Raw genomic sequence first — 288,358 nt, 5'->3', positions numbered from 1 at the left:
CCTTTACCTTTACCTTCACATTTCTATAGCAGGGGATCCTCCCACACCAATCCTTACCCAGCCAAGAGCAATGAGTGGGCAGGAAATATCTACATGATTGATCCCAGGCCTGCAAACAGTATGGCCATCTGAAATGAAGCCATATATTATTGCTGAAAAGGAACTTCACATACGTGCATGTCCAGTGACTCACATTTCACATATTGGGAGATGGGGACTGCCCATCTTAGATATTCAATTGCCTTGTCTTCCAGTAGATTGCCAGTATACAGACCCTCCCTCCCAGTACATGCAGAACCAGAGACAAGGGTAAGCCTTGCAGGCTGTTGGCACCCTGAACTAAGGCAGGGGGAGGGCTTTTGTTCAGAGGAGCCGTCCCCAGATTGCTGCCTTCCAGATGCTTTGGACCACAACTCCCATCACCCCAGTGGGTTATCCAAAACATCTGGAAGGCACTATGTTAGGGACGGCTGGTTTAGAGGGATAGGACAGGCCTTCCAATAAGCAGCAGTCTCAAATGGAGACCCTAAACAAACTGACTCGAAATCAAGCAGAACTTTGTTGTTTTGCCAAAAGTGATAACACTCCAAAAAAAATATACGCTTAAAAAAAAAGAGACTATACACTGGTCCACACAAATAATTAGTTAAGGCATCTTAGTCATATCCTTCACAATCAATAGCATTAGTTTGAAGACACTGAAATCTAATTTTAGATGCTGCCACAAGAAATATTGCAACCCTCCAAGGAACAAAATGCATTCATACACTGTAACTACAGGAAATAGAATTTATGGAGTGAGTTTCAAAAAAGCAAGAATTTCAACCAAGAATACCACAGAGTTATTTTTCTTTAGGAGACCATTATAGAAAGCACAACCAAAGGTCCTTTCAACTGCTAGGTCAATGAAACACAACTCATGGAATGGAGGCAGCACTGTTATCCATAGAACACGATTCGTGAAAAGGATCCTTATAACAGGTTGGTGAAGGGGTGGGGAGAGAACCTCGTCCACAGGCCTGATTCAACCCCTCAAGCAACTTATTTTCCTCTTGCCCCCCAAGAATCCATTGATGTTTGGCAAAAAGAAAATAATTTAAAGTTGTGACTGTGCTGCACTAAGTGAAGAGGTTTAAACCTCAGCTGCAGAGGGAAATCTGAGACTGTGTATGTGTTTCTACTGTGTGTGTCCACAATGTGTGTTCCCAGTGTTGTGTGTGCAGACTGGAGGTGGCAACACCTAATGCTGACATGTGGCCCTTGAAGGGAGGGTTTGGCAAAAGTGAAGGTGGTCCTCAGGTCCAATAAGAGCAGTCATTCCTGTTCTAGAACTATATATGAGATGGTCCGATTGGGAACAATAAATGTTATTTTTAACACACAGGCAACTACCCTGGGATCATTGTCTGAGGCCCTTCTTTGTGTGCTTCTTCTGCAAAAGATCCGGAGGGTGGCAACACAAGAACAGGCCTTTTTCTGTGGTGGCTCCCCACTTGTGGAATGCTCTCCCCAGGAAGGCCTACATGGCATCTTTATTACATATCTTTAGGCACCAGAAAAAAAAACATTCCTCTTCTCTCAGGCCTGTGGCTAATTAAACAATCTATGGCACTTTAAACTGGGGGGGGGGGGGTATTGCTTTGTTTGTTACTATGTTATGTATTTTTTATAATGTAAACAGCCCTGTTTGTGAATGCTACAGAAACTTTAACAACAACTAGTGTGCATTTTTTAAAATGTAGCTAGGAAGGCTCACACACAATCAGATAATCTAGTCCACTTCACTGCGGGTATCTGAATACTTGTATTGGGGGGGGGTGAAATCTGTCCTGTTGTTTTTTTATTTTACCTGCATAAAAACCCTACAAGGTGGGATATGCAAAGTAATGCCAGCATGCCCAAACTGGAAAATCAGAGATTTGAGCCTGGGTTTCCTGCAACCAGCAACACAACAAATATCACATCTCCACTAGGACAAACTGGCTTTCGGGAAAGGGCGTTGTTATTTATTCTTCTTAAATCACTCATAATCGTAGGAATCTTTCCCAAATTAGCAGCTGCTTACACTAACAAATACCTTCTTCCTTCGAGATTAATGCTGGAATTGAATAATATGTACTAGTGTACAGCAAAATCTCTTCGTGTGCTAGTAAAATATTTCAACCACATCCAGCACTGAAGAGTACAATTTAAAATTTCAAGAAAAATATGAAATCAATTTCTGTCTTAACTCATCTCATCCTTAGATGTCAACATGTCTGAGAACAAAGTTATAGTGAAAGGCTGAGCTGTGAATTATGCAGTTCTCTACATTTTCCCAGAACTGTTTTTGTTTTGTTTTTTTTGTTTTGTTTTTTTTAAAAAAAAGGTTGGAGATGCAGAAAGCCAGTTCTTTCTGAAATTTGTGAAGCCTACATTTCATAGAGGTCGCTGGACAAACATTTCATGAGAGGTCATTGCACCATTCATAACCCTGGAGTTTCTACCACAGAAGTTTCTGTTCATAATTCTAAAGTTTCCAACACAGAACCAAGAGCAAGACCAGTCATAAACCAATGCCTTCATAAAGGAAATCTACAAGAAATCTTGTGATGCAGTTCGTAAGGTTATCTGAGCTCCAATTCAATAATAATTACTTCTGCACAAACATGTTGAGATTCCGGCAAGTGTCTTAAAGATTCATTTCATACATAATGTTTTCAAAACAAATCCACTGATACCAATTCTTTTGAGCATTTAGAAACGGCCATCAATATTAAATAATGGCAACAAATAAATCTCCATTTCTTGAGGCTAAGAAAATTAACCATATTCCATTTTTCTCACTGTTATTAGTTGCAGTGGTTATCAGCTTACTAAAGACACATTTAGAGTTAAAAGAAACAAAAAAAAAAGAATTATCCTTTAAGTTTTGCTCTGACAAAAAAAAATCCATTTATTTCACAGATATTGAAGGAACAAATAGCAAGACTTCCAATAGCCTTTGCAAATGTGTTTATGATTAAACTTCCTGATTCAATTCAAAACAAAAAACTGTTTGTCACTTGGAGTGCCTCCATTTTGGGGAATATGTGTTCTGAAATGCATTTTGTTAAGGACTGAATAAAATAAATAACAGTTATTCGGTGTTCTTGAGGTTTGGCACCATGACTTAGCCCAGAACCAATACATCTCCATCCAAAGATCCTTACCTAAATTTAAAATCAACAAGGTTCATTTTCAAATAAATGAGCTCAAGACTGGGCACAACGCAATGAAAACAGGCATTATCATTAATAAAAATGTGTTGACCATTAACATTAGCTATTTCTTCCCTAGCCATCCTTTCTTCACCCCACATTTTATTCCGCTGCTAAGATTTAAGAGAGTGGAAATCTACATTCAGTGCAGAGGCCTCCTGTTCAGTGACCGATCTGCCTTAAAAAAAAATAAAAAAAATAAACCCATGAACCTGCCGGCATTGTTTTTCTCCATTTGTGCCTCTCTTTCTTGACATATACATTTGAACACTGTGAAGATGCAGCTCTCCTTAAATCTCTAGTAGGCTTGAGGGTGTCACCTCCCCCTCCCCTCTCTTTTTACAATGTGGAGGGATGCTATAGTCTTAAAGAATGGTTTCAGTTGTCCTTCCTGAATGGCTGTCGGCATCTCTAGCCGTCTAGAAAGGCTAGAGACATTTTGTAGGTGAAAATAGCCACTTTTTCCACGGTGGAGAGTCCATAAAACTCCTCAGAGCATTGGCTATTGGGGCTCATTGAATAATTCATCCCTCATTGCAAGCCCATAATGTCTTTTCTGGCCCTATTGTAGGGCCTGTTTTCTCTTCTTTTCTCCTTGAATTATAAAAAGGTTGCCTTCTTTTGTCCACATCAAGCTGCTGCGAGCTGAACCTTTGTCTGGCCAGAGCTAAAGTGCGAGTTTCAATGGACTCTCCCCTCTTTGTTTTCCAAGTTCATCTCCAAGTGTAGATTGTGTATAGAAGGCCTTCTTTGTAAAAGCTGGAAAAGTTGTACAAATGTTTGACCAGCTCATTTGGTACTTTTTGTCTCCTGTTCTCCAGGGCCTACGGTGGATGTGCAAGGGGCAAGCTTTGGAGGAGGAGTGCGAGGGGAACCTCAAACAACAAGTCATCCCGGCACTGGCAACAGCCCCGTCTGCCGACTCAAGCCATAAGGTCTTGGAAAACCAGCTCCAACATCAACAACAGACAACCTGTAGAGAAGTGGATTAAGGATCCTCCCCTCCTTTAGATGGCAACTGCAACAGACTCTGAATTTGGGGGTGGGGAAGAAGAACCCTACTGAAGCTAATGGAAATCTATCTTGCACCCTGATCCAAAATGCACTTACTTGGAAGTCAGCTCTATTGACTCCTGTTACTGTGTTAATGCAAAGCTGCAATCTTTCTATATGTAGTAGGTCTTATTGAAGCAGGATTTGCAACAGACTAAGCATGCACAACAGAGGTTCAAAATAGAATCATAGCCCCAGACTGTGTATTAATCTAGCTATGGTTTGTTTTTCACATTAAATGTGTGTGTGTGTGTGTGTGTGTACAGAGAGAGAGAGAGTTCCTTTAAAAAAAAAATCTCTCTTTATTCTTTCACTTTCTTCCCTCTGTTACTAGAATAAAACCTGGAAGTTCTATAAATCAACAACCCAGGTAGCCTTTGGAGGAGAGCAGCATATAGATATTGATATATAGATATGGTATCTTCCTGCGTTCCTGGCATCTCAAGCCTATTTATTTTTACTTCAAAGTAAGCAAAGCCCACTACAATAGTAGTAAAGATGGCTTAAGCAGGCTACTATCCTACTTTAACGGGCAGGATCTCTCGTTTTGACATGAAGCCCGGGGAGGGGGGGACGGGCAGGATCGCGACCTTCTCTCAAGGACTTCTCTCCCTCCTCCTCCTCCTCCTCCCCCCCCTTCCCTCCCCTGTCCCTTTTTATTTAATGACTTCAGCTTGACTAACCCAAAATACTGTTCAGATTTAAGGACACAGGGGGGAAGGGACTAAACGGCTCTGGCCACACGATTGAGCAACTAGCTTTTCACAACGAGTTCAGACAACGAACCTCCTCTCCTCCCCCCTTCCCACCCCCCACTCCTACCCCTACTGAGAGCCTCTTTCCCCCCAGATTGCGAACTCTTCATAAATAACGCCAACTGAATACTGTGAGATTTAAAAGGCGGGGGAGGGAGCCTTGCTTTGTGGGGGAGGGGAAAGAAGTCTTGGACGTGCATCCTTATCTGCTGCTAGATTTCACACGCACGCTTGCTGATCGGAACATCAGACTCAGAACTCTTCCCACTTCTGGGTCGAATTTGCGAGAGCGCAAGTTGTTTAATAACATGAAATTAAAGTGAGTAAGAGACTAGAACTCTCCAACTGGGCTGTTTAGAGACCAGGGAATTCACACAACTGAGTGTCCTCCATCCATTCCTCTCTCTCAATCTCTCTCTCTCTCTCTCTCTCTCTCTCTCTCTCTCTCTCTCTCTCTCTCTCTCTCTCTCGCCCTCTCTCTCTTCGGCTCACCCAGAAATACACAGAATTGAATCGAGCGTTTCTGGCAGCCCATTCCATAACCCACGCATGCCGATAACTTTGTTGTTGGTGTAATCTCCGGTTCCGTCCATTCATGCCTGTTCCAAATTTTAGTCGGAGAAAAGCTTTCCTATGCCTGTTCACCCGCTAAATTCAATCTTGCTCGCTTGCTTGCTTGCTTTCCTGGGCGCAGGATCGCGCTGTCTTTCTAGCAAAGATGCTCAGCGCTCCAGCTTGGAAATAAAGCGCCCCCGGGATGCCGTGGGACTCCCTTGGGCTGCAAACCCAGGCGCACTTACTAGGGAGTAAAGCCCTATCGAACGCTGGGGACTTTCTTCTGAGTAAACGTGGATAGGATCGCACTATTACTTCCTTGCGCGTAAACGTTGCTAGAACCGGGAGGCCTACAACGCATCTCTCCCCCCCCCCATTCCTGCATTAAAACACATTGCCAGGCTGGTTCTGCAGCGCAAAAAGCACGCATCCCGACGTTTTCAGATAAGTTAGTTCCAAGCGAGCGTGTTAATTTGCAACAGAGCCCAGCAAAATCGACTTCCTAGCAACGGGGGTAGAGAAGACGAGAGATGAGAGCAAATCTTACTCAGGGTCAGACAGACTGTCATCTTTCCGTCCCATCCCAGCCTAACACGGATGAGCCGGAGAATAATACCTCTTCCCCTGAGCCACGGGAGTGGGAGGGGGCAGGGAGGCAGCTGCCCCCCCCTAAATCAAATAAATAAATAAAAAATAGTTAACTAACTTGACCAATTGCATCACAGATAACTCGGTTCTGCCTCCCCCATAATGCCTGCCCCCCCCCAAAAAAAAATCCTGGCTATGCCCATGCCCTGAGCTCTCTTACTTCGGTTAAAGAGCAGCCGACGACCCTGGATGCAGACGGAAGCTCGACGGAAATCAGCGGACTTGCTTCCAAGCAAGCCAACAGGCGCGCAAGCAAGCTGCAAGGACACCAATTTGGAAGTCGTGCCATCGGAAAGGCTGGACTTTGTTTCTTTTTTTGTCTGACAAGTAGCATTTAGGGCCCGACCCCCAACTCCCTGTTTCTTCAGAAGTAAGTCCCATTGAGTTCATCGGGTGCTTTCCCCTGGGCAACTGTGCTCAAGATTTCAGCCCGAGATTTTGAAGGCACCGAATGGGTGTGGGACTTCAAGCAGACGTAAAATATCAAAATGAGTTGTAGTCAGTGTGTTTACATTTGAAGGGGGAAACCCGGCTGCAGGCTGACTAGATGGTCGATCAGGTTGCCACCTTTCTTCCTGGCCCTGCTCCTGTGCCTTGGGCAGCCTTCTCGCACAGAAGTGGAGCTTTGATCCCTGCTCTTTCTCCATCCTAGGAAGAATCTCTACCTGCTTTCATTTCTGCCTGTGTCAGGCGCCAGACACAAGAAAAGGACAAGAGGAGTACAGCAAGTATCATTGTACTGTTGGAACTGCGGAAGACATGTTCCTTCAGTGGGGATGTCCTCTTCCTGACGGAGATCTCGCCAAAGATAGTACTGCGACTCCCAGACAAAAGGTAGCATAAATACAGTTAGGCCGAAACTAGAGTCTGTCTAAACACAAGGTCTAAACCTATATACGGTACATAATTCCATCCTGCAAAACTCTCAAATAAACCTATTTAGGACAGTTGTACCGCCAGGGTGGGACTTTGGGGCAGACGTCCAGGGCCCCCGCACTGGGGGCTAGTAGACAGGGGAAACGCTCACCATGTTTTTAAGTAAGTGCCGGAGTGACGAAGGCCCCTAAAAGTCCCAGAATCAAAATTTACCCAACTGCACCACTTGTTGGCCGACAGAGTCGCAATATCTCGCTGAAACTGACATGCACCTTCAATAGATAGGCAGACAAGGAGAGCAGTCATCTCAACCAACTTCTCTTCAACCAGGAAAGCTTTCAGAGGCTAGGGAGCTGGGGACCTGTTCGTGGTTCTCTCTTTCCTGAATCTACCTATTGCTGCCGCCCAAAAGTCTCACCCTTAGAGGGTCCTCTTTTCACAATCGCGAACGACACTTGGGTAAGCCCATTTCCAGCCCTCCCCTCCAAAGCCAAACACCACCGAAGTGTCTCTCCCGGAAATTCTCCTAAATGGAAACGGAGCAGCCAGTACTACCCTTTCGACGCCCCCCAACATCCCCCTTCGATCAACATGCTCGACGGCTCTCCTAGCCAAAGAGTCCGGCCTTTCTACACCTTCCTCTGTCCCATAAAGCTATAGACCCGGTCAGTCATCTTTGCACTCTCTAACGGCGCCTCGGTCCCCTCAAAGAAGAAGAAGAAGCCGGCCGCCCTTTACCTCGTTCGCTGAGGATGCCGTCGATGCTGTGCTTGGCTTTCTTCTCGCTCTCCTCCACTTCCTTCCTCTCCAGCTCGGCTTCTTCTTCTTCTCCCTTCCCAAATTTGCTTCTCAGAATACGGCTGATGGAGCTCACTTGGGGAAAGAGGGGGAAATAGAACTGAAGGCAGAAGCTGGATGGAGGCGGCAGCAGCTGCAACTAACTATAGAGAGCATCCTTTGCTTATGTGCTGAGGGGTTGGCAATGAACCTCCTTCGGGACTAGTGGCGTTTGGCAGTCTCGGGGCGAATCCTTTCGGATCCCTCGCTCATCACAGAAAAGTTTAGCGCTCCTTCTGATTTGTAGCTTAAAGGATTACGACTGCTCGGCCCTTTATTGCATTTTTACGATTCTGTTGTAAACAGTCTTGACATATAATTTTTTAAAAAAACTGAAGGAGTGAATGTATAATTCTTCCCACCCACCCGCAAGACAAACAAACGAAGAAATAAATAGGAAAGACCCCGTGCGCATTTAAAAGCATTAATAAGATCAATAGCTGAAGCGCGAGGAAATCAGGATCTGAAATCCAACTAAACGAAAGATTTAAAGAGAGGTTGGTACCCTACATTAAAAAAACAATCATCATAATGTAAAAGGTTGTAATTGTATGAACACTGCCTTGAGACGAGCCACACTGAGCACACCTCTGAATGCGCAGTGCAGATTGACTTCCGAATAAACTTGCGAAGGATCCGGATCTTGGAGCTCTGAAAGCTTCGCAGCCCATTCCTCTGCAAGTTTACTTGGAAGTAAGTGTTCATTAGGGCTTAACCCCCCACCCCAAAATAGAGTGTATAGAAATGCAGCCTCACGTCGAAGCCATTTCGAGTTAGGTTCAACCTTTGTTGCAAAACAGCAGCGAGCAGAATATATGTATTAACCCTACGGGCTTCGGGTGCATCTGGCTGGGTGGAGTGAAAGTCCTCCTCCTCCCATGGATTTTCACTCCCATCGATCTCAATGGAACTTTGTAAAGGTTCTGGGGTGAACTTGAGTTCAAATCCAAAACTTTCGCTTCCCAAAACTGGTTGCGGATCAGGCTATTAAATTCCTTTCTTTTTGCTATAAGCATGAACTTGCCTGGGGAAGGAAAGTTGGATATTTTAACTCAGCGCACCGCATTTTTTCCGCGCTGGAACCATCAAAGAACTAATTCCTTCCAAGTCTTGACTATGTCGGGGGCCACCACCAATCAGTCCTCCCACGGGCTTCTCGCCCACCTACTCCCCGCCTCCGCTTCCTGATCTAAGATAGCTTACAATCCACTTCTTGCGACGGTTCAGCGCGAAACGCCTCGATAGACTAGTTCTGGAATTCTTCCGAGGAAGAGTGATTCCCCCTCCCCCTTTCTTTCTCAGAGGATGCGCGAGTGGAAAACGAGACGGCACAATCGCGTCGCACCGTTTGCAAAAGCCTTTTCCATTCCCAATGAGCAAAATAAATAAAAAATAAAGAATGTCCTTGTGCTTCTTATACATTGTGCCATTAAAAAAAATAAAAATACGGGATTAATTTTTTTCCAATCCCTGCTAAATATTCGTGTCCCAGGATTGTTGCTCTAGGAGGAAAGGAAAGAGAGAGAGAGAGAGAGAGAGAGAGAGAGAGAGAGAGAGAGAGAGAGAGAGAGAGAGAGAGAGAGAGAGAGAGAGAGAAGCGGAAAGCGATGCTCTAGGATGTTAATTAAAAACAAACCTTCCCAGCCCGATGCTTCGACGCTACATGTGCTTCAATGGTGGTTAATCGGATCACCCGGATTTATGAGAACTCAAGGAAATGACAAGCCACGAAGATTGCTTGTCTTCTTTTACTACGTCCCACTACCTAGCCCGGCTCGCAGCCTTTTCCCCAACGCTACGCGATCTCTTTCCCTCGGTTTCTTTCATCCAGTGCCTATAAGATAAAGCCAGATCATAGACACTCATCCAGCAAGTCGCGCAAGGCCCCACAGGGCCCGTGAAAGCCTGCAGTCTGTCGAGAGCAGCGTCGTTTGATGTCTCTTATGGGAACTCAGGGCGGGGGGTTGGGGGGAGGAAGGCAGGGCGAGCTTCTAAAACAATTATATATATATGGTGTTTAACTTTAAACCGACCTCGATCCAGCCTGCATTTTTAATTGTGCTATTGGGTGGGGGAAAGTTCCAATGAAATCCATGGGAGTGAAAGATCCGGTCTTTCTTAGACTTGTTGTCCACTGAATTAAGTGCGGCTTCCTTGCGAGTAAAGCCGCATAGGATCGAGCTGTAAAAACGACTGGCTGTAAGGAAGTATTTTCAGGGCTGGGTTGACAATTCCAGCGAAGTTTTCGAGGGCACTAGCCTCTTTCCTTAGAGGCGTTCCCCTAATTTCGATGTCACCTTCCGCACACTTACCTGGGAACTGGTGTACCAGAATCAACTGAATCAACTTCCCTATCAATATATTTTAGGAAGATAGATCGCCTTAGGCAGACCATTGGTAGCTCAGTATGGTCTACACTGGCCGGCAGAGGCTCTTAACCCTTCCTTGGGGGTGCCAAGCAGATGCTCTGCGGTTGAGCCCTTTCCTGCCATGCAGTGGCGTAGCGTGGGTTGTCAGCACCCGGGGCAAGGCAAGTAATTTGCACCCCCTAACCCGTGGATTTGCGCCCCCTAACCCTAACCCCCAGATGTTGCGCCCGGTGCGGCCGCCCCCCCCCCCTGCACTCCCCACGCTACGCCACTGCTGCCATGCCAGACGTCGTCGATCTGTGCAATCGGCTTAAGTGGGTGCAGGATCCGGAAGCTGGTGAACCCCAAAAGCATTTTGAATGAGTCTCCTTCGGACTTACCTGAAGGCACGGTGTTTCTGTCGCACACGCCGTCCTTCAGCAGCTTGTCCCGGATCTCCCAGCTGAACATGCCCGCGTTGTCTCGTTTATATTCCTCGATCTTCTTCTCGACATCCGGCGTCGTCACCTGCTTTAATAGAAACGACCCAGAAAGGAACAAAAGTTGGGACACTTTGCGGGGAGAGAGATGGGAAAGAAAGCGGGGGTGGGGAGCAGAACCCGGCGCCCCACGAGGATGAATGAACATCGAGGGCTCAGCCTAGGGGTGGAATCCCTTCAGACTGATGCTGCTGAAAGTCAGGACCAATCCCGGATACTTCCTGAACAAATCCTTCATCTCCTCGGCTTTGCAGACCCTGGGGTGCCAATTTGACAGAAAACAGCTGAAGCAAAGATGTGAAATGACTCGAAAATGGGCTTTTAAAATTAGCAGCACTCCCCATAAAAGGAACTGATCATGGGGGGGGGGGGCTAAAGAATCAGGATTCACGTTTGAAACAGAAAATTGAGAGCCCAAGAAACGCTGTCTTTTGTATGACACGAAACAGGCTTGCAAAAGGATTCAGAGCAGAATTAGACAGGAAACCCTCCGGTAGCTTCCTAAAGCCGCAGGTTGGCAATCAAGGTCGATCGGAATCGAATAGGACTCCTTTCAAAGTAATGTATCGGGGTGTAAAAATGAAATGCCAACAAGGGAGAAGAGGGCGGGAGACGGGGAGGTGGGGGGGATCCCATTCACTTTATGATTAGAACAAAACATTATTTAAATAAAAGTCCTGAAAGTTCATAGAAACTTTTGCCAAGCAAAAACAGCCAAATCCCGGAAAATATAAAAGAGGGGCTGCTGCAGCCAACGTCCTATTTCTAAAGATCCACGAAAATTTGCTGCATGCATGAAGCCTTTAATTAAGCGGAAATTAGTATCCCCTTCTGTTGAAAGATGAAATAAGATTACTTTTAATTTTATGTATAGAAATATAAATACACACAAAATAAACACCCTAAAATGCTATGTATTTCTGTTCCTTTGCCATTTAAGATGGGGAGGGAATGGCGAGGACGGGGCAAAAAACAAAACCCAGTGTCAGAATAAATTTATTCAAAGTTGGGAAATGGTTTTCAGACAAACTTTTATTAACATTAAAATCAGACGGGAAGCGGGGACGTGACTGTTCGATTTAGTATCTTTCTGACCTCTTAACGTTTGTATGTAAACAGTTTGGGAAACTAGTAATTTATACGCTAGACTGCGCAATGCACCTCGGAGGAAGAAGGCTAAGGAAGGAATAAAGCGCCAGGCTCCAAAATTCATTTACCCGGATTACACTGAATTCAGTGATAATTAGTTTCCAGAGAGGGAGGAGGAAGTATATTTAGGGGTGAGATGAGAATGCAACGTTTGTAGCAGAAGTTGGACGACAGAGACGGGTAGATGGAAAGGTAAATTACTGAAATTCAAGTTTCTCTTGGATACAGTCCACTCTCGTTAGTGGTGTGATCCAAAATCAATTAGACCTCCGCGTTTATTGGCACACTTGTCCCAAGGCCATTATCAGCCTCGCGGATTCCTGCCCTGGTTAAGGAAAGTCGCTTAGGATCCCAGCCTTCGCTAGCGTCGCAGCGCGCTGATCCCGGTTCTGGGCTATAGTCCCCTTCCCCTCCTCCCATTACCCGACACTGCTTCGAGGGATCCGCAAGGTCTAACAACTGTCTTTTTGAAAGTTACTTTGGCCAGGAGAGAGTTGGAGTAGTGCAGAGTTTACTTTTCTAGTTCCTACTTAGAAAAAACGGCGCATGCTTCTTGAGGGTGGCTGGGTAAGTGTGCAGCAATATGCACGCGCTAGAAGGGGGTTGGGATCTGTATCTCCGCAAGGCTAGGGTGGTTGTAAAGGGGTGTAAGGAAAACCGAGAGCGTTCCAACGAGGAGAGAGAGAGAAAAGGAATGCGTTGCGTTCAGAGCCTAGCGCTCCTGCGCTCTGCCAGGCCCGTTTGAAGCAGCTAACAGTCGGCGCTGCAAATCCCAGACACAGGATCGCGAAGGAAGTGCACCAACGTGGACCTGCGGGGACCTGCGCGCTGGCCAAGGAGTTCAGAACTGGTTGGAACTTTAGAGCTGAAGTTCTGCACGTCTGTCCGCCGCCTCCCTTAATTAACAGAACCACCCAGTCCTTTCTTATTCCATATGATCCCAATCCGGATGTCTTGCTACAAGATCCCAAGCGCCCGGAAGCATGCACTGGAAGGGACGGAGAGGGTGATGCACCCATTTTGTAGGCCTTTGGACTGACCAGATTCTGAATAAAAGCGCAACTGAGTTCTTCAGGTCCGCGGCCCGAAGCTGCCCTGTCAATTCCCGCCCCCCTCTCCTGATCCGGCGGCGCTGCGCCTTCCTCACCTTGGGTTTGCTGCCTCCAATTGCCCCCGGCCGGATGGAGCCGGTCTCCTGGTACCTGCAGAGGATCTTGGAGACGCAGCCGTGCGAGACTCGCAGCTGGCGAGAGATGACGCACGGCCTGATCCCGTGGTGAGCCATCTCCACGATCTTGTGGCGGATGTGGTTGGGCAGAGGCCGGCCGTTGATGAAGACGCCCCCGAGTTGGTTGACTCGGCCTTGGCCCAGCGGAGTCGACACTGGACAGAAGGGGGACAAAGAAGAGAGGGCTCCTTCGGTATCCGAGCGGCCTACCTCACGTACACGCAAGGTACAGCGACAGTTACACACGATACACAGAGACGCGCGCTCCAGGCAGCTTCCCCTCTCCCTTGCGATTGGTGGCGTCGTTTGAGCCTAGCACACAGATCCTGAAACACTTTCGCTTGGAACTTTTCGCGCACGTGTTCAGGATTGGTTAACAAACGGGTTAGTTATTCCCTGATACCGTTTGCTGTCTCCGTCGTAGCAAACAGAGGCTAAGCCGTGGCAAAACTGTGGACTTTCTTATATCTGTAAAAGATATATAGTTCTGGCGAAGTGGGCGTTTTGATCTGTTTTAAAAACCGAGCCGGGAAGGTTATATTTATTTTCGGTCGGCTTCCACTGAATTTTCTTCCGAGAAAAAGTGCTTTGGGTATCAGCTCAATAAATATTTATTCCTAGGTTGAAAACTCCCTAAGACAAGCCGCGGTTGGCGTTTGGAAGTCTTTGGCTACCGCAGGTATTTTCCTTCTTTTAAATCGCTCTTTCTTTTCCTCGGAAGGAAAACATACAGTGTTGACAAGTGCTCTAAGTAATCGGAGTATCCCCAATTCCCCCCTCAAAAGGAGCAATTTATGATTCAAAAAGATCCAGAAAAGAGGGTAAATATAAGTAACAGCAACTTTTCTGCAACTGGTGCTCCTGCTTCTCACTGTAGGAAGAATCTAAGCATCGTAGACATTTGACCACGGGTCTCCTGAAGTCTGCTAGAATGTGACAATCTGCCCCATTTTGAATAAACAGAGACTTTTTCTAAAATAACCCCCCCCACACACACACACACACAACTTTAATATTTACTTATACTGTTTGCGTTTCATATGTCGGGGCAGTTTTGGAAGGGAAATGGTAGGTACCATGCATTTGGGTGAGGAATAGAAATGTTAATATTAAGAGTCACACGAAAACCCGATTTCGAAAGACGTTTGGTGTTTTGTTTATTTGTTTGCTTGTTTCCGATTAGTTCGCTTTCTTGCCCACCTGTTTGTGCATCCCTTCTCCAGATCACACTGACTCGTTTCGCCCTGAAACAATTTGTACAGTATTGTTTCATCGCTTGCTTTAACCATCTTTAACGTTTTCATAAACTCGCAGAAGAGTTGCCAACTTCCGTGGGTCCTGTCTGAGCTGATTATGCGAAAATCAACAGGCTAGGAAAATATCCCACCTGTTTTTAGTCTCTCTTGCAAGCGGGAACAGAAAAGTCCCTCACATTTAATAATGAAATCCTAGTTGGAAAGCTCTTAAGATTCAATTAATGGAATGGAGTTTCTTGACATGTTTTGGACAAATTGAGAAGGTCCACACGAACCCTGCTGTGTGTTGCGCGGGTGTGTGCCCACATGCACGAAAGTGAGAGTTCGAGCTGAGTTGCTTGACAGCACTTAAGGCGTTTTTCTACCTATTACTGTCCCTAAACAGTAGTCGTTGGAATTGCTAGTTTTGTGGTGGCATTACCGGCTTGTGCTTGTTCCTTTGTGTAAAGGAAGCAAGGCAAAGCCGGACGAAAGTCCTGTAAACTTCCCTTACGCAAGGGAGTTTCTGGCGGAGTTAGAAATTTGGGGTGTCCTCCTGCTCTGACACTGCGACCAGGTTTAGTGACTCGCTCACCTACAACGCTTGCCATCGCCCAGCCAGGTGACAATTCCACCCTCCAAGTGAAACCGACATGAAAAGCAAAGAGGGAAATAAACTCGTTTGGAATCTGCGCTGCCTCTGCCTTCTCCAGTGACCTTCCTGTTTTTCCCTATCTTCTCTCCTTTCATCCCCCCAAATTTTTAAAAAGTTGGCGAAAAAGTAATGTGTATAATTCGTGGGTGTGTCGAGAGAGGGGGACATTCCTGTCTGCGCTTTTCCATGCTGTTGAAACTAGGCTACGCTCCAATCCAGTCTCCTTGGAAAGGAATCCCTGTTAATTTCGCTGGCACCTACTTCCAAGGAAGCGTGCCTACAATGGCAGCTGAAACCTTCTCTCTTGCTAACGACCCGCTCCTTTTTAAGCGTGTGCACATCAACTTGTTTTTCCGCAACTCCACGAACTCAGGAGTTCAGGTCCACAGCCAGGCATGCCCAATTCGGCCTCATTGGCACCAAAGCAGGCCACAGATTCCCCCACCCCCTCCTCCCCACCCCCACCCCAACATCCCATTTTCCTGCTCCACGGTCTTACCTTCTAATGGGAACCCGCTGCGAGGATAATTCTGTCCGGGAGCTGGTCGCATCATCCTTGGGACAGCTCCACCCAGACTTGTCATTTTGAAGGCAGCTTGACTCTCTTTCAACGTATTGTATCCAGGTATGGCGGAGGTTAAGAGGAAAGGGCAAACGCAGATCAGCTCTGGGAAAAGATCCGCAGAGAATGAATCGAGTAGAGGAGTTGTTGTTGTTGTTGTTTTGTTGTTGTTGTTAAAAAAGATATTAATAAAAAGGAGAGGGAGGAGAAAAGGGGGAAGGGATAAAGCTATGGGAAGGGGGGAAGGGGGGGTCGTTGTCCCTGGTCTGTTTCTCAATCAAACGTGGTATCTCGAGTCAAAAATGTGGCCGAGAGAGAAAGTGAGAGCGAGGGAAAGAGAGAGTGAGCAAGGAAAAGGAGGTGGGAAAAGTTTTGCCCGGAGAACAAGGCTGCCGAGGAAGCCGCGAGGTGCCTGGTCCCTGCCGTGGGATGAGCTCACTTTGCTACGAACTGGGCTTGAGTGGCAGGAATGATTTCTTCCTGTTGTTGATACGAAGTGAAAGGAAGCTCCGCTCCGGAGTATTTATTAGTTCTTTCACCCCAAGCTTCCTTAGGATCTCTGCGCCGCGATTGGCCAGCCTGGAGACTGTCCCGTCTGGAGAAGACACGAGCTGATTGGACGACAGCGCCAACTTTCTCTTCTCCTCCTGACAATCGAAGGGCTCCGGCTTAGGAGGGTGACCCGGGATTTGCCTCTCTCTTCCCTTGATGAAGTGCCTTTTCTTTCAGAGAATGGCTGGACAGGAGAAAATGCAAGAGGAGCCGGGGAGGGAAGCGGCGGAGGAGGGAGGAGGAGGAGGAGAAGGTGGGGGGAAGGACGGTCCCTTCCTTTTTTCTCCTTTTTTTTTACAACTCCTCTTGGCACAATGCCACTGTGCGAGAGATTACAATGAGGAAGTAGCCAACCTCTTGCATGGCTTGAAGTCAGTGTCTTTCTCTGCCTCTCTCTTTCTGGGCCACCTTTTCTTTCTTCTGCGGAGTGGTTGTAAATGCGCAGCTGTACGCAGGGAAACTCAAGAGAAACTCCAGCGTTTCTCTCGAGACTATCCTTTGTCCTTTCAAACTCCAGACTAGATTCCCCTGGGCGTGTGTCTGGCATCCAGCAAAACTCTCTCTCTCTCTCTCTCTCTCTCTCTCTCTCTCTCTCTCTCTCTCTCTCTCTCTCTCTCAGCCCCCACTCAACCCCCTCCCTTCTGTTTTCAAACTTTTCAAAGCAGCATTTAGAGGGAGTGGAAACCCAGCTTTTGGTGCAATCGTATTTTTAAAAACAAAACAAAAACCAAGACAGCGACGGCGGCAACAGGAATCTTTATAGATCCCCCCCAAACGGATTCTTGCTTTTAAAAACTGGAAAGATAGGTAGGGGTCGGTCTTTGTGCATATTTACGGAGCCGTGTGCTGTATATATATATACACACACACACATATATATATTGCACAGTCCTATATATGTTTGCCAAAGTGAACTTTGCTAAGAAGCAGATCTTCCCAGGAATTTATTATAGCATTGAAACTAAACTGCTGGGGGAGGGGAAGGGTTTTTTTTAAAAAAAAAAAAAAAAGAAAGAAAAAGAAAGAGGGAGAGAAAAGACTGACTAGGAGCTGAAGTGACCACAGCAGGATATGACGCCAGGAGTGTTGTAAAGACTGTCTGTCTTTAAAGAAGGTACTATTGTGCGTGTCCTTTTATTTATAACTTAGTAAGTGCCAGCAAACTCGCCTCCTTTGCACTCTGAAGTGCCAGCCCGGCTTTCCACAGGGCTTTTTTTATTTGCAATAGTCTATTCAGTAACTGTCACTCTCAAGCCTCAAGTTATTCAAGACCTTAATCAATCAAAAGGATGAGAATCGTTCAGGTTTTCCCCCCTTTGAAATAAAGGAAACAATGAGTTTTAGGCTTCAAGTCCCTCCCCACCCTACTCCTCAACTTATGATACATTTTATAATTTCAGAGGGGCGAACAATGTTTGCCCGGTTTTCTTCCAGTCATAGAATGAAAAGTTACCCGTAAGTATAGAATAAAGTAAAAGCTGGTAGAAGTCTTTAAAAGGCGGGTCAGTTCCTCCCCCAGTGATAACTTAAAAGGAGTCCATGTGCAAAAGGAGTCCAGTGTACGGTGGGGGTTTTTTTTCCAAGTACTGAAGCCAATGCAATGTGAGTCTAGTCATTATTATATGGGTGGGTGCGCTCGCGGGTGCGCGCGTTTATATTGCCTTAAAATATTTTGCTTTCCTAGTTAAAAGTCTCCCGACCGGTGGCTCCCAAAATCTCGGAATTCGTAAACAGATAAAGGTACAGCAGATTATTAGCCACTTTTATGACGGACGCATTCGTAGAACACTGTATTAATGTGTGGCTTTTGTACGTTACAAAGCGCTAACCAGGCCCTGAAAGGTAAGGAAAAGTAAGGAAAATGTGCCCCTAAATATATTTTTTACAAAAGTTGAAAAAGAAATAAAGCCTGCCGTTACTTTTGCTGTCGTCCACATATCATGGCCTGAGAGCAGACCCAATCCAAGCATGGCCTTTACTCCCAAGTAGAGCATTTAGGATGGAAGTGCCTGCGCCTTGTTCTTCCACAGGCACCCTAGGGCAGTCGGGGAAACTAACCGGATCTGGGTAATACGCCATGGTAGAAGAATTGTTGCTTCACAAAATACTTCGAATTTTCCAACCTACCTGCGCGCAACATTGGTTTGCAAAGATTGCTTTTTATTAAGTTTCGAAAAACACTCCTCTAGCCTTTTCTGAAAATCCCCAAGTTTTACTCGAGCCCTCCTGTTTTTGCCACGGCATTTGAAAGCGACTGACTGAACATGTGAGAACCGTATTGCTTGAAGGGCCCAGGCAACAGATCTTGAAGCGCCAGGATAGTGAATAGATGTGAACTGAATTGAGGCACATTGTTTGTTTGGAAGCAGTTTCCATCGAACCGAATTGCGTTTAAGATCAGGGTGGATGCCAAACATTGATTTCAGAGCTGCTGAATTAATAGCACAGTCCTAGAGGTGTAACTCCACTGCGACTTACACCTCATAAAGTGTGCATAGGATTGCAGCCTTACAGTGAAATCTTATCTATGTCTACTCAGAAGTAAGTCCCAGGGGGCCAAGGGACTCACCTGGGACTTACTCCTAGGTGTTTATAAGCCCCAGTGATCCTCCACTGCGCATACATTATTTCCGTGTTCCTCGTCAACACCGTGACTAAAGGAAAATCATCTTCCTTTCCATGGGTGTGATGTCGTTTTATTTTTTAACCCGCTCAACCACATGAGCGCGCACACAGGGTAATTACTACACCTATGAACATTTTGTGGGGGGAGGATTGCACTATACGAACTCTAAATGACAGCAATTATTAACTGATTTGATTCAGAGTAGTCCTATTGGAGTCAACAGAACTCCCAATGTGTTTTTTTGTTTTGTTTTGTTTTGTTTTACGATTCCCGATTGATACAGATCAATATGCAGCCGGGATTCTACTGATGTTTAGTCGGAAGGAAGTCTTGCTGAATTAAATGAGACTTACTCCCCAGTAAGAGTGCATAGATTGTTGCCTGCGTTTCAGCCTGAAGTGCGCAGAAATCAGACGGGCGTTAAAGGAATGGAACCAGAGTGCGTGTTATATACCTAGCATATATAGACTCGTCAACAGACTCGTCAACTCTCCATCCTCAGCTGTTTTCTTGAAAGTAAATCGTCAGCTCTCCATCTTGATCCTCAACTATTTACGTGACACGAAATCCCCATTGATTTACTTGCAATTTAGTTGCATCAGAAAGCCTGAAAAGCTGGAAGTGCGGTATATTGTTTCTCTGTCTTCCACCGTTTAAAAAAGAAAATTGTTTTAATTTACTATTAGTTCCGCCCTAATGACATCTCATTGCTCCCAACGCCGAGATCTATATTATTCGCCTGGTGTGTGTGTGGGGGGGGGGTTGTCTGCGTGTATAACATAAGCTCATCACAATTGATCCTGCAGAGATAATAAAAGGGAGTCATCTTGCCAGGCCACCTTACCTTGCATGTGCAAAACCAACTCTGAACCAAATTTGGCTGCCCCTTAAAAGCCAAACTAAGATAGTTCCGGTTTGGACACAGTGCTTCGAGAAGCGATCCTGCCTAACTCCCACCCTCTGGCATTGAAATGAATACGACCTGCTAGTGCTCTTGCGCAAGCTCCATTATTTCCTTTGGGGGTCGTGGATGAGAATCTCCCGGTGGGTTGTTGTGACCTCTGTTCTTTAATTAGCTCCCAGAAGTGCTCATCCCCCCTCCAGCCTACAGGCCCAAAGCACAGGTCGGAAGAAAGCCTGCATTGGCCTTAAAAGAACACTGAAATTCAAACGCGTGAACCGTAGTATTGGGCAGCTCTGGCTTATGCTTTTGTAAAAAGTTATGACCAAAACTTAGACATAAAATGAAAGTGTCCCTTCTATTGCAGTGAAGCCCCAGGCCAAATGAACCCTGCTCCAGAATGCACTTTTGGATTCTACTCCTCTCCGAAACACATTTAATTGGAAGCTTCCGAAATATTCCACTGTGCCGTAAAGCAAGGTTGCAATCCTGTTGTTGGTTCTTACTATATTGAAACGGCCCAATTCAAAGCACAATGAAGGTTTAAATCACCCTGTACACACTTACCTGAGAGTAAGGCTCAGTGAACTCAACAGGACATGCTCTTGCATAAGACTGCTGGTAGACTGCAATCCTATGCAGATTTACCAGGAAGAAAGATCTACTGAACGGCGTGGGACCTGCTTTTGAGTAAATATTCCAGAATTGCATTACTGTATAAGGTTCCTGTGCCTATTTACCATTAATATTAAGGAAATGATTTCTGAATCAACGTGCTTGGAAACGGGCAGAATAGCCATGTTCCGGATGCGATCTTAATCATTGTTGCGTGGAAGTAGATTCCACTGAAATCACAGAATCATATAGTGGGAAGAGACCTCAAAGACCTTCTAGCCTAACCCATTGCCTGAAAGTCTCCTCTATTGCCTTTGCTTAAAAACATCTGGGGAAGAAGGATCCAGCACCTTCCAAGGCAATCCCTTCCATCATTGAACAGCCCTCAAGAAGTTCCTCCCAGTGCGTGAGTGGAAAACAACTTTCTTCTCCTTAGAATAACACATGGACTCTGGTCCTACCATATGGGCAACAGAAAAGAAACTCGCCCCATCCTCGAAGTGGCCAGCCTTTCAAAATAATAATAATAATAATAATAATAATAATAATAATAATAATAATAATAATAATAATATCCCGCTCATCTGGTTGGGTTTCCCCAGCCACTCTGGGCGACGCCCAACAAAATATTTAAAAACACAATAAAACATCAAACATTAAAAACTTCCCTGAACAGGGTTGCCTTCAGATGTCTTCTAAATGTCAGATAGTTGTGTGTTTCCTTGACATCTAATGGGAGGGCGTTCCACAGCGCTGGCGCCACTGCCAAGAAGGCCCTCTGCCTGGTTCCCTTTAACCAAACTTCTTGCAGGGAGGGAACCGCCAGAAGGCCCTCTGAACTGGACCTCAGTGTCGGGCTGAACAATGGGGGTGGAGACGCTCCTTATACTGGGATTTGTTTCCCGGGGCGTCAGGTGCGTTGTGCAGGTCCCAGTAACACTTTCTTGCATCCTAGCCCCATTTCCCGTCCAGAGGGATTTACACACAAGGAAAGCCGTGACGCCTGGAACAGGTTGCGAATTGGATTGCCCAACAGTGTCCTCTCTGCATTGCTCACTCTCACCGCCGCCTCACATTCACTTGGGTCCGAGCCTGTGGCCACTGAGCCACGCTGTGGGCCATCAGCCTCTCACCCTTCGTTCCCCACCCCCAAGCCCAATGTGGGCCATCCGCCAGCTCCGGGGATCCTGTGCTGTTGTTGCGTCCCGCTTGAATCCGCCGGGTCTCCCTCCCCACCACTAACATTAAGATATCTTCCCCCGCGATCGCGCCAGCAGTGCCAGGCGCAACGCGACGCTGCTGAATAGCTCCATAGAGCAGAGCTTGGCTGGAGCTGCAGTTTCTAATTGGAACATTATTGCCCTTCAGGCCCCTCCGAGCGCAAAAAAATGGAGAGGGGGGCGCCGGTCTCCGGCAGGTCTCCATGCAGTTTTATAGCTCAGCATGCAGGAATTCAAGACTCGTTTTCCAAGTGGCCTTCCGTTTGTTACAAGAAGCTCAGGACTGTATTCGGTAGTTATACAAAGAGAAAAGGCCCGGGCATCTGTGCGGCAAAGCTGGATGTTAAGAAGGACATGCAACAGGTCCTCATGATCTGTATGAGGAACTGCAACTCCCGTCTAATGGAGGCGGGCGCAGTTCGGCCACCTTGAAGCACCTTGAAGCCCCGTGGACTTTAAAATGGGCGAGAGAGTTAAGCAGGCGCTTACCGTAATTCTCTCCCTTGCTAAAGTCACTGGGATTTAGGACTGCAAGCCTAAAAGCAGTCTTTCTGGAACTCCAGTGAAGTTTATCTCAGAGCTAACACGGGTGAAAGTGAAATTCAAGTGTACTGATTTTATTACTGTACTGATTTTATTATTTACTGTAGCTATTTTATAGCTACAGAAGTCCTTTTCAAACGATATGCTGGGGAAAAATTATTAGGATTTATACACTGCTTAATCATCAAAATCTGAAAGCGGTTTACATAAAATAAGGCGAGGGTGGAGGAGTGGCCTCTGTAACAATTTCTCTCCACGTGTACTCGGAGGCAAGGAGCCTCCGCAAGCACAGGCTTCCACTTCTCTGGATCCCGTTCTGAGCCATCCTCCCTCCAGACGTGTGAGCGCTTCTACAGTTATTCACACGCCAGGGCGTAAGACCTTGAGCAGGCTTCCACGCTATATGGAGGGTTCTCGATCGCGTGGTTTCCCTGCCGCCTTTCACACGTTTATGCGCTCTGAGTGGACGCTAGCAGAAGGGTCTACTCGCGCCGAACCCTCCCATCCCCTCTCATCGCGTGTTCACATTCAATGTCAGCAAACAGCCCCTCCCCCCCCAACAAGTGCCCCGCTCCATTTCTGAACTCTTGTTATTAACACGTGCTGCTGTTTTTCTTTCTCGCCTACCTAGAAATACGCTTTGGCTTTGCTGTCCACCCCATAGCTGCCAACGTTTTCCTTTTTTAAAGGGAAATTCCCTTATTCCGAATAGGATTCCTCGCAAAAAAGGAAAAAGTTGACAGCTATGGTCCCCTCCTCCGATTTTCTTTTCCTGGTGCCGCCACTATCAGCATAACGCCTGAAGAGGGTTCCCCAAAACAGTAAAGGTCATCTCCTCCGGAGACAAGTCTCTAATGTAAGTGCTTCTCCCCATAAATTAGCAAATTCAGAATATGTACAACCAGCCAGATTATAGTTGCAGATCATTTGCAAATAACCAAGGGCTTCACTTCTTAGGTATCAACCCTGATATAAACTCTGAACAAGAAGTATGGCTGGAACCTTCAGATAATTTCCTTCCGAGGAGCTTCACGACAGGACGGATAAGATCTGAATTTCTGAAGGTCTGTTGTGCACAATCTTACGGTGATCTAATTATCAAGAACTCTGGGTGGAGTCCAGAATCAATGCAGCCATAGGAATTCTATCATTGGCTTTAATGATGCGAGGACTGCATCCCAGATAAACAGTTCGGCTCTATCCCTTTCTCAAAGTGAAAAGAAGCCGGGCAAGGCTCTGGTCTCGTGGTCCTACGAACGGCTGACCGGACAATTATTCACGTTTTCCAAACGAGGCCGGCTACCGGCTAGATGGAGACATCCCTTCGCGAGTTTCCCATCGGACAAAGTGGACCCGTCCTCCCAGGGCCGTGCATGGCAAATTGTCGACTATGCTTGTCTTACACAACCAGACGTTCCTTTCACGGGACACAAAGAAAGGGTTTCATTTCATGGGGATTCAGAATTGCCCCACCAACCAGAAAGTTTGCGAAACCCGGAGGGGAGGGTTGGGAGGAAAAGGGGAACAAGCACATTTAGCATCATTCTGCAGAGAAAAAATGCCAAGAATCGTCTGTGTGTGTTATTGGCTATCTGTGGTGAGTCGTTGGTGATAATATTGTGAATGAAAACGGAGACCTCTGAGAAATGATGGCCTCCCCCAAAAGCAAATATCATTCTATTTAGGCTTCTGCTGCCTAAACAACAAAAAAATGTGAACGAATAAAACAGTCACACCAAGGAAGCGCGGTGCGGGAGGGAGTCCTCGGGACGTTCGAAAGGCTCCCATTGGCTGAATCGGGCCCTCCGGCGTTCCATTGGAATTCTCCGTGCACTTTGGCATGAATGGCTCTGGCTACCCCTGCTGTGCGTAAAAATCTTCTCCTCTCTCCCCCGCCCCCAAGCCACCAGCAAGATCCTGGGGACCCGATCCCGTCCCGTCCCGGCTATTTGAGCGAAGAAAGGGCCGCCCCCCTTGGGCCTATGGCTTTTCATTTCCCAAGAGGAGACAAAAGTCGCTCAACTTCTTCCCCTGCCCGGGAACTTGTTCACATTCCAGGCGAACGATTAGCCACGAATGCCTGGACCCCCATATTAGCCCAGCGGAGAGGATTTCACGCCTTTCCAGTGGAAATAGCTAAAAATGCTCCTGCTAATTATAGAGCTCTTCCAGGCCAGGTGCACTTTTAATTGGATTAGTAAGTGCTCAATATTAAACCTGCAGCACATCAAATGGGCAGGGAAAATTAGAGCTATTAACAACACCCAGGCAATTATTTATGGACGGTAACATTAGTATGTTTCTCCCCTGTTGGAAGGAAAAATATCAATTATGCTATTTAGCAGGCTTCCCACCCGCTCTCAAATACAGCAGAAAGCTTTCCTATTCCAGTTTCTCATGATTTTTCTTTAATAAAAAAAAATATAAGTCTAGCATAAAGGAACTTCTAAGCTGTTCGGGACAAGAATAACCTGCCAAATCACCTCCCGCCTCCTAACCTTTGGAGCATCTGTAAGTTTTTGCAAAGAATAATTCCAGTTGTTAACTTGGAAGTAAGATCCCCACCCCTCAAAATTAAGGGAATCTTGTTTCCGGGTAGCTGCGTTTAGGCTTTAGATTGCAAAGAAGAAAGAAAGATTTGGCGTGGCTGGTCCTGCGAAAGATTCCCTTATGAAATCTTTTAGTTTTATAAGAGTTTTATAAGAGAAGAGCACGATTCTGAAACGTGCACGATTCTGAAACGTGCCTCTCTTTATTGCACAACTCACGCAGAAAACTATATAGCCCAAGTCAAGAACTTTCAATTTATGTTGATTTCAATGGAGAGTTAGACATGCACCTAGAAATCTCTCTCTCCCCCCCCCCCCCCGTTTAGTTTTCGAAGCTTAGTTTTAGCTGGATCGTAAGTACACAATTTCAGTTCAGTCTTAGTTATTACTGGTTGTAGTTTAGCGGACCGTTTAGCGTGGTGAGTGTTGGTTTGCTTTCGTGGGTGTTTCTTTTTGAGCGACTCACTCATTTTCTCTCTCCTTTTATTTCCTGCTTTTATCCCACGATATAGATTCACGGCAGACTGAATGAAAAACAAGGCATGCAAAGTCCCTTTTAAAAGTTATTTGTTTATTTTGAAAGTAATGGTCGCTGATGGGGATTCCGCCCCCCCCCCATATCTGCAGCTCTTGGGGCGCACGTGGATGCATTTCTTCGTGCGCTGGCTAAAGCTATTTTGGTCCGGCGCTTGCCTTCACTTCGTTGGCTTCCTGAGTAGGTAGGAAAACGTCGCTCCTGCCTCCCAAATGAAAGTGTAACGTCTAGAGGAAATTAACGCTGCGATTAGAGCGAAAAAAGTGGGTGTTTTCAGTGCAAACAAATGGACCCAGCTAAGGAAACAGAGGGGACGCTGGTGGCGCTGTGGGTTAAACCACAGAGCCTAGGGCTTGCCGATCAGAAAGTTGGCGGTTCGAATCCCCGCGACGGGGTGAGCTCCCGTTGCTCGGGTCCCAGCTCCTGCCAATCTAGCAGTTCGAAAGCACGTCGAAGTGCAAGAGTCCCCAGCGACTGGACCTAATGGTTAGGGGTCCCTTTACCTTTACCTAAGGAAGCATAGACTTACGGTATCTGAACCCAGTTGCCTCAAGTTAGGAAATAGGAACTTTAGAAAGAAATGCCAGTGGCGGCAGGTTGGGAAACTACATTTGCCAACCCTATCAGTGCTTACTTGGAAGTAAGTACCATTGATACCAATGGGGCTTACTCCTTTGTGTATTTAGGGTCACAGCCTAATGATTTCGTATTTTCGTTTATTTATGTGTTTGAAGAAGCACAACCATCCCCATTAACCGGGATCCTGTACAAGCTTCCTGCGAAGTAAGTCTCATTGCATTGGAATAAGCTGGACTTGACTTTTGATTGGAATGTTGGACTTCTGAGAAATCACACCCTGGATCCATCTGCAGGTTAAACGTTCTCAGGCACGCCGAGCGATCCTCGGCAAGTTTGCGAGGAGCTAACAGTCCCACAGAGTTTAATTTCCCTGCCACATTGCTTAGACTTGCACACCCCAAACGCTTCTGCGTCGTAAACTGTAGTGGGAATTGAGACGCAGGTTTAACTTTTGACTCCCAGCAAATTGCATGAATCTCCCGCGCTTTGAAGTCAGTTCCACTGGACTCAGTAAGAATTTAATTTCCAAGTTAAAGTGTTTGGGATTGGGGCAAGGGTTTGGAATCTCTCCACCACTGCCACCCAGTTATTTGCAAGCACTGAGGCTGAAGCTATAGACAGCAAAACAACCGAGCAGTTGGGAAGCTGATCTTAAATACGGCGTCCTCTTTTGTATTAAACATCTTATCTGGAGGAAGTAACGCTCACTGATTTCAACGGGACAAACTTCCAGGCAATATTTTTAGGACAGGACTTCCAAACAAGATTTGACCATGTCCAACTCCCAGATAGATCCATCACTAACAGCTCAAGCCCTATGCATGTTTATTAGGTGGAAAGTCAGCCTTAGAAAGTTAATTCCATTGACACTAATGCCATTTAATTGGATCTACTACTCTTTGGTTTTCTTCCACAAGTAAATATGTTTACAAACTGATATTAAATGCGAAAGTTTCGCCGAGTTGAGATTAGATATTCAAGATGTTCCATGCAAGCTTTACTTTTAAAAAAGTCCCACTTACAACTTATTCTTAAACATGGAAGTTAAGCCTCACGGGCTTCAATGGGACTTACTCCCAGGTAAGTGAGTATAAGATTACAACCTTAATTGAGTGGGGTTTACTCCAAAGTAAATGTGCATGGATTGCAGATTTACCTCTTGTGAGCAAAAGAACTGAAGAAATGCAAGCCGTCCAATTCTATCCATGTTTACTCGGAAGTAAGTCTGCATATAACAGGGCTTATACATAAGCTTGTGTGAATTAGTTTGCACAGGACTATCCTATGCACACAAATATATTTGCAGTGCACTGTCACTGGAGCTGCAGGTCCTCTCTTTATTAAAGTTTCTGCAAGGAATCAGAAGGGGAAAATCCATAACTAGCAGAAATCAGCAGACCCTAACTATACAGCTAGGGACTAAGTCTGCCATTCTACGCAGACTAACTTGGGGGCGTGTTTATTGAACACCGTGGAAATTACTTCCATCAAGTTAGGCATAAGCTCAGGCTTCACAGTTCAGTTTTTCACATTATATCCTGGTCTGAAATAAGTGAGACAATTGCCAACTTAAGACGTCTGAGCTTATGGCACTTGTTGAGGTTCCACCCGCGTAACCCTCAGAATATTCGCTCATAAACTGAGTTCAGTTGGACTTACTGCCTGGTAAATGTGTATAAGGTTGCAGCCTTATGTTAATATCTCAGCTCCAAATATATAACCTCACTGAAATGCATAGGGGGAAATCCTGAGTAAACGTCCTCAGGACAGTGTGAAAAGCAAGCTTCGCGGGGGGGGGGATCAGCTACCCTCTCTTAGTTTTATCACGTAATTATTATGTAGCTGTGCGTAAAGCATTACTAGTAGTCTCCGTGGGGCATATGCATTGGAATCTGGGCTTTAGCCTGCAAATAAAAATTCCTTTTCAGGATTGGGTGGGGAGGGGGCGGGAGAGAGAGATAAATGGACCCCTCTCTGCAGAAAGTAATGATTAGCGGACTATAAAACGAGCGCAGCGGTCTTAGGGTACCCCTCTGTTTCCAAGCGAAGTCAATTTCCACAGCCAACCGACGCTCACCAGGCTAGCGGCATTTTTATGACTCCGGTCAAGTGGCACCATCTCTCCTCAAAGGGAACCTCGCCTGGAAAAGCAGCAGGAAATTCGTCAGGCCGGCCCTGCACGAGGTTTTTGAGCAGCGGTCCTTGGATCGTTTGCAGCGATCAAGCGCCACCGAAGGACAAACCTCGCCACGTCCTGCAGCGCCCAGATAATAAATTCCCTACGTTCTTCATAGTGAGACGATCTTCTCCAGCAATCGAACCCATCACTCCAGTTATACCCAACATATCAGATCTCATTCGGCTGGTTCTGGTTGAGGGCAAAGATAATACACACACCTCACGGATTTTATTGGGATTCCCTTCCGAGAATGTGTCCTTTTGGTACGATGCTTTCGTCAGCTCGCGTCCCAAAACGCACTTGAGGGCGCATGTTCTATTGAAATAATGGGGCCCTGCGGTCCAAGGATCGGAATGGTAGGTTAGAAATCCCCAAGCACTCTTACACGGATGTATATATGAGATCTGAGTATCCTTGCATCCCACTTCAACAGCGCTTACTCTTAAGTGTACAAAGATTTGCAGTTTGGGCTGTTGGGGGCACCTTTCCTCCAAGGACAGCGGACAGTCATACTATAAACTTAGGTTTTACAACAAGAGGAAACTTTATAAAGCAATCGCTGGCCACGAGCAATCCCAAAGGACTGGTAAATGGTAATTTTAATTGTTGGTTGCATTAGGAACAGATCTGCAGTCACTGTTTAAAAAATAAACACAGAAAGGCTCTTTGATGCGGGACAGACTTCGCGCAGGTCCGTACCTGTGCACAGCCTGAATTATTCTAGAAAATAGAATAAACTAGGCACACTTTCCCTTAAATATGCATGGAATTGCTGTCTAAAGCTGCAGCATATCCTTACTTATAACGGGATAAATCTCATTGATTTCAGTGGGACTTATTTCCGAGGAAACATGCATAATCTCTTAAATATTCAGTAGAGCGCTGTGTGAAACTTTCTCCTGAAAGGTTGCAAAGATGTCAGAAGTCCACAGTAACTCGGAGCGGGACTTTTAGTGTGGCTGTCCCTGTTCCGTGGAGTAGTATGTTCCTGTTCAGATATGACAGGCGCCCAATGGCCGCTATCTTCACTTTGCGGAAACAATTGAAGAATTGAAGACAGCTGGATAAATGAGTCTTTTCCAGGAGTGTCTAATTTGTATTACTTTGGTTCTGTATTAAATATAACGGCTGTTTTGTGTTTTAAACTTTTTCTGTTTTTATTGTATATCGCCGTGGTACATATCCTTGAGGCAAGTGTGTAGAAGGGATGATGGTGATGATGATGATGGTGATGATGATGATTAGGCTGCATGACTTCAATCCTATGCACCCCCTTTAGGAGCAAGCCTTACTGAACTCAGTGAAACTTTCTTCCCAGCAAACATACACAGATAGGATCCGGTTTCACTTGCAAGTTCCACAACAGGCAGAAAACGCAAGAAAACTGACGCCACAGAAATCTAAAAGCTGAAAAACTTTTCAGTAAATCCTGATCGCTCGAATTTTTTTTAATCCAAGAAACCCGTTGGGGGCGGGAAGGGAAGTGTTTGGTAAGTTTTTAACGTCTTTATGTCTAAATGATTTCGCCTTAAATACTCAAAAGCTTGCAACAAGTGTGTGACCTCGGGTTACATACCCTTCAGATTACAGACTCCTCTAATCCAGAAATAGTACCTCGGGTTAAGAATTTTGCTTCAGGATGAGAACAGAAATCGTGCGACGGCGGCGCTGCAGCAGGGAGGCCCCATTAGCTAAAGTGGTGCTTCGGGCTAAGAACAGTTTCAGGTTAAGTACGCACCTCCGGAACGAATTAAATACTTAACCCGAGGTACTACTGCAAAGGACTGATTTTTGAGTGATGTTTTTCCAGGTATTTTGGGGGGTTTGTTTCTTTAAATGGACGAACAAGGCTACAGTTGCTTTCTTTGAGTTCAAGAGAACTCAGTCTTAGGTAACAATGTATAGGTCTGCATGCGCCATTAAATGGGAAACTCTCATCTTTGTTTCGGTGGAAAATGCTTAACAACCAAGTATGCTCGCCTGGAGTTTCGGTGTCTCAAAGGTGAGAAAGAGCGCGTGTGTTTACAAACACAAATACTGGGCTGGCTGCCAATACATTACCAAGCTAAGCTTCCAGATATTACTGTGAATATCCTAAATGCCTAGGACCAGGTCACCTGAAGGTCTCCCTTATACACTGGCCAGACCACTGCGAACACTGTCCCCACTGAAATCCAAGCATTTTTGAGAAAATGAATTGGAATCGTTGCTGGTCATTTATTCTGGACATTATGCTATTTAAATGCCTTTACTGTAGGTGGCCATGACTTTTCATAATGAGAAAGCGGTATAGAAATAGCTATAGAACACGTACAGGGTTGTGTGTGTGTGTGTGTGTGTGTGTGTGTGTGTGTGTGTGAGAGAGAGAGAGAGAGAGAGAGAGAGAGAGAGAGAGAGAGAGAGAGAGAGAGAATCCTGGTGTGCTTGAAGGAAAATGTTTCCAAGGCCGAAATCTAAATACTTAGGGATAAATCCTGCCGAACTCCGAGGCCCTTTGCATGGGACCGGAGTGGACGTCAACAAAACACGACCCATTGGGCTGGAATTCCAAACTCTCCTCGATAGACTCCCATAAAGCGCGCAGTCCTTCCCTCTGCCGCCGGCTGGTTAAGAGGCCACCCGCTTCCCCTCCCTGTTTCCCCGTCCCGGGTAAATGTGAGGGGAGAGCCAAGAGAGGGGAGCCAGCCTTCCTCTTCCCTGCCTTTAGCCTTTTTTTAAAAAAAGTCCTTCTCAATCAAGTAGCCCGAAGATTAATTGTTCGGAGGATTCCTTTCACCTCCCTCGACTGCCGAAACATAATATGAGATGGCGAAAGAAAGGGGGAGAAATTAACAGTCGGGACCCAGAGAGAAAAAAGTGGGGGGAAGATTAACATTTGGGATCTTATGAAATGTAATCTGCATATCTAATTGATTCCCAGCATATCAGTTGAAAGGATAAAGATGTATATCTGCGCGATGGAGGTTGCATTAATAGCCACATAAATAAAGGTTGGAAAGTCATCAGGGGGGCCTTTGAAGTTTGCGCTCCGCGCTTTTATGGCCCTGACACACTTTCGCAGCGCTCCCTCGAAGGCCCGCCTTCGCTGCTGATGCTGCTGAAGAACTTAGGAACCGAAGCATCTTGGTCATAAGAGAGAGAGAGAGGAGGTTAGCTGGGCTTTCCTTGCTGCTCGCGGGCTATGGACAAGGCAGGTGCGCTCAAGGGTGAAGAGCCTTCCGGGATCCCATCATCAGCGAAGAAATCAAGCGGAGACACAATTGGGGAGCCAGATGTGTTGCAAAAGAATTGCCAAAGAATCTCTCCCCTATCTCGCTTTCCCTCTCATCAGCTCCAAGGCGAAAAGGGAAAGGAGGCTGGATTTTATTGATGGATAGATTGGCCGCTTCATGACAAAATGAGCGATCTATGCCCTTTGCGAAATATAGAAAACAGTGCCACGGCCGTTAAAATAGTAACATCCGTAAATAAATCCGTAAATAAAACACACAGTAAAAACAACCCGGTGAAAACAGTTTGTAGAAATAGCTTTCCTATACAGACACACTTTGAAAAATGGATCATGCCTGAAGCAGATCCAGGCTAGGAAGCGCTGCGGAATATTGGTTCGACTCCTAGGAGAGGCTGGTCTTGAAAAGGGGAGCGCGGGACGCGAGGAAATAGAGGTCGTCTGTAGGCAACGCTAAGTGGGATAAAATGCCGTGCAGGGTTTCTGCGAACGATGGGGGAGATTCGGGGTTTTAATTAGGCAACCGAACTGTATTTATAAAATCATGCATGGCATGAAGAAAGAGGACAGCAAAATGTTTTACTCCCTCTCTAGAACTCGTAGTCAATCAATGCAGGGGAATGTTGGAAGAGTCAGGACAGAGAAAAGAAAGAGCTTCCCGGAACGCAGAGTTAAACTACGAACTCACTTCCACGGAAGCTGGTGGTGGCCTGGATGGCGTTAGAAGAGGTTTGGACCTTTAGAAGTGGTTTAGACATCCTTGGAGGAGGCGGCTATTGATGGCTATCCTCTGCATCCATAGTGGAAGACAGTACAGTGCTACCTCAGGTTACAGACGCTTCAGGTTACATATGCTTCAGGTCACAGACTCTGCTAACCCAGAAATAGTACCTCGGCTTAAGAACTTTGCTTCAGGATGAGAACATAAATCTAGCGGTGGCGGCGCAGCAGCATCAGGAGGCCCCATTAGCTAAAGTGGGGCTTCAGGTTAAGAACAGTTTCAGGTTAAGTACGGACCTCCGGAACGAATTAAGTACTTAACCCGAGGTACCACTGTATCAGCCATGCTGGTTGTGGTGCTTCCTGTGGCAGTGATGGATCCCAGAACACCTGCAAGCTGCTGCCGTGCCACTGCTGCACGATTTCTGTTCTCATCCTGAAGTAAATTTCTTAACCCGAGGTACTACAGTATTTCTGGGTTAGTGGAGTCTGTAACCTGAAGTGTATGTAACCTGAAGCGTCTGTAACCCGAGGTACCACTGTAATGCTTCTGAATACCACTTCCTGGTAACCGAAGGAGGGGAGAGTGCTGTTCTGCTCGGATTCTGCTTCCAAGTTTCCCACAGGTTGGGCTAGCTGGGCCATTGGTATGATCCAGCAGGCTCTTCACCTGATCCTGGTGAGCAGCATAATGTCCGTCTAGGGGTAAGTAGATCTCCTAGGATCTGGGAGACCAGGGTTGAAGGAATCCCCTCTCAGCCATGAAGCTCCCTGGGCAACCTTGGGCCAGTCACTGCCTCCCAGTCTAACCTACCTCACAACTTCTACCCAGAACAAACTTAGTTAGTCTCTAAAATGCTACTGGACATTTTTTTTTTTACAGGGTTGTTGTGGGAAATAAATAAGGAGGGGATGAACAATGGACTCCATCTTGAGCTTCTTGGAACAAAGGTGGGATATAAACACAATAAATAAATAAGCCAGAGACTGTGCTGTACATGTGCACTGCATGTGTGTATTTTTGTGTGATGATGAGTGTGCAAGTGTGTGAATGATGAGTGAAGTAGAATGAAAGTGCCTGTGGGGTAAGTATATATATGTGTGCATAAGTTTGGTCTTCCCTGCCCTGTTACATTATAGAGTAAGAAGTCTCTTTCTGGATCAGGTCAAAGATCCATCTGGTCCACCATCCTGTTCTCACAATGCCCAGCCAGATGCTTGTGCACTGATGACCTACATTTTGAGGACCCTGAAGCTTGAACTGTTATGGGGGCCCCTTCGCAACGAGCAACAAGGTCTGATTAACCGCTGTTGTTGTCTTCAAGGGGGTTGTTACACGGCAGATTGCCACATTTCCCCCGTGTGTTTGCATTTTTTGTTATCCACTGAAGTACTTTCATGAACTCATTGTTATTCTTCTCAGGTCTTGACCTCTGTCAAAAAAAGGGGGGGATTACATTTGCCACAGCAGAAGAGCCAATTTAGCATAACACTTCAACTCTATAACACCTGTTTTTTATTGAATCTCAAGCTTTGGGATTCTTGAAATTCATACGACAACAAAAAACTAAGCAACTTGTGAGACTCAGATTGGGTCTACTAGACTTACGGGATAGATTCCAGGTGTATGTATTTTGTAACTTAAGTCTGCCTTCTGGGATCCATCTGTGAACAGAATGTGTGTGAGTAAACTCTTTTATACTTTTATGCAAGTGTCTAATAGTTTTATGAGGGAATAAAGGGGAATTATCAGGAAACTTATTTTAGAGGCTTATACAAGCCTGGCAAAGACATTATCCGCTGTACAAGTTTGAAAAGAGGAATGTTACTCTGCTAAATTGTAGAACTTGTTAACACAAGTTGGGAAGGATATAATTAAATAATATATCCTCTCCTGCCTCCCTGAACGTTCCCACAGGAAGCCCATGAGTGAAACAGGGCTCTCCCCACCTATGATTCCCAATATCTAGGGAAACCTCTGTCTGTGGTGTTCTAGGTCTGTATTTCCCAGCCTGTGGTCACAAAGCCTGTGCAAGTGGATTATGGGCTTGAGAAGCACATCCAAAATAATGGCTGCTTTTAATCCTTAACTGGGCTCATATAAGGCACTGCTTGTGTAACCATATGTTTTAAGAATACATTTTTTATAACTTATGAAGCAGAGTCCTGCAAATAAAAGGTTGGCACTCTTACACTCCCATTAAAAACTGCGAATAACTTTGTAAGCAATATAAATATTTCAACAAATTCCACATTAACAGGGCCATTAAGCAAACTTCTGCTTGGATGCCTTAAGGAGTGGTTGGGAAACAGGCGAACTTGAAGTCGAAATGCACAAAACCAAAGGCTGCTAAAGACCTAAGGTCCGAAAGTCAGATGACAATCAGTGGATTTGGAGCACTATTCTAGATGGAAAAGGAATTCTAGGAGGAAAACGAATCTGCCACACCTGCAAGACATCACTTGATGTTGCAGTCATACCTTACCGTCCGCGTGACTAGGACGGTCTGTGGTAAGCCACCAAAAGTTAAGCTAGCAAACGGTACACAAAGGCAGCGTGAGTCAGTACTGCGTCGAAGTTTTTTGAATACTTTTAAAGCGGGTGTGTTTTAAAGCATATCTCTTCGATTTGCTTTGCATTAGTGCCGCGCAATGTTTTCCTCTGCGTCAGTGACCCTGCGCTATTTAATTGCGAGATAGGCTGACTGAATTTACTTCCCAGTTAACCCTCTTAGGAGGCAGGGTGTTAGCAAAATGTTGCCTGTCCTCATCCACCTCTAATGTGCTTTGCTTTGAACTACTCTGCCTGAAGAAGAGCTCTGTGTAACGCCAAAGCTGACATCCACCCTGGTCCAGACAAAGGCTCTGCCTTTGGGTTTTGTGTCTGCCTGTTTGTTTGTTTGTTTGTTTGTTTCAGTCCGCGGAACTAAATCAGCTACTGCCTGTGATGTCCTCGCTGCCGCTGCGAGGGACCAGATACGCCTCCTGCCCTTCTTCGAGCAGCCTCCATGCGAGAAGCGAGGCCAGCCCAAGAACAGTAGCCGCTGCCGGTGTAGCTTATCTCCGGCGTTGTCTCAGGGCTGAAGAACCTGGTCTGTTTATGAATGGGTGTTTGGTTTGCTGGGCGGAGCGCCGACTAGCTGCATGGAAGCGCCAAGGCGGGCTGGCGTGGAATCTCGGAGTGGGGTCACGACCTGAAATCACAAACCAATTCAAAATGTTTATTTTAGTCTCTCGCAGAAAGGCAGCGAGACCGCAGCGGGCAACCAAAATAAAGAATAAATCACAAAAGGAACACAACGGGCCGACCAGAAGAAAAACAAACTGTATTTGGTCACACCACAAATGGATACATTGGGTTCCTCCTCCGTCCTCCGCTTGCTTTTGGGATGGCGCAGAAGCTGGTGACGGCCATCACCACCAAAGGGTCCAAGCTTGTCTCTGCTGCTATCACTTATTCAAAGCCTCGCCTAGCCACTTTTAGTACTATGCTAAAGTTGAATTGGCTGCCCCAACTCCTGCTGAAATTCCTAAGGCTACTGAGGGCATGCAGGGATTGCTGAAGAGCATGCAGTCTGGCCGCATCAAACAACAGCTCACCGTCAAGGAAGCTCTAAGGAACGGCTAACGAAATCATAGGCAAACGTAGCCTGGTGGGCTATAATGTTTGAAAGTTTTTGTTTTTTAGTTCCTAACAGTGTCTTAATATTAAATTACAGCGCAGAGATGAAATTGTGGGGATCTCTACAAATATCATTCCGACTGGGGCAGAATCAGACGGCGGTGACGTGAATGCTGACGAGGATCCCTAAAATAGTCCTTCTCTTCCTCCTCCTGTTGGGGGGTAGGGGGGCTATTCAAATAAATGCTATACAACGAAAAAACTCAAAATAATAAAAAACACAAATGGATACATTGGAAGAAAGCCTCCTCAAAATGCACCCCCTCCTTCCCCCCTTTTTTCTGAGGATGCCTTGCTTCCAAATCAATAGGACCATCTTGTTCTTAAACCTCTTTTGCCCATTCTTTCAGCAAGAGATGAGAGAAAGAGATCGAGATACTTTATTCTCAGAGAAACCACTGGGAATATTTATACTATTTATACTGGTTTATAATGGTTTCTTCCTAAGTAGAAGTAGCAAAGCAGTCCTATAATTTCAACTCAGAACGAAGCCCTATTATTATTATTATTATTATTATTATTATTATTATTATTCAGTCAGTAGAGCATGAGACTCTTAATCTCAGGGCCATGGGTTTGAGCCCCACAATAAGCAAAAGATTCCTGCATTGTAGCAGGTTGGACTAGAATAGCCTTGTGCTGCCTTCCAACTCTCTGATTCTTTGACATTTATTTAATATATTTACATCCAGCCTTCCTCCCAAGTCGGGATTCAAGGGTTCCCTGGTAAGTGTGCAGAATGGCAGCTGTCGTGTGCACAGGATCATAAAATTGCGCAAGGTGTCACACTTCCTCATGTAAACATCTGAGGGCTGCCTTCCTTCTCATGCAAAATACTTAAATGGAAGTCTCTGAACTTCCATGGCCTGTCTAATGTGGAATCAGCTCATTTTATTTCCATGGGGAGTTTTCTTTCTTTCGTAAAGTTCACTGAATTGGGTGGGATTTACTGCTGGGTAAAAAAAAAGAGAGCGGCTTGCTGGGAACACTTCCCATTTACAAACTTATCCTTTTTGGCTACACTGAGTGCAAAGGCTGCACATCCCTTACTTGGTGTGTTGCCTTTATGGGTGCGGGGGTGGAGGTGGGAAGATTCTGGGTGCTGCCTGGAAAAAGAAGAGAGCTCCAGAAGGGTGGTGATGTCATTTGACCTCACCTTTTGGTGGGAGCTTAATTTAGGAAAGGATAGCAACAGAAGTGAGGGTGCTGTACATAAATGCATGCTTGTATACTTGGTGGGTAGAGCTGGTTGTGTCTGTTGTATTTGTGGGAATGTTCAGGGAGGCAGGAGAGGATATATTGTTTAATTATAACCTTCCCAACTTGTGATAACAAGTTCTATAATTTTGCAGAGTAACATTCCCCTTCTTAAAAATTGCACAGCGGATAACATCTTTGCCAGGCTTGCATAAGCCTCTAAAATAAGTTTCCTGGTAATTCCCCTTTATTCCCTCTTAAAAGAATAGACATGACACAGTCTTGTGTAAAAGTATATAAAATAGTTTACTCACATTCTGTTCACAGAAGGATCCCAGAAGGCAGACTTAGGTTACAAAATATATAAACGTAGAATCTATCCCATAAGCAGATACAGTGGTACCTCTGGATGTGAACAGGATCTGTTCCGGAGCACAGTTCGCATCCTGAGTAGAACATAACACATGTCTGCGTGTGTATGAGTCACATTTTGCCGCTTCCGCACATGCGCGTGATGTCATTTTGAGCGCCTGTGCATGCGCAAGCAGCGAAACGCAGAAGTAACATGCTCCATTACTTCCGGGTCGCCAGGGAGCGTAACTTGAAAACGCTCAACCTGAAGCATATTTAACCCGAGGAATGGCTGTAGTTCCTTTGTCCTCTCTTGGCTGAGAGCATCTCAGGCTAAGGAGATGTTGCTTCTTCAAGGAATGGAGTCAGAGAGAGAGATTGCTGCCTCCCCTGTGCTATTTTGTTACCTGCACTGGTGAGGTCACGCCCACCTCTGGTTACATATAGAGCAGTGTTTCCCAACCTTTCTTGGGCAAAGGCACACTTGTTTCATGAAAAAAATCTCGAGGCACACCACCATTAGAAAATGTTTAAAAAATTAACTGTGTGCCTATATTGACTATATATAAAGTAACTCTCTTTAATAGGCATCAAATAAACACGAAGGAAGTATTTTATAATTACTTTATTATGAAATAGGACGCACCTACTTTTTTGGGGGGGAAATAAAGGAAAAATTTTTTTCCTTTATTCCCCCCCCCCAAAAAACCAGGTCGGGGAACAGTGGGATGGCGGTGCTGCGCCTCCCCGCTGTCCCCCGAGCTTGTGGGGCTGGCCCATGTCTGCCTGGCGCGAGGGGCGCTCTGCTTCAGGGCGCCCCGCGCGTCGACTACAGTCCGCAGCATGGGGAACCCTCTGTTTCAGGGCGCCCCACGCGCCCCCCGGGTGCGCAAGGCTTGCCAACACGAGCGCGGAGCACGGGGCGTCCTCCGAAGGGCGCCCCGTGCTCCGCGCTGCCAGCTGCCGCCCACAAGCCTTGCGCTCTCGGGGGGAGATCCCCCGGGTGCGCAAGGCTGGCCAACACCAGCGCGGAGCACGGGGCGTCCTCCGAAGGGCGCCCCGTGCTCCGCGTTGCCAGCTGCCGCCCGCAAGCCTTGCGCTCTCGGGGGGAGATCCCCCGGGTGCGCAAGGCTGGCCAACACCAGCGCGGAGCACGGGGCGGCCTCCGAAGGGCGCCCCATGCTCCGTGCTGCCGGCTTCCGCCCACAAGCCTTGCGCTCCCGCCGCCCGACTCACCCGCCTCCCTCCCACGGCACACCAGGCAACGTCTCGCGGCACACTAGTGTGCCGCGGAACACCGGTTAGGAAACACTGATATAGAGGACATCTGTCTGAGCCCAGGAGCAAACAGGAAGTTCTGACTGGCTGGTCCAGACACCTCCTTTTATGTCCACTCTAGGAATGTTGTATTTGACTGCTCTGTGTTTCACACCCCACAGTATTTTGGATCTGCTAGTAGTTATTATAGTGATTATACAAGGTGTGACCTGAAAGTTCGGTGAATGGTCACATAAACCGGACAGTGAGAAATATTCGAACTTACTTACCTTACAGGCCTTCAAAGTAAGCCCCCTCTGATACAATGCACCATTGATAACGTTCGTAGAACTGTTGGAAACTTCTGGAAAAGTCCTCTTTTCGGACTGCTTTCAGTTCCCTCGTCACAGCAACTTGGACATGTAAAATGTTAGAAAATGTGTGACCTTTCAGTAAAGATTTCAGTTTTGGAAAAAGAAAGAAATCCAGCAGGGCCAGATTGGAAGAATATGAAGGATGGGACAACTCAGTAACCTCAGTAACGATTTCATGCAGAATATGCAATTCTTCTGCCATCATTTGGACGGACAAATGATGATCCCACATCAATAGCTCACAAACTCTGTCAACATTTGCCACCATTTGGTTCGTTGACGGTCTGCCAGACCAAGGGCTATTTTTGATGGTTTCCTGCCATTCACAGAAATGCTTAAACCACGCATACACTGTCTTTCAAGTTACAACTTCATCTCCGTACACAATTGTGAGCTTTTCATGGGTTTCCGATGCTGATTGTATGTTCAAATATTTCTCACCATCCGATTTCTGTGACCATTCACTGAACTTTCTGGTCACACCTTGTATAATAATATATTATTATAATTTCTGTTTCATATTTAAGAGATATCTGTGCATCTCTTTTAAAAATTGTTCTCTTTTAAAATTTGATTTTTACTTGTGATGTTTATTTGAGGTGTGGTGGTTGGGGTTTGGGCTAGGGCGAAGCAGAACAGGATTCAAGTCCCCACTCAACCATGAAGTTCAGCTCTTGGGTCAGCCTAATCTACTTCACAGGCTTATTTTGAGTCAAATACAGAGCCACGTATACCACCTCGAGCTCCTTGGAGGAAAAGGTGAGCTAGAGATGCAATAATAAATAAAGTATTTTTAGGACTTTGTAACCCAATTAAGAGATTTTTTTTAATGTGAAGCGGCAGACAAAAAAGTTAATTAAAGATGCCCAGGACTGACTTGCACATCCACTGACTTTGAAGCTCCATTGATTCCATTTGGATTGTTTCCAAGTGAGATCTTGGTGTTCCTGAGCTAGTGCACATTCTAAGCACAATTTGGAAATTGGGCTCTATTGAGATCAGCAGACTGGCTTCCAAAACCATGTGGGATTCGGGTTGTTAACGGGCTTCGACCCAATAACTCTCCCCTTAAGTAAAATGGGGACTAAGCATTTCTGATTAACAGCCAGATGCACTGACCCATTGCACCACAACTAATCAGTTACTTTTTTAATCCAGCAAATTAACATCTAATTTCACATAGTATTAGAATAAACAATTTTTTTTAATGTGTGCTGAAGAAAAGCAACAAAATCTTGATATTGCCTCTTGCAATTAGAAACGTAAGAAAGTAGAAGCCAGAAATTACAACAGTGGGTCATTTGGATCCCCTCCAATCTACTTGGTGGGTTGGTTATTTTACTGTTCAATTTATCATGGGTATCACATTATCACTCAGTACCAAGTAATACTTTGACTGGCGTGGAACTGCACGTTCCTCTCGCATTCACTTTTAAGCACAGTATCCTCCCTTGGGTTTGTTTTGGAGTGACGTCATGTGCTTTGGAGCAGCAAAGTTTTTCTGTATACATTGTAATGCTTCATCACAAGAGGAAAATAGATGCTTGGCATTCCACTACCGAGAAGAAAGCCTCATGAATCGTTATGGAAACTACATTTTAAAAAACTGAGTTTAATCCTACCGTATGAGAAAATAAATTATTTAGGTTACTTCTGGTAGGGAAACTACTAGTAGGGCAGTAGTACTACAATAACAGTACTTTGTTGGGAGAACTATATGAATTTTCTGCTGGAGAGAAAGCGTGAAATCTTGGCCCCATCCAAGTCAATCACAAATTCCCTTTGACCTCAAGAGGGGTCACAATTTCACCCCCCTCTGCCCCTTCTGTCTTTAAAAGGACAGAGCATATTTTTAGAGGATTAACTGTGTAATCTACACGGCTGCCGGACTTTCTGCTTCTTGAGCTGATTCCATCAGCTTGGCTCCCATTTGTGATTTTTAAATCCCAGTAGAAGACAATCACCTCTCAGTTTACTGCAGAAAGGGAGTCCCTAGCTCAGGAGTCTTTTGTTTGGTGAAAGCAAGCATTCTGTTTGAGTTTCAGGAATTCTGTTCCTTCTGTCAGAAGATCATCTTTAATACCTCTACATTTTCAGACCCACAGACTATTTACCAGATCTAGATAGAAGCAATTTTTACTATCAACCATCATGTCGCCTATGATCTCCATTGTAGAGCACTGGACTATGGTCATCAACATTAGCTGGCAGCGCACAGGTGTAATAAATGTGATACAATCCATCTACTGTGTTAAGCATTGATGTGGCTGGCAGGCTGGCAAGACAACAGATGGACTGCCTGTTTTACACACCAACAGTGTGTAAAAAAAATTGTGTTGTCACACAATTTTTAAAACATAAAAAATTAAAATACTAATCATATGAGTTTTAAAGATACATTTAAGATACCTGTAAATGCCTTCTCTAAAGACCTATGCTAAAGTTTTGTGTTAGTTTTCTGCTGCCTCCCACAAGTGTGCATTAACATATCCAGTTGTAGTTTGCAGTTAATATCTCCCAAAATGGTCAGATCTTCTCCAAACCTGTGCCAGAGTTTGGGGTGCATTTTGTGCTGTTCAGGGTTAAACCACAAAACATGAACATTTTGGGGGTGGGTGGGATGAAATTTGGAGTTTCATAGTAAATGGACCTGGGTTTATTTGTCCATGGCATACTTTTTGCATAATGGCAAACCCAATAGTTCTGAATCAAGGAGAATACTTACTGTACTTTGTAAATGATGCACGCCTGTGTGGAAGAGGAATTCCTATCTTAGAAAAAAAAGACAATGCTTCTTTTAAATATGGTGCTTGCAATCTTCTTTTTGTATCCCCATTGTGTGTGTGTGTGTGTCTACTGCCTAATTAATCAAGGACACCTTTAGGGTGTTGTTGTTCTTGCTTATTGATAGTATAATCCTATGCATATCTACTCAGAAGTAAGCCCCACTCAGGATGTGTTTCTTGGTAGATGTCTATGGGATTGCACTATAACATTTTTAAAAGTTGCTGTTCCAAATACACTTACCAGAGAATATATACCATCAAACACAGTGCCAATTAAGTAAAGGTAAAGGGACCCCTGACCATTAGGTCCAGTCGTGACCGACTCTGGGGTTGCGACGCTCATCTCACTTTATTGGCCGAGGGAGCCGGCGTACAGCTTCCAGGTCATGTGGCCAACATGACTAAGCCGCTTCTGGCGAACCAGAGCAGTGCACTGAAACGCTGTTTACCTTCCCACTGGAGCAGTACCTATTTATCTACTTGCACTGCCATGCTTTCAAACTGCTAGGTGGGCAGGAGCTGGGACCGAACAACGGGAGCTCACCCCGTCGCGGGGATTCGAACCACCAACCTTCTGATTGGCAAGCTCTAGGCTCTGTGGTGTAACCCACAGCACCACCCGCGTCCCTTCAGTGCCAATTACTTATCAGTAAATATACTTTAACACTGTAACCCAAATTTCTGGATACAGAAAACTTGTTCTGGCTTAATAAAATATGCTAAGCTAACCTAACCTAATCGTGAAATATTTTGGTTAACAATGGAAGCAGTATGATTCATATAGAATGGATGGCATGGTATTATTGGAGAAAAGGATGTTCTGTTCTATAAACAAAAAAATCTGCTACGTAATGGTCGACAGAGGGCAGCCTTCAGCAACGGTGCCATTTGAACTTCTGAGGTCACTTCCAGATGGCCTGTTTCATAAGCATTCAACCTGATTTACTTGTGGGGAGATTAGACAAAGTTGCAAGAAGCAAGTGCTATCGCACATTTTTATGTGTATTTTCTGTATAAGGAAAAGTATGACCTTTTAGGGAAGCTGATTTTGAAGCACGGCGTTTCAAATCAGATTTAATTGTGCAGCCTGCATCTGCTGGGATGTGACTGAATCCCATCCCCAATAGTGTAGCTGTAGGTGCTGATTCTACATCCTCAAAGTGGAAGAGAGAGCATGAGAACATTGCAGGCCTGAAGACTTTTTGTCTTATTAAGTGTTCATTTTAATAACCACCTTGCCATTTATTCTGCCCTTCTCCTAATTGGAAGGTGAAATCTACACCATCAGCAGAATGGAACAGTCATACATCTCCCAGACTGTGCCACTTCAGAAGTGTGTGTGTGACTGTAAAATTCTATATCTATATCTGTATCTATCATCTATCTATCTATCTATCTATCTATCTATCTATCTATCTATCTATATCTCCTTGATATACTATCTTGATTTGCTATCTGTCAGGAGGTGGAATCAGGAGTAGGTCAGTAATAAAACACCCAGTGTCAGTGAAGTTAACTCTTTATTCAGAAAAACCAAAACAGTGCAGGCCTGGTGACCACAGCAACTCTTCCCAGTAGGTCTTGCCCCAATGAGGCCGTTGTGAGGACTGAAGGTCCCTGTCTTCCCATTGCTCCCTAAGACTCATCCTCCCCTTTGTAAGGAATCTCGGGCTCCTTACTTTCTTATTGCTCCTCCCTCTTCATTCCTCTACATGTTCTGGGAGACCAGTGGGAAGGGGAGCTGGTCATAGCGGGAGTAGGGGCAGGGAGACTACCTGGCTTCTTCAGCAGCTTGTCTCATCTCTGTCTCTTGGACCCCCTTCTCTCCTGCCTCTGATTCTGGACTGCTCTCTGCCCCAGCCTCTCCCTGCTCACTAATCCCTGTTGCCTCTTCAGGTTCCTCCTCCTCCCGTTCCACGTATGTCTTTGTATGTTCATAAAATCCAAATGGGAGCTTACTACAGTTCCACAGAATCTTGACAAGGATTTCCGGAATAATGCCTTGTTTCGCCCTCCTGGGCTTCATCAGTTACGGTATACATGTTCTATGTTATTCTAATTAGTTAAAATATGTTGAAATATGATATTATATTCATTTATATTATATAGAACATACAAAGACATACGGGGAACAGAAACTAGCAGACATTTGGACTCTATGAATGAACTGATCTATTAGGACTTCCGTTTATATTGTTGTACTTTATGTGTTGACTATGTGCAAGAGAAATATTTGATACTGTGATAAAAATACAGAAGAGAATTGTTTATGTGAATGCACAGGCGGTTACGTTTTTTTGTGTTTGTTAGAAGAAGAAGAAGAGTTTGGATTTGATACCCCGCTTTATCACTATCCGAAGGAGTCTCAAAGCAGCTAACATTCTCCTTTCCCTTTCTCCCCCACAACAAACACTCTGTGAGGTGAGTGAGGCTGAGAGACTTCAGAGAAGTGTGACTGGCCCAAGGTCACCCAGCAGCTGCATGTGGAGGAGCGGAGACACGAACCCAGTTCCCCAGATTACGAGTCCACCGCTCTTAACCACGATACCACACTGTTTGTTGAGCATTTGTCTACAGACAGCTTTCCAGGTCATGTGGCCAGCATGACTAAACTGCTACTGGCGCACAGAGGACCGTGACAGAAACCAGAGTGCATGGAAACGCTGTTTACCTTCCTGCCACAGCGGTACCTATTTATCTACTGGTGTGCTTTATGAACTGCGAGGTTGGCAGAGGCTGGGACTGAACAACAGGAGCTCATCTCTCTCCCCCCCCCCCCTGCTTGTGCAGATTTGAACCACAGACCTTCCAATCAGCAAGCCCAAGAGGCTCAGTGGTTTGACCACAGCACCACCCGCTTCCTCACATTTTAAAATACACAAAGTAATAAATAGTACCATGTAAAGAACTCCCACCTGTATGAACATTTAGTCTGGAACATAAAATTATGCAGCTGCCTCCCAATGGAATTCACGAAGTGTGCATGCAGCTAAATTCTGTGCTATTCTGCAGTTCCAAACACCCTGCTGTGCTCAGTGGATGCAAACACATAGCAGCACTTCTGAATTGCTAAATGTGTATGCTACAAGCCCTCCCAGTCTTGACTTGGCACACGGATAACCTTAACAAATTGTAATAGTAATCAATGCTAAAGGTAGAGGTGGAGACAGTTTATTTAATATATTGACCACTTAGGGTTTCAAATGTTGTCACCAGCACTTTGAATTCTGTCTGGAAAGAAAGAGGCAGCTAATGAAAGGAGCACTGAGATATTATGTTTCCAGAAAGCTGGTAACTCACCCCAGAGAGAATGCTAGATGTCATCTGAGTATAGAGGCCACTGAACACCATTTCTCAAGATGATCTCATCCCGTGGCCTCAGATATACACTGACAAAAAGGGACAGAGTCAAGCAATCTCTCCTGATCACTTGGGAGTTCAGGAAAGACGCTCTGTCTCTGTCTGTCTCCCTCTCTCCCCCCACCCACCAAACAAACACAAAAACGGACTCAAGGTTATTGTTTCGATTCTATTAAGTACAGCAATCTCTTCAAGTATTAAGCATGAAAATGAGAGCCTTGTTGTCCAAATACCATAGAAATACAGCACACACATCAATGGTTACAGCATGGTGCTAATAACGCCAAGGTTGCAGGTTCGATCCCTGTTAGGGGACAGCTGCATGTTCCTGCATTGCTGGGGGTTGGACTAGTTGATCCTCAGGGTCCCTTGCAACTCAATGATTCTGTGGCAAAAGGCATGATGGTAAAAAGTCATTAAAAAATTACCGTATTTTTCGCTCTATAAGACGCACCAGACCACAAGACGCATCTAGTTTTTGGAGGAGGAAAACAAGAAAAAATATTCTGAATCCCAGAAGCCAGAACAGCAAGATGGATCACTGCACAGTGAAAGCAGCAATCCCTCTTGCTGTTCTGGCTTCTGGGATAGCTGCGCAGCCTGCATTCACTCCATAAGACGCGTACACATTTCCCCTTACTTTTTAGGAGGGAAAAAGTGAGTCTTATAGAGCAAAAAATATGGTAATTGATATCAGTAAGAAAATATCAGTGATAAGGATATGGTGGGAAAGAGACTTAGGACACAGCATTTCTGAGCACAAAATGCTCTGAATTTACCAGTTCAGGAGGCTCAATATAAGGTGTTACTATGCTGGTACTCAATGCCATCCAGGCTTAATAAAATCTGTTCAGGTGCATGTTTTAAGGGAGCAACCCTATGACAAAATGCAGTGGCTCTCCAATTCAGCTGAGTTCAGGTAGTCCAGGGGTAGGCAAACTAAGGCCCGGGGGCCAGATGTGGCCCATTTGCCTTCTCAATCCGGCCTGCGGACAGTCCAGGAATCAGCATGTTTTTACATGAGCAGAATGTGTCCTTTTATTTAAAATGCATCTCTGGGTTATTTGTGGGGCCTGCTTGGTGTTTTTACATGAGTAGAATGTGTGCTTTTATGTAAAATGCATCTCTGGGTTATCTGTGGGGCATAGAAATTCATTCTTTTTTCCCCTCTTCAAAATATAGTCTGGCCCACCAAATGGTCTGAGGGACAGTAGACCGGCCCACAGCTGGAAAAAGTTGCTGACCCCTGAGCTAGTCCCCAACCCAACCCAGCTCAGTCAAAGCCTGCTAAACCAAGGCTGATGAAAGTCTCCCCCAAGGAGTGTTCTGGGGGCATGGTGGAAGCAGAAACAGAGCGGGAGGACTTCTTGGACTGGGTCCTGATCCCATTCAGCTCAGTCATGTGGCCTGACAAGCTAATGCAGAACACTGTTTTAAAGGCTTGTTTTCCCAGGCTGACGCAGAACCCCATCTTAATTGACACTGGCTTGATTTATGCAAGCTTCTTCTGCATAGGAATGCTCTGAGTGGTCTTGCTGCTTGCTCCCTCCCGGGCCAGCAGCAGCGCTTCCCGGGCCACTAGCTGACTGTGTGGGGCAGGCACGTTGGAGAGAAAGGCCAGGACGACAGCGTGGAGAGGCCAGGAAGAGCTGCATGTAAACTTCGTAGTTGAAGGCGCAGGCGGCACAGTCGGAATGTTCTGGCTAGCTTGGGGGAACTGGATTAGATGACCTGCGTGTTCCCTTCCAATTCTATGATTTCTATGTATGCCCTGGTCGCAGAAAAGGCCGCGGCAAGAAATCTCTGCTGGCTGCAGAGACAGCTACCGCCGAACAAGTCGCCGCTCTCCTCCGGCAGGGGGCGCTGGACGTTAGGACAGGGGACAGGTGGCGTCCACGGATGGTGTAGCGGCGCCGAAGGCGAGGGCGGGCCAGCTTGGCGTCGAGGAGCTGCGCTCTCCGCCATCCCACAGGGGCGGCCTGTGCCTGCCCGCCAAGGACGTGACGCGGTCGCCACCGAGATCCTCCGCGCTGGTCTTCTTGCTGCCTCTGCTTCGCGCTGCAGTGCAGGCGCGCGAACAGCCTGAGCGCGCGGCCTCCCCGTCGAAAGGCTTGCTGCAGATGCGGCGCTCGCGCTCTCGGAAAGGGGAGGAAGGAGGTTCTTGGATCGCTTCCTCCTCCTCATGCTGGCGGCTGTTGCTCCCCTGGTCTGTTTGCTCCGCCTGTTCTGCCGTCAGAACTTCGTTTCATCGGAAGGCTTCGTTTCCCCGACGTGGATGCTGGTGCAAAAGGGCCAGATCTGGAGGCGACGCGGTTCTCCCCGCCCCATGATGCTGTGCGGGCAGCTGGCTGTAAACGGGCGTGCTTCTTTGGCTGTTGCTGCTATTGGCTCCTCTCACCCCCCCCCTTCAGATTTCTCTGGCGGCTCCACGTCCACCGTCAAGCTTTACCGACGGTGTTACCCAGCACACAGTAGCTCCCAGGAGTGCCGGTTTGGCCTCGCGACAGTGGGTGCCCCGGGGCCGTGGGTGCCATGCAGCGTGCATGGCCCTGGCACCGAAATTTGTGGGTGCCCTGCCCCTTCATGGGAGTTAGCTCCTATGGTCGCGCCCCTTCCCCGAATATGAGCGCCCGTGTGATCGCATATCTCCGAAATTGTGCGTTTGGAAGTGCCTCCTCCGCTGCTAATGCCCTCCCGCGAAGTGGGACTACTGATTTAGTAGCCAATATTTTCTAACATCTGCGTTTGCATTATTTTTATTATTTTATTATTATATAATAATTCTCAACCACGGAGAACCTTCTCTGGTCCCAGTACCTCCCCAGTCCTGCCATACTGTCTACACCAGCCTTTCCCATGGCTATACATCTCCAAGCCTCTTTCTCTCTTCTGTGCCAAATATTTTCTCTTGGGGCATATATCCACTTGCTCCATTTCAGCTACCCTCTGGGAAACATATAAGGGATGGGGGGCACAAGTAATTAATGAGGCTGGAACCCTAAACATCAGCAGCCACCCTGCAACACTGGGGCTGGAGGAGAAACTTGGTTTCACAGGTGCCAATAGGGCACCAATCAAATACACTTTGATTTGCTTAAAGTGTATTAGAACATGGACTGATTCCTCAGGAGCCATCATGATGTGAAATAATCAGCAACATTTGTGCTAACTGCATCAGTTATTCTACTTCTGGGAACTTGGATTCTGACATGTACTCAGCTCTATACTAAATCTTCTGAAAACAAAATTGCCTTGCAGTCTCTATCTTATTAGTGTGGGATGTGAAACACATAGCAGTTAAAGATAGCAGTTAAACACATAGCAGTTAAGTACAACATTCCTAGAGTGAACATAAGGAGGAATGTTTGCAGCAGCCCGTATGTAAACTTTCTGTTTCCTCCTAGGCTGGGGCAAACTTCCTCTGCATGTGACTAGAGATGGGCATGGCCATACCTGCCCAGGTGGCAAAAGCACCTGGGACACAGCCCCTTCCCTTTCTCTTTCTCTTTCTCTTTCTCTTTCCCTCCCTCCCTCCCTCCCTCCTCTCTCTCTCTCTCTCTCTCTCTCTCTCTCTCTCTCTCTCTCTCTCTCTCTCTCTGACTCCATTCTTAGAAAAAGCAACTTCTCTTCAGCTAGAGATGCCCTGTTGGCTTTCAGCCAACAATGGACAAAGGGATAGTTCCACGTGTATATATACTTTTGTAACCTAAGTCTGCCTCCAGGGATCCAATTGTGAACTGATGATACTGTGAGTAAACTTTCTTTTACTGACTTTAAATAAGATTATTGTGTCTATTCTTTTTAGGAGGGACAAGAAGGGATCTTACCATCATTCTTATTGAGAGACTAAAACTAGCCTGCAACAAGCTAACCACTGTGTATTAAAAAGGGGAATGCACTCTGCTAAGTAAAGGGACTTGCTAACACAAGTTAGGAAGGATATTATTAAACCATATACCCTCTCCTGCCTCCCTGAACATTCCCACAATTATTAGCCACCTTTTGGATCACTAGGGTTCATAAGGTAGCGTCCCAATCTTGTACATGTATTTTAATGTGTGATGTCTGACTGAAAGACAATGGCTGGTTGGAGTGCAGGATGCTCTCTTTAGGGCTGGGCATGAAGAATGGGGTTGCATGGATTTCCTAATTATGGAGATCCCCTTCAAAATGGGTGGGTCATGGTAGTAGGTGGAAGGTACCTCTGGCCAATGCCACCGTCTAGGTGTGTAGACTAGTAAAACAAGGAACATCTTATGACACCATGCCTCAGTCTCCAGAGCAGGGTGAATCCATCGATTACGGGCGTTCCAGTATTTTTTTACAAGGAAATATTGATCTCAGCACCTGATTTAGGGAGGTGTGGGTGGTTCCCCCACCCAGGATGCTGAGCCAAGCGGGCACAAAAATGAGAAGATCCATGGGTCACGTTCACTGCATGTATGGTGTTAAAGGAAAATATTATGAAAATTATGTATAGATGGTACTTAACCCCTGTAAAACCAGCAAAGATTTATCAAAATAGTGATAATCTATGTTGGAAATGTAAAGAAAAAGAAGGTACCTTTTAGCATATGTGGTGGACCTGCCCCAAGGTGAAAGACTTCTGGGAGAAGATTTATAATGAATTGGAAAAAATGTTATTAAGAAAGCAGAAGCCTTTCTTCTTGGAATAATAGGTCTGGAATTGCCCAAGAAAGATGCTAGATTGTTTCTGTGTGCCACAACTGCTGCTAGGATTTTGTTGGCCAAAAATTGGAAAACACAAGAAGTGCCAACAGTGGAGTGGTGGCAGATGAAGATAATGGACTTTTGGTAGCTAGCTGACCTGACCGGAAGAGTCCGCGACCAGAAGGAGGAGGAGCACCAGGAGGAATGGATGAAATTTAAAGACTATTTAGCTAAATATGCTAAGATAACTTAAATAGAAATACTTGCAAGTACCAGATTGGCTTAGGATTTAAATATGTGATGTTATAGAATAATATGTTTAAAGTTAATATGAAAAGAAAGAAAGATGTTAATTGACCAAGTAAAGTTTATGAAAAATTAGTTTTGGAAAACTGTTACAATTGTATACATTGAAACTCAGCCAGGGGGATTCGAGGAAGTCACCTAAAAATGTTAGCAAAAGCGGAACTATTATAATTAGGATTTGTGTCTGGTTCTTCGTTTATGTTTGTTATAAATTTGGAAAATCAATAACAAAAAATGAAAAAAAAACCAAAATTGAGAAGATCCATAATTGAGAAGATCCATTTGGGGGCACCAAATGCTGGCCTCACACAGGGCATCATATTATGAAAGATTACCTTAATCTGCCCCTGCTTGATCTAACTTCCAATGTTTTCTATGCAGCCAGCCTCTAACCAGGGCCAGACACTGGGAAAGCACTCGGCTCTGGATCAGATGAAAAGGAGAGGTGCTGATGAGTGTCACCATAGTACTGATAGCTCCTGAACACCATGTGTTCATACGGTCTCACTCAATGGCCTCATCTATGCATAGAACAGAACAGGGAGCAAAACCAAGGAATCACTCACAGTCCAGAGGTATAACCACACACAGAGAAATGTATCTGACTCAACTTTCATGTATTGTTGCCATTAAATACTTATTCATTCCTAATAATAAATTAACAAGCTAATGAGGTTAAAACATAAACTGGGCACTGAAAGACATACCCTGCAATGCACAAAAATACTTGCATATCAAGTGCTAATTAGCAGGTTGCACAATCACTGGTGACATTTTTAAATGTACAATAATCGCTTATGAAAGAGAGCAGTTAAGTAAAAATCCAAATCTGAAGGGTACAAAAAGTAGCTTAGGTATAAATCTGTATTATAGCATTTAAGCATGTCAAGAAGGAGAAACCACCCTAAGCACATTATAAAGGGGCTATCCTATGCACAAGATGCTGGTGTAATGTTAAGCTCAGTCAGGGTTAAGTATGGCGGATCCAAGCTTCATTCTGGAGCAGGGCTACTGCCGACTGAGGCAGCCTAAGACTGGCAGAGGGAAAACAAACCATAGTTACACCACTCTTTTTGCCAGTTTAATTGATGTCAGGGTCCCAGGTCACATGACCAAGTTGAATGGGCTTAAGATCAAGCCCAAATCCCTGCTCTATGGTCCCACCCCCATAAGCCTTTCCAGGGCTTGACACTGGCTTAAGACCTGCTAGGCTCCACTTAGCTGGCTTTGTCCTGGCTGAGCTGGAATGAGGGAGACAGAATATCTCTGTCTGAGCTGGGGATAGGGAGCTACACCAGCACAGCCTGACTGCACCAGGAATCTCCTAGCTCAGCTAGAGATCCACTGGTTCCTGACCATGTTCATCCCGCCAGATCTTGCTATAGGATTGCTCCTTTGATGTGCAAAGAATGCTTTTCTTTTTCACTTATTATGATTCAGGTCTATCACACAAATAAGATGCCAGTGCACATTAGAATACATATCTCATTCAAAGCAACACAGTGTAAACAGGCTATCCTCACTCACATGTCCATTCAGTTGTGATTTCAGTGCTGGTTCTCAAGGCAGCAAGCAACACACAATTACTTGTAGAGTATAAAATATGTTTTTTAAAAACTCCCTATCAGTGAATACTTTGCTACAGAAGGAGTGATCACCCATGATAAGCGATGCCCGTCTATGATTAGCAGCCTTCACCACTAATGGAAACTGGAAGAAGGGGAGTGATTTATTTTGCTTTTGTGTAGTAGCAAAAAAAACCCCAAGAACGTGCCCACATATCACAATGGTACAAAAATGGTAAATATTTCCATCCAAACCTTTCCAATTCTATGTGGATTGTATTGGTTGCCGGTGGTCTACTTGTAACATCAAATGGTAGCTTCAGTTGCATGGTAAGCTTCAGTTGCATAGACTCCATGTGCCTGTTATAATGAATAGACAAATCTGGGACTTGCGTACACCCCTATAATCCATAGAAATCCACCTAACTGCCTCACAACTAGCCAGCCTGCCTTCTACAAGGCAGCTGGTGAGGAGAAGAGAAAGCATCTCTAGTAGTCCCATTCAGAGCCAACATGGAAAGAGTTTATAAGTTTTGGTTCCTGTGCAAGACTCATTCAGTGGGCCATCTCTGGGAGTGCTAATGATTTTCTCATGAGACCTTGTGAAACAATCTGACTTTTTGCAAAGTCTCGTTAGAGCATCCCCACCTTGCCTGAGAATAGCTAAAAGCACATACGTTGAAAGTGTGTAAGAAGCAGGCATAGTGTAACGACAGAATCCAGTTGAGCTGACTTACCTTTAACATAGGTCTATGGGCCTATATTTAAGAATAAGCCAGCTATCCCCAGCCAATTATTCAGTCAGCAGCAAACAAAAACAAAGCCTGATAAAGATTAAATAATCGATCATAATCACACACACTTTAGGGCTTCTCTACACAGAAAAAGCCAGTCATATGGTAATGCAGTTCCTGGACATTTCAAATTTCAGTTGGGAGGTGGGACAAAAAAAATGGAAGTCCCCTTCACATCGATAGCTGTAGAGATTCCCTGACATCAAATTTTCTTTGTGAAGGGAGATTTTATAAATGGGAGGGTATATGTATGTATGTATGTATGTATGTATGTATGTATGTATGTATACACACACACATACATATAATGGGAAGGTATTTTATCATTTGAGTCTCACATCAGCCTGAAGTGGTACAGTCCAGGAGCAATTTTACCATGCTTGAGAGACATGTAGACAAAATCTATGTCGCATGCATGTTCAGAAGAAATTCACATATGTGTGTTCATCACTATTTCTGCAGCTTCACACACAAACCTAATTTGAGTACTGGCAACTGAATGTGTGAACTATGTCTGAGGTGAGATCACTGTTCTGAAGATTCTACTGGTGATTCTACATCTGTAATGGTTTGTTTACATTTGAAAGTCACCACAACACTGCAGCCATGAGCATGCATGTTTGAACAAGGCCTATGTGACTTTTTGGTGGCAGTAGCCCTTTTAACTTTAGCATCAAGCAATGGCTTGCACATGTGAATTAGCAATCACATATTAATTGCCACAGACAGAACTTTAGTATTATCTACTTTGAAAACACACACAGTATTTTCAGTGGGGAAAAGGCATGCATTCTTCAGAGAGCCCCCAAATATATGATGAATCAATACAACGAAAGGCTGGTACCTGGATGTCTGACCCACCCAACCCAAAAAGTGCATTTGGTGCAAAAATAACAAAAAAACCCAAAACAAATCAGTAGCTCACTTTTAGTATTTTTCCCTGGGTGTACTTAAAAAACAACTACTGATCTCTATACTCTGGCTTCTCTTCAGATCCTATTATTCTATAGCACTTGTTATTCTAAAGTGCTTCCTCTCCTCAACAGGTGTGGTCCACATCCTGATAAAGCTATTGACAAATGTGTCTCATTGATTTGTATGGACCTGGATAACACCCAACATAGCATCTATCTTAGTTCCAGTTCTAACAGCTCGTGGTCTCCACCTCCTCATTGTCCATCCCCACTGCACTCTATAAACTGAGGGCTTTCTGTCTGCATTGGGGAACCTTATCTACTTGTCTGCCTCTTCTTTTTGTGTCCTATCTTCTGGATTGTAAGCTGAGGGAAGGCACTGTCTTGCTTTTATTGATGTGGAGTAATACTACTACTACTACTACCATAAATTGTTTATACCCCACCCATCTGGCTGGGTTTCCCCAGCCACTCTGGGCGGCTTCCAACAAAATATTAAAAATACAATAATACAACAGACATTAAAAACTTTCCTACACAGGGCTGCCTTCAGATGCCTCCTCTGCAAGCCTTTATTTATTTATTTTTGGCTGAAGGGTAAGGCAGACGTTCTTTAAACAAATAAATAACTAAATACTTGCTGGTTATGATAAATAGTCTTAAGGAACTTTAAACACTGCTTTTTTAAAAAAAACGAATAAAGTGCCAAACAATTGGTCAGAAACTCAAAAGATGCAGAGTAGTATCTCCCTATATACATAAGAACGTAACATGTTGGTGGCCATGCCAACTGCAGCATGAGAAACAACAGGCCAGCCCAGGCACAGTGTTTAATAGAGCCTTGGTTAAATGTGCCCACAGCAAGGTTTAATGGAGGGCTGAGGAGCCCTTAACCCAGCAGTTTAGCAGCTCACTGGGCAAAGCACCTCATGTCCCCATTAAACACACCTGTAGGGAGGAGGGGCATTTCACAGAGCAGTTTAGTGAGCCCTGTTAAACCTTGAGTTGGGTGGGGTTGACAAGCTAATGGGCAGATGGGAGCTCACATCCAGCCACTCCCACATCTCCTTCAGACCTTCACTGAAATCTGAAAACTCTGTGCTTCACTTTGAAGTCCTGACCTCACTATGACATCAGGGATTGACAATTGGACAGCATGGGGGTGGAATGAGCTCAGTGAGTGAGTGGAAGGAGCTGGGGGAAAATTTTGGGAAGGTGTAAAGAGTAAGTGGAGTTGACAAGAAGAGTGAGCACCAGTGGAACACCTAGGTGATGATGACAGCAACAGCTCTAGCTCTGCTTTATCTATTTGATTGTGTAGTTGGAGCGGGAGGTGAACTGTCCTCTTCATTGTCTTACAGGTGCAGTGGAAGGGCATTTCCTCTGAACACATACAACCCCTAACACCAAGCCACTTGCTCAGCCTTATCCAGGTTTTTCTTATTTGGGAATAGTCTCATTCAAATACTGTACATGTGCAGAGCCATCTTTCCCATGGGGCTTAGTGGTGCGTCGCGCCAGGGCGCTGGCCTCTCAGGGGTGCTCCAGTGAGTGGGGGAGCTGTGTGGCTTTGCAAGTGGCTTCCCCTTTCCCGGCATGCCTGCTAGCTGTGCCCTGCCAACCATATGGCTGGCGGGTGTGCAGCTTGCCTCCCAAGCCTCCTCAAGAGGAGAGCGATCCCGGCAGAGGCTTAGGATGGAAGCTGCGCCCCACCAACCATATGACTGGCAGGCACACAGCTTCCCTCCCAAGCCTCTACAGGGATTGCTCTCCTGCAGGAGCATGGGGGAGAGTTGCACCCCACCCAATGGCTGGCAGTTTGCAGCTTCGCCCCTCCCCCACTATCTGTGGTAATTTGGGGGTGCTAGGCAAATATTTGCACCCAGCGCTGCATCCGCTAAAGAAATGGTAACATAAGAAATGGCAGTTTTACACATTTCTTATTTGCATTTCATAATGCTAGCTCCAATTCTTTGCTCATCTCTGTGGAAATATGAATGGCAAAGAAATCCCAAGGAACAGTAAGTGGGTCTGGTTTTGCCACACCTTACACATCAGAAAGACATACAATTGCAATGACTTTCTAACCACTTCTTTCATTTTCAAAGAACAAGAATAAAGGAATGTGACATGAAAGAGCTGCCTATTTGAATGGCCTATCCCATACCCCAGCTTTGCTCCAGCTTTAACCACAAAAATATAGCAATGCATTTGATTCTACATCATGATCAACTGCATGGGGTGCCACGCAACAAATACCACATTTCTTCAGTATGTCTTGGGGGAGCAGTGCATAATTTCTGAGAGAGGAAAGCATTTGTCTGCCTTGGAAGGTGCACCAACTAATCTAGGGTGTGCATGAGGATTGTCCTTGGAAGAAGTGAGAAAAGGCACTCTACAGAAACTCACTCTGCTTTAAACATTCCTGGAGTTTTAACTTTGGCACAACAAATAGATGGCAGGGCTAAGTCCAGTCCAGATGCAAAAAGGAACTTTGCAGGAGAGGTCATTGGCCTAAGACTTTTCCAGCCCATCATTCCTTCAGGAGGATGAAAGTTTCATTCTTTTATTTCTCCAACCTCTGGGACCCTCCCAGCTTGTGTGGCAAGCTGGGAGATTTCTTCCTCATGGCCTGCCCACAAGAATGTGGGAAGCTGCCACTGGACAAGTATTGACCACTTCACTTCTACGGAGTCTTTCCCAGCCCTACACAGAGCAAAGGGTAGCCCATAAGAAGAAGAAATCAAAAGCCACATTAAGGCAATGCTTTTATTAGACCAGAACAGTGTGGAAACTTCCAAGTTCTCCAGAACTCTTCACGCATCTAATCACATGGAAGAGCTCAAAATCTCACACACTATTTTGTGTCATTTGGGTTGGCCCAATAAATGCATTGCCCTAACGTGGATTTTGGAGTTTTCCCTGCCTACCTACTCAAGGTCCCTTTAACTAGTGCTGAAATTGTGATCTGCATGCAAAGGAGAGCTATGGACCCCTCCCTCCCCCCCAAAAAAACTTCCTACCTAGCATGCAAATCAGAAACCTTGCCAGGGGAAAAGGTGGCAACCCTGCCAAGGGTAGGAATCGCAAGTGTCCGGGTTGCCACATCTCTTGTTCTAACCAGGCTCCTATGCCTTTAATAGTCGCCCGACGTGAGAGACATTCGGAAGAGAAAGCTTTTCCCAGCCCGGCTGTGCAAATGTAGCGGGGAAGACCCCACCTGCTTAAACATCATGCAGCTTATCATGCACCGGAAATAAAGGAAGGAATAAATAAATTAAAAGCGGAGAGGCCGCCCCAACCCCGCCAGTCTAGCAGCGGCTCCTGCCCTCGGCAGCCCCGCGGCCTGCGGGAGTGCTGCGCCCCGACGCCACCTCCCTGGAGCCGCCGGCCGTCGCTCTGGCGAAGAAGATAGTCCTGGGCTCGCTCCTGGATTTGTAGCTGTACATGAAAGGCACGGTGGAGGCGAAGAGGAGCACGAGGGCGACGCCGAGGAAGATGGAGCCCGTCAGCCACTCCATCCACGCGAAGCCCAGCAGCACCATGGCCAGGAAGGTGAACACCAGGCAGACGCATCCCGCCTTCCGCCGGCAGGAGGCGCAGCAGTGGCCGTCGCCGGGGTCCTCCGAGCAAGAGGCGTCCGGGCTGCCCACGGTGATGGTGGCCGCGCCGCTGCTGCGGTCCGACGACGGCGAGGGTTGCCGGGCGGGGGGCCGGGGCACCTGCAGCAGCAGCAGGCGCTGGGCGCGCAGGTCGCGCAGCAGAGGCGCCCAGCCGCGCAGCTGCTGCAAGATGCCCTCCACCAGCTTGGTGTTGACGGGCAGGCTGTGCACGCGGCCGTCGGGCAGGGCCGTGCGGTGCCGGCACACCGGGCACGTGAGGTGGGAGTCGGGGGGGGCGCCCCGGCCGCGCGGAGAGTGCTCGCCGCCGCGCAGGTGCAGCTGCGCCAGGCAGTCCTGGCAGAAGGTGTGCAGGCACTCCAGCAGCTTGGGCGCGTGGCGCTCCAGGTCGAAGAAGTTGTAGCAGATGCGGCACTCGTACTCGCCCGAGCTGAGCAGCGCCTCGGGCTGCGGCGGCGCGGAAGGCGCCCGGATGGCAGCTTCTGCAGCAGCAGCAGGAGGAGGAGGAGGAGGAGGAGGAACAGGCTGCGCCTCGGTCCCTTTCAGCGCCTCCCCCTCCTTGCCATCCTGCCGAGCCCCTCCCTCGAGCTCGCCTGGGCTGCAGGCTTCCTGCTCTGCCTGCTGGTCCATGCTGTCCTCCTTTCCTCCGCGCATCAGGGGGCCGGGGCGGGAGATGCTCACTTTCCCCCTCCCCGGGATTCCGCGGGCTCTTCACATGCTCAGCTGGCCGCAGTTGCGCGTGATGCTCCCCCTTCCGTCCTCTCTCCTTTGCCTGGCGAAGGAGGCTTCGGCACCCCCTCGGGATGGCTTGGATCTCAGCACGACTCCCCTCCCCTCCCCCGCCTCCGGTGCCCCTCTTAAGGCTGCTTCTCCCCAGCCCGGTGATGTCACGCGGGTAGCCCCCCCTCCCGTGGCCCGAGCGGGCAGAGGCTCTCTCCGGCGGCGGCGGCCCCGCCACTCCCTCTCCGAAGCGGCCGGCCTGCCTGTGCGTGAGCTCATTTCCTCGGAGAGGGAAGCCGGAAGCTGCCGCCTGGCTTAAGGGGGCGGGTTTGGGGGGAGCACCGGGACGAGCGGAGGAAGGGGAGACGGCGGGGAGCGAGATCCGCACCGAAGTGCTGCTATGCGGGCAAGGCGTTCCACCCCCATCCCGTGTGTGCGCGCGCAAGTGCTTTCAAATGCGTGTGCATATTTATATAGGTATAACAGAGAAAGGTAAAGAGGCAAGAGAGCTTTCCCACCCCCCCGCCAGATTAGATGCACAATACATTAAATTCACTGATTCAAAACGCATTCAAATAAATTTGCCCGTCCATAGCCGCCCGTGAGTGCCAGGAGGTTCCCATGCTCCTTTGGAACCGTGTGTAAAATAAAGCTTATTTAACAGCACTATTCTTTTAGAAGTGTTATGGGAGAGAGCGAGAATCATAGAGTTGGAAAGACACTCCGTGGGTCATCTAGTTCAAGGCAGGAATCTTTTGCCCAATGCGGGGCTTGAACCCACAACCCTGAGATGAAGAGCCTCAGGCTCTACCAACTGAGCTATATATAAACGAGTCTGAAGCACGTTTTTGTGAAAGCTGCCTGCTTCTGTTGTTGTTTCTCTACCATTAGGTATCTTGCTGTTAATTTATCCACTAAGCCCCTTGTTTGTATTATTAGCCACCCTTGGTAAAAGTTTGGGTTCAGCTGTGTGAATGTTTAAATAATGGCTGCACTTAATAGAAGGCTGCAAATCATGCCATGCACAGAAGAGGGTAAAACAAACTTTTCATTATGATTTATAAAATTCAGTATTGTCAAAAAGACTGATGAGGGGGAAAGGGAAAGGGACCTGTGACCATTAGGTCCAGTCGCGGACAACTCTGGGGTTGCGGCGCTCATTTCGCTTTATTGGCCAAGTACAGCTTCCGGGTTATGTGGCCAGCATGACTAAGCCGCTTCTGGCGAACCAGATCAGTGCACGGAAACGCCGTTTACCTTCCCGCCAGAGCGGTACCGATTTATCTACTTACACTTTGACATGCTTTCGAACTGCTAGGTTGGCAGGAGCAGGGACCGAGCAATGGGAGCTCACCCCGTTGCGGGGCTTCGAACTGCCAACCTTCTGATCAGCAAGCCCTAGGCTCTGTGGTTTAACCCACAACCACCACCTAAAGGGGAACAACATTTTTTTTATTAATAGCACATACAATTTTGGCATGTATTTTTATTATTATTACCTTGGGTTGAGGGTAGATGTTCTAAGGCAGGGGTGCTTAAACAACTACCTCAGTTTCCTAAACATTGCCATCTGAAGAGGGCAGAGCATTAAGCCTAGAGCCTAAAATTACCAACTGCACATCTGTATCCCTGAGCCTGCAGTGATGCTGCTGCCTGCCACAGAACAGCCAGCACTAGACTGTATGGACCAAAGGTACCTTCTTAGACACCTTTTTGTGGCTCCACTGAGTAGCATTGTGGCTGGTTGGTTTTCATTTTTAAAGCATATAAAACATTTTGCCCCATCTTTCTTCCAGCAGATCTTAACAAGAAAAGATTGAAAGAAAATTCTAATACAAAACAAAAAAACAAAAACAAAACCCAGGATAATCTAAAGCCACAGACAACAAATAACAACATCCATTAAGACCAATTTCCAGCAACATTAGAACAATTTTCCAATCAGACTTAAAACACTTAGTGCCCAAAAGCCTTCCTAAAAATGCTTCAGGGGCATTAGCAAGAGATCAAAGCAGACTTCCCTTCAGAAAGATTTACAGAGTTACAGAAGAAAGGATCCTTCAGATATCCTGACCCCAAACCATCAAGCAGGGATGGAGAACTTGTGGCCCTTCAGGTGTTGTTAGATTCCATGTTCCATTAGCCTCGGCCAACATCTGGATGACCACAGATTACCAATCCATGCCATACATAAAGTAAACATCAGTATTTTGATTTGAAACCAACTGGAAGCTATCATCAATAACATCTATGCTCCCAACAGGCAGTCTGCTGTGAACAATTTCGGGCTAACAACTAATCCTAACCTGCCCTCATTGACAGTGCTTGGCATCATGGCTGGGCTACTACCTACTGCCCTACTGATCATAGAATCATAGAATTGTAGAGTTAGGGACCCTGAGGATCATCTAGTCCAGCCCCCTGCAATGCAGGAATATGCAGCTGTCCCATACAGGGATTGAACCTGCAAGCTTGACTTATCAGCACCATGCTCTAACCAACTGAGCTATCATGGCAGCCATGGTAGGTGAAAGAGGAATGATCAGGGCTGATGTCTTCACATGGCAGCTAAAAAAACAGCTCAGGATCTGTCCCATCCCCACCCTCCAAACACCCATGGGGTTTCCGCTGGTTCCCGCCAGCAGGGAATCTGCCACCATGGCCCTTGCCCATCTTGCAACTAGTGGGAGGCTGACTGAGCCAGAGTAGTTGGGCAGAAGGACACGTACCAAACCCACCATGCCTAGTCCAGCACAAGGGGAGGATTGTTTTGCTCTGTTATTCATTCCTTTGTGGACCTAATAAAGCTCCTGGGCACAGGAGGCAGCCTCATAGAGTGTGCTGCAGTGGTCCACATTTGAAAGCATGTGTTATCTTCAAGTTCCAGGAACTGACACACCTGGTGGAGAAGCCTAAGCTGGGCAAAGATGCATCTGGCTACAGCCATCACCTAGACACCCAAGGTTAAGTCCAGGCCCAGAACCACCCATTCCACAAATGGGGCACAAAACAGCTTAGCAGAATATCAAATAGTAGCAACATAAAATGTTACATGAGAGATCTTTCCGCCTTATTTGGAAAACTTGCAATGGCTCACTCACTGTTGCCCTTCAATCGCACACTCCATTTCCTTGGCAGATCCCGTTCTAAAGTGCTCCCTTTACACAACAGATGCAACCTACATCCTAATTGCAAGGGGCTCGTTTATTTTAATGGAACCGAATCACACTCCATGGCAGCTTTTGCTAATGTGATACAAAAAATAAGAATTTTAATTCTCTTGTTTGCCTTGGGGCAAAATGAATATTATAAAACCCATTGTGACCTATCCAAAGATGGAGAAAACAAATATGAAAGAGGCTATGACATGCTGTGACAGACACCCTCACTGAAGGTTGGTTCTGGGTAACGTGACTGATTTTATGGGTGTGTTCATAGATTTAAAAAACCCTTCCTTTTGTAACCTCAGGAGAGGTCTATGATTAACTATTTCTGGTAGTGTTTTTATTATTATTATTAAACAGCAGCAAGGTATTGTGCTTCTGTGAAGGCTGCCTGATAGCCACTCTTCCCCCATCCAGTGTGTGAAAGTATGAGAAATCACTTCTGCAACAAAACTGAATTGTTTATTTACACTCTATGAGGGTTTAAAGTGTGATAGCTTCACAAGTGAGGACAAAGCTTCTTTTAAGACACACATTCATAACAGAGAATTTCAAAGCAGCACTAATTTCCAAACCAAGTCTCAGGAAGACTTTTCCCACCTAGAATACCTATCAGTGTCCTAACTAGCAACACCTACATAGCGCCTTCCAAGATATAGCTTCCTCTCAGGGAATCCAAACTGAGTTGTACTACCTGGCTCACCCCACTTAGATAGTACAAGCTCCCAGGTCCCCACAGTAACATTTAAACCCTATCTATACCCACTGATAGGTAATCCCTGTCTGAGCCCACAGAGATAGTCAGAACCCCCCAATGCCCACACTGATGGAAAGTCCCTTCTATCCTCAGTGACAGATAGTCCCTATCTGAACCCTCTCAGTCAGAGACATCATCTGCCCACAGTGACAGAAAGTCCCTCTCTCTCACTCCTGATTTCATCAGCTCTTGATGGTGGCTCCATCACCAGAGGCTGTCCCAGGGCCTCTCCGTCACACATGCATTATTTGAAAACTAGTATGAAACCACATGCTTTAAAGACATTTTCCTGGATGTGTGGTATAGAAATGGCCCATAATATTACTGGACAAGGAGTTCCAGAGAAAACGCACAGCCACACAAAGGATCGATTCATTGCAATGAAACAATGGACATTATGTGGCACTTATAAAAGTGCCAGTTCCACAGACTTAAATGTTGAGAGGCTAATGTGTTCCTGTAAGCAAACTGGCCCCATTGGGCTCTGAAGGTAACACATTGGTAAGGTTATTTATAAGCATTTCAACAATTTAACCTCTCACTTCTGAACTCTCCATGACACACCCCTTCCCCCCACCCAAAAAACTGAATGACATCAGAGGGAGCTTATGCTGTGTACAAAAGGACTGCAGTTATGACAGTCACAATCAAACATATTTAAATACCATAAATATTACAGAGAAAAAACAGCACACTGAAGCATGCATTCTAAGCATGGGGTGTTCCCTCCTTCTGCATAATCTAAAATGAATGTTTAAAAGGACCCTTGAATTCAAGCTCCCATGTACAGCCTTTTATTTTACAAGTTGCATACAAGCAAACCCTAGCGATAGTCACGAGGCTAACAGGCTGCAAATGTTACACAGTTTTCCAAAGTTCAAATCATGCATATGAAATCTCAGATTCAGACAGGAATATCTTAGAGCATTTATAGTTTTAAATCTCAAAGCACAGCAAGCAGGACTTCAGATTAAGCAGCATTTGGAGTTTTACTTTCAAAAGGCATTACGTGTAAACCTAAGGTAGATATGTTTGGAACAGTTACAATGCAAAATATACAGTTACATATCATCTGAGTATACATGTTCAGTTTACAGAGCTCCTTTACATAGCATTTATTGAAATACTTTATTGTCACTTGTACAACTTGTATACAGTGAGTTTACACTGTAGTCTCCTTAATCTTTACCTTATTTCTCTTTATTTATTTAGTTTAGCATTACATTTATATTCTACCTTCCCTCCAAGGAACTCAAGGCAGTATAATACATAGTTCGCCCCCTTATTCAGACCATCCATTGAGCTTCATGAATGGAGCCATGAACCCAGGTCCTAGTCCAATATACTGACTCACTCAAAGGGGTCAGCAAATGTACAGCACACTCTGACACAGCAACTTGGAAACTAAAGGAGCTTCAAGACACACTGGGCCATTGTCATAGTTTTCCTTAGGAAATTAGGTGGATCTAAGGCATTTCCCCCTTCCCTCTTGGAAATAAGCTGGGAGAATTGCAACTGGAACTTTGCCCACAAGGCACTCTGACTCCCAGACCTCATTTGGTGTAGCTGCTTCTTCATAAACAAGAATGGGGTTTATATTTGCTTTAGGCACTCATTGTTGTTCAAAGTTCTAACAAGACCGGGAGACTCTAACCTCAGTGAGATACCTACTGCATGCTCAAAATGTTGTACAGAAACACAATAGTCCATGTTCAATTTATTAAATTTTATCCCTGCAACTTGGTAGGTTATGAGTTTGAGGTAAAGGGTTGTTAACCAGCGGCCCTTCCATCTACAGATACATACTACAACTTCCATCATCCCTGACTTTTATTATTCTGGGTAGGAGCTGGTGGGAGCTGCAGTCTCACAACAACTGGAGGGTCCCTGTTTCCCCATCCCTACTTTTGATCAACACAATGATCCATTTAAATTCCAGTGGATACACAGCTCCAAAGTTAGAAAATTCTTTTTTTTTTAAAGAAAAAAATGCAAATTGCATCTGTTGTGGGAGTGATAATGGGATCAGGCCACACATGAATTGAGGCTATGACAACCCTCTTTCTTCCTCTGCTTCAGTCCTGAGGAAAATCAGCTATTTGCTTTGGTGAGGGGCTTCCTTTGGTTGCAAGTCCCCACTTGCATATATTTAGCAATCTCAGTTCTTTGAGTGCTAGTCCTTATGTAGTACTCTATGTACCCAAAAAGGCACCGTCCATGCAGAAGAGGGAGCTTTGAGCAGGTTTAGGGGAAGCCCAAGGCTTGCAGAAGTATAGAAAGAACATCGCAGGGAGGACAGCAGTGGAATGCTGACTGGATGTTGCCAAGAGGGAAGGAAAACCAGGGGAGGAGTAGAAATGGACTGGATTGTCCTGGAAGAAGACAGGGCTGCAGCTAGTCAGCCATGAGCAGAAGCACTTCATGCTGCAACCTTTTGTTGCAGGTTCCCCTTGTAGACATTAATAGCAAAATCAGTTCTTCGGGTGTTGGTTCTTATGCAGCCAAAGTGTCATTACCAAGAAACAAGAAGGGGATATCAACACATTTAGGAGAAGTACAAAAAATATTTAGGGAGAAAAACTATGGGGCAAATGTCTTCCCCACCAAAAAAACAAAACGTCCAATGGAGACTGTACACACAGAATACTGTCTGACTGCTGGTGAGAAGAAGAGAAAAGAGTGGCTGGAACCCTGAAGAGGAGCATTGCCACACTGCAAGATGTCACACATACACATTTATATACATTTTCTACAATGTAACTCATGCTATAAGATGCTATTTTTGTAGATGCATCTATATGCCTTGTGGATTTTTGCATGAAAATGTTAATGATTTATATGAATGTTTAATGGTGTTTATGTTTTTAAGTATAAACCACTTTGAGATCTTGGTAACAAGTGAGTAATAAACCTATTAACAACAACACTGATAATTCTATATATGGAGACAAATCCCTTTAATTTCTGATTTCAACAGTCTTTTAAAAGTTCATTTTCTTCTCTCACAGGGCAGAAGTGAGAACTGGCCAGAGAAATCAATGGAGAAATCAAATATTTTACTGAATCTGTGATCAGGCTCCAGCCTGTTCACCCCAAAACAAAAAGGTACAAGCAAAAATAAAAGTTCACATTTAATTTATGTGAACCATTTGATTTTTTTGATTTTTTTTATTTAGTTGTGGAATATTTAAAAGTGTGCCTTTTCTGCAGGCAAGGCAGTGGAGCACTGGAACTGACTTGGAAGGACTGGGTTACACTTTGCATGAGCTGTTTTTTGGCTGTGAATAAGTGAGCCTCAACCCCACTTCTTACCAGCAATATTAACAGTAGAATACAGTGCAAAGCCATCTCAAACTAGTGTCTCTCAGAGCAGCTCCCCAGCCTTCAATAGGGGAATAATAGAGCGGACTACCTCACACAGTTGTACTGTAACCTAGGCTGACTCCCAACTTGTAACAGGCGATATGATGTAACTGGGCAACATGGGAGGGTTGTTGTACACAATGAATTCAACTCCTAACTGCAATATAATTTCAGAATTGACAGGGCTGTTGTAAACCATTATCTCTCAGCCCCAACCCCTTCCAACACGGGAATGGATGCTTTTGCATTGGTATTTGCAATGGCAGGGCAATTTTTCAAAGGATGATGATGATGATAAAGAAATGGCTTAAATGCCTCTCTTTTTATTATTTCATAGAATCATAGAATCATAGAATTGGAAGAGACCACAAGGGCCATCGAGTCCAACCCCCTGCCAAGCAGGAAACACCATCAGAGCACTCCTGACATATGGTTGTCAAGCCTCTGCTTAAAGACCTCCAAAGAAGGAGACTCCACCACACTCCTTGGCAGCAAATTCCACTGTCGAACAGCTCTTACTGTCAGGAAATTCTTCCTAATGTTTAGGTGGAATCTTCTTTCTTGTCTGGGGATGGAAAGACATTAAAATCTGTTCCATTGATTTCTACTTTTATCTCCCACTTGTACTGGAGGTGTGGGGTTCACATTACAATGAGAGTCAGAAAATGGGAACCACCCAAAGTCTTGTGGCATTTTCAAGATTAACATATTTATTATAGATCATCTGCTGCCTTAGACGGAGCATAAAGTGCCCCTCTCCAAATTCAGGGTGCACAGTCAAGTGATTTTGGCAGCTTAGGCAGAAACACCAGCATGGACCTCCTTTCCCGCTCCCGGGCAATAAAAAAACATAACAATCGTTGCTGAGTGTACATGGCTCCCCTAATAGGGCCAGCCTATTAGGCAGAGTGAGGTGTGGGCAGGGAGCAGTGGGATGGTGCTGAAGGGCAGAGCTGTGCATGCCATCCAGCCCCGTCCCGCCCTGGCAAACACCCTTTCAGCTAGTCTGCTGTCCCTTCACCAGTGCTGCTGCTAGCCTGGTTGTTTCTGTGCGTGGAATGGAAAGGCTTCCCATTCGGCTGGCCACCGTGAGAATAGGATGCTGGTCTGCGATGGGCCATTGACCTGATCTAACAGGTCTCTTCTTACGCTCTTTGCCTAACGGTAGGGCCGGTCCCCATTAAGCCCCTTTATGGGCCAGAAGTCCACCAGCACGTCTTCAGATGCAAGAACCTAAAAGGGAAGGACCAGGCAGGGTGGGCAAGGAGGGGATTCCCTCTGGTATCTCCTGATCTCTGTGTAGCAGAGGATGAGGCAACAGGGCAGGATGCAGCAGAGGGAGGCCCCCAGGATTAGGACCCACGGGCTCCAGTTCCACAGCAGAGCGCTAATGAACGCTATGGAGAAGAACGCCCCGAAGAGGAGGCAGAAGGCGACCCACACCCAAGGAATTTTCTCCACGAGCCGCTGGGGGCGCCCGTGGCAAGTGTGGCATCCCGAGCCCGGCTCCGCTTCTCCGTCGGGAACTGCAGAAGGAAGCGGCTGGGGCGCCGTCCCGTCGCTGCTGCTCCTGCCGCCGCCCTGGTCCGGCAGGGGGCGCTGCTGGGCAGGCTGGGCCGCCGCTTGCGAAGGCCGAACAGGCTGCAAGGGCTTTGGAGGCAGCGGGCAGCTTGTGGCGGCCAGTGCGCGGTCGACGGGCAGGTTGGACACGCGGCCGTCTGGCAGGGCTGTCCGGTGCCTGCAGAGCGGGCAAGTGATGGTGGCCGCGCCGGGGTTACTGTGGCGGTGGCCGCGCCTGCAGCGCTCGGCTTGGTGTACCTGGCTCAGGCAATCCAGGCAGAAAGTGTGGAGGCACTCGAGCTGTCGGGGCGGGCGGCACTCCACGTCGAAAGGGCCATAGCAGATTCGGCATTCCTCCGTCCTGGGAGGAGCAGACATCCCCGCCGGCTCCCCTTGGGGACCTCCCGGCTCCCCATCCGGACCTGCTTTGGCCTCCAAGCTGTTGTCGCCGCAATCGTCTGCGGTGTCGTCCATCGTCTCATCCGAGGGGGTGGGGCGCCTCTCAGGAAACCCCCTGCCCTGCTCGGCCTTCCTCTCGGCTGGCTCGGCTCCACGGGAAAAGGGGGTGGTGGGAAAAACCACAGCTCCGTGGGTGGAAAAGCAAATGCTGGGCGGGGGGGGGGGGGTATTGGCGGCGGCAGGGCGCTGAAGCCAAAACAGGTGGTCGTCTCTCTGTCCCTCTCTCAATGCATTTCAGCTTGCGTGGTTCCCCCTCCCCCGTCACTGCTTCCGGGTCTCTTGGATAGTATAGCGGTCCTTTCCAAGTGTAGCCACAGGATGCTCCCCCTCCCCCTCCATCATGAGCTAGTCGATGATGTCATTCGAGGGGGTTCTGCATGGATTGCGGACATGCCAAGCAGTGATTCCAGCGTCAATTCCCGGAAACGATCATTCACTATGTAACCCTTCCATCTCCTTCCTTTCCCTGCGGATAGAAAGCCTGCATGTGGCAGGGATTTTGGTTGTTTTTTTTAAAAAAACAACACACACACACACACACATTTGAATTTCGATAAAGGAGGGCTGGCTCTCCGGACGTTCTGTGAAAGTTTGCGATATCTGTTAATTTTTTGGAACCCCTCCTAAAATCTGAAGGTGGGAAGAAGGCCCAGAAAATCACCCACTTGCTCAAGGCAGGACTGGGGAACCTACCGCCCTCCAGATGTTGTTGGAGTCCAACTCACATCATCATAGAATCATAGAATTGGATGGGACCCTAAGGGTCATCTAGTCCAACCCCCTGCAATGCAGGAATTTCAACTAGCTCATACATGACAGAGGGACATCCAACCTCTGCTTAAAAACCTCACATGGAAGCCTGTTCCACTGTCAAACAGCTCTTACCGTCATAAAGTTCTTCCTAGCGTTCAGTCAGTATCTCCTTTCTTGTAACTTGAATTCATTGGTTCCGGTCACAACCTCCAGAGCAGGAGAAAACAATATTGCACCATCTATCGTATGGTAGCCCTTTAAATAAACAGTGGTACCTTGAGTTACATATGCTTCAGGTTACACATGCTTCAGGTTACAGACTCCGCTAACCCAGAAATAGTACCTCAGGTTAAGAACTTTGCTTCAGGATGAGAACAGAAATCGTGCTCGGCGGTGCGGCAGCAGCAGGAGGCCCCGTTAGCTAAAGTGGTGCTTCAGGTTAAGAACAGTTTCAGGTTAAGAACGGACCTCCGGAATGAATTAAGTACTTAACCCACTGTATGAAGATGGCTACCATATCTCCACTCACTGTCCTCTGGCCAGGGAAGACGAGAGTTGAAGTACACCACCACCACAGGGCCAGAGGTTTCCATCCCTCTGAGAGTGCACAGTAGGAAGAGCATTGTGGTTCGTTTTGGCTCCCATCCACATTCTTTCAGTTCTGCCTTACTACTCATGTGGTTCAAAGAGCTGCCCCTTCAATATTATTAAAGCAGCCAAACCTTCAATCAAATCCAGTGTACCTGTACATCCTCTACCCCATCTTTTCTGATGAAAGTGGCATTCAGATCCCGAATAGCTAACCTGGTTTGCATCTGCAACACTGGTAGATGTCGTAACCACACTATGACATTTTGTTTTGTGTCCCTGTTCTTGATTGACTAAATCTTATGACTTCTTCACACATAACTCCTGAAAGATACACTTTCTCCTGGTGATGGAGAGGAGGGGATTCATATGAGAAATGAAACTTTTTGTGTTGATTTCAGAGAAAAGATGCACAAGCTTAAACATTGTTTCAAGAGTTCTGACCAAAATTTGTCAATGAAAGACTTCTGTAAACAGGCATTAGGAGCACAGGAAAGTTGCCTTTCCTGGGACAGACCAGCTGGCCATCCCTAGCTAGCAGGAGCAGTGATCAGGAAGATGGGAGTTATAGTCCAACAGCATCTGGAGACCCAAGGTTGAGAAAGGCTGGTCTACACTAACTTGAAGAAGCTCTCCTGGGTTCCAACCCAGAGGCTGTCCCTGGCCCACTTGGAAAGCTCCTGACCGGTAGGTAGTCCTGACCAGCCCTGCCTCAGGATGTTGGAGATTTGACCTGGGACCTTTTGCATGGAAAGCATGAGCTCTACCACTGGGCTATAGTCCTTCCTCAAGGTTGGGGCAAATTCTGTGATGAAACCTAAATAAAGGCTAGCATGCTTTGTCCAACAGATTGTCACAAAATGATTTTTACTTTAAGTAAACCAGTTAGAGGTTTTCATGATTATAATAGAAACAAATAGATAAATAGGCAGGCAGGCAGGCAGATGGATAGCCTGGATAGTCATTTTAGGATGAAGTAAGTTCAACAGGTAAGTACAAATGCTGTTCCCAACCTATTATGATTTTGGCTGTGCCGTTTATGGAGAATGAGCCTATCATTGAAAAAAACAAATTGACTTCAGTTTCTCAAAGATGACAAACAGCCATTGCTTCTTTGTCCCAGAATCCAACGGTGTGACCTAATATTTGTAGCACCTGGGAGGAACTTTTTCAGCCTACAGTCTCCTTCCTGGGCCTAAATCTACAAGCTGATCTCATGGATGCAACACCAGCTTTACACCCGTCTCCCCCTTCTTGTGTAGCATCTTGCCTAACTACAAGATCTGGAGAACTTGAAAGCTTGTCACATTTTAGGGATATTTGGGACATTCCCAATAAAGATGTTGCCTAGCTGTGCATTTTGGAATTCTTTTCATAATTCAGCCTAATGCAGATACTTTTGCTCTCTTTTTCATTGGTTGTGGACTTTCATGAGAGAATATTAATGCTGCTTCATGGTTGGTATGTTTGGAAGGTGGAAGGTGCAGAGAAACAGTTTTGTGGGAGTTTGAATCTGAACCGCTGGGTTTTTAGTTGGATGGCTTTCAAAGAGGATTAGACAGATTCATGGAAGAGAAGGCCAACTATTGCTACTAGCCACTACCTCCACAGTCAGACACATTGATACTTCTGAAAACCAGTTGCTGGGAAATGCAGGAGGGGAGAGGGCTCTTGTGCTCGGGTCCTGTTTGTGGACTTCCCACAGGCATCTGGTTGTCCATCATGAATACAGGATGCTGGACTAGATAGGCCACTGGCCTGATCCAGCAAACGCCTCTTATGTTCTTAGCTGGACTGTAAAAAGCCTGGGAGGCTGCAGGAATCCTACTGTTCCGGGAATCTGATGTGGAAACGGTGGGCGGTTTTAAACTTAATGGTTATGCCTGTACAGTCATTTCTAGCTGTGCAATGTAACTTCTTCACACACACACACCCTAAATATGCTATTGGGTTTCTCCAACCCTCTGGAGCAGATTCGGGGACACAAAGTGAGAAAGAAATAAAATCCTGTAATGCTAACTCTGGGCTTTTCATTGCTTGGGGAAATGAGAAGTGCATTACTACACATAACAGGAATGAACAACACGCACTTTCAGTCATTTTATTTTCTTTAATACTGTACATGGTTGGTTTGTTTTTAAATGGCTTATTGCATGATCCAGGGAGTAGCCTCCTAACTGGATTTAGAATTGCAGAGAAAGAACTGAGATTGCAAAGGAAGAAGGATTGAATGTGCTACTATTCCCACCTCAACAACCACACCCTAACCACAGCTGCCGGCAGCAAAGGAGCATCAGGGACTTCTTACTCATGAGTAGGCTGATGACTCTGGGGCTGAACATGTATGCTGCATCGTTGTTCTTCAACCCGAACCAAAGGTTTTTACACTGGTGCTCAAGGACTGGCGGATGGCTCCACCTCCTCTGACAGTTCCTGGGGTTCTTCATTGGATATCAACCCAGAAAGCCACTGAAAGGGATGCTCAGCATTGGATTTAGGGGGCTTCCTTCTCCTCAAGATCTTTGAACCACTGGGTGCCTGGTTCATTCTCTGAGGCGTCAGTGTCTGGCCCTGGTCAGAGCTAGGCATGGCAGCTTACCACTGAATAGGTACAGACAGGAGGCTAAAATAAAGCAAATTCACATGCCTAGCTAAGCTGATGCAGCAAGCCTTGCTGTCTCTCTCTGAGGTGCACAGTTCACATAGACACTTCTGGAAAGGGATGTGTCATGTGGTTTGCTGGTTCCAGCTGAGCCAGTGGAAGAGTCTTGCCATCTCACCTCTTCTGTACATAATGCAGGCAGATAGAAATAATTTTTTATCAACCACAGAGACCTCTGCTTTTGATTTATTTTGTAGTAATTTATTTATTTCACGCATATGCCACCTTTATCTTCCAATGATATCAAGGTTGTTTATGTCAGGAGCTCGCCCTACACTCAAGTAGGACCCTGGTAGAGACACATGCCCGACTGGCATGTTCTTTCCCTCCTGGTCATTCGTTCAGGAGCTTCATAAGCTTTCTTCAGCCTGAACATCATAGCGACCGATGCCAACAGACACCGACACACCTAGGGATCCACAAAGACTTCGCAGCTTGCGTAACAGACCTCAGCAACTCAGCATTTTGGCTAATCTACTTTATTTACATATAAATACCTGCAGAGCACTGCAACGTGGCTCCCTCTCTCTCTAGCATCAGACAGCAAAGAGAAAAAGAACAAAGGACAATAGTCTCACTTCACGGAACACAGCAGCACAAACCTCCTGTCTCCATCACTTCCCACTCTGTGGAGTCAAAACATACACCGTCATGTGATAGACAACAATCCCATGACTGCAATCGTGGAGCAGGAATTCTAACAGTTTACACGGTTCTCCTTCTCCACATTTAATCCTCACAACAACTCTGAAAAGTAAGCTAGGCTGAGAGATGGTGACGGGCTCAGGGTCACCCAGTGAGCTTCATGACTGAGTGGGGATCCAAACCCTGATCTCCAAAGTCATCATCTAACACTCTAACCATTACATCACAGTGTTTTACTGTGAACCAAGGAAGATATCAGACACTCTTGGAAGATATTTTTGGGATTAAGGAACCACTCATTTATATTCTGCCTTTTTGCTGCTTGACTGCATGACTTGACCACAGCTAGAGTTTACGTGGTGAAGGTGAACCTGCCTTATCTTTTATTCATGATATTTACTCACATTTTCAAGAATGAGAGCAGGGGCATAACTGCCTTGTGATGATTATAATGGCTACCTCTGTATTTTCATCCCATATATTACAAGTCCTAAGCACTCACAATGACCTACATGATAAACTTCTGCTTCTGTCTATAAACATACATATTCCTGAATAATTTATAATTAAAAGTGCTTTTGAGCATCATTTCCCATATTTGGGACACAAGTGTGCACACTCCTAACTGGATTTAAAATCACAGGAAAAGAACTGGGACTGCAAAGGAAGAAGGATTGAATATGTCAATATTCCCATAAGCCCTCCATATATATTATTCAGTACTGTCTCATTCATTCCACTGTTTAAACTGAATGGCAGCTGAGCCTGACTTTCCATTCTATCCCTTTACGCTCAGTACTGAGCTATTTTTGAAAGCCTGAAAATAAAACCTTTTATAGCTCAGTTGCTTTTCCAATTCATGATGGCCTCGGGTTTTCCATAAGATTTTCTCATTCATCCAAACAAGTATTCATTTGCTCTTGGCTGTGCATATCATTGCAACCTTTGCTGGAGAAACATGCAAAGGAAACATTTGTCATTTGGGCTCTCAGTTCCCACAATTTGTCTTCTTAATTCAGAAAGCAGTTGGCTCCATATGTTCCAGAGAAAATCTCCAAAAACTGTTATGAATAGGCTGAGAAAACTCAAGGCAGAGGACTCTAGCTTTGCAGAGAGGCAGGAAGTATTTGGACCATATGGTGGTTTCAGAGCCAGTCTCATCCATGAATTTGAACAATGGAACCTTATTTGTATGAACATCTTTGTATAGCATTATTTGAATAAACCTCTGCGTGTGTCTGGATGCAGAAATTGAGAAATAGAGGGGTTGAGCAGGGTAGGAGCTTTCTGTTGTTGGTTGAGAAGAACAGAACAGAGACTCCTCACCCCTAAACATGGGCTAAGATTTGTAGTTGTTGTGCACTTATTTCAAACAGCCTCGTCTGCAATTGAGTCTTGCCTATCCTTTGTTGTTCAGAAAGAGGATGATGATCCAAGTCTGATCAATCAACAGCCGGCCCTATCAATTGACAGAGTAAGGAAGCTGTCTCAGGTAGCAGTTATGGAGGAAAGGGGTTTTCAGCAGCCTCCCTCTGAACTCCCTAAAATAAGCTGTTACTCTCAGGTGTGGGGTAGGACGCTGTCCCATCACCAGTGCTGAAGTAAGATTCAGCTGCTCATTTGTATGTGGAATTGGCTAGGGTGCCATCTTGTCCTTCTCTCCAGATGGCAATGAACTGTGAGCAGGTCCTGGTTCAACCACTCTTTGCTGCTGAAGCAGTCATGGAGACTGGATTGCAGAGAAGAAGAACACAACTTGCTATTGCATTCTTCTCCAGTGTTCTACAAGAGAGGTGAACAGCCTCAAGCCACACCCATCCCTGGACCAGTCGAGGTTTTGTTTTGTTTTTTAAATCATCCAGATGCTTTGTTATCCCAGCTCCAATGGAGGAGAATCCTTGTATCAACTACTTAGAACAGGTTTGGCCTTTTTTGTCCTCTGATTTCAGTCTGAGCCTTTGATGACCTCTGCATGAATTCTGCTCCAGCTTGAGTGGTGGTGGGGAGGCTTGGCTTTAAATGTAAGCTATTTCAAATTTCTCCTCCCATCCCTAGTAGGGTGTAGGATCTTTGATGCACTTACCTATGAGGCGGCCAAGGGGACTCTGTGAGTGTCCTTTCATTCTTCAAATAATATCACAGCAACATAGCAATGTGGGAAGGAAGGTGCTTTATACAGAATGAAACCATTGGTCTGTCTAGCTCAGTACTTTCTACACGGACTGGCAATGACTCTCCAGGGTTTTACATGGGGCTCTAACAGTGCTACCTGGAGATGCCAGGGATTGAATCTGGGCCCTTTTGCATGCAAGGAAGATGCTCTACCATTGAGCAACTGTTATGCAGAAGCAAACACACAGCTGCTTCTGCATAATACGAGAAACACTTCTCCTTGGATTAAAAAACTGAAAATGATTTTGGAAGGAAGGATGAGGTTTAAAAAGGTAACGAATCCTATTATTTCACCATTGCTCAGGATGGCATAGGAAGAATTTGTAAAATATGTTTTCGCTTTTGTGGTTAAGACAATTGCTACTTCCACTGCTTCCATCCTACCTTTTAAAATTATTATTTTGCAACCGTATCACTGAGCACATTGGGGGGAAATTGCTTTGGAAAGTCTCCCCCCCCCAAAAAAAAATTGTGTTAAAACTCAACCAGCCATACTTCCTCATAACATTAAAACAATTTGGAGGAGATTAATTATTTTAAATGGCCTGCAAAACTTCAATGGAAATTACCCGTACCATTTCGTGCAATGCAAATCATACATAATTACATAGTATTATCTGGTTACTTACCACATAAACAGGAAAGTTAATTGCTTCTATCTGAAGCAGATAAATATGCAGCAGGCAGCTGCTGTACTGCTCACCCTTTTTACTATTTCACAGGATATGTTTACCTCACAATAAAATTCACTTCTTTTGTTCTTATGGTACCTTGAAATAGAAGTGGATGCCAAATGCAAAATAAGCATGCTAATGAGCAGAATTAAAAATATCCCAGTAACTATTAGATTAAAAAAAGCAAAAACTGAATAAAACTATTTAAAGAACAGATTTAATTTGGGGGGCTTAAACTATAAAAACCAGACACAAAGTAGTCCATATAATTCATACTGCTGTGGTCATCTGCTATCTGAGGTAAGCCAGGGTGGTGTAGTGGTTAGAGTGTTGGACTTGGGAGACCAGCGTTCAAATCTCCACTCACTCATGAAGTTCACTGGGTAACCCAGAGACAGTCACCACCTCTCAGCTTAACCCACGTCACAGGGTTGTTATAGGATAATATGGAGAGACAGGGCAAACACGTATGCCACTTTGAACCTCTAGAGGAAATGTGGCGTATAAGCACAATAATATTTAAACCTTTGAGAGCTCCTCAAACCTGCATCCTAATTATTGCAGCAAATAGGTTGATTTCCTGTTCTGAGTCATCATTTCAGAATCAAGAGGGATTTCCCCCTTGTGAACAGATGGTATTTAACAAAGTCATGCTCAAGAGTAGACCCATTGAAATTATGGACATGAGTAAGGTCCATGCACTTGGAATCCTCTGCCCATTGGATACAGTCATAAAAGAAACAGATAAAACCCGTAAGACGAAGCCTGCTGGTCAGACCAAAGGCTCACCTATTCCAGCATCCCTTTCTCACAGTCACCAACCAGATACTTTGGAGAACCTCTCTAGTAGGACCTGAGAGCACAGCAGTCTTTCCACTTGTGGTACCAGGAACTGGTATTCAGAGGCAAACCACCTCTGAATGTAAAGGTACTATAGCCAACATGGCTAGTAAGCATTGATACCTTTGTCCTTCATGAATTTGTCCAGTCCTCATTTAAAGCCACCCTAGTTGGTGGTCATCAGTACCTTTTGTGGGTTAAGCCAAATTCCACAGTTTAAGCCAAGTGTTGCTTGAGGAAGTTTGTTTTCTTTATCTCTCCTGAATCTTCCAACATTCCATCCGATTGGATGGTCCTGAGAGTGGGAGGGGAAACAACAACCCTGTCCACTTTCTACACAGCGTGCACCATCATATAAACGTCTATCATGTCCCCCGGAAAATATAGCACCAAAGTATCATGGGAACTGTACCATCATATACATATGACCCCTGGAAAATATAGCATCAGAGGTTAGAACACAGGGTCTATTGGCAGACCCACACCATACATTTAAAGCATAATCAACACTCATTTTAAAGCACATGACTTTCCCCAAAGAATCATGGGAACTGTAGTTTGTAAAGAGTGCTAGGAATTGTAGTTATGTGAAGAGAAATCTACCATCCCCATGATTCTTTGTGGGGAATCACATGCCTGAAATGTGTATTGAAGGCGCTTAAATGTGTGGTGTGGACCTGCCCCATTTATTTGCTAACTGTGCCTAGTTCTCTAACTATATAGTAGTACCTCAGGTTAAGTACTTAATTCGTTCCAGAGGTCTGTTCATAACCTGAAACTGTTCTTAACCTGTAGCACCACTTTAGCTAATCGGGCCTCCTGCTGCCGCCGCACCACCGGAGCACAATTTCTATTCTCATTCTGAAGCAAAGTTCTTAACCTGAAGCACTATTTCTGGATTAGCGGAGTCTGTAACCTGAAGTATATGTAACCTGAGGTACCACTGTACTGCATGGCATTTCATATTTATTTGTTTTTATCCTTGAGGGTAGTATATATTATACCCCTCCCCATTGATCTTGAGAACAAGCTTATAAGGAAGGTGAGGCTGAGAGAGCCTCAGTAGCCAAGGCGATGGACCATAGTTTAGTGATAATGCACACTTTTTTGTATGCAGGTTTAATCCCTGATATCTATTTAAAACAGGGGTGGGGAACTTTACTTTTTGTGGAGGGCTGCATCCCCTCAGGGGTTAATTTGTGAGGGGCTGCATGCCAGCTGGTGGGCAGAGTTTGAGCTGCTGATTGGCAAAGACATTCCTTTTTTGATGAACTAATCCCAAATAACGGATCGCCCTGCTTCAAATTTACTTCAGATTAGAATTCCCAGTCCTATTCAGGTCTACGCAGATAAGCTCTACTGGGTTGGAAAAGGTTACAGTAAAATAAGCATACAGAGGATTTTGATTTTTTTTCTCCAATACAACTGACCATACAGCTACTGTGGGGGGTGGGGAAAAGCCTTTCTAACTTTAATGTGCTACACACACACACACACACACACCAACTTGTTCTCAGATAGATGGGGCACTATTTCTTTTCCCCAAAGTCTTGCAACCAAGAAAAAAAAGTTCAAAAAGCAAACACTGATTTATTTCTATTCAATAAAATACAGTGGTACCTCGGGTTAAGTACTTAATTCATTCTGGAGGTCCGTTCTTAACCTGAAACTGTTCTTAACCTGAAGCACCACTTTAGCTAATGGGGCCTCCCGCTGCTGCCGCACTGCCGAACCACAATTTCTGTTCTCATCCTGAAGCAAAGTTCTTAACCCGAGGTACTATTTTTGGGTTAGCGGAGTCTGTAACCTGAAGCGTATGTAAGCCGAGGTACCACTGTACTGCCCTTTCCAGTTGTTCTGAATTACATAGAAAGGAGCAATTGCACAGGAAGGAATTCTGACAGGATGTGAGAGTGGGGCAGCTTCAGGAGACATTGGGGCTAAATAAAACGAGGCCTAAATAACTTGTGGCCCCTGAGAAGCAGGGTTCTCACCTGTGATGTAAAAGCATCAGATAGGAAGTGATGGCGCAGACCCTTCTCTAAGCCCCTGAAGAGCCACTTCCAATTCGAGTCAACAGTACTAAGCTGGATAGATCAATGGTAGCTTCCTGTTCCTATGGTTATTCAGCAAACATGTGACCAAGTAGCAAATTCCATCCTGTCTGTGTCTGCCTCTCTGTCCACTATAGTTACGTAACTGGTTGTTATAGAGGGAGTAAGGTCTGAAAGTAGCCCTCTGGGATGACAAATGCTGGTGGCTTTGTTTTCCAAGAATTGCAGGAACCAGACTTTTCAGGTTTTTCTGCTGTCGTGATCACCACCACTCACAACTTGGATCCCTCTAAGGCAGCATTCCCCAACCTGGTGCCATGCTGGCTGCAGCTGATGGGAGTTGTAGTCCAAAACACCTGGAGGGCACAGGTTGGGGAATGTTGCTCTAAGGTGATGGGATGCTATGATTCTACACATGACTGTGGCCTGATGGGAAGTCTTGCTCCTAAGCTTCGCTTCTGTACATAATGCTGCACAAACCATTCTAATACTAAGACATTCACTCACCACCTTAGAATGTTCAGTTCACATTGAGTTCAGGAAAACATTGTACCTGACCCGTTCTTAATGCATAGTTGACCACATCTACGGATGAATGCTATATCAATCACTAGTAAAAGTTTAATAAGGAGGTTTTCATGCCTGTCCAATTCTGTGTTCCCTTTCCCACCCTTTAATCTATTGGTGATTAATGCTTATATGCAACCCTTGTATTGTATTTGTGTTAACCAATCAGCAACAAGCACATACGTGGCAATGCTGTAATATTCAATAAAAGGGACTCCCCAAGACATGCTCGAGAGGTGCCTCCCAGATGACGCTCGCTACCTGTCTGTCGTTATTTCAACCCAACACTAAGGGGAGCAGAGTGAGTTGTATATGGTTGGAGGGGGTTCTTTTCAGGCAGTTTGCAGAGCTAAACCTGCTTAACTCAACAGTAGAAGGATGTTTACTTCCAGGCCATTCTGTGGGTACTCCTTTTTACAAACAGATTTGTTGGGAAAAGGGCTGGAGTTCTTGTTTTTATATTTTTAAAAAGAGGGGCATTAAGTTTCCTGAGGTTTCTACGCAAAATGTCTGTGATGTGTCTTTGCAAAGTTTCCACACACAAAAATGTATATAAAAGAAGATGTATCAGATACTTAATGTTCCGTGATTTCAAATTAATGCTTCTTGGAGTGTCCTGATTGCATTTATGCTGTAATACCATACTAAATAATTTCACATTAAGCTTAAGTTAAACTCAGTTAACTCTGGTTTCCTAAAGCAAGGTCAGCAAAATATTAAATTTATTTCAAAGGAATTGCATATAACACAAGACTTTTTTGTGTTAATTGGCACTGTCTGTTCTACAGGCATATTGATGTTTTTATATATTTATTTGGCTTCCTTGATTGTGGCACATTGTCCTCTGGGTTATGCACCTTTACAGTCCAATCCTATACAAGCGTACTCAGAAGTAAGCCCACAGAATTTCATGGGATTCCCAGGAAAGCATGAATAGAATCGCAGCCTTAATCAGTGGGAAGGTGCTGTGTGAATGAGCTTTCTTTGGGGCAGTAGTATGGCTGCAAATAGAGTTGGACCTTAGGGTCTCTCCTTACGCTTTGAGCAATGGCCCTCTCTATTCTGTGTGGCAGAATGCTGGGACCACAGTGAACTGCACAGCACAAAGCTTTGGAAAAACAACAGCATCAAAATGAGGGCACCAGGCTGTGCTGAGAGCAGTATTCTGTAAACAGGCGCATCTGCATTGCAGTCTTGCTTAGCCCCAGTTAAAGCAGCAGCACAGCCCAAAGTTGGCTGGCAGATAAGTAGCACCTGCAAAAGGAAAGAGCAACTTCTTCTAGAAAGTCAACAATAGACTCAAAGCACCATTTGATGAGCTTTCGATGTTACTTAATCAGCCAGGACAAATGAAAGGTGATACTATTATTTCAAAATGAGCATAGCGATACAAAGCACAGCTTTATGTGGGTCTCATGTGGCAGATGTAACGCAGCTGTGTCAGACTTATTGGACAGCACCTCTCCTGATTCTGGCTGAGACACTGGAACTCATACATACTAGTGAATGAACTTTAACTAAGGCTGCAGTCCCAACTCCACTTACCTTGAATTCGAGGAGGAATCTGAGCAGAAATGGTTTGGCTCATGCTGTAAATTTAGCAAGTCTCTTACCTGGATTCCATAGCTGTCTTTGGCCCTAGCACACCCATTGATTTTGTTGGTTACATTTCTATTGCACTTCCTTCTTATGCTCAGTAACTAAGGCTATGGCCCTATACAATTTACACAGCAGCAAGCCTCACTAAACTTAGACTCATAGAATTGTAGAGTTGGAAGGGACCTGGAGGAACATCTAGTCCAACCCCCTGCAATGCAGAAATATGCAGCTCTCCCATACAGGGATCGAACCTGCACCCTTGGCGTTATGAGCACTATGATGTAACCAAACCATAAAAGGATTTCCTTCTGAGCGCACAGGATTACTTGGGACAGTATGTCCCTGCATCCCTCCTCTTTGTCCTCACACAGAGAGGTTGCACCTAGGGGTTGGGTTGGTTGGCCCTCACCAAAGGCCCAGGCCCAAGGAGGGCACAAAAAACGAACCTCTCCACTCGGCTTAGAGTGGCTAGAAGCCAGTCTGGCCATCCATGCACTGCCTGGACTGCCCTTCTGCTGCTCTGGGCATCTGGACAAGGTTTTCAGACTCCCCCATGGGCCACGGTGGGGGAATCCAGTCACTGGTATGGGCCATAGCAACAGCTCTGTGGGGCCTCCTTCTCAGTTGACCAGCAGTGCTATTAGAAGTGTGAGTGGACTCAGAGGGGAGAAAGAGGGAGAGAGTAGTAAGAGTTGCCAGAGGAGGAAAAGGGAAGGAAAGGAAAGGCAGAAGGAGGAAGAATGGAAAGCAGTGAGTGGAAGGAAGGAGGAAGGGTGGGAGGCAGGTAGACAGACTTTTAAAGGAGGAAAGGCAGAGCAGAGCAGACCCAATCTTGATGGCTGTGGACTTTAGGCTCTCAAATTTCAGCAGTGCCCTGTGTGGTACTAAAATTCAGTGCCCCTGCCTCTCATGCTTCATTCTACAGCATTGTCACAGCGCCCCCTGCAGTGTGGCGCCCAGTGGTGCAGAACCAATTGTACTGCCCTAAAACCGTCTCTGCATGGAGGAAGTCACTGGCAGAGCGCGAAAGGCAGAAAGAAGGAAACTTTTGGGGTTTCTGGTCCTTGGCCTCCGATACATCTCATTGCCATGGGTGCAAGTGATGCCGCAGGGTGCCGATACAGCTCATTGCCATGGGCACAAGAGCTGAGGTACACCTCTGTCCCTGTAACAGCCTTGAAGGCACGTTCAGCTAAGAATCAGTGCCTTGTCCAAGTTCCCCTGGCGGAGTGGCGATTTGAACCTGGGTCTCAGCCCAACATCTAACCACCACCAGAGCAGATGCTCTATATAGCCAGAAGAAAGATCATTTGCAGTATTTCCCAAGGAAGATAGGGTAGGCAGACAGGTGTGGAGTTGGCTGGGTTTGAATAGCATTGGTTTCAGCTCCACATGGAGCAGGTTCCTGCAGCAATCTTGCGCTCCTGTCCGACTGAGAGATCACCCTGTCACCTCTCCCGCCTTCGTCATGCAAGGCGGGGCGGGGCGGGGCAAGGAGGGTCGTGGGCAGCGGCCAGGGGTGGGCGGGGCCTCGCCGCCTGCACCTGTCCGCGGGGCGCCCGGAGCCCCGCCCTTTCTCCTTGGCTCCTCCGCAACGCGGTGGCCGGCCGGCCGGGCTGGGCTGTGTTTGCTCGCCGCGCCTGGGCGGGGGAAGCGAGTCCCCAGCCGCCGGGAAGAAGGATGGCCTGCCTGCTGGACTCGCAGCCCGTGGCCCGCTTCCAGCGCTGCTGCGGGCTCTTCCCGGCCTCCGAGGGAGGGGCGGAGCAGGCCGGCAAGGTGGGGAACGGCAGCCCCCTCCACCTGCCCGCGAGGGACGTCGCCAATGGGCGCAGCAGTCCGGCCAAGCAGCGCGCCCACCCTCCGGCCCCCGGCGCCGCCAGCAATGGCTGGAAGGTAAGAAAGTTACAAAGGGAGAGGAAGGGGTTAATTGAAGCAGCGGCGGGGAGGGGGAGAGGAAAAGGTACCGGGGCTCAAGTTGTAGCCTCTGACCCAGAAGCGCGTCCTAGAGACAGATAAGGAGCTTGGCACGTTGGACGGAGGAAATGGCACCTCCTTGAATGCAGGTGAGTTGCGAGAGCGCGCGAAATGCTTGCTATCCCGAGGAAATGGACTCGTCTCAGTCTTGCGCAGGTTTCCCCTGTCCGGGTCTCTCGCCCCACGATCTCGCTCCTTCCCCCCCTCTTTTTCTCGCGGAGGCAGATGGATTTCCTGTTGTTCAAGTGAGGAAGGTTAAAGGAAGGAGGAAGGGAGGGGAAGAGGAAAGAACTGCAGCCCCCGTTCCTTGGCTCAGCAATAATCGAGTTGCAAGTCTAGGACATCCAGGGATAGCCGAAGTCCCGAAGATATTGTGCAGGACGCTTTTCATTTCAAGCCGAGCACCGCAGCCTTCGACCTCGGTTGTGCTGAGCTCGTGTTGATGTGGCAGAGCACAGATATGGAAGGCAGACTCTGCAATATCATGGAACGACATTGTTGCAGAACAATTTGGCAGTGTTATACCTACCTGACTTAACATCTAGCGAATTTCCTAGGCTGCTTTATTTTTCAGGTTAATTTCAAATGAAAGCAAATTGGGTGATTAGATTATAGGATATAGGATTATAGGATAACCGCGCGCCCCCCCAAGGAATTGCTTCAGAATTTGTGAATGAGTTGACACTTTCCAAAGAGTTGCTGATTTGCATTCATTTAAAATAAAGTACAAAATCATGGTCTAGTGTGACAGAATTGAATTTGACCTTACATAGGTAGGGTGATGGCATTTTCAGTGAGAAACTAGGTGAAGAATTGGACTCCACCCTTCCATAAAACTGAAAATGTGAACATTGTATTTCTTCCTGCTCCCAGAACTGATTAACTTCTATGAGGTCAGAAGAAAATTATAATAAACCCCAGATATTGTGACATCATAAACCTATTGGCTTGGATCAAAAGATGTTAACTTTAAAGGAATTCCTCCAATTTAGCCCTTACCCCCAGATTGTTTAAAGTCTCTGTTGATCCCAAAGCAATACTTTTTTGGGGGGATCACAGTTCACAGGTCACAGATCACATCATAGGGAAGAGTAAGGAATGAGAAACTTTCCTATTGTACAGTTCCTTAAGTAACCTTCATATCCTAGCCATTGATTTCCTTTGTACCACCAGACTGGAATGATTCTGTACTAATGCAAGCAGGAACTTGATAAGGTAATGTTGGCTTACTCTTTGAAACTGTAACACTTCCCTTGAGCATGGCAAGGCTGCTTAAGTGTTAAGAGATCTTCCTCCCTCACAGTACTATGTCATAGAATTCCATGGAGACCATTGTGCACAAATAGAAACAATATGACTCTGTGATAATAGCTATTGTGATATGCCCAAACTGAACTCTGTTGAAAAGAGACACAAACTAATTAATTCTGATTGTGTGGGCACTGACGCACCAAGATTCAAGTGTGCTACCTGCATAGCACTGCTAAAGAGGGCGTGTGTGACTTTTATGAAATACTTCACTATTCAGGTGGACTTTATAGATGAACTAGTAATATCTGACCACTTCAATTTGTTTATCCTCTTGTCTCAAAAGGCTGGCGGTCTCTGAGCAGGGATCTATCACGTAAATGTACCAAAAGTCTCTTCCCTTTGTATTCTGTCCTCCCATGCTCACTTTATTATCTTATTTGTTTCCAGCTTATTGCTTCTGCACTTTACAGTGCAGTCCTACATACATGTCTCCTTGGAATCAAGTCCCATTATGATCCACAGGGCTTATTCCCAGAAAAGTGGTTCTAGGGCTGCAGCTTTAATTTTTCTTTCTTATGCTATTGTTGTTCCTTCTTAGGAACACAGGAACTTGTCTCATGCCAAGTGCAGCTCTTCAGTGTCCCAGACGGGCAACGGTCTGAGCCCTATCTAGAGATGTCTGGCTAATAATAATAATTTATTGTTTATAATAAACCAACTATTCAACCAACTACTTTCCTCCTGAATTGAGTTCATTTTCCTCCTCCCCCCTTCTTTTTTTCCATAGCTTTCCCATTTTTTCCTTTCAGATCCTCTCCAATCCAATCCAAGCAAGGCGGTCTTTATTCTGATGTGCAAAACCCTTGCGTCAATAGTTATAGTCGCAACTGTCATACTGTTTCTCTTTGTATACTTTTTGAATGTAAGAGGTAATGTAGTTGCTCTGTAATGCTTTACTTAGCTGATGTTTGAAGATTAATCTGTCTCTGTGCCCGCTGCTGAATTAGCTTTAATGAATGGTTCCAATGGTCAACTCCTAGCAAAATACCAAACTATGGTATTTTCCTGTTTCACACATAATGGCAAACTATGATTTGCCACAAAAATCTAACTGTGGGAGAGCACAACAGGGATGGGGAGAGCACAGTAGTAACAGCAACTCAGCTCTTATTGGAACTGACTTGTTTGTTTAGATGTATATTCACTCTGAGGGAGGAAATATGAGTTTTCAAGTTAGGCTTTGATGAGATTCTTGCATAATATTTCTCCCCCTGTGCCTAGATTGGAATTTTCTTGATGTGTTTAACGAATGATTTTGGCTACATAACCTACAGCCGGGTTTCCCTGCCTCTTGGACTACAGCTCCCATCTTCCCTGACCACTGTTCCTGCTAGCTGAGGATGATGGGAGCTGTAGCCCAAAAACAGCTGGAGACCCAAGTTTGGGAAACCCTTGTCTACAGCCAGGATGGGGAATCTATGGCCCTTCAGATGGCAATGGTCTGCAACTCTCATCCTTGACCGTGTCAGCTGGGGCTTAGGAGAGTTAGCATCCAACAACACTGGGAGGGTTAAACGTTCTTCATTCATGCTCTACTGGGATAAATGAGCTTTTTCATATTCAGAATAATGGGAACAATAAAAAAACTTCTTTCCACCTTAAAGATCTCCATTGCCTTACTCTTTCCTACCATTCCACTTTCTCTGTCCTTCACATGTGCTTTTAAAATATATAACACGCATACTATATGCTGATATGCAGTTTTTGTTTCTCCCCCACCCGTTCTCCAAGATGCTTTTCCTCCCTCCTTCCCTCAATCAACACATTAGCTTAGATCTATGCAGAGCAGCTCCAAAGAGCAAATTTCTAACACAGGTATGGAGAACCTTTGGCCCTCCAGGTGTTATTGAGCTGCATCTCCCATCAGCCCCCGCAAGCATGGACAGTGGCCAGGGATGATGGTAACTGTACATCTGGAGGGCCAACGGTTCCCCATGAAAAAGATGGGGAGTCACTTAATTTCTCTTTTAGGAAAGCCAGGCACTCACATCTGAATGCTGCGGTTCATGGAGAAAGTTTGGGCCCTGTCAAAAGGAGGTGGGGAATAATTCAACCCTTTCTTCCTCTGGTGTGGCAAGCAGCTGATTGGAAGAATCCAATTCTGTTTCTTCTCCATGCCTGGTTCATTTCTGGTGCTGGGCTTTGGGTTTGGACAATTGACTTCAGAAATGATGATTCAACTCTCTCCCTTTTGAGGTTATAATTAGATAGATATAATTATGGATAGATGCATGAAAGTGATTGTGTCTGCCACTGTTACATCTAGTTTGGCCCCCAGAAAGGTAGTTCTCCACTTAAAATCTAGAAAGATCTCGTATAGGGTCTGCTTATGTTATGGGAAACTGGCGTTGCCTTGTAGGTGTCTTAAGACCCTAGCTGCCACTTTTACATGATTTCAAAATCATTAAATCTGCAAGGTATGCTAAAATCCTACTTGCCTTCAGTCCTGCAACATTTGGTAACTGCACAACAGAGCTAATGTATTTCAAATCCTGGAGGCCATAATATCTGAACGACTTTCTTAATTTTGGATTGCATTGCCTTCTGCATTTTACAGAACAATATTAATTTGGCACACAAATTATAGTTAATTTAAAAAATAAGCCTGATTAAGTAGAGTCAGGATTGGCTATTGTGCATTGTGTGGGTCTGATTACGAGTAACACTCAAATTCTAATCCCAAATCTGAAAACACCTATTTCCTTGCCTTCGGCAACTCATTTTTCTACATAAAGTAGGGGTGATGGCTACATTAGAGTAGGTGAGCTTAATTTATTAATGTTGTACAACCCTTTGAAGATACAAAACTCTAAATGAATGCTGAGGATTAGTATTGTGGAATCATGTTCCTCAGTTGGGTATTAAACTACAGAAACTCAATACAATATTGCAATTCTTGTGCTGGTGAAAGGTAAGGAGGAGGAGCAGGTTTGAAGTTTTATGGCAGTATGTTTATTGCTGAAAGCAGAACAGGTAGGGGTATTTGTGTAGAAATGCATGTGTTCATGAAGAAAAAATCTGGTTTACAACCACACGTTATAATCTTCTGCTTTAGATGAAGGCTGAGCCAGATCTGATAAACTGATGCAGCAGAATTTTGTGGCACACAGACTTTCCTAAGTGGAAGGCATTTTTGAATGCTCCGTGGTGACAAATAGTCCATGTGCATTGAAAACTAGCATGTCTTTTGAAAATTATTCTTGAAATTACTGTCCCTCCCACGTCTGGAGCTGAGCTCAACTGAATGCTGTTTGTAACTAGATCATGTGTTTAATACTTCATAAGGGAAATTTAATAATTTAAGACACTTGCATCCTTCAGTAAAGTATAACCATTGTTAGATTGCGATGGGAGTCTCACAAAGAATTTAGATTTAAACATCCATGTAGCATCTCTGGAAAAATACAGAGATGGTGAGTTTAGACTGCTGCCTAGAACCTGAACAGAGCCTTGAATGCACACATTTTTCATTCTTGCGGGAGACTTGTGCCATTGAGAGTGCCTACAGTCCTGTTTTCACATCACTTTTCAAGGGAGCAGGTTGTGAAATATACCAGGGAACGGTCCCATCTACACTGCCACAGCCTCTTAGGAAGAAGGACAATCAATTCACAATTGTTGTAATATCCAGTGACAGCTGGAGGTAAGCTTGCAAGTTGCAGGTATCTAGATGCAGCCCTGGGTACAGTGTGTGGCTCTTTGCCCATCAGAGATTTAAGCTTCTCTCAAAGTCCTGTTGTAGCTGGTCCAGGATAATGTTACAGGATAACTGATGTGCATCACAATAGGAGAGCATTCCCTACATGCTTCTTGGAGTAAGAAAACAGAAAGGCTTAATCGTTGCCAATGATGGCAAGGTACTTATATCTGGAGGCTATTCACAGAAGTTATTAAAAACTTAGCTGTTTTCCCTTCACCTTTATCTGAACCACACACAACTCCTCTTGTCCCTCGGTTCTGTGGGATTTCCCCACAGCCTATTGTTTTTCATCTCTCTCCTTTTTTGCACCGCTTCTCATCCTCCCATATTTTCCATCTGTCCTTTCATCATGTCATACTTCTGTATCCAGGTCCTCTCTGACCATTGTTGAGCTTCCTGCTCAATGTTCTTTGTAAACTGCTTAGAGGTGTTTTATGCCAGTAAGTGGTGTGCATTTTTTAAAAATGCTTTTTAAAAAATGCACACATTTTGTTTTTATTTATTGTGTTCATCCTGCCCTTTCTGCAAGCAACCTGGGATGGTCTACTGTACACAATTTTCACCAACAATACATGAACCAACTGTTTGCGAGCAATGCATGAACCAAAGCACAGTCATCTTTCAAAATTTGCACTACTCTGAATTTTGCAGTGCAGTGTTCCCATCAAGCAGTGTGTTCAAAAATACATATTCCATGCTAAAGTGTGCATGAAATGAAAACAACATTCAAAAATGCATTGTATTGGGGAAAATTGCCTTGCAAAAATGTGCATATTAGGCTAAACTGCATTAAAAAAATGTTTATTTTGAGAAATTCACACTTAAAGGCTGACGAATTTTCAAGAGGACTTTAAAAAAAATCACAAACTGATGTGAAAATGTAAAGAACTGAACTTAAGAATGGAAAGCAGAGAAACTAAGAGAGATCAAAATTGTCCGTTTCACCTATTCCTAGTGGTAGACTTTGCTGAGAGAAGAATGCATTAAAGTCACACACTGAGTTTTGTGGCTGAATGAGATTTGAACAGCCACCATACCAGACTGGCTGGCAATTTGCTGCTCCCAGGGCACTGTTTCCATTTAGCTTTACACTTTCTGTTGGCATCCTTCCTCCATGGAAAGCTGCCTTTATACTGAATCAGACTATTGGTCCATCTAGCGCAGTATTGTCTACACTGACTGCTAGTGGCTCTCCAGGCTTTCAGGCAGGGATTTATCCCAGTCCTACCTCCAGTGCTTGGAGTTTTTGGAGTATACAATCATGCTGGCTGGGACTGATGGGATTTGTGCTTCAAAATCTCTGGAAGACACATGGTTAGCGGACGCTGCTTCAGACCATCGTACAAAAAGGAGAGACCCTATGAAACAAGCTGCTGTTGCTACTCACTTTGTTGTTGTTCAGGCTGCTTATCCAGTCTGACCTCAGAGTTCAGTTCAGATGAATTTACCACTGTTGAAGCCGTGCCCCAAAAGTGTCTTTAGTCTATTTGCTTATTCCATTTCGTTGTGTGAAATAACTTGTTGTGTAAATATTATGTTGTGTAAATGAACACTGTGATGAAATGGTGCTGTTGCCTGGAATGAAAAGGAAGTATTAAAAATGGAGTTGCATTGAAGGAAATTACTCTGAAAATCAAGCAGGAAGAAAATATCATTAACGCCAACTAAGTTATGTGGTTCAAACTTCCCCACACAATGCATTTCATAACTATGAATTTGTTTGGTTTCTGGCTGGACAGCTTCTCCCCCCCCCCCAATTTTCATCAGATTTGCATAGCTTGTTTACTTAAATAAAATTGAGGCAACCCATCCATGAGGCAAGGAGAGGTGACTGCCTCAGGTGGAAGGATTCACAGGAGCAGCAAATCTGGCCTTCAAGGAATGCATCTCTTGCTGCCACTCTTGTGGTGGCAGCTATGGCTGTGGCATGCTCCTTGGAGACTAGCTCTGTCTCCTCCCTTCCCCACAATGATGCCTTTACCTGGTGGCTTCTTGGTGAATAGGAGGCTCTACTGGTCTCATCCCACCCTTTGGGAGGAAATGGTGGGGGCTCCTGGGCTCTGCACCCCCTGGGTGTGATTCAGAGTGGGCCCCTTCCCACGATGGCCTTTGGTTCCCACTTCAACCATTGGGTAAGGTTGATTTGAGTGCCCCCTGTTCTCAGTGTAGATCTTTATTCCCCCCCTTCCATGTTCCTGACATAAATCTTCACTCACACCTTCTTCCTTGATGGGGAAAGTCACCATTTTGTAGTTCCTATCTGATGTTTTTCTTATCTTGGCCTATATAATATTTGTGTTTGCTTGTTTGTTATTGTTTTATATTATCCTTAGCAGGGTAAGTGTTTCATTAATTGTTGATGGCTATATTCGAAAGCTGGGACGTGGGTGACGCTGTGGGTTAAACCACAGAGCCTAGGACTTGCCGATCAGAAGGTCGGCGGTTCGAATCCCTGTGACGGAGTGAGCTCCCATTGCTCAGTCCCTGTTCCTGCCAACCTAGCAGTTTGAAAGCACGTCAAAGTGCAAGTAGATAAATAGGTACCGCTCTGGCGGAAAGGTAAACAGCGTTTCCGTGCCCTGCTCTGGTTCGCCAGAAGCGGCTTAGTCATGCTGCCCACATGACCCGGAAGCTGTACGCCGGCTCTCTTGGCCAATAAAGCAAGATGAGCGCCGCAACCCCAGAGTCGGCCACAACTGGACCTAATGGTCCTTTACCTTTTATATTGATTTTAAAATCATGTATCCTGGAGTCTTTTGTCCGGTGACAAATAGATCTAGTGACGATGAAAAATGAAAAGCATCACATCTAGCTTGGCCTTGAGAACCCAAGAACTGGCTTCCTGTCTTGGGCCAGAATTTCATCTAATCCGTTTTCTGGTTTTCAAAAGTGCCTGGCCACATGCCCTACAAAACTTGCAAGAATGCTACTTTTTGTACTGGCAACTTTGCCCCTCTTTAGAGTGCTTTGGGGAGGCAAGGATGTCAGTGAGCAAATGCTCAGTCTGCTGTCTCAGTCACTGAGAGTAAGATGTCTGCATCTGCTTTTGCAACTATCCATGCCACCTTAGAAAGGTGTCCCTCGTCCTTTGAGAGCAGTTGGCTGTTTGGGAAGGCATATGCCTTAGTGGAGGTTTTCCTTTTGTTTTCCAACCAACAGCTCCCCCTCCCTCCCAATACGAGAAGCAAAGGAAAACTTAAAGGAAATGCTGTATCCTGCCCTCTGCCCCCACTGCCTGCACACATCAACACTCACATAAGAATTTTGGTGGTTTGTGGGTGTTAATGGTATTCTCAGACTAGAAAAACGCTTTTCTGTTGAGAAGATAAATACTGGTTGCATGTGTCTTGTCCAGGGAAGAAGATTTTCATTGTGTGCCATTCACTGCGATATAGTAACATTTAGATAATATTGCAAACAAAATGAAATGAAGACTGAGGTTTTAAATAATCAGCCCTATAGGTTTTTGTTCTGATCACAGGGACAGATTGAATTATGGTGTCTAGATTCTCCTCTTGTTATGTATTCAGAACAATACCTTATCATCATGGTATCTTGTACAACATGGATTTGATTCATTATTTGCTTATCATTTAGTTGGTTTTAGCTTAGGAGCAAATAAAAAGCAGGCTGTTACTTCTTGAGCTATGTTAGGCTTTTAAAAAAATTTTTGTGCATTACCAGCTTTGTTTGTTTTGCATGATAGAATAGATTAATGTGGGTTAAAAGACACTTTTAACAAATTATTTTTTTTAAAAAAAGGCCAGTTAGGCAGGAAATGCATTGCACCCAGGTGTTAAAACATGAGGACCCAAATGTCACATGCAAAGAGATCATTTGAATAACAAATTAGTTTCTGGAGGGCTGTTAGAGTAGCAAAGTAACATTGGTTTCTCTTCAGCAAAACGTATTAACCTTTACAAAACAATTTCTCTTAGGACTGTTCACAAGAATACGTTGTAAAGAATTATTTCTACTACTACCTGTTCAGGATTTCCGCTGCAATGGGTCAAGAGGTTTTCTACATCACATTCCTCCCATTCAGTTACTGGAGCATTAACCCCTATGTTGCCAGAAGGCTGATACTTATGTGGTCTGTAAGTATTGCTCGGATTATTACTATATATGTGCAAGTTGTTGTAACATTATCAGCTGTTTTTTCTCTAGCTTTCTGGTTGCCAATCAAGCTGTATAACTTTTGACATTTCTAGCAATGAAAGATCTGGGGACACCCTAAAGACTAACAGATTTAAAGCTTTCTTGGACTAGACTCTACTTCATCCTGGATCTAAAGGGAATGGATTCTAGTCAATGAAAATGCCTCAAACCATAATAAAACTGGTTGGTCTTTAAGATACCAGAATACCTGCTTTGGTTTTGACTGCAACATAATAGCATGTCCACCACTCTGTAAACAGAAAGGATGAAAGTGTGCCTCCTGAAAAGGTAACATTAAAAAGCGGTATTTATTATATAGGTTGAGCTTGATTAATATGAAATTTTAATTTTTGTATTCAATTCAATTTTAAAAAAGTTTCGTGTGAAGTTCAAAGTTCTTGTCCCCAGTTTGGAATGTACAATTGTCACACTTTACACAACTGGTATTGCATCCAGTTGGTGGTTGATTCCTAGCATGTGTTCATACTGTTTTGGGATACACCAGGATAAAAATTTAGCAAACATAACTGCCTGCTCTTGCAGTATTTGAAAATCTGTGTGTGGGGGTTTTTTTTGGGGGGGGGTTGTACAGTTGTGGCAGAAATCCTTAAGTTCAACATTGTTTGGTATCAAGAAGTGCAAAATTAGGGACGGGGGTGGTGCTGTGGCTTGCCGATCAGAAGATCGACGGTTCGAATCCCTGCAACAGGGTGAGCTCCCGTTGCTAGGTCGCAGCTCATGCCAATCTAGCAGTTCGAAAGCACGTCAAAGTGCAAGTAGATAAATAGGTACCGCTCCGGTGGGAAGGTAAACGGCGTTTCTGTGCCGTGTTCTGGTTTGCCAGAAGCGGCTTCGTCATGCTGGCCACATGACCCGGAAGCTGTACACCGGCTCCCTCGGCCAATAAAGCGAGATGAGTGCCGCAACCCCAGAGTCGGTCACGACTGGACCTAATGGTCAGGGGTCCCCTTTACCTTTACCTTTACCTTTAGTGCAAAATTAGTCAGTGGCACTTATTTCACTGATTTTTTAATCAGCTCTATATGACAGGCCATTCCATAGTTTTAATAAATTGCTTTGAAGCCGTAAAAAAGAAACATGGCACCAACCAATCCAAAGCTTTCAACCCCAACCCAAAGACTCCATTGTGAAGTTGATGCAAGAATCTGTACAGGCATTCTTGCGCCAGCACTGAATAGCCTTTTGTGAAAAGGTAGAGCTTACCTTCATTGATATTCACCCCCTGACAGTGTGTGTCCAATGTCTCTGCAGGAGATGGTTGGTTGGTGAGCGCTGCTGAAGGCGACAGCCCTAGCCAGCAACTGAACTTTGCACACACACCTGATAGACACCTGGGCAGATAAATTGTGTGCATTGGCAGCCTCTTTTGTGCTGTGTTGAAGCCAGCAGGGAATACTTGGCAAGGATTCCTGTTTCTGTGCCCAGACCTCCCTCAGTGAATCGGGGCAATAAAACACTCAGTTACAGAACTCCCGAGCCATTTTATTCCTTCAGTTTTCACATGGGTTAATGCTTGTTGCAAATTTATACATCTCTGAAATGCTCTCCACACTCCGTGTTCTAAAGACAAATAAACAAACCCACCTTACCATGTAAAAATGGAGGTCATATGATCCTCCCATGCAGCTGTACCCACTTCAGTGACAGACAGTGTAAACTGGCCTTCATATGCTGTAGCTGAACTGAACCTGGCAAACCTTGCTTTTTAAGTTGAAGTATTCACGTCAGTTGGTTGCACTGGCTCTCCCTCATCGATGATTTTAGACTTGCTAGCTTTTCAGGAGTTTTAGGTCCAGGCTTTCTGGAGGACTGTATTCACCCATACACACCTGCCTGGGCTCTGAGATCTTTGGGTGAGGCCCTTCTTTCAGTCCCACCACCTTCATAGGCGAGCTTGGTGGGGATGCGGGAAAGGGCCTTCTCAGTGGCCGCTCCTAGCCTTTGGAATTCTCTCCCTAAAGAAACTAGACTGGCTCCCTCCTTGTTGTCCTTCCGCTGGCAAGCAAAGACAATTTTATTCCAAAAGGCCTTTGGGAACTGTTTTTTAAAGGAAGGAAGGAAGGAAGGAAGGAAGGAAGGAAGGAAGGAAGGAAGGAAGGAAGGAAGGAAGGAAGGAAGGAAGGAAATAGCTTTGCTGTGCTGTACTGTTTTTGGTATCTATATTTTAAAAGGTTTAAGTTCTATTAGATTTTAATTACTTTTCAGCTATTATCTTTTGTACGTTTTTAGCCTTTTGTATTTTATCTGTGTTGTTTCAATTTGTATAAGCCACCTTGAGTCTTGCTCTGGGGGGGGAGATGGGATATAAATAAATGTTATTGTCATTGATGTTATCAGAACTGGACACTGAACAGTTTGGGATAACCGACTGAAAGCAGACAGTGAGCTTTGCCCCACACTCTGTATTCATTCTCCAAAATCCACATTCATGCCCCTATTTTGAAGCTGCTTAATAATATAATTCTTGACATAAACTTAAAACTTTTTGCAGCTGTGTGTAGTAGTGACCTCTGCTGGAGCCTGCTGGGTGTTACTAAGAAAGGCCAAACTGATGCATGGAGTGTGTTTCACCCTCTGTTCTCCCTCTCCCTTGTAGTTCAGGTGCTTTTTGGAAAATCTCAAACAGAAAAGATGAGGGGGAGAGACCAATACGTTCCATTTTTTTGAGTAAGATGCATTACTTTAGGCAATATCTCTGGGTCCAAAGGAGAGTGTCTCCCTGCTAGAAATAGACATTGTTTTCATTCTCTGCATTCTGAAGATAATATATAGATACCTTCAGTAGTTTTCCCCAAGGCTGGGTGCATTAGAATGGCCATTCTTTGGTTAACACACAGGCAAGCCAGTTGCTTAATTTGCATGACAAAAAGCATGTAGAGTTGTGGCTCAGTGGTAGAGAATCTCCTTTGCATTCAGAAAGTTCCAGGTTCAATTCCCTGCATCTCCACATGGCATTGGGAGAGAATCCAGCGTGAAACCCTGGAGATCTGCTGCCAGGCTGTGTGGACAATACCAAGCTAGGAGAATTGATGGTCTAACTTGGTTTATGGCAGCTTTCTAAGTTTCTAATTTGGGGGGGGGGCATTTTTAGGCTTGTTAGTATATCACAGCGTTTAAGTCCTGGGAATGATGCAGTAGCCACTTCCACCTGAAAACTATATTTCTGCTAGAATTAACACACACACGAAGTGAATTTATAGGTAAGTTGTGTTTGACAATGTTCCACGCTGCCTGGTATTGGGAAATGTTGCTGCTGCACTCTTGCATGCTCCTCAGATAATGCCATTTGACATTCCAGAGCAAAAACTATGAAGTCTGCCACTTGGGGAGACAAACCTAAAAAGTATTTTGGTGTGTACTTGCTTTCTCACACCAGCCCTGACATCCTCTGCTTCAGGAATGTCTTGAAAACCTCAATTTCATAAGGACGTGAGAAGAGCCTGATAGATCAGGCCAACAGCCCAACTAGTCAGGATCCTGAACTCACGGTAGCCAACCAGATGCCTGTGGGAATCATGCAAGCAGGATGTGAGCCTCAGATCCCTCTCCCCCCTGCAGTTTCTAGCAAAAAGGAATTCAGAAGCATTACTGCCTCCCATGGCTAAGAGTCATTGATAGCCTTCTCCTCCATGAATTTGTTTACTCCCCCTTTAAAGCTCTCCAAGCTGGTGGCCATTGCGGCTTCCTTCCAGTGGGAGTGAGTTCCATTGTTTGTGAAGAAGTTCCGTATTTTTTGCTCTATAAGACTCACTTTTTCCCTCCTAAAAAGTAAGGGGAAGTGTGTGTGCGTCTTATGGAGCGAATGCTGGCTGCACAGCTATCACAGAAGCCAGAACAGCAAGAGGGATTGCTGTTTTTCAACGCACTGAGATTCAGATTTTTCTTCTTCTTGTTTTCCTCCTCCAAAAACTAGGCACATCTTGTGGTCTGGTGCGTCTTATAGAGTGAAAAATACGGTACTTCCTTTTATCTGTCTTAAATCTCCCAACATTCACAAGTTCCAGTGTTATGGGAGGGGGGAGAGATTTCTCTGTGAACTTCCTCTATGCCGTGCATCATTTTATCAACCCCTATTGTGTCGCCCCTCACCTTGTCTCTAAACTGAGATGTCCCAAATGCTGCAAGCTTTCCTCATAGGGAAGTTGCTTCATCAGCTTTCATCAGCTTCTTCCAGTGTTAACTTGGACGTTATATATTGCCTCATTCTTCACATGGCAGGAATGGTTCCAGCAGGTTTTTTAAGGGAAGCTGAGGTTCTGAGCAAGTAACCTAAATGGAATGAATTGCCATGCAGTTTTCCAGTTACATTGTTGATCTTATTTGACTGCATTGGCTTGGCTAGAAGATGCAAAGCAGTCTTTATTTGTACTAAATTAAGACTAGTGTAGAAATATGTAGGCTTTAGAGATTTGCAGCAGCACACACCCCTCCAATGCCTTAACAGGCATGTATCTAAGTTTTGACAGTTCTTTAGCAATTTGCAAATTGGGTGAAAATAAGAGCGCTTTGCTCCAATCTCCTTGATTTGTTTTATTGGAGGCAATAAATCTGGTTTTGAGGGATCTGTAGTTGGGGAGGAAACTGAATGACAAACTGATAAACTCTGAAAAGCAGGTGGTGTAATATATATAAATAACACATTAGTATGTGTCCCAAAGTTAGTTTACTGGAACACTCATGGATCAAGGAAGTTGGTTTTCCCATTGCCAGGTTGCACAAGGAAATACAAAGAACAAAACTTCTATTCAAAACAGGCTTATAAATTATGTGGGAGAAGGATTTTCCACCTGCTTAATCTCAGTGGTACTCAGGTACACCTTGTAAGCAGATTGTTAAGCTATTTGACTATAATGGTTCTGCATATTATTCAGAACCTGCGGGGACAGGAATTGCTCCATAGCAGGAATAAACCTCCAGTTCTCGATCTTTGGCTTTCGGAGTTCTGCCCAGGCTTCACCCTTCTCCACAACATGCCCAGTTCTGCACACACTGTGAGGGCTTTTACCTGACTGGACTAAGAAATTTGTGGGAGGTGGTCTAGAAACCACACTGACCTTTGTGTATGAAAAGTTCCTCAGGAGGGAGTGTGGCCCTGAGGCTGGCAAAAATTCCACACACCTCCCTGCTTTATAGATTTACAAATGCACACCAGCATGTGCTGCCAGCTCAGGGACACAAGCAGCATATATATGTATTGCATATATATTGAAAGGCTGAGCAGTGTGGACTTTGGCAGGGGAGTGTCTGGTGTAAACTGATAGATTGCAGAAAAACAAGATGCCTGGCAGTAACTGGTGGAGAAATATTAGTAGTTGGATGATTTATTCCACCCCACCCCACTCCAAGAAGACCAAGAGTGTCTCTACAAAGTGTGCACTGAGGTTTTTTCCAGCATTTTCATGATTGATCTCATTTTTGCTGTTCAGAGCATCTGTTCCGACCCCTCAAAGATTTCATCAACAATGAATGTGCCTCATTGTATTCAATCATTAGATTTTAAAAGTGCGTGCCCTGCTTTTTGATGTAAAATACAACCATTGCAACTGTGTCAAGAGCAATTTTGACACAAATTTTAAAATGAGGCTTGTCTCAAAAGTACTATTTTACAATTTTACAACATGCAGAGAATAATATGCATAAACAAATCAGAGAGAGGAGCTGAGGGAAGTATTTGGTGGCTGGGAGAGGGAAGGGGGAAATGTAATTGGTTACATTTGATTTATAATTTGATTTGTTAAATTTGTTTAATAAAAAATACTTTAAAAAAGTACTTAAAAGCCAGAGGCAGCAATGGAACTAAGCATTCTTTTTTAAAAGCAGGATACAGAATTAGAACAAATGTTTATAAAATAAAAGACTCTAGCACGCAGGATTGTTGAAATGTGTGTGTGTGTCCCCATATTGAAAACCTTGTTCATAGGACTCCTTCAAAATAAGAATTAGAGCTCGAGGACCACGGAATCCAAGCTGATTGTGTGCTGGCCACTAAATTCATTTCTACAAAATCCCCATTGGGAGTTAAATTACAACTGAACATCATCTATCCGTACAAATACAAAAACCACTGCATTAGTGATCCTTCCCATTGATCTGTACTGGTAAATGGCATCAGGCTCTTCAGGTGGGCATGCTCTGTGGTTTTTTAAATAAGTCTCATAATTATGAGGTCAGATGATAAGTTTCCAGAAGAAGTCTCTCAAAATTTCAAAAGAGCTTTCTAATAGAAAAGCATTTCACAAACTTGAGAGCATCAATACATTGCTTCCCCAAGGAAGAAAAGAACCAGCAGTTTGCTAATAACTGTGGGTTCTCAAATAATCCTGTGCATTAGGTCCCCTAATTACAACTGTGTGCTCCAATTTTGTATCGTACTTGGAATATTTAATTCCATTTGCCTCTGGTGTGTGTCACTTCTTGGGGGTTTTAGAGGAAACCTGACATCATGCGGTCAGTGTAATTGCATGCAGCCACAAGAGGAATTCCCACAGCCTCCAATCGCTAGTCAACAAATGCACCCTGCCTCAAAGCCCAGACAGTTAATGCAGAGAAGCGGACAGAATTCCTGGAGAAAGGATCCCAGTGCCACGTGGCTGCTGGAGAAGGGATGAAGGTCCAAAATATTATTGGATAGAGCAGGGGCAGCTAACACCTGGCCCAGGAACCTGATTAAACTCTCAAGCAAAATTTTCCAGCACCCCAAGATCTCACCAGTTTTGCTGGTGGTGATGAAAAACGAAACAAAAATAATAAAGACACAATGTTGTGGGGCAAAAGGTCTGAACTTTTCTGAGCTTGGAGAAAGATGCAAATTGCACCTTTCTGGGCCACCAGGTAGATCATTTGAGAAAATAAGAGTTGGTAACTGGCTCTCCTTGACTGATCTACAGTACTTATGTCCCTGTGTGTACACATGTGCAAGAGTGTGGTGTGGCCATAGCTACTTGTGGCATGCAGTTTCCCAGAGGGTTGACCAAGGGGAGATATGGTCCTTGAGATAGAGGCAAAGAATTGGGAAGGGAACGGTGCCACTAAAAGAGTAGTGTGTGGGACCACAAGAATTGTGCTATCCGTGGCGCGAACGAGGCAGTGAATATGTGGTGGTTAAAAAGTGCTGGAAAATCTATCGGGAGAAGACCATGAGGAGGAAAGGCATCTTTCAAGTTGATGTGCCACTTTTCTGCCATCGTTGGTAGAATCAAGGCAGCTTAATAGAAGGTCATAAACACAATGGAATAAGAACTCCTGCAACATGATATAATATAATTAATGGCAATGCAATCAGGAGAACAAGCCATTCTTACAGCAATAGGAAAAGCAGAAGATCTGCTCTACCTATCCACCCACCCAAACATTTGCACAAGAATGAAGAAACATCTGGGAAAAGGGGTGCATCTCGGAGTATTTTAAATTTATTTTTGAGACTTCGTTAAACGAATCCCGGTGATTCAGCAGCACTCTAATTAGCCATCTTGGAGAGCACATAAACATCTAAATGCAGCTGTCTTCTGTTACAGTAAATGTTTCTCTCTCTAAAATTAGGCCCACTTCCAAGTGGAAAAAGCCTTTGTGTTGAAGGTTGCATTTGAACGCCGACTAATTGGTTAAGAGCCTATAATTCGGTATTGGGTAGGCAAGGAAGGAGGTTGGGTGTGTGCTTCCACTGCTTGGATTTGAAATCTGAGACCAAGTAATTCCTTGTATGGATTAGAAATTTAAGTATATAGGAGTTGTGAGAGAACATGAAACCAAAGGTGCAAGCATCGTTTATATCTAAAGTAACACAAAAGTGAGGGGGAGGGAGCAAGAAATCCCTCTCACTCCAAACCCAAAATAATTAAAATAAGTGAACAGGGAAGTTCTGCCACATGTCTAACTTGACATGCTCTTTTACTTTTTTACTGGTACTCTAAATTATGGACTATATACCAGATTTGTTTCTTATCTTGGGCTAGCAAAATGGTCCAATCACATTTAGGCTATCTTCATATATATTTCAGAAGTTCAGGAGCTTTCCTCTCTATTTCTGCTGAAAGAGGAGAGAAATGTCTTGCCTTTTGTATTCCCATACTCCCCCCCCCCTTTGTTTACTGTAGCACCTCTTTCTCCTTCTGTTTCCTAGATCTATACTTTGACCACACCACTTTGTATCTTCCCCCTCCTCTAAGCTTCCAGTCTCTTCCATACGTACAACACTTCCTGTTTTTAGATCTTGGGCTGCAGCTTTCCTTGGAAATGAAGGAGTTAAAACTGAGCTCTAACAGGAAGCAAAGCATTGCGAGGTGTTTCTGTGCTTTACTTCAGTTTTCTAAATGCTGTGCAGAAAATTAGTCATGCTTTTCCCCCTCAGTTTTTGTGAGTCACACAATTTTAATCCCCATGCATTGCTTTGAAATTGTCAGCCCTGCTATCTTGCACTATCCATTATGTTTCCATTTTGCTGCTGCGGTAATGGGACCAAGAGCTCTAAATTCACTCTCTTCCAGAGCAAGAAAAGAAGCATGAAAAGCATACTGTTTGTATTCTAGTTGCTCTTTAAAAATTCCCCCTGTAGTTGGTTTGTATGGGTCAAGATCTGCAATGAAATAAATAATAATAATAATAATAATAATAATAATAATAATAATAATAATAATTTATACATACATACATACATACATAAATACATACATACCCCGCCCATCTGACTATCTGACTGGGTTTCTCCAGCCACTCTTGGTGGCTCCCAACCAAAAGTTAAAAACACAATAAAACATCAAACATGAAAAACTTCCCTAAACAGGGTTGCCTTCAGATGTCTTTTAAAAGTCAGATGGTTGCTTATTTCCTTGACATATGCTGGGAGGGTGTTCTACAGGGCAGGTGCCACTACCGAGAAGGCCTTCTGCTTGGTTCCCTGTAACATCACTTCTCACAGTGAGGGAACCACCAGAAGACCCTTGGTACTGGACCTCAGTGTCTGGGCTGAACAATGGGGGTGGAGACGCTCCTTCAGGTATACAGGGCCAAGGCCATTTAGGGCCTTAAAGGTCAACACCAACACTTTGAATTGTGTTCGGAAACGTACTGGGAACCAATGCAGGTCTCTCAGGACCAGTGTTATATGGTCTTGGTGGCCACTCCCAGGCACCAGTCTAGCTGCCGGACATCTTTTTTAAAAAAAAAACCTTTGACAGAAAGTCTTTAAGAAGAAGAAAAGAGAGACCTGGAACACTAGCTATAAATAAAAATTGTTTTGAGAAAGAACATAAGACTCTTCATATTTGCAAAATCACCATCAACTCCATGGGTGATCATGGACAATTCTGTCCCAAGAAAACATTCCACAGTGAGAAGACAGGGGGTAGGAAACCTCAGGCCTGGGGGCCAAAGGTGACTCTCCGGGCCTCTTTACCTGACCCGTAAGATTCTCCCCAGGCCACACACTTTCCAAAGTCACACTCCCTTCACTAGCCCTACTCCCCTTGTGAGTTTTTTGTTGGCTGGGATGCGTCCTCAAACTCGCATAATGATTGCCTCAGCACACGTTTTGTTTGTGTGTGTGAAGAAGCCAGCCTACTGTCCAAAGGCAGAATTCACATTTTGTTGCTCTGCCCTCTTTTGCCTCTGGAACCATCCCCACCACTGGCATGTGGTCTGCAGAAGCTTGCCCCCAATGAAATCAGGTCCCACTAGCTGGAAAAGGATTCCCGGCCCTGCTAATATGGTTTTCAGGTTTTGGCTTGTAGAGTGACTTAATGAGCAACAGTTGGATTAAAAAGTTAAAAACAAACCTGTCTGGCACCAGCATCTAATTTTGTACGACCATCCCCAGGGATGGGCCTTCATGTGCCAACTGGCATACAATTCCTGCCCAGAATTCATTCCTTGTATGGAAGTTTCACACTCTTTCAGGACACACAGTAGGTGCATCAATAGCAGGTTGTGCTTCTATAAACCATTCATTGCTCATGCTTTCAATTATTACTATTAATTCAATTTATATCCAACCCTTCCATCCGTCGGAGCCCAGAGCAGCAAACATATAAATAATTGTGATATTAAATGGGTATTGTCTTATCTTGACTAAGCCCTTATTATTAATTCTGCTTCTCTCACACACCAGACCCCCCCAAAAAAAAATCTGCCCTCAAGAGTGGCATTTCAGGTCTACTTTGTCATGAGCAAGAGTCACTTGGCCATAGTTTTCTTCCATACCATTCCACAGCTTTTTAGGTGAACATGCATGAAGATTTGTCCCCAAAATTGAGCTTACTAGCAACAATAAAGCATTTTTAAAAAGAAAGAAAGAAAGAAAGAAAGAAAGAAAGAAAGAAAGAAAGAAAGAAAGAAAGAAAGAGAAAGAAAGAAAGAAGTATTATAGAAGCTACTCAAATGCATCCTTAAAACAGTCTTCACAGTTGCCAGGAATCATCAAATGCCTGAGTAAACAGAACAGCTTTTTGATTCTCGCCCCCCCCCCAAAAAAAAATCAATAATTAGGAAGACAGACAGACAGACCTTATCAGGGAGAGCATTCCACAAACAGGTAACTACCATTGAAATGGCCCTGTCATGCCATGGTCAACATCGCCTGGGCAGCCCAGTTGTGCGATATGAGTGCATCTTAAAGCTATCTTACAAATTAGTGGCCTTAAAAAAGCAAAGACTAAAGCCAATGGTTTTCCCAGTAGTTATGTATGGAAGTGAGAGCTGGACCATAAAGAAGGCTGATCGCCAAAGAATTGATGCTTTTGAATTATGGTGCTGGAGGAGACTCTTGAGAGTCCCATGAAAAAGATCAAACCTATCCATTCTTAAGGAAATCAGCCCTGAGTGCTCACTGGAAGGAAAGATCCTGAAGCTGAGGCACCAATACTTTGGCCACCTCATGAGAAGAGAAGACTCCCTGGAAAAGACCCTGATGTTGGGAAAGATGGAGGGCACAAGGAGAAGGGGATGACAGAGGACGAGATGGTTGGACAGTGTTCTTGAAGCTACCAGCATGAGTTTGACCAAACTGCGGGAGGCAGTGGAAGACAGAAGTGCCTGGCGTGCTCTGGTCTATGGGGTCACGAAGAGTCAGACACGACTAAATGACAACAACAAAGCCAATGGCAGCGAAAAGATGTTGCCGCTAACCAAACTTGTGACATCAGCTTTTGAATTCTCAGCCATCCAACAAAATACAAGAAGTGATTCGCTTTGATATCATCGCTGGCTACGTTGTACGTGACAGCGGTAGTGAGCCAGAGTACTGTTCACTTTTTAAGTGTTTTGACTCCCAGTGTCTTGTCTTCAACCATTCTGCAGTTGTGGTTCTGAACCAGAACAGTCGCTTCTTGTTCAGCAAAACACATTTGTAAAAGTGAGGACAAAATGATGACAGAAGAGCATTCACACAAAAAGCTAAAATTCCCCCCAAATATGCTGATGTGACCTGATGAGAAAAGACCTAGTTAGCCTTTTGCTATGATCTTGACCTCGTGACCCAGTTGAAAAAGTCACTACAGGCACTGTCCGTTACTAAATGTGTCCCATGGTCATCAAAGGAATTGTAACACTTCAGAAATGAGTGATTCATGCAGGAACTGAAGGCAAAAACTGCAGTTCATGGGCCTTCAGTCTTGATTTTGGGATAGGGATGGGGTGTTCTTCAATAGTTCTGTGGCCTTCACTGCTGCATGTGTGAGAGCATTCTGGGAAAGTTCCTTGTACATGACAGCCAAATATTGACTCTTTAGCACCATGTCTCTATTCTTTAAGACCTTCATAGACATATTTAATCAAGATTTAATCAACTTAAAAGGAGCTGCTTAAAGGCAGTATAATATATTTGGGGTTTTAGCTCACCAGGGAGGATTGTGAATTAAGCACAAAAGGAGGCCAGGAGGAGTCTTGGAAATAAAAGCAGGAAAATGATAAGAAACTTATCCTGGAGGGGGATATCTGAGAATGTATAGGGAGTCCCAAGGAGAGAGAGATTTCATACGGTGCTTGGTAGGGAAGAAGCAGGGAGATAGAAAACATAAATCCCATGGATAGCAAACCACTTAGAACCTCTATGCCGTGCATCATTTTATCAACTCCTATTGTGTCGCCACTCACCTTGTCTCTAAACTGAGAAGTCCCAAATGCTGCAAGATTTCCTCATGGGGAAGTTGCTTCATCAGCTTTCATCAGCTTTTTCCAGTGTTAACTTGAACGTTATATATTGCCTCATTCTTCACATGACAGGAATGGTTTTAGCAGGTTTCGTTCATGAGAAACTGAAGTTATGAGCAAGTAACCTAAATCGAATGAATTGCCATGCAGTTTTCCAGTTACATTATTGATCTTATTTGACTGCATTGACTTGGTTAGAAGATGCAATGCAGTCTTTATTTGTACTAAATTAAGACTGGTGTAGAAATATGTAGGCTTTAGAGTTTTGCAGCAGCACACACCCCTCCAATGCCTTAACAGGCATGCATCTAAGTTTTGGCAGTTCTTTAGCAATTTGCAAATTGTTGCCACATGGGTGAAAATTAAAGCGCTTTGCTCCAATCTCCTTGATTTGTTTTATTGGAGATAAGAAATCTGGTTTTGAGGGATTTGTGTTGGGGAGGAAACTGAATGACAAAGTGATCAACTCTGAAAAGCAGGTGGTGTAAAACATATATATATTTCATTAGTCTGTGTCCCAAAGTTTACTGGGAAACTCATGGATTGAGGAAGTTGGTTTTCCCATTGCCAGGTTGCATGAGGAACTACAGAGAACACAACTCCTATTCAAAGCAGCCTTTTTAGGTGAAAAGGGTAAAATACCTAGGGGTTAATATAACAGCCAAAAATCTGAGTCTATTTAAAGATAATTATGAAAAATGTTGGTCTGAAATTAAGAGAGACTTGGAAAGTTGGGCAAAGCTGAAGCTTTCTTTGTTAGGCCGAATTGCTGCAATTAAGATGAATGTGCTGCCTAAGATGTTGTTCTTGTTTCAAACATTGCAAATTGTGGACAAAACAGAGTGTTTCCGGAAGTGGCAGAGAGATATTTCTAAATTTGTCTGGCAGGGCAAAAAGCCCAGAATCAAGTTTAAGATATTAACAGATGCAAAGGAAAGAGGGGGCTTTGCCCTGCCAGACTTAAGGTTGTACTATGAAGCCGCAGCTTTCTGCTGGCTAAAGGATTGGCTACTTCTTGAGGACACTGATGTGTTAGATCTGGAAGGTTATAACAATGCTTTTGGTTGGCATGCATATTTGTGGTATGATAAAGTTAAAATTAACAAGGCCTTTAAGAACCATATTGTCAGAAAAGCAGTGTTTAATGTCTGGACAAAATATAAAGACTTACTGGAAAATAAAACACCAAGGTGGCTTTCACCTTTGGAAGCTAAGGCCCGAAAAGGAGCCAATATGGAAGCCTACTGGCCAAAATATTGGGAACTGTTAGAAAAAGACGGAGACAATTGGAAATTGCAGAGTATGGAGAAAATGAAGGATAAAGTGCGAGACTGGTTACATTACGCTCAGATTAAGGAAATTTTTAAAAGTGACAAAAAGTTAGGATTCCAGGTGGAGAAATCGAAGTTGGAAACAGAACTGCTAGAACCTAAGACCAAGGTACTTTCAAGAATGTATAACTTGCTGTTGAAATGGAATACACAAGACGAAATGGTTAAGTCTGCTATGATAAAATGGGCACAGGACATTGGGCATAATATTATGTTTGAGGACTGGGAAAGGTTGTGGACCACTGGGCTGAATTTTACTGCATGTAATGCTTTGAAAGAAAATGTAATGAAAATGATATACAGGTGGTACATGACCCCAGTTAAACTTGCCAAAATATACCATTCGTCAGATAACAAATGTTGGAAATGTAAGGAAAATGAATGAACATTCTACCACCTCTGGTGGACTTGCCCTAAGGTGAAGGCCTTCTGGGAAATGATATATAATGAGCTGAAAAAGGTATTTAAGTATACCTTCACCAAGAAACCAGAGGCCTTCCTCCTGGGCATTGTCGACCAGAAGGTGTTAAAGAAAGATAGAACATTTTTCATGTATGCGACAACAGCAGCAAGGATACTACTGGCTAAGAACTGGAAAACTCAAGATCTACCCACACTGGAAGAATGGCAGATGCAACTGATGGACTATATGCAACTGGCGGAGATGACTGGCAGAATCCGAGACCTGGGAGAAGAAAGGATGGAAGAAGATTGGAAGAAATTTAAGACTTACTTACAAAAATATTGTGATTTAATGGAATGTTAAGAAGGATGCTTGGTTATAAATAATTGGCCATCACTAAAATAGATCAGGAATTGAAGATAAGAGAGATCAAAAGAAACAAATTTGCAGGAGAATTATTTTATTGTAATCAAATAAGCGGTCACAAAATTTGGAAATAAGATGATAATTTGCATGACAAAAATTTATTAATGATGTAAATGGGAGCGGGAGGCGTGAGGAAGTTCAAGGATGATATGAAATTTTGTTAAAGCAAAGTAATATTGTTGATTATTTTTTATTTGTAAAAACCCTAATAAATATTTATATAAAAAAAAACAAAGCAGCCTTTTTAAAGTATGTGGGAGGAGGATTTTCCTCTTGCAGTGAGATGTGCTAGCATAAATTGTTATTTTTTCTGGTCTTTAATAATGCAGCTCTGCATGGCTTGCCATATCTTTACCCAAGGCATATCTTTGCACAAGAAACTAAGTTCATAAAAAGTGGAGCCCCTTTTCCCCCTTTTAAAGATGAAATTTGCTCTTTTGGTTTTGATGGTTTAGCATTTTTAACCTGCTTCTTTCTATGCACTCCAGTAATATTTCCTGTTGTTATTTCGTTCACAGCAATATAAACTACAGAAAGCCAGAGGTAAATTATGCAACTATGCTGGTGTAACTCCAAACTCCTCTTTTCCAAACAGGAGCAGGGGCTCAGCCAACCCAAGCCTAGCAGAGGGGAAATAATCCCTTAAAACAGAGTTTGACACACACCACTTTTTCCCAGTATAACTTTATCTGGGTTACTTAGTCACATGTCTCCCCCCCCCCCAATGTCTTGTCTCCACCATTCCCCTGGAACATCCCTTTGTAGGATGTCAGCTTTGCTAGCTGAGCCCCAGTTGAGCTGGGATCAAGGAGCTATGCTGGCATATATCTGGCTGAGCTGGAGATATGCCTATATGCTGGTCTCAAAAGTACCATGCCAAGATGACAGGAGTGAATTGCTGTAACTGAAAATGTGGCTGAGACTTGAGAGGGGGTTGCTACTTGGGTGAAAGGTGGGATATAAATGAAATGAAATAAGCACATCTCTGTTATCTGTGTGCTGTCTCCAGGTGGTTATGTACATTGGCCAAGTCTCTAAGGACCTGCTCAAGTGGCCCCGCCCTTGTTCTCCACCTGTTGTCAAGCTAGAAAAAAGGACCACTGCAGAGTATGGAATGCCATCCACACATGCAATGGCAGCAACCGCCATCTCTTTTACATTTGTGGTTACAACTGTGAACAAGTACAAGGTAGGCATGCAGTGTGGTGTACTGGATAAGGCAGAGCTTTCCAAACTTTTCGTGTTGATGACACACTCTTTAGACATGCATCATTTCATGTCACAGTAATTCAGTTTTACTAGCAAAATGGAGGTTAAACTAAGCCCTTTCCTGCCCCAGAAAGTGTAGCCTCTCCAAAAACTCTGGCTTAAATCTAAGAAGTGTAGGCTTGGTGTGTCTCCTTTCTCTCCCTCCCACACAGTCTCAAGCAAACTTGCCCCACTGATCTGGTCACACAGGGGCAGCTTTGGCTGAATCCAACATGATCTATAAGCCTTTCCCCACTTACTCTGCAGCCAGACCCCACATTCTACACGTTCATCTGTATAATAGCATCATGACCACTTGGTTTTCAAGCCATGACCTAATAGTTTCTGTTATTTGCCTTTTCCGGTGATCTGAATCTCTCTTTCTGGGGTGAGCTTTTCGCTCAGATCATTCCTAAGGGTTTATAGCTAATTTATTTGTTTGTGCTGATGTGAAGTTAGAATATTCTGTTCCATTTGGCTCCTGTCTGCTATTCTGTTACATAACCATACAGTTTGGAGACCTTATTTAGGAGCCCTTCACAATTGAATTTTGTATTCTTGACTGACTTTGCCATTTGCAATTGTGGCTACATCCACTGCTTGGTTCCATATATTTATATGAACAGGTCTAACAGCACAGGTCCAAATATGGGGGTGAGGTCCTCTTCACTATCTGTTGTCTTCTTCATCCAGTGTTGTTCTAAATAGAGTGCAACTTTTGCATTTTCCATTCCTAAGGCTCAGTAGCACCTGTGGAGGTTGAAATCTTTATCCTTCTCCAACAATTGTAGGTGATGAATTTATTCTAAGGATAACATTACAAATTATCACGGCTAGATATTTCAGTCCAGGTTGTTTGGAAACATTACTTGAATTCATCAAACTTCTGATATTCCTGAATGCGGTTGGTTCTGAATTAGAATGGCCTGGCCATTGATAAAAGTCGGATGGTGCCTTATTTGATTCTTTGTGATATATGCAACTGCTATTAATGTTTCTTTCACTCCCCTTTTATGTTTACAGTACCCACTTGAACTAGGACTTCTGGGAGCCTTCTTATTTTCAACTCTGGTATGCCTCAGCAGAATTTACACTGGAATGCACACAGTTTTGGTAAGGTCTCTCCTTAGTTTATTGCCCATATATTAGGGATTTATGTCCTGAATCATGAACATAAACTAGTACACGTTAAAAGCAAATGACACAGAAAAACTGCCTAAATCGTAGTTAAGCCCTCTTCTAGAAATAGCACATAAACTTGCAGCTCAACCTATTCTGCATCCATTTTCTCTCCTTTCGACCTATCTTTTCCATGCAAAGCTCATGTATGTAACATATAATAAACAAGTAAGGCTGTTGTCATGTTGCAGTTCTCTTGGTGGCTGACAGGTGGCTGCTGCAAATAAGAGCATGATGGTAGACTTCTGATAGCTGTTGGCCATTGGCTGAGGAGGACAGAAGAAGGTGGGTATAAAGAGAGGGAGGGGTGGCTTTGGTGACCTCTAAATGGAGCGGGTGGGGTAGATGGGGTTGGTAAGTGAAGCAGAGGCACAGCCCCTGGTTTATAAATAATACCCTATGCTTGAACATCATCAGCCTCTCTCTCTTAAGCACCATTCTTTAGGCACCTCTTGTATTTACTGTAGGTGCCCCTTGGGGCAAAGCCTTACTGATAGAATTAAGTACAGTAGCTTGTTGGCTTAGTGGTGAGCTGGACTTTCTGCTCCTCCTTCTCTCAGGGCTACAAGTATTTCTGGTGACTGGGAAGGGCTGCAAAGCTGGGTGATTTGCTTGCTGGAATGACTCATAGTATGTTATATGACTATTCCTACATGTAGCGTCTTTCACTGAAAATTAGGCCTGATGTAGTTTATGTAGTGAGAAGAGGTGTGCATTATTTTTCACAGTGCCGCTAGCTGATTCTATACCATGAGCCTCCTGGATCACACATGACATTTGCTTGTTTACCTCATCCTCATCAGGCACATTGGTAAAGGTCTTGACCTCAGTAGATCAAACCAATAATTTGAAAGGGAGGATGTCTCCAGTCTAGATTTAACTAATGACCTAAAGTCAGTCAGTAAAAATTCTCTGCATATTTCCCTTGATAGTCAGTGATAAGAAGAGACTTTTCTAAATTCAGATGGGGTTGGTGGTAAAGAAGAGAGAAGCCTTTGTTGACATTCTTGAAAGAACAAAGCTACTTTAATTTGGGTGGGGAGGGGAGTCCCCTCCTTTCAATAGATTTAAATTATATGTGAGATTTTTTTGCTATCACAAGAACATGAAATACAGTGCAGTCCTGTGCATGCCTATTCAGAAGTAAGGTCCATTCAATGAGACTTAGTCCCAGGTAAGTGACTGTTGAATTGTAGCCTTAAAAGATTTTAATATGGTTGCATAATTGGTTTATATATTTTTTGTAAATCACTTAGAGGCCTACTGTGGCATTTAGCAGTATATAAAATAATAAAGAATAATAATAATGTAGCAGCAAAAAAATGTTCTACAATTTAAATCTATTTGAATAAACTTAGTTATCTGTATCTAATGTAGATGATTTCTTGAATCTTGTCCTAATTCTAGAATAACTTCCACTCTTCTTTCACAACACCCTGGAATGTTGTAGATTCCAGCATCATGGAGGATGTAAAATGGTGGACTGACCATCAACACAGTTGTTGTTACTAACACCTACAGTGAAAAAAACAAAACCAAAAAATAGCAAAATTGGAAGTCTGTGCTAATGGTGAATTCTATCCCTGAGAAACTGTTGGAGAGATTCCTGTTTTGCTTTTGCCCTAAGAAATTCAACGATGCCCACAATATAGTTGCATCTGCACCCAAAGATGGAGAATTTCAAAAGGCTGTTAGTGCATAGCTCTAGGGTAAACCACTTGGAGGTTCTGTTTACCATCAAGTGGTATATACATTTTGTTTAAATAGTAAGTAGCATATTATTACAAAAGTTGGGTGTCACCCCCCACTCTCTACCGAGCCGTAGCAGAATTTCAGGTGGGTTCCAGGTGCTCACCCAGGGTCTGTGCTCCTTTGAAAAATTGAAGATGTGGTGGAGATGGTCTTAGCTTTAAGAAATATGATTTATTCACCTATTTACACCTTCAGTCTGCATGGAGAAAGTTGAGACCTTACAGCATGGTCATCTCAAGCAGGGCTTCTTTCCCACAGCAGTGCAGTTCTGGAGTCAGAGGCATCACAACCAGTCAGCCTTCAGCCAACCGTCCCAAGATGGATGCAATCTTCCCTTCAATACTCCAAATAATCAAAATCAAAATTTCTAGGGTTTAGCTCCCCCCCACACCCTGCATACCTATAACAATATTCTTCATTTTACATTCACCATGGACTGCAGATGTGTTGACATGATTTTAACATTTTATTCTTCTCGCATGTAATTGACAGTAGCTGAAGTCCTCAAGTCTAAATGGTTCTTTCTTTCTTTCTTTCTTTCTTTCTTTCTTTCTTTCTTTCTTTCTTTCTTTCTTTTTTTGCTTCTCTTAATAAATTCCACTCTGACCTGACAAAGCTGGTTTCAGGCTGCTCAGCAGCAATCCAGACTTCAGTGTTAACATATGTTTTTGCCTGAAGATGCCTGTGCTGATCTACGGAGAGGCATAACTTAAATCCTTTGAACTGCATTCATCTACTTTTGCGATGCTTTTCTCCTTAATCTTTTCATTAATAGAGCTTCCTCCTTGTGCAAAAGTGGATGAAGGAAACATAATCCTCCTTTGAAATTAAGAGATTTAACAGATTATGGGCGGGGAAGGGCTTGGCATGAACAGAAACCTGTTGTTTAAACTTGCTTTAGATGCGTTCCTGAAACTATTTGCTTCAGTGAATTTGTCGCCAGTTTTTATTTGGGGTTTATATTGATGGTTTCATTGTCCTTTGGCAAGCAAAAAGAATGAAAATATCTATAGGGTTCTCCATGTGTACGGTGTGCACCAGAGGTGCCAGTATTTAGGCACAGATATTTTTGAGTGAGCACTGTCAACGTCACTCTGGTCACTTCTGCCCCCTATCCCTGCCCCACACACAGCAGGAAGAGTGCGTCAGCAATCACACTTTGCTTTTACAAGGGCTCTGGGTTAAAGTCAGATCTGGTAGACTTGATGTGAGCCTTGAAAAGCACCCAAGAGACAGAAAATGCAAAAGACTCTGATTCTTCCAGCTTTCTTCTTCCTTCAGCTGCATGCACTTTTTCAAGGGAGAAAAAGCTAACACCTTTGTGCTGGTACTGCAGTAGAAGTTTCAAATATGACCATAAACGCAATAGCTCTAAAATAATAATGATAACAACAATGGGAGGACTATGGAGGAAACAGAGAAATTCATTGAGGCTTGGGAAGAATGTGGTCTGGATTCTCTGGAACAAACTGAGAAAGTACTACATAAATACTCAGGATAAAAGTCCTCCTCCTTCTTGTTTTAGCCTTTGAGTTTTGCTGCATAGGAATATGGTTGCAGGCGTTACTGTTGATGATGCAAATACATGAAATGGTAGGAAAATAACTTTTAGCAAAGAACTGGTGCAGAATGCACAGAATGTTACCAGGCAAGGAAATCACCTGCAAGGAAAAAAGTTTTCTGGGTTGATATCTCTCTCATTCCCCACCCCCCGTGTTTGTCAACTTGAACTAAATAAGGTAATTTAATTTTTGTGCTGCCAGGTAGATGAATCTATATGCACACTTTTAAACGGGCATGCAATTGTTCAAGTCCTTATCCAAATGCATTCTAAAGGAAGTGATTCATCTGTTAATCATTAACCTGGTTATACATAAAGCAAGATGACACAAGTTCCAGGGCCACAGCCTCAGAGGCCAGGGGTTGATATGAGGCTCTAGAGCCCTTCCTGAATTTTCAGCATTTTATTATTTCATTTGATTAAAGTTAATCTTTAGCCCCTGTACTTCATTCTTGAACAACCATGCATGTTTTCCCTTATATGCCCATAAGTAAACTGTGGCCCGACCTTCCTCTGTCCCACCTAACTGGTTTGCAAAAGGCACTAAGACGAGACGAGCATTTGAAACTTTTTTGGTTATGAAGTTATACATTTAACTTAAATTAATTTGCTTAATTTGTCTGTATTTAGGCTTCCTGGTTAGCCTTAAGGTCCATTTAATTTGTCAGCGGTCTTGCAAAGCTCCAAAATGCATTAACTTCAAAACAATTTGGCTCTGTTTTTCATAGGTTTTCTGCTCAGCATAGTTACATGTTCAATATACGTAATATGCTCAAGCATCACAGCTCAGTGATCTTTAGCAATTCATCAGATACCCATTCTTACAGTTACTTTGGAGAAGGATGGTCTGCTTGAAGGAAATGAGAATGTGCTGTATGCCTAACACCTCTGTGTCTTTCTAGGACGTGATTGTTGGCAGCCTGATCTCAGCCATATTAACTGCTCTGGCTTATCCAACTTGGGACCTCCTTGATCACCTGATGCTGACCAGCCCCTGGTGCCCCATGTTCTGCATCGTTGTCCCCCTCATCTTATGCTACAACTACCCCAAACTGGATTACTATAGCCCTACTAGGGCAGACACAACCACTATTCTGGGAGCTGGAGCTGGAGCAATTACAGGGTTCTGGATAAACAACCACTACGTTTCAAATGTTTCGGCTGAAGAAGTGACACACAGCATGCCTTCTGTCACTGGCGAAATGTTCTTGATGGTTCTTGCACAGTTTTTGGTGGGAATTGCTGTACTGCTGATTATACGGCAGATCATCAAAAGCCTGGCTCTTAAATCACTGTGTTCTTGGTACAAGGTTTCTATTAATGACATTGAAGCTATGCAGCAAATAGAAATTGAAGTGCCCTATAAATTTATAACCTATTCTACCATCGGCCTGAGTGCTACGGTGCTTGTGCCATTGCTGCATAAATTATTGGGCTTAAACTGAACGCTGAACACTTTTTTTTAAGAAGCAGTCCAGATTATAGGGTGCAATAAAAATGCACGCAGAAGCAAAAACCTGAGCAGCAAAGTGTCGTGCCTTCCTGCACAGCTCTACAACATAGATAATAGTGGAGATCTAAACTGAGTTTCCAGTAATTTTTGTTCGCTGCAATATTTTAACACGCCGTGGCTGCTTCAGCGACTATGGCTGTCTGAGCTAAACATTTAGTGCAACTAGAAGCCTGCCATGACAGACAGACAGATCTGTTCTTCCTAGATCTAGTGGTTTGAAGAGTTTCTTCAGGGTTGTCAAACCTCAAAACAAGCCCTTCAAGGCATGCAGCCAGATCAGGGTACTTGGAGAAGAGCCTCCTTTTTAAAGAAAACAAAGCAAAACTACAAAGTACAGTGGTACCTTGGGTTACAGACACTTCAGGTTACAGACACCACTAACCCAGAAATAGTACCTTGGGTTAAGAACTTTGCTTCAGAATGAGAACAGAAATCGTGCAGCGGCGGCAGCAGGAGGCCCCATTAGCTAAAGTGGTACTTCAGGTTAAGAACAGTTTCAGGTTAAGAACGGACCTCCAGAATGAATTAAGTTCCTAACCCGAGGTACCACTGTAATTATCTTTACAAGCTGAGAATTGGGAGGAAGATAAGCACTCTCAGGGAGAAATAAGATGCTGTAATCAGGGAAGCTGGGTTGGCACTGAATCTGGCTGCCCATCTAGCAGGATGACGAACACTGGAGTCATATCTTGCAAACAGACTCCCAGTCATACAAATTCACATGTATGGGTCTAATTATGTTGTGTTCTTAACACATCCATATTATTAAATTAAGATGTGTCATGTCTGAAGCTGTGCTCTGGTATGCTATGGCATTGGCCCAGAATGTTGAAAACAATCACTGCTGTTGTGACTTGTAGGCCACCAAAAAATGAATTGCATAGACCAAGTGCAAATGTGATTGCAGATTTATTTTTTGAACTAATAACAAAGTTAGATCTTCATGTCCTCTTTCTTTCCAGTAATTGCTCTTGTGCAAAGTGGTATTTCCTATTGGCAATGAAGGCTCCAGCAAGAACTGTGAAACAACTGCTTCCCTTTTTGGAGCTTGAGGACAGGATGAAACTAGCAGTGGTCTGACTTCAGCGCTGCCATTCCAAGTGTTGATAAATTGCTATCTGCCTGCCACTTTGCATAGATTCCCACTGTAGGGAAGTAAATATAGCACACTTATCAGAGCCTTTAAATGAAATGCTGCTTAGACATGCAGAATTGAGAATTAACTGAAGTCTAAATGTTAACCTAACTTTAATATAATAATAAAAAAAACAAACTAGGAATGGCTTAGGATGGGATAGGGCTATTCTGCTCATGTCTTGCCCATGGGTTTCCTACAACGGCATCTGGTTAGCCACTGTAAGAACAGAATCTTGGAACTAGAAGATCCTTCCATCTGATCCATTAAGACTGTTCATATATCCTTAAGCTTCAGTATTACATTAAGGGTATAACTCCTACGTATAGTCCTGGAATTTGAACTTGTCCTATAAGAAATATAGGGCTCTCATCTTTCCCGCCATGCTCATTCTTTAGATAACATGTTCTGTAAAATGTGGGGGTTGTATGAAGGCAAAGACCTGAAGCCCGCGGGGATTCTAATGTCAATACAGAACTTTTCAGGAGCAAAATTTTACAATGTAAGTGGGGTTCTCTTCATCATGCGAAAGTAGACGCACTTGCAAGGGAGTGCTGGCATATATGGTATACTTGCTAAACCCCTCAATCTGCATCTAAATTGGAGGTGAATCTGTTGAGCTGGTAGGCAAGAATATGGGTTGTAAGAGAATATAAGGGTCCCTCCCATCTGCCAGTTACTGCATTCTCATCATCTCAGCAAAATATCGGTGTAACAGCAAGCTTGCACAAAAATGTGTGGTTGTGTCCCTGGACAGGGATATATATATATTTGCAAATAAATTTATGTGTCCCTGCCTTTGCAATGGCTTTAGATTTAGCTGTAGCTCGAAAACTGCTCTTTTAAATGCATCTATTTTATTCTTTTATGATCACTTATATATGCTGCAATTTATAAACCACAACCTGCACAATTTCTATTTTTGTATTGTTTTACTGTAAGTTGTAAAGTGTATTCTGAAAGTTCTGACTTTATTCAAACTTAAAATGTTTCCAGAAACTATTTTTTATTAAAGCTTATTTTGTCACATACATTGCATGTGTATTATATAAAGTAGGAGGCTACTATGAAGCAGGCAGGCATAAATGCCAAGTGGGCAGAAGACTGAAGGGCAACCCACTATTTTCATGCAGCAGATTTTTTGTTCATAGAACAATAGAATTGTAGAGTTGGAAGGGGGTCCTCTAGTCCAACTGCCTGCAATGCAGGAATCCCAACTAAATCATCCATGGCAGACGGCCATCCAGCCTCTTCTTAAAAACCTCCAAGGACGTAAGAGTCCACCACCTTCAGAGGGATACCATTCCAGTGTTAAATTGCTCTTACCGTCAGAAAGATGCTTAGTTGGAATCTCCTTTCTTGTAACTTGAATTCACTGGTTCAGGTTCTACCCTCCACAGCAGAAGAAAACAAGCTTGCTCCATCCTCCATATGACAACCCTTCAGATATCTGAAGATGGTTATTGTATCTCCTCCTAGTCTCCTCTTATCATACCCAATTCCCTCAACCGTTCCTCCTAAGGCTTGGTTTCCAGACCCTTGATCATCTTTATTGCCCTCCTCTGCACAAGTTCCAGCTTGTCAATATCATTCTTAAATTGTGGTGCCCATAACTAGACACAGTACTTCAAGTGTGGTCTAACCAAGGCAGAATACAACAGTACTATGACTTCCCTTGATCTGGACACATAACTTCTGTTGATGCATCCTAGAATAGCATTAGCTTTTTTTTACAGCTTCATCACACTGTTGATTCATGTCATGCTTGTGGTCTACTAGGACCACTACTTGCCTACTGGCAAGCCAGATGTCCCCCATCTTATATTTGTGCAGCTGGTTATTCCTATTTCATTTTGTTAGCTTTGGGCCAGTTCTCCAATCTGTTACGGTCATCTTGAATCCTGAGTCTGTCTTCTGCAGCATTAGCTACCCCTCCCAGTTTGGTGTCATCTGCAAATTTGATGAGTATCACTCAATTCCTTCATCCAAGTCATTTATAAAGGCGTTGAACAACAACAGACCCAGGACAGAACAAGGAAACATTAGGGTGTACTCTTCGGGTTCCGTCAGCCAACCAGCTACAAATCCAAGTAACTGTCCAGCCCACAATTACCAGCTTCTTTACAAAGGTATCATAGGGGACTTTGTCAAAGAATTCCTGAAATCAAGATACACTACATCCACAGCACCCTCTGATCCACCAAGGTTATAACTCTATCAAAAAGAGAGATTTGTCTGGCATCACTTGTTTTTGAGAAACCCATGTGCAGCATCCTTTTTAAATTGCTCACACACTAATTGCTCACATTACTTCTCCCGAAGGTTCCCAGTACTTCCATTTTGTCGCAGTTCCTCCCTGTGGGTGAGGACCAGGTCCAAGATAGATGAGCCCCTTGTTGCTGCTTCTACCTTCTGGGAAAGGAATTTGTCAGTAAGGCAACTGCAGAATTTACTGGCCCTTACATTCTCGGCAGAGTTTGAGTTCCAACAAACACTGGGGTAGTTGAAATCTCCCATTACTGCCTTCTCTCTCCTTTTTGAATGTTTGGTAATCTGCCGTAGGAAGGCCTCATCCAAGTCATCAGTCTGGCTTGAAGGTCTACAGTATACACGTTGTTTACATATAATGCTATTTCTCCTCCCCTCTTGTTTGGTCTCCTCCTTTTCAACATGGCAACCCAAAGAGTTCCTTTAGATAGATGTGATAGCTTCCAAAAATGCACTGGGGTTTTCTCATGTCATACTACAGTGGCAGTTTCTCTGCCAGCACATGAGAAGTCAGGAGGGTGATAAGATTGTGTTCTGGCACACAGGTCTAGTTTGAGCAATCTCAGCCCTATGACAGAAGCAGTGCTCACCACACCAATCTTTCTCACGGGAACTTAGGTGTATATAAATACAGAACCTTCAAGTTTTATTTTGATCCCTTCTTTACAATAAAACAGGTTAACATACAACAGTATCTATTATAGAAATCTTGCTTTAAAACTGCTGTACTTTACAAGAAATGCACACATTTCTCAACCCTGAAGAGTTTGTATCAACCCTATACAAAGAAACCTTAATTCCTCAGTTCTGTTCACATTTGTTCAACATTTGCTATAATCAATTATGTTATTTCATGCAATAAAAGAATGTGATTCCTGTTATGCAGCTATAATCTGTTACAGTTTGAGATTCAGCCTCTGGAACATTCTGGAGAACAGATCATGTTCTTTGCCCATATATATTCATGGTAATATATTGAACTTTTTTATTTTTTACATCTGACTGATGGCTCAATCTGTTAAGAAAAGCCCTAAAAAACCCCTGAAGGCAGTATTATTGCACTGAAGGAACATTTAGCAAAGAGCAAAATAAGACTTGTCTATTTCATTGCCTAATTTATTAAAATTAGGGACAGTGCCCGATGGTAGAAACAGACCATCTTGGAAACAGAACTATGTGGACTGAAGAAGCATGCTGTTGTCAGGATTTCACACGAAAGGCTCAATTGTGATTTCTAGGGCAGAGCAGGGCATGGTGAGCTCAAATTGGGTGACGACGTCAGGGTGGAGTACTCCTAGCTTCCCAATAATCTGCCCTTTGGCAAAGATCTCAGCACAGCGTCCAGGGAAAAAAGCAGGGTCTGAAAGAAAAGGGGGGAGAGAAATGAATGTTTCTCATAATAATAATATTAATAAATAATAATTATTTTATTATTGGTACCCCACCCTTCTGACTGGGTGGCCCCAGCCATTCTGGGCACTGAACCTCAAGTAAACATCAAGAGCAGAAGGGTGTGTTACATGAGAATATTTTTTTTTTAAAAAATATTTTATTAAGTTTTAACAATAAAGAAATTATAAAACAACAAATAGAAAAAACACAAGAAGAATACAAAAGCACAAAAATACAAAGATACAAAAATACAAACATTTAACACAAAAAACAAAAATCCCTCTTTTTTAATTTCTCATCTTTGATTAACTTATTTTCCTGACTTCTTCACGCCTCCCTTTTTTGTCTTCCATTTAAAAATTGGTTCAGCAAATTCATATCCTGTTAGTTTATCCTTAATTATTTTTCCTCACATAGCTTCAAGTTTTCCTCTAATATCCATCCAATCTTACATTTTACCTTATTACTAGAATAAAGGTAAAGGTAAAGGTACCCCTGCCCGTACGGGCCAGTCTTGACAGACTCTGGGGTTGTGCGCCCATCTCACTTAAGAGGCCAGGGGCCAGCGCTGTCCGGAGACACTTCCGGGTCACATGGCCAGTGTGACATCGCTGCTCTGGCGAGCCAGAGCTGCACACGGAAACGCCGTTTACCTTCCCGCTGGTAAGCGGTCCCTATTTATCTACTTGCACCCGGAGGTGCTTTCGAACTGCTAGGTTGGCAGGCGCTGGGACCGAGCAGCGGGAGCGCACCCCGCTGCAGGGATTCGAACCGCCGACCTTTCGATCAGCAAGTCCTAGGCGCTGAGGCTTTAACCCACAGCACCACCTGTGTCCCAAGACACAGCACCACCATTACTAGAATACATGAGAATAATTTTTGCTAAAACAGTGAAAGATTGCTTCTCTTATCATAGCCCAATTTTGTTAATGCTAGAGAAGAAATATTATTTAGAGGGTGGGGGATGAATCCTCAAGCAGACATGCTTCACATTCCCAGGGCGAACTGTAAGGGGTTGGACTACTAGATGATGCCTTGGGGATCCTTCCAACTCTACAGTTCTTCGATTCTACATTCAGTGTACAGGTTACAAGCTTTTGCACAGAGTAAGAATGATGAATTCACCAAAGCTGTATCATGAAACAAAATATGTCAATGCTTGGACAAATCATAATTCAGCTAAATAAGACTTATGAATGAGCCCCTGTACACAGCTGCTTGACCTTCTCTTCATGCAAGAGAAGAAACAAGCCATGGAGCCAGACTTAATACTAAATGGCTGTTACATTCAAAGCACGGAAACTATGGTTAATAGCTTCCAAGCAAACAAGGATATTAAGACAACTTCATATCATGACTTATTATCCTGGCTTGTTTGGAAGCCATTAACCGTAGCTTCCCAAATGCACATGTTAACAGGCTCCTATAGTTAACTGTGATTCCTGGCTTGATTCACCGATTCCCACAAAATAAGGAAGGAAGTAGGTGGGAGAAAGGGGTCATTCATATATATATATATATGGGCAATGTTCTGTGGGCCAATGATTATTAGTGAAATGGAACTACTAGTCTTAAACAGACAAAATGGCACCAATAAAGGCTTACCCGCTTGCAGCTGAAGTGATTTTGTCTCTTGCTGCACCCCCATGTGTAATCAAAATCTCCTGTAACCCATTCAAATCCTCTGAAACTAATAAACTAAATGACCAACCCATGCATTCTTTTTCTCACGGTAAAGTCACACAGTAACTTTACCATGTAATTCTAATGCAGTGAAATGTTCATGCAACACAGTCCCCACATGAGAAGAACGCTATAAGATGAGGTCATTTTTTAAAATCCTTCCTCACCCCCGAAAATTGTGGTGGATATTTCACAGGAGTCTATTGTCAAACAGAAACTGTATTAACAGTCAAAGACTTTAGTGTGTTAAAAAGAGCAGAAAATTGGGGATGGGCACTGCGCCCAAAGCTACAACCTTCACAATCTCTGAGGATGAGAGATCGCCAGAGGTGTATCTAGGGGTTGGGTAGGTTGGCCGCTGATAAGGGCGCAGGTCAGGGGTGCACCCCTCTCAGCGCCTCACCAGATCATCAACCTTTTTATTCGACCGTCAGTCAGAAAAAAAAATACATTTGTCAATACACAGTTAAAACATCCAGGAAGATTTTAGAGCTTAAAGGTAAAGGTAAAGGTATCCCTGCCCGTACGGGCCAGTCTTGACAGACTCTGGGGTTGTGCGCCCATCTCACTTAAGAGGCCAGGGGCCAGCGCTGTCCGGAGACACTTCCGGGTCACGTGGCCAGCGAGCCAGAGCCGCACACGGAAACTCCGTTTACCTTCCCGCTGGTAAGCGGTCCCTATTTATCTACTTGCACCCGGAGGTGCTTTTGAACTGCTAGGTTGGCAGGCGCTGGGACCGAGCAGCGGGAGCGCACCCCGGCGCAGGGATTCGAACCGCCGACCTTTCGATCGGCAAGTCCTAGGCGCTGAGGCTTTAACCCATAGCGCCACCTGCCTAAAATGGGCTAAACAGATAGCCCCATATCAATACAGTCAATTATAGTCTTGCGACGCTTAAAAGCTAAAAAAGAAATTTGGCCACCAAGAAAGGTATAGCTCTAGTGACATTATTCAGCAAGTATAAAACCTGATTTTCTTCGGGTAGGAAGCTAAATTGACATAGTAGTGGGTCTACTGAAGAGAATGTGTTCGGTGGACTCAGCCACACCCATGGCACTGCGCCTCACCAGAAAAATCTGGACACTGCCGTGGGCTGTCACTACAGCCCTGTGGCCCTCCCTCCCCAGTCGGCCAACAGTGCTAGTGGTTACTTTGTGCAATGAGACCCCCCTATGAGGATGTTGCCATTTGGCTCTCTCTCCTAGTATGGCAGCTGCTTCCTGCCCTCCATTCGCCTGCTTCCCCCAAGAGCAGTCTTTCAGCTGATGTAGTAACTGAGAAACGTTAGGTGAGGCTCTGAATTTACCACAGCCGAGTCACTTTCCCCTTGTTTTGACCAATTTCCATTGTAAGAATATTCAGATGTTTGAATTTTACTTTGGTGCCCACAAAATCAAGTTCTTATTGCCACAGACAGAGAATATTTAAAGTGTCCCAGGGCACCCCAAAGGTTGAGGCTTTATCAGTTGAAGGTATATCATCTCTATAATCTGTAACTAAAAATGAGCAAGGCACCAAGTTGTTTGTAATTAATTCAGATACACACACACGCATTGTGGGAACAGAAACTGTAAAACTAGCCTTGTCGTAGGAACACTACATGCAAGCAAGAGACAAAAATCACAGTTCATAGTAAGATTGTCGCTTCTAAAATGCTTTGAAGTTCAAAGAATCTGTTATTAAAGCTTTTACACTATGCCCCTAAGAACCAATAATTGCCTGTGTGTTCAGACTGCAGGACCGCTTTGATTATTCAGGGCGTAATTCTTTGGCCACTAATCCAATCAAGTACCTAGTCTTTAGCACATTTTCTGGCTAATTGACCTTCAAAGGGCTTGTTGAATTCTCTGTGTGCTTGCTGGTCAAACACCTTGCATGGCTTTTCTTCTCTTCCCAATTCCTTCCCTTCTTCCCATGTTTGGGAGAAGAAGATTAAAGGGATGATATTGGGTCAGAGCTGGGAAAAGCTTTAGCGATCATAACAATTATATTCTTATAAGGGGATGGGGGAGAGTATCAGAAGTCAACACTTAAGTAACTGAGAGGCAGGAGACATGTTATTCAGCATGACTACCGAAGTCCTGGTCACATTTTCCCTCGGATAAATGGTTATTTCCTGAACATAACTGGAACAAACCAGATGACTGAAATATGGACACAAAGAAACAGCGATAGTCATGCCAGCAAATAACTTATTCTCTGGTGGTTCTCCGGAAAGCCTATATAAATCCTCCATGGCTGCTCCTGTTCCAGAACTTTAGCAAACTCTAACCATGCAAGTTACATCCAAAAGCTTAGATTTGGAAGAGTTTACACACAAATATTTTGACCAAAATGTGACGGTCAAAACTTTGAAATGTCAGTTCACATTAGAAAAAAATATGTTACTAAATACATAAAATGTCTTCAATCTATCAGGGATTAAAATGGAATCTTTATTTGTTGCTCATTTCATTTCACAAGCTTTCCTAAATTTTACTATGCAAATTATTGTTCCATTTTTATCCCGCCCTTCCTCCCAAAGGAGCCCATGCATAAACAGAAGTTACGTATTCTCTGCTGCACAAAAGCAATACTTTTGCTGGTCATTCTATACAGCAAATAAATCTTGTCCATGATTAAATATGGTTTTGCAAGAGAAAACACTATACTCTGCGCACTCAAATATTCCCAAACTGGCATTAGTTACACACTGTCATAAAAAAGGAGAAATAAAAAAAAATACCACTTGCAGAACAGGAAATCTGATCTGAGTAAATGGCTTATGCTGGAAGTGAAACAGTTAATAGCCCCCAAAGTTCTTAATAAATGCAAGCCTAATCCCTCAATTCAAGAGCAGCCTCTCATCTCTTTTCATCTCTTTAAGGAACATCAAAAAGAAAAATATTTTACTATACATCTGAATCAGTGGGACAGGTGTGGTAGCCTGAACAGGTAAGAAGATACAAAGTGAAAAGGAATAATTACCTAGCCTGTCCATTCTGGAGTTAGGGGACCTGAACTGTCTTCAAGAAGCAAGAGGTTTGTGCTGCAGTTCTTTGAATAAGTATTCTGTGAACTGCCCTGAGACCTCCAGGTATAGGGCGGTATATAAATTCAATATATAATAATAAAAAATAACTGTTCTGTAACATCTATAAGGAAGTTTCTTGTTGAACACATGCCTAAGTTTCCATTATTTCTCAACATCTGAAGTTCACTACCTTCTGCACTTTCCCAGTGTTAACTCCACGTAAAAGAATTTAGCTTATCAACAATAGATCACACAGTCGATCAAACACACCTAAAAGCCGCCATGGTTTACAGAGATAGTAAAAATAAACTATCTGGAGGATGGTGCTGGAGGAGACTCTTGAGAGTCCCATGGACTGCAAGAAGATCAAACCTCTCCATTCTGAAGGAAATCAGCCCTGAGTGCTCACTGGAAGGACAGATCCTGAAGCTGAGGCTCCAATACTTTGGCCACCTCATGAGAAGAGAAGACTCCCTGGAAAAGACCCTGATGTTGGGAAAGATGGAGGGCACAAGGAGAAGGGGACGACAGAGGATGAGATGGTTGGATAGTGTCTTCGAAGCTACAAACATGAGTCTGACCAAGGTGCGGGAGGCAGTGGAAGACAGAAGTGCCTGGCGTGCTCTGGTCCATGGGGTCACGAAGAGTCGGACACAACTAAACGACTAAACAACAACAACAACAACAAAAATAAACTGCCCACAGACTTGGTTTTTCCAGGCAAAATACTAGAGTTGCGTTCTTCAAATGCAGAATCCTACACACTTCTTTACTTACTGCAATGAACTTATTGAAGGAAAACATATCACTGTAGTTCTGGGCAGATGACTGAAAACTTTGTACAAAGCCAACATGTGGAAAGAGTGGGAGGGGGACTGAGGCAACAGAACGCACCCACAATTTCCACGCATAAATCATACCTTATACACAGAGATGCTGGGTGTCAAATGGGTGCTTATATTATAGGCAGGCTTACTTCTCTGTGGAGCGTAAACAGACAGTATTTCGGAGGTTGGTTTGTTCTTTCTACAGACTTAAGTATGTCTGAAGTTCTCTACCTTTGTGATCCCTAAGACAAGATGTACTCCATAGATGCAGAAACACTTGCTAGTTACCTTGAATGCACAAGACTTTTCATATGATTTGAAAGTACCAAACAAGATAAAGTTCTCCACTACAGGCACGTTGTGGTGCTTCTATTTGGTGGTGCTGAAGACAATGAGAAACATTAGCATATGAAGACAACTGTTTCACCATCACTGTCTGAAGAGCGCTAAATTTTGGTGCCTATCTACAAACAATTTGAACAGAGGTGTCAAAATTGCTCAAATAGTATACTGTCAGCCTCAGCAAGAAATGACCCCATGCGTAGATCCTAAATGATACTGGAATAATTATTCATTCTAAGGAAGTTCATCTAGTCCATTAGATCCAAATGCTAGGGTAGAATTCGTCTGGAATATCTTCAAGGTAATGCTGATAGTTTAATGGGAACTTCTCAAAATACAACTGGGGCTTGTGTGGGAAGATGTCTCAGTATATTGATGGATTTTGCTGATGGCTTCAGCACCGTGTGACTTGCATAGATTGGCATGGAGATTATATTTTAGGGTCAGAATTTGACACACCAACATATTTAGCAAGAACTATGCTAGTCTTTTTTCAGTGGCTTCAGGGACAGACAAAGCCTCACAAACACTGTGCTAGCTTTCCACTGATTTCTTGTGAGCACACTTCAGAGGTATGACTGTCTGAGAATGACAAAAATATGACAAATCAAATCAAGATATGAACATGAGCCATGTTGGGCCGGGACCTGGGAGACCAGGGTTCAAATCCCCACTCAACCATGAAGCTCACTGGGTGGCTTTGGGTCAGTCACCATCTCTTATAATAATAATAATTTATTACTTATACCCCGCCAGTCTGGCCGGGCCTCCCCAGGCACTCTGGGCAGCTCCCAACAGAATATTAAAAACATGATAAAACATCAAACATTAAAAACTTCCCTAAACAGGGTTGCCTTCAGATGTCTTCTAAAATTCAGATAGTTGTTTATTCCTTGACATCTGATGGGAGGGCGTTCCACAGGGCGGGTGCCACTATCAAGAAGGCCCTCTGCCTGGTTCCCTGCAACCTCAGCTCTTGCAGTGAGAGAACCACCAGAAGGCCCTCGGAGCTGAACCTTGGTGTCCGGGCTGAATGATGGGGGTGGAGATGCTCCTAGTTCTTAGCTTTACCCACCTCATAGAGTTGTTGGGAGTTTAATATTGGAGGTGGCAGGGAGGTGAAGGAAAACTATGTACATCATCTTAAGCTCCTTGGAAAAAAGCAGGATATAAATAAACAAAGCAAAAGAAGAGCCCTTCTGGACCCATCTAGTCCAGCATCCTGTTCTCACACTGGCCAGCAGCTACTTATCTTCCATGAGAACTCCAATCCCCATGGGCAGTGGTTCCCCCATCTTTACCTCCATGGACCACTTGAAAAATTACTGAGGGTCCTGCTGGATTTTTTTGCCTGTTCTAGCACTGGTAATGCAATAGGTTAGATGTGGTACAGATTTTAACCATATGTTTACAGACATACATTCTGCGGACCACCTGAATGAAGCTTGTGAAGGACCACTGGCAGTTCATGCTCCACAGTTTGGAAACCCCTGTCCTGGGAGGTCACTAACTTGCACATTATGTAAGGAGAAATACAGCACATTATGCTCCTCTCACCGATCCCAATAAAGGGAACAAAGTGACAGATTTTGATCTCAACACAATAAAGTGTTTGATCTCATGGCAGAGTGTCTAGAGCTTTCTCCTATAGCTGTGAAACATTTCAAATGACCTCTAGTGAGAGAACGAAGTAAACTGCAGAACATCAATACAAATTCAGGAAGAAACACAACCTAGAAGCAGTCTTTTCATGGACTTGGATCCTACCTCTTTCTAACAGCCTCTACATTTAACCTTTCCACAGATGAATATTTTTAAAAATAATAATAAATGAACTACGTCCTGCCTCTCTTCAATAATGGAACTCAATACAGTATATAGAAACTTTCTAGATAGCCTCCCACCCAATCTCAGAACTGTTTAGTTTAAGCAAGGTTGCCTTGTGCCTTCTGACAATGTCCTGGGACCAGTTAGAACCAATTCATAACAGGATAGGAGAGATTATATGTAGCAGTAGGTGGGAGGTTCTCTCCCTTTGTATCACCCTAAACACTTGCCATTACATAAACATTTAAGCTGGTTCACCAGCTTGCAGTTGCTCCTATAACTCAAGTTACTGTAGGATTTATAAGGTTCAGTAGTTCATTTTTCCGGCTTTAAGAAATATAAGAGATTTGTGCTGAAGTTCTTTAAATAAATATATATATATGGCAGAAAACTAGCTTATTAGGTTTGCATAATGCCTGACTAAAACAGCCTGCAACACATTTGTAACGCAAAAACCATTACAAACTATAGATTATAGTGTGACAAATCAAATACAAATGTTTCATATTTTGGTTTCTTTGTTAGGAGTGTATTACTAACAGCATGCTTTTATTTATTTTTCTTTTAAAAAAAGTTGCAGCTTAACTTCTGACACATCTTACCAATCTCCAAGACTCCAAGGAAAAATGGCAGGATGCAGAAATTACTCCCCAGCAAACTGCCTTGTGGCCAATCAAAGAACTAGTTGTGGACCTGGCAATAATTTAACTACCACCACTGCCTGGAGCCCCAGCATGACCTGTGGGAGATTATAGGAAAATGGCCATAGGCTCAGAAATGGAAAAAAACAACAACTGAGGTGTAATCCCTGGTCTGGGAACACAAGAGGAAGGGGTGGGGGATCCCTTTCAAATTACCAACTGTCCCCCAGTATAATAATCAATGGAGTAAACTGAGAATGTATCCTATTGTGAAAGATCTCAAACAGCACTGAGACTGGTTGCTTCTGAGACTACTACTTAACATGTTCATCAAGTGCTAGGTGCAGCATGATCAACGGGTCTGGCCAGGTGGACGTCTCAAAATGACATTGAAATTCTTGGCACATTACAACAAAGGTCATCTTGTAGTCATGAGAGTTGTTTTCCATTTTATGGTAATACAAATGTGCAGCGCATATTTCAAAAATTGCAAATAACTGTCTTACTGCCAGCCAAACCTTAAATGAAAAGCTGTCATTGCGATTTACTGTCATTAGCATTTTCCACACTGCGCCACACCTTCAATTAAACAAATGGAGCCCAGAAATAGAAAGAAGTGGAACACTGTTGAGATGCATCACCAGCATTATTGCACATGAGCACTGAAGTGAGGTCCCAGACTTTAAAACGAGGCATTTACATCTCGGTGTCAGGCTTCCAAGCGTATCTACATTATTAGGGCCACACATGGAACCTGATGTTCATACAAAGCAGATCCCACAAAGATAGCAGAGTCTGCAGGCCTGATACTTTTCTCCTGCCCACCTGCTACCCTCAAAATGCTCTCCAGAACACTAAGAGACCCTCTTGAACTGCAGGGTCTGCTGTACATGACTGCTTGTGACAGAATCAACTGACACTTGATGAAGGAAACTTACATAACCAAGGAGCTCTGCTTGTGCAATGAAAAGAGTAGATATCATCTCCTCTGCCAGTAACTGTCTCTAAAGCCTTATGCTGTGATTCTTTCTAGCTATGAGAGATCCTTTTAACTGGAGAGGATGGGGGGCACCTTGTGTTTTGAGCAAAGATCTCTACTTTTTGAAAATCATGGGAGGATTTTTAAAATGTATTTCTTCCATTTAACCCTACCTAACCCTGCTCTTCCTCTGAAGAGTTCAATGATGCTTAGATATGGTTCCCAGACAGCTTTCTATCCAAGCAGCTTATAGGACCAGACATGCTTTGATTCTGTGTTAGAGCTGTATCATGGACCTTTGGATAGTTCTCAGGATTTCTAAAGCAGCAAGCCTCATGCATATACCTGGCAGAAGAAAGGACATGCCCGAAAAGGGACTTGAACCCTGAATACTAAGATTTCAAGGTTGTTATTCTAAAAGTTTAACAATTCAGGCCTTTAGACAGAAAAAGCAAGTACGGGAAGGGGAAGCTTCTCATCCATGTGTGCCCATAAACATATATTTAATCTATTTATGGATCAATCAAGGAACACTGAATGTAAAGACAGCACGTGACAGTCTCTAAGCTACACAAAATGTAATTTACAGTAATAGTCTGCTAATTTCAACGGAAAGCTTGTTTCATATCGCTTAACAAATAAATTTAGAAAATTGCAATTAAGTTTTTGAAAGGGATTATAAATTTCAGAGATGTATTTATGATTCTTAAGAAGTGTCAGATGGTAAATATTTGGGATCGTCCCAGAGTTCTTTCATAAAGGAGTATGTTTTCATCTTTAATAAAACTTGATCACTCAAGGCTAAAATTCTCTCCCAATATACTGCAGGGCTCCAGTTACACTAAACATCAGTGTGAAGGCCTGGGGAACATCACAATTTCACCCATATTTTCAAGCATCTGTAATTGTTGCACAGGTGTTGCTGCAAGGGCAAAAAGGTTGTGACCCTGAGATTAACTTAATGGATATTTAGGTATTACGGGAACAGAAGGTGATCTAATAACCGTGGTGTGCACATATGGAACAAGAACGAACATATACAGTAAACAGACACCTTTTCTAAATTATGAAATGAGTCAGATCATTACACAGATCTTAGCAAGGCTTTTATATTAAAAATCTACAAAGTTTTAACTGAAGTCACATACTTGCAACACACACACTGAATGAAGTACAAGAATTAAACAAAAGAGCATCCTTATTGCAATTTATAGGGCAATTTTAATGGCTGGTTGACAACTACACAGCTAAGCTTCATCTCCCTCCCTCTTTTATAAAAGCTACTAGAAATTTGTAGCTCAACATAACTTTGAAAGACACAGGCACTTCGTCACCCCACCCACCCACCCACCCCAGTTTAAATAGAAACACTCCTCAGAGAGCTATTTACAGCTCATTTTAAAAAGTGCATTAGGAACTCTCATTCTTATGGATAAAAAAAGGATGGCCTCATGCTACTGTCCATTGGACATTCAACTCCTCATGTTTCATTCACATGGTATGAAGTAAGAAAAACCCCAGCTGTACTTCACAAACACCTGAGGTTCCAGAAGGAAAATTATGGTGCAACACTGTATCAACCTTTGTGATAAAATACCTACCATCTGTATTGTTAGAAAGATCACTTTGCTGCACTGAAGAACTACAGAGCGACCAGGAGGAACATTGCCTCCTTACCCCAATTTTGGGAATTTACCTCTCTTCAATGGCCATGTGGTCCCCATCTTTCTCTATTCAGGAGAGTTCCCCCAAACTTCTGAAGAGTTTTTTGGGAGGTGAAGGGGCTAGAGGGGGTGGGAAATTCATTGCTGCTTCCTTCTGCTTGCACTACAAGACAAGTCATTGTCTCCAAATAATTGCTTTACTAGATAGGCAGTATATAAGGCTCTGATCCACCTGTTCAGCAACTACATGCAGGTAGGGTCCCTGGTATTTTCTGTGCTTCCCTTACCTTCAGTTGCTTTAATATAATATCCCTTCTCTTTACTTGGTGGGATATCCAGCAGCTGCATGACTCTATCCAGCAATCCATGAATTATCTCGAAACCAGGGTTTTTGTTATAGTAGACAGCACAAAGATGCCTATGGTTTCTTGTACCAACATCTGGAGAAGAAAGAGGAAACCAAAATTATTGGCTTTGCAGAGACGGCATTTTATAGCTCTTGCCCGCTTTAATCCAATTTTGTATCAGTGTTTATTTACAGTTGCACACTGACCATCTGTAGATCAAAAGAGAAATACAGAATGTAGTAACTTATTAAATAAAAGTAAAGAAATAAGAACAAGCAAAAACAAAAGGTCTTTTCTGAGGCTTAGTTCTTTTGCAGTATAAAACTGTGTTTGAAATGTACCACTTCAGACTAGTTGTGAGTGTTGTCAAGACTGAATCTTTGACTTTTTTTTTAAAAAAAGAACATTCCAACTCATAGAAATCTAGCATGTCAAGAAAAAGCATTTTAGCCTAGCCTCCTCCCTGGCATGCTGATTTTTGCTATAGTGTATAAATACCAGAATTATACACAGTTTAGTGTGATCTGAACAAGGCCTCAAAGGGCCTCGGGCTCATCCTCATCAATGGAAGAATGAAGCATATAAAATGCAATGAAAAACACAACTAGCATATACTGTAACAACAACAAATTTAAACCTCCACCTGCAGTCTGAAATGACACAGTCCAGGCAATGCTTTATTACCACAGAGAGAACTCGGCCAAAGTCTGAGTCATATCCAGGCAGTACTAACAGCTCTAGATGTCTCTCCCTCTCTCTCTCTCTCTCTCTCTCTCACACACACACACTCATGACATCCAGATTTGAAATATTGTACTTGATTATGAAGTTCATTCATTACAGACCAAATAGAGTGTTTGCTGCCAAAGCTAAAAGCTAAGCTTTCTCAGTTCATTCGAACTAACTCGAAAACTATGGCGTCATTCCACAAAACAATTCTGCTGTGTTTTAAAAAAATGGACCAGCCAAATATATTAACATAAATTTCATATGCATTGTAGTGACTTCAAAGCACTGTCTGAAAAACCTGTTTAATACAATTTGCGAGCCAAAAAACACAATGAGAAATAAAATTGGTAAACGCTGCCCTCTAGCAACAAAATTTCATAGGACACTTGCATTTGGGTGATATACATCTTTTTTTTTTTTTACCATGTTGTTATACAAGGTCTCCAAATGATTAGTTAAGACCCATGAATGATCTAATTGGAAAGCTCTACATAGGGCTCCTGAAACATGGCGGATAGAATAGGTAAAAGGACGCATGATTTAAAATATCAATTTAGAAAAGAGACATTTCAATTAAAACAGAGAGCTATTGTATAATCATCAACTTTACCCACTGAATAAGTATATGCTAAAAGCATTTCAAAACTGAGGTATGATCAGTCTAGCACAAAAGCACAGTGGCCACCTGCAAGGGGATTCCCTGACATTCAACAGAGCCCTGCTTCTCCTTCTGCACCTATGTGGATGCATGAGAGCACTCAGCTAGTGCAACAGGCCATGGCAAGTCTATTCATGCCTTCCAATGCATACCTCTATGCTGTAGCAAGCGGAGGGGAAAGGCTGAACAGGGATATGGTACATCTCGTTCCCCCTGATGCACTGGCTGAGCACACCCATGTATGAACCCATGGCAGAGGGAAAACAGGAGATCTATCACATGTGGGCAGTACGCTCAGGATGGGACTCAATCATGCCCTTGATTTCTGAAGACATTAGCATTTACTGAGATTAGCTTACCTGTGGTGGAATCTTTCACTACAATGTCAGAGATTTCAAAGAGTTTCAGAGGTAAAGGCATTTTCCTGTTAGCGGCAATAGTTTTCAGAAGACCAGGCAAGAGAGTAGTGCGCGCCACCTGTAGGGCACATAGGGAACTTTATATATTAAACTTGTCGCTATAGGTAAGAACAGGGGTCAGCAAACTTTTTCAGCAGGGGGCCGGTCCACTGTCCCTCAGACCTTGTGGGGGGCCGGACTATATTTTTTGGGGGCGAACAAATTCCTATGCCCCACAAATAACCCAGAGATGCATTTTAAATAAAAGCACACATTCTACTCATGTAAAAACATGCTGATTCCTGGACCGTCTGAGGCCGGATTGAGAAGGCGACTGGGCCAGATCTGGCCCATGCACCTTAGTTTGCCTACCCATGGGTAAGAACATCTCCAACTGAGAGCAAGACGTGGCAACATACACAAGAGTCAAGTATCAGCATTAATAGAAAATATATTTATTTCTCCCTTATTTCTCCCCTACACTTCAGCAATTCCCAGCCACTTACAATCTGCCAACACAGACCAACATTTGCAGGACTGTCTATGTAGTAATTATCTAAAACAAAGTGTCTGTGAAAAAAAGCAATACTATTAAACTGGAGAATACAAGACTGAAATTAAATATTGCAAAAGATACTCAGGACTGACCATAAACAATGCAAGCTATAAAACATGGGCTCTGAACGGCTTCTGATTGACATATTTCATACTTATATGCCACAGTAAATCAAAGTTTTTCATTGACCATAACTCATTTAGAGTTACAGGCAACAAGAAGTTTTGTATTCTAGCCTAAAACTCACTTTATAAACCTCACCTGAAATTCTGCTGTTTTGGGATTTGCTATATGCACAGCTTTCGTTGTAGAGATGTCAACTCCCAGTTTATTAGCAATGTCTTCTTGGGAACACTGATATGAAAAGAAACAAATTAATTTAAACCCAACCAAGTTAAATATAACTCAATTTCAAAAATTACTAATAGCAAAAAATAAATATCTAGGAATGGTCAGGATATGAAGGCTGGCAACACTAAATCTAACTGAGCAGGTCTGTGTTTAACTTTTTAAATTTGAACATGTAGTGTTGAATTTAAACACTAGTTATGTTATCTATTAATTTAATACATTTGTTAGCCATTTTCCAGCATAAGCTCCTGAGACGGTGCAATCTTAAAAACACAAGTAATCTGAATATAATCCAGCCAAACCATAAAACAACAATGGAAACTAGTTATTCAAGGTACTGGAAAAATAGAAGCAGCATTTGCCTGGAACCAGAAATTCATCAAACTTCTTGTCCAGTGAGCTTCACTGACAAAGCATGCCAAATGCAGCACACCAAGTCCTCCCTTGGGTCACCAACTACCTCCCCTCAAATAGTGGCAGAACTCAAAGGAGAACCTCTGATGAAGAATATATAGCTTTGGACAGATTTTTAGGACAAAGGCTGATCCTTCAGAAAGCCAGGTCTCAAGTTGCTTACAGTTTCAATAGTTAACATATTTAACAGTGAACTGTGCCTAAAAATGGACATTGCAGCTGTTTTAAGAGCTGGCAAGATGTTCTCTGCAAGACTGGGGTGTGGAACGCATGGCCCTCCAGACGTTATTGGACTGGGCCTGAGGAGCAGGTATTAGCAGATCTATCAGTCAAGCTCCACTCTCTTTGATGCAGAAGGACAGGACCAGCATAACTTACTGCCCCTCCAGAAAAGATGTTTCCAACAGGGCCTCAGTTCTGCAGAACCACTCTTAACATCCTTGTGCCATAGCCAGCTTGCTCTCTTCCTGGCCACAACCTTCCAAAAAGGAAGGCTCTTGATTCTTCATTTTCTCTCTTCATTCTGCTGATAAGCTCAGGAAGATATGAAAGAGAGGCAGGCTAAGGCAAGTCAGGCAGGGTCTTAGAACTCAAAAAACCAGAGCAACTATTCCTTTTTCACTGCTGTGAAATTTGTTTACACTGAAACATTAGCAAATCGGAGCCTGACAAAATGATCATATACCACTGCTGCTGCCTGAATCCTCAATGAGACTATAGCAGTCTTAAATAGTTCTTTAACACGCACCAAAGAAAAAGTGAGCACTTCGGTAAAGCCTGCCGCTGCCAAATCTTGTCTCAGAAGTTCTGTGAGCTTATTGAGAGGAAGCTAGAGGGAACAGAAAATATTTTTTTCATCTTTCAGCTCAATGAATATCATAAAATCATGGAGATGACTGCGAAAACGGCTTTTCAAAAAAGGTGATCCCAAACAGCTACATCTGGCCTTGACTGAGGAAATGCAGTTCCCAGTTAGAGATTTAATATGGCCTCCAGGTTTAAACGTTGCCCTCCCCCTCCCCAAGCCCATCCACTGCAGGTCTTTGGAGTTTCTCAGATCAGTTGGGCATCTGTTTTGTATCCCTGCTACAGTAAACTCCCATTGCTAGAAGACATGACAGAATATTGTTTTAATTCTTAGGCGCAGTTTTCTTCTAAGAACCCTTCTGGCATACTTCTAGCCTTTAAACTGACAATACAGACTGTTTACTTAAGGGTGCAATCTTACTTGATTAGCTATGGTGTATGTTTTCGGAATAGTCATCTGAATGTTATTATAGCCATACGCTATTGCTGCGTCTTCTATGATATCACATGCATGGATAATGTCAGCTCTGGTAGGAGGGATTTCAACCTCTATATTGTTCCCATTCGCTATGACGTGTGACTTCAAACACATCCTGGTGAGCAGCTTTGCAAGGTTTGATGGAGTCTCACTAAAACATAAGCAAGAGTAATTTTTAAAGGAAAATATCACATGGTTTCATTCTGAAGCCATTGCCTTTCATTTTCACAGTGATCAAGCTAAAAAAAAATGCCAAGACTCACAAATCAATCCAGGAGATAAAATAGTAGTATTTTGCTGCACAATAGCAAACCTTATGATACTTGGTGTTGAACAAGTCCTTAAGACCTTTAAATTTTCTTTAAAAAAAAACAACTGGCTTATAATTTCCAAACACTCACATTGGCATTTCAAGCAAATATTGTTACCCCCTCAGCTTGCACCAACATTTATCCTCTCACACTTATGAGAGGAAGCACACAAATAGGAGTTTGAAAAGTTGCACCCAAGAGAAAGTGTGAAGTAATTAAAATGTCCCAGATCTCAAACAGACTGGTTTCATCCAATAAAGTGAAGCCTAAGTAAAAGATGACTAGTGCCTGTTCCTGACTGAAGCTCCTTCTAGAATTATATTATCTGGTATATATTTTCTTTTTACTTCTTGAGGGCAAGAGATCAGGGGTTGTATGGTGCAGTGCAGCAGTGTATAATTATGGTGTTGTACGGTACTTTCAGTGTTGAAAGGTACTATGCAACTTCAATGTCCCTGACAGATGGTCAGCCAGCCTAAAATAGGAATAGGCTGCTTTGCGACAGATAGCACATATTTGGATACAATTAATGAGTGTTCCCTATCCTGGTGTCTTCTCATTGATTTTGGACAACAGCTCCCATCAGCCCCAGGAATAAAGGGCAATAAAGGCACATGGCATCTGATGACTAAAGGCTCAAATGGCAACATGGTTGTCCCCTCCATATCTAAACCAATGTTGTGATACAAAACAACATAACATCTCCAATCTCCCAAGTACCTTAGAACTGGACACCTAAGTATTTCCAACAGCTCAAAATTTCGTGGCACTGTCATCAAAATGGGAGAGAGCCGTCGCAGGAGCAAAAAGGTTTTAGAAGTTCAGTAGAACAGAAACATACACCTTAGCATGGGTCCCAATTTTGCCCATAAGACCATTTCCCCCAAACCAAACCCACATCTGATGCCAGCTGCCAATCCAAACCACGAGCCTTAAAGTGTTTTCCCGATTGTGCATTAACAAGAGAGGTTTGCTCTCACTGTCAGTCAGGGGAACACAGCAGTGCAGCTGATCCCAGAAGAAAGCAGATCCTGGTAGCAACTTCAAGCTCCCTGGAATCCCATGGGGAGCTCCATAGACAGTCTTTAAAGGGATCTGCCAAGAGCCCTGCTCAGTACTATCAGCTGATCAGCAGGACTTCAAAGCGCCGTGCCGGACTCCTTGCAACACCAGGTGGTTGACTAATTTGACCTGCAAATGAAATGGGAAGGAAGGACAAGGCCCAATAGCCAGATCCAATTCCCAGCTCCTGTTGTACAGATTAAGATTTCAGGTGCGGCATGGCTGGATGAGATCATGTGCCCCTGAATCCGAGCACTGACATATGGGAGATGATTGACCTTTAATTTGTTTATTTAATTTGAATATTGCCCTTCATCTATAGATCTCAGGGTAGTTCACAACATAAAAATACAATATAAAAATACAAAATACATAATAGAAACAAGAACAAACCCACCCCCACAAACGAATACCCCTGCTTCCTCACCTCCTTCCACAAACACATTTAAAAGGGTATAGGATGTTAATCAGCCAAAGGCCTGGTTGAAGAGAAACGTTTTTGCCTGGCACCTGAAGGTGTATAATGAAGGTGCCAGGGTGGGGAAAGCCTTCCACAAATAGAGCCACTACTGAGTGACAGATTTCCTGGTAGCAATGCTATAGCTAAAGAAGTATTTCAGTGAAACAGTAATACAAGTAGAGAATGTTGGATGTGTTGGGATTCCATTCCACCCAATGCTGCAGACATGGGTTTTTTACCTGCAACATGTTGCTTGTGTGAGCGGAACTTCCGCTCTGTATTGCTTTTGTTTTTAGTCTCTCTCCGAGAAGACAGGAAGGAGAGATACCATGTTTTCTTTGTCCTGATTTATGTATAATAAATGTGTAGTTTAGTATGTGCCTACAGCCTCAAGCCTCTTCTGTTGCGCAGTTCACACTGAGTAAAGTGTGCTCAAGTCTGCAAGCTTGAGTCACTGATGTACATCGGAGCAGAGGTCAATGAATCTCCGCATCGGCAAGGCTGAGGGGAGATGCTCCAGCTGGGGCCGAGCCAGCTGGCCTTTTGACCCCCTGATTCCGACAGGATGGGTCCGTACTTGACTTCATTGTCAAGTGTTTGTCTTTGCTCCTCCCGATGAGGAAAACTATACCTTGCATTTCTGTCCCCAAATGAGTTCCACTAACATGACACATAGCAAGTGCTTTGGAACATCATGATATGGTACATGGCACTTTAGAATGTTTTTACGGGATGCTATATAGGTTTGGGCCTGCTCCTTGGGAGAAAGGTGATGGCAAACTTAGACAGCATCTTAAAAAGCAAAGACATCACCTTGCCAACAAAAGTCCGTATAGTTAAAGCCATGGTTTTCCCGGTAGTGATGTATGGAAGTGAGAGCTGGACCATAAAGAAGGCTGAGGCTCCAATACTTTGGCCACCTCATGAGAAGAGAAGACTCCCTGGAAAAGACCCTGATGTTGGGAAAGATGGAAGGCACAAGGAGAAGGGGACGACAGAGGATGAGATGGTTGGACAGTGTTCTCAAAGCTACAAACATGAGTCTGACCAAACTGTGGGAGGCAGTGGAAGACAGGAGTGCTTGGCGTGCTCTGGTCCATGGGGTCACGAAGAGTCGGACACGACTAAACGACTAAACAACAACAACAACATATAGGTTTGGTATGGTTGTGTTTCAGTGATGCATCAAGACTGTGTTTCTCATTTTAAGGTTATGCATGTTGTTCAACCACTCCTTTGTTTTAACAAAGGGTGATATGTAAATAAAGCAGCAGCAACAACAAATAAAAAGGTACAGCTTTGGAGCAACAGTACACATCCATTCAGAACTATCCAGGGAGAACAATTACTGAATGGTGGGTGCAACATTTATTCAGAGCACTAGTTGGCACTGTGGTATTTTGTAACATCATCATGATAGTTCTCTAGCCTGTAGCATCACGCACTGAGTTCATTAATATGTACAACATACTTGAAATTTAAATAAAATGGTATCTACGGCATTCGTGGCTCTACCAAACAAATTTTCATTCTGCTACTATTTTATTTTAGTTGGATTTTTTTGTTGTATTTTGATATTTAACTGTATATCCAAAAAGTGGGTTATATATCATAATAAAATATAGATCTCTAGGATTTAAGCACCTCTCTATATTCTCACCAGATCCTAAAAATGTATAAACCTAACAAACATTAAAAATGTGAGACAAATGCTGTCAATGGAACTAAGTGCACCCTTCAAAGAGAGCCAAGAGATTTAGCATACCTAATTCCAATTTTCTTATTCAGTATTTCAGGCTTTATCTTTTCCCGACGATAAGCCAGCTCCTGCAAAGAAGAGAGGGAGTTTTAAGTATAGAAATCAATTTTCTCTCTAAGTGTATCACTCTCCTACATACGTAATTAAAAACCTACAGGGCAGTTATGTGCCACTCAGCACCCAGAAGAACAATCCAGAGCATGTTGGAAAGTCTACCTGGACAGAGTGAAGCAAGCTGCTTGTGGTGGCAGGATGAAGGTAGGGGTGGGAGTGGCAGAATACACAGGCTGGTGCAACAGGTCATTTTAAAGTACTGGCCCTTGTAGGGAAATATTTAGGCTCCACTTCAGGTAGCAAAGTGTCTTGGGCTGGCACTGCACTTGAAGATGGTAAGTGGGACAGTTTTGGGGAAATAGTTGGAACATTACCCAGTAAAAGAACTCTATGAAGTGCAAGGGAGCAAACAAGGGTTGATACCCAAAGTGCTCTGTAGGAGACATGCAAGCCGAGAAAGACTCCTTTCAAAAAGTGGGTCCATCAATGTGTATTTATTAGTTTGCATTTATGAAAACAAAGCTCCGGTTACAGCACTTCTGCAATACTCACTGGAAAATTGTAGCTTTTTCCATTAGGGTAAGTTACTTCTGCTGCTTCAACACTGGAGGAGGGAAAAGCAAACAATGTTTAACATGCGGGATACAGAAGACATGAACATTTTTGGTTTTTGTTTTAAGTGCTAAGGTTAACTCATGTGAAGTCAAATCAGTAATGATTAAATGGGCACAGGATTTAGGTCATGATATACAATCTGAAGACTGGATAAGACATTGGAAAGTTAATTTGAAATTTACGAATTGTATATTGTTGAAAGAGAATTACATGAAACTGATGTATAGATGGTACATTACACCAGTAAAACTGGCAAAAATGTATAGAACAGAACAAAAAAACTGTCAGAGATGTAAGGAAGGGGAAGGTACATTTTATCGTATGTGGTGGGATTGCAGAATCATTAAAAACTTTTGGGAAATGATATATAATGAATTTTAAAAATGTTTAAGATTACATTTGTTAAAAAACCAGAAGCTTTTCTCTTAGGTATTTTAGGACAAGAATTGCTGAAAGAAAAATGGAATCTATTTATGTACGTTACAACAGCGGCAAGAATCTTATTACCTCAAAACTGGAAGACTGGAGAAGTAGCATCAAAAGCACAATGGCAAGAAAAGTTGATGAACTATGCAGAACTAGCCAAGTTAACAGACAAATTGTGTGAAAAGGACAATAGTGACTTTGAAAAAGAATGGGAACCTTTTACAATATATTTGCAAAAACAAGAAGAAGAAATGGTCTCGTTGGCTGGATTTAAATAAACATATTATAGTATACAAACAGCAGAATGTATCACTTGATGTAACAAACCAGAAATGGTAGTTGAGGGAAGTCAACAGGGAGGGAGAAAATTGGAAAATGTTTGTTTAATAATGTTATTGGTTATTTGTTATGAGAAAAGAAACAATACAAAATATATATATATATTTAAAAAGGTTAACTCACGTGAATGGCTTCTGACAGTATTCACTGAACATTGTGACAAGGATGTCAAGGACAATCTTCGCCTTTAAGAAAGATTATATTTATACTGTTTAGTTTCATGTACATATTTAAAATACAAGACTACAATGTTAGCTCACAATAAGATACTAAAGCAGTGTATCGCCTTTTAAAACTAACTGCTCCCCTCAACCCCAAAAAGTGAGGCAATAAAGAGTTACCCAACCCAATCCCATTGGTTGAAGTCAACAGATTTTCCTGAAGATGAAGTGAGTAGATGCCTGTGGCTGGCAGACGAGAGCATCAAGTGGATTATCGCTCTAAAATTAAATGTCCAGAGGAACAATCAGCCCAACAACTATGAGATTGTAGGATCTGGTGACTCTGTAAAACACCATCCTAAACTCTCATATGGACTTTGCCGAATATATATTTCTAGAGATTAATGTATGCTAGCAGCTTAGGTCAGCTTCAAAGATGAACCATTTCCAATTTACTTTGCAAATCAGAATTATACTTTCAGCAGAATTATACTGTTCAGCACCTTGCTGCTTTATCAAGCTTATTTACCTTGGTAAGATCTGTGGCTGTACATTCAATGAACACATTTCTGGTGTTAAGACTTATTTTTGTATGGTCCCCTGGAAAAAACAGATACAGACATTTGAAGTTGTTTGATGCTGCAGGAGTGCTTTTATTTAAAATATGGGCAGGCTTCTAGACCTTGCCAATTTCTTCCCCCATACAGCAAAGACTTCACCTCAACTGAACACTGAAATTAGAGTTACAATTTGGTCCTGACAGGGATACTGAGGTAATATGTACATTTCTGAACAACACTTTGTTACATTTACAATATACATTTCATTTTCTCAGATTTCTACACTTTTAAAACAGAGCTAATATTCTTCTTTTAATATAGATTTGAGAGAATCAGACTGTGAGAATAGATTAAAAACACTCTCAAAAACAGAAAAGGTTACTATGCAACACAGGTTTCAGCAAAGAGGTAATATCATAACTGTATTGGTATAAGCAAAATAATGAACTTCACCAGACCCTAACAGAAGAAGAAAGTCAATAATAAATAAACACAAAATAAGAAAAGCACAATCTTACCATTAATTATCGGTGGCATTGAAAGCACAACACCATTCCTATCATAGATAACTGGGTAAAGGGGTTCATTTTCAATAATGTGTAGATAATGCCTCAGATGACTATCCGTCTAAAACAAATAAAGCAGAAATATTTACATTTCTTTCCTAAACAGTTACTGCAAGGTATCTGTGGGATGTGAAACACAGGAGCAGTCAAGTACAATATTCCTAGAGTGAACATGTTTGTGCATGGGGAGGAATGATTGTCCAGCCAGCAGGTAAACTTCCTGTTTCCTTCTGGGCTGGGGCAGACTTCCTCTGCATGTGACTAGAGGTGGGTGTGGCCTCAGCTGTGCAGGTAATGACAAAACCAAAGGGCAGGGCAGCCATATCTCTCTCTTTCACCACATGCATCAAAGAAGCAACAACTGCTTAGCTAAAGATGCCCTCTTGGCTTCCAGCCAAGAGAGGACAAAGGGACTGTCTTCTTATGGAATAGTTTCCAAGTGTATGTTACTTTTCTAAGCTAAGTCTGCCTTCTGGGATCTGATTGTGAACAGAATGTGAGTAAACTCTTTTTATACTTTTATAGAAGGCTGTCGTGTCTTATATTTTATGAGGGAATAAGGGGGAAATACCAGAACAGTTATTATAGAGGCTTTAGCGAGCCTGAGCAAAACGCACCCACTGCAAATTTAAAAGAGGGGAATGTTACTCTGCTGAAATTGTGGAACTTGTTAACACAAGTTGGATAAGGATATAATCAAACAATATATCCTCTCCTGCATCCCTGAACATTCCCACAGTATCATCCTGCGGTTGTAGCAGCATGATATTATTTAAACAAACGTAAAACATAACACTGCTGCTTCTAACAGATGTGTTTCATTCCTAGGACAAAAAAAAGGGAAAAACCATATGCTTAAGTTTCTCCAGAGAAAAAAATGTGAATTGAGCATCATTATGATGTTTGGTTCACCAATGTAACGTGCTTCCATGTATTTTGCTTCAGTCATATTTTTCTTAAACTCCCTATCAGTTCCAAAACTGGTTTCCTATGTAGTATGTGGAGCTAATTGGGGGGGGGAGATGAAATCTCATTGTACACAGAGAACTAGTTGCATGATCTTCCAAATTAGGGCAGTCCAAATTTTCATACCAAGTGGGCCACAAGAGTAGTTCAACACACACTGGATTAAATTTCCATATCATAAATTAAAAAGCTCACAATATATGTAATATTAATATACATAAATAATATTTTGTGTGTGTGTGTACACACACATGCACATGTAACAATATAGTTAATTTATTAAACAAATTTAATACACAAATAAATGTGCTTTCATGAATGACACAAAAATATATTTTGAAGGCTTTAAGATTTTTTTTCTTGAATGCCGCTGAGTGCTGCCAAAAAAGGCCTCGCAGACCACCCTGTTCTAGACTGTGAACAATGTGTCTCTAGACTTGCATTTTTCCTAAAGATAAATCTTATAGATTTGTAGTCACCTACCCTGTACAGATCCATGATTTCAGAAGCATTGTATTCCTTGTCCTGATTCAAAGGTTTGAATTTAATTTCAGATGGTGGCTTAGCTGTGTATGTAAATGGGCCAGAGATTGTGTCAAGATCATGGGTACCAATTGCTACCAATGATCTTTTCCTATAAAATGAAAACAAGACAAATTAGCAATGAAGATTCCACCCACTCCTGAAATTCCTCATTAAAAAATACAGATACCACAGAGGCGGATCAGGCAGAGGGCCTTCTCAGTAGTGGCACCTGCCCTTTGGAATGCCCTCCCAGCATATGTCAAGGAAATAAGCAACTATCTGACTTTTAAAAGACATCTGAAGGCAGCCCTGTTTGGAGAAGTTTTTAATGTTTAATGCTGTATTGTGTTTTTAATATTCAGTTGGGAACCACCCAGAGTGGCTGGGGAAACCCAGCCAGATGGGCGGGTTATAAATAAATAAATAAATCATCTTTATGGAAATATTAAATCACTTCTTCTCAGTGGTCCAGTTGTCTTAAACAGCCTTCAATGTTACACAATAATATGCATATCAAAAGAGACCATTAAAAAAAAGATTTATCCAAGAAGCTTCTCCAATTAGCCTTGTTTTTTAAAAAAATAGCTAATTGCTTTAAAATATAATGAAAACATAAAAGACCACCTTCTTCTTTTCCAAGAGATTGATCCAGTTGCTCGTCCCCCACTCTTGCTGCTGTGAGGCATCACTGTATCTGAACCCAGCCTCATGGCTTTTTTCTCTCTCTCTGACCAAACCATAAGCAGTAGCAACCATTTGTTCTTGGCTTACTGCTCCTGGCTTGCTTGAGGAAAACAAATTGTGAGCTCAGGATTGGGTGTTAATGTCAAAGCAAACCATGATGTAGCTCCCAGAAACATGGCAAGGGAGGAGTGAAGCAGCAGTGATTTGCACACTGTACACAAGATTGCTGTGTGTCCGCCTTTACATTATAGTGAAGCTTAAATATGGTTTTACACAATGTGTGAATGCTGCCAATGACTGATAATTCATCATTTAAAACAACAACAACAATGTAATTTGTTCAACTGTATGCATTATTGCCAACTAACCTGCATATATTTTGATGTAATTTTTCTTGTAGATCAATAAGGCTATCATAGCGATTCTTGTCAAGAGTTATATTACGAAGCACTGCAGCCACAGCATAAGGACGGACTTGAGTAGTCTGCAATGTGTAAGGGTGCATTACGAAGATTAGGGAATTTGACAAAGCGGAGGAGGTTCTATTGTGCCACTAGAAAGCAATCCCAAAACACAGAATACCTTGCAATTAATTTTCACTTTGGGGGGTGGACTCCACAAAGAAAAAATTACCATATTCTATCATGAAACTCTACCTAGGAGCAAGAATCCAAAGAACCACGGAATGAGTTCTGGGATCCCTCAAGGATGCTTTACATTTGCTTTTTATCAAGGGAACATTTCACTGAGACAGTACAAACTCCTTGCTTGGGGTTTAAACTGTGCCAATATTCACAGTAAATGACATCCAGATTAATTTGTCCTCTCACATGCATATATCCCTGAAGACACACATGGTGACCAAAAGCCTTAGTACGGCTGACACCAAATTTTACTTTAAATCCAATAAAGCATAGACTTCAGAATTCCTAAAGAGAGGCCCCATCATCATCACTTATGACAAATATTCATTGAAGTGTTATGTTGAGATGTAGTTGTGTTTTATTTACCTCTTCGGTGATGGTCAGCTTTTGAATTTCACCATTAGGTGGTGTGATCTTCTTGTATCTTGGAGCCCTAATTCTAAAATATTAAGCATTGAGATTAACATTCAAGAACAATTTTTACACATATACAAAAAAAAAGTAACAGCACTGAGCCATGGATCCATGTTGCTCTCCAAACAACATATGCAACTCCTAAATACGGAACTCCCTTCTGCCACCTTCTAGTCAGCTATGCATACACATGCACATAGGACAAGAACCAGTCTGTGCCTTAAATATTATAAATAGAACCAAACTTTAAGTGTTATTCAATATTTTAAAGCATCTAAACACAACTGGAAACAGTTGGTACCTTTTTTTGCTAGAAAGTATTAAAGTGCAGAGGTTGGGTGCCCATCCATCATGGATGCTTTAGTTGAGATTCCTACATTTCAGGGGATTGAACTAGATGACCCCTGGGGTCTTTTCCAGCTCTACAATTCTATCATTCTATGATTAGAGAGTAAGTCTTACTGGATTCAATAAGTGGCTGGGGAAATGCGTGTAAGATATAATGGGTGCTACTATCCACACATTATTTTGCAGGAAAAATGTTGCTCAAATATAAACAGATATCCAATGAATGCAAACACAAGTTACATAAAACAAATAGAACAACAGAGTAAAATCACCAAGTTTCTAATAATACTCAACTTTTCCTTGAAAACGTTAGAAAATAGTGTGAGTTGGACTTAAGAGTATGTGTGCAAGTCAATACTCTTGCTTCCTAACGCATTGCAGTGCATTTGGAGTGCTCTGTAGATATGCTTTATTTGCTTTAGAAACTTCAGCATCTACGGCCTAGTTACACAAATGCTGTTCAGGAATAGAACAAATGGAAGTGTTTTACCTCAGCCCTTATTAGTAAACCAATAAAACAGGTTTGCAACATCTCCAAATACTAAGGTACCTTTCTTTAAAGACCTGAAGTCCTCTGACGAGACCTTCCAAGCAAAGGAGGTCATATCGGTTAGCAGGAACATCAATTTTATAAAGAATGATTTCTGATGCACCCTCAGCCTTTTCACCACCTTTCTCTTTGCTTATTATTTCCTTCTCAGAAGTCTGAAATGAAACAAGCATACTTCACAGGAAACTGTTTTGAAATCAGTAATACATATATGGAAAAATAAAATGAATTTGGTTAATGTGACTTTCATACAAACATGCAGATCACTAATAAAACACAGTTGTATTGAAGTTTTAAAAAGAAATGGTTGTCTATACCAGCCAGAGACATACAAATGTTTGACAGCACAACCCTAACTACTTTTACTCAGAATACCAAATATGTTACAACTATATTTTTAGCAAAATTTGTATAGTGAAGCAACTACATAACAGTGACAAGCCAAAGAACTTTTTTAAAAAATAAGTCTATAAATTCTACTGACAACTAATTGCAGTCATTACTCATTAACACACTATTAAGTTTGACAGCAAAAGAATAATACTGTACAGACTGGTTTTTCAGACCTCACCATTTGGAGGAACTTTTAGTCATTAACTTACTATAATCAAGTTCAACTACAGCCTGAACTTAGGAAATATTATATGGAATAAAAAGTACTAAAAGTATAGTTTCACTATACTAGTAGGCTGTTCATTGAAGAGGGTCCTAAATATTCAGGAATAAAGTTTTGTAGGATGGATTACACAACAAATGCCATAAATTAAATGTCTTTGCAAGTAGATATGTTAATAAAAATAATTACTTACAATTTCATCAAGTTCCAATCCAAACTCAAAGCATAGTTCATCAAATTCTTCATCCGCTGGAAAGGAATTTGTTTCATTAATTCTGGCATGTGCTAATATTTACAGTAAGTCAAAATGGTTCAGTCCTTGAAAAGGGTAACTGATTTCACCTGCTCAGTTGCAGAAGGGGCCAGAAAGTATATTAATAACTCCAGTTCTGCAAAGTATCTAACTTCCCACTCCTACCTTAAAACATTGAAGGTATCTATACGTAATCCATACATATCATTTTGCAACTTGGTATAGTATCTCTCTTTGTGCTTCCTACCATAGTAATTTAACATATGGTTACTAATTGCCAGTTGACAAGTATGCTTATTAGCTACATATAACCTCCCATTTGTGTTCCTTTTCACACTCTATATTATACCTCTTTCCCTCTTCATTCTGCTAATTACATTTACTACCTGTGCAGTTTCTATTATAGAATGGGAAAGCCCACAGCTACCATAAACAAATCTGAATCTAAAACAACAACAAAAGGCACATGAAGCTACGACCTACTTCCAAGTATGTACAGCTGTGATTTTCAACCACTGGTACCTCAAAATAAGAAGATGGGAGAAGTACCCCTGGTGTTGAGCCTGCTTGCAATGCAAGGGGTGGACTGGATGACCCTCAGGGACCATTCCAACTCTATAGTTCTATGATTCTACGAGAACAAGGGCTGGGCAAGACGCCTTTTGCTTTTCCCAACTCCTACAGTTGCATGAACAGATCATAGCTGTCAACTTTTCCCTTTTCTTGAGAGGAATCCTATTCGGAATAAGGGAATTTCCCTTAAAAAAATGAAAACGTTGACAGCTATGGAACAGATCCAGTCCAGGAATTCAATGCTTCCTTCCTTTGGCTGTGGAATGAATGAACCAAACCTCTTTCATTCCTTCTATGAAAGGTAGAGGCACGCCTGCGATTTCAGTCTGACCCGAAGCTAAAGGCATCTTAACAAATAATAATAATAATAATAAATATATTATTTACACCCCAGCCACTCTGGGCAGCTGACTGGGGCACACGCACAACCCACCCACCAGGACCCAGCCTCTCCCTTCTCCAGACCCCACAGCAACCCACAGACCTGCAGGAGCCTGTCCTTTCCCTGCTTTCCCTTTCCCTGCCAGGGACCCCCAGCAGCCTCTCAAGGCCTGATCCTGGACCCATTTCCCCCAGCTCGTCTCCCTAGATTCCCTCGGCATCGAGGGATGCCCAAACCCCGCTGGCGCGAGAACCACCACCACCACCCTCGGCCCCCGCCGTTCCGCACTTACTGTAGCTCCTGCCCAGCACTTGGAAAAGCAAATCCCGCTTCACGCTGACAGTCGGCATGGTCGGCAGAAGAGACGACGGGGCAAGAGCACCTCACTGCGCGTGCGCTAAGCGCGCCCCCTACAAGCAAAGCCCTTTCGCCGGGTCGGGCCTTCTTTAACGAGCGCTGACTATATCAGTGCCTGATCCGCTCCGCGGCACTCCGATTCCTCCCAGCTCGCCCGGCTCATCCAAGCGCATACATGGGCTGTCATGAAGATAGTGGAGGGGCTAGATCATTATCGCGACCCCTTCGTCAGCAGATGGGAATTCGCCTGCTGTTTGGGTGACCTTTGATCAGGCAAGATGCAGACAACTAAATAACGTTTGCATCAGCAACACGCTCTGCCCATAGACCTATGTAGGGTTGGAAGTGAATTGGCAGCGGCCCCCCCCCACTTCGGCTTCCGGACTCATTTAGTTCCGCCGCCTGCAAGTGAGGCAACGTGTCTGTCTCTGCGTGCAAATGTATAGAGCGAACCGGATCTGCATTTCGCTACGTGCTGGCTGCGGAGCGAAAACTGCGAGGGAGTTGTTAATTTAACTTTGCTGTGTTTTGCTTTTGGCTGAACTTTATGCATTAACTGCCTTTGTACCCCAGTGTGTTTTCATCGTGGTTGTGGGATGGGTACAGATGACTGACAGCGTGCGGTCCTAGGCATGTCTGCTAGGAAGGAAGCCCCATCGAGTTCAGCGGGGCTTACTCCCAGGCAAGTGGCCACAGGTGTGCAGCCTGAGCATATGGATACAGTTAGCAAACCGAATTCAAGTGAAACGTCTCTATATCCTGTTATATTTGTTCTGGTTTCAGGCAGGTAGCCGTGTTGGTCTGACGCAGCCAAAATAAATTTAAAAATGGTCCAGTAGCACTTTAGAGATCAACTAAGTTTGTTCTGGGTATAAGTTTTCGTATCTGAAGAAGTGTGCATGCACACAAAAGCTTCTATCCAGAACAAACTTAGTTGGTCTCTAAGGTGCTACTGGACAACTTTTTATTTTTTTGTTCTAGTGTCTATGTCCTGCTGGAATTTGCAGCAGAATCCTGCATCTGAAATGTTCTCTTTCAACCAGCAACAGTTTTAAAAACTTATATGACAGCTGCTGTCTGCCACCTTCAGTCTCAGCCCCAGGGCCAAATCAATACAGTGGTACCTCGGGTTACATACACTTCAGGTTACAGACTCCACTATCCCAGAAATATTACCTCAGGTTAAGAACTTTGTTTCAGGATTAGAGCAGAAATTGTGCAGCAGCAGCGCAGCGGCAGCAGGAGGCCCCATTAGCTAAAGTGGTGCTTCAGGTTAAGAACAGTTTCAGGTTAAGAACAGACCTCCAGCATGAATTAAGTTCTTAACCCGAGGTACCACTGTACAATTTGATGTTCAAAGTGAAGAACGAGAAGGTGCACTTGCACACAGACGTATTTCTACATATAGAAACTGATTGAACTGGCATTTGATGCTTATGTCGGCATTGGTGACAGGGCAGCAGGCTCCTGAGGACAGCAAGATAGCTTAGAAAGCACAGGGCCAGCCACTTGCCACCACTCTCTCACCCCACCCCCAAATCACCAGCTACTCCTCTTAAAGGTAGGGCTAGCCCTGGCTCTTTAATAGAAAGTGGTTTTAAACGTTCTTCCAACCTGCCACATGAGGATATTAACAGCAGGTGACATTGCATTTACCTTGCATTATACAGTCGTCATATGCCACTCAGCTTCAGTTCCAGCCCAGCCTGCAATGTCAAGATAACAGCCCTCATAAGCCAGTCTGCTTCTCTTACCATGCTTGCTGCTCCCCGCCCCCCCCCCAAAAAATACCAGCATCACACCCTCTTTCACACCTCTCTTTCACATCACACCCATGTCACACCATGTATGGAGACAACAGCACTGAAGAATTTATTTCTCCTCTCCTGCAGCAGGAAGCATTTGCCAGACAACTGGGCGGGGGGCACAGAGAATTCAAATCTTTAAAATGCATTAGAACAAGTTTGATGGACGAGTGCAAACTTTGGTCTTTGCTTCTACTATTTTGTGAGATGGATATGTTTGTAATGGTACCAATCAGTGTAGCATTAAAGTCATAAGACTGAAACATGTCTCAGCATTTTCTGTTCCTTATTCCATCCTTGATTGATCTCCTAACAATGAAAGCCACAGTGTCAAATAACCAAGAAACCTCATCCATAGCCCAAAGAACAAGTCTTAATTGTTATGTCTGTGCTGGTTTACCATGCTGCAACACACACACACACACACACACCTTTCTTTCTTTCCTACGTAAAACTTTTCTGTAGAAAAATTGGACTAACTCCCTCACTGGGGTCTTCAAGCAGAGAGTGAACAGCCCTCTGTTGGGGACACTCTTGTTCTGATTTTTCCACATTGAGCAGGATGGTCCCCAATTCTCTAATTGGCCCCCAATTCTCTTACACAATCACTGTAAGAAACAGAATTCCCAAAGCTATAACATGATAGTATTTTGATTTGTTTGTAAGGAACATGGGAACCTGCCATATACCAAGTCAGAACATTGATCCAACCAGCTCAGTACTGTCAACACTGACAATAGCTCCCCAGGTTCCAAAGATAACAATCCCAGCCCTACCTGAAGACACCAGAGATTGAACCTGGAACCTTCTGCACACAAAGCAGATGCTCTGCAGCTGAGTCTACAGCCCTATTGATTTCATGGAGTAAGTACTGTAATACTATTGCTCCATCTGGTTCAGTATTGCCTATGCTGACAGCACATTTCTACAATTTCAATCAGGGAACTTCAGCCTTTCGGGAAGTTGCTGGGGACTGAACCTATGGCCACATGCATGCAACGCAGGTGCTCTACCACTGAACTGTAGCCTGTTACTCCCCCCCTACCCCGCAGTAATGCTGCAATTCTAAACACATTTACTAGGGAATCTACTTGAACTCAGCAACAGTTACTTCTGAGTAAGCCTGTTGAGGAGTGCCCTGAAAACATAAAGTAGGATTGCCATTTTTTGGCTTTAGATTTCATTGTTATCTGCCCCAGTCCTAAAGGAGCGATGGTGAAATTGTGGTCAGTCCCCCCCAATTCTGTTGCACCACAAGCTCACAATTTATGTGGGGGTTACACTCCAGGGGTCACGCCTAAAGCCATAATCAGAAAAAAGTAAAAACACACTGGGTTCAATGGCATGTGGAATTGCCAAAGTGTTTTTTTCCCCATGGATGCCTGCCCCATTTCTGCACCCCCCTTTTGAAAAAGCAAAACATTTTTTGCCAAGTGTGTTAAGCTGAATGCACACAAGTTAAATGCATGTAAGTTGGGGGTTACTGTATTTCAATTCCCAACATGTAAGAGAAATGTAGTCCAGTTATATCTGGAAGACCATAGGTTCCCCACCGACCTAGAGAGATCTGCACTGGACTGCACATGTCAAATTACTATAGGAACTGGACACATAATGAATATATTGAGTCTGGATATCATTACCACATTGCAGAAACTTCTGTAGAGGCAGAGGTGTTCGTCTGGTGCAGCAAACACAACCAGGTGACATTGTAACTCAATTTATTATGTCATGATAAGCTTCTGTGTACTCCAGTCCACTCCATCAGTTACATCTGATGGACTCCAGTCCATGAACACTTCTGCTATAATCAATTTCTTAAGTCTTTAAGGTGCCACAATATTTTGTTATTGATTTGCATTATATTGCTTTCAATTTGATGCACATATAAATTTGCATTCCCACATACATTCTGGCACTTGATGCAAAAAGACATTTTTAGAGCATCACAAGACAAGAATTGGGTTTTTTAAAAAATGCACAAACTAGATTCCCCCCAGATTCCACATCTACTAACCCCACAGAGGAGAAGTCAGGAGTCAAAATGGGGAAGAAGCAAATGTAATTCCCTGCCCTGGCTGTGGACAGTTTGTGGATCTGTAGCAGAGGGGAAGTGTGTGAGCATGAGTCCTTGCGTAAGTGACAATGAATGGAAACAGGAAGAACCCAACATAGGTCATCATGCAAAGCATTTAAGCAAGTAGGCTGGATCGTGCAGATGAAGATTGTTTAAGGTATACTGAGTTGCTACTGATAAAATTAGTCAAGGATCAAGATAAAGAAGTTTTTTGTTTCAATTTTGGAAGTGTAAATACATAGTTCCAATGCTACGTATGTATATTTCTTTTTAAAATGTTGACAAAGGAAAATGCAACTAACTTGCGAAACCTCATGTCTTCCCAAATTTCCTATTAACCCAAAGTGAGGGAAGTCAAGATAACTAAATCAGGGGAAAGGGAATTCCATTGGTAGGCAAACTGAGCCAGCTTGTAATATCACCTGGAATCCATTGCTATGCAGACACTATGGCCAGCTTTCATGAACTTATATATGGATTTATTCTCCTCTGTTTGCGTACAGGGGAATCCCCACTTACACGGGGGTTCCATTACTGGCTACCACTCGCGTCAGTGGGATGAGCGTACGTGCCATCTAGTCTGCCTCCAAACTGCCCCCTTTGGGTGCCACAAATGGCACATGTCACTGGTTGAGCGCGTTCTGATCATGCAAGAGTGCAGAGGAGCCTGTATATGGGTGCCAACTTGAATAAAATATTGGATGGAGGCCAAATAATTGAAATTGAAATACTTTATTGTCACTTGTACAACTTGTATACAGTGAGATTACACAAGCACCCCCCACTCAGCTCTCTTAGTCTTAATACCCTTGTTTACTGATGCACACCCACCAAACCTGAAAGTCAGTTGCCCTGTTGTTATCTTTTCATTCAGCAGCCTAACAGCCCATGGATAGAAGCTGTTCTTTACCCTGTTGGTGCAGCTAAATCATGCTTCTATAACTTCTGTCTGAGGGCAGAAGATCAATAAATTGCCAGCCAGGATGTGAATCATGCCTGAGAATTTTCCTCACTCTCCTGAGGCAACGTTCTTCTGCTATTTCATGCAGCGGATTCACGGGACAACCCATAATATCTTGTGCTGTATTCACCACCCTCTGTAGGCACTTCCTATCAGTTGATGACAAACCAGCATACCACACCATGATGCAGTATGAAAGGACACTTTCTATTGTAGACCGGTAGAAGGAGATAATCAAATGTTGATTGACATCGTTCTTTCGCAATACTCTGAGGAGATGGAGTCTCTGTTGGGCTTTCTTAACCACCTGGGTTGTATTTATTTTATTTATTTATTCTTTCTTTCTTTATTAGTATTTATTAAATAAGCTCCGCTCTGCATAATCAATCACATGATGGGGCACACCCACACCATCTGAATGGCAATGCCCATCAACTTTGGGGTGACCCAGCCTCTTCAACTATTTTATTGGGGGGGAGGGACCTTGGCCCCAGGAGTTGGCTCCTACGATATGGTTTTATACAAGGTCAATCAATATATACTCTAAATTGAGGGGGAAATTTGCACCTGAACCTTGTCCAATTCAAAATTGTCCCCAAGACCCACGTCACTGGTCAGCATTAACACCAGGCCTCCTAAGCCCAGCTCAAATGACCAGCCAGTGCTAAGAGGTCCAGGAGAACCGATCTGGTCACCCCACCACCTTTCCATTCTGTGGTCATCCTCAGAAATGACAAAGGGCAAATCCTCACCAGACTTTCAAAGCACAGTCAACAGACATTTAAAGCACTTGACTCCCCCTCTTAAGACACTTGGGAACTGTAATTCCCCCCTCGCAGGACTACAATTCCCAGCATCCTTAACGAACCACAATTCCCAGGATTCTTTGGGTGGGGGAGAAGCCATGTTTAAATGTATGTTGTGAATATGCAGACAAATTATTGGATCTTTGAACTAAGAGACGGCTTATTGCATGGGGGAGCCAGAAAAGAGCGCAGGAGGGAGAGAGCTGCGCCCAACAAGTAACTTACTCCATCCCGTTGTTGGGATGAAATGAAAAACACTTTTCAGTTACAAATGATAGCAATGGATAAACTTATTAATAATAATAATAATTTTAAGGCAGTCCTAAACGGGCTTACTGGGACGCTAACTGCCTCGAAAGCAACAGGGCTTTCCTTGCTCGCAATAAGGACTTCAGGGAAGATACGTTTCGAATGGATCATGTGGCAGCGTGAAATAGATCGGAGATCTAAGAAAGCCCTCCCAATTTCGTTTGTCCATGTTGTGCCGCGTATGCCCTCTCCCCTTCCCCGGCCACAGGCTCCCCCTCCCCACGAACAACACCGCCTCCGAGGGGCTCTGTTGGGGCCGCCGCCACGTTCCGCGACCGGCCCAAGGAAGCAGCCCGGCAGGCAGCCAGGGCGGATCCTTGCCGCTTAGGCGCTGGGGAAGGCGCGGACCGAGGCGCAAAGCTCTCGTCGAGGTCTCCAACTCCCTTGGCTCCAGGGATCGCGCCGGCGGCAGGGCCCCGCCTCGGGATCTCCAAACTTGGAAGGGGCAATGGGCTCTCTCCACTGGCCAGGCGCAGCCCGGCCCGCGAGGAGGACCCACCCCGGGGGAGGCGAGAAGCCGCGCTCACCGTTGCCCTTTGGGCGCCTTCTGGCGAGAAGCCTCTCCGGCGGCGCGCCATGAAGGTCGAGTTCGCCCCGCTCAACATCCCCCTGGCGAGGAGGCTGCAGACGGCCGCCGTCTTTCAATGGGTCTTCTCGTTCCTGCTGCTAGGTAAGCGCGTCCGCGCCCCGTCTAGGTGCCCGATCCTCGCCTAGATCGCTTGGACGTAAACAGAAATTGCAGTAAACGAATGTGGTCGCGCCGCAAGCTAGTGAAAATTTTGCTTTTCTGAGAGTTAAGCCTGATTGGAGCTGGGAATTGTCGAGTTGGTAGAGATCACGAGGGTCATCCCCCTATAATGAAGGAATCTCTTTACCCAAGTAGGACTCGAACCCACGACCTTGAGATTAAGAATCTCATACTGTACCGACTGAGTTATCCTAGCTGTCGAAGGGATGCTTATACGATCGGGCTATAATGGAATTCCGTGCAGGCAGCTCAGTAAGTTTTACTTCTGAGTAAACATGCATGGGGTGGGGCAGGATTCGAGCTCAGGCACGGTGCAAGTTGACTCGCAAGTAAGTCTCACTAAGCTGAGGTTCCGTTCCAAGCAGCTATGCTGTAAGCCTGCTGCCTTACTAAGGAGTAAGTCGCACTGAAACAAAGTGGGATTTAGGAAACCAGAGCAGAGTCTGGCTGTTGGCTTGTGGTTCTAAACGCTTTTGCTAGGAAATAAGCCCCTCCTCACTTGATGTGGCTTACTCCAGAGTAAGGCAGCAAGCCAGTGCATACATCTTTGTGACGAAATCCAAATTTAAAAGCCGTGGGGCTTGCTTCAGAGTAAAAGTGCTTTAAGCTCAGACTGCACCACTTAGAAACAGGCAAGATGCGTTCAGTGTCCCACGTGGGGATTTGGAAAACTGCCTACTGGAACTTTATACATTTGTGATGAGCTTTGCGTGCTCTTGCGGAAAGGTTGTGATGATGTGATGGCTCTAGCATTCTAAGAGAGCAATTCTATGTAGCAGAAGCTGGAGGAAAGCAGTGTTAAGTGCTACCCCACAAGTCATGTGACAGAGCTGAATAGGTTCAGGCTCCAATTTAAGTCCCTCCTCTCTGGTCCCACACCCAGAATGCCCCATTTTGGAAGTTGCATTTGGCCTCACTTCAGCTGGCTGAGCTGGGATGAGAAAATTATGCAGGGCCATCTTTAGCATATATGGTGCCATGGTGCAAATTTTCCACCCAGCGCCCCCAAAGTTGTTGAGCTTTTTTTAGGGAGTAGTAGGGAGTCTCGCACTGCTAAAAACATCGCGCCAGGGAAAGCAGCACGCAGATTGTGCCAGTTAAAATAATGTATCAGAACGCCACCACCAGGGAAAACAGCATCACCGGACGGAAGGGGTGGTGATGCACACTTTTGCCCCCTCCCAAAGAGAAATCAGGAGTGCGCCATCCTCAGTGGCGTACTGAGGTCAGGTGGTGCCATTTAGGTGATTGATGGGTTAAGCAAATAAATTTTGATTACAGTACAGTGGTACCTCAGGTTAAGTACTTAATTCGTTATGGAGGTCCGTACTTAACCTGAAACTGTACTTAACCCGAAGCACCACTTTAGCTAATGGGGCCTCCTGCTGCTGCCGTGCTGCTGGAGCACAAGTTCTGTTCTCATCCTGAAGCAAAGTTCTTAATCCGAGGTACTATTTTTGGGTTAGTGGAGTCTGTAGCCTGAAGCGTCTGTAACCCCAGGTACCACTGTATTTGTATACTGTATTACCAAAAGATCATGATCTAGGATTCCGTGATCAGCAGAGATGTCTTTTGGAGATATTTAAAGGACTATCTATACCCAGAAGTAAAAACTGCTAGAGTACTGGTCTGCACCTAGTGACACATTTCCAAATTATTACCGGTAATTTTGGATCCCGGGGAACAATGGGTGGGTCGGGGCCGGTTGGCCACAAGTGGGCAGGCAGAGTAGCTTCATTTAGTCAAGCGGGTTGGTTGCGAGAAGAAGCCTCGCGCCCCTTTGGCTCCGCAGGTTCGGGTTGACGTGTCCATCATGCCTTGTACCAGATCAGTCTGAAAGCCAGAGCACCATCAAATTCCCAAAGCGGAAATTGATTAGGAGATGTCACAAACCTCTAGATCTATTGCGTTAAAAAAGTCATGTTCTTTACCATTTCCAAAAAAGCCTGACTCATAAAATATGTGCCGCCAGGGGTGATGTGGACCCTACCGACTTTGCTTCTACTTTGGGGCCGTTTGTTATTTATATGACCAAACAATCCCGTGGTTGACACATTCCAACTAAATATGAGTTTATTTGGCAACATTCATGATTATTTGGTACAAATAAGGTAAAGGTAAAGGTACCCCTGCCCGTACGGGCCAGTCTTGACAGACTCTGGGGTTGTGCGCCCATCTCACTTAAGAGGCCAGGGGCCAGCGCTGTCCGGAGACACTTCCGGGTCACGTGGCCAGCGTGACATCGCTGCTCTGGCGAGCCAGAGCCGCACACGGAAACGCCGTTTACCTTCCCGCTGGTAAGCGGTCCCTATTTATCTACTTGCACCTGGAGGTGCTTTCGAACTGCTAGGTTGGCAGGCGCTGGGACCGAGCAGCGGGAGCGCACCCCGCTGCAGGGATTCGAACCGCCGACCTTTCGATCGGCAAGTCCTAGGCGCTGAGGCTTTAACCCACAGCGCCACCTGCGTCCCATTTGGTACAAATAGGAACCCTGTATTCCCAGTCACCTGGGCGGGGTACAAATATAACAACTACTACTATTGAAAAAGCAAATAAAGCAAAATGTAGTATTTACCAACGTCTTAAGCATCCAGAGATTGTGCTGATGATGTTTACATTACTTTTATTGCTGCTGCTTACTTTGTGAGGGGTGGCCCTGAGGAACGCCAATCAAGGGACTTACTTCTGAGAAGTCTAGTATGGCTTCGCACACACTGTAAATTGTGGACAGCTTGGTGTGGAGTGTTCCAGTTGTTAGTACTACATCAGACTTTTGAGCCAACATTACAAATGCAATTTCTTACTGGAGAGAATGCAGAACTTGGCTTCCAAATTCCAAATGTGTGATGTGTGGAGTGTCGCATTGTATGTCTGAGCCTGAATGAACAACCAGGAGGCACCTTTCCTTCAACCAGTGTAGCTAGTATAGGAGCAGTCAGAGCTGCAAGAGTCCCCTTCATAGCAGAGCTCTTGTGTCCTTATGAAACACTTATCCATGACTAATATCAGCAAAACGCCGTTTGCATGAATTTGTGAAAATACTCTCTTGGAACTTTCAGCTTGTGGCTCATTTGTCCTAGCATACATCTAGTTTCTGCCAGAGGCTGCTCTCCAAAGCAGAACAGACAAAGATAGCAGTTGTTCTCTTATTAATCATCTGTAAAGATCAAGGACATGGCGACACGAGGAAGGCAACTGCATGGGGCTTCATGCAGATGAAAGAAATCAAGTTTCCTATCATTCCTGTTCGGCTCAGGCAAATTTCTGTATATGGATGGGGCCTTACTGAGCATAGGTTTTTCCAGATCTACTAATGGTTTATGTATTGGAATAACTGCTAGGTAATTATTGGCATCCGTCTGTCTTGAAAGACAATGGAGTCTGCCTCGGGGGTGAAATCAAACCGCTGGAAGATCACAACGTCTGCTGTGGCTACAGAGACCGGGAACTCCTAACTGCTGCTTCCCAAGTTGTTTTTGTTGCATTAGCTGCACTGAAGTGACCTCTCTGGGGTGCAAGCCTGGGCAGTGTTTATGGACGTCTTGGACTTTCCAGATGACAATTCCCCTCTCTTGGCCTCACTGATGTGGTCCAAGGGAAAGCAGAGCAATACATTTGGCACCAGCTTGGCTGCAGGTGTTGCCAGAAGGAGTTATGCAAGACACCATCCAGGTATCTTAGAGACTTCATTCTGGATTTGTGTAGAATTTGCTCCTTAGCTTTTTCTTCTCCTGCAGATGCCCCGCAGGGTAGCAGGTACAGATTTTTCCTCAGGGAAAATTAGGACCAGAATTTTCCTTCACCTAGATGGGCTACCTTCCTGGGTTGATGAGCCACACCTGCTCCTCACTTCCCTCTATGGTGCGTGCAGAAACCACCTTTTTGACCATTGGACCCACTATTGGTCTTGTCTGCTCAATCTGCTAGAGCCCATCTGCAGGGGAAGTCCCTAACCAACTGAGGGTTTGAGACCCATTGGCTACCCTCCCCTAGTTTAGTCAGCCAGTCGGAACATTTCCCAGAATGTGGCTGCTGTCGCATGCTGACAGCTTCTAGCAGCCACAGGTGAGAGCTGAGTGCAGGATGGGGACCAAAGGTGGGCAAGCTACCCCAGAAGTAGTACGATGCGTCTCCCGCCAGAGGTGTTCCTCCTAACCCCCCATACACTCCATACAAGAGAATAAAATGTTGCAAATAATTGGCAAAAAAAGAAGAAGATTGAATCTTTACCACAGTATGCAGCCTCGGTCCAGTATACCTGAAACGAGCGTCTCCACCCCCATCATTTTGCCTGGACACTGAGGTCCAGTGCCGAGGGCCTTCTGGTGGTTCCCTCACTGAGAGAAGCCAAGTTACAGGGAACCAGGCAGAGGGCCTTCTTGGTAGTGGCACCCACCCTGTGGAACACCCTCCCACCAGATGTCAAAGAGAAAAACAACTACCAGACTTTTAGAAGACATCTGAAGGCAGCCCTGTTTAGGGAAGCTTTTAATGTTCAACAGACTACTGTATTTTAATACTTTGGTGGAAGCTGCCCAGAGTGACTGGGGCAGCCAGATGGGCGGGGTATAAATAATAAATTATTATTATTATTATTATTATTATTATGCCACTCAACTTGCCCAGTGGTGCAGGGCAGGACTTTGGGCAGAAGTTCAGGGCCTCACTCAACAGAATGAGGAGGAGCCCCCTGCCTCAAATGCAGCAGTGCTGGCTTACCACATTTGAAACACGGCCATCGAAAGGAATTGCAATCCCACCTCTCCACATTCTTATACCATTAGGCCTGGAGTCTAAAATTACCAAACGGCTCGCTTCTTTGTCAGTGAGGATGAATTGACTTTCTGTCATTCCATCCAATGCTCTGACAGCTCCTAAACCATTTATTATTCATTAATAGAAGCTAGAGGCACAGCCTCGGACAAGTGTTTCCTGCTTAATCCAATTAGTGTAATAATGTTTTGTTTGCTGAACACCCAGCGCGGATTAAGCACAAGGGAGACAACTTGCTTCAGTGCAATGACTTTGTGTGGTGCTTTTCTGTTAGGTTTTTCTTTTATGCGTTGGATCCCAAATAATGTTGCGCCAATGTTGTATGTCTGACTGGAGTCAGGCTGTTTAGATGAGGAGCTATACAAGTGAGCCAAACTGGAAGTCTGGCTCCAAGTGCTTGCTTTCATGTATGTTGCAGTTCCATACAGTTTGAGGATGAAAATAGGGATGTTGTCTGAATGCCAACACAGCTCTCTCCATCGCTGCACATTCCTGAAAGCTCTGCAATGACACCTCCTGCCATGTAACAGAAGCACAGTTATCTTCTTTTTAAACCTGGGGAATCTCTAATCTCAGGATGAATCTGCTTGCATATGCCATCTAATACAGCAAGTGGGTATTGCATTGCAAATAAATGGTGCAGTGTGTTGGGCTCCCTATTCAGGATTCCAATTGCTCCATTCTTTTCCACCACCCTGAGTAGTTTGCAATCCACAGCCAGTGAGCATACTTGGGCTGGATCTAGACACATCAAAGAAGAGTTTCAGTTAAACGCATTGCAAACTTTGTATGAGAAATCGGGTTAGGAAGAATGGAATTCCACAGCGCCGTCTGGTGTCATAGTGTTAGAATGCATAAACAATGCATATAAAGTGATATTTCTTTGCCAATGTAGCTGAGTCCTTAGTTCTCATAGGTTTGTTTGTGAATCACTTCCCTTCCTAGGCTTTTCCCCTGCACACCGCAGGGTCTCCAGCCCACTATCTTCTTCTTGTCTGTGAATGCTCCCATTTTTGGCTGCGAAAGCAACAGCAATCACAATCTGAACATCAGAAATAGAGGAGATTATATATATTAATTATATGAACACTTACATCAGGAATAGAAGTGAAGCTGATGCTCTTCTGTGAACTGGCGACTACTATTTATTGAAAGGGAATCCTCAAAATTGTTGCCAAAGTTCCTGAGAGACAGTTTTTTACTAGGAACAGGTACAGTGGGACCTCTGGATGCAAACGGGATCCGTTCTGGAGCCCAGTTTGCATCCAGAAGCGAACGCAACCCACGTCCGTGCATCTGTGTGGGTCGCGATTTGCCGCTTCCACGTGTGCGCCTGACGTCATTTTTACCATCTGCGCATGCGCAATCATCAAAACCTGGAAGTAACATGCTCCATTACTTCTGGGTCACCGCAGCACGCAACCCGATAATACTTATCCCAAAGCTACTTCAACCCAAGGTATGACTGTACTGGAAACCACAGAGGGTGCAAAGTTCATAATCATAGCAACATATATTAAGGACTTTACAAGGCTGTCATCTGCTGGTAAGTCTAGTATTCAGCAGGGAGCAACAAACTCTGGTTCAGGTGAAGGAATTGCAAGATCTAGGCTAGGGAGCACACATGTAAACACACTGGAATCCTTGAGCTCTTCTTTCCTTATAGACAGCTTGTTGTAACACACAGTGCATCTAAAGTCATTGTGTTTTTGGATCCCTAACCCACAGCCCTCAGAATATCCTTGGGGAGTCTGAAAAAGTTTCCCCACTCCTGCTCCTAGGTCATGTGGGGTGTTTTATTTCAGTCTCACTTCCTCATTGGCCATTAATGTGTCACCTATGGCCCTGTTTCCTTCAAACCACCCTGTTTCCCTTAGGGACGTAAAAGCAGATGCAAACCGAGGGGGGAGGGACCCTGCCCAAACCACAAGATGTTTGTGCCCTGCCCTCAATTTCATATGTGCTAGAGGTGAAACCCAGCAGAGGGATAACTTTAGAATGCATTTTCAATATTAGTCCTTGTCTTGGAATATCTGAGGGAAAGTGCCTCTGGTCATGGGAAACACATTTAGGTTGTGTACACATTTAAAGCATCCCATTCCAATTGATTCATGGGAATTGTAGTTTTCCCCTCGCAGAGCTAGAGTTCCCAGAGCCCTTAACAAACTCCATCTCCCATTTTATCCTCACAACAACCCTGTGAGGTAGTTTAGACAGAGATAGTGACTGGTCCAAGGCCACCTGCTTAAGATTCATGGTGTTTAGCAGGGGTTTGACCCCTGGGGAAAACCAAAGCCTGCAATTGGGTAGGAGAAATCACGCATGTGGAGAAAGTCAGGGATAAATTGAATGGGAAGGTGCAGGAACTAAACTGAAATTAAATGCAAACAAGAGTGGTGGACTAGCTCATCCTGGATGGGGCTGGTGGGAGTTGTAGTCTAAATGACTGACCATTTACTCTTTCAGGTCCCTAACATTGCTCAGAGTGACATGCAGAGACTTACCAGTTGAACTGCCTGTGTCACTGTGTTGCCTTTCACCAAAAATATGTTGTTGTCCAAGGTTTATGTAACTTGGTCTTCAACTTGCTTTTAATCAAAGCTGCTTAAGAACTCTCTCATGTGTTTGTTATTGATCTTTTTAACACCATGAGCTTTGTTAACTTTGCTTAACAGGTCATTCAGACAAACACAGAAAGAACAGTGGGTGTGTTAGTTTGAGCCTTAGTGTTTCTGAGTTCATTTGGCTACCTACCCTAAGGAAAGCAGGACGCACATCTCAGGGTAAGCCCTTGGTTAGTACAAAAGCAAACCTATCCTATCAGCTTTTGTTGCTATCTGGACTGTGTGGCAGCCTTGGTGAAGTCTTTGAATAGCCTGCCAGGTACTAGTCATCAAACTTTGTGTGACTTTCATACCTCAAGGTCATGTTGATGTTAAGCCATGTGGAATCCTGCCAAGGAGCTGAAAGGGTAGTAATTCTGTCAAGCCAAGTGAGACTATATTGAGTCATTGTCATGTCAGGAACTTGCTCAGCCACAAATGGAATACGTACATCTCGGCTTTTGGAATAAGTTGCAAAACTTGTGCTGCAAGATACTTGTAATACAAGAACTCATGACCACTTGCTTGATAAATCGAGAGGAAAGTTTATCATAACTGTCCTCTCCCCTGAAACGTTCTCAAGATGCCTTTGCTTTTAAGTTCTGCACGTACATGGGATTATTGTGCAGGCTCTAAATCTGTTAAAGTTTGGCACTGGGAGAAAATTCTCTCTTTTGAAAGTGTGTTACTCAAGAAAGGTCTGGCCTTCCATGTCTTTCACTCTTCCAATTCCTTTCTGTCTCCTTGTCTCTTGCCAAATAATTTCTAAATTGTGTCGGATTATGCATTTTGGATACAAGCTATATTGCGGGAAACAAATGTATTTGATTTGGATGAGAAAGAAAATGGAGAGTTTAAAAAAACAAAGTTAGGCTTTAGACAATTTCTTCTCAAGTTCATTTCCCTTAAAATGGTGAATTCCTATACACGTCTACTTAGAAATATGTTCTGTTGATTTAAATGAGCTTACCGCTAAGTGAATTGATGTAGGATTGAAAGCAATGGAGCTTACTTCTGAGTAGACATGAACAGGGCAGCACAGTTGGCTGCCTATTTTCCTGAGGCTCTTGTTTGCTGTATCTGCCACTGTCGTGTTAGCCCTACTCAGCCCCTGACACCTGCATATTGAGTGTGGATATCTGAAAAGTGACTTTTGCATCTATTCATGTATACATGTCAGGATTAGAATAATTTACCATTAGTGTGGTCCCTTTTTATTCCCAAAGCTAAAAATAAATTATTTCCCAGCTTCAGCTTGAAACTATCATGGAATTGTAGTATCGAACCACATATTCTCAGCAGAATGATTAATATTTATCATTTTAAATTATCCAAGGCAGGACATTATGCCTCCGTGCTCTGATTTCTCGTTTTATCAGGCAGAATGACAAAAATGAAACAAAATAAAGGAGAAGCCTTTGAAAGGGTAAAATAAAAACCCCAGCATTTGATGAAGGATTTCAAAGGGTATACAGTGGTACCTCGGGTTACAGACGCTTTGGGTTACAGACACTTCAGGTTACAGACTCTGCTAACTCAGAAAGAGTACCTTGAGTTAAGAACTTTGCTTCAGGATGAGAACAGAAATCATGCAGCAGCAGGGGGGTTGCAGGAATGCAAAGGATAGAATAGAACCTTCCACTGCTGTCAACAGCAATATCGCAGTGTTACAAGTTTTGGGGCAGAGAGCAGGTTGTATGTCAGAGTTGAGAGCAGACAGTTGCAGAGAAGCAAAGCAGCAAGCTGGTGTGGCTATGGGGGAAGCACCCTCCATGGATTAGGTACAAGGAGAGAACTCTCAAGAGGCTACTGTTGGCCAGCCATAGGGATCACAATGGGAAAGGAGAAGAAAATGGCAAGGAGGTAAAATTATGAGTTGCATTCATCGTATGAAATGTTTTGTATTTTCTGTGTCTGTGTTTTTAGCACAATGCTGCTGTGGAATCTTCATGATCTTTGTGTTTGGAGATTACTGGTTTATCTCAGCTATTTATGCACTCTGGCTCTACCTCGACTGGGAAACCCCCCAAACTGGAGGGCGAATATCCAAGTGGGTCAGAAACTGGACTGTGTGGAGATACTTTAAGGAATACTTTCCAATTCAGGTGAGTGAAATATTGTGCAGTGAAAGTGAATGTGTTTGTGTGTGCGCGCTTGTGTGCTCTGCGTATGTCCCAGAGCATGGGGAGGAAAGCCGATGTAGTTTGCATCTCATTAGGATTCCACTTCTGTTTTGTTTTGTTCCATTATTATTCCTGTGCTGAAATTTTGCACGTGTGGATGGCCAATGTGAAAAGGCCATCACAGAAACATGGCCACACGTTGCACTAAACAATGGCTGAGCACCACATTATGGTCCTAGATAAGCCTTGGGCTTTGCACACTCCCCTGCTGTCCTCTAATGTGACTGGAAGAAATGGTTTTGAAAGCTTTCAATCCTTTCCTTGCTTAACTACAGCTTGCTATGCAATCCTAACAAACCAACTATGGTTGGCTTGGAACAGCTTGAGCACAACAGGACTTATTTCTGAGTAGCTCTGCATAGATTGCATTATAACACTATGGAGCTGAGATCTCTGTGTCTATATACTCTACAAGTTCCACCTCCATTTCTTATTTTTAACCCAAATTGAGGTCTCTTCCAGAGAAGCTGTTCTTTGAGCAATCTTTCTTATTTGTGGGTGTGGAGGTTATGCAACAGGACATCAAGAGAGTGTGGTGTAGTGGTTAAAAGTGGTAGTCTCGTAATCTGGGGAACCGGGCTTGCGTCTCCGCTCCTCCACATGCAGCTGCTGAGTGACCTTGGGCTAGTCATACTTCTTTGAAGTCTCTCAGCCCCACTCACCTCACAGAGTGTTTGTTGTGGGGGAGGAAGGGAAAGGAGAATGTTAGCTGCTTTGAGACTCCTTAGGGTAGTGATAAAGTGGGATATCAAATCCAAACTCTTCATCCAAACTCTTCTTACCCCCCACTTTCCAGAGTGTTTCCCCATAACTTTCCATCTCATCAAAATGTCTGGTCGGGGGGGGGGGGGAGCAGGTTTGTTTTGCAAAAGCAATAATTAGCTTTCGTTGTGGGATCTGAATTGGCCAGTATGCAATTGCCAGTCAACTTTTAAATTAAGAGTGAACTTCTTGCTGAGCCTTTATTTCAGCTCATAAAAACCTCGGATTTGGATCCAAGCCAGAACTACCTCTTTGGGTTTCATCCTCATGGCGTCCTTGTCGCTGGAGCTTTTGGAAACTTTTGCACAGAATACACAGGTTTTAAGAGGTTATTCCCTGGTCTGACTCCATACCTACACATCTTGCCTTTCTGGTTCAGGTGTCCTTTCTTCAGAGACTATATTATGTGTGCAGGTAAGCAGTAAACCCTAGTAATTCAGATGTGTCTGTTTTTCAAAAAATGGAATTGATGTACAGTATTTTTTTAAAAAAATGTGACCCTAGCTGATTTCCAAAGCAACCGAACACATTTAGCAAATCAGATAATAACAGTGGGCTGTATTTAACATATCACTAAGGAGAATGTTCTGCCAGTTTCAGGAGTTTTCCTTGTGCAGCAGAACATTACTCCCCTCTGCTGCCCCCATACACCAAAATACAAGTCACAAAGATTCAGAACTGTAGAACAGCCATCAGAAATTGAGCTCGCCAAAAGATCATTCGCCAAAGGCCTTTTCGAAAAGCCACGTCTTCACCAGCCATTTGAAGCAATGTAATGCTTTCACTGGCACACTTTGTTCACCTCGTAAAGTAAGCTCTGGGACGTGGCCTGATTCTCACAGGTGTTCTCCATCTTCTGATAAACAGCATTCCACATCACCAGAGGATGCAGAAAGAGGAGATTCCGCTCTACAGATGTACTCCTCAGTGTCTGGGTAGTGAGAGGATAGGAGGTTGCAGATGGGGATGAAGGATTTAACTTCATTCACCCCCTCACATGATTATTAATTGCATGAGCAGGGCCAGATTTATGTATAAGCTAAACAAGCTATAGCTTAGGGCCCCTCTCTCTTGGAGGGCCCCAAAAAATTTAAAGGGAAATTAAAACTGGATGTACATTTCCAAAATACAATATAAAAAAACAAATAAAACAAAACATACATACAGCAAGTGTTTTGTGTTGTGTAGGCTCCTATGATGTAAGTAATGGGCCCCGGCTGCTAGCCTGCTCCCTAAAATATCACTGGTTAGATACCTATTAGGTCCATAAATTACCATATAGCATATATTCAACACAAAAAAGTGACAATTTGTTGTTGACAAAGGACAGCTGGACATATAAAGGGCCCCTATTACCTTCAGTAGCTTAGGGCCTCATCAAACCTCAATCTGGCCCTGTGCATGAGGGGGAGACACCCAAACAGGGGTCATCAAATTCAGTAGTAACAACATGTAGGCATTACTGTTTCATAAGTTAAAACGGTAGTTTGTTACAGAGCATATATAAGAAATAATTGGATATCAAATACAGATGAATCGACCATCTTTTGGGATAGCTTAAAAAAAGGACATCAGAGCAGAACATTGAAATCTAGTCAGAGTATTAATAGCAGCTAAGTGGTGTACTCCCATAATTCCCACAGAACAAAAATAGTTTTAATAAAATTTGGTTTTTTTGCCTGCCACAGTGACAGAATTAATGGAGCTGGTATGCTTAAGGGAAAGTAGACAGTGGGCCCCTTTTAAGTACATGAAATGAGAACCTCAGTTAATATTTTTTATAAAGCTTTTCCCACTGCTATCATATTCAATTAAATAATTTGATCATTTATGTTGTAGATATTTAAATAAACTGTAATATGAGTTTTTTAGAAAACATATTTATATTTGTCTTATAATTCATTAAGGGCACAATCTTAATACAGGATTTTTTCAAAATAAACGGTAAATGAGTGACTATTAGATTGCATTATGTAATATGTCATTTGTAGACTGTTTGCATGTTTATAATAAAGAATTAACTACTGTACAGAGCACAAATTTAACTTCAGCAGATTTTTTCATTCCACCTGACTAATGGTTTCCATGCAACGCTGATTGGGTATTCTGTTATTTATTTATTTATTTATGCACACTTTCAGGGCTGGTTTCAGCATCCAAGAAAAGTGTGTCTCATGTGCTCAGCCACGAAGCTGGTGGAAATGTTGCTGTGATTGTAATTGGAGGAGCAGAAGAGTCTTTAGATGCCCGTCCTGGAAGCTTAACTCTTAGCATCCTCAAAAGGAAAGGCTTCATTAAGGTGGCTTTGAAACATGGGTAAGTTCTATGTGTAGACCTCACCCATTAAGAATAAAGTGGTAACACACAGGACATTAACTGGGAATCTAGAGAACTTGTCAATTGAAATAAGATGGAATGTAGGTACCCAAAACATGAAATGGACTATAGTGGTACCTCAGGTTAAGTACTTAATTCGTTCCGAAGGTCTGTTCTTAACCTGAAACTGTTCTTAACATGAAGCACTACTTTAGCTAATGGGGCCTCCTGCTGCCGCCGCGCCACCGGAGCCCGATTTCTGTTCTTATCCTGAAGCAAAGTTCTTAACCTGAGGTAATATTTCTTGGTTAGTGGAGTCTGTAACCTGAAGCGTATGTAACCCAAGGTACCACTGTACTTGATAGCATTCTATAAGTATATCTTGTCGTTGGCTACCATCTGTCTCAGGAGACAATGGAGGAGTGTGTCTTTGGGAGTGAAGTCAAAGGGTTGGAGAGTTACAGTGCTGTAGAGACTGATATGAGATAGACATGTTTTGTTGTGCTGCTGCAGATGCACCATGGCGTTTCTTCTCTCTGCAGTCCTCCCCAGCAGTCATCCTCCTCTGGTCACTGCTGCGGATACACAACCTGTCTGTCTCTAGCACTGGGGTTGTCTGCAAGGCATTCTCCCAACGTTTGCAATGCAGTTCCCCAGCCAAGTAACATCATAGGACGAAAGCACACCTGCTGTGCCACAGTGTGCGTTGACATGCGTTACATTAGGGGAAATTGCTAGAGAAAATTGCATACAAAATCTGTCAATTTCAGTTCTCTCAGTTTCTCATTTCCCCCACCTTCAATTCAGTTCTCCATATTTCTGCAGCAATCTGTGACTTTTTAAAATCATCATGAAAATTCATCAGCCTTTTAATGTGAATTTCTCCTAATACATTTTTGTACGGAGTTTCAACTTTTGCAAACAATTTCTCCTAATATAAAACATTTTTGTATGTTATTTTCACTAATATATTCTTCCCTCCCCACCCCCCACTCCGATATGTGCCTTTTCGTAAATGGTTGGAGAACTGCATCCCAGAATTTGGATAAGTGCAAATTATGAAGAATTCTCACATTGTTTTGGAAAGTGAGAAATTGATCAATTTGGCTTTGAGTGTGAATTAAATTTATCCTCCACACCACATGTATATAAAAATGAGGGAAGAAGTGCAGTGTTGTGAAATAGATTTCTCTCCCCCCCCCCATAACAAGAACCAAATATTCACACACAGAAAAGAGCTGTCCTATATATGTCTAAGAGTCATTTAATACGCAAGTATGAAATTGCACATGTAGCAACTTCCTGTTTCATGACTTTTTTTTACTGTGTGCTTGCAATATTTCTTTGTAAGTGAGCTATTAGCCAACAGCAGTCCTATGGGCCTTTCCCTTCCTGTGGTTATTGTTCCCGATTTCAACATTTCTTGCATTTACTGTCAATTCTAACTTTATATCTTGGTAAAAGAGGCAGCCAACTACAATTTCGTAAAAATCCTATGCAATATTTTTTTCTGCCCTGTGCTCAATACTTCACTGATTTTGGCTGGGGAGAGGGCTGCCTGCCTGTGCATGTGCCCTGTGTGTCCATGCCAGAATGTTTATGCAAGCGTATGGGCTGGCCATGCTTAGGTTTGGCAATAGTCCCCACTGGCATGTGGTCTCCACATGGTTAGCCAAGGGTGAATGGGGCCCTCAGGCCAAAATAAGCTTAGCCACCAACCTCTGATCTATGCAGTGCTATTTTTCTAGAAAAACAGGTGCTGGAACTCACCATGAACACCTCCCTTATTCTCTTAGAATGGAAATGGCGCCCACCTGAGAGGTGCTAGAACTGAGTTCTGGCTGAAAGAAAGCCCTAGACGTATGGCATCTGCTTAGTTAGTCCCATTGGACTAACCTGGTTTAGTCCTGGACTAATATTGCATTTAGTTGTGTAAATGGAGGCTTAGTCCTATTGCCTGTTGAGCTTTTCCTAGGAGGCAGTAGGTAGCAACATGAATTTAGTGCCAAAGTTATTTGTTGTTGTTGTTATTTAGTCGTGTCCGACTCTTCATGACCCAATGGACCAGAGCGCACCAGGCACTCCTGTCTTCCACTGCCTCCCGCAGTTTGGTCAAACTCATGCTGGTAGCTTCGAGAACACTGTCCAACCATCTTGTCCTCTGTCGTCCCCTTCTCCTTGTGCCCTCCATCTTTCCCAACATCAGGGTCTTTTCCAGGGAGTCTTCTCTTCTCATGAGGTGGCCAAAGTATTGGAGCCTCAGCTTCAGGATCTGTCCTTCCAGTGAGCACTCAGGGCTGATTTCCTTAAGAATGGATAGGTTTGTTCTTCTTGCAGTCCATGGGACTCTCAAGAGTCTCCTCCAGCACCATAATTCAAAAGCATCAATTCTTTCGTGATCAGCCTTCTTTATGGTCCAGCTCCTTTAAATGGGTATACTTGTCAACCCACTGACATGAATTATGTCAACTGCATTGTTGCTTTTCTCTGGCAGGGCTCAACTGGTCCCAGTGTTCTCTTTTGGGGAAAATGAACTATTCAAACAAGTTGCAAACCCCAAAGGATCAAGGCTCAGAACATTGCAAGAGAAACTGCAGAAGATTATGGGGTTTGCATTGCCTTTGTTTCATGGCAGAGGAATCTTTCAATATAGCTTTGGCGTGATGCCTTACAGGAAACCTGTTCACACTATTGGTAAGTTCTTTTTGCTCTCTTTTTGATCTCATATGCACATGTTCAATATACAAATCTGTGTCAAGAAATAGTAGCCGCTTAGCCTTTGAAAACGGTTCCATATACCATCTAAGCGCCAAATGCAGAAGAGGAAGAAGTTTGAAATAAGCATTTGTCTCTTTCCTGATCTTTTATTTATAGGTTTCCTCCTCTCCTCCTTCCCTTTGACTGTGTTGTGTTTATATGTAGCTCCTAGAATTTGTCAGCAGAAAATAATCTACATAACATGCTTCAATCCATACTTTATTACCCGCATCCCTATGTTGTACGGTCAGTGTGATATGTTGTGTTAAGAACATCATAAGAGCCTTTGTGGATCAGACCAAATGTGTTTTAACTATTATTTCCATTTATATACTGCTCTTCTTACAAGATCCCAGAGCAGTTCACAAGTAAAATACAAACCAAACAACTGCAACAACAAATCAAATAAGATGATATATTAAAATCACCAAAGCTTCAATACAGCAGTGAGATAATAAATACTTTGATTGCATATCCAATAAAACACTGACAGTTGGGAAACTCTGGCCTGCGAGCACTCCAATTGGAGAACAGCCTTTACCAAAGTTGTCATGGACTTTGAAGATGCTCAAACTCAGGATGAAAAGGAGAAACGTGCTAAGAGGAAGGCATGCTTGCCAAATCCACACCGTGATCAACTCCTGCCAGGAAACCTATGTTCCCACTGTGGAAGGACATGTGGATCCAGAATTGGCCTCCACAGTCACTTACAGACTCACTGTTAAGACCATGTTCATGGAAGACAATCTTACTCGGATATGAGTGATCGCTAAAGGAGGAGGAGGAGGACTTGGATCAGAGAGATTTGGGTTCCTACTGTACTCAACCAAGAAGCCCACTGGGTACACTTCAGTGATTGTGGATCCCATTATATCCCAGCATGATTACAGATCCCATTATCTTTCAGCTGAACTTACTATATAGGATAATTATGAATATAAAATGGAATAATCCCCATGCATGTCTCCTTGAGCTCCAAATAATAAGTGGTTTAAAAATGTCCACCTACATTCCCATTTGGTTATCTACCAAAACCAGGTTATTGCAGGAGTTTGATAATATGTTGAGCGGTTTGTACTTTTTCCTATATTGCATTCCACCATTCCTGTGCTTTGCGTAGTTTTCAAATGGCAAACTTCTAGTAACACACCATATTCTTGAGGTCGTGTGCAAGTATTATGTCAGCTGCTTCAAAATGTAAAGGATCATAAGATATGTTCTAACCACTTTTGTCAGGAGTGAAGAGAGGACTGAAAACCACTTCTGGCTCAACTTTTGATTAAGAGAAGTGCTCTTCTAAAAAGTGGCATTTTGCTTGCTACAGTACGATACGCCACAGAATATGTTGAGAGGTAGATTTGCATTTGTAAATACAAGTTAGAGATCATTAGAGGAGGTGTAGGAGAGAGGAGAAGAGGCTAAGAAAAGAACGAATGCTAATTGCAAAAACACTAGAACCTAAAAGGACGGGTGCACTACTTTGTGCACTGACTGCGAAATTTAAACTGACCTATGCATGAGCCTTTTAGGGTAGAGCAGGTTCCAGGTGCTGATTCAACCTGTTGCTTTATTAAAGTGATTTAAAAATAGCAAGAAAGAAATGCATGGTGGTTGTGATTGAACAAAATAACCAACTTTTGGAAACTGAAAAGTATACAAGAATAATTTGCAACAAGACACAGTTCTGTTAAACAAGAACACAAGGAGATCAACTGGCATACTGGTCATTTTAAATTGTGAACGCCTAGGTAAGTAAAAGGACAACTTCTATGATGTTTTGTATGCCTTTGTATCTTTGAGCACTTGTAAACATATCCCATGCATATAATAGTGTCCAAAATTTACAAACTAGTTCTAGGTTTAGATGGCACCATAAAGAAACAGGTTATTCAGATCGCAGCAGTCATTTGATTATAAATACTGAATAAGGAAAATGCCCGTTTTACTAGCCCAATAAAGTACAGTGGTACCTCGGGTTACATACGCTTCAGGTTACAGACTCTGCTAACCCAGAAATAGTACCTCAGGTTAAGAACTTTGCTTCAGGATGAGAACAGAAAACGTGCAGCAGTGGCATCAGGAGGCCCCATTAGCGAAAGTGGTGCTTCAGGTTAAGTACCGTTTCAGGTTACGAACGGACTTCCAGAACGAATTAAGTACTTAACCCGAGGTACCACTGTACTTCCATTCCTTAATAGGCAGTTGCCTGTAATTAACAGAGCTGCAGCAGAAGTCCTTCCCACTTGCAAATTTATTTTCTTTGGACATAATGACATACTCTGTTTTCATAATGGCTTCTTTTCAGCAAAAGAATCTGTCTTCAGTATGTGAGACTGTTTGGAAAAGCAGTTTGTTGGATGTAAACCACTTTGATTTTAAGAGCAGTATATAATTTTTATGAAATAAAGAAATAAAATTGGGAATTTTACTTTTCATGTGACCATTCATTTTGTTTGTTTTCACTTGCAAATTGATATTGCCATTCATACTGTATGTACATGAAGAAGTGTTGGAAGCAGCCACGTTGTATAGATCTTTGTTAACAGCTTCTAATGAAGTGGTGACACTGATACTGCCAATTTCGCCACTATTTCCTCCTTGGACATTGCTGTTTCTCTGCAGTACTAAGATCACACAGAACCATTTTTGAAAAATGTATTCAGGAAAACAACATAGTAAAGAGTATCCACATGCCTCAGTGTGAGTGGTACTGAAAAACCGATAGGTAGATATTCCTACTGTCCACATTTGACAAGGTCATTTGTGATGCTCTGCTAATGCAGGAAAGTTTATAACTTGGATAGCTCTAGAGGTCCCTTACAATTTATGAAAGATCATTAGATATTTGGATCAGAGCAATTACACAGATGACTCTCACTGGGATTTTCTTATTTTGTTTTTGATTTTGCAGTTGGGAACCCTATTGCGGTGAAACAGAATCTGAATCCCACCGTTGAAGAAATTAATCAACTCCATGAGAAATATCTGCAGGAACTCCAGGAGTTATTTGACAAAAACAAAGAAAAGTATGGGATATCAGAGCACGCATCTCTCACATTTACCTAAATGCAGGTTCAAGTACAAGGAGAATCTGATTCAGAAGAGTTGCTTGCTGGTGAAAAGCAACCTTTTACCCCATCCAACCCTTCTCTCCAACAACTTACAAGAGTTACAATCTTCTTGTGTAGCTGGGTACAATGTGACGCATTTGCTTTTTTTTAAAAAAAATGATTTGCAGTTCTCTCTCTGGTTTTTGTATACTGTGTTTTGCTCTATTGTCTGGGAATGCATTTTTATTCCTTCTCTCAATGGATGCAATTCTGTAACAAAACATTGCAAATCTACAAAGAATCCTAGTGCTTTTTAATCTTGTGCTTTTTCCGAGACAGACTCAATCTGTAAGCAGGGATGGTTGGTCTGTAAGAGAGTGCTCGTGGAATAAGTCTAGGGCTCCCATGTCTTCAGTCTTGTTCCTCCAGGAAATTTTTCCTACCTTTGAAACAGGTAGGGATTTTGCAGAGGTATGCTCTTGCAGAGTTCAGTTAGTATCCGAGTGGTTGCAGCAGAGAAGCCTTGGGGTTTTTTTGTTTTTTGAAAGAGAAGTGTATTGTGTCCATCTGAGTTGACTGAATAATTTTAAATGTTTTTGATGAATGCTCGTGTATGGCTTGTTGCCTAGCTATTGATCTGTATTTAACTATGCAATGCAATATGTGGCATATTAGGCGTTCCTAAGCCATATGGTATTGTACTTGAAGTGATTTAATAAGCCAAAGATGCTCATTTAGCAGGGACGGGAACTTTGTACTTTTGTAATTGGTGCGTTTATTTAGAAGAGTAGTGTGATGAGGCAAAATTGATGATTCTCTGGGAAGTTTTTTCACAGCACCCCTCCCAAATGATAATGATAATAGAGGAAGACAAACCACTTTTGCTTCTAAAGGAGCCATGCGTTGTGATTTTTTCCCTTTCAAAGCTCATTCACCAAAGAGACAGGTGGGAAGAGGTGCAATTAATACTTTGCAATGTAACTTTTAAAATATTAGAACTGTGTTGCATACTCTCTAGCTTTCAGGTTGAGAGCAACAATTTCAGTGGGGCAGAAATATTTTGACAGAAAAAAGTATTTGTAAATACTCCCCCCCTTTCTGTTCTGTATTACTGTTTTACCTGGAGGCAAGTGCTTTTGCACCTATTTCCGCTCACTCTGCTCTTCTGTCTTTTCTCATTTAAGTCACATAGTGATTCCCACTAGTAGAGTATTGAGTAAACAGGATGACATCATTGCAGCCCAAGGACAAGGAACCTTTTTCAGCTCCCGGCCTGCATTCACTCTGGGGGGGGGGGTCACATGACAGTGGTGAAGAGGGCCAGAGCAATGGATGGCATTCATTACCTTTCCACAGTAGGCTAGATTTTACACTCACTCTTACACTCCACACGATGCTCCATCCAGGCATTAGATGAGTTCAAGGACACATTCCAGCCAGGCAAAAACGCCAAGGAGGCTGCAAAGCAGTGCTGATGAGGGCCAAGTGGGGTGGCTGGGGAAAGTCCCAAGAACAAGATATTGTAATAAAGGCCTGAATGGCTGCAACTGGCCCGTTGGTCCGAGATTCCTTCTCCCTGTAACCAATTAAATACAGCAGTGTATTGGATGGCACTGGGATCAATTAAGAAACAGGATAATGCTTCCTGGTTTAGTCACATGAGTGACCCCATCAAATCTGCTTGATTTTTTTGTTCTTTCAAAAGCATGTTTTTTAGTAATCAAAAAGCTTTTGGCAGAGGGGAAATTAAGTCAGTGTGGTGTAGTGGTTAAGAGCGGTAGTCTCGTAATCTGGGTAACCGGGTTCGCATCTCCGCTCCTCCACATGCAGCTGCTGGGTGACCTTGGGCCAGTCACACTTCTCTGAAGTCTCTCAGCCCCACTCACCTCACAGAGTGTTTGTTGTGGGGGAGGAAGGGAAAGGAGAATGTTAGCTGCTTTGTGACTCCTTAAGGGGAGTGAAAGGCAGGATATCAAATCCAGACTCTTCTTCTTCTTCTATCAATGGAAACCATGAAGAGTGAGTTGGTGAAACAGCTCAGTCGGTAGAGCCTGAGACTCTTAATCTCAGGGTTGTGGGTTCAAGCCTGACATTGGGCAAAACGGTTTCTGCATTGCAGGAGGTTGGACTAGATGACCCTTGCGGTCCTTTCCAACTCTACAATTCTATGATTCTATGATTTGAATGTGTAAAATTTCAGGCATTTGTTCCACTGGAAGCATTTGTCAATTCAGAATTACACACACGCACACACAAATTCTAAATTCCTAATTTAGAGCTGCTGAGAGTTGCACCAACTAACCAAGCATGTAGCTATAGTTTTTCATTTGAACCGAGCCCCCAGACAACTGGATCATGCTTTGGAGGCACTGAGATTATTCCAGTGCAACTGAACAGCTGCTTGACATGAGTGATGTAATACAAGAACTTAATTAAACAAGACTGAGAGGAAAATAAAGAGATGATATGAAAATTTGCCAATATTATTTCCCTCTACGAACCACTCATGCTTGAAAAGGGAGGCTGGAAATGGGGAGAAAAGAGCATATATTGTCTGGTCCAGTCCTTTTAGTTTCTGATGAGAATGCTTGCTGAGGGACAAGCTAGCTAAGGCCGGACATCCTAGCAGCTGCTCTCCCTATACACAGAAGGTTGGTTTGCTGTCAGCATTTGCTTCAATTCCCCCTTGATACCACATTCTTGGTTATTATGTCATTCTCAGCACTGCTGGTTCACAAAATTATTCAAAGCTCATTACTGCCTCATGCATCAGTTCACTTAAAAAGAGCTCTCTCTCTCTCTCTGTGTGTGTGTGTGTGTGTGTGCGCGCGTGAGAGAGAGAGAGAGAGAGAGAGAGGTAGGTCATGGGTCATACAGCCACTGATTGCCCTATACCTAAGACATCAATGATGGTTGGCCCCACTGAGATTGGCAGAACGGATGGCAAGGAGTCTGACAGTAGGCAGAGTCAATGACAAGCAGAGCCATCTCATTCTAGTTTTGTGCCCAGTCTTCTGCTGAGTTTTACAAGGACAACATGGGAAACTTAAGAGAAGGAAGCTGACACGTGGGAGTGGTTAAGGACAGATTGACTTTGGTAGGACAGTGTTCCATTCATTCTAATGGACCCATCTCCACTGCCCACACTTTCCCTTAAAACCCCCAAGGAAAAAACAGTTCTCTGACCATCTCCAAGCCCTCCCAGAAGAGAGTGACCACTTGCTAGATATGGCAGCAATCCGACTTAGGGAACGGCAATTTGCAACCTTCCAAGTGAAAGCATTTCAGAGCGGGAGTATTGCTTCCTATACTAATCACATAGCCAATCAAGAATAGCCCTTCAACAGGCCTTGCAGTGTGTTGAACAGTTTTGCAAAATACATACATGAAACCTGCTGTTTTCTACTGCTCCAGCCTTGTTGCTGTATTATGGCTTTTTAAAATACAGATTGATTATTTTGTTGAATGGAAGCCTAAGAAGAATAAACCATTTTGATATGAATATGTGGGTGTGCTTACATGTACTCAATCTTTTATGTGTGTTCTTTCATAATTATCTAGCAGCCCATTGATGAAGAGATTAGCTTCATGCGGTTTTAGCTTAGCCAATGTCTTTCCATCATGGTTTTATCACAATATCTTTATGCTATTTATATTGGCAGACAGTCTACTAAGATAATCTGCAGACCCATCATGTAGTTCCGCTCCATTCAAAGGAGCTGGGTGTTGGTGATTTTCATATTCTTTCCACAACGGCATGTATGCAGCATGCTGTAATATACCTAATGAAAATGAAGAAAAGGCAAGAAGGAGGTTTGATTAAGGCTACAATCGTATTCCCACTTACCTGGCAGGAAGCCCCATTGAACTCTTTGGGGCTTACTTCAGAGTAGACATGCACTGTAAATGTCTTGATGTATTAGTGTCTCATTACTGAATGAATGAAGGAAAGGAACAGCTGCTTCCTAGTATAAGGCTCTCAAATTTAATAGCGGAAGATCAACATTGCAGCTTGTTGCTATGGAAGGGGAGAGAGTGAATTGTCATTTGGAATATGAGAAGGGGAGGATAATATTATTAGTGTTGTGCATTTTCAAAGTAATCTTAAATCTTAAATATGTTATCCTTTGCAACAACATTATCCTCCTATTGTGGCTGGATTCTGAAGCAAACACAGCCTGTTGACCAACTTCTTTTATGATATATTCGGTGAAGAAAAGTGGGTGAACTCCATCAGCCCCAGTGAGTCTGGCCATTAGCTAGGGATGATGGGAGTAGGGATGGGGGAGATATTTGATTCAGGTAGCATGTAAAGCCGAATTTATCAAATTTGAGCCTTCTGAAACAATATGAAAACACAGGAATCCTTTGAAATTTGCAGTTAACTGAATTTTGCGGTGTAGTTTTCCAACCAACCAAGGTCAACCAAACAGTGGTCAAAACAGCATACGAAATGTGTTTATCAAGAGAAATTTGCACTAAAATGCAATTTTAAAAATCATGATGGGTTCTTCCTGGGGGGGGGGGTCACAAATTGCTGCAGAAATGCAGAGAACTGAATTTGAGAATGGAAACATGAGCAAGTGAGAGAACTGAAAGTGACAGAATCATCCGCCCCATATGAGCGGATATGAGCCCCATATCAGTAACATCTGGAGGGCCAAAGGTTTCCACACCTGATGTTGAGGAAGAAAACTAACCGATCTCATATTTCAAGGAACATGTTGACTTTACCTTTGTGTAGTAATGCAGGAGTGGGTTATTCCTTGCAGCCAGGTTATTCCTTGGTCCCTCATGGCAAGTATTTTGTCCTGGCACCTGCAGCACTTCTATCAGTATACCTCATATTTTAGAAAAAAAAAAGGTTCTGCCTGCAGTTATGCAAGACAAGCACACCTGCTTTATATTTCTTTAGCTCCACTAGATGGCATATCTCCTTTCTCACCATCCATTTGTTATTCGCCAAATTGTGGAAGGGAAAGAAATAGCCTGGAGAGAGCAGAAAGTGAAAACCTACTCTCTGCTTCATTTTTGTAACACCAAAGCAAACCCCTTTCTATTCTTATGCTAAATCATCTTTCAGTGTCATGAGTAGTGGTTTATGGGTATGATTTTCACATTAGCAAAATATTTGTATGGTCTGAAGGGAAACCAGAGTTTTATGTTAGAAATACCAAGAATGAGGCCAACACGTACATGGCCAACTCCTGAATCCACAAAGGTGCTGTCTGCAGGAAATTAAAAAAACCTTAGAGATGATTTCTGCTAAGCAAGGAGCCAGGTGCCATTTAAACCAACATAAGAGAGAAAGTCATCAAAATTGGGCTGTGGTATATAGCCTTTGCCCCTGTTTCTTCCACCAAGGTCCATTCTATCATCCAATGCCAATCATAAGAAACCCTGCAACTGACCGTCTTTGCTCTGTTACTCATGAGAGGAGTAAGAAGCCTGTTTGTAAGTTCCTAGGTCAGTGTAGGTGGATTTGAGCTGTTTGTCCATCTGCCTTCATCCCTTCTATTCTTAATAAAGCTTTATTTAATTGGGTTGTTGGAGTCCAGAATGTGTGTTTGCTAAACTCAAGGATTTTTGTAATCTCCCATGTGCCCTAACTGCTGGGTGCATTCTACTTGGTGTAAGATTTGGGGTGTTAGAGAAAAGGAAGCTATTCTGATCTCTGGGAGAGTTTAAGAGCTAAGTGCTGGCTTCACTCCCCAAGTGAACTAAGAGGGATCTGGCTGGACAATGCAGGGTGTGTTGTCTCAGGATCCTTTCCCCCCTTTTTTTCTTGAGCATGCCAGGATCCTGCTCCTGCATGTTTGAGAGACAGTGGTGTGGCAACTGTTACCAGATAGTCAATACACATCTGGCCTACTCTACAAGGCAGTTGTGCAAGGCCTCCTCCTTCCATCAAACACACCAGAACTAATGGTCCTGCTGTACAATCCTGTTGCATAACAGTTGCTTTTAAACCATCTAGTGCAAAAAAAAAAAATCTGTGAGCAATGCAGCACAGCGTGCTTCATTCTTAAAGCTTATATCTGTAACGCTATGATCTAAGTAAATCATTGGAACTTATGCACCAACTTGCATAAGTTGTATGATGAGAATGATTGACATATGTGTGTGTAATTATATCTGTATTTAATGACTGGTGATTCTAACAATCAAGTGGGTGATTAGATGAAGTTGTAATCTTATAAAGCAGCCTTGCAACTAAATTAAGAAGAGCTACCAGTTAGGAGGGGAAAATACTAGCCTGTCCACCCAGTCCCCTCTCTTCTATGTTCATACTTGTATTGATGGATGGTTGTCTTGTTTTAAAAGAACTGACAGCCAGCCAGTTGATGGGAGCAATATTTGACAGTGCTAATCTGTATTACATAGGATTAACCAGGCTGAGTAATTAACTTGCATAAGCCCTTTAGGGCATTTAGAACACCCAAGGCATTCTTTATATTGTGATGTAAGGAATACTGAAAGGCAGGCAGTATTCCTTGCATTGCAATAATTCATTCATTTTAGAGGAATGAAAAGCAAGGATGAATATCCTGTAGTACAGTGATTCCCAATTAGCTAAAAAAACAACACCTCAACAACTTTGCTAGTATCTGAATTTTTACTTCTAGAAATATGGCAACCCTACCTAATTGGGAACCACTGCTCTAGAACAACAACAAACAACCTATATCGGTGCAAAAGACAGCAACATATGATCACAGATTAGCTAATTAAGATATCTCATTACCCAAACCAATCCGTTCTATTTAGTTTGCATTCCACTAGTGATCATGCTCCTCTTCCCCTTCCAAACTTGCATATACCACCGTTAAACCCCCAAGTACATGAATTGATTTCACGTAGAAGCAAACATATTGCAGTCCTATACACACTTACCCTGGGAATAATTCCTGTTGACATACTGGGATTTACCTTTCAGCAAGTATGCGTAGGATTGCACCGCAGAACCTTTTATGTTTCTTCTGAACTTACATGCAAGTCAAAGACAGTTCTTACAAGCAGCAGGGAAGAGGCATTCAGGATGTCATAATGCTTGAATTTAGAAGTTAACTGTAAATTGTTTCAACTTCATTAATCCAACAAAATGAAACAACACCCCACCCCTGAGACACACTTGCCAATAAAGTCTGTCAATGTTTGGCAACCAACTTTGCCAATAATGCCTACCTGATTACTTCCAATGTCCTACTCTAGGGGTGGAGAACCTCTGGTTCATGAACCAAATGAGGTCCTCAATACCTCTTCAACTGGCCCATGGGACTCTCTCCATGCCATGCTCCTCAATCTACTACTCCATGCTAGCCTTGGATTTCTTTTGACTGACTAGAAAGTGTCTTGTGGGGTGTGATAATGCTTTTTGCTTTCCTTGATGGAAAGGTGGGTGAATAGAGGGGTCTCAAAACCTCCAGCTGCAGCATGAGTTGAATGTATCCTATCGTACAAATATAAACTGCATCCATTGCTCTGCTGATTTTTGCCCCTGGTCCCCGTCCCCCAATTATACCTATGAGGGAATGTGGCCCTGAGGCTGGAAAACATTCCCTACCCGTGTCCTACTCAAATGCTACTGCCAAACTCTGACCCTTGGGGAGAGCTGGTTGTGCCCAAGCTAATGTAATATTGACCACAAATTAGGGGATAAATGTTGAGGGGAAACTGACCAATGTAAAAGATTAACTGGACTTTCCTAGGAGCTGCCCACATAGGCATATCAAGTCCCACTAAGCCATTCCAAGAAAGACATTATGCCAAATACGTATAATGTATTTTTACTGCCCTGACAGAGAAATCCACATCTGGGGATTGGCCAATACTGCCATCTTATCAGGTGAACTCTCACCCACTGAACTTAGTTCCTTCAAGATAAGATTTGAATTGGGCACCTTTTTGTAACTATGCAAGTTTGCATGGACTTTGACTAATGATCTTTCTGCCCTTTGAGGCTGAACATGGTTACAGACTGAGTCTACAGAGCTTTTTTTCCTCTGACATCAAGTGGGGTGGATTTTTTTGTTGCTGTTTTGTTTCATTCGCAGATCCTAGAGACTGCTTGCTGCCTGTTTACAGCAGACGGAGGATAGCCTGTAAGGTACAGGAGTGGGCAGGCAGAGACATGCACACTACTGGAGAAAATGTTATAGCGTTCTATCGGAAAAGATTTAAGCTGCATTCATTATACTAGTGCAGGGGTCAGCAAACTTTTTCAGCAAGGGGCCGGTCCACTGTCCCTCAGACCTTTTTTTGGGGGGCTGGACTATATTTTGAAAAAACAAAACAAAAAATGAATTCCTATGCCTCCAAAATAACCCCGAGATGCATTTTAAATAAAAACACACATTCTACTCATGTAAAAACACCAGGCAGGCCCCCACAAATAACCCCAAGATGCATTTTAAATAAAAGCACACATTCTACTCATGTAAAAACACATTGGTTCCCGGACTGTTCCCTGGCTGGATTTAGAAGGCGATTGGGCCGGATCCGGCCCCCCCCGTGCCTTAGTTTGCCTACCCATGTACTAGTGCTCTGAGCTAACAATGTTATAGGGATTCTGACAAAACATATAATCCACTTCTGTCAAAACAACCACTGCAATGCTTGTACATCCAGATCTGGCCCCTCTTTAGGAAATTCTCCTTTATGTTTTTTTGCTGATTGGTGTTCTTGGCAACCATTCACAAACACAGAGAAGAATGAAAATTCTGTACTGAATGTTCCAAACCAATCAAATTAAAGGATTCCTTGGTCTGACAATCTGGGGAAAGAGGCAGACAGCTGTTACTTAAGAGTGCACGTGGACAGCTGTTTCTAATCTTATGGGTGAGAGTATTGCAGCATTTGTCTGAGAAAAAGGTATGGGTGTGTGTATTGCACATCTGCAAAATACACATTCTGACTTCCATCCATTTCCACCTGCTGCAAGATTCAACCTGTCTTAAAAGTAAACCAGCTCTACAAAATGTAGGCAGTTGTTCTTAACGGTTGCTTGTATGCCAAGTAAATCATCGTGGCTGTAATCCAAAGCTCTAATTCACAGGCCAGAATCCCTTTTTGGAAGGATGGGCTTGGGTATATCATAGTGTGAAGTACAAATCGTCTCTACCACCATTAAGGTCCCCCATATTTTTCTATACTATATCCCTGGCGTTTTTGCCAGTTGAAGACATATCAATATAGACAAAGTATGGCATCCTTAACAGAGTTGCTTAAGAAAACCAACCAGTTTTAGGATAAAGGTAAAGGGACCCCTGACCATTAGGTCCAGTTGTGACCGACTCTGGGGTTGCGGCGCTCATCTCGCTTTATTGGCCGAGGGGGCCGGCGTACAGCTTCCAGGTCATGTGGCCAGCATGACTAAGTTGCTTCTGGCGAACTAGAGCAGCGCACGGAAACGCCGTTTACCTTCCTGCCGCAGCAGTACCTATTTATCTACTTGCACGCTGACATGCTTTCAGACTGCTAGGTGGGCAGGAGCAGGGACTAAGCAACAAGAGCTCACCCCGTCATGGGGATTCGAACCGCCAACCTTCTGATCAGCAAGTCCTAGGCTCTGTGGTTTAACCCACAGCGCCACCCGTGTTAGGATAGCTTGATCCGAAAATGGTTTGTTCAGAATGAAGTTCCATTCATTTCTATCCAATCTTTTCAAGCCACAAGCATAGCTGGGATTGTAAGATGAAACGGCTGCTACTGGTAATTCTTTGTTATTTAACTATAGTACCCACTCTTACATGGGTGTTCGGTTCCAAGGGTTCCGCTTATACATTAAAATCCTGTATATTTGAACCCTTGGAGTTGCTCCACAGCTAGTGGGGTGGGGGGAGAGAATCCCCAGTACCTCCAGAGTCTGTGTGCCTAGTGGGCCTTGCCCAGCAACAGAGAAGAGTTGTTCTATGACATGGGCGTTTTTCTGGTATAAAATAAAGAGCACACAAAGCTTAACAGAAATTAAATAAGAAACTTGTTCTTCTGCAAACAATGCACTGAGTAGTGCCGTACGCTACAGTTAAAATAATTGCACAGTTAACCACAGAGCAATGATCTCCATTTGGTAACGGCACCATGTTAGAGTCAAGAAAACAATATTGTTTGAGCACGAGGTATAGAAACATTGACATATTCAAACACAAACTTTATTACTTTGTTTCAGCAATGCTCTGCAAGCTGTGCTATATTAGCATATTCAGTAACTCCAGAAGTGTCAAGCTGATTTAGGCAGAAATCCTAACCCCACCCAATAGGCATGGGATTAAGTCCCATTGAATGTAGAGGGACTTCCTTCTGAGAGATCTGTTTTAGGATTGCAATATGAGTGAAGATAAGAAGGGATAGTGTGTGAAGCGCATCTAGTGTTGTGCACTGTTTCAGTTTTTTACTCTGAAATAAGGAAAGTATTTTAATATTTATGCTTTAAACAAAGGACCGAAGGTGGCAAGTGTTGATTTTGAAAGCCGCTAGCGCTGAATGGTTACTTGTTGGCTTCATCAGTGTAAAAGTTAAAAGGCATGATTATTGATATTTCATTTTTCACTTAGGGGACTTTCTATCTTTAGAGTTATGTTGGCATGTAATGCCAGTGCTATGGTCTTAAGGCCCATAATATAGCAACCTTGGTGGAGCTAATCAGATCTGCATATGGAAACCCTTACACATATCACATTTAACTCTATTGGAGAAAGGTGCCTGATATTGCCATGAAATAAACGAAGACTCCAGATGGATTTGGTGCTTTTCCAAGAAAGGAAAGTGGTACCTCAGGTTACATATGCCTTAGGTTACATATGCTTCAGGTTACATACTCCGCTAACCCAGAAATAGTGCTTCAGGTTAAGAACTTTGCTTCAGATTGAGGACAGAAATCGTGCTCTGGCGGCGCGGCAGCAGCAGGAGGCCCCATTAGCTAAAGTGGTGCTTCAAGTTAAGAACAGTTTCAGGTTAAGAATGGACCTCCGGAAAGAATTAAGTTCTTAACCCGAGGTACCACTGTACACTCAGCTTTTGTCTTTCTCACTACCAGCCAGGTGAGTGAGGGGGTCCACCCATTTGCTCTCTGGCTCAGAGCCACTTCTTTTGTTATACTAATGACAGTCCTCAGGACCATTTACAGTACTCACAAAGAAACTAGCCTGACTAGTTCAGTAATGAAATCCTCCATTACATTTTAACCCTTGCTGGATCCAGGACCCCAGGAATGAGAAGGGATTCAGGCATCATACAGATTGACACCCTGCCCACAAAAAACTCCCAACAATATGTTCTTGCCCTGAAGATCTTATAGCTGAAATTCTATGAACCTGTAATGGAGAAATTGCAGCTATCATAACTACAGAATGACTTTTCACTGATTTGGCTAGTGGGATTCTTTTCAAATCACAACATACCACCTTAACCACATCTCTTATTACTTGGTTCTAACATGACACAAGTGCTATATTTGACTACACACAAATACACACAAAGTTTTTCCACCATTGTGGTTCTGTGATTGCAAAACTCTTTTCTGTTTTTAGGCCCTGTCATAACCTGCCTTGTACAAATATTTTCTTAATGGTAGGATATGAATATGTAGAATAAATGTGTACCAGCTCTTCTTTCTAAAAATGATATCTAGCTCACCAGCTACTAAATAGTAATCATATTTGCAAGTGAAAGCTGCTAAAATGTCACTCCCCCTCCTCCCAGTCTACTCTACTCCTGCTGGGCTACTGCTCCCATCATATGCAACCATTGGCCATGCTGATTAGTGCAGATGGGAGCTGAGTCCAACAACTTCTAGAGGGCAAAAGGTTCCCCACTGCTGGTGTTGTCCAACACTAGCCATTTACCTAGTTAATCTGAGAATCTAGGGAATGGAGGGTAAAATTATAAATAGTATAATAAGCTATTTGTTTTTTCCTCCTGACCACACTTCACTTATTGTTGACATTTGAGTCTTCAAAAGGCAACTTGCAAAACAGGTCTCACCATGCTTCTAAGGGCTGTTTCTGGGGTTTGTGCCATCCATTCAGGTGGAAAATTACTGTCGTGCTGTTGGAGTTAAGGCCTTACAGTGTGAGAGACAGACTTTTGGATATTATTTGCAAACAGATGGGCAAGAAAAAAAAGATGGTTGTTGGAAATCTTGGAAGCCAAGACTCAAGTTTGGGGCAAGTACTCTTTGGTGAAAGAGCCCCAGCAGAGATTTAACATTGCAAAACATGCAGTATAGAAAAACATAGAAATATAGGATGTAAAACCTTAAAATTGACCCCATTCCAGTGAATTTCCATATCCCCAGACCACACATTTAATAAGTTATAAAATGGTTTACTTACAAAACCCTTCAAATGTCAGATTCAGGTGCTTTTCCATACAGGAGTCTGAATAAGTTGCACAGGCAGTAAAATGTAGCTTAGTTACAAAATGGTACAAGTTTCTAAACTATCAAATATATAAAAGGATGTCACATAGAGGAGGGAGAAAGGTTGTTTTCTGCTGCTCCAGAGAAGCGGACACGGAACAATGGATCCAAACTACAAGAAAGAAGATTCCTCCTAAACATTAGGAAGAACTTCCTGACAGTAAGAGCTGTTCGACAGTGGAATTTGCTGCCAAGGAGTGTGGTGGAGTCTCCTTCTTTGGAGGTCTTTAAGCAGAGGCTTGACAACCATATGTCAGGAGTGCTCTGATGGTGTTTCCTGCTTGGCAGGGGGTTGGACTCGATGGCCCTTGTGTTCTCTTCCAACTCTATGATTCTATTGGTAGGAAAACTTTAGTTTCAGACTCCATTCTTGTCTGAAACAAAGAAAGGCTGACATAATGTTTCATGAACAGTTCATCAAAGGCATTAAATGCAATCCTAAATTGGCAGGCATTGGGGGAGGAAGAATAAAGAGGAGTGAGGTTAGAGAGAAATTAAGTGTGAAGCAAAGCAAGATAAAACCTACGGTGATAATTACATAAAAGCAAAATAGTTATAGTGACAATTGACACAATAATTGTTGGTGATAATGCAAACATTACACTTTATGAATCTGGTGAGAGGAAGTGGGGAGGGGGGCAAACTCGACAACCAGTTCTTAAGTCACCTCCAGGCTGTCATTATTTTGCAGGAGGGATTAGAACATACGCATTGAAGCAAATAAAGTGGATTAAAGTACTCCATTGCCCAACTCATTAAAAAACAACTTTCTACAGTTAGGAAAGAAATGGGGCAATGCTGTGAAAAATGCAGAAAAACACATAATGAACAAGAGAACATATAAGCACCAGGCAAGCAAAAACAAAGATGAATGCTCATTGCTGTAAAGGTAAAAAAGGTAAAGGACCCCTGGACTGTTAAGTCCAGTCAAAGGCGCTCATCTTGCTTTCAGGCTGAGGGAGCCAGCCTTTGTCCACAGATAGCTTTCCGGATCATGTGGCCACCATGACTAAACCGCTTCTGATGCAACAGAACACCGTGACGGAAGTTGGAGTACATGGAAACACTGTTTACCTTCCCGCCACAGCAGTACCTATTTATCCACTTGCACTGGTGTGCTTTCGAACTGCTAGGTTGGCAGGAGCTGGGATGGAGCAATGGGAGCTCACTCTGTCATGGGAATTCAAACTGCTGACCTCGTGATCGGCAAGCCCAAGAGGCTTAGTGGTTTAGACCACAGCACCACCCTCTCAGCAAACAAATCTGTACAAATGCTAAGTAAAGGGTGGATATAGCTTAACCTCCAAATAAATTTTGTGCTAGCCAACTAGGATGAATGTTCAAATAAACAGGTTGTCTAGAGGAGAGCCATTAAATGTTAAATAGCAGTTCTTATAATGACCAGCTGAAATTGAACAGTTAGAGACAGAAGCTAGTTCTTTCAGCAGATGCTTCCCATCTCTTTCACTGCCACAACTTAGTTTTATAATAAGAAAAATAGCCCATGGGTGGTAGCGGGAGGTAAATCTCTCTCTCTCTCTTCCACGTGAATTTCCAAGTCTGATTTCAACCTCTGCCCCCCTCTGGGAGAACATTCATACAGCTGAACATGATGTGCACTTTGGCTCTTAGATTACCAAGTTAAAGTGCAAGGGGATGGCATTTCATTTGGAATATGTCCCTGAGATACAAAAAGTTGGACAAAGGTTTCTAACAGAGTAAAGTTCAAGTGTGTTCAGCTCCATCCTGCTGGCTCTGTTTTTAACGCTGAGATCAATGTCCAGCTTTTCCTCCCTCACCGATAGTTTGGTTATTGATAGATAATCAAGGCTTTGGCCACAAAGAGGAAGGGTGGATGGAAGGGAGGGAGGGAGAAAAGCTTAGTCTCTTTCACCCATGCACTGTTAATCCTCCATATTTAGATATCTTGCCAATTCCCTTATGGTAGGAAAAGTACCGATAATCAGAAACTTGAAGAAGTAGACACTGATAGACGTGTATGCCTTTCTGCTTTCACCAATTTGGCAGTGACCTAGACATTTACAATGGCACCTCCTCCTCTCTGCTGGGTCAGGTCATGGGAGAATCTCTTGACAAGATGCCATTCAGACTCTTCTGTTGTATCAGTGCTGAGTTCACCCATCATTTGAACAAGCAGTTTTGGGGTGGCTTAATAACTGTACATATATAACCACAAAACTAGGTAAAAGTCTACGAGTCTGATAAGCAGAGTAGGTTGTGCTTAGATGGGAGAAAGTTCTTGCTGTATTTCATACCCTCCTGACCATTCCAGATCTGCCCATCCTCCATTTCAATTTCCTGCCTTGCGTCCCTGCTGGTTCTTCACTTGTTATTGTTGAGCTCAAGCAAGGGACAGGTAAGGTAAAGGTAAAGGGACCCCTGACCGTTGGGTCCAGTCGTGACTGACTCTGGGGTTGCGGTGCTCATCTCGCTTTACTGGCTGAGGGAGCCGGCCTACAGCTTCCGGGTCATGTGGCCAGCATGACTACGCCACTTCTGGCGAACCAGAGCAGCGCACGGAAACACCGTTTACCTTCCTGCCGGAGCGGTACCTATTGATCTACTTGCACTTTGACGTGCTTTTGAACTGCTAGGTTGGCAGGAGCAGGGACCGAGCAACGGGAGCTCACCCCGTCACAGGGATTCAAACCTCTGACCTTCTGATCAGCAAGTCCTAGGCTCTGTGATTTAGCCCACAGCACCACCCGTGTCCCAGTAAGGGACAGCTAACTGAGTACAATAGAAGTGAAGAAATGGTCTTCTTGTAACTTAGTTATCTGCTCTGAACTCAGGGAAGAGGCTGATGAACTTAAACCAACATTCTTCTCACACCAGGTCTGAGACCTTGTGAGACTTGTCACACATTTAAAAGATTAGGATAGTTGATGCTCACACTGGTATCTTGTTCCAGGAAGCTGCCCATCATTGTAACACATATTCATGTAGACTAGTAAAACATTTCTGGTTAACCCCAAAAAGGGATGATCTCATGATTCTTGTGGTTTAGAAGCTGCCCCAAGCATTTTATTTGCACCAAATCAGGCACAGATATTAGACCAGTCATTGTGAGGAAGGAAAGTGAGCATGAACAGTAGAGTTAACTATCATAAACAATGTAGAGTTTTGTGCCCCATAAAAGACTTGTTTTATTTTTTATAAATGTGTGGAAATGATATAGAAATTGTTTCTGTTCCCAGAATTTGAAACTATGGTGGCCAAGTGTGTGTGTATCTGTATGGAGGAGAAAGTAATTTCCCCTTACATGTTTATCGTAATTAGTTTATCTGAATGAATGGAGTTGACAATACAGGCTAATATTGGACACAAACTGTTCACCTTAAAGCTTGAAAAGATTAATAATTATCCACTGCAATTTTTCTTAAATACTGGTTATTATTTCAATTATTTTATTTATATTCCGTCCTTCTGTCAAGGGGCTAATGATGGCATACATCCTCCCCCAGGTCCCCCAGTTTTATCTATGCAACAACTCTCTGAGGTAGTAGAGAGTGACTGGCCCACAGTCACTCAGTGAGCTTCACAGTGGTGTGATGCCTTGGATCTGGGTCTTGCCAATCCTAGACCAACATTATGCGGACCACACTTTTCGGTCTTATATTTTGTCTCTTTAGCTCACTGCTAGCATTCACCTGTTTCTAATGCTCAATAGCCATTTGCAATGGCACATCCTCCTCTTTCTACTGGGTCAGGTCATCAGAGAAACCTTTACCAGCCTCTTGGGGACTTGTCCTTTGTAACTGGGGCCATGTAAATAAACCATTGACAAAGGGGCAATGATGATTAATAGTTGCCTCAACCAGCAGATTGGCCGCTAAGACTTACTTGACCTGCTGACTTTTATCTTGTCTGCTCATTCTACAGCTATCTGTTGACTTTACCCTGTCTGCTGATCTTACCTTGGCTGTTACAAATTAACAGCCCTCCACAGTCTCTACCTTGCCCCACTCTTCCCTTTACCCCCACTTCAACTGGCCACCTCTTTAAAGAGACAGTAGGAAGGGCTTCTAAAATTAGATGGGAGAACAGAAGCAGCTCAGTTCCAGTGACTCCTGGTTAAGACCAAGGTGCCCTCTAAGGAGGTCAAGGGGACATTCTCCACCTCATGGATCACATGTTGTTTCTCAGGTGCAAAGCTCTGGCCGTTGGCTCCCTACAGTGAATGGTCATTGTTATCAACAATTCATGGTTGCATGCATTAGAATTATTCTTGCAAAAGGCACAAATCTCTTAAATTCAAGGGGGGTGATTGCTATTCTAGGTGTTATGAGGTAATTTAACCATGCATTGATGCACTGAATGCATTATGTTGTTGCAACCCATTCTGGGGTCTATGACAAAGAGTGAGATATTATTATTATTATTATCATCATAAATGTTCTTATTTGTTTTATAGTTACATTGCTATAATATGATTAGTGATATAACAAACACGTGCACTTACTTAAGTTGTTACTAACTGAATTGCTCACCCACGTTTCATCCCAAGGTCCCAGGATGGGTTATAGCAATATAAATATACAATACGAAAATCAGCAAAAAGTTCTAAAGAGCTGAATAAGATCAGGGGCCCATCTTGTCTGGCAGCTTGTTTTCATGGTAGCCAGATTTCTATGAGGAGCCCCTCAAGGAGGACATGGTGATGCCTCTGACAATGGAATTTGTCTAAACCCCATTTAAAACCATCCAAGTTTACTTAACAGGCATAATGAAAGGAAGTCAGAAGAGGATGCAGGCCATTAGAAGGAAACTCCTATAAATCCCTGGAAATCTGCAAAATCAGTATCAATAGCCAAGAGGGGAAGTGCTCCTGAGCTTGGGTCCCGCTTGCAGGCATCTGGTGGCCATTGTGAGAACAGGACACTGGACTAAATGCAGGGACGCGGACTTATAAAAAATATTGGGGGGCCCGGGAAAGCTCATGAATAATAAATAAGCTCATGAATATGCAAATAAAGTGGCGCCGCCTCCTCGTGAGCGAATAGGGGAGAGCGTGCTGCGCCTATTAATCAGCTCCACCAGGAGGAAGGAAATTCCCCCCCGGCAGTGGTGCTGCGAAGCGGCGAAACAGCGAGGATTCCCTAATCTCGCGGGGGACAGCCGGGGCTCTCCGGTTAGGGCGCGCGGCTGGCTGGCTGGCTGGCGAGGGAGCAGGTGGGGAGGAGGCAGGGGACGGCGGCGGCGCTCTGCTGGAGGGGCACCCGAGATTATTGGGGGGGCTGAGCCCCCCCAAAAAAATTATTGAGGGGGCTCGGGCCCCCTCAGGCCCCATGGAGTCGGCGCCTATGACTAAATGGGCCATTGGCTTGATCCAGTAGGTTTTCCTTATGTTCTTAACCATTAAAAGTTGCTCCATGCTTTATGTGAGTTGTTTGTCAAAGGTACAATGGTACTACCAATGCTTAAACTGCCAGGTACATGCTCTTAAATGCTCATGTGCTTGGGATGGAGGGTTTAGCACAACCAGGGCTCTCAGCCCCATGTCAGCTGACACTTATGGGTGTGCACCTGTTGCTCACACGTTGTACATTTGCCCCAGAAAACTCATGTAATATAGCAAACATGATTGATGTGTGGAGCTTCTCATAGTGAGCAGATTAGAGACTCAGACAACAGCTGCTTCCTGTACAGCTTTGCTCAGGACTTTAGCACTAAACTGAAAGCGTGGGGGAAAGACCTTAGAAAAGAGAAAGGATGTTGTGGATGGCAGTCAGTGCAACATCCTCCATTGTAGATTGTGGTGTCTACATTGTCCTTCTCCTCCGCACTGCTGTATGAAGTAGCAGAGTGTTGTGGGGATCACATTTGCCACACCTATAGAGCAATTCTATGTGACATCAGTAGGAAATAATCACCTGCCCTAAGGCTAACATCCCTGGTACACTCACCAGGAATCAGAGCATGTTCAAAGGTACAGAGCTCATTGCCAAGCGCAGATAAGTGAATCGAAAGGGTGTTGTAATTTCCATTTTAAATCAATGGTGTGAACCGCTATGTAAACATATGCAAGATTGTGTTGCCTTCTTCCTGATGCAGTTAGTAGCAACCATACTTGCTATAATATGCATAGCTGTCAACCTTCCCTTTTTTGCGGGATATTCCCTTATTCCAGCGCCGTTTCCCGCTGCTATCCCAGATTGTTAGATATCCCATAGACTGTCCCTGGGACAGGTGAGGCTGCTGATCCCTTATTTTCAAATCTGAAAGTTGACAGCTATGATAATATGAAACATCTTAAATAAATGTCAAGTGTGAGGGGAAACCCCCCCCCCAATTTAAAATGGATTCCTTCCTTCAAATAAGCAAAAATGCTGAAGCCGAGTTTCCTGTGCTCCATTCATGGTTTTCCTGCAGTCTCTATAGTGGTTGAGAAAGAACATGTGGGGATTACATCGTTATGTAATAAATAATAACTTGCTTAGATGGTAGAATTAAATGGCAGGAGTCGAGCAGGCAAGCCTCATTGATCCGTATGATAAACTACACACGAACCATTAATTGTATTTATTCCATTTCCTACCGGCCTTCCACCGCGAGGTGCCGGGAAGTGTTGCAACTATGTAGAATAACAGCATTAAAATCAATTAGCAATCAGAAGAATAGGGTGATTTCTCCCTCCCTCTCTCTCTTCCCGTATACATATCAGGCTGCAATCCCGTGTGCATGATATACTTAGGTGCAAGCGCCCCCGAATATTTTCTGACTGGAACATGCACGACATGACTTGTATCATCACATTGGATCAGGAGCAACACATGACGATGACGAATGTAACGCTGCTGCTGCTGCTGCTGCTACTAATGCAAGAGCCGATAAGCCCACGAGAGTGTCGTGTTTATTTGCAATGCAAAGACAAGATATATATAATATTGCACTTGGAGCCTACTTTCCCCCAGCAGCAGCTGCTAATGGGTCTCTTGTGTCATTCACCAGCGGCCCGCCAGCGGCTCCCGTAACCCCAGGCCCGGCGGTGACCGATAGTAACCCTTCGCGCAGCTCCCTCGCGCAACCCTCCTCGCAGACACAGCCGTTTTAGAACGCGGCAGCGCCAGCCCCTCGCGCGCCACCCCTCGCCAGCCAATGAGGATCCTCCGCCGAGGCATATGGAATGAGGATGCTCCTCGGCGGCAGTGGCGATTGTGAGGTGCGCCAGCTCGGAGCGGAAGGAAGGGAGGGAGGGGTCGGCGAGCGAGAGAGAGAGAGAGAAAGGAGGCGGTGGCGGGGCATCTCCGCGGCCTGGGCGCCGCTCATTGGCTCCGAGGGGGTTGGGCCCGCCCCCCGAAGCTGGAGCTACACAGCGCGGCCGGCCGAGGCGACCCTCGGCACACGCGCAGATCCCTTCGCCGGCTTCCCCCTGCTCCGGCCGCGGCGGTGAGTCAGGGCTGGGGAGCCGGTGGGAGAGGCGGGCGGGCGGGCGAGGGCGAGCCCAGCTTAGCGGGCCGGCGGGTCAGAGGCGAGGCAGGAGGGTCTCAGGCGGCGGGAGCCTCTCAGGGTCTGGCTGACGAACAGGGTCTCTTCTCAAGGGGAGGGAAACGCGGGATCGGGGCCCACAGCATAGGGACGGGGAGGCGGCCACGGGCCCGGAGGTGCACGTGGGGAAGGGGCCGGGGGTGGGCGCATCGTGGCACTAGGCCTGCTGGCTTCGGGACCACCCGATTTCATTCCGATTAAATCCCGAGTAACTTCACACCCAGCTACACGTCGGCACTTTCGCTTCTTATTTTTTTATTTTTTGCTCGGTTGAGGCCCGCGGAGGTGGCAGCTGCGTGCACGCTTTCCCCCTCCGCGGGTTTTGCTCCCGAGCAGACGTGCCCTGGGTTGCGCCGCGGCATGTACTTACTAGGACGTCCCGCCTTCCAGGCACGTCTCTGCCGTGCCCCGGGTGGGTGTGCAAAGTCGTGCGCGGTGCGCCGGAAAGGCAGCGGCTTTTTCACACGTGCAGATCCGTCGCCTGGAACCAGAGTCCGCTGACAAATAAGCAGGCGGTGAGCTTCTGTCCGCAGAGTCGTCCTATGCAGGAGGCTCCGATGTGCTCAGTGGGATTTAGACCCCAATATGATTTAGGTTTAAAGGTAAAGGGACCCCTGACCATTTAGGTTTAGGGTTGCCTTAAAAATATCTTTCTTATACTCTCGGCTAGGAGGGAAAAATCAAGAGTAGTAGAGCCTACACTCCTGTAAACAATACTGGGGTGCATGTGCACACACAGTTCTGAGGGCCCTGTCACTTCGTGCCAGCTAGAATTACAGTGCTAATTCTCTGCTTGTGTAAAGATAGTGGAATGGCTAGGACGCCACTTCTCTTTTAGTATGTTAGGAAGCTCTTCCAAATGCACATATAACAACAATATGATACTGGTTGGTGTACCGAAAATGTATAAACAAGCATGGAAAGAGTAGGGAAAGCCCACTTTTACACTGCTTTTCCTTTTGCCATTTACAAAAGGATATTAAGGCTGTAATCCTAACCCCTCTTAACTTTGGGTACACATAAATGAATTCAATAGGCCTTGCTTCTCAGTAGACATGGTTAGCGTTGTTCTGTACCTGGGTTAGGTTAGGTGGACCGTTCCCCACCCCCGTGTATATGAAGACAACTTTCACTCAAATCCTGTTCCAAATATGCATGTTCATTGATACACATTGCTGGGGTGCATAACATGTTGCCAAGAAATGCAGATGAGGCCACAACCTGGCATCCATTCATATTAAGTAGGTTCTGGGTGTTTAGGGAAGCTGAAGACTCAAGTTGTTATGGATTGGTTCGGCTTGATAACAGTGAAGTTGGTAGGGATTGGCTAGTGTTACTGCAAGATTCTGATCTCTCACAGATCTGTCCTCTCTGTTGGGTTGCAGCAACCTCTCATGGAGACATCTCCTGGTTTTTGTTTCCCTTTCTGATTCTAAAAAACAGGGAAAGATATACAATAGTGTTAGTGTGGAGGATGAAAAATGTAGCCTCCCAGTCAGACATAGTTGGCTGCAGCTTAAAACACTGCTTATAAACTGATTCTGAAAAAGTTGATAATGAGAAATTGAAGTGAGCATTGTAACTAGAGGATCACAGCTAACATGATTGTATTCATACTGGCTGATGAGGAATGCATTGAGTTTGTATCAACAGTGTAGAGTAGAGGCCAACCTGTAATGTTGCACTTCTGACATGATACTAGATTCTTTCATCAGAGTTGGAGAGGTAGTTCTTTGTTTTGAAGATGCTAATTGATTGAACTACACTGATACATGATTAATCATTAAGCTACATTGAAATCTTACTAGGGTTAATTAAATATCAACTGTTACGGTAAGCCTGCAACTTGCACGCATTTAATTTGTGCGTATTCAGCTTTATGCATGTGGCAAAACATTAAAAAATAAAATTAAAAAGGGGCAGGGTTCCGGGAAAAATGACTTTGGTAATTCCACCTACCATTGAACACAGTGGGTTTTGACTATGCGTGATTTTGGCTTTAGGCACAATCCCCAGAACTAACTGTCACACAAGTTGAGGGTCTACTGTATTGGTAAAACATAAGTACAGGAAGTGCCTTCAATAAATTCCTGCAATTTTTCCATGTAAGCCATATTTCTGGCTAGTTTCCCCCCCCCTCATTTTCATTTCAGGTCATAATTATGGCATTTTGAATAATTCAAGCCTTTTGTGTACTCACTGGATCCTGTAGATAGGTAATTGCAGTTACTAATTTCCAATGGGCAAAAGTAGGGCTCTTAAAATCATGAGATTTCACGACATAACTGACAGGCTTTGATTAGGTTGTTTCTTTGATATACTATAGCTGACTGTTCATTGTCAAGCTACCTCTCCATAATACGGGAGATCAGACATATTTATATTAAAATAAAACATTTGTGTAAAGAAAAATAAACAGACAGACCATGTAGCATAGTTCAGTGGTAATACTATTACTTTCTCTTTTTCTGGATTGCCAGAACCAGGGATGCCAACAGGATTTTCTTGGCCTAGTACACTATATGTAGCTTGTACTTTGTCCCTAATTCACCAAGCGTTATGAAGAAAGACATGAACCTTTTACACAGCTATACCCATTTTAGCATTTATATCAGCAGCAACTTTCCGCCTGGAGAATTTCTTTATCCCCTCATAAGTGTGAAAACTGTCTCCATGTTGCTACTACGGTTGTATCTCAGTTTACGAACTTAATCCGTTCCAGAATTCTGTTCTTAACCCAAAACCGTTCTTGAACCGAGGCATGCTTTCCCTAATGAGGCCTCCCATCACTGGTGCCCTTCCACCATTCGGCTTCCGTTCTTAGACTGAGTTTGCAAACCAGGAACCAGGACACTACTTCTGGTTTTGCGGAGTTCGTAAACTGAATAGTTCGTAAACAGGCCTGTTCTTAAACCGAGGTACCACTGTATAACCAATAAACACCTCCCAGCTGCATTTACCTAACCCCCACCCCCTCAACATGTCAGGGTTGGGGTACACTTCAGAGCTGTTACTCTATTCCCTCTGCCCCTCAAATGGATATACTAATAATGATATTATTTTCATTGCAGGGAATTAAACTGTCCGTACACTCAGTGATTGTTTTGCAAGTATTTAAACCTGAATGCAAGAGTATACTGTAAAGTCCTTGTTTCTACCTTCTGCCTTGCAGTAGCAGTTGTTTTTACTGGGCAGCAATCACAACTCTACAAGAAAAGTGTGGGGGGCAGCTTCAGAATGAACCATGCATTCTCTTCTGTTATCTGAATCCGGGAGGGGGGGGGGAATCACACACATCTGAAGGAAGACCCATAGTCAGCTTCAAAATGAACCAGGGTCTTCCTGGTTTTGAGGGTCTTCCCTGGTGGATGTGTGACTGTAATATTTTTCTCTAGCACTTGTCTGTCACATCAGTTGTTTCAAAAATTGGCTAGAAGCACTGAAAAGCAGGAATAGGCTGATGGCTCGCAATGCAGACATGGCTCTGCATGTCTAGCTTCATAACTCTTGGTTTGCATAGGCTAAAGACTTGTTTTTTTATTTTATTTTAAAATGAAAGTTCAGAGTCCAAACTCTGCTGGCTTTGGGCCCAGTTTAGCAGTACTCTCCTCCTGCTGGGCCTGGAGAGGGAATTATACAAAACTGCCTCAATCTTGCTCTTCTGGTGGCACACTAAGGTTTCTATTACACAGGTGATTTTTTGTGATCAGTGGTTGTGTCATGTTTTGGCAGTGTTCCGCAAGTATATTGAGGTGTACCAGGAGTGTTATCTGTTGTTGAAGTAAATGTAATAATAGAGATAAGTGTAGGCAATGGTGCCCTACAGCATGTGTCTGGATGAGTAGGAAAGGGCATTCATCATAAATGTATGAATGGTATGTGGAAATTTCTAAAGGTTCAGAGCAGTACATTAAACAGCAAGGGTTATTAGTATGACAAAAAGAGACACGGGTGGCACTGTGGTCTAACCCACTGAGCCTCTTGGGCTTGCTGATTGCAAGTTTGCAGTTTGAATCTGCATGGTGGTATGAGCTCCTGTTGCTCTGTCCCAGCTTCTGCCAACCTAGCAGTTCAAAAGCACATCAGTGCAATTAGATAAATAGGTACCACTGCAGCAGGAAGGTACACAGCATTTCCATGTGCTCTGGCTTCTGTCATAGTGTCCCGTTGCACCAGAGGTGGTTTAGTCATCCTGGCCACTTGACCTGGAAAGCTGTCAGTAGACAAATGCCGGCTCCCTCAGCCTGAATGGAGATGAGTGCCGCAACCCCATAGTTGACTTTGACTGGACTGAACCGTCCAGGGATCCTTTACTTTTACTTTTTTTTACTAGTAGTGGGTAGGCACTTTCTTCTTTATAGGAGTTCACACCAGAGATGATGAATTGCATACTATGGGAGGCAAACTGAGTTTCTTAAATTTGTAGGTGCTATACCACAGAACTATTACCCATATAGGGTGTTGTAATGTGGTGTTTATTTCTCTGCTATCACCTGCATGTGGGCACGTTTCATCATGGAAATGCTTTTCTATGTATACCACAAATTGCTTATCCCAGTGCTATGTCTGCTGCAACATGTTCATAATGGTACCACAATTTATGCATGGGGCCTGTCCTTCAGTTTAACCCAGTAGGAAAAGCTTTGATGGTGGAAATGTTTTGTGAGCATATTGCAAAGGCTTCATTAATAAGGGCAATTGCTTATAACAAATGTTTAAAACATCATTATCTTGTTTGCGAAGGAACCCCAGTGTGTTTTGCTGAATTTGGGAAATATTTGTTGGCACATATTGGCCTGGTTAAGATGTAACATTAAACTATGGTTTACCAGTATGTGTTTGGATGTTGTCTGATACCCGGTAGGGCCACAATCTGATATCTGGTAGGGCTACAATGAGATTAAAAGTGTCAATTAATAGCAGTCTGGTGTTGTACCTGCAGCCTGAACTGTGATTAAATCTGGGTTATTGAAACAAACAAAAAACTATGGTTAAAAATCACTTTGTCTGGGTTTGGGCATAATGATAAACCATAGTTAGTTTAAAAACAGAAGTGAAAACTTCCGATCTTGTCGCTGCAGAAAAGAGAAGGGGGCAGTGCATGACCCTGACCCTCTTGCTCATATAATGATAAACCATGGTTTACTGTTATCTTAATATAGTCATTAATGTCATGTGGAACTCTAGTCAGACCTGCCAGCCTTCACTGTGGCCTCACATGACTTTTAGAGGTACCTTGTAGCTCTTTGGCTGTTCTCTGTAGGAGGAGACCATTTGTGTGAGCCAGGTACTGTGCAAGAAACCTTAGTCCAGACATAGACAAACCCTGCTCTCCAGATGTTTTGGGACTACAACTCCCATCACCCCTGACCACTGGTTCTGTTAGCTAGGGAAGATGGGAGTTGTAGTCCCAAAAGATCTGGAGGGCTGAGTTTGCCTATGCCCTGCTCCTTTGAGTTTGCCTATGCCCTGCTCCTTCCTGCCACTTACCATCTGGCCTGGGGCGGGGCCTGAAGCCTCACAAGGACTGCTTGCTGCCTGCTGCCCGGGAGGACTCCCCTGAGTGAGTGCCTGAGGGCCCTGCTCTTGCCACTTACCACCTGGTCCAGGGCGGGGCCTGACAGGCCTCACTAGGACAGTTGCTGTTACTGCCAGAGGGGCACAGAGTGTTTTTAAAATGTTTTTTAAAAATTTCTTTTGGATTTTTTGTATGTGGGGGTGGGATGGATATTTGGTTGGGCTTGGGGATTTTTTTTTAATTTTGATGTTTTTGTAATTTTTAGATTTTTTGTTTGTATTGTTTTATTGGTTTTGTTTGCTTGTTTAAGGTGTTATATTGTTCTTAGGGGGAGGGGTCAGGGCTGCTGGGGAGTGGGCCCCAGCCCACAAAATGGCTGGGGCATGTTCCACAGGGGGGGATGCACTGGGACAACCGATCTCAGTGATCACGGGTAGGAGGAGGAGTTATGCTAAGACTAGACCATGTCATTACAAAGGGGGTAGGTTTAGTCATTGTCTGAGGACTATTCCTGCCTCCAGGTCTGGTCCTGACCGGATGGATACTAGAATCAGCAAGGGATACCGACATGACCTGAAGGTGCTGCTGTGCAATGCCAGGTCAATGATTCATAAGACCACTGCCATCCATGACTTGATCATGGAGGACTTGACCTGGCATGTAACAGAGACTTGGTTGGATGAAGCAGATGGGCCTGTCCTTGCCACTGCTTGTCCACCAGGTTTCTCTTACGCACAGCAACCCAGGTCATGTGGGCGGGGAGGGGGGGTTGCAGTGATTTCTAGGAAGTTATTAGTTTGCACCAGGCGTCCTATTGGGAAGACCCAGTTTGCCGAGTGGATGTTCTGGAAGTTGGGCAATAGGGGCAGTACAGGATTCCTTTTGGTGTACCGACCTCCCCGCTGCACCAAGGATTCCCTGCCCGAGCTGCTTCAGGTCGTGGCGGATGTTCTCCTGGAGACACCTAGCCTGGTCGTCCTAGGGGATTTTAACATCCATGCCGACACGACCTTACAAGGGGCCGCTCAGGACTTCGTGGAAAGCATGGCCTCCATTGGGTTGTCCCTGAATAAGTTTGGCCCAACCCATAGCCGCGGACATGCCTTGGACCTGGTGCTTACCTCTATGGATGTTGGTGATCTGACACTAAGTAAAAGCGAAACGAAAGAAGTGCCATGATCAGATCACTTCCTGGTGCAACTAGACTTCTCTGCGACCCATCCCCTCTGCCGGGAGGTGGGACCAATTCGGATGGTCTGCCTCCGCCACTTAATGGATCCAAATGGTTTCCAGAGAGTGGTAGGGGATGCTTTATCCCATGTTGATGGCTTTTCAGCTGATTCCCTGGTGGCCCGCAGGAATTTGGAGTTAACCAGGGCTATTGACTGTTTGGCTCCGAAGCGCCCTCTCCGATTGCATGGAGCCCGGACAGCCCTTTGGTTTTCCACGGATCTGAGGGCAATGAAACAATTGTTGAGACGGCTAGAGCGCCGGTGGCAGATTACTCATTACGAATCTGACCGGACACAGGTTAGAGCTCAACGTCGAGCCTACCAAGTGGCGATAGCAACGGCGAAGAATTTCTTCACCGCCTCTATTGCATCTGCAGAAAACAGCAGCAGGAGACTTTTTCAGGTGGTTCACAATTTAGCGGAACCACCTGCAACATCGGGGCCCAGTACGGGCCACATGTTCTCCTGCAATGATTTTGCAAAGTTTTTTGCAGATAAAATCGCTCAGATTCGGGAAGAAGTAGACTCCACCATGGGAGCAGGGCCGGGGCGGGAGCGTGCTAGAGTTCTGTCTAGTCAAATTGAGTGGGATCAATTCCAATCTGTTACCTCCGAGGATGTGGACAGGCTGCTTGGATGAGTGAAACCAATCACCTGTCTCCTGGATCCTTGCCCAACCTGGCTTATAAAAGCTAGCCGGGAAGGACTGGGCGATGGGCTTCGTGGGGTGGTGAATGCTTCCCTCCATGAGGGAGCCTTCCCAGGCCCACTGAAAAAGGCAGTTATTAAACCGCTTCTTAAAAAAACCATCTTTAGATGCGGCCATGATGGCCAACTACTGCCCAGTCTCAAATCTTCCGTTCTTGGGCAGGGTGATGAGTGAGCGGTTGCCGAACAACTCCAGGCACGCCTGGAAGAAGCGGACCATTTGGATCCCTTCCAGTCGGGATTCAGGCCTCATCATGGGACTGAAACTGCCTTGGTCGCGCTGGTTGATGATCTCCGGCGGGCTAGGGACAAAGGTGAGAGCTGTTTCCTAGTTCTGCTGGATCTCTCAGCGGCGTTTGATACCATCGACCATAACATCCTTCTGGACCGTCTTGAGGGGCTGGGAGCTGGGGGCACTGTCATACAGTGGTTCCGCTCCATCCTCCTGGGCCGTGTTCACTAAGTGGTGCTGGGGGATGAGTGTTCAGACCCCTGGCCGCTCACTTGTGGGGTGCCTCAGGATTCAGTCCTCTCCCCCATGCTTTTCAACATTTACATGCAGCCGCTGGTAGAGATCATCAGGAGGTTTGGGCTGGGTGTTCATCAGTATGCGGATGATACCCAGCTCTACCTCTCTTTTAAATCAGAACCAGTGAAGGCGGTGAAGGTCCTGTGTGAGTGTCTGGAGGCGGTTGGAGGATGGATGGCGGCTAACAGATTGAGGTTGAATCCTGACAAGACAGAAGTACTGTTTTTGGAGGACAGGAGGCAGGCAGGTGTGGAGGATTCCCTGGTCCTGAATGGGGTAACTGTGCCCCTGAAGGACCAGGTGCGCAGCCTGGGAGTCATTTTGGACTCACAGCTGTTCATGGAGGCACAGGTCAAATCTGTGTCCAGGGCAGCTGTTTACCAGCTCCATCTGGTACATAGGCTGAGACCCTATCTGCCTGCGGACTGTCTCGCCAGAGTGGTGCATGCTCTGGTTATCTCCCGCTTGGACTACTGCAATGCACTCTACGTGGGGCTACCTTTGAAGGTGACTCGGAAACTACAACTAATCCAGAATGCGGCAGCTAGACTGGTGATTGGGGGTGGCCGCCGAGACCATATAACACCGGTCTTGAAAGACCTACATTGGCTCCCAGTACGTTTCAGAGCACAATTCAAAGTGTTGGTGCTGACCTTTAAAGCCCTAAACGGCCTCGGTCCAGTATACCTGAAGGAGCGTTTCCACCCCCATCATTCTGCCCGGACGCTGAGGTCCAGCGCTGAGAGCCTTCTGGCGGTTCCCTCATTGCGAGAAGCAAAGCTACAGGGAACCAGGCAGAGGGCCTTCTCGGTAGTGGCGCCCACCCTGTGGAACGCCCTTCCAGCAGATGTCAAAGCGATAAACAACTGCCTGACATTCAGAATACATCTTAAGGCAGCCCTGTTCAGGGAGGTTTTTAACATGTGATATTTTACTGTATTTTTGGTTTCTATGGAAGCCGCCCAGAGTGGCTGGGGAGACCCAGCCAGATGGGCGGGGTATAAATATTTTATTATTATTATTATTATTATTATTATTATTATTATTATTATTATGCCTGCCTTAGTCCCTATTTCTGCTTTCCTTATTGAAGAAGCTACTAAGGCTTCCTAGAACCACCAAGGTTCTACTGGTGTATAAGACAATATATGTTTTGCTAGGATTTACCATGGCAAACATGGATTTTTTGCTTTGCAATGTGTGAATTTACCCTACTTCTCATGTGTGAAAGACTGTCGAGTGCACGGAATGCATATTTAAACAGTACAGTGGAACCTTGTGTTACGTACCGTGAACACTTCAGGTTACGAGCTCTGCTAACCTGGAAGTAGATGCTCCTGGTTGCAAACTTTTCCCCAGGATGCGAGCAGGAGTCATGCGCCAGCACAAGGCACCATTAGTGAAAGCGCTCCTTGGGTTATGAACGGTTTCAGCTTAAGAACAGACCTCCAGAACGAATTAAATTCGTAACCAGAGGTACCACTGTAAAATGTTTACTATTTTTTGTGTATTTTTATAGAATGCTTCACTAACAGTACAGGGTGAACATATTGCTTGTGTGACTTGTCTTAGAAAATAAATTTAAATGTAGCAATTAGACTACTTTATAATTCAAACTTTATTCTTGAAATTGCATCATTGTAATTGTAGATGACTTTTGGGGGCATCTTCTTACTTCCTATGTATGTATAATGTACATAGATGGTATTGTATAAAAATGATACATATGACCTTAAAATAGAACTCCGTAATCCAGGCATAGGCAAATTCTGGCCCTCCAGATGTTTGGGACTACAATTCCTATCATCCCTAGCTAACAGGACCAGTGGTCAGGGATGATGGGAATTGTAGTCCCAAACATCTGGAGGGCCGGAGTTTGCCTATGCCTCCCTTAATTAGTTGATTAAAATATAATGGCATAGTTACCACCAACTGGCAAAAGATATGTCTTCTTTCCCCCTGTATAATCTGTAGCTTGAGTCTAATGTGTGGCAAGCAGTCAGGAAGAAATGAGATTTTTACAGATGAGAGAGATGTGGCCTTTTGAGAACTTATCTTCTAAAGTTCCCTGTAATGTCTTAGAGAAGTTTCTGTTTGTCTGTCTGTATACCTGTGAATATCAAAATGGGAATTTAGGAGTGAGTGTGCATTCATATGGCGGCATGGAACTGATATTCTTTGTCCTGGAGTATATTATAATTATTTTAATTAATTAATTAATTAATTAATTACCAAATGGCTTCTAAGCAGTTAATAGAGACCACGCACATTAATTTTTGTCTGGATAACCTGTGTGTTAGAAAAGATGACTTATGCAAAGGGGTCAACAAAGATGTAGTTTCAGTGGAAAAACATTAAAAATGTGGGTACACTTATCCCAGACCACCTTTTTCTATGTGTTCTATGTGTTCCAGTGTTCATGGAGGGCCTGAGCCTGATGAGCTAACAATGGGTGGTATTCAACTAAGTTTTACTTGGAGTAGCTGGATTAAAATGAATGAACATGACTAAGTTAGGTCCATTAATTGCAGTGGGTCTCCTCTGAGTAAAGCTTAGTTGAATACTACCCAACAGCCTTAAAGATAGGCTAGATACTCTGCTTTATCAACATAGAGTTCATGATTTGGGGTATTTGCTGTCTTGATTAGCATTGAAACCTAGTCCACTTGCTGTCCTTAAGTAATCACTTGTAGATACTTGTAGATCGCTTGTAGATACTTCAGAGATTAAACACACTAAACTTAAAATCAAATTACATTTTTCTTGTATCTGAGGTCTAAAGCACCTTCTAGCAAGTCCTTCAACAAAATGATAGCATTGCATTTTGCTAATAAGGGAAGAAAGACGAAAATTACATGTTTCGTTTATGGTTTGCCAAAATCAGAAGTGAGGGGAGGGAACTCCTAAGGTATTTAGGAAAACTCCTGCATTAAAAGTGAAGCTCCCTCAGTCCAAATATTTGTAGTTTGTGCATCTTACTGCTGGTTCACCAAGATCTAGTACTCATTTTGTGACAAACTTGTATCTGAACTGTACCACTTGCATAATTGAATGCTTTACTGTATGAAATCCTCGGTATAGTCTAATATTTTATTTGTAGAAGTGGGTGCAATATTCAGGTTTTACACTGTGAAACGCCCTGAGATCTATGGATGAAGGGCAGTATACAAATTTGATTTATTATAGTTGTTTATTATTATTATTATTATTATTATTATTATTATTATTCAGTTATGGAAGCTGAATCTGCAATCTGAAGTGGTATAGTCATGGTGTATCACCTCAGTAAACACCAGGGACTTACCGTAGTCTTTGCTCTTGTAGACTGGATAAGTTTGCATCTCACACCTCCCCTACCTGTAGCTTGGTCATTATTGAAGGCAACATGTCTGGGTATCTAGAGCTGGTGACTATAGTCTTCTGTTTATCCAATTAATCTTAGTCAACTACCAAGTGGTTCTTAGTCACAATGATGCTCTAATTCTGTAGACAAAGGACATCTGTTGTATCTATAGTAAGGAATGTTATCTCTCTTCTTATGTTTGAAAGGCTTAGTAATAAAGGTTTTCATTGTTTCTTAACCATGCACACATGATGCAAAGCCTAAGCAACTTTTTGATCTCATTGGATAAATGAATCCAGTGGGAATTACAAAAGATGAAAGTGTTGGGGCTGCTTGGCACAGCAATGAATTAGCACTATATACTGATCACATCTTACTGTAACATTTGAGGGTTACTTATGTTTCTGAAAATACAGAACAAATGCCTTGAGGACCTCCTCAAGTGTGCATGCAAGCCTGAAGTTGTAACATACACCCCTGCTCACATTTTTAAAGGCTCTTTTGACATTGAGACTGTTGTAAATAAAAATATGCCCCTTTCCCTTATGGGGTATCCAAGAGCCCATATAGAGTCCTTACACAGGTTCCCTATTGGTAGGAGAAAATAACAGAGGCCAACCAGAGAATATTGAGAAGCAAAGCAGCTAGTAAGCTTGATCTTTATTGATCTGTTGCAACAGGGTACTCCCCTCACACACATGAGAGGAGGAGGACCCCCAAAATTGCTGTGCAAGGGCTTATAAAGACTTTTGAAATTCCCATCCTCTAGATCAAGACCACCCCCAGAAACATTATGCATACATCACAGAAGGGGTGTAACCTAAGACCACCCCTCAGATACACCCCACCTACATCACAGAAATTTAAATGTTTTTTTTTTCTCTTGTCCTTGTTTATCTCCTGTCTGGCAGGTTACTTGATTGGATTTCCTGGGGAGCCTGGCCATTCTTTTGTAGTGGTAAAATACTTATTTCCTGGGCCAGGTCACAGGCTCACAACTTATTCATATCTTAAATGTGTCCTTAAGACAGGATTTGTGAGGAAAGAGACAATGGGGAGACTTTTCCAGTTTGACCTTGCAGAGAAAACATTTGGTCAGTTTAGGAATCAAAATGGTTCCAGTTTGGCCTTCCTGTGTTGATCTATGTATGTGCGGTTATGAACATTGCCATATATCTAAGACCATAAAATTCCTATCACAAGACCTGAATGCACTCCAGAATTTGGCACCTCAAATGTCAACAAGGATAGCAAAAAAAGAAGAAGAAAAAAGACCATTTTATTTTATCAAAAAGAAAATAAGCATTCTTACTAAAAAAAAGTTGAAGAAGCTGTGTGTGTGTGTTAACAATAGGTTGAATTTAAAACCAATAAAAGAGTATAATTAATTATATTGAAAAGCATACCTCAGAACATAGAAAAACTAGGATGCAGTAAAATTGGTTAGAGAAAGTGGAGTTTTATGTTGGACGAAGGAGATTTGGCCAAAGTTGATATTGGAAGGAAAACTGATACTGAGTAGAACACAGGTGGTGAACCTCTAGACTAGAGTCTGCAGGCCAAACTTGACCCAGCAGGAGTTCAGATTTAGTCCACAAGCATGATTTCCCCAAATTATGCCCACCTGCAGTAAAGCAGTAGTCTGTGATCACCAAATGAGCAAAATAGAATGAGAGATTTAGCACAGGAAAGGGGCAGATTTCCCTCAAGAGGAAAGGACCCAATTAGGGGCTTGAAAGCACAAGATAAAAGGAGCAGGGAGAGAAAGGGACTGGCTGAGACACAGAGAGACTGGGATGACAGGGTAAAAAGCTAAAAGAGAAGGGGCATTCTGCCCTATGGAGCAGAAAGTGGGTGAAGTAGATGGCTTGGGGCTGGTAGAGAAGGCAAGGGGGGAAATGAAGGGCTTGGCTAGCCAATGGACTTGCTTGCCAGGGAAGAGAGGAGTGAGATTTCATATCTTCCTTTATTTCTCAGTTGTTGGAGTTTGTTGGGGTGGTAGTATGGAGACCTCTGAAGTAAGAAGTAGCAGTGCTACTGTGTATGTGCTACTGTGTGGAAAGTAAGATTTCTGTAGTGGGTTCCAAAGATTCCTAGTTGCTAAGGTGAAAAACATGTTTTATGCTCAATTTGGGCTTAAATATTAAAATAAAAAAGACTACAAATGCTATATTCCTGGTAGTAATTGGGTGTTAAAAGTTTTAAAATGGTGCCAGACAGGAAGCTTGTCCTAAATATCTGAGGTATGGCTCCTACAAATGCATCTTTATTCTGCTGTCCTAATGGGTAGAAGGAAAGGGATTAATTTCTTTTGTGGGTTTTCTGGTGGGAGCCTTGGGCCTTGGAAACTACCAGATTAGCTATTGTGGGGAAAGAAGTAAGATTTTAGGTATTTGCACCCTGGCTTCACATGTTTAGAAGGTGTCTGTTGTTCTTTTCTTTAACTTTCAATTTAGAAGTGTTTAGAAAGATTCACAGTGAAGAAATCAATTGATTTCACAGGAGGTGTTGTATCTCTTGAATGTGCTCTGACTGAGTTACTTTAATGGAGATTCTCTCCAGGCCAAATTAACTTCACTTCTCAGGTACAGGCTACCAAAACAAAAGCTGGATTTTTTGGGGTACTTTGTAAGAAATTATCCAACATTCAGTTAATAAGTGTTTAACGTATGAATGAGTGTAGCTCAGTGGTAGAGCACATGTTTTGCATGGAAAGGATTCCAAGTTCAGTTTCTGGTATCTCCAGGTAGGGCTGGGAAAAAACTTTCTCTTGGAACTCCAGAGACCTATTGCCAGTCATTGTTGAGAATGCAGACCATAAGCAAGCTGGACCAGTGGTCTGATTTGGCATAAGGCAATTTATACCAAAAGCACAACTAGCAGAAGGAAACTCCACATGTTAAAAGAAAGATTCCTTGGAGACTACCTCTCACCATACATGTACTGATTGCTTCCTTGCTCCTGGTTTGTGATTATCACAGTTGGCTGCAGTGCCTGAGTTGTGCAATTTGGATTGTGACTACTAGTTAATAGTAAGAGATATTCAGCAAGTTACATGGACATGATAAAGCATCAATCAATACCAGCCCTTGCTAATTCAACCCGAAACCTACCACTAAGTAACAGTACATAATAGGGACAGCACATGAGCCATGAAGAAGCCACTATTTCCTCCTTTCCTCCTCCTTTGCTGCCTTCTGCCATGCAGTTATTTTATAGCCCAGGCAAAAGATGCTCCTGCTTGCTTGCCTAGTCTTCACTATCAATGACTGCATGTACAATTCCTATTCTCTGTTGCTCTGCTATTTCTGTTGTCTGATACTGGAGATAACCCCACCCCCTGCAAGATTCAGTGTACTGAGGAAAGTGCTGGATTCTTGTAATATGCTTTCAATCCTCAGTGTACGCTGGGCTGTGGAATATCTCTCCTATCCTTTCCCAATCTCTGAAACAGTTACAAAAAAAAAGTCATTGTGTTGCACAACTAAGTGAGATACTGCTAGCTAAACAGTCAATCTTAAACTACTTCATAAAGTCTATGGTGTTATCTTTATGGACCTTACACTTCTGATTGCCGTACCTCAGATAGTGTGAGACACCTGGAAACCACTGAGCCTCTTGGGCTTGCTGATCGGAAGGTCGGTGGTTCAAATCTGCACAACGGGGTGAGCTCCCGTTGCTCTGTCCCAGCTTCTGCCAACCTAGCAGTTCAAAAGCACACCAGTGCAAGTAAATGAATAGGTATCACTGCGGCAGGAAGGTAAACAGCGTTTCCATGGGCCCTGGCATTCGTCACTGTGTCCCATTGCACCAGAAGTGGTTTAGTCATGCTGGCCACATGATGCGGAAAGCTGTCTGTGGACAAATGCCGGCTCCCTCAGTCTGAAAAGTGAGATGAGTACCGCAACCCCATAGTCACCTTTGACTGGACTTAACCGTCCAGGGGTCCTTTACCTTTTTCTATATATATATATGATTCATCTGAGGTATATATAATTTTGCTTGCCAGCTTTAAGCTGTGGCTTTTCAGTTCTAGCAATGCAGAGTTCATCTTTGGAATGAATTGCCATAGATTGTTCTTATGCCCCAGTGCATAAAATAGCTCTCTTAAAACCACTTAAGGGATGACTAATGTGTTTGTGGCCATTAAATCAGTCTTGTATTTAACAACTTGCCAGGTAGCTGTGAGTGATGAGGAATTCTAAGCAGGTGAGTACTCTTGCCGCACTCCACTTGGATACCATGTTAATGGCAAAGGATGGGAAACTACTTCTCTTCCACATTCAACACAGGAGGCACACCCTCTGCTTTTCTTTCTAATAGAAGGCAAGCTTTTTGTTTTGTTTTCACTAGTCTGCTAAGAGGCCACTAAGTTTGCATTTCCATACTAGCTGCAGAGGAGCTTGCACTAAATTTTTTGCTGGGGAGTAAGCTTTGTGGGCTTAATTTACAAGGCTATGCTAAATCACAAAACCATATTTTTAATGTAGAGAATATACTTCTGGGTTTTACGTAGCAATTGACTAACAAAGGGTGAAAATCGTCCTGCTCTTGTGAAATCCTCTAAAGGCATCTGGCCAGGAATTCCTTTCTAAAGTGAGCAGTGCTGGGGCTCAAGACCCTGTGGAAGTACTAGCCTCTTCTATTGGAAGGGTTTATTCTAATTTACAATACAGTATGGTATAATTACTCGGGATAAGAGGGAGAACATTTGTGTGTGTCGTCAATTCTAAAGGTAAGAGCTATGCTAGTGAGTTATAGATTATGTCAGAGGTTTTCAACCTTTGTGAGTCCACAAACATGGCCAGCTACATTCTTTCTGTGGCACCCCTGTGGGGCTCAGGAGCCCAGTTATGTCACCATTTGCCTGCAGAGCTGGCAGCCTCTCACCCGTTTTCGAACACCCTTCCATGTAGAGTTTTCCCTTAGCCTCCTCTACTCTCCCCTCTCTTTGGGAGTCCTCTGAGCGCTGCCCGTCCCTGGTCTCTGAGCTGCCTCCCCCCAAAGAGGGGTGCTTTCGAGAGGCACCATTCACCTGCAGATCTTATAGCCAGGACTGCTGCAATAAACAGCTGTGCAAGCATCAGAGAGGGCATCAGAGGTAGGACAGAGGCACCAGAGAAAAGTGTGACAGACGCCAGTGTTGCCAGCAGCACCCCTGACCATCATTCAAGGCACCCCAGGGTGCAGCAGCACACTGGTTGAAAACCACTGGATTATGTGTTTGATGGCAAGGCTAAATCCATGCATTTCCCATTAGTGAGGAGCCAACATTAAGCTCTGCATCTGGTTAGCCAGTACTGCATCTAGTTAGCCAGAACTGCTGACAGAATGCTGAGCTAAGACATCTGCTTGTCTGATTTAATACTGGTTGCCATGTCTTCCCAATACTGTGTATATAACATCAAGCAGTTGTTGCACAGGTAGAGCTTTCCTCATCTTGATGCAATTATGGAAAGAGCTATAGCAATTAACCTATAAAGTGATAGAGAGGGGCAAGGATTTTTAAAAAATCAGTTCACAGGTAAGCAAACAAATGGTAGACATTTACATTTGCAGTTACTAAACATGAACAATAAAAACCTTATTAATTCACATCATTTTTTTAATAAAGTATAGCAATTATTTGTTTGGCTGTATTAGCAGAATAATACTATGTCTACTGCAATGTAGAATGAATAAGAATACCCCACAATTGCCACCTTTTTATAGTGTGAAAACTTGTTTTGCCTGAAAGCTTGTTTATAATTTAAAAGCCCCCCCCCCAGAAATTTTGAATCTAAAGGCGTATTAATAAAATATTTACCAAATAAAATCTTAAGGCTGTGGGTGTGCCCAATACATGGTCATTTCACAGATCACTAGACTGTATTGCTTTTGTGTGGCCATCAACATTTAATGTTTACTATCCTGATGAGCTAATAAAAAGCTCCAGAGTAAAACACCTATGTCATGTATCATGACAGTTTGTTTACCTTCACACACCCCAACATGCTGTTGACTTGCTCAGATTATATAATTTTGATGACTATCCTGGTAAAAGATCTATTTCACTTTACTTTTGCCATTTCATTACAAAAATAAGAGTTTGAAATTGAAGCAAGAATTCCAGTCCATTAGGCTGCATATGTGCCTTTAGAGTGCAGATTGTCAAACATGGTGACAGGACCTGTCCAAGGGATGAGGAAACTGTGGTCCTCCAGATATTGTGGTACTTCATTTCCCAGCAGCACCAGCCAGCCAAGCCGGTGATCTGCAGATAATAGGAAGTGTAGTCCAATTTTTAATAGAGTAACCTTCAGGAAAAGTGTTGCATGAAGTAGCATACGAGACCCGTAAAAAACAACACATGGCAGCTTAATCGACACTCCTATAGCTGCATTGAAACGTAACACATTCAAGGAAGCAGGGAAAACCCTGCAAGTTTGTGAGATCGCGCTTAAAGCATGTTGCAGCTCTCCTAAACTCGTGATGGGCTCGTTGGGCGTTTCCCACTACCCGCTCCTGTGCAGAAACACGTGCAAAAGGCTTCCTTAAAACTACTGGGAGCTCCATAGCGGAGCTTTTCCTCCCCTCCCCTCCCCGAAACAACCGCAGCCGCACCTTAGAAGGTAGGGCTCCAACCTGGCAGCCAAACCTTGCTTATCTTTTGACACCGAACCCCTGTGGAATGCGCGTGAAGCCATGTTTCCCCGATGCGCGGCGCTCCCTGAGACACCCCCCCTCGAGGGGGGCGGAGTTTACGGGCTGGGGGCGTGGAAACAGGCCAGTGCCTTGCGGCTTGCAGCCACGTGGGCTCCGAGCGGCTCCTTTTGTCTGGGTCTCGGATGGGGAGGGGCGGGCTAGAGGGAAGCGGCCGCTCTTCGAACCGCGTCACAAAGCGGATTTTCCGTTTCCACGGCAACGCCTCCTCCGCCTCCGAGGCTGCTCTCAACCCCCGGGACAAGGAATCGGATGGCAGTGGGTGCTGCCTGGTACACCTAGCGGGTGGGGGGCGGGGGGACGAAGGTCGCCTCCCCTCCCTCCCGCCCACCAAGGGATCCCACTTGGCCAGGTAAGGTTTGCACCCCAGCAAGAGTTGCACCTTTCGAAACAGCGCTGGGCCTCCTCCGTCATCCGGGTGACGATGCTGAAAGACGCCAAGCAAGCGTCACTCGGCTCACTCAGCGTTTTCTCTTCGCCAACTTCCACGCGTTTTCCCCGAAGCTATATATAGATATATATAGATACAAGTTGCCCCAACGCTTTCCTGTTCTCCTGTTAGAAATGAATGGCGAAAGGGCGGTTGTTCCGTTCTTTGGTTTTAGCTCCAATTTTAAGATGCTTATACTGTACTCATTACTGGTTTTTGGTTTTGTAAGATAGCGAGCCACAAGCACAGCGGAAGAAATAAAAACATTAAGGCACGTGTGCTATCAAAAAGGAAAGAGGCCCCAAATAATCTTTCCTTTAATTCACGTAATTAGTTCCGGATTTGACAGTTTCCCCTTGAACTGAATACTGCTGCCGCATAGCTTTTGATGGGGCTAGATTATCACCAGGCTTCTCACCCAACACCTGTTAACTGCTGCTAGTTGATGAAGTAGCTGAAGACTTAACTGCAGTCCTATGTACACTGACCCAGGCTCCCTAGTAAATGTGCATAGGATTGCAAGCTAAGGTTGCAATCACACACCAGAACATAAGACCAATTTAACTCCCATCACACTTAGTAGACTTAGTACACTTAGTAGACACACACAGGATTGTATGTGAAGTACATATAAAATAGATCAGTAGCTTAAATTTTGTATCTGGGTGTTTTCAATCCATTATTTTTTGCCACCCAATCTGGGGCAGAAGCAAATGGTTTGCTGGTTCACTGTGGAGCCTGATATATGTTACAGCAAAGTAATTTTGTGACATATTTTTCTTTGTTTGCAGTATAGCCCTGAAATGCAACTGAGCAGTGCACAGAAAGTTCAGCAGGTAGTAAAATTAAACTGTATAATGTGCAAACAACTTTATGATAAATATGTAAAATTAATAGCAAGGTGCATTTGTTAAAATACTGTTTTTATTTACTACATTTATAGTCCACCTTTCCTCCAAGGAACTCAAGGTGGCATACATAATTCTCCCTCTCCTCATGTTAGTCTAACCTACCTCACAGGGTTGTTATGAGGATGAGTGATGGTGACTGGCCCAAGGCCACTCAGTGAACTTTATGAGCGAGTAGGGTTTTGAACTGGACAGTCTCCCAAGTCTTAGTCCATCACTAACCAATTACACCACTCTGGGTTTAGCTAATACCTCGTGCATTTATACTTCTGCTCTGCAGTATACTTCTGCTCTGTAAAAGGTGCAGGGGAGCAACTGTGAGTAGGATTGTGTTTTAAGTGGGAGTTTCCTTTTCATTAACAGCTATAAATTCACATCATGTGCTGTATGGGCTTACACATTGTTTCCCTTCCATGCTCCCTTCCCTTCACTCTACCAAGTGAAACCCTTAAACACACAGTTGACAAACAGCCACAAAATACCCAACAATGTACGCTAGCGGAAGTGCATCTGATGATAAAATATGTAGGCTATTGCAACCAAATGAAAGTATGTAGTGAGTATGGTGATACCAAGCCAGAAAAATATATATTCAGGTTTTGTTTCTGGATTAAATATGAAGCATAATATTATCGCCCCTTTGACACCAGCACCATTGTCATATTCTGCATCTGTTTTTAGATATTTAATCATTTTGTGTATGCTTGTGTATAAATTAAATTGATAATAATAATAATTCTGATAATCATGGGTCCTTGTTAATCTTTTTGATAATTTGACTCTGTGTAAACAGCCTCATGCACTGTTCTCAGAAAAAAAGCAACCAAGTTCACAACCAAGTACAGATCTTATCAAACATTCCATAACTTTTCCTTAGGCCATCTGAATGGAATTCATGGATTGCAGTTTGAGAAACTGTGCCCTAGCACTTCACTCTTATATTATCATAGAACCATAGAGTTGGAAGGGACCACAAGGGTCATCTATTCCAACCCCCTGCAGTGCAGTAATTTTTCTCTCAGTGTGGGACTTAAACCCACAACCCTGAGATTTAGAGCCATATGCTCTAATGACTGAGTTATCTAGTAAAAACTCATTATTCTATATTAGATTTGACTGTTGCGAACTGAGTTGAATGCTTTTATTAAAAAAGCATAAACCTAATCAAGGTTAGGCAATTGTCAAGGAAATTCTAGTTTTTTTTTAAAAACCAAGACAACCCACTTACTTATCAAAAATGAAAACTACACTAGAAGTTCTTGTAGTTTTAAGCATTTTTGAATTCTTTTGGATTCTCACCTTATGATCTTAGGGGCAGATGGCCTTGGCCTTCCTTAGGACATATGTGCAAAAGTTGGAGAGAGAATTGTTTTGTTAAGCCCATCAGTAATTCTTCTAGCCCAGTCTTTCAGCATGTTGTTCTTGCATGTTTGAAATTTTATTATTGTTTGCGAAGTACACATTTCTACTATCTGGAGGATACAGGCCATTGTGACTTAATTCCTCTGTGTGAGATAGTGAGCTTTTATGTTGTCCGCAAGAGAAGCACCTGAAGATGTTTTCTGTTCCAGTTCCTAACAGTAGGCACCTGGTTGTCTGCATCCACTGCTGTGAGCAGGACTCAAATTTTAGAGTATGGCAAATTATCAAAAAGCAATTGTTCCCTGTGATGTACCAAAAATGGAATACCACACATGGTGGTAGATGTGCATGATCTGTTAGACATGGGCTAGTAACCAACAGAATCCAGATTTGAGTGGATGGTGCACACCTCATAGTTGGATAAATTGGCCTGTGACTTGGAATCAATATGATGTATAATTGCTTAGTCTTGGATGTTAGGTTTTAGTCTTTTTGGTTGTGAGCCTCCCCGAATGCTGTGTTGGTGGGATACAAATCCAGGAAATAAAATGTGATGCAATGGACTATGGGGTACAATGGCAGTAATTGTGTTTTGTCTGTATCTAATTAATATAGTGCAACTTGGAAAATTTGCAGGTTGGATCTTGCATCTATTTAGGTGAAAGGGCAGCAATTAGTTTTTTATAGTTGCTTTAATTTAGTTTCACATTTTTGTCTTTAGATTTCTGCAACGTTGTGGGTGAAATACTCAGCTGAGACTGAAGCGTCTAGAAACTGCTGTCCCATCGGTACCAACCACAACAATGAGAAGTCATTTAAGGTTTCTTTGTCTTGACACTTTGTGCTTTATTCTAGTTTAATTGTTCGTCACAGGATTATCAGATCAGCTGGTAAACACATTTTTATCTGGATTTCCTCCCACTTTCCCATTTAAGTACCGTACCTCTGAAAGTAATTATTGTATAATAATTGTATAATGGGATCAGTCAGTGCATTTCCCAGAACTCTCAACAGACTGATTTTGAATAAATCCTAAAACACATTTGCTTTGAAACAGCCTTTTTTATTTAATACTTCAGTGGAACCTGGCAAAAAATTATTTAAAGCTGCAACCATAATATAGTTTGTCACCAAAGAGGTGTGGGTGAAATAAAGCAAAGAAAGACTATATAAGCCACCTTGCTCCTTGTAGTACAAGCTTAGAAAGGGTGAAGTGGGGAAGCAACCTGCCTTCTCCCTACCCGCTTGTTTTTCAGAGTTGACTTGGACTACTCATTTTATCTCTAACAACAACCAGAGTTAGCAGGTGCTCTTGAAGAATAACTGCTCTTAAATAGTATTTTTTCAATATAATTTAATTTTAGCTGTGCTGAAGAGTGGGCCTATGATATACTTGCTTCTCTCTCTTTAGTTTATCCCCACATCATCCTTGTGGGATAGATCAGGTTAAGAGATAGTAACTGGCCCAAGGTCACCCAATGGGTTTAATGGCTAGGTGGAGGTTTGAATCCTGGACTCCCTCGAGTTAAGAACTTAATTCGTTCCGGAGGTCCGTACTTAACCTGAAACTGTTCTTAACCTGAAGCACCACTTTAGCTAATGGGGCCTCCCGCTGCTGCCATGCCACTGCTGTGTGATTTCTGTTCTCATCCTGAAGCAAAGTTCTTAACTTCAGGTACTATTTCTGGGTTAGCGGAGTCTGTAACCTGAAGCGTCTGTAACCTCAAGTGTCTGTAACCCGAGGTACCACAAAGTACTCCACAGTGGCTGTTACTTAATTACTTAAATCTTGTTATATTTTTGTAAAATCACCCTATTTTTATCGTTATTGTTATGCCTTCGTTATTGTTATGAACAATGGGGAAGACACAGCTGATCTTTTTGTCCAGTGGGCCTGTGGGCCTTTTATGGCCAAGCCCACAGGTACAATCTCCCTGCCCAAATTCTTACTTGAATTGTTTACTAGAAGTATACAGAAACTGCCATCAAGCCTGCTTTGCACTGCATATTTGAGGACAGAAATTGGGGCTACTGGCACTGCTTTCTCTTTACATGAAGAAAGGAATCTTTAATCAACTTCATAAATTCGTTAGTTTTTAAAAGTAAAGTGCCACAAAACTGTCTGAAACTGGTTGGCAGAATTCTCTCTAATGTTGTCCTGGTACCAAGCAGGGATTTTCTTGTCCTCCCGGGCCTTTTAGCATCCATTTAAATATTGATATTAGCACATTTAGCTGTTATTTTCTTTTATGGTTATGACTCCTGTATTATTTAGGTCTTTTAGTGCACATTGTGCAATGTTCAGTGCTTCAATTTTATCGATAGCATGACTGTTGAAGAGTTCTGTGTAAAAGTTTGCATAACCCCTAGTTTGTAGATTTTGACCACAATCTTAATAGCATTAGCCAGACTTGTCTGTAGCTTGTTTACTCCAGAACACAGGCAGAAAGGTTGGCTGGATTGGGTTTGCTGAATGTTGTGGTAGCCTTGGTTAATAATTGTGAAATGTAATTGCATGTAAAATATTTAGATTTGTAGTATATTTTTATCCCATCCTTTTTCAGATAGCTTATTATAGCTTATAGTAAAATTGAAGTACTATGAATGTAGTATGATAATTTGTGGAGAGAGCCTGCCCTTCTATCATTATCTGAACTTTGGTTTGTGAGCTAAAAGCATACCATTTCTCTTGCTTTCTTACAGGCACAACAGAAGGTGTTAATGCAAGTTCTGTCAGTGAATTAAACATATATTTAAAGGCCACATAGCAATATGGCTTGGTAAGTAAGGTGAACAAGAAAGATGACATTTTATGATGTTGTGCCATTTCTCAATGTTCAAAAAACATTCATTGTTTTTTTAAAAAAGGGTAATTGTAAACACTGAATGTGTCATTCATATTCCTTGCTTAATTTAGCTTTAATGTATGTCTATAATTTGCAGTTAAGTACTGGATAGGAGGACTGCAGCTAGTCAGTTTGGTAGGAAATTGTGAGCTATGCGGACCAGTGGCAGATTCAGTAGAAAATTTTGGGTTTCCTGTGCTTTTTGAAAAAAAAGTTTTTGGGGTTTTTTGCAATTTATTTTTGAGTATATTTTAAGAAAGACTCTTCTAAGTATACTGAGAATTTTGTACTATCCTTTTGAAGAACATATATTTGACTTTATGAGGTCTAGACATTGTTCACAGGTATCTTTATACAGTGGTACCTTGGTGTATGAACTTAATCCGTTCCAGAAGTCTGTTCTTAAACCAAAACCGTTCTTAAACCGAGGCATGCTTTCCCTAATGAGGCCTTCCACCACCCGTGCCCTTCCACCGTTCATTGACTGAGGTAAAGTTCTCAAGCCAAGACACTATTTCTGGTTTTGCGAAGTTTGTAAACCAGATTGTTCTTAAACCGGACTGTCCTTAAACCGAGGTACCACTGTATGGGCTCAATTCAGATGTCCCAAACACATTCTCCAAATCATGGTTCGGAGGCTCGAGAATGTGATGCAGACTCCTTGTGCCTGCAATGCATCTTTCCTTCTACACTTCCCAGTTTACCTAATCATTTTATCATGATCAACCACTTGGCAGCAGTTTGCCTTTCAACTACGGTTTAAAATAGGTTTGTCAGCCATTGCTTGGAGGCAAAGTGCTAAACATCATTTGTCAGTTGGGCTGCTGTTGTGAACTTTGATTAGATGAACCAGGAACCCTTGGAGGAAAGTGCTAACCTTCATTTGACAATTAGCCACACAAGTCTGTGATTTTATGAGTTTGTCGCGAAAAATTTGGTTAAAGAAAACAAGGAAGTGGAAGAGGGACCTGTGTAGAGAGGAGGGGTAGTTAAATGTCTTTCTCAGTTTCCCTTCCTCAGAACCATTTAACTGGAGGTGCTGTGAATCAAACATGGGGGACTCATACATGAAAGATGTGCTCAAAACATTTATCCTCTCCACTTTTGCTTGGCCTTTTAAACTTTGTTATAGTTCCATAAATGGAATATGAGTTTTAATTATGAAACCTAAGTCAGTTCAGTCAATGTGTGATGATAGTTTCCCCCCTTCTTTTCTGTTTCAGGACTTCATTGATCTTTTTGTGATATACTTTGTAAGCTACACAGGAGAGCATGAAATCTTCAAAAATGGACTCTATGAAGCTAAAGCATGATATCAATCCATTGCTTCTTTTTTTTATAAACTTTGTAATCTTGCTTTACACAGTTATAACTTTTATTCCATGGTATTTATTTTCTGGAGCAAGACATGTCATAGCCAAGTCAAAGCAAATTAAAGCTAAACCTGTGAGTTGCAGGCCAGGCAGTGCATACAGATCTGTTAACAGTTTGCATTGCTTAGCATCTGTATTATACCCTGGTTGTGATACACTCGACAAAGCTTTCAAGTATGCTAGGAGTAAATTTAAGGACAGAAAACTCCTGGGAACACGGGAAGTCTTGAAGGAGGAAGATGAAATCCAGCCATCTGGAAAGGTTTTTAAAAAGGTATGCTATGTTTCCATCTTTTTAAAAAACATCCTTTTTTAAATGGAATGTGAAGCAGGGTTGAGGAACCTGTAACCCTTTACATATTGCTGAACTACACCTCCCATCATCCCTGCCTATTTGCCATGCTGGCAGGCACTGGTGGCCTTTGGGAGTCTGCCAACATCAGGAGAGGCCACAGGTTCCCCACTCCTAGTGTAAAATCTTATGTTGTAAGGAAGGAGTATAGATAGTGTATGTGCAGTCATGGTATGGAAAGCAGGCTAGCGTATGTTTTTATGGCAAATTTAAATATAATAGCGCTCCTTGGTAAGTTTGATTTGAAAGAGGGAAGCATGTCTACTGTGTGGACCTTTTCAGAACAGTTGACTACAGATGAGTTCTCACAAATCTTCGCCTGGGTCTTGATGGATAATTTGTATGTTTGCTACCTTTGGTTGGGATAGTGCCGTCTCAAACTTCCAGTTTAGTAATCAAATTCACGGAGGTGGGTACATTTTTATGGCTGATGGTCATCTACTGTTGCTCTAGTTTTTCAAACTTTGTTGACTTGGACCCTTGTTGGGAGAAGTTCCCAGGCTTAAATGGTGGAGGGGACAAGAAGGAAAGGATGGCCCGGGCAGCAATCGCCTGGAATCTTGGAGGGCCCCCACAGGCCGCACAATAGTTTGTGTGAAATAGCACTTTGGGAAATGGCTGGAGACTTCAGACTTGCTTATGATAGTAGAGAATCACTGATGCATGGCTTAAATGGGTTTTTACTTTGTTTTCATGAACCCAGAAATCCCATTGCCAAGTTACTGATGGCATCTGCTCCTCCCTCTTTGACGACTGTACTGAACGCAAAGATCTGTTTGCCCAAGTTCTCCATACACTGCAGAGAAAATACTTGTGTTTGACAGACCAGCACCTCCCAACTCCAAGTCCTTTGACTTTTTCTCTTGGCTCGTTTTGGTGAAGGAAAGAATTGGTGTAAGTTGTTTATGCCACATCTTTTTCTTCTCCAAAACAGTTCGAGGTGCTCTAGTGGGCATTTTGGTGTTGGTAGACACTTCCATGTTCAGGAGTTAAACTCAACATTCTCCATTTAGTTCCAGTGCTTCAAAGATATTGGCCCAGTGCATATATTTGGCTTAGTGCAAACAAGCAAACTGCCACATAAAATAATGGGACAGTTTTGCTCCTCCCTGGTTGTTTTGTCACTGTACTGAACCAGGCCATGGTTTGGCTTAATGTGCCATTCAGACATGGGCTTGTGGGTTAGCTCTTTCCAGACATGCCAAGAGCTGTGACAAATGGTTGCCCCAAGATTCACATCTGGTGGTATGTCTGGGAGAGCTAAGCCAGGAGACCAGGTTCAAATGATGATGCAAAGCCAAAAACTGGCTTAGCTGCACAGCCAAATGGCCATTACATGCGCAGGTAATGTGAACAACGACACTGTGTACTTTGTAAAAAGGAGGAGTGCTCTTGTGATTTTTTGGTCTGGGTGATGAATCCCTAGCACAGAGATACAGGTTTCTTACAGATTTGTTCAGTAGCTGTCTTTATTTTCTGTCCCAGCAGTCACTTCTAACTGTCCATTTAAAGACTTCTGTTTCTGGAGAATGACATAACTGGAATATGGTGTTAAACATAGCTTAAATTGTGCCTATAGAGTAGCATTATTAGAATTGAGAAGAGGTAGGAGTTAGTTCTACAGCCACTACTCTTTATTAAAATTGTTGTTATAACTATTAATAAATAAAACAAAACAAACGTTATACACTGAGCCAGCTTTTGACTTTCCTACCATTTACTTTAAACAAAGGAAATTGTGTTAATGCCTGGCCAGTCCATCTTCGGGGGTATTTTACCATCCCCATACAGAGCGACCTGGGACTAACCTTGGACCCTCTCCATGTGCGCTACTGCTGAGTTAAGACCTTCCTTCCCACATTCAGCAGCAGTGCAGGGAGCTCATCCAGTGAACAAATTCGTCATATTGCCTTGTACCACTCCTCTCTTACCTATTTTTTATCCTCTTAAGTTTCTTCTTGTTGCATATGGAGGATTTTAATGGGAAGCAAGGGCTGTCTGCTCTTGGTTTTTTATATACCCTTGAATGTAAGATGAGGAAAAAAGTACGCCCCTTCTTGCTTGCATTCTCTCTTCCTGCCAGAGGTCTTGAGGCAGGGGATGGATTGGTGATACTTGCGGGTAGCCACAAATACTGGCTTCCTAGTGAGTCCAGCTAAAACTTGCTATTCATGAGCAGCGAGGGCTTGTGATTCATAAATGTGCATGACCCTCATCCTGGTTGGCTTGAAAAGTTACAGAAAACAACTTGTTATTGCCTGCACACGGCTTTTGAGGATAGATTAACATTTTAGCTACTTAGTAAGTTTATTTTCTAAGCATAATTAGTGGATTGAATGTTCAGTATGAGGGAGCTTTAGGCCATTCTGTTATGCAAGTTATTAAACTACTTGGCAGTTGCAAATTGCAGGGATGGAACTGCTTATTCTCCTCTTATTTTTCTTTTTAAGGGAAAGAGGTGGGGGCAGGGAAGAATGATCTGATTAAAATGTTGAGTTTATCCACTGGTGGACCACTTTTGAGTTGTGGGAGCATTGTAGTTTGGCCTTGAAGTGCAGCCCAGGACAAGCTTTTCCAGGAGACTTCAGCCCACATGTCCTTCCTCTAGCAGAATGGTCATCTTAGTTTCCCCACTTTTTATAATAATGTGTCTGGCAAAACTTTATGAAGGGCTGTCTTCCTTTCTGAGCTTCTGTTTGACCCCTCGCCCAACTGGACCTGGGAAGTGAGAAGAAAGAGAAGTGAGAGTTCAGTTCTTTGCCCCTTACACTTTAAAGCAGCTTGGATAATGTCAAGGGGGGACTATGAACTCCACAGAGCTGACCTCCTCTCCACAATTGTGTGTGCCACTTTTTGGGGTGGGGAGAACCGATAGAACGTTCCAAGTTGCTCCTGCAGAGAAGTGAGTCACATAACTGGAACACTTATTCCTTCAGCAAGCCTCATTCTCCCAGCTCCATGTCAGTGTTAACATGGTGGCTAAAGTAGGGAAAAAGGAGTTGTCAGACTGCATTTGGTACAGCTCACATAAAGTATTTTAAAAGCCATATTGGCTTTTATTGAACGTGCTAGACCACTGAAATGGTGAGCGTGGTGTGATGTTAAAAACAGATTCAAATATGCATGCAGATAAGTCATTGGATAATTTTTGTTACTGCTTTCAGCCTTTTAGCTAAGATCAAGTGTAGATTTATATCATGCCCCATCATCACCAGGTTTCTCAGGGCAGTTCACAAACACAAATGCAATAACCAAAAACAAACAAAAACCAAGCTGTAAAATACAACTAAGTATCATAGCCTCCAATTCATCTGTGCTGACTTTTAGAAACATGCTGAAAACTTTTCTGTTCCTCCAGAATTATGCATGTAGCTAAGAGCACCCTCCCCATGGTCAATTGATGTATGCTTTTAATTTCTATTTGTTTTAAACTAGTTTTTAACTTTCTATAATTTTATCATCTGGTTTTATGTTGTTGTAAACTGCTGCAATATATATATATATATATATATATATATATATATATATATATATATGCTTTCGTAGATTTTCACGGGTACAGGAATGCAGGTTTTGGTGTCCTCGGGTGTCTTCCCGTGTAAAAGTTGGGGTGTCTAGGCGACGTTTCGACGAGGTCTCACTCGTCATCTTCAGGCTGGTGCTTTCGGCTTCTTGTTACTGGAACAGAGCAGGATCTCAGTGTTTGAGTTCCTATAAATACTGTTGAGGGGGTGTGGTGTATAGCCTCCAATGTTCTGGGCAGAGAGGAAGTTCCCAGGCTAGTGTGCCTTTTCTTCTTTTGTTCCTTAATTACTTGAGGGATATCTTGAGTGATTTCTTGAGTGATATCCTGAGTACCACTTAGGTGGGTCATTAGGTGTGGATTAGTTGCTAAAGTCTTTGTGTCTTGACCTCTTGAACTTTGTGAAGAGTTTTTCTGAGAAGATGGCTGTACTGCACTTAGTTGTGCTCTGGCTTGGCTTCGTGTATAGGGGCGAGCTGTGGTTTTGTGGCCTGTGTCAGCCAGATCTGTGTAGGGATTGCAGGGGGGTGCAGCATCCGGAGGTGCCACCATGGTTTGGCTACTGGATGGTGTCTGTAATTTATCTGTGGAGAGGGTCTGGGTTTGGGTCTGGTGTGGTTGATTGGTGATAGCGTTCTGTGTGCCTCTGGATCTGGTGTCAGTTTTTGTGGGGAGGGCTAATTTCCAGATGTCTGGCAAGCGGGATGTGTCGTCACGCTTGTTCATGTTGTGAGGGTGTTTCTCTATCTCGATGGCTTCCATGATTATTCTCTTGTGGAACATCACCACAAGAGAATAATCATGGAAGCCATCGAGATAGAGAAACACCCTCACAACATGAACAAGCGTGACGACACATCCCGCTTGCCAGACATCTGGAAATTAGCCCTCCCCACAAAAACTGACACCAGATCCAGAGGCACACAGAACGCTATCACCAATCAACCACACCAGACCCAAACCCAGACCCTCTCCACAGATAAATTACAGACACCATCCAGTAGCCAAACCATGGTGGCACCTCCGGATGCTGCACCCCCCTGCAATCCCTACACAGATCTGGCTGACACAGGCCACAAAACCACAGCTCGCCCCTATACACGAAGCCAAGCCAGAGCACAACTAAGTGCAGTACAGCCATCTTCTCAGAAAAACTCTTCACAAAGTTCAAGAGGTCAAGACACAAAGACTTTAGCAACTAATCCACACCTAATGACCCACCTAAGTGGTACTCAGGATATCACTCAAGAAATCACTCAAGATATCCCTCAAGTAATTAAGGAACAAAAGAAGAAAAGGCACACTAGCCTGGGAACTTCCTCTCTGCCCAGAACATTGGAGGCTATACACCACACCCCCTCAACAGTATTTATAGGAACTCAAACACTGAGATCCTGCTCTGTTCCAGTAACAAGAAGCCGAAAGCACCAGCCTGAAGATGACGAGTGAGACCTCGTCGAAACGTCGCCTAGACACCCCAACTTTTACACGGGAAGACACCCGAGGACACCAAAACCTGCGCATATATATATATATATATATATATATATATATATATGAGAGAATGAGAGACAGCAATATATAAATCTATTTCATAAATAAATAAATAATAAATAAAACAACATGACAACGCTGTCCTGTGTCCATAATACTAATGTTAAGAAGGCTCTCTGGTGAATAGCAATCAGAATAAGCACACTTGCTGCTATTCTGTTTTGTTCCATATGATGGCAGTATTGGATATGTTCTAGTTTATTTAAACACAAACAAAAAACCCCAAGTGTAGATGATAAAATCCTGTTTATTTTCAAGTGCATAATTGCTGGTGAATTTAACTGCTTGTCTTATTTTTTCCTTCCATTACTGAAATTTAAGAGCTTATGCATAAAAATCTAAAGTTTTGGGGGATATTTACAACAAAATTCTGCATTCCCATCTGAGAATTATTTCTTTTGTGCTGAAAAATAGAATTTTATATATTTAGGAGAAAATTGCAGTGCAACAAACGTTTGTAATCTTCCTCTGTGTTCTAAGTGGCACATAAGGTTAATAATTTATGTCAAAACTCTTGTATGGAATCTGAAGAGGAGGCTTTCCTTTTAATTCAGTGAAGGAATGCAAGCTGAAGGGTGCAAGTTGCCATTTTGTGCACGTTGATTTGAATGCAGGTCTCATTGACGGCAGTGGGGGCTTACTCCTAGCAGGTCTTCTTAGGAGCACAACCTTAGTAACCTCAAGGCCACATTGAAATTTACTTCATTTTTGATCACAGCAGACTCGTATTTGTACTTAAGTGTTATAACAAAAAGCACACACTAGAGAGCAGTGTTTATCTTTTTATGCTCACTTTTGTCGAACACTTTCTACTTGTGCGGTGCAGCACTAGGTAAATAGCCTTCTGTGTGCGAAATTGCATAGATTAGACACTCCAGTCTCTTCCTATTAAAGCTGCTGTCGTGGTGTGAGGCAGGGGGCTGGCGACCACACTCAGTTCCTCAGTGGAGACCAAGAGGAAGGCCAGTCTGGGATCTGGGGCAAACACTGTGCAGCATGGGCCCCTTACTCACAGTTGCTGCTCTGTGTAGGAGCTTTAACAGGAAAAACCTTTTATCTGTTTTGCTGATCTGGAAACCCATAGCCTAGAGCAGCTTTTTTAGGGAAAATGGACCACAGTTTTTGCAATCAACCGGTTGGACATGCCTGGCCTAGATGTATTAGTAACTTCAGTCCTTTTTTTTATAAGCACAAACGTAGTCCAAAGGGCTCGTATGAATCTGAAAATCAAAGCTGTTACTGGGTTTTCAATCTGAAATGTCTAATTGTTGATAACAACGAACACCCTTTGAAATCCCTTTGAAATTTATCTGAAACCCCTCCTGATGTTGTGAGTGGCAAGACTGCTTTTGGGAAACTGCCTGTTGCAGTCCTAGCCCTTGGTTGGCAGCGCACTTGCACTAGCCAAGGCAGGAGGTGGGGTCCAGGTGGGGTCATTTGTGGGTGATCTCTCTGGCTGGTACAGCATGGATGCTAAGATTGGGCCTGTCGCTATCAAGTGGCGGTGGCAGGTCTGCATAGGATCTCCTGTCATCCCATCCCCACTCCAAAATGCCCTGCTTCTGGGGGGGGTGTTCCGGTGGAGATACTACCACTGGTAAATTCCACCTGCCGCTTGTATGGGCACTTTGGGGCACTCCTCACCAGCAGGCCTTCCCAATGTCGGAGGCTGGCAGAGCTTTCCTGATGGTGAAGGCCAAAGAAGCTGTGCAGCACTGAGTAGAGGACTCCTGTGCTCTATGCAGTATCCTTTCCAGCATGGTGGATTGGGGCTTGGAGTTGTTTCACCCCTGAATTCTTCTTGAATAGCACTTACAGATAACTGATATAATTCTGATACTGTATTGGCCCGAATATAAGCCGCACCCGCAAATAAGCCACACCTTTAAAATTCAAAGCAGGGGGAAGACAATACCCGAATATAAGCCACTCCCTTAAAATTGGATTGCAGGCTGAAAATTGCTGCAGTTGGTAGAATTGTAACTCTTAGCCAATTTAAGGCTTTGATCTTGCAAGCCCGCAAAAGTTACTGTGCAATTGCTAAAAGTGCAAATTGCAATTCAATTGCTACAATTCCACAGGCACTCACACGTGCAAATGGCAAATGAACTGTCTTTAGCTCTCAAATAGGCAATGAAACATTTTTTGTTCCATTTTACCGTATGTCTGTTTCAGCAGCGATATTGTAAAAGCCCATTTTTGTAAGGTTGCGAATTTAAGCCACACTTTCACTTTTCACAGTTGGAATTTGGGGCAAAAAGTGAGGCTTATATTCAAGACCAATATGGTATTTGGTATAACAAAATTAATCCATTCACTTGATTAGGGAGATAATAAACAGTTCTTCCTTTTCTTTATTGTATTTTTATTCATACAGCACCACTTTGCACGGTAAGTTTTGGAAAGTAACCTATGCAAAATGTCATGTCTGCGTCTCATGGGCCTTTCAATCTAAATATTGTTAGACAGGAAAACAAACATGGAGATGAAAGACAAAGGCAAGCAAGTACACAGAAATGCAGTTATGCATGCTTAGGCTTGTTTGTGATTTTTTAAAAAGTCTTTTTTTATTTATTAAGGTTATCCTTGGAAAATATATTTGGCTCTCGTACGATGATGTTTTCAATAAAGCGAAAAAATTTGGAGATGGATTAACTGTGTTGGGCATTCAACCGAAGACGAACATTGCCATCTTCTGTGAAACTAGAGCAGAGTGGATGATCGCTGCCCAAGCTTGCTTCATGAACAACTTCATACGTAAGCATTTTCTTATGGCAATATCAGTTTTTTGTGTGCTTTTGGATACACTGAGAAGGTTTTCCTAACACTTTTAATGGCTTGTGTAGGGCAGCTACTATTGTCCCTAAATTAGTATGATTAAGTTTTGTTTTGAAGATTCTTCCTCTGTCTCCTCCTAGGACTTGGGTTGCCATCTCTATGGAATTGCAAAGATACCAATTCCTAGGATGAGCCGATGGTTAACCTTCGGGCTTTGGGAAGGGTGGGAATTTCCCTTTCTCACACAGCCTTTCTTAGGTTCGGTTTCCTCCAAGCACATGTTTTGGAGGGCAGGCCGTTTCCTTCCAAGCATCACACTTCTTTTCAGCCCGGAAAACCATCGTTACAAGTCCAATTCCAGTTCATCTGTGCAAGGGCAGTGCTTCAGCATTGCTAGAGCATTAGGAAGAACGTTGTGACAGTAAGAGCTGTTTGATAGTGGAACGGGCTACCTTGGAAGGTACTAGACTCTCCTTCATTGCAGGTTTTTAAGCCGAGGTTGGATGGTCATCTGTCAGGGATTCTCCACTTATAATTCCTGCATTGCAGGGGGTTGGACTGAAAGGCCTTTTGGGTCTCTTCCAGCTCTACAATTCTGTGATTCTAAAGGACAGCAATAAAAGCATCTTCCTTGGTAAGAGGCAGAGAACAGTGTCTGTAGAAGACTGAACAATTCTTTCTGATTTTTATATATTTGTATTGTATGTTCTCACCAAAAAGTTAATAGGAGCAATTAAAAGACCCTTACATGGTAAAAACAGCAAACATATATGAATGAAATTTGTTTCATTCAGAGAGCAGTTTTGCAGAATGTTAAATTACAACTCAAAAGAGAAATCATATAAAGCCCAAGTAGAAAAAGGAACTGAGACTGGTATAATAGGCCATTGTAAGCAATTGCAAAAAGCACTTTGAAGATTTAGTAATTCTTCCTTGACAGATTATTATATATAGCTTCTCTATAGCTGTGGGAGTAGCTTGTTACAGCTTTTCTTTCAACGGAAGCTTTGCAGCTTCTGTCTCCCCTCATAGTTTTTGCTCTAATTACTGCAGTGTATTCTGAGGAAAATAGAACTGACACCCATTTAAAAGGAAAGCATCTCTTTGAATGTAAGTTGGACATGTAACATGTATCTCTGCAAAATCTCCACAAGCTTGGCATGTAATACTTTTGCTACTTTCTGGAGCTGCAGGGCTTGGCAAAATCATGGCCCAGGCTTGGGCAGTAGTCCCCTTCGCCAGTGTAAAGCTGCAGCTTCTTTAGCTAAGCCAGTGGCAGGCAGTGGCTGCTGACAGGAGGGCTGCCTGCTATCATTTCTAGACCAGGAATCAATGACATCATGCCCTCCTGATGTTATGAACTGTGACTCCTGTCACTCCCAATTATGGCTGTGCTGGTTGCAGCTGATGAGAGATGTAGTCCAAAATTCTGGAAAGTACCAGTATCATGGCTACTTCTGTTCTAGACAATGGAATAAAAGAAAAGCTAGCACAGCTTCCATTATTGTACAGGCTACGTAGTGGTAGTTGCTTCATTCTTCTTCTTCTTCTTCTTCTTCTTCCACCCTATACCCACAGGTTTCACAGGATAAACTCACAATATAAAGCCACAAAATATACTTAATCAAAATAAAGAGAAGAACAACCCAATGGTAGGGAGATGGTAAGCTTAGAGGAAGTTCAAGCTTGACATTCCCATCTTCCATTTTTTGTTCTTTTCCAAATGATACTTGGTGTGTCTTGGTTACTGAGCATGCTCAGTCCCCTTTTTTTGGCAGTGGGGAGAGATTCATTATGGCTCTTTATTTTTAGGGTTTTTAAAAAAGGTAGTTTATAAAAACTTTGCCTTTCCCTGTTCCTCAGCGAATGAATGTTTTCCCCTCCGAGTACCATTTCTGTCAGCACTCCGCAGCTTAGTTCACTACTAGATTGAGTGATGATCTTTGCTTCTTTTTTTATTCATTAATCTCACATCTTTATTGTGTAGCCAAGGGCTCTCACCAAATCATACAATACTACAATAAAAAAGTACACTGCTTATAAAAAATTGCAGTACCCGATATCTTTCACAACAATAAAAACTTCAACGCTCTTAACCATAAACATTTCCTAGGGGGGGAAAAGGATTTTATTCACTCCTAGTCGTATTCTGCATTTAGTTTCAGAGCCAACAGTTCTCTGCTATCTGTGACTTGCTTCATCCACCTTGATTATTAAATCATTCTGGCAATCAAGCATACAGGATTTCCATGAATCACAAATATTGGAGTTGCAAGGAACCCTGAGTGTCAGCTAATCCAACCCCCTGCAGTTAGGAATCTCAATTATTTTAATAGACAGAATCACAACTAGAAAACTAGCTGAGTCAAATATGATCTGATAACTACTAGCCGACTTGGCTGCTTCTGCTCTGCATCTTCCTTTCCTCCATGTTCATCTCTGTGGTTCCATGGTAAGTTCCTCCTCCATCACCACCTTGTTCACCGGTATGCCTTTACCTGGCCATGCCTGTCATCGTTATGTAGAGAGTGTTTAGTTCCCTCCTCCAGCGATCTGTGGAGCACATGGGGCATGCACAATATCCTCGGACCTCTTGGAATATGTTTATGAAAGTAATGGAAATGCTCCTATACTCCATTTTATAGCTGCTTGTAACCCTGTAATACTGTACACAAATATAGCACATAATGCATTTCCAGTGCATTCTCTCCCTTGTCAAACACTCAATAATTCAAAGCAACAGCTATCCACATCACATTTGCAAATCCTTATTGTGAATCAATAGAGACTTAAGTATCAACACAAGTAATATCTACTTTGGTTCTATGGCATGCACAAATTATGGTTTGCCTTGGTTTGGGTGAAATTGCAAATTATTGTTTGCTGACACCTTGGAGCTAAGAGACGTAATCAGAATTATGGTGTGGTAATAAAGCTCATAGTCACAAAGCCATCGTTCATCATTTGGCATGACATCTGAACTAGCTCAATACTTGCCTGCAGGGGGCATTGTGGAAAACACTGCTGCAAAGAAATAAATTACACTGGAAGGCAGCATTATGGATAATCTGCCCCCCCCCCCCCGCTGTTTGTCTTTAAAAAAAGAGAGAGAGAGTTATTAAAGTACCCAAAAGCTGTATGTATAGATAGATAGAAAGATCGATAAAAACCACCAGCAGAAATACTGCAATTCTGTGGCAAGTTCCACTTAGACCTTTATAAAACTTTTAAGTTTCAAAAGGGTCAGTTTAAGGTAATGTGAAAATGTAGGGAAATGCTGAAATATGTGGAATCAAGAAATTTGCATTTGAAAGGGGGGTTGGTAGGAAGGGAGATGGTGGGGATTTAAGTGGATGTTTCAAGTTTCTGAGACGTGCTTCAGCTCACAGCGTGACACAGCATTTGGTGATGTCAAATGAATGAACTTGGCTGACTTGCTTGCTGGCAGATGGTAATATTGTCATATGCTTTTCACGTAGTCGTTTCTGAAACTTGAGTTGCAGGCAGTGAAATGCAACGAATTAAATTTTGTTTAATTTTTCAAGGAAATATGTTTGCTAATCTAGATTTGGCCAAGTACTGCTCTTCCTGAATAGGCCTGATTTAACTGTGCTTATTTTTTAAAATCTTCATTCTTCTGTGGCACATGTCCCCTCCATCTACTAACTGCATTTTAAACTTTACTGTTATTTTAAAGGATTTTCCTGCCTGATTGTTATGGTAACTTATGTGCATATTTAGCCAAAACAGTAGAGCATGTCCCTTAAATTAGCCCCCCCCCCTGCCCAGAATTAATTTTTTTAAGTACCGTATTTTTTGCTCCATAAGACGCTCTTTTTTCCTCATAAAAAGGGGAAATGTGACTGCGTCTTTAATGAGCGAATGATGCTGCGCAGAGAGGGAGAGCTGCGCAACGCCCCTTCAGCGAAGCGGGAGGAGAAATGGAGCCCCTTCTGTTCCTCCTCCCGCTTCGCTGAAGGAGCGCTACACAGTTATCCCTCTCTGCACAGCGCCTCTCCTGGCAGGGCTATCCCAGAAGCCAGATCCCTCTTGCTGTTCTGGCTTCTGGGATTCAGAATATTTTTTTTCTTGTTTTCCTCCTCCCAAAACTAGGTGTGCCTTATGGTCTGGTGCGTCTTATGGAGCAAAGAATACGGTATTTGAAAATAGCTCCATAACAAGAATTGTCTTGGAAAGCTTTTTCTGCTTTCTCATTGCTAGAAAGTAACAAATCTACACCTGGCAGCTTTTACTTTACAGTTTGTAACACTATAATTTTTAATCAGATTTTATTTGTGCATGAAGAAGTGCTATACACACTGTTAAGTGGCAACTCGGTGGATCAGACTGCACGATAATCACTTGCAGCTGCTGTGGCTCACTTTATCTCTTTCTCCATGACATCAGTGCAGCATTTTGTAAACTGGACAAGCTTCTTGACTTCATTAACTGCCTAATTGTTTTTCACTTCGTTCATCTCCCCCCCCTTTCCCCCTCCAGTTTTTAGGTGAATAATATCAATGGTTTTTTGAGAGATTATACTCTTTCTTCCTCGGCTCACTGAGAGCCTGCTAGGGAAATCTTGTGTTTATATAATGAGGGTCATTGGACTGAGCACAGAGAGCACATGGGAACTAATAAAGGCAATCTTTTGTACTTTGCTCCCACCAAATTAAAGAAAACAATGTACATGTGTACTTGCTTTGCAACAGTTTGGAATTGTGTTCCTTGTTAAATACCCTCACGGCAACCATTCAGATTTTTGAATCAAGGAAAATGGTTTTTGTTGTAACCAGTGACTCCAAAGAACTACATTGCAACTAATAGCTGAATTGTATGCCTAAGCCTATCAATTTCATTACCTTGTATCTGAGTATAAGGCTGCAATTCTACAGCATACTTGCCTTATGAAATGTCCGGTTGAACTTTGTTTAGGATTACACTACATGGTTTTGATTTATCAACATACAAGGCTGTTTTTCAGGTGCAAATTCACACTTCAGAATCCACAAGCAAGCAACAGCAAATTCTTTCGCAGCAAATATGTGTGCATATCTTTTTAAAAGCACTTTACAATCCCATACCGTATAGGTTAATTCCTGTTTATGTATATAAATAGACATCTTAAACATGTTTGTTGAGATGTATGAGCTGATGTGCATGTTATAGCTTTAAGCTTGAGACTACTGAAAACCGTTTTGTTGTGTTAACGTACTTCTGCCAAGCCTAGGCTTTCATTCTGACACTGAGAATTCCCAGGCTACTGCTATGGCTTCTGGGAAGTGGCTGACACTGACAGAGAAACTCTCCATGCATAGGACCAGAATGATGAGATGGCTGGCATTACATAGCACAGCTACGGTTGGGGTCAGAAAAATGGCAGAGACTGCTTTTTAAAGTACTTTGCACAATAATCAGGATGTTTCAGCAGTTATAGCAGAGCTTGCTTTCAAGTGAGCAGCGTAGATACACAGCTCTGATGTCCATAAAGCAAACCCACTTATATTTGTAGAATTCCCAAATTGATCCAGATCCTCGTGCACAGCAGTGAGTTGCATACAGAGTGCTATGTATGAGGTCCTTTCCTGCCAAAGTAATAAAGCCACCATCTGTTTTCTCAGTGCTGAGGAGACTAGCTGAAACCAAAGTCCCCAAGCAGGTGATCAGAGTGCATATTCCTGCAAATATTAGATACTCCTTCTGCCACTGTTGGACTAGATGCCCCTCATGGTCCTTTCCAACTCTACAGTTCTATGATAATATGGGAGGGAAGTATCTAAGGTGGAAGTCCTTTCTGTGCTCTACTCTCTCTTATTGTGTTGAGAGTGCGGTGTAGAACTCAAAAGTCACATTACCTCTTCTGTAAAGAAAAGAAGAGGGATCCTGCTAGGGTGGCTTGGAAAAGAAGACTGCAATTCTTCAGAGGACAAAGATGCATAGTGAAACCAAAGTACATTTGCATTTTATGTTTCTTAAAGTTTGAAATCTTCAATTTGAAGCAGCACTGTACTGAGACGATTTCAGCATGCAGTGTCTCTTTTGTATCTTGGACGTTTATAGTATATGAGTCTAATAATAATAATAATTAATAATAGGAAATTCATTATTCATTTCCTCCCCAGTTGTTACACTTTATGCCACTCTAGGAGGCCCTGCGATAGTACATGGGTTAAATGAAACTGCAGTGACAACCATTATTACCAGCAGAGAATTGATGCAAACAAAACTGAAGGTAAGGATTCTCCTTGACTAGATAAATTGGATGCATGTATACAAATGTGGATTTTGTTTGTTTATTTATTCAATTCTGTAGAGGAAAATGTGATATATAGTGCAGGTTTTTTCTCTCGCTCTACAGATTTATGTTCTTATGTAACAGAAAATTATGGAAGTGTAAATGATTTGGATGCACCCATAGTTTCCATTTAAAAAAGGACTGTGATCCCCACCCCCACAATGGTGCTTAACTCAATACAGTGGTACTTCTGGTTGTGAACGGGATCTGTTCCGGAGCTCCAGCTGCATCCCGAGGAATTCGCAACTGGAGGTCCCGCTTCTGTGCATGGGTATGGTGCAGTTTAGTGCTTCTGCGCATGCGCACGGCAAAACCCGGAAAAATACTTTTGGATTTGCCGTGTACGTATCCCGAAGGAGTCTGTTCCTGAGGGATACGTAACCAGAGGTGAACGCAACTAGAGGTACCACTGTACTAGATAGTCCTCTGACACTGACACACACTTCAGGGAATGTGGGAAATTTTTCATTCTTGCAAAGTGTCATGTACATGGACGGTGTGTTATGTATAAATGTTTCATTTCCTAGTATTGTGGTGGTGGTAGTAGTAGTCGTTATATTTATTTATATCATACCCTTAGTAGGGCTATGCTGCCCCATATCTTCTATTTGTGGCCTCTTGGCCCTGGATCAGGCCAATCTGCCCTGCTTGTACCAACCTACCACCCTGTCCAGGATCTGTCCCCAAAGCAAGTCAGGAGGTGCAGCTCAGGTGGAGGGTGGGGTTTGTGCGCCTCTGAATTTGTAATCTAGCTGCCACGGTTTGATCTTATATTGTAAAAAGCTGTGTACATCAGTTAGCCAGTAATAAAGCCTAAACAATTTTAACAAGATTTGGGGGGGGGGGCGGGGAGCCAGCAAACTTGTCAAGACGTGATGGGTTGCTCTCTATTTGCTTCTAATTGAACGAAGCATGGAAAAATCATCTTTCCATAAAAGGGTTTGTTAAATATCCTGTTTTTGAGCATTGGCTTCATAGGCCAACATCTTGACTCACAGTGTAACCATAAAAGCACTTTGGGGACCATATGTCTCCAAGTGTAATCTATATTATAATTCACTAAAAGTATTTGTAGCAGCAGAGCCAGGGAACCAAAAGATAAGATGGCTAGAGGAAGGAGTGGACAGAAGAAGAAGAAGAAGAAGAAGAAGAAGAAGAAGAAGAAGAAGAAGAAGAAGAAGAAGGATATATGGAGAAGAATTCTGAGGGGAAATGACAAGTGAAATGTGCAGCTGAGAAAAGCCATGCCTTTTAAAGTTCATCATTAGAACTTTAATGCACACCGTTTTTAGAGTTAGCAAGAATTGTTATAAATTACATTGATACTGTATATTCCAAACATATTGAAATTTCACAACTGGCTGCTTGTGGTAGTAAATAGTAAGTAATCAACTTGCCCTCTTTTTACCCACCCTTCACCATAAGGTTCCAGGACTAGTTAAAATGTGAAAATGAAATCTTAAAATTGGTTAAAACAATTTGCAACCAAAAGAATAGGGTTAAAACAAGTTACGACTGAAAGAATGTACCTTAAAAATATATTAGCACTGTTAGCAGCTTAAGGTAAAGGTAAAGGGACCCCTGACCATTAGGTCCAGTCGTGACTGACTCTGGGGTTGCGGCGCTCATCTCACTTTATTGGCCGAGGGAGCCGGCGTACAGCTTCCGGGTCTTGTGGCCAGCATGACTAAGCCGCTTCTGGCAAACCGGAGCAGCGCACGGAAACGCCATTTACCTTCCCTCCAGAGCGGTATCTATTTATCTACTTGCACTTTGACATGCCTTCGAACTGCTAAGGTTGGCAGGAGCAGGGACTGAGCAATGGGAGCTCACCCTGTCACGGGGATTCGAACCGCCGACCTTCTGATCGGCAAGCCCTAGGCTCTGTGGTTTAACCCACAGCGCCACCTGCGTCCCCACCTAGCAGCTTAGATGACATCGAATTAGCTTTTTTGAATGCGCTCTATTTACAGCAGGTTGAACTATTAAAGTATAGAACTGCAAATGTAGGGCATTATGATTATTATGATGGAAACAATTAAACTGTTTGCCCCATCTTTTTTCTGCAGAGTATTGCTTCTCAGATTCCTCTGATGCGCCATATTATTACTGTGGATGGCACACCAACAACATGGTCAGAATTCCCCAAAGGGGTAATCGTTCACACGATGGCATCTGTTCAAGCTATGGGAGAGAAAACAGAAAACTGTACGTATACTTTTTCCTTTTTCCTAATGATAGTATTTTCTTGAAAAAAGTGAAGGGAATCTAAGACATGATAATGCTAAATGTGGTTAATATCTTGCCAGTTATATTCTGCCCAGGGTATATGGTGGATGAGTGTTGTGTTGATAACTTATTATTTTTAGCGTATGTTTGTTTAATCAGGATACAGAGTTTGCGTAGCAGTATTTTTTAAAGAAAATAACTTCTAAGGAATACCTGATATCAGGTGAACCTACCAGTGGAAAGATGCATCCTGGTTGCTAGTAAAACATGAAGGGCAAACGAAGATTCCAGGGACTACTAGAAAAGATGGAAGCAGGAAAAGTGTATTGTAGGGTAGCAGGAAACAGCAGCACTTTAGGACTCCTAGGGTTCCTGTTCCCTAGTGTCCAGAGAAACCACTTATCACTCACAGCCCTGACTTCACTCATTGGCTTAAAATGGTGACATATAAAAATGTAGAACACATTAAGGTTTACAACAAGAATAACTTAGTAGTCAATATTTTAGATTTTCTTTCAAATTTGCTTTCTTTCAAATTGTTTTGACGCTTGCTTCTTTTTTGTTTTAAGTTCCAGCCAACAAGCAGAAGCAGAGACCGTTGCCATCGGACATTGCAGTAATAATGTATACCAGTGGTTCTACAGGTGTCCCAAAAGGCGTTATGATCTCACATTGTAATCTTATTTCTGGTATAACTGGGATGGCTGAAAGGATTCCTAATCTTGGGTATGTAACACACATAATCCTAAATGATGCTTTTATTGCTTTATCACTAGAATTATTGAAATGAACACATTAGTGTGTATGTTGTTAACGTCCTTAGAGAAATATAGTACAATGCTGGCTTTAATTAAACTTCTGTTGCACAAAAAGAACCCCTACTTTAAGAACTTTCCATGCTCACCTAAAATGTTGGAATATATGTGGTCATATTGTTCTGGTTTATGTTCTTTAGTATTGGATATTCAGAAAAGAGAAGTTCTGCGACTGTTTTGCAAGTCTGGCAAGATTACCATTTTCAGTACAAATAGATTGTCAGGAATGATAAATCACAATAAAACCCAAACATTTTTGCACTAGTGTGATCGTATTTTGCAAAGACAAACACGATTATTGAAACCTCAAAGCTATTTCGAACAAGGGCTTTCCTGTAGCTTTGTTTACCCTTTGATAGTTTAAGCTTAAATATACTGCAGAGACACCCATCCATGGGCAAATGGGTGGGGGCGTCTACTTGCCAATACCTGAAATTGCAGTAACATCAAGTGACCTGTTTTTGGTCAAGCAAATTTTGAAATGAAACCACGCCAGAAAAGTCACAGTATCAGTGCCTGCAACCTCCCTTTTGGCTTAGCCCTGTATTTACCTTCTTCCCCGACAACTGATGTCCTATGACTTGGGCCTAGGGCAGATGAGTGTGTGATTTGGCCAAAACTGCCTCACAGGCCAAATGGGGAGACTTTGTGGACCAGAGGTCCGCCGCCGCCCCCCCCCCCCCCCGCAATGGTGCTGCATTTTATGTTAATTAAGTAGGGAGATGAAATGTTCTGACTGATTTAAGAAGAAGAATGGTTAGTAGTCTTACTTTTGGTAAATCATGCTGCCAGAATGCTTTACCACATGCATGAGGAGAACGTATAATTTAGCCTGCTCTTGTTTAAATATGACAATATGCCAGCATTGCAAATTTGTTGGGCCAGGATGCTCTTTAGATTATAATGCTGCTGCAGTCTCAAGCAGTGGATTGACACAACTTGGCACAGAGCTTACCGCAATCTCTCTCTTATTCCCCTAGAGAGAAAGATACTTACATTGGATACTTGCCACTTGCTCATGTTTTGGAGTTAAGTGCTGAACTTGTTTGCTTGACTCACGGATGCCGTATTGGCTACTCATCACCTCAAACATTAAGTGATCAGGTAAGGTTCTCCCACTTCCAAACAAATCAGACCATAGCACGCTTCTTAAAAGCACGTTTTTCTACTAGGCAAATTCCCCATCTGACACTCCACACTAATAGGGGGAAAAGCTGAACAAGCACACAGTCTGCTTGGCTTAGACCTTGTATCAATGGTAGCTTCTTCATGGCAGTCAGTAGTTCTGATCTACTATGCAGCAATGATTCATTTATGAATCTGCCTCAGTTCAGCAGAAAAAGCACTTTTAAGGGTATTTACAAGGAAGGGTTGCCTGCCCAAAGATGAAGGTAAAGAAGTGGTGTTTCTGTCCTAAAAGAAGGTTCTTTGTATGGTTTGGGCAATTTGTTTTAAGCATGGAAACTGAGTGCATTTTACCCTTATAATTTGTGCACATTCTGTCCTAATTCTGCCTGGCATGTAAGTGCTTAATAAACACACAAGCATAACGTGACTAATCCCCCCCCCTTTTTTTCAAAATCTGCATCCACTTTCCAACTGTAAACACAACATTTTGTGTCCAACTACCCACTGAAAACAACCTTGGACCATAGTATCAAATTACGCATTTTAAAAGTTGTCTAAAATATATGTGAAATTAAGTATTTGACTACTTAACAGGATATCTGTTTCAATATCTCTGGCGAAAATATGTTGTAGATGCTTTCTGACCCAGCGCTATGGTGAAACATGATTTTTTTCCAGTGTGTGCATCTTTTACCCCGGGCAAACAAGAGGATTTTTGATGAAGACTAACTTAAGGTTACATGTTGCTTTCTTCACTTCTCTTTTAGTCCTCTAAAATAAAGAAAGGAAGTAAAGGTGATGTTTCTGCACTGAAGCCAACTCTAATGGCAGCTGTGCCGGTAAGTTGTGCATTTGAAGCCTGCCTTTTTCAAGAGTTACATACGATGAGATGATGATTTGAAGGTAGTTTAGTACCTTAGGAATTTCTCTATTGCCTGTTTAAGCAGTTCCCATGTAATCCTTCATTCCACTATGGGACTGTGCATGGGAATAATATGTGAGATCTCATGACAGGTCTGTAGTTGCTTCACTAAATGCCTCCTGCTTCTGGAACTTCCCTGAAATATCCACATGGTTGGGTGAATTCATGTTTTCAATAAACAACAATGATAAAACTAATCCTGCCAATTTATATTATTAATAAGTTGCTTAAAACATAGTATTAATATTTACTATGACATGTTTCCTGACAGTCATAAGTGGAATAAAGCTTATTTTCCTCCTCTCGCCTCCTCAGAGCAGCCCCTCAAAAAGTAGTATGAGCAGATAGATTTGAGGGGAAAACAGTTAACGTTTGAAGTTGTTTTATGCCAAGCTTTCTGTTACAGTTCATGCTGTGTAATTCATTTCTGTAACTAGGAAATCATGGATCGAATCTACAAAAATGTCATGAATCGAGTTAACGAAATGTCCAATTTCCAACGTAATCTGTTTATATTGGCTTATAATTACAAGATGGAACAGATTTCAAAAGGCTACACTACTCCATTGTGTGACAGGTAGGTAACTGAGGGAGTGGCGTGCGTGTTTTTCCCCTTAAGGGGTGAAGATTTTACTCGGGGAGATGGACGGATGAAGAGCGGCCTGCATGGCTTAATCTGTCACGGAACCAGGGCACTTTTGCTGGCTATTAGAAGACAGGGCTAGGTAGCAATACACAAATCTGGTAGTCTGGATGGGAGGATAGGTACCTTAATTAATGATCAAAACCAGTACTTTGAATTGAGCCTGGAAATAAATTGAAGAGTATTGCTGTTGTTTTCCGAGTGTCTTTGGGCATATTTATGTGGGAAAGCAGCATGCAAATAGTAAAAATAATAAAGTATTTAAAAGAAAGAAAAAACCATTTATATTACTCTGTTGCCTAGTCTGTATTCCCTCTCATCTGCCTTTGTTTATAAACTTACACACACACTTTCTAGGAGTACGGTAATTCCCATTAAAATCAGTGGGACTTACTTCTCAATAAGCATGCATAGAATTCAAAGCATGGAATATGATGCCTTTCCATAGAAAAGCCATGCTCAAAGTGGCTAACTACAGGAGTAGCTATAAATAATAAGCAAAACACATCAAAAAGTATACAAAATTGAACAATTTCCACATAAATTGTGCCGTATATGTTGCAGAACTTGCTATGTGCAATGATTTCCGATTCTTTATTATTGATATTATTTTTATTGAGCAATAAAAACATATTCTTAACATTTTTAGACTTATTTTCCGGAAAGTCCAGATGCTGCTGGGTGGAAAGATTCGGGTCTTGTTGTGTGGAGGAGCTCCACTTTCTGCAGCAACTCAGAGATTCATGAATATCTGTTTCTGTTGCCCAGTGGGACAGGGCTATGGACTAACAGAATCCTCTGGGGCTGGAACGATAACAGAAGGTAAGTGGTGGGTTTAGGTTCAGGTGCCAATCCAGGTGTAGAGATGTAGTTGGGTGTTACCAGTAAAGTCATAGTACTTTACTCCAAAATCTCTGTAAAGTTGAAGTGTATTTTAATATGGAATTTTCTTCTATATTAATGTATTTTTTAACTGCTGATTTGTCAGTCTTTTAGTTCAGCTTGCTTTTACACCTGATTTTCTTGGTAATTATTAATGTCTAGTTTAGAGGTTTTTATGATTTAAGTGGTATACAAATTCTATTAAATAAATAAAAACAAATGGTGCATGGGGTATTCAAAGAAATATTTATTTATTTATTTATTGACTTCTTTTTATTCATTTTCTATAATGGGTATTCAAAGAAATATTTAGATGGTTTCTAAGCTGTACCTCTTGAGTTCCTAATGATGTTTTATTTTCCAAAATTTCAGTTTGGGACTATGCCACAGGCAGAGTGGGAGCACCCTTGGTTTGCTGTGAAATCAAGCTCATGAATTGGGTAGAAGGTAGGAAGTTCTTTATTCAATGTGTGATTATTATCCTTTTGTTTGAAGACAGACTGAAACGTTTTGTTTAAATAGAATAATGTGGCAGTGATCCAGTAAGCTCTTTATCAACATGCTTCCAAAGGCTGGCTTGCTGGTGGCTGGATATTTCATAAACTACCTATGAGAGCAGAACTAGCCCTAACATCAGAGATCATTTATCAGCTTTCCCATGATGATATTTCCTTCCATTAGTTTTAAAAACAGCCAGTCGCACCTGATTTGGGTTGGAGATGTAGCCCTGCGTTTAATGATCCCTTTCCTTTGACTATTTCCAAGACTGTGTATCAGCCCACTGAAACTCTTAGCAATAGGTGGAGGGGAGGAAACAGCGACGTCCCTGAGAGAGAAAATTCGGCTTGGGAGGACATGTGTTAGGAGCATAGTATCCCAAACGCAGGTCCTCTCTGCCACACATTCTACCATGCCTTATGTTCCACGGTGAAAAGTTTGAGGTCAAGAGGCAGGTTGCTTGTTTTCCTCCAGCCTCACTTGCCAGCTGAATACCACACATGATCTGGGTTCCATGCCATCTGAGGAAAGAGAGTTCTTCGCTAAAACCCCTCTGCTCAGTTCACCCTTCCCTTTAAACCTCCCCCCCCTGCAAGGTGCACTTTATCAATTAGCACAAGGTTTTGTTTGTGTCTTCTCAACGACATCTCAAAAAGTAGTAGTCAGTGGAGAGACAGCTTAGTTAATTCATTGAGCAAAAAGAACAATTTTCCCTGTCTCTAATTACATTTCCTAAGGCTGCAAACTTATGATCTCTTGCTATTGTGCACAGTATTGTACTGCTGCCTCTCTCCCAGGTGTGAAGTGTTTTAAGTCTCCATAGAATTCCCCCTTAAATTGCCCACACATAGCTAGATACTGGTAGGTAGCCGTGTTGGTCTGACGCAGTAGAAACATATATATATATAATGTCCAGTAGGACCTTAGAGACCAACTAACTTTGTTCTTGGAATGAGCTTTCGTGTGCATGCACACTTCTTAGTTGGTCTCTAAGGTGCTGCTGGACAATTTTTTTTAATTTTTAAAATATATTTCTATAGATACTGCTAGTCTTCCCCTATCTGCCCTGTGCAGGTTATAGTCACAAGGGGTTTTTGGAGCTCTTATTTCCCATCTTTCAGACAAGAGAAATGTCAACCTAGGAGCATAAGAACCTAGGAACATCTACTCCAACATCCTGTTCTCATGGTGTCCAACCAGCCACACATGCCAAACTCATAAGCAGGACCTGAGCACCAGAGGACTCTTCTCTCCTGTGGTTTCCACCAGTCGCAACTTATGGAAGGCAAATGAGTATGGATGCATTCCATAAGAAATAGGAATCCTGAATTCATGCTGGGAAGAAATGATACATTGGTTTTCTAGCTGAACATCTTGTGTCAATTTTTCAATAAATCACCTGTCGTGTTGTGCACAGAAATGTTGGAATAAATATTCTTAAAAGAAAGCGCAAGAAGATCAGCAATATTTCCAGCATATTTGTTCTATTTTCAGCAGTCTGGAGAAATAATCCAAGCACTATATATTTTTGTTTCTCTCTTAAATTATATTATAAAGTCCGCTAGATAAAGAGAAACATACACAAGGACTTGCAGTGCTTCAAAATGCTGGATTCACTAAAGTTCAGTGTAAACTGCATTTGATTTGTTTCCCTGCTTACTTTGAGCCTCATGATGGAAACTGTGAGTCATTGTTAATGAGATAAATGTAGACAACTAGGTCTATAAAACTGGCACCCTAACAGCTGTGTGTTAGAGTGGATTGTTTGGATTCAGATGTGGAAGACTTGGGCTCAAAATCTTGTTCTTAGGCATTGCTTTCTGGGCCACTGCACATACTAACCTCTGTGTTGAGAAAAGTAATCTGCATATTGGAAGAGCACATGTTTTGCCCCATTGCATCATATATCCTTTTCCATTTTGCTAAGTATGTGTGAAGGGCCATCTCATTTCATCTGTTATCTAAATAAGCTGCACAATCAACTAATTACATCTCTAGACAGCTTTTGAAGTTCAAATTGATTCATTCGCATCCCGTGCTCCCTGAAATTGGCTTGTCTGGGGTCAGGAGGCACCCCAGAAAAGCACACAAGGGAGGAAAGGGGGATTGTTCTATCTGGCAAGCTGTAATACTTGCGCTGTTAGAACATTCATCACAGTGCAACAGTGAATTCCACCCAAAGTTCTCTTCCTCTGCACATCCTCAGTGGTTTGGGCATTGTAACATTCTGAGGTATTATTGCTTACGGTTTTCAAGTTTATGTTGCCTTGAAACATAGCATAACATATTTTGGAATGTAGCTACTCTGTATTTTAAAAATATATATTTACAAATTAACACTCCCTCTTCATGAAATTTATATTATAGGTGGATACTTTAACACAGACAAACCATATCCTAGAGGTGAGATTGTTATTGGAGGTCAGAACATAACTATGGGCTACTACAAAAATGAAGAACGAACCCGAAGTGATTTCATGGTGGATGAGAATGGACAGAGGTGGCTCTACACTGGTGACATTGGGGAATTCCAGGCAGATGGTTGTCTAAAAATTATTGGTGAGTTAATCCTGTAATATTTGACTGAGCTGGACTATTGCGGTAATACCATTTCATGCCACGAACATGGTTTTTCTATTATTTATATGAGCATGTTCAAGATTTAAATACATGTTGTGGGACTTTATGAAGTCACTAGACAAAAGGTTTAATGCAAGATCATTTTTTTAAAAAGTCCAGGCCGTGATTGATCTGTTGAAGGGCTAAGCACATTAGCAGAAGTTAGCCACAGAAATCCTGTCTAGATCATTAAATCGCAGATTTCCCTGAAGAGGGAGTGATTATGGAATTCTGTTAAGCTGGTCCTGAAGACCTTCGCTTCATTACTGTATTTTAGTTTTAACTATTATATTGGTGATTAGGCTTTTGGTGTTAGGAAATGGATATCTTAAATGGTTTCATATTGTATGGGATTTGGATGGTTTTGTATATCTTTGTGAGCTGCTTTGTGGAGTGTGGTTCACAAAAGGCAGAATAGAAATCCGTTAAGTAAATAAAAATAAAATAAACTCCACGTCTGCAGTGAGTCTCCTCCTGTACACCTGCGTTTAATTTATTCTGAACTTTTAATGAATATCACATTAATTTTATTTCCCCTTTTTATAGATCGGAAAAAAGACCTTGTAAAACTTCAAGCGGGAGAATATGTTTCTCTCGGTAAAGTTGAAGCTGCTTTGAAGAATCTTCCACTGATAGATAATATTTGTGTATATGCGAGCAGGTAAGACAGCCCTTGTAATCTTGCGTTTGTGCTAGAGCAGTGTTTGCATCTGGAGACTTTTATATGCTTTTAGCTGAAAAGTTATCACATGCTCTTTTGAATTTGCATAGACTTGATAGGAGAATAAATTCCTTCTGATCCATTCATCACCAGCTGGTGAATCAATGGCAAAGAAGAAGAAAAATTAAAGCTAGCTGTGAGTTACTGTCCAAAAACATCCATATTTAATTGTCTTTGAAGGGAACTGCTAATAGGTTTTTGTCCCAAGACCAACTGCTGAATTGGTTTACAGAACTTCCATAAGCTTAGATCGTGGCTACATGTTACAGCTGGAGCTTACGGGGCTCCTGGAGCTTACGGGGCTGGGGGCGTGCTCCGAAGGCTTGCGGATAGCTGCCTGAAGCCCGGGGAGCGCAGCGGGAGTTGGCGCTGCGCTCCCCAGGCTTCAGGCTGCAGGCTGCTATCCAAAAGCCTTCGGAGCACGGCTGGAACTCCCGCTGCGCTCTGAAGACTTGCGGATAGCTGCCTGAAGCCTGCATTCGCTCCATAGGACGCACACACATTTCCCCTTCATTTTTGGAGGGGAAAAAGTGCGTCCTATAGAGCGAAAAATACGGTAACTCATCAGTAAGATTTAACAATTGTCTCCTTGCCTGAAAAAAGTATTTCCTGCTCCTTTGGTTTCCAAGGGGCTCTATTGCTGAGGGTCTTTAAAGGTTTGTTCCTGTAATGTCAAACCATAGTTTTGGTATTATGTCTGAGCAAGTCTGGTACGATGGCTTTACAATGTAAACTTGCTGTTGGGTGCACACTGCAATAGTAACTCTTTGGCAAAAGTAACATGTGCTCCACTCTACACTTGGGCATAAGTTTAGGAAAAAATGTGATCCATGTATAGTAAAATACAAAAAGTTGCATAAAGCCAGTAAGAAATATAAACATCAGTCTGAAATGGTGTGCATCTCTCTTGCTCTCTCATTTTAGTTTCCAGTCTTATGTCATTGGATTTGTTGTGCCAAACCATAAAGAACTTAAAGAGTTAGCACGAAAGAAAGGATTTAAAGGAACTGTGGAGGAGATATGTAACAGTCCTGAAATGGAAAAAGAAGCACAGAAGATTATAGCTGAAGCTGCTCTCATAGGTAAGCAAAGTTGCAAAGTAAAATGCAGAACAACTGTTAATTAAAGAAAGGTATCAGAAAAGTGATAGGATCTTCTTGAAAATGTTAGATTCTTTTTCATCACCACTAGTTGTTGAGGAATTGCTTAAAAAAAAACAATTAAAAATTACAGAAGAGCGTCATCTGCTTTCCCACATCCTGTTTCCCACACTAGCCAACCACATGCTTCCAGGAAGTTCACAACCAAGGCATTAAGGCAACAGCTCTCCCCTGCTATTGCTGTTCATATTCCCCATTCACATACTCATCTTCCATGAATGTGACTAATCTCCTGTTGAAGACCTCTAAGCTTATGTCCATCACCACATCTCATTGCATGGGATTCCACAAATTAATGGTTCATTGTGTAAAATACCTCATTTGTCTGCCTCTTTTATTGGATGACACCAGCTTTAGTACAGTATTGTCAAAGCAAGAAGAACTCTTTCTGCGCCCCATACCTGTTTTTCAAAACCTCTGTGATTCCCATTCTTCTAAGCTAAACACCCAAAATGTTTTAGCCTTTCCTCAGAGGGGATGATGCTGCAGTTCCTTGATCGTTTTTGGTTGACCTTTTTCTGCCCCTTTCCCAGCTCTGTGCTGTCCTCTTTGAAATACACTGTATAATTGGATGTTTTTTCTCTCTCTGCTGTTGTAGCTAATCTGGAGAAATTTGAAATCCCACTCAAAATTCGTTTGAGTCCTGAACCTTGGACCCCAGAGACAGGCTTGGTGACAGATGCCTTCAAACTAAAACGGAAAGAGCTTACTGCACACTACCAGGAAGATATTAATCGAATGTATGGAACAAAAATAAAATAATGGTTTTTTTTCTTGCACCACTTTGCTATGGTGAGCTCAGATCAAATAGGAAATACTTGAATCACATGTCTCATCACTTGGGACCAACATTAAAAACATCCTTACTCACTCTCAGCTTATGCTGTTTCTTCTGATAATATCAGCGTCTTTAACTGGCAGGATTAGTAAAATGTTAAGGCAGAAAATTGGTGTCTGTCTCCTTTTTCCCTCCCTTAGTTTTTTTCTGCTACCTTGTCAGTGAGTGGATTTTCCTAAACGTCCTTTTGGGCTAACCTGATTTTAAGCCTCAAGTTTTTAAACCTGATTTATAAATCCTGTATAATGTTTCCATTCGTAACTTTTTGAAGTTTGGATATATAGAGGGAGAACTTGGCTATATACAAAATGATTAGTTTGGGGGCCTTTTTTTACGTAAATATTTAAATATTAAAGAGGTATCAATGTGAAATTATGTACAATGAAATGACTTATAGGTGAAAATCATTGTTGGCCAGAACACCAGATTATTTGTTGCTGTGCAATTGTTTTGTATAAAATTGCGAGAGAAATAGTCTGATATTCTGACTTATAAAGTAACATCTGAAGTATGTGCCTGACAATTTCCTCCTACATATATATTTTATTTTTATCTGAAATAAGGAAAAATGGTCATGGCAAAGTGCTGTATATAAGCAGGCCTTCCTGCAAAACAAGGGTGAATGAGGCTTGAGACATGCAAAGTATGTTCTAACACAGCAGATGTGACACCTGTGAATAATCTGTTTAACAGACATAGTTCAATTTTGAAAATATATTGAGGCCATTTTATAAAGAAATTGACTTGTTAAAACTAGTGACAACTCAGTTTTAAATGAATTGCATTCTGATTGACAATGTCCTTTACTAAGATGGGACTTTTATGTGTGTTGATTTTTATCTGCTTTACAATTCAGGCTGCTTCTCTCTCTCTTTATTATTATTATGTGCGTATAAATCAGCAGTTACAGTCCAGTTCAGGTCTAGCTGAAGCCCAAATGTTTTAAGAACACAGTCGATTGTGACGTTCTCCTGCACAAGCCTAGCCAAAATGGATTTGAATTGCGTGTGTGTGTGTGTGTGTGTGTGTAGGGGGTTTGCACAAGATAAATTCATGGTGGATTGTGCCGTTGGAGAACATTTTCAAATGTACTGATGGTGATTTGTTTACTATTGTCTGTCTCAATGTCATGGGTGCTGATGGAAATGTTGTCTTTAATTATCCCATTGTTGGTACCTTACTCCTGAACGCAAGTTACTCGGGCATATAATTTGCTGTTTTGAAAGAAAACATTCTTCCAGATTAACCGTATTTGAGATAATAACCTTGAGTCACATTTTTTTTTTGTCATTGCTGTGTCCAAAATCTGCAGTTTGAAAATGTGTTCCTTTGTGTGCTTCATTATAAGTACTACCATTGGGCTCCAGTCCACATGCTCTGGTGTGTGCACAGATAACTGTAGAAGCAGAACAGGACGGACTGCAGAATTGGGGGAAGCAGTGTGCAGGCAATGGCATGGGCATTCTGTGCTTTTCCTGACACTGACGTGGCGGCACAGCCCCTGCTGATTCAGTTCTGTGTGGGCATCTGAGGGTTAGCTGGAGTTCCAGATTGTTATGATGTGTTGAGAAAGTTTAAGTGCCACATATGGTCTCAGTCCGGAAAACCTTTCAATATTTGGTTCATCTACTTACCTTCCCCCCGGCAATATTACAAATATAATTTCTATGGTCAACTTGAGAATATAGAAGATGTAGAGTAATTGATATCCAATTGTGACATCTCACAAATGAGATTTCTCCTTCCTCTCCTCTTCCCTACAGCCCCCTTGGTTGGGTGATCCTCTGGAGCAGGTTGGGGGCTGGGAATGTGGGGCTGGTGCAACGGTTGATCTCTCCCATACACAAGTCTGAAGTGTGGAAGAGGCTTTAGTTTGAAAAGGTTTACTTTCTTTTCTATCAAATTACAAAAAGAGTGGCCTTGGACCTATATCTTGGTAGTAGGGCATTGGATATTCAGATTTTGGACACTATCTGGCCAGCATTAAGCACTTTAAAACCCATTGATGGAGAATGAAAGCTTGCTTCTCTCCCACTGAAAACAATGGAGCTTACAAATGCTTAATTTTGGTTGAATCATGCCCATCCTTTACTTGAAAAAAATCTGTGGCCACAGATTCTTAAAAAGCTTTAATTGGGGAGGCAAATTAACTATTGCATCTTAATTAGAAAAAGATTACAGAATGTGTATAGAGTGTTATGTTCTCCTAATATATGGAGTTCTATTGCAAAGTGTCAGGTAGGTTTCTATAATTAAAATCAGTTGGCTCACTAATTGAAGATACTACTGTATTCCTTGGGAACTCAATTAATGCATTAGGACTTTGCATTTGGTTTATTCTTTTTATGTTATGAAACGAAATAGGCTGGTGGAATTAGCTAAATCTGCCTTCCCCAACCTGCTGTTCACCTTATTTTCTGGACTAAACCCCCCCCCCCCAAGCCAGCAGGGCCAGCATGGTCCAACAATGCCTAGAAGGCACAAGGTTGGGGCAGCCTGATCTAAGCTAAGATACAAGATCCCACAGCTGCAAATGAGTAATTGAAGTTCACTTTTTTAATTTTCGAAATCACTTTGGATATCATTTTAAAAATTACGGTGTTTAAGTTGCCTTGGCCATGAAAACTCATTTGGAGAAAAATAAGGTAGATGGGTGTTAAAAATATTTCTTTCATCCTGAATTGCTCAATTTCACATTTATCTAGTTCCTCTATTGTGCTTAAAAATGTTACACACCTTTAATAACAATTTGTGGGAATAGCATTTGTGACACAATCCAGAACTAAATCCATTGTTCTACTGAAATCAATAGATTGATCAGTCCATTGAGTCCAGTGGGTCTGCTCTGAGAATGACAAACGTTAAATACTGCCCTCTGTTTTTTAAAAACATTAGATGACACATTTCTGATTGTATGGGTTCAACCTTGTCATTAAAACTGATGGATTTTTAAAATCATTGCTAACATATCTCTGAGAATTTTCACAAATTAGTTTTCTGAGCATCACTGTGCTCTCTTTATTGGAGAAATGTTGTATATGACAGCTATTGTTTGCAGTGAAGATACCAAATGGCTTAATGTGTGGCTCCATGGAATAGCTTATTATTTCCATTGAATGGTTTTCATGCTGGAGGGTTCTTTATGCTTTTTTAGATTCAGGTACTAAAGCAAAGAACCAAAGTGAAAAGACTATGGGCCATAAATAGTCTTTGATCACCAAAATTAAAGGAGTGGGGTTTTTGGGGGTTTGTTTTTTGGCAGTCTCTTTTCTATTTTCCTTGTTTGTGCTGCAGTATCTTCTAGGCTGTTGAACTGTGAGCATTCTTTTATCTCTCTGGCTGCATGCCATCGTGGCTGCTCTGCAGCAGGACCAGAAGTAGAAGTGAGCAGAGGCAGTAGGCCTTCCTTAGCAACCAGACCTGGAAATGCAGTTGTGTAGCTTCAGAACCTTGCCATTTTTAAAAAAGCCATTGCTAGACATTGCATGGCAAATGTGTGTAAACATCTTTTTGGAAAAGAAAAAGAAGAGCTGTAGAGGAGAAGTCCTTCTGGAGCTTTGGCCTTCAAGCAGTTTTCTGCTTGCCTCTATCACCGCTTTTCTACCCACACAGCAAAAATATATTTTGAAAAGCAGTTCTGAATTAAAGAAATGGGCTCGAGTGAGACAGGATTCAGCAATTTCTCCCTCTGCTTAAAGACTACAGCTCCCATAGCTGCTGCCCCACATTTTTCAAAATAGTAGGGAGATTGTTATGTATGCTACTTTAGCTTTGATCCAAAGGCACATTTGGGACCATTCGCTTCCTGTCCCAGTGAAAAGATGTAGTTTTGAAAGATGGATTTCAGCAGTAAATGTGATTAAGACTTCCTGCTGCCAAGGGGGATCTACCTTCCCATAGGATTCCACATTGCTGTGGGATCTGGTGAATAATGTGACCACCTGCATGTGAGTGATCCTGTGGATCTTGCCAGCTTAAAACCACAAAGGTTCAAGCCACAAGAATGTGATTTCCACAGGACTGCAGATGTGGGAAAGAGGTCCATAGTCATTCAAGATAGGAACTATAGGGAAACAGAATGAACTGTAAAAGTGCCACATTAAAAAAAAAAGTTCAGGGTTTAAAAAAATCAATATGTTTTGCCCCAGATACTGCATGTATCCTTGAACAAGGAGAAGCAAAGCTTCATGTGGAAATGAATGTAAAAGAAATTGCCCAAGCACTGCTTCCTGTCATTCATTTCACCAGGTCTTGTGATGGAGCCCCATGCAAACTCTGTAGAAAAAAATAAAGCAGCAGTGATTGTACCCTTTTATGTCAGGAAACACTTTTTATGTGGTTTTACTGATGCTGCTGCTATTGCAGTTTACAATTAATACATCTATTTACCTCAAGGGGAAGCTGTCTTTTTAGCAGTAAAATAATTCGCTGAAGTTAAAGCTAAAAGCAGTGTGCAATTAAAACTCAAAATGAAGCCTACAAGTGTTCTCTGGGCTTTTGCTTTTTAGCAAAGATGAGAAAAAATGTATAGAGTTAAAATAAAAAACTTCCTTGAGCCTATAATGCTTGAGAATTTATGCAGCAAATTCAGCAGAATAGAAATCCTTAGAAAATAACTGTTGGCTGCAAAAATTCCACAAGCTGGGTTTTCTTTCTTCCTGCTTTAAGACTTCCACTTCACCCATTTGACTAATTTTTGAAATTTTTAAAGTAAATGTAATGTGTGTGTTCTTCTGGGCTTGTATGAAAATTGTTTGCATTTGTTGTCTTCTAAAGTGGCAAAAAGAGAGAACTGTTTTAAAAGGCTGTACACATATTAGACCAAGCTGAAAACATAACTGGATGACCAGTTGTTCATTGTACTAATTGATTATTTAATGTAAATTCATTCATCTTGGTTGTTATTCTGAACTGCCTGAAAATGTGTCTATCATAACTTGAGTTATATTGTATGAATTATTTATTTGTAATTGGACATTTACACTTCAAAAATAAAATTAAAATTGAGTTTCACAAGTTAATTTGCTTCCTGTTTTGTATTTTTCTAGAGAGTCACCCTGATGGGCCTTTAACCCTATTCCTTGCTTCATAGAATTAATGACAGTGCAAGCTTATATATTATATGCCTGCCCCATGGGAATTCCCCCCAAGTAAGTGCATATACCAGCCTTTCTCAACCTTGGGTCCCTAGATGTCAAGACCCTGAGGTCTCCCTTTATGTTGAATAATAACACCTGGACACAGTATATTAGGGTAAATGGGCAAATTTGGGCCACAACTTTATTGGTTACAGAATGTGAGCGGTATTAGCTTAGGCATTGGCATTAAACTGACTATATCTGACTCCTGCCCACCATGCAGGTAGTCCAGTAAGGGTCAACCACCAATAGGGGAAGCCCTGTTGATGTACATCAACTAAGAGCTCCCCCAGGGTCCCCGATGGGGTCGTGGCATGGCCCTAGCCCCTACCTGGGCTTCAGACAAGATCCACACCCCCAGATCCCTTTAACGAAATACCCTTAAAATGGAGGGGCAGGTGATGGCCACACCTCCCCTCTCCCGAACCAGGTTTTACCAATGCCTAACCGCCAAACCTTCCAAAAGTTGTGACGATTGCTACGAGGTAGCCGAAAGCCAAATGGCCAGTGCCAATTTGCCAAGTGGAAAAATTCCTACCAGGCCCCCTCAACAGGAGACCAACTGAGGTCCATAGCAAGGCCAATATGTCGAACGCTTGAAGGGAGGGCGGGAGATCTGCGGAAGCCGGAACGAGAAGGGAGATCCCCTGGCCACTTGGCTGCTTAAAAGCACTAAGCCACGCCCTCCGGCCAGGGTCTCCCTAATGACACGGGGGCTTAGCAGGAGGCCACATGGCCTGTCCGCAACACCACCCCACCTGGAAGTGGAGCGGCCTTGTTGGACTACCATTCCCATCATCCCTGACTGCTGCCCCTGCTGGCTCTGGATTATGGGAGTTGTAGTCCAACAACATCTGAGGACCCAAAGTTGAGAAAGCCTGGAATACTGTGTATCATTGCAGCCAAACTCAGAATTGGGAATGCCTTCTTCAGTTGGAAGAGGAAGCAGTGTCTGCAACCCAGGACTAAAACACTCACTTCTTTGATGCCTTTATGATGCGCCGGTGCTCCATGCCCCCTGTTCCTGTGACCTAGTCTGTCTTATGTGAACAGCAGCATCAGCAGTGGAGGGGAGAAACTGAGGTGTGCCTTGCGGCATCCTTATCTTGTATAAGCAACCAAGGGCCAGAAAAAGTTTGCTTTCAAAAGCAGCCCACCGTTCCAAATTCCTGTGAGCAATTGTGCATTTTTTGCATTTCCTTAAATGGCGAAGCGCAGTAATAGGTGGAGTTGTGTCGTACTGTAGTCTCGCAACTCCTTGGACAGTGTTTAGTCCCCTTTGGGTTTCTGGGAACATTTTGGCAAGAAATACAGAATGTGCATATTTCATGTGAATAAGAAAAAATCTTGAGAATGTTACATAAATGCCAACACTGAAAATGCCAACATTGATGTAGACCAGATGGTCCAGCAGCTCTACTCTTTTATAGAGGGTTTGCTCCCATTGGAAATGGTGCTTATTTCCTGATTCTGATTCCACAGCACTTTCTGAGGTTTAGTATACACTGCCGGCAGAAGCTGGGGTGCTGTAATTGGACAGGAGTTGTCTGTTTAAAAGCCCTAGTGAACACACAGTGATTTGTACAAGCGGCTATATCGCTCCTAACATCATATTGCTCATTGATGCTTCACTGAACTAGAAACACTTTCCATTGAACTACAGTGCGTTTGAGGTAATACAAAGCTTTCTGCAGCATTTGATCTGTGTCTGTTCTTGCATGTCATTGCTTCTTGTAGCAGTTGCCAAATGATGCACATTAATTTTCTTATATTTTGTAACATTTATATACTGCTTGATTGTCAAAAAGAAAAGAAAAACCCTGTAGCAGTTTGTAGGTTTTACCTCTGTAGCCTCTCCCATAATAACGTGTAGTGCAGGTATAGGCAAACTTTGGCACTTCAGATGTTTTGGGACTACAACTCCCATCATCCCTAGCTAACAGGACCAGTGGTCAGGGATGATGGGAGTTGTAGTCCCGAAACATCTGGAGGGCTGAGTTTGCCTATGCCTGGTGTAGTGGGAGAGATTAATGAGTGGGGTCCTACTTTGGAGTTCTTGAAGAAGCAGAAGCCCCCTGAACTTCAGCAATTGACCACAATTTTTCAATGAGGGAAAATAACTTGGGTTAGTTAAGGTTGTGCCTTCCATATGTTGTTGGTCTGCAAATCCTAGCAACATGACTCAGCCTAGAGAATCATCTGGGATGATGAGATTCTGGAGGGGCACCACATTGACTATCCCAATCTAACTTCTGGGACTGGTGATTGCAGAACTTGTACGTTGTGCCGTTTTAATAGGATTCATTCCGTCATAAACTAGCAAAGTTCCTCAAACGACCTTGACCCAATCTGACATGGTTACTCCCACGCTGTCAATACTTTGGGGATTTCATTGCTTTCATCTGTTTGGTCGTTTTCCCTCTCTCACTCTCCTTAAAGAAAAAAGAACCCCTCCCCCCCAAATATTCCAGCAGTTGTGAGCATAGCTTTCATGCTTCCTCTGAAATAGCATACAAGCAACAGTGTTTGTTGTGGCCAGTCGAAGCTGAGCTTGCTGTGTGAGGCATAGGACTAGTGTTATTCTATCTGGATTGGTTACTGTTTTTGGACCCAAAAGTTCTGCGTTTCACCTTTGGAATCCTATACTACAGGGACCAGGATATCCAAAATACCTTGTCTCTTATGTGTGCCTATCACTTGGGTCCAACATCTGAGACCCTGCTCCATGTTCCTCTGCCACAGGGGTGGTGGGTGAGCACACATGAGGCAGGGTCTTTTCAGTCTTGCTACTGCAACTCTTGCTTGACCTTCCACAAGGAAGGTCTGCCTGGCATAATCAGTGCTGCCTTTTTTTTAGTGAATGGTGACTACTTGGCTGTTTAGGATGGTCTTGTGATAAAAATCAGACTAGTATTCTGCTCCTGTTGAGGCAATATGATTGTCTTAAATGGCATTGAGAGTGGGTTGGGTTTTTTATGCACTTTCTTTTTCATTTATTTTTGAAAATGTTTTAACAGTTCTATTTTTTCTTAGGAATGCTCTTGCATGACTGTTGTTAAATTACTTGGGCATCCATTGAGATCCCCTGAACTAAGAAATACTGTAAATATGTAATCACTAGGGGCTACCACCACTGATCACTGCTCACCAACCCTCACCACCTCTTCTGCTACCTTTAACATCTGGAGAGCCACAGGTTCCCTACACCTGAGGTAGAGGTTGCCTTCACATGTAGCAATACCTGCTTAGGTCTGATACATCTATCTGTGAATCTTGCCATTGGATAAATATGTAGAAAAGTTGCAGCTCATTTAAAAGAATGCAACATTCCTTCTGTACAGTTCTAATTTCTTCAGCTATCTGCTAAAGAAATTTCTTGTTCACTTTTAGTTTAACATTTAATAGATTGGATCATATCTGTGCTTTGCTCCCATTGAAATCAATGGGAAGTCAAGTTAACCATCATCAATTTATTCCATTGATTTCAGGTAATGAAAGAATTCCCAACTTCGCCTGGGTTCAACCCAAAGCAATATTAATTTTAAATGTAAGATTCTGCTACTCAGAAGGGTGTGCATTTTTCAATTTCACCAGAGATTGGAGTAAAAGCTGTCTGAAATTCTCATTAGATTTCTGAACAGTGGAAAGCTGTGCACTGTGGCTAAACTTTCCATTTACGATTCAAAAGACTCAGATGAACAGGTCATCTTGGACTGAATATTTTAACTTTTCCAGGATTGGCCCTTGGACAAGAATTCTTCTTTATCCCAGCCACATATGCCGTGGAGGGTCACACCTTCGGAGGAAGACATGACTGATATTCTTATGCACTGTTTTAGACTCGGATGCATTTACTGTTGAATTATGTTGTTTGATCCATTTGAAATCAACATTTTTGCAATTAATTTTGAGTGTTGCAATGAAAGAAAGTAGATACAGAGTTGCTTGACACCAGACCATTTATTCTTGCACTCATCCTACTTTTCAAAAGCTCCAGAGAAAATTTCAGTGTGTGCTTTCCTCTGTGATCATCCAAGCAATAATGTGGACTGCTTATTGATGCTGTTATAATGTTTAAAATAATTTTTTCTAATCTCATTTGACCGTGTTTCTTTTTTCTTTTTTCTTTTTTGCACCCTAAGAATATTGGCTGGGGGACTTCTGAATCTCCACATGGTTCTGACACTGTTGCAGAAGTATCTGGATGTCTCCCAGACCAACTCCTTTTTAAAGCAAACCATGATTCACTGGTTTCTAAGATGCTATTAATTGAGCAATCACATTTCTAACACAACTCTGAGGGTTGGTTTGTTTATAAGAGTCATGCAAAGGAATCGTAATACAGTGGTACTTTGGTTCTCGAACTTAATCCATTCCAGTAGTCCGTTCGACTCCCAAAACCATTCGAAAACCAAGGTGCGGCTTCAGTCGGAAGCTGCGGAAGACACATCGGACATTTGTTTGCAAACCGGAACACTTTCTTCCGGGTTTGCTGCGTTCAGGAGCCTATTTATTTGACAACTAAGCTGTTTGGGAACCAAGGTACCACTGTACATATTTACTCAGAAGTAAGTCCCCCTGAATTCATTGAGTTCAGTTAACCAATCATGTGAATGGTGAAAACAGCAGGTTATTCTGTGGGAGGGTAATATAAACATTCTCACAGTAAATAGACGCACACAATTGTTGTTTAGATAACACCAATAAATGAATATTTGTGTATGGCTGTTTTTGCAAGTCATGCATAAGAGACCAATTTTATGGGGGGGGGGGGAATGGGGAAGAATCCATGGGAGAGAGATCACCAAGTCTATAGTCCTGTTTGGCTTATGCAGGCAGCCCCTGGAAAGAAGGGTGGTGTTTTTCCCTTTAAAAAAAACCAGAACAACAACTCTGCTTGATCAGACCTGTGGCACATCTAGTACAGTATTCTGTTCTCATAGTGGCCAACCACTTATGGAAACCTGCAAGCAACAGTACTCTCCCCACTTATATTCAGAGGCACACTGCCTCTGAGCGTGAGCATAGCTACTGTGGCTAGTAGGCATAGCACACACATGCATGCACATGCAAACACACACACACACACACAAGCACATAGCATTGGCACTTGCTTTTTCCATATAAAAAAATAACATTTATTCCCCCGCCTCTATTTATGTTTCATTGTGACTATATTGCCATGGCACATTCTGCACCAAAGGGTGATTTAAATAAAAAACTTCAATCAAAAATATTTATATGCTGCTTTTCTAGTCAAAGCCTGTCCAAAATAGCTTACAACAATAAAAATCCAAGTAGTATATTGAATAATCAATATTACAAAAAATAACTAAAAGTAAAGCAGATCTAAACTCAACTTGTTAAAAGTCCTATGTTTGTGCGCATGCTTCAAAGGGTTTGCTATTTGAAATTCGCTGCACTTAAGCAGAAATGAAATAACAAAACCAATATGTTTTGGAACTGTCCTTCATACAAAGTTACATCTCACAGGCTCATATGCTTTCCAGATGAAGAATATGAACCCTGCCTGGTTCCATCAGCTGGCTAGACCCAGCCTGGCTTCTCAAATGCATGAAGTTTGCCAAGAGAGTTTTCCATGATGATATCAGATGTCACTGCTGGAACTAGAACACTCTGTAGTTGTGAGCATCAATACTAGCTGTTTCTCCAAAACAAAGGCCAGCTGCCGCAGAAAAGACTCCTCTCAATAACTAGCTTGATGTTGGGTAGATCAGAGAACAAAACTCTTGCTGTATTTAAAGCAAAATCAGATTTTCCAGGGAGAAAGAAGGGATGTTTTATTAGAGGAAGTGATCAATAAAGAAATCATCATGTGCTTGGACTGACTGTTGATAAAGACTTCCCAGAGTAATAAACACAGTATCTCAGCAGCTTAAGCACATCATTTGGGCTGGTTTCCTGTAATACCTTTTCATGAGCATCTCAAACAGTAGATGCTTATATGTCTCAAGCCACAATCTGACTGTCATTGTGGCTACTTGAGCTTCCAGGGATGAAGGTGGTTCAAGGATAAGGATGGGAAACTGTCTATTTTGGTTCCTTTCCATTTTTCATTTGTCCGCTCCTCAGTTTTCCACATTTCCACATCAGTTCCCTCATGAAAATTCACCAGCACCACACCCCAATCAGCTAATATACACTTTTTTGGTATGCAATTTTACCTAATAAACCTATCTTTGTGAAGCAATTTTCTGCAGTAAAAAAGGTGTTTGTCATTTTCACGAATATTTGTATTTGTATTCACTCTTTAGTATGTGTATTTTTTTTTAAAAAATACATTTTATTATATTGCAAAGTTTGGAGAAATGCAAATTTCGATGAATGGTTATGTTTCAGTCTGTGTATTGTTCTGGAAATTACAAATTAAGTAAGTTCACCTGTACTGTTCAAGGAACACCCTAATCTGCATATTTAAGGAACTACATACAGCTGGTCCAAGGCAACCAGCATTGGAGAAATGGCAATCTCATCGCCATCGACATTATAGAAACATATGGCTTTGATGTGTTATAATTCAAATGAATTGCATTGTAATGTTTGTCTTCATTCTGTGATGTGAGTTGGCTTGAGCAATCTCTTCTGGAATGAAAAGACAGTGTGAAAATTTTGATAGGCAGTCGAGTCCCATGGCAGACTGTGTGGGGCATCCCTTGCTTGAATACATTCTCATGTCAGGATTTCCATAAAAAAACACTGAAAGCAGCATTTCCAGGGAGGAAAATGAATGATGCTGTGGAAAATAAGTGGGAGGAAGAATTATGCACACACACACACACACACAATTGTGTCTTTATACTTAATGCAGAAACTGACTCATACAGGCATGTTTTCCTTCAAGTGGATCTGTAGGTAGGTAGGCAGCAGAGTTCTTAAATGTTCCTGCCGATATATTTTCCTGAAACATCAGCGTAATATCATTGCTAGTGATGTAACATCAGCACAGCAGCTGGTGCGTCAAATCACAAGTGTTTCTTTGCTGGCACAATGCGTCTCAGAACAGGACTGTAAGAGAATCGGAAGCAGAGCCAGCAGACCTGCTGCTGTGAAACTTTGTGCGTATTCAACATTTACTTAGTTCAAAGTAATACGTGCATAAAAGGGTGTGTGTGGGGGGGGAATAAAGTATTGCATATCAGGGAATGGGGTGCAGGGGTGAAAGGAAAGGTGCTAAAGAGGGATTGGCCATTCATTAAAAGTGTGATGGGGAGAGATTTTAAAGGACACTTTAGAAGTGTGGTATTCTTTGCCAACTTGCTTCCCAAACATGTTTGACAGTTATGGCTCCTCCACACAAACTATTCACGGAGCATTCATCTTGACTTGCTTGCCCTATCTTTGTTTAGAGGCCACACGATGTCTAGTCTTTATTGAGCATTTGTTCTGATTTGTTTACAGGCTGGTTATAAAGCAATGAGCTAAGCATTCATTCTGCATTCATAATGGTTTGCTTGTGGGGTATTTATGCCACACTTTTCAGAATATGATCCCATATAGTGTCCCCTCCCTCAACTTACTATTTCATCCAGTTTAGCAAATAGAGTCACTTCAAGTGCTGATCATTTTTTTAAATATAAAAAGTCTGTTTGTTTTTACCAAGAGTTAAATATGCCTTCTCAACGTCTCCAGAAGTTTCGCTCTTAATGACATCTTCAATATCTTTGCCAGCCTGCTACAGTGCAATAATCAAACAAATCTTTTAAAAAGAGCTTTTCCTCGTCACTTTCGTAACTGCAAAAAAGGCCTGCTTCTTTTTTAAAAAGCAGATTTGAAGTGCTAAGGTGACACAGCACCTTAATCTACTTTAATTGGTCAATTTATGGTATGAGCTTGAATCCTTCCTGCAAAATACTGACAATCTGGAGGCGCTCTTAGGAGTAATATGGTGGGATGGCATTTGCAGGAGGGTCTCGCCCTCCCAAAAAACCACCACCCCATTGTTGAGAATTCCACTCATAACCCATAACCCCCCCCCAAAAAAAAACCTCATGTGGAGAACTGTGAATTTAAGACTGGAAAATGGAAAAAGCAAAATTGACATATTTGTCCAACTCTACTTGAAACACTCTTATTTCTCTTGTCTCTGAAAACAGCAGACATGCACAGCCTCCCGGGATGTGTATCCTTTGAATAAAGTGCCACAAATGTTTCTTTTTGCTGGCAAGCACCCTGAGCCCTTTAAAGCACTTATATTTAAACACTAGCCTGCCAGCCCCAGTGAAGGGCATGCAGGCAAGTGAGTGGGCTGTCAAAAGGATGAATGAAGTGCTCCATCCTTCCTCCAGGCCCAACATAGAAACCAGGTGGGCTGCCAGAGGAGGAAAGACTTCTCCACATCCAACAGAGATTTGGAGTGCACTGCTTCAGGAGAGATGGACTCTCAGTCCCTCTTCTGATAGCCACCCCCCACCCCCAGCAGGATTTAATAATAATAATAATAATAATAATAATAATAATAATAATAATAATAATAATAATTTTTTATTTATACCCCACCCTTCTTGGTTCAAAAAGCAGGCTCAGGGCGGCTAACAACAAATTTAAAACACTTTAAAACAATTATAAAAGCAGCATAAAATATAGTATAAAAACATGAATAAAAATAAAATTCAAAAATCAATTAGATAATCCCCAGGGCTAGCTGGTTGAATTGGACCTACTTGGAGCAGCGAGGAGGCCAGGGGAGAATTAGCTGTGGGGTCTCAGAGCAGGTAATCTTTATAAAAGGGGAGGGGGGAGGAAAAGAAGGGAAATAAAAGATCAGGCTGAATTCAAATTAAAGGCCAGGCAGAATAGCTCTGTCTTACAGACCCAACGGAAGGAGATTAAATCCTGAAGGGCCCTAGTCTCATGGGACAGAGCATTCCACCAGGTCGGAGCCATCACTGAAAAGGCCCTGGCCCTGGTAGAGGATAGTCTTACTTCCTTAGGGCCCGGGACTTCTAAACTATGGTTATTCATAGATTTTTGCAGGCTTGTAACTTTTTTTGGGGTGGCTGGGGAGGAGACTAATTTACAAGGCTTCTTTAATGGCAGATGACAGCCAGATATTCACCGGGGGTAGCTTCCCCATCACTCCATCTCATGGCCTCCCAGTAGGGTAGCAATAAAACAGCTAGCACATTTGCAAAGCTAAGCATGGTCTGGTCTGGTTTCAAATTGGAGGGGGGACCGAGTGTTGAGATTCCTGCATTGCAGGGGGTTAGACTAAAGGGAGATGGGAAAGGTTTCTTTCAATATTTTACTCTGTACCTAAGAAAATCTGTACCTATGCTCTCTACCTTGTACCTAAGAAGGCTATATTCTCTGTACTTTGGAAGTAAATTCCTGAGCTAATTTTACTCCTGCAAAAGAGGCCTCCCGCTTTAGGAATGCAAGATAAGAAACACACACAAAGAAGACTGTGAGCCAGAAATAACCAGACCTGTAAAAGAGGCCTCTCGCTTTCTATTTTTAGGAATGCAAGGTAGCAAAGGAGACAGGACGCTTAGCTAAAATAGGGGCTGCTTAGAGGGCTAGCAATATAGACATGCCATTCTATATTAAGAAATAAGTTGAAAACTTTCCAGCTGATTGGGGAAGTTTTTCTTGGAGGGCGTTTGGGAGGAGGGAGGGAGCTTTCTCAAGGTATAAGAATGTTTGCTGCCCGTTTTTCTGGGCAGCCAGTTTTCAGAACTGATTCTGCTGGCTGTCACTGTGCACAGATAATAAACTGCTTTCCTCCAAAGAAAGGATCTTTCCTGGAGCTTTTTTCGCTCTCTCTCTGGATCTGGGGACGCGGGCCAACGATTCCCTGGCATGGACTAGGCTCAGCCTACATCTTGGTTCCCTGACCGGGAATCTGCCCCACCTCAGAGGACTGGGGAGAGCCAGGCTCGACCTCAGGTGAACAGCTCTGATCGGCGATTGCAGGCTCCATGCGCACCCTGCCAATTTGTGGGGGGAGCCAGCCACACCGCTCCGGAGCAAGGACCCAGGTCGAGGGAGGAAAGAGGACGGCGCCGAGGGGAAGGGAATCCGCAGCGGAAAAGGTAAGCCCAAGGGAAAAGGGCGTGGGCCCAAGGGAAAAAAGGGCGAGGCCTGATCAGCCTCACCTGGTCATGCAGTAGAGTGCAGCCAGGAAGGGAAAAAAGGGCGAGGCCTGATCAGCCTCACCTGGTCATGCAGTAGCGTGCAGCCAGGAAGGGAAAAAAGGGAGGCCTGATCAGCCTCACCTGGTCGTGTAGTAGAGTACCGCCAGGAAGGGAAAAGGGTGTGAAGGAGAACTGGGCGTGGCAGGTGTGCCACCAGTAAGGTTTGGTAAAAAGGGGAACAGAGGGGAAAATTATTTTGGTGTGTTTAGTGTGTTACATGTTGAAATTATATTGATGTGTTTTGTATGTTGCATGTTGCATGTCAGATATTTTTAGTGACTGAATTGTCAAGTGTGGGCCAGGGCTTAGTGTCCCCCTTGGCCGAGCGATTGTAGGGCTGTAGTGTGTGGAGTGTGAAAGAATTTACAACCTGTTAGGAGCAGATTATCTGAAAATGGGGGAGGGGGAAGTCATTAAACCACCTCCACCTTATGCTCCACCAACTGCCCCTCCCCTGGACCCAGGTCCCCAGGCCCCGGGAGGAGCCAGCCCCCAGCCTGAACCCCCCAAGGCTGATGAATCAGAAGAGGAAAAGGAGGATGATGAGGAATTTGTAAAGGGATTGGTTGAGTTAGTAACGAAGGGGAGAGAGTGGACTCAGTATCAGTCTTTGAGATTGCAACAGTATGTACAACCCTATGCAGAAAAAGTGGATGTTAGCCCCCATGTGTTGGCTGCAGCAGGATGCTCCTCAACACAAGGGAAGAAATGGCAGAGGGAATGGATAGAAGCAGCAACCAGGGCAGCCTTCCATAAGTCCCATGAGGCACAGAAAAAGGGTGGGGCCGGAGTAATGCCCCTCCGAAGGGTTTATGACCCACCAGGACCTCCAGGGGCTAATGGAGCGGCAGCAGAACGGACCTACACGGTCCAGCATATACCCTTTTCAAGTGCAGATGTCTGTAACTGGAGAAATCAAAACCCATCCTTTGAGGAAAACCCAGCGAAAATCATAAAGCTGTTTGAAGGGATTTTTAAAACTTATAATCCCACCTTTGATGATGTGCAGTATTTGATGGATGCGCTGCTAACCACAGAAGAAACTAGACGAATCCATGCTGAAGCCCGAGCACACCTGAGAGCGCAGGGAGTGCAGGATCCAGCTATGGCAGCAGGATATCCAGAAAACACCCCGAATTGGAATTATCAGACTGTTGATGGCCAGAACACCCTCACTACCTACCGCCAGAATGTGTTAAATGGTATGAGAAGGGCAGCTAGGAAACCCACCAACTTTGTGAAGGTTAGAGAGATAGTGCAGGGGAATGAAGAGGCCCCAGGAGCATATTTAGAACGCCTGAAGGAAGCCTACCGCCAGTATACTCCTGTGGACCCAGATGAGGCTGCCAACGCCCCTATCATAAAAGCTGCCTTTGTGGCCCAAGCGGCGCCCGATGTCCGCCAAAAGATCCAAAAACACGAGGGGTTCATGGGCCACACCCTTGAGTGGATGTTAGAACTGGCTCAAACCACTTATAATCAGAGGGAGGAAGAGGCACAAAAGAAAAAGGAGAAGTACCAAGCAAAGAAGTTGATGGCGATACAGGCTACCGCACCCACCCCTCAGGAAAGAGGAAGTGCCCGGAGAGGAGGGCAAGGCCGTCTGGGGAGGAACCAGTGCGCCATCTGCCGGCAGGAAGGGCACTGGAAAAGAGAATGCCCACAGGCTCACTCAGGTGGAAGAGGACGAGGAGAGCGAATCCCAGGCCCAATCCCCGTGGGACCTGGACAAGAACTGAGACCTTGGACATCGGCAAATACAGGCAGGGGTAGAGGACGTGGACAGGGACCTCCCTGGCACCCTCCAGCCCAAAGACAGCCCGCCGCAATGAGCCTGAGAGAGGAGGAGGAAGAATACTAGGACAGACCGGGCCCAGCTGATTTAGGTTCCCGTGAGCCCATGGTCAAAATACAAACAGGGAACCGAAGCCTCTGCATGAGTCAACCAGAGGAACTGAAAAGGACCCCTTTGTGTGGGGAGAAGAGCAACAGCATGCCTTCAAGGATCTGAAAAAGGCATTGCAGCAAGCACCAGCGCTGGGCATCCCAAATCCTGAGAAGCCTTTCTCCCTATTTGTGGATGAAGACCAGGGAACAGCAAAGGGAGTGCTATGCCAAAAATTGGGAAGCTGGCAGCAGCCCGAGGCATACCTATCTGAGCGCCTGACGCCTACAGAACAAGGTTTACCACCATGCATGAGAGCAATAGTGGCAGTAGCCACCCTATTGAACAAAGCAGACAAATTTACCTTTGGCCAAGACACTGTTTGTGTGACCCCGCATGCAGTCCCAGCCCTGCTTGACATGAAGGGTACCTATTTCCTCTCCCAAGCAAAAATGAGAAAGTGCCAGATGCTATTGTTGCACCCGCGTTTGAAGTTTCAGGTTACCACCGCCCTCAACCCAGCTACCCTGTTGCCGGTAGGAGAAGGTGAGGAGCAGATGCACGATTGCATTGAAGTGATGGATGAAGTATATTCCAGCAGACCTGACCTAAAAGATGAGGCAAACCCCCACTGGCCTTCATGGTTTGTAGATGGAAGCAGCTTTGTTGAGACTGGACAGCGGAAAGCAGGCTATGCAGTAGTAGCCCTGGAAGACCAGGTGATCGAAGCAAAGTCACTCCCACCTGGAACATCGGCCCAGCTGGCAGAGTTAACTGCGCTTACCAGAGCCCTGAGCCTGGCAAAGGGACAGAAGATAAACATTTATACAGATTCTAAGTATGCATTCCTGACTTTACATGCCCATGGAGCCTTATGGAAAGAAAGAGGTTTGCTTACCTCCAGAGGAAACCAGGTGGCCCACCCACAAGCCTTATTGAACCTTCTGGATGCTGTATGGGAGCCCGAGGCAGTGGCAGTTATCCATTGTTATGGACACAAGATTGGACCAGGGGAAGTGGCCAGAGGAAACCGATTGGCAGACAGAGTAGCCAAGAAAGCAGCCCAAGAACTGGCCCCCGCCTCGGTTATTGGAGCACTGGTCCCAGAAGAGATTTTAAGCACTACTGACAAGCCAGCTTATACGAAGCAGGAAAGGGACACTGCGGACGCTCAGGAGTTGACGCTGTCCAAAGAAGGATGGTACCTTACCCCTGATGACAGGATATGGATTCCAGAGTCCCTTTCTCGGCAGGTCACTCAGAGATACCATGATTCAACCCACATAGGACCAGATGCTACAACCAAGCAGCTGGAAAAATGCTTCTATATAGCCCACCTCTACCAACTGGCAGCCCAGGTCTCCAGGAAATGCCTGCTGTGCCAAAAGAATAATCCCAGAGCCGGACCACTGGCTCCCCCAGGGATTCAGCACAGTGGAACTGCACCTATGGAAGATCTTGTCGTGGACTTTACTGAATTACCCCGTTGTGGACTGCACCGCTACCTGCTGGTAGCAGTGTGCACCTACACCAGATGGGTCGAAGCATGGCCCACAAAGACTGAAAAGGCATTTGAAGTAACCAGGTGCCTGCTTAGGGAAATCATCCCTCGCTATGGACTGCCAAGGTCCATAGGATCTGACAATGGACCAGCATTTGTTCATGCAGTCCTACAGGGACTGGCAAAAGCGCTCCAGATCAACTGGAAGCTGCATACTGCTTATAGACCCCAGAGTTCTGGAAAAGTAGAGAGAATGAACAGAACTCTAAAGAATCAGCTGTCCAAGCTGGTACAGGAGACCGGGTCTAATTGGGTGACCATGTTGCCCTTGGCGTTACTCAGGGTCCGCAGTCTCCCGTCAAAACGGACCCATTTGTCACCTTTTGAAGTTATGTTTGGGAGACCAGTTCCATATGTTAGAATGTTAACTCCATATGCTAGCCAAGATGTGCAATTGAATAACTATGTACAGTCACTCTCCCAAGTTTTCTCTTATCTCAATAGGTGGACCCAGGCTCGCACCCCATGTGTGTTAACTGAACCGTTCCATCAGTTCGAGCCAGGTGACGAAGTGTGGGTGAAAGACTGGCAGCGAGCCCCCCTACAGCCCTGCTGGAGGGGACCTTACACTGTGCTACTCTCCACACCTACTGCTGTGAAGGTTGCTGGCATCACCCCGTGGGTCCACCATACTCAAGTGAAGAAAGCCATTTCCGACTGGACAGTAACACCAGATCCAGAGAACTCCCTTCGGTTGACCATCTCCAGGCGCCCGGTAGACGACCGCCCTGCTGGTATCACTCCAGAGGCTGATACCTCTACGCACGGCTGAAGAATTGGATGGGAGGGGCGCCCGCGGGCAGCGCTCCCAACGTACCTGCTCTACGAACTCACCCACCTGAGAATATCCTACCACAGTACAGGGACAGAGTGAGACTTACAATAATTTGGGAAGGGGACCACCCCATTGGGCATTTGACTCCTCACCAGGCTAGAGTTTTAGCAGCAGTCTATTCTTGTGGGTGTGTTGCTTTTTATTTCTCACCAAACCCCCCTCCAGGAGGTGCTTCTCTTTCTCCCACTCATCGAAGTACCATACACCCAGTGGGCCTTAGAGAATTGGTTATATTCTTGGTTGCCCGAAGGTGGATGGATGGGGAGGATATTTACTATGGTGATAGGTCCAATAATGCTTCTATTGCTTTTTTGCTTCTGTATGCCCTGCTTGATGCAATGTATGCAAAAGATGATGGAGAAGATGATGTCTCGCATGATGGGACCTCGCGTGATTGCTTTCATGAGGGATTATAGACTCCTTCCCCAGAACGAATCTAAGTAATAGATTGTTCAAAAGAAGAGGAGGGAGTAAAGGGAGATGGGAAAGGTTTCTTTCAATATTTTACTCTGTACCTAAGAAAATCTGTACCTATGCTCTCTACCTTGTACCTAAGAAGGCTATATTCTCTGTACTTTGGAAGTAAATTCCTGAGCTAATTTTACTCCTGCAAAAGAGGCCTCCCGCTTTAGGAATGCAAGATAAGAAACACACACAAAGAAGACTGTGAGCCAGAAATAACCAGACCTGTAAAAGAGGCCTCTCGCTTTCTATTTTTAGGAATGCAAGGTAGCAAAGGAGACAGGACGCTTAGCTAAAATAGGGGCTGCTTAGAGGGCTAGCAATATAGACATGCCATTCTATATTAAGAAATAAGTTGAAAACTTTCCAGCTGATTGGGGAAGTTTTTCTTGGAGGGCGTTTGGGAGGAGGGAGGGAGCTTTCTCAAGGTATAAGAATGTTTGCTGCCCGTTTTTCTGGGCAGCCAGTTTTCAGAACTGATTCTGCTGGCTGTCACTGTGCACAGATAATAAACTGCTTTCCTCCAAAGAAAGGATCTTTCCTGGAGCTTTTTTCGCTCTCTCTCCGGATCTGGGGACGCGGGCCAACGATTCCCTGGCATGGACTAGGCTCAGCCTACAAGACTAGATGGCCCTGAGGGTGCCTATCAACTCTACAGTTCTATAAGTTTATGAATCTATGTCAGGAATAGCTTTGCCTGTCTAATTTCTGCCTTCCGTGCAACTACTAAAAGCCTAGGAGCCCTAGCTTTTAAGACATTTTAGGCAGCAGTGTATTAGAAGGGTCTCACATTGCAGCTTCTATCAGAAAGAGGATGAGATGAAAAGGCAAGCTATATAATCAAATCATCAGCCTGATGGAGTTTCCAAATGTGTGTAGCCTGTTGTACATAATGCAGCTACTGTTTCATTTCACAGGCCTGTCAGCTACATTGCGCTTCAGGCCGTGATGTTCAAGAAGCCATGCTCTGATAATCATTTCCCTATAATCAGAATTCTTTTAGTGCCAGCCTTCCCTGGAATAAGCAATTTGCGGCCCCTTATCATTGGTCTTTTCTTCTAAACCTGGAAGAGAAATGAAACGCACCTAAGAGGAACACGCCATCTCATTTATGTATAAGAAGGGAGGCAAATTATGGCAGTTCTGAAATCACTGTGCTATTGCAGTCTCTGCTGCAGCTGCTGCTGAATTTCCATCACAAAGAAAACAGGGAAAACTCACTTATTTAACCCCTTCACATTATACAGTTGTAGCTGCTGGTAGATTGACTAGAGCTTGACTGAGGAGAACATCTTTTATAGTTTGACACATTATATATGCGAATAATGAACTCAGATTCTGAGTTCTGACAGCTATGGGATTAAAACAGGAGAGAGAAGTATTGGTATGCTCAGAGGAATCCCAACGTTTCCAGATAAAACCCCAGGGGACAAAACCACTACAACAGCACAAGACTGAGCATATACAGTAGCCACAGAATACCAACCTTAGCTACCTCAGTTCTTTTCTGCTGCACCTGGAGCACAGCAGCTTGTTGGTCAAGTTAGTTTACCTCATGAAGAGCAATAACTTGCCACAGCTGTGCTTGGTTTCCAGAGAGGAAGCCTATTTACAGTGGTACCTCGGGTTACATACGCTTCAGGTTACAGACTCCGCTAACCCAGAAATAGTACCTCGGGTTAAGAACTTTGCTTCAGGATGAGAACAGAAATCGTGCGGTGGCAGCACGGTGGCAGTGGGAGGCCCTATTAGCTCAGGTAGTGCCTCAGGTTAAGAACGGACCTCCGGAACAAATTAAGTTCTTAACCCGAGGTACCACTGTATTTGGGAACCACGGCTGCAAGTGGGTCACCGCTGCAAGACCAACCCCAAAAAGGAAGACACAAAAGGGACAAATCCCTTTGTGTTACTCCTCCAGGATGTGACGAGACTGAGGGCGTTCGCTGTGGGTGAGTGGCATTTGAAGAGCTTCCTCTTAGGTAAGAGATTGAAGCAGTTGGGCAGGGCAGGGGGAGATGTGTGTTATCTTGGCTTCCAAGTGAGAAGGGAAATGCTAGGGAGCCATACCTGTGTTGAATACATGAATGGAGTTCATCTAGCGTGATCGCTGCCTATTTGGTGATTCCGCTATTTTATATTGTTCTGCTGATTTATTGTCTCTTTCTTTGGTATGCTTTTCACTGCTTTGGAGACATTTGGCCCAAGAAGTGGCATATAAATAAGCTATAACATTAACAGAACCCAACCCTGAGGGTCTTGTGGGGGTCAGCAAATGGAAAACCAGGAGTATGGAGAAGAGTCAAATGCAGTTTTATGAAAGAAGGGGAAAATATCTAGCTGGAACACTGAACAAGATCATTCCGGAAGCCAGCATACTGTTTGTACCGCCCACTTGAAAACCTATATTGCCATTGCAAAATGGTTAATTCTTTCATTTCTTCATGTTTTCATTAATTTTAGCAGAACTGGTGCAAAATACACCAGTCTCCTAGTTCCACAGGAATTATTTCAAAGGCATGCCTTAGCTAAGCAATAGTAAAGGTAAAGGTACCCCTGCCCGTACGGGCCAGTCTTGCCAGACTCTGGGGTTGTGCGCCCATCTCACTCAAGAGGCCAGGGGCCAGCGCTGTCCGAAGACACTTCCGGGTCACGTGGCCAGCGTGACATCGCTGCTCTGGCGAGCCAGCGCAGCACACGGAACGCCGTTTACCTTCCCGCTAGTAAGCGGTCCCTATTTATCTACTTGCACCCGGAGGTGCTTTCGAACTGCTAGGTTGGCAGGCGCTGGGACCGAACAACGGGAGCGCACCCCACCGCGGGGATTCGAACCGCCGACCTTTCGATCAGCAAGCCCTAGGTGCTGAGGCTTTAACCCACAGCGCCACCCGCGTCCCCCAGCTAAGCAATAGGCACCCCCATATAGTTTGTGTGAATTAGAATGTCTTGCCACATCTTGAATCTAATATGCATGCAGCATCCAGATGTCTGATCTTCCAGAGCAATTTAATTTCCATAGCTGACTTGGCTCCCCTCCCCTGCACCTTTGCAGGTAGCTATGGCAACCAGCATTTCACCGCTGACATCTAAGCAGGCCACTGGTAACCATGATGACTTATTCAAGACAATTATGACTATTGGTTGGTTTCTCCTTTTGGTGTGCGTGCGTGGGGGAACATCGAAAGCATTCTGCATCTGTATCTTTGGGGAAAGAACAACTTCGTTTCAATCCTTTGTAAGTAGGCTAGACAATCTGTCAAGCACAGCCAAATCAACAGACCTGTCCTTTGCTTGGCAGTGTGCAGATGGTGCTGCAGACCTGCCTGCACATCCCTAGGTGATAATGTGGTATTTTGTTCCTCCAAACAGTATCCTCCTCTGTACTGTGTGTGGAACCATATTTAGAAGAGCAACTCCTGTACAGAAACCTGTTACTTCTCACAGCCTGACCAGGGCAAAGGATGGAAAACACTTTGCATGACACAGTTGCTAGATTAATGACTGAGCTGGGATCCATCGTACATGTTTGCAGGGAAAGCATGGCACTGAACCCTGTGCGTGTTGACTTGAAAGTCCCACTGTGCTCAGTGGGGTATATTTTTCCTAATAAGTGAAGGGGGGTTGATTGTTAACCTACCCTGAGAATTGTAGCTCTGGGAGGAGGGGAATATGGTTTCCTAAAAACTCTCAGCACCCTTAACAAACTACAGCTCCCCGAATTCTTTGGGGAAAGTCTGGAGTGTTTAACGTTGTATGATAGGGCTTTTTTTCAGCCAGAACTCACAGGAACTCAGTTTTGGCACCTCTCAGGTGAGTGCCATTGCCATTATAAGAGAACAAGGGAGGTGTTCATACTGAGTTCTGGCACCCCTTTTTCTAGAAAAATAGCACTGATGATAGTGCTTTAAAGGTATGGTGCGGATGTGGCCTTTATCCTTAAACTGGACTTCTACTGGGCAGCCCCTCAAACATGTGGCAGTTGAAAATAAAGGATTGTCCTCTGAGAGCCCTTCAAGTTGAGGGTTGTCCTTTGCAAAGTAGTAGTAGTAGTAGTAGTAGAAATAATAATAATAATAATACTTTATTATTTATACCCCGCCCATCTGGCTGGGTTTTCCCAGCCACTCTGGGCGGCTTCTAACAGAATATTAAAATACAATAGTAGGGCTCCATTGCCACACTTAGCTGCTCTCATCCCCTGTATTCAGAAGAGCTAAGTATTCTCCATGCATGGAAGGGTTTGGCGGTGGTTGAGTTTGTTTGTTTTGGTAATTTCAGTATTTAAAGGCAGGAATGCATTTCATGGTGTTCTTCAGCTTTGAAAGAAACTGTGTGTGGGAATACTATCTTTTAGGAATACTGATTGTAAACTCCTAAGGTTTTCAATACAAGAATGCCTTCATAAAGAATATTTGCCTTCTTGCACATATCATGTCACAAAGATAAGACTGTTATGTCTGGAACAGAAGCAACAATGATATAACTGTTAGATTTCCATAACCGTTTCCAAGCTAAACAGTCTTCTCAGATGTTCATAGTTTTCTTGAAATGTTCTTTGCCTGCCAGCTTTGGAACAGCCAAAGGAACCACAATGCAGTTCCTCTCAAGGAACATAAAGTCAACATTGACTCTGGTCACACTACTTTAGACAGAATTAGGGCAAAACAAATAAAACCAAGACAGATATAACACTGTGTAAATTTTGTAAAATTTAATCTGGACACGTCCTCTTTGCTGACCAAAGTGCTAACGTCTTGTAAGGAAATCAGCTTGGGAAATGTAGCTTAATTCTATTTGCAGCTTATTTGCAGAGAAGCTGAGGTCTTGCAACAGGCCTTGCTTTGGCACAGAAGTGCATTTTAGAAACTTTACAAATATTCTGTTTTCCTGCTGCAGGGATGAGGGTTTGCAATGTATTGTTATTGTTATATTTTAGGCGGATATATATACCAACCCAGTGGCTCATAAACTCAAACTCCCAGGTTATTTCAACCCTTTGGGAGTCACCACCAATATGTTGTGTCAGTTGCAGTGGCAAAGCTTCTTGTCCGAGTGCATTGTGTTATTTGCTCTTTCCTATGCTTCCATATCTGACGTGCATTTTATTTTCTCTGACGACTAACTGAACGATCCCTTGATGTGTGTGTGTGTGTGTGTGTGTGTGTGTGAGAGAGAGAGAGAGAGAGAGAGAGAGAGAGAGAGAGAGAGAGAGGGAGGGAGGGAGAGAGAGAAAAAACCTGTGGCCCTCCAGAGGTTGTTACATTACAGCAGGTACAGTGGTACCTCGGGTTACATATGCTTCAGGTTACAGACTCCGCTAACCCAGAAATAGTACCTTGGGTTAAGAACTTTGCTTCAGGATGAGAACAGAAATTGTGCGGCAGCAGCGGGAGGCCCCATTAGCTAAAGTGGTGCTTCAGGTTAAGAACAGTTTCAGGTTAAGAACGGACCTCCAGAACGAATTAAGTACATAACTAGAGGTACCACTGTATTCTCATTGGCCACGCGGGCTGGAGCTGGTGAGAGTCAGAGTCTAACAACTTTCCCCCTCCCTATTTGATATACACCTATCCTACCTTTCAGCTGACGAGCGGTATACATAAAACCAAGGCAATCAATAATATCTAATAAAACAACAAAAGTGACACAGTTAATCATGATAAAAAGCAGCATTACAGGCAAGAATTGTTGAAATTCAGCAGAATATAAATCCAGCACTTTTAAGTAGCAGGAAAGGGTGGAATTTGCCCATTCCCCCAAACTGTGATAATTTTAAATACTGTGACATTTATCCTATAGCAGTTCTGGGATGTCATCTGTGCAGAGAATTCAAGAGAAGCATTTCAAGGCACCATAAATCATTAAGGATACATAGTAAATAGGTATTGCTGACAAGGCAAACTCCGAAAGGCTGTATTTCTGCCACATTAGTATTTTCTCTCTCTCTTCAAACTGCTGCTGTTGTCAGATTCAAGAGTACGCCTTAATTTAGGCTGAGCAGCCGGCAGCCAAAGTAGGCCCAAGTTGAAACACCATTTTACCATTTCCTTTCCAATGACCTCCATGTTCTTAACACGTGTGTGTGCATGCCGTGTGTATGCATATGGGAAGATTGAATGCCACTGACCATCTGAGTCACTTTGTCCATCTAGCTTAGTATTGCCTTGACTGGCTATGGCTCTCTGGGGTTTCAGAAAGGGATATCCCTCCCAAGAATGCTAGAGAAGGTGTAGCTAAATTGGTGCTGCCCAGATGTTGCTGGATTACAATCAGGGATTATCAAATCCGTCCGTTTTCTGCCTCTTTCTTTCTTTCATTCATTCAAAAAGGACATCTTGAAAATCCAACAGCATTTGTGTGCTCATTTTGCCTAACATACACATTTTTGCAAAGTAATTTCCCTTCATACAATGCATTTTTTGTATGTTACTTCCCTAAATATATGTGCATTTTTAGGCACACTTATACATGCATTTTTGTACACTTTACTTGGCAGGAGTAAAGTGCCATTATCCAAAGTTATTACTTGCATTGTAAAATTCAGAGCAGGGTGGATTTCAAAGGATGGCTGGTGTTTCAGTCCTCATTATTTTTTTCAGAAAGTGTGAATTAGACAGGTTTGCCTTTAAATAGGAGCAGGTTAGAATTTCTTCCTCATCCCACCATCCCTGAGCATCAGCCATGCTGGCCGGGACTGATGGAAGTTGCATCCCAATAACATCTGGTTGGCATCACATTGAACCAGTGAAGTTTTGTATGGAAAGGCTGCACTCTGCCATTAAGTCCCAGCCCTATATATTTCCTATATTCTTGCAATGGCATACTGTACACTTCTTGGATTTGTTTTCTTGAAGAAACTTCTTTTAAGAATTGCATCATCTAAGCCCTCACTTTATTCCCTTTTCCTGGATTCTCTTACATGCTTCAGAAACCACTGACCCATGCACAGCAAAAGGACCACACACATTTTTGGTACACCAGCTGTTCATTTGTTTACACTCAGTGTCTAACTGCATGTCATTAGAAGACAACTGGATATCACTTAAATACCTAGAGGAGGAGCCCCAGCATTCCTCTGGATTAACAGTGATCTTTATTAGTATTAGTCCTCTTATTTAAATATACAAGTATTAATCATACCAAGTTGGTTGAAAATTTCAGCAAAAGTATTCTAGAAACATCCCCGTTTCCTTGATAATCCAAAGGTATTACTTGCTTACTCACAACAGAATCAAGTTTTTAAAAATATGTTGTTAATGTATCTTCATGTAGCAGATTTTATATATACAGGATGGTATACAAAGAGATTTTAAAAACTGCCATGCAGTATAAAACACAGCAAGCTCAACATCAAAAAAATGAAGATCATGGCCACTGGGCCCATCACCTCCTGGCAAATAGAAGGGGAAGAAATGGAGACAGTGAGAGATTTTACTTTCTTGGGCTCCATGATCACTCCAGATGGAGACAGCAGCCACAAAATTAAAAGACGCCTGCTTCTTGGGAGAAAAGCAATGACAAACCTAGACAGCATCTTAAAAAGCAGAGACATCGCCTTGCTGACAAAGGTCCGTATAGTTAAAGCTATGGTTTTCCCAGTAGTGATGTATGGAAGTGAGAGCTGGACCATAAAGAAGGCTGGTCGCCGAAGAATTGATGCTTTTGAGTTATGATGCTGGAGGAGACTCCTGAGAGTCCCATGGACTGCAAGAAGATCAAACGTATCCATTCTGAAGGAAATCAGCCCTGAGTGGTCACTGGAAGGACAGATCCTGAAGCTGAGGCTCCAATACTTTGGCCACCTCATGAGAATAGAAGACTCCCTGGAAAAGACCCTGATGTTAGGAAAGATTGGTGGCACAATGAGAAGGGGATGACAGAGGACGAGATGATTGGACAGTGTTCTTGAAGCTACCAGCATGAGTTTGACCAAACTGCGGGAGGCAGTGGAGGACAGAAGTGCCTGGTGTGCTCTGGTCCATGGGGTCGTGAAGAGTCGGACACGACTAAACGACTAAACAACAACAACATAAAACACATCCAACCATACAATAAAATTAAGAGGAATAAAACCTCTAAATACAAAGGTAACAAAAAGCAGAAAAATCTGGCCCCGTAGCATCATTGTACAGTCAAACTTCTACTTACCACTGCCTCTTCTTATGGTCATTCCAAGTCGTGACCGTGGCAAACCCTGAAGTAACTGGCGGATTTGCTGCTGTTCGCACATGTGCAGAAGTGGGCAATCACCGCCCGTGCCTGCGCACAATGGCGCCTCTCCCAGAGACCCATTTTGACCTCCGGTCAGACCTCCGGAATGGATTATGGTCGCAAATAGTGGTTCCACTGTATAATACCTGGGGCTGGCATCACTTCCCCATTTCAAAATGAAATGAAAAAACATGCCTTCCACTCCTTTCATGCTCTGTGGACTATGGTCTTGATCCCATTGTCTACTTCTCTGAACTCTAGAACACGGACAGCTAACATGGGCTTGATGCAGCCCCACAAGCAATGTTTTCTTCACCACAAATTTGGTCAGATGTGGAAAAAAGGAAAGAAAGAAAGTGGTCAAAGTGTTTGGCACTCCGAGGTAAATGTAAATCACCCCCTCCGTAATAATCAGAGCAGTCATTTGAGGAGTGGGTAGGGGGTGAGCCATACAGGTCAGCTGAGGAAGAGTGCATGCATGCATGTCTTGTATGTGTGTGCATGTGGGTGAGGACAGCCTGATAGCCACACCCACTGCCAACACACACACACACACACACACACACACACACACACACGTGTGCGTGTCTATGTAGAAAAGAGAAACTTGACAGTAAATGGATATGTGTTGGCCCCAGTGAGCTCACCCACCCCACAAGTAGTCACAGTTCAGAATCGTTCAGTCAGGGAGCTTGACAATAACTTTATCATTTATTCCTCAAACAGGAATTCAATTTCTGTAGGAAACTCCAGGCTCCACCCAGACGTAACTAAGTCCAGTGCCACCTAGTGACTACCCTGTAGAACGACATTATCCATGCAATTCCTAGCGCATTTGTGCAGCCACAGAGAAATCCAAGAGGCTGCATAGCACCGCATGAACAAGCTGCTCCCTTTCACATTAATTTTAAGCCAGGGAAAAATAATGTGCAGCGTTTAAAAAAAAAAAAGAGGCTTCTTCACCAGTCATCCTAGGTCACTATGACCTTAATAGCATAGCAGCTGTTTCATTTCTACATGGATAGCAGATGCTGAGCTGCAATTCAAATGTACCCTGCTTGGGTCTTCTTCCAGCATAAGATAAGGCAATACACATTTCACACGCATATGTCTTATTTCTGCTGAATATTTTGGTGCGTGTTCACAGTATGTTGTTTTTGTTTTTGCAAACAATATGACAGTCTCCATTAATGTCTATGGCCTCTGCTGTCTTGAAGCATGAGTTTAGATGCTGAACAAATTTCTCAGGACAGAAAGTTCTCTTTGACTCCCCCTCCCTTTTACTTACGGTTCATTCATAGGCTGCATTTACACAGTAGTTTATTCCATTTCCCTAACTGTTAATTTCTGCATAATATTTGAGCTTTCACCTGACATAAAAGCACTTCTGGAAAACTAATGGAATACACTACTTGTTTAGCGTTCATTTCCAGGTTGTTTGATTCCAGAAAAAAATCCATTTGCAGACTCTTTAACCTGGAAAGTAGCAGAAGTGACAAAAGTTGGGGTTGTATACTGGCATACAGATATTTTCTGCTGTTTTCTTATTAAATTCTATATGAAGCATTGTTTTTTCTTCCTTTTCCAATTAATTTTTTTTGCAGTGTCAGCCAGCTTTCAGATACATTGTATTTCCCTTAGTTCTGTTTTTAAGTATTTGAAACAATTTATCCCAACAAGTCTTTCCTACTAATGATTTGTGGGCTGTTTTAAGTATTGCAACTCCTGCAGGTACACCAAAATGACACTGACAAACATGTAATGTGTGCTGATGAGGGAAAATGTTGCTTGGACATATATATTTTACAAACAAACATACATACCATACATATGCCATCTATTGGATGTTGATCAATGACTTTCCATTTTTTTCAGAATTTGCCCATTTTGCAAATAGTTTTTCTGCATTTATTAGGGGGGAGAATTCAGAATTCAGATGCTATGAATTTGGCTGGAGTAGGGCCATGTTCACCCATAAATAGCTGGTTGTTCTGCTTTTGTGTTGATTGAAAGAAGCAGCCTGCAGTGGTACCTTAATAGTTGAACAGCTTAGATCAGACACCCCCAAACTCGGCCCTCCAGATGTTTTAGGACTACAACTCCCATCATGCCTAGCTAACAGGACCAGTGGTCAGGGGTGATGGGAATTGTAGTCCCAAAATATCTGAAGGGCCAAGTTTGGGGATGCTTGGCTTAGATGAACAAATCGGCTCCGAAATGTGGCAAACCCGGAAGTGAGTGTTCTGGTTTGCGAATGTTTTTCGGAAGCTGATTGTACGACGTTGCATCTGCTTGAGTGTAGGAAGTTTCTGCATCCAATCGGAAGCTGCACTTTGGTTTTCGAACTGTTCCAGGAGTCAAACAGACTCCCGGAACGGATTAAATTTGAGAACCAAGGTACCACTGTGTGGCGTTTCCCCGTTCTTTTGGAAATATCTGTACAGGGGGAGAGAAAGGGTTACTAGGTAGACCAATAGAAAAGCCAGAGGTGGAGCCTACCTGTTTTTAAAAGGCTTAGCCAGAGGTTTAGACAGTTGGGAAAAAGCAGTTGGGAAAGCAGTTGGAAGAGAGATGGAAATAGAGAGACACTTAGTGCAGTTGGTTCTTGTGTGAGGGGAGATAGAAGATTTAGAGACAGGATAAAATAAGACTAAGAGGGTAAAGGGTAACAGCGTTTCAAATGTGTTTAAAGTTTATTTGTGGTGGCAATAAACTACAATCTTCGTTGTTAACTTGAAAACCCGACTGAGACTAAGTGTTTTACCGGGGAGAACCTGGTTGGTGGCAGCGGATTAGTGGTGTACGGGTCAATAGTCCGTGAAACGACTGGGGGCTCCGTACGAACACCACACACTGTATTATCGTTTATTATCAGTGTCAAATGGGAGGACAAAATCCTGCAGAATGAATAAATCCGAACAAATTGATTTGCCCCAAGTGTGCCAAGTTCAGATCTTTCAAATGTCTCTGGCAGATTACCTCTGGTATGTATCTCTGGGTTACAATAATCTGCCATGAGGTGCTAAGATTGAGTAAACCAGCTTTCAGTGTCGCGAACGGCATTCAACAAGCTGTTGAAGGATACTGGAGAATCTGTCTCATATGAGGATCCGTCTGAATCAAAATCCATCTGCCATTCTTTTTTGTCAGCTATCACCTGCCCTCATATTCTCTGCCAAGTTAAGACCTGCATCGTTTTCTGCCAGTTGTTGCAGTCTGTCAAACTATTAGTTTGACCAAAAATCTTTTCGGTGCGACAGCTGTTGTATAGTTTATTAAGGAGATGGATTGGTGGCCTCGTTCCATTTTCTGTAGTAGAGAGGTGCTCTTATATGCTTGAAAAAAAGAAAAAAACCCTCAATGCTATTTGACTCCTCTTACAGATTGCAAGTTTGACTCAGGTGTAGGCTACATGAAAAATCAATTGCATCAACACCAATCACACCCTGTTGCTGTTATTATTTTGATTGTGTACATTGTGGCTTTATATTCTGATTTTATCCTTTGTACTGCCCTGAGAGGTATAGGGCAATATATAAATTTGATAAATAAAATAAATAATAATGTACTACATGAATAGAGGACAAAACTGGATTTTCCTGGTGTGCTGAACCTTGTTTATGGAATGCAGGCTCCAAACTGATTTATTTGCCAGGTCATATACAGCTCCCTGGCAGGGCTCCAACTACAGGCCTCTGAAAGATTTCTCCTAGTCTCTGGGATGAGAGGGAGAAAGGAGTCTGGAGGACAGTAGTACACATTTAATTCACTGTTCAATGCAAGCCATTTGGGTTTAGTTAGAACTGAGCAGACTTCCTGACTTCAGAGCATTTGACTTCCCTGCTGGTTAATTTCCTGATTTAAGCAAGAAATAGTTTTCTTTGCTTTATTTGCACAGTGTCAGGTCATGAGAAAACTCCACCAAATCATTCTTTACAAATGGAAGCGCTATGTTAAAATCATGGGAGCTCTTGCTCTTGCTCTGCTTGCTTTGTTGTTAGCAATGAGAGCCATGCTACAAAGTTCAGGAAAGGGCAACCCAAATGACAGAGCTTTTGTAGTTTAGAAAAAAAAGTAAGAGGTGGCATGACAGAAGTCTGAAATTGTGCATGGCATGGAGAAAGGTTTTTTTCCCCCCAGGAGGGGAGAGTGTAGGATGAGGAGGTTAAGTCAGTTATGATTCACTGGGCCAAAGATTTTGGGTATAATATACAGCTGAGTGATTGGGTAAAATTATGGAAAGAAGGTTTAAAATTTACTGCATGCAATGCCCTTAAAGAAAATGTGATGAAAATGATTTATAGATGGTATATTACACCTGTCAAGTTTGCAAAAATGTATAAAGTCAGTAATAAATGTTGGAAATGTAAAGAAAAAGAGGGACCATTTTATCACATGTGGTGGGAATGTAAAAAAGGTGAAATGCTTCTGGGAGATGATATATAATGAGATGAAAAAAATGTTGAAATATACATTTATAAAGAAACCAGAAGCATTTTTACTGGGCATTGTTGGGAGTGATATAAATAGAAAGGAATATAAGCTCTTTTTATATGCAATAACAGCAGCAAGAATATTTATGGCCCAAAAATGGAAGCAAGAAGAATCACCGACAATTGAAGAATGGAGGATGAAGTTAATGGACTATGCAGAACTAGATAAACTAACAGGAAAGATTCGAAACTGGCGGGACCAGAAATTCACAGAAGACTGGAGTAAATTTACAGACTATTTGAAAAGTATTTGTGAAGATCAGACGATGTTAGTAGGTTTGCAAGAAGTTTTGTGAGGAGTATTATTGGAAGTATTGCAAAAATGGAGAAGAGGAAGGATGATTTGTTAAGAGATGTAAAGGCAATATAAAGTTAAGAAATGCATAAGAAGTGGTTAAAAGTGGATCATCAGAGGTGCTGATGGAAGTCTAAAAAGATTGTATAAGTGATAAGTTTTGTGGTACATTTTATAATTTATATGTTAAAATCAATAATATGTATGTATGTATGTATGTATGTATGTATGTATGTATGTATGTATATGTGTAGGGAAGCTTCCCTTTGTGCTTGGGTCCTGCTTGTGAGTTTTCCACAGGCATCTGGTTGAGAAGACTAGTTGGGTCATTGGTCAACAGGCTCTTGTTGATTTCTTAAGGAGCCCCAACCTCTTCCACTTTCTGTTCATTTCAGATTGCTCCTCCCACCCCACAATTACAAATGGAGACTTTCAACTATTATTTTCAGAATCTTCCAGAACTGGCAAAACTGGAGAACATGGAAGATGCTCATAGCCAAAATATTACCATTTGAATTCACTTCCTATATGAGATGTAGCATTGCATTCAATGAAATTAAAATATTGTGCTTAATTTGCTTCCAAAACTGGGGGTTATAAGCATCTACTCCAGAGTTAATTCCCCAAAGCGTTCTGACTTGGAAAATTCTCAATCCCTTTGTGCCAGATTTATTTCTGAATATTCAGACATGACAATGCTAAAATGTAATTAACTGTTCTCCCTTGCTTACTGTATGGTGTAAAACGGGGGAAAGTAATGTTTGAAGTTTCCCTAATGGGGGCATCTGCTGGGAAAGGGAGAAATCACCCCTAATTGGGCAAATGCCTACTCAATTTTTGGGTGATTTCATCTTTGCCCAGCAGCCCCTTGTTTGCTACCCCGCATATAAATTTGTTTATTTAAATCATTTGAGGTATCCTTATAGGACACAGTCCTCTTTCGTAGGCCTAAAAACAAGCAATGGACACCACTGTTCGTATAATACAATTTAATATAATATACAGAATTTTCAAACTACAAAATGTCAATAAGCCAGCAAGCTTCCCTGTAACTTGAGTTAACCAACATTTTAAAATATTATTCATAAAAATGGCAAAAATTCAGTAATCAGCAATCTAAGCAAGATTCTAAAAACAGAGGACAGCAATCTTAATACAATCCTCTTTACCAAAAGCCAACTGGAATAGGTGGGTCCTCAAACACATTATTCAAGAGATGCCCCTGATTCTCCATGGAGGCTTTTTTGGGGGACACAGATGTTTGCAGTAGGGAGGATGCAACAGGAAGCTCTCCTCCTGTGAAATTTCTTATGTTATCTCAGGATCCAAAAAATTTCCCATATTTATCTTCATGCCTCTCTTTCCGTAAATACCCAGTGCTAGAAAGTGGGGGAAATCCTAATGTCTACTCCCTTGTCGTCCTCCTGCCCTTCCTTTCACACTGATAATAAACAGATTGCTTCAGGGAAGGATAGTCACGGTTTGTATACACGCCACTCAGCTACATGCAGAGTGTTGTGGAGCCAGTGGGAATTGAATGGGGATCAGCATCTCATGCATCAAGAAAAGGGTTGATGTCATTAATCCTCTCTGACTCAGATAGAATCTGGCAGATACACACAAGGACTATGCTCTTTTCCAAAGGGTTAATGCAGCATTTTTTTTCACAGAAGGCTGCAGGATTTAGCTGTTCAGCTCCCTGGGGAGAATAGTTGCTTTCAAGCAGGTTGCGTAGCGGCAGATGTGTATCGTCCTATTTCCTGTTCCCCTAGACCAGCAGTTCTCAACCTGTGGGTCCCCAGATGTTGTTGGACTACAACTCCCATCATCCCTGATCTCTGGCCTTGCTAGCTAGGGATGATGGGAGTTGTAGTCCAACAACATCTGTGGACCCACAGGTTGAGAACCACTGCCCTAGACAGACATTGGAATGAAGGGGATGCATAGATTTATGAGGCAGGGGGAGGGGAGGGCTGGCAGAAGGTCCAGCGGGTGCACCTTCCTTGTGGCAAGGGGTTGGTCTTGATCATCTTTCGGTTCTTTCCAGCACTAGAACTCTAGGCTGCTAAGTTGCTCTGGAATAGTTGCTGCTATTTCTCATATTCCCATACTAGAGGAAAGATGGAGAACTCTTGACTCACCCATATGACGTGTTGGGTTGTTATACACATGCATCATAGGTGGAATTGAGACTCAGGAGGAGACTTCCAGATAAGCAGGTCCCTTTGGCCTTTGGCCACACATTGCAACTTAGCATCTTCTCACCTTTTGAGCCCACCCCCAGGCTCCCTAAGTATCTTCTCCAACCCTCAGGAGCAAATTTAGAGGAGAAGGAGGGGAAGTGGTGTAAATGTAAGAGCCATGCTCATCATTTCTCATTCTTTCATTTCATCCATTCCACTCCACTCCATTTCATTTGCATCATGTACTTTCTCTAAGTATCCAGAGCACTGTTTTAGCCTCATAGCAACCTGGTGAAGCAGGCTGCTACAGTGAACCTTGGTTGTTGAACGCTTTGGAAGTCGAACGGTCTTCCGGAATGGATTACATTTGACAACCAAGTTTCCACTGTACTAGGGTCTTGCTTTACATAGGACAGCTTTTTCTCTGAAGGGCTGTCTATCTGAAGGAGTCTCCTCTTTGAAGGGCCACCTAGTCCAAGTCCTGTTTGTAGGCAATGAACCCTAAGAAGGGGCAGTGGGAGGGGCCCAGAAGTTGCTCTTCCACAGTTAGCTCCTGGACAGCAAGCTGAACCAACATAGTGAGAAGTTTTATACTTCTATTTGAATTATCTTAATTACTTCTAAATGTGCCTCTATCCATTCAAATCAGCAGATGCAAATTCAGTGCAAAACTGCACCCCCCACCCAGGAGATGCATTTTGTTATGTGTGAGTGGCACTCGAGTCAGTTAGAGAAATGAATTGTCTGAAGCCACTCAGTCATGTTCTTGACTGAGCAGGGATTTGAACAAAGGTTTCGGATCTAAGAATTTTCAAACTCCCAACCCAGCAAGCTACCTATTGAACCATAAGTTGGAGCAATATTTTGTTTTTGTATGGGACATTACTGACAAAGCACAGATGGGATTGTTGTTTTGTTTTCTGTATGCCCTATCATATCAGGAATTATATGAATTGGAGCAGAGGCGACAGGAGGGAGAAATGAAATATTCCCAGAAGGTCTGTAGCCACATGGATTAATACCAAATAGTTCTCAGCATAGAAAATTACATGTGTTTTTCTTCCTTCTGGGTGTCTAGAAAAGCTATTGTAGCAATTCCTTTGCCACCAGGGAGAAAGGCTTCTGTGTTTTTAGCTGCTTTCCAATTGCTATTTATTCAGAGATTAGCAGGGGAGTGGGACTCAATTTGGACCCAACAATCTCCACAAAGTTGGAAAAAGCAAACTTTGGGTACTCATACTTAGTTTACAGATGATTATGCAAGTCTCTGGGGGATGTGAAATGCCAGATATGATATACTTAGGTCAACATTAGAAATAATATTACGAGATAAGGGACGGGTGGGTGACACACACACATACAGACTTGGCAAAGCAATGCTGCAGACAGATGATGTTGTATCAAATCCCCATGGATGTTAATCCAACATCAACAACTCCTGGGCCATTGTATGGGAACGTGTGATGAGGGGAAAAGATCGTCATCTTAGACAACAAAGCCATGTTGATTTCAAATGATGGGAAGCCCATTATACTAGTCTTTATGTCTCTGCATTAAAAAATAAATAAGTTTGAAGATTGAAAGTTTTTGATTCTATAATTACATGCTTGTTTAACCTTTAAAGAGTCAAGACTCAACTGGGAAATATCCAGGCTCTATCATCAAGAAGTCTTCAAAATCCAGTGAGAAATTGAAATGCCCTTTCACATACACATCCCTGAAAGTTACGCAGTGGGGATGTCATTTATGTTATACACAAAGAGCATGGTTGATTCAGGACTATTTTCTCATCTTGGCCCTAGATCACTCTATTTGCTTCTGGGATAGATTACATGATGTGTAATTTCAGTAAATAAGAAGGAAGATAGCAGGATGGCAAAGAATGGGTGGTTGCACTTGCCTGGTGAAAACATAATGGAACATAAACAGCTGCCAAATTTCACTTACTTAAATCTTTAATAGCTGCCTTTCTAAATAACTAATTCTCCCACAGCAACTGACAATAAAAATGATACAACACCTAAAACAAGCCAAGTGAAAAGTAGGACAGAAAAGTATGCCATAACCCAAATACTTACGTTAAAGAAAGAAAGAAATGTTTTCACTTGCAACTATCTGGGTGGACTTTGCAGCTGCTTCCACACTAGCTGTGTGGTCTGGAATTGTCATATTTTGTTCAGTCACTTCTTATAGAGAATCCTGACAACATGTTTGCTAGCCTGTTACATGGCAGCATAGTCTTCTTCTCTCCCCCCCCCCCAACATGATTTGTGGCAGAAATGCAGTGCAATTGTATCACCAGCCTATTCACAGTGTTAGAGCACTGAGATTTTTCAGGACTTCTGTGCCTTTCATTAAAAGCTTCTGCCTCATGTCTCTGCCCTCTTTATTACTTCCTGTTGAGGGCAGAAGCAGTATAACTGAAGGAAAGCATCTTAAATATCCACTGAAGGTCACTTCAGTTACCTTTAATGGCAGTTGCTGTTCCTGTGATGGTGGTGGGGTCTGAGGAGGATACCATGTGGTTGGTGCTACATTTAATGGGGGAGATTCTATTGCATAGTACAAAGTTGCATTGCTGATGCCTTAACTGTCCTTCGAAAAAAGACCAGTGATGAATGAATGAAAATACACACACACACATGCTCACAGACACACAGTTTCTTCCTGGGCAAAGTGGATGAAAACCACATTGCTGGAAGCAATCAGAAACAGCTCCCCAAAAGCAGTAATATAGGATACTTGACATTCTGCCCATATGCTTCTCATGGATGCCTGTCATAGACTGACTGGATGCAGAGCAGTGGTGGGAGGCACCAACTGGGGACCCTCCCAAGGGAAGAAGGCTCAGAGCTAGGAGATTGGTAGTGGGATGATGAGTAGTCAGAGGGAGAAAACTGGGAGGAGGAGGAGTCCTGGAAGCTGAAGAGGTAACAAGGTTTAGTGAGCAGGAAGAGACTGGGGCAGAGAGCAGTCCAGAACCAGAGGCAGAAGAGGAGGCTGGAGAGGAGAGGGAAGCCAAGAGGCAGAGATGAGTCCAGCTGGTGAGGAAGCCAGGCTGTCTCCCATTCTTGCTGCGACCAGCTTTCCTGCCCCCTTGTCTTCCAGAACCCAAAGGGGTGTGAAGAAGGAGGAGCAAAGACAGGCAAGACGATGTAGCCTCAGATTGCTTGGGAAGGAACCAGGGGAGAAGGAGACTTAGGGAGCTGTGGGAAAGTGGGGACCTTCAGTCCTCACAGCTACCTCATAGGGGCAAGATCTACTGGGAAGAGTTGCTGTGCTCTCTAGATCTGGCCTTCTGAGTTGTCTTGTTTCTTTCAACAGAGTCAACTTCACTGAAGCCATATGAGTTATAGCTGACTTGCTCCTGGCACTTGCTCCTGACAATGCCTTATTTTATCAGTTAAAGCCATTGCTATCAACCATCACCACAGCTGGCAAAGAACTGACTGCAGTTTGTACGATTTACTACTTGCAGCAGCTATATTGTACTAACGCACCCAATTGAAGGATAGCGTCAGATGGATTGCTGAGGAAGCAATTGCAACATGAACCAATGTGTCTCAGACTCCAGCCAGACACTGTGAATGTTTGTATCTGGGAAGTGCTATTCTAGCACATCCTGGAACTTTCCATTAGAGATGGGGCAAACACTGGAAGCAGAGGGGTTTCACTAACTGAGCATCCTTGAATATCTGTGAGCAGTGAGACAAGTCCACCCTAAGTCAGTTAAGTCAAATTTCAAACTATTGTAAGGTTACAGTGCCTGCTGTAGCTGTAGAGACTAATACAGGAGAGACGTGTTTTTCTTGCAGCTGTGGCAGGTGAAGGTATCCAGCTGTGCTGCTGCAGATGTGATCCCCCCAGTGGTCATTCTGTTAGAATTCCTGATCCATGATTGCAGTCATAGGATTGTTGTCTATCACATGACGGTGTAGGTTTTGACTTCACAGAGTGGGAAGTGACGGAGACAGGATGTTTGTGTTACTGTGTTCCGTGAAGTGGGACTATTGTCCTTTATTCTTTTCCTCTTTGCTGTCTGATGCTAGAGAGAGAGAGGGAGCCATGTTACAGTGCTCCATGTGTGTTTATATGTAAATAAAGTAGATTAGCCAAAATGCTGAGTTGCTGAGGTCTGTTACGCAACTGCGAAGACTCTGCAGATCCCTAAGTGTGCAGGTGTCTGTTGGCATCAGTCGCTGTGATGTTCAGGCAAAAGAAAGCTTTTGAAGCTCCCGAACGAAAGACCAGGAGGGAGAGAACATGCCAGGTGGGCATGTGTCTCTGCCAGGGTCCTACTCAAGAGTAGACTGAGCTCCTCACACATTCATCATCTGGTCACTGCTCTGGATGCACAACCTATCTGTCTCCAGGCACTGTGGTCGTCTGCAAGGCATTCCCACATAGTGGAGTTGATGTTGCCAGCCTTCATATCTTGTTTGCCTTTGCAATGCACAGTTGGTCTGCCAGCAGGCTTGGTGCCTGAAGCCAGCTCCCTGTAGATCAAGTCCCTGGGGATCCTGTCACCTTCCAGAAGGACTTAGGCTTTCAACTATCATTTATCACATTAGAAAGCAAGAGTGTGCATCTTGCTGAAAAGAGTAAAATGGGAGTGGGTCACTCTTACTATTATCACTGGTTTGACCTATTTGCAGAAGGAAGCGGCATGATTTGATTAGAGTTCAGAGTGCACTGTTGCCAGGCTTTAAACCACAATGCCATATAACTAGTTCCTCAGAGCAATTTCAAAGTCGGTCTGCAACAGGACATATGGATGTTAGAGAAATTGGATTCCATTAGCAAGCTTACCTAATTCACACTTCCGAAACAATATATGAACTGAATCTTTTGAAATTTGCACTTCTCTGAATTTTTCAGTGCTGTTCTTCTCTCAGGCAATGTGTACAAATTGTACATACTAGAGGAAAGTGTGCCTATAAATACATATAATAGTAGATATACATTAGCATGCAAAAATTCATTATATTAGACAAAATTGTTTTGCAAAAAAACAAGGAAAAATAACACTAAAATGCTGGTGGATTTTCATGAATACCTTTTCTTTCTTTCCTCTGATGTGGAAATGTGGAGAATTGAAATTAAGATAGGGAATTGAGAAACCTATATATACGTCCCTATATTTGACATATTCCTCCATCCCAACTTGCCATGAAAGGGATTTTCTGCTGATTGCTCTTTCTCTTAACTGTATTGCCCTGTAAAGCTTCTTCCTCCATTGGCACAAAGCGACCGTTGGTACAAACCACAGTTTCCACCACTGGAGTGTGAGTGCCTGAGTTGTATTTGTGTCCACACTCTCGGGCACTGAGCTTTGTTTAGGAAAAGTTACTCAGCATCCTCAGCCTTTTTCATTTTCACAGAGGTGTCAGGAATCCAACCAGTTAAACCGCAAGCCTTTGAGTTCATGCACTGACTCCAGCATGCAGCTATTGTAAACTCTTGGGAATCACGTGATGAAACTTCTCTTCAGAGGCTATTAATTCTGGCAGCGGACGGAGAAAGTTTCCAGAACTCAGGAAACTGCTTCGTGAACAGTCTTCTTGGGAGCTTTGGGAAGCACAAAATTATTTGCAGACTCACGTAAGTTGTTCAAGTCTCTTTTCCTTTGTTTCACTGCGCTAGATATAATAGTGTTTTCTTATTATTACCTTGTCTAGAACAACACTGATAAGCTATGTATTCAGATTCTCAGAGCTTTGATGCATTAAGCTTGTCTTGATAGTAAGCCTTCCCCTGAAACTTTTTTTGCCTCCCACGTTTATATATTCCTTGTATCTTAGAATGGCTTTTTCACCCTTTGTTCAATTGTGATCACATACTCTCTTTGTGGTGCTGTCTGCTGGATTATCTTCAGACAAAACCAAAGTATTGCTCTGGTAGAAGCCCAAGTCTGTGAAGCTCTGTATCTTTTTTTCAAAAGGAAAGAAAAATTGCCATATGATTTTTATTATAAGAAATAGCATTTTGTATACTTTTTCTTAGTAAGTCGTGCAACAGCCTAGGGCAAGTATTATCCTCATCTTGCAGAACTGAGAGTGGATGACTGATGCTGAGGAAACTCAGTGGCTACGGTGACATTTGAACCAGAATCTTCTCAGCTCACACTCCCAGGCTGTGTGAACACTATACCTTTAGAACACATTCGAAACACATGTTTCTCTCAGAGTATTCCCATTCCCAACAACCTTCAATCAACTGCAGTGGTCAGAATTCCTTGAGAGGAGAACTGTGCTTTAAAGGTACCATGTGTATGCAGCCTCAGCCACCAAACATGACACCAGCTCTCATAGAACTAGGGGACAGCAAGAGATGCACACTGCATAAAGGATAGACTACACCTCAGGGGCACAACACCATGCTATTCATGCAGAAGACCCCAGGTTCAATCCCTGGTATCTCCAATTATAAAGGAGCAGGCAGCAGGCACTGTGAGGGTGTCATGGGGCTAGATGGAAACATAGTCTGACCTGGTGTAAAGTCATTGAGATGACCTCCTCTTACCTTCCTTAAAATATTCCTGAGAAAACTGTTCTATTATTTCCAGCATAATAATATGATGGCCCTCTAGATATTGTTGAATTGCAACTCCTACCAGCCCCAACCACTATAGACAAAGGCCAATATGATGGGAAATGTAATCCAGCAATACTTGGAGGGCCACCCTGTCTCCATCCCTGGTCCTGAATATTAGCTCCCACATCCGTAATAAAGGAATAATAATACTTGGCATCTTTCCTGGGCAAAGTATATAAAATACTGATTATGATGATGGTGGTCGTTTGGGATTGTTCCTTTTCTTTTGAAAATAGATAGACCAAGGATTTCCCATTTGCAGCTATTTAGCTTTCTAAAAATGTTTGTATTTATTTTGTTTCCTGGGTTTTGATTTCTGGGATGTCCCGACCTATTTCCTCTTGCAGGTTCCTGGTTCCCCCACAGAGCTTTGATGTTCACGATGGATCATTTGAACATGACCCAGCCCATGCTTGCTGCTGAAAGCACAGGACCTGCTGCGTCCACTCTTGAGAAAGGCGGAGGGAACGGAAACGAATACTTCTATGTCCTGATCGTGATGTCCTTCTACGGCATCTTCCTGATGGGCATCATGCTGGGCTACATGAAGTCCAAGAGGAAGGAGAAGAAATCCAACTTGCTGCTGCTCTACAAGGATGAGGAGAGGGCATGGGGACAGGCTGTCAAGCCTCTGCCCACCATCTCGGGACTGAGGTCTGTCCAGATCCCCATGATGTTCAGCATGCTGCAAGAGAGCATGGCACCGGCTCTCTCCTGCACCCTCTGCTCCATGGAAGGCAGCAGCGTGAGCGAGTCTTCCTTGACAGACGTTCACCTCACTATTCAAGAGGAAGTGGCTGACTCCGAGCTGGGGGAAACAGGCGAAGTGGCTCTCCTCGATGACAGCAGTGAAGGTTCTTCAGAAAGCATCCACCAAAATTCCTAGCGCCTGCAGGACCTGGAGACACAGCATCTTTTGAATGAGTAGAACTGAAGGAAAACCATTTCCCACTTTCTCTCCTGTCTCGATTTGTCGAGCACCAGTGATGGAAGGGGTGCCTGGAAGCAGGGAGGAGAAGCAGCAAGCAGAAAAACAACTGGGTAGGCATTTGTTGTGCATAGGAGAATAGTTTTGTTATTAAGGACAGGGAGGGATATTTCTCTCCTGGCAAATGTGTTTGTGTAGCCTCTCTGTTTGCTTTAGAATGCTGCAAATATCTGGGAAGTAGCTGAGAAACATCAGGGATGTTTTGTGAATGAGCTGCCAGCCTCATGGATCTGGTCTTATGAGTGTTTCACCCCCATAAGCAAGTCTAAAAGAAAGAGTTTCTATGGAAAATGTGGTCACCAAGGGCAGGGATAATGCAATACCAAACAAAGAGCTTTGCTTCAGCCAATGACTAAGCACACTTTAATTCATTCTTGACTCTCAAATATGTGCAGCTGTGTCAGAAGAAGTAGGTCCATGTGCGAGTATATCTGAGCAAATATTTCTTTCAGAGTGTCCATGAAAGAAATGAAGCTACATCCATTCATACCAGCAGACCATGATCTCAACCCATGGGGATACTCAAACTCTTTTCATTTTAGTAGCATTTAGAGGGTGGGGTAACACAATGAAACGGAGTGGGTACCATGGCGAAATTCTACAAAAACAGACACAGATCAGGCTAGGTCTGCATCATGATGCATGTATTTCTATGTCCTGATTTGCTGTAAGAATGTTTACCCCAATGGCTCCATTCAGCTATCATATGAAAAGCATGAATTAGCACCCAAACCATACTTCATGTTTCATAGCAGATGGGGGGCAAATCATGGTTCAAATCTGCTTGCATGCTTTTGCTTTCCATCTGTACAACACTCTTGTTCCAATGATGCAAGATATGGAACATGGCCTGTAACTGGCAATTTAGATTTCACACTGTCACAAAACACTGGGCTGGATTCAGACTAAGTTAGTCATGCTTGAAATCAGTGGGAGTTAAGTTAGTAATGATAAACTTGTCCCACTGATTGTAATGGGAACAAAGTGTTACTAGCTTAGCCTGGATCCAACCGTTTGTTTGCAAATGCCCTTCAAACTTAATTCCTGATTCTCATTTGCTGGCTGTCTGCAAAACATAGTTTGTCAGTTCAAATATCATGCTAAGCCATAGGCAAGCTTTTTAACCATAGTTTGGCACTGGTTTCTCTGAAGAACTGAACTGTATGTTCATATTACAAATGCTTGGAACTTGCTGGTTAAACCTCTGCACAATTTTCATAGAGGGTTTAATAGCAATGGGGCAGAGGGGTTTTGCTTCCATCGTGCATTGCACTGGACAATAACGTCAGATTGGTCTCATAAGTATGAGAACAGAAATGCTGCCAAAATGCCTCTCTGAGTTTTCTGAGTTAAATAGCTCCAGAACATATTCATTGCCATGGGATACGGTGTGGGAAAACAGAGCATGAAAAGGGGACAGGCACAAATGAGGCAAAGAGCTCTCATTTCCCACTCCCATCTGAAAGTCTCAGTTCCAAGTTCTGTATGAGTGGGACAGACTAAATGGGACCTTCACCTCCTCTTTCTGATGTCACTGGGGATACTTTTGTTTGTGCAGAGACTTTGTTGCTCATTGACGAATGGCTGCAGATCTCATTAAAGGCAATGGGAATATTTCATTGACTCGGCCGATCAACCCGCAAGCATGAATTCTGGGTTGCTTTATTCCAAGAGGGACTGTTTTAAGTTTTCAAAGGAGCCAAATTACTTCTGGCATGTTGCCTGGAATCACTTGAATCCTGAAACTTTCCAACTCCAACTTTCGAGTTGTCATGTTTTTCCATTGCTTTGTCCTCAATTCTTTGATTTCCGTACAAATCTACTTGTTACTCTCTCTTTGCTTCAAAAGACAATTGTGTATATACTTTGATACCAAGCTGTATATATTTGTCTTACATATTTATGTTTAACTGTTCCTTTCTGACAAACACTAATTTTTATTTAAATAAAGCGATCACTCTTTTGTGAATTTTCTGCGGTGTGTGCTCAGTACTTCAATGGGTTTTCTGTGACTCAGGATTCCCTGGGGCAAATCTCACCTTTTCCATGAACACTGCCTTGAGTAAGCTGCTCTGTCTCAAACTTGGTCCTCCCTTGCTTTCCCACCACTTCAATATGGAGCTAAGGTTGTTGTCAGGATTGCAACAGACCAGAATTACAGTGGCATGACTTCAACATCAGCCAAATTTTTTCCTCCCCCATCTAGCCTGATAAAGAGTTCTGGGGAACTCAAAAGCTTGCACACAGCGTGTATTTTGAGCCAACATACCTACTTTTATTTTGTGCAACAAGATAATGTTTCTGAAGCACTTGGTAGCACAGAACAAGGCAGTGGACATTCTAGTTTATGGACATTGTGGCTGAAATTGCCACTGAAAGAAGTGAACAAACAGGTCTGCTTTTGATGGTAAGAGTGGGGAGCCTTTTTCAGCTGAATGACTGCATTCCTTCACAGGGAACCTTTTGGGGGCTACATTCCAGTGGTGGGCAGAGGTAAAAAACCACGAGATTTAAGGTGGTTCCCCTACACACGGTGCCAAGCCGAGCGGGCACAGAATTGAGAAAATAACTGAGAAGATCCATTTTGGGGCACCAAATTCTGGCCTCTCACAGGGTGCCATATTATAAAAGATTACTCTAGTCTTCCCCTGTGGGGGTCAATGAATAAGACTCTTACCTTTCTACAACAGGCTGCATTCCAGTCATGCAAAATTCACTCTCTTTTGCACACATCTCTCTCTCTCTCTCTCCTCCATCGAGGCAGGAGGCATGATAATAGTTCTAGGACACATTTTGGCCATGCACAACACAAAAAGGCATAGAGCAGGGCTGAGAAGAGGGAGGTCTGGAGAGGAGGAGGGCCAGGGGAGCATCCCAAAGGCCCGATAGACTAGGGGTGCTGCATTTGGCCACAGGACACAAGGTTCCCACCCCAGGCCTGGGGAGAGTCCTGAGGGCTGGATAAAAAGGCTCAGAGGGAGCTGAATTTGGCCCATGGGCCTGAGCTTCCCTACCACTGCACTGCTACAAGTTTTCTTAACCTGAATGTGGAATGCCATTCTGGTTGAGCATTTGGACTTGTATCTAATACACAACAAGATCCCCTTGGAAGTCTGTGGTGGCACTAGCGGTGATAATCCCAAGCGGCTAGTTCCCAAATTGCCACTCTAATATAACTGGGACATTGCTTCTCCTGGGATTAATGCTGTCTAATGTGAAAGATTACCTTACAGCTTTCCAGTGATGACATTCAAATGCTAAGAGCATCAATATTGCCATCTTAGGACATAGCAGTGGTTGAGCCTGGAAGCTGCCAACCAACAATTAGCACTTGAGCAGCAGACTGAGCAGACACACAGGTCAACTGGTCACAATCTTCCTCA

At 43.3% G+C, this 288,358-nt stretch overlaps 9 protein-coding genes and 1 long non-coding RNA gene across 22 annotated transcripts in view; 5 read left to right on the top strand and 5 right to left on the bottom strand.

Moving 5' to 3' along the window:
• The window catches only part of PAX3 (paired box 3), a 106,710-nt gene extending 90,347 nt beyond the window's left edge, over positions 1 to 16,363 (bottom strand). The window contains exons 1-4 of one of the 3 annotated variants that reach the window (XM_081910492.1): positions 15,578 to 16,358; positions 13,108 to 13,343; positions 10,713 to 10,842; positions 7,865 to 7,999 (exon numbers count right to left, since the gene is read on the bottom strand). In XM_081910492.1, coding sequence (XP_081766618.1) covers positions 7,865 to 7,999; positions 10,713 to 10,842; positions 13,108 to 13,343; positions 15,578 to 15,662 — 586 coding nt within the window. In that variant the 5' untranslated portion in view covers positions 15,663 to 16,358. Of the gene's footprint in view, positions 1 to 7,864; positions 8,000 to 10,712; positions 10,843 to 13,107; positions 13,344 to 15,577 lie in introns of all 3 variants that reach the window. The other 2 variants (XM_081910493.1, XM_081910494.1) reach the window with 2 other exon arrangements.
• A 38,860-nt stretch (positions 16,364 to 55,223) lies between these two features.
• LOC309370116 (RING finger protein 228-like) lies at positions 55,224 to 57,758 on the bottom strand. Its single transcript, XM_081911520.1, has one exon. It carries the CDS (start codon positions 57,417 to 57,419, stop codon positions 56,457 to 56,459), a length of 963 nt encoding a protein of 320 aa, XP_081767646.1. The 5' UTR covers positions 57,420 to 57,758; the 3' UTR covers positions 55,224 to 56,456.
• Positions 57,759 to 65,799: 8,041 nt separating this feature from the next.
• On the bottom strand, positions 65,800 to 67,185 carry LOC309370095 (uncharacterized protein). Its single transcript, XM_081911509.1, has one exon. The coding sequence runs from the start codon at positions 66,801 to 66,803 to the stop codon at positions 66,003 to 66,005; it is 801 nt and encodes a 266-aa protein (XP_081767635.1). The 5' UTR covers positions 66,804 to 67,185; the 3' UTR covers positions 65,800 to 66,002.
• A 13,740-nt stretch (positions 67,186 to 80,925) lies between these two features.
• Positions 80,926 to 112,068, top strand: SGPP2 (sphingosine-1-phosphate phosphatase 2). Its single transcript, XM_081910520.1, has 5 exons — positions 80,926 to 81,235; positions 90,266 to 90,424; positions 105,817 to 105,996; positions 107,079 to 107,168; positions 111,450 to 112,068. The coding sequence occupies exons 1-5, from the start codon at positions 81,023 to 81,025 to the stop codon at positions 111,990 to 111,992; spliced, it is 1,185 nt and encodes a 394-aa protein (XP_081766646.1). The 5' UTR covers positions 80,926 to 81,022; the 3' UTR covers positions 111,993 to 112,068.
• Positions 112,069 to 116,088: 4,020 nt separating this feature from the next.
• Positions 116,089 to 145,281, bottom strand: FARSB (phenylalanyl-tRNA synthetase subunit beta). Its single transcript, XM_081910450.1, has 17 exons — positions 145,130 to 145,281; positions 143,823 to 143,878; positions 143,014 to 143,168; positions 142,068 to 142,140; positions 141,426 to 141,541; positions 140,332 to 140,482; positions 138,835 to 138,943; positions 138,286 to 138,356; positions 137,719 to 137,780; positions 136,768 to 136,819; positions 136,168 to 136,229; positions 132,513 to 132,720; positions 132,033 to 132,113; positions 130,781 to 130,873; positions 129,925 to 130,042; positions 128,119 to 128,271; positions 116,089 to 116,823 (listed from the first exon to the last, which is right to left on the bottom strand). The coding sequence occupies exons 1-17, from the start codon at positions 145,185 to 145,187 to the stop codon at positions 116,672 to 116,674; spliced, it is 1,770 nt and encodes a 589-aa protein (XP_081766576.1). The 5' UTR covers positions 145,188 to 145,281; the 3' UTR covers positions 116,089 to 116,671.
• A 6,140-nt stretch (positions 145,282 to 151,421) lies between these two features.
• On the top strand, positions 151,422 to 170,510 carry MOGAT1 (monoacylglycerol O-acyltransferase 1). Its single transcript, XM_081910543.1, has 6 exons — positions 151,422 to 151,822; positions 161,203 to 161,381; positions 162,431 to 162,635; positions 164,363 to 164,537; positions 167,032 to 167,231; positions 170,206 to 170,510. The coding sequence occupies exons 1-6, from the start codon at positions 151,729 to 151,731 to the stop codon at positions 170,358 to 170,360; spliced, it is 1,008 nt and encodes a 335-aa protein (XP_081766669.1). The 5' UTR covers positions 151,422 to 151,728; the 3' UTR covers positions 170,361 to 170,510.
• Positions 170,511 to 190,005: 19,495 nt separating this feature from the next.
• On the top strand, positions 190,006 to 247,200 carry ACSL3 (acyl-CoA synthetase long chain family member 3). 6 transcript variants are annotated; one of them, XM_081910396.1, is made up of 18 exons: positions 190,006 to 190,172; positions 209,530 to 209,569; positions 211,725 to 211,823; positions 213,707 to 213,783; positions 215,073 to 215,496; positions 223,231 to 223,408; positions 229,552 to 229,661; positions 231,794 to 231,932; positions 232,523 to 232,679; positions 233,749 to 233,872; positions 234,664 to 234,735; positions 235,256 to 235,395; positions 236,111 to 236,283; positions 236,716 to 236,790; positions 239,209 to 239,400; positions 240,007 to 240,121; positions 241,106 to 241,263; positions 241,940 to 247,200. In XM_081910396.1, the coding sequence occupies exons 5-18, from the start codon at positions 215,122 to 215,124 to the stop codon at positions 242,101 to 242,103; spliced, it is 2,172 nt and encodes a 723-aa protein (XP_081766522.1). In that variant the 5' UTR covers positions 190,006 to 190,172; positions 209,530 to 209,569; positions 211,725 to 211,823; positions 213,707 to 213,783; positions 215,073 to 215,121; the 3' UTR covers positions 242,104 to 247,200. The 6 variants fall into 6 exon arrangements, with proteins under 6 accessions (XP_081766522.1, XP_081766520.1, XP_081766525.1 ...); XM_081910394.1 differs by having other exon boundaries at positions 209,525 to 209,569; XM_081910399.1 differs by having other exon boundaries at positions 209,525 to 209,569; positions 211,725 to 211,893.
• On the bottom strand, positions 191,191 to 208,478 carry LOC309369624 (uncharacterized protein). 6 transcript variants are annotated; one of them, XM_081910641.1, is made up of 4 exons: positions 208,205 to 208,478; positions 205,182 to 205,302; positions 193,430 to 193,477; positions 191,191 to 191,703 (listed from the first exon to the last, which is right to left on the bottom strand). In XM_081910641.1, the coding sequence occupies exons 1-4, from the start codon at positions 208,285 to 208,287 to the stop codon at positions 191,626 to 191,628; spliced, it is 330 nt and encodes a 109-aa protein (XP_081766767.1). In that variant the 5' UTR covers positions 208,288 to 208,478; the 3' UTR covers positions 191,191 to 191,625. The 6 variants fall into 6 exon arrangements, 1 of the variants encoding a protein (XP_081766767.1); XR_014168187.1 differs by lacking the exons at positions 191,191 to 191,703; positions 193,430 to 193,477 and adding an exon at positions 200,150 to 200,368 and having other exon boundaries at positions 205,182 to 207,076; XR_014168188.1 differs by lacking the exons at positions 191,191 to 191,703; positions 193,430 to 193,477 and adding an exon at positions 200,150 to 200,368.
• Positions 247,201 to 272,832: 25,632 nt separating the features above from the next.
• On the top strand, positions 272,833 to 275,784 carry LOC309370456. The gene is made up of 2 exons (XR_014168578.1): positions 272,833 to 273,406; positions 275,606 to 275,784. It is a non-coding gene; the product is annotated as an uncharacterized lncRNA (long non-coding RNA).
• A 5,881-nt stretch (positions 275,785 to 281,665) lies between these two features.
• Positions 281,666 to 286,948, top strand: KCNE4 (potassium voltage-gated channel subfamily E regulatory subunit 4). Its single transcript, XM_081910625.1, has 2 exons — positions 281,666 to 282,994; positions 284,335 to 286,948. Exon 2 carries the CDS (start codon positions 284,361 to 284,363, stop codon positions 284,871 to 284,873), a length of 513 nt encoding a protein of 170 aa, XP_081766751.1. The 5' UTR covers positions 281,666 to 282,994; positions 284,335 to 284,360; the 3' UTR covers positions 284,874 to 286,948.
• Positions 286,949 to 288,358: the final 1,410 nt, after the last annotated feature.

This window comes from Podarcis melisellensis (genome assembly GCF_964234715.1).
Source record: "Podarcis melisellensis genome assembly, chromosome: 5".
NCBI classification, from domain to species: domain Eukaryota; kingdom Metazoa; phylum Chordata; class Lepidosauria; order Squamata; family Lacertidae; genus Podarcis; species Podarcis melisellensis.
Note: the sequence above shows the minus strand (reverse complement) of the source record. Positions and strands in the feature narration are given on the sequence as shown.

Bases quoted from the DNA above. Each gene is read 5' to 3' on its own strand.
- SGPP2 (XM_081910520.1), top strand. From the start codon at position 81,023: ATGGCCTGCCTGCTGGACTCGCAGCCCGTGGCCCGCTTCCAGCGCTGC. The intron at 81,236-90,265 runs GTAAGAAAGTTA...AATTTCTCTTAG, and splicing joins CCGCCAGCAATGGCTGGAAG to GACTGTTCACAAGAATACGT. The intron at 107,169-111,449 runs GTAAGGTCTCTC...GTGTCTTTCTAG, and splicing joins CTGGAATGCACACAGTTTTG to GACGTGATTGTTGGCAGCCT.
- ACSL3 (XM_081910397.1), top strand. From the start codon at position 215,122: ATGAAATCTTCAAAAATGGACTCTATGAAGCTAAAGCATGATATCAAT. The intron at 236,284-236,715 runs GTAAGTGGTGGG...CCAAAATTTCAG, and splicing joins GGCTGGAACGATAACAGAAG to TTTGGGACTATGCCACAGGC. The intron at 241,264-241,939 runs GTAAGCAAAGTT...CTGCTGTTGTAG, and splicing joins AGCTGAAGCTGCTCTCATAG to CTAATCTGGAGAAATTTGAA.
- LOC309370095 (XM_081911509.1), bottom strand. From the start codon at position 66,803: ATGGACGACACCGCAGACGATTGCGGCGACAACAGCTTGGAGGCCAAA.
- FARSB (XM_081910450.1), bottom strand. From the start codon at position 145,187: ATGCCGACTGTCAGCGTGAAGCGGGATTTGCTTTTCCAAGTGCTGGGC. The intron at 142,141-143,013 runs GTACCTTAGTAT...TTAATATTTTAG, and splicing joins CTTCAGGTCTTTAAAGAAAG to AATTAGGGCTCCAAGATACA. The intron at 141,542-142,067 runs GTAAATAAAACA...TACACATTGCAG, and splicing joins AGCTGACCATCACCGAAGAG to ACTACTCAAGTCCGTCCTTA.
- LOC309370116 (XM_081911520.1), bottom strand. From the start codon at position 57,419: ATGCGCGGAGGAAAGGAGGACAGCATGGACCAGCAGGCAGAGCAGGAA.
- MOGAT1 (XM_081910543.1), top strand. From the start codon at position 151,729: ATGAAGGTCGAGTTCGCCCCGCTCAACATCCCCCTGGCGAGGAGGCTG. The intron at 161,382-162,430 runs GTGAGTGAAATA...CCTTTATTTCAG, and splicing joins AGGAATACTTTCCAATTCAG to CTCATAAAAACCTCGGATTT. The intron at 164,538-167,031 runs GTAAGTTCTATG...TTTCTCTGGCAG, and splicing joins AAGGTGGCTTTGAAACATGG to GGCTCAACTGGTCCCAGTGT.
- KCNE4 (XM_081910625.1), top strand. From the start codon at position 284,361: ATGTTCACGATGGATCATTTGAACATGACCCAGCCCATGCTTGCTGCT.
- LOC309369624 (XM_081910641.1), bottom strand. From the start codon at position 208,287: ATGGCTTCACGCGCATTCCACAGGGGTTCGGTGTCAAAAGATAAGCAA. The intron at 193,478-205,181 runs GTACGGCAATCA...CTTTTCTTGTAG, and splicing joins GGTGTCTCACACTATCTGAG to AGTTGTGATTGCTGCCCAGT. The intron at 191,704-193,429 runs GTAGAAACAAGG...CCTGTTTTTTAG, and splicing joins CTGCTACTGCAAGGCAGAAG to AATCAGAAAGGGAAACAAAA.